General features: G+C 43.5%; 2 protein-coding genes across 3 annotated transcripts; one reads left to right on the forward strand and one right to left on the reverse strand.

The window, feature by feature from the left end:
- The first annotated feature begins 79,888 nt into the window (after positions 1 to 79,888).
- On the forward strand, positions 79,889 to 235,169 carry ALCAM (activated leukocyte cell adhesion molecule). Of its 2 annotated transcripts, XM_077296802.1 has the most exons (16): positions 79,889 to 80,222; positions 168,059 to 168,165; positions 175,535 to 175,754; positions 179,000 to 179,064; positions 179,150 to 179,237; positions 182,274 to 182,456; positions 187,395 to 187,522; positions 189,809 to 189,938; positions 194,220 to 194,332; positions 194,768 to 194,900; positions 197,252 to 197,385; positions 197,599 to 197,731; positions 198,334 to 198,372; positions 198,903 to 199,008; positions 230,787 to 230,902; positions 232,837 to 234,835. In XM_077296802.1, the coding sequence occupies exons 1-15, from the start codon at positions 80,165 to 80,167 to the stop codon at positions 230,872 to 230,874; spliced, it is 1,725 nt and encodes a 574-aa protein (XP_077152917.1). In that variant the 5' UTR covers positions 79,889 to 80,164; the 3' UTR covers positions 230,875 to 230,902; positions 232,837 to 234,835. The 2 variants fall into 2 exon arrangements, with proteins under 2 accessions (XP_077152917.1, XP_077152918.1); XM_077296803.1 differs by lacking the exon at positions 198,334 to 198,372 and having other exon boundaries at positions 232,837 to 235,169.
- LOC143817558 (uncharacterized) lies at positions 129,523 to 135,731 on the reverse strand. The gene is made up of 4 exons (XM_077299051.1): positions 135,720 to 135,731; positions 130,523 to 130,664; positions 130,267 to 130,417; positions 129,523 to 130,186 (listed from the first exon to the last, which is right to left on the reverse strand). Exons 1-4 carry the CDS (start codon positions 135,729 to 135,731, stop codon positions 129,523 to 129,525), a joined length of 969 nt encoding a protein of 322 aa, XP_077155166.1.
- Positions 235,170 to 288,358: the final 53,189 nt, after the last annotated feature.

Below are 288,358 nucleotides of genomic sequence, written 5' to 3' on the forward strand. Positions count from 1 at the left end.
GAAGACCTCTGTGCTTGTCTTGATGATTCTTCTGTTGAAGCCAGTGTTTTCATAGAAGATGGTGATTTTTACTATACACAGCAAAACAAACAAACAAACAAAAGAGTTCAAATCACCCCTGTTAGCCCTATTAAAAATAAAACAATTTAAAACAAAAACATATTTGGTATTGCTGCCTTCGTAAAAGTTTGACCTATCAAAATAAAAATTATTCCTAGTAATAATGAGAAAAAAAATTGAAACAACAGAATTAAGTTTTTTCTGGCCACCGCAACATTTCAATAAAATGTAATGAGGGGATCAAAACATTGAATCTGCCCTCAAATGGTATCAGTAAAAACGTCAGCTCAGACCAGAAAACATGAACCCTCTCACAGCCCTATTTCCTGAAAGTTTAAAACTTTACATTTCTCGGAAAATGGCAACATAACATTTTTTTTTGTAGAAGTTTCTAAATTTTTTATCAACACTTAAATAAAAAATTATACAAGTTTGGTTTCTGCGTACTAGTACTGACCTGGAAAATCATATTGCCTGTTCAGTTTTACCATATAGTGAACACGGTAAAAAACAAACAAACAACCAATTGGAGAATTTTACATTTTTATTTACAATTCCAATGCACTTGGAATTTGTTCCACTGCTTTCCAGTGTACTACATGATAAAATGAACAATGTCACTCATAAGTACAACTTGTCCTGCAAAAAACAATCCCTCATACAGCTATGTGGAGGGAAAAATAAAAACGTTATGGGAGGAAAAAATGAAAATGAAAAAATGGAAAATTGCCCGGTCATGAAGGGTTTAGTAAACATTAAATTCCAGAATTGTCCATGGCTGGCTTAAGTTCAAACACATTGATTAGCTTCTAACTAACATTAGACTTAAAGAGGTTGTCCACAACTTTGTCATTGATGACCTATCCTTAGGATAGGTCAACAAAGTCAGATCAGTTGGGGTCCAACATCTGGCATCCCCACCGATCAACTGTTTTTGGTACCGGCATCAGCCAGTCGGAAATCCTCATTTGCAGAGCTGCTTCAGCTTCTGATAGTGGCCACGGTTGGGTACTACACATCAGTTTCCTATTCAAATCAATAAGAGGCAGATGTGCAGCACCTGGCCGTGGCCACTATCAGTAGACGGAGCAGCTTTGCAATTGAGCATTTCCGGCGGGAGCACAGCTGATCATCAGGGGTGCCAGGTGTCGGACCCCCACCGATCAATGATAAAGTAGTGGAAAACCTCTTTAAGGCCTTATGAACATGGCCATTATTACACTGATTCAAAATTGCAAACCACATACTGTGGGTGAAATAAGAAATGAAGAAGTCACTAATTTTTAAAGTAAATATATTTCAAAAGGTGCTATTGACAGAACAGACCAGATGACAGTACCAACTCATCCAATCCACACAGGCAAAGAAATCAAACCATACCATAGATGTCCATAAATTAAGTTATCTGTAATAAGTAAAAATGACACAAGGAAAAATGCTTACTGAAATGCATTTAATACTTGGTGCAAAAGCCTTAGTTGGTAATGACAGCTTCAAGAATCTTTCTGCATGGAAAAACTAGTCACATGCATTGCTCAGGTGAGATTTAGCCCCATTCTTCCACACAAATACTCTTCAAATCCAGAAGGTTCTGTGGGCTCCTTCTACGAACTCTGAGCTTTAATTCCTTTCCTAAATTTTCTATTGGATTCAGGTTAGGCGATTGGCTGGGCTATTCTAGCAGCTTTATTTTCTTACTCGGAAACCAATTGAGAGTTCCCTGTGCTGTGTATTTGGGATCACTGTCTTGATGAAATGTCCACCCTCATTTCATTTTTCATCTTCCTGGTAGATAGTAGCAGATTTTTATCTAGAATGTCTCAGTGCATTTGTCCACTCATCCTTCCTTTAACCCCTTCACCCCCAAGGGTGGTTTGCACGTTAATGACCGGGCCAATTTTTACAATTCTGACCACTGTCCCTTTATGAGGCTATAACTCTGGAACGCTTTGACGGATCTTGGCGATTCTGACATTGTTTTCTCGTGACATATTGTACTTCATGTTAGTGGTAAAATTTATTCGATATAACTTGCGTTTATTTGTGAAAAAAATGGAAATTTGGCGAAAATTTTGAAAATTTTGCAATTTTCCAACTTTGAATTTTTATGCCCTTAAATCACAGACATATGTCACGCAAAATACTTAATAAGTAACATTTCCCACATGTCTACTTTACATCAGTACAATTTTGGAACCAAAATTTTTTTTTGTGACGGAGTTATAAGGGTTAAAAGTTGACCAGCAATTTCTCATTTTTACAACACCATTTTTTTTTAGGGACCACATCTCATTTGAAGTCATTTTGAGGGGTCTATATGATAGAAAATACTCAAGTGTGACACCATTCTAAAAACTGCACCCCTCAAGGTGCTCAAAACCACATTCAAGAAGTTTATTAACCCTTCAGGTGTTTCACAGGAATTTTTGGAATGTTTAAATAAAAATGAACATTTAACTTTTTTTCACACAAAATTTATTTCAGCTCCAATTTGTTTTATTTTACCAAGGGTAACAGGAGAAAATGGACCCCCAAAGTTGTTGTACAATTTGTCCTGAGTACGCTGATACCCCATATGTGGGGGTAAACCACTGTTTGGGCGTATGGCAGAGCTCGGAAGGAAAGGAGCGCCATTTGACTTTTCAATGCAAAATTGACTGGAATTGAGATGGGACGCCATGTTGCGTTTGGAGAGCCCCTGATGTGCCTAAACACTGAAACCCCCTACAAGTGACACCATTTTGGAAAGTAGACCCCCTAAGGAACTTATCTTGATGTGTGGTGAGCACTTTGACCCACCAAGTGCTTCACAGAAGTTTATAATGCAGAGCCGTAAAAATAAAAAATCATATTTTTTCACAAAAATGATCTTTTCGCCCCCAATTTTTTATTTTCCCAAGGGTAAGAGAAGAAATTGGACCCCAAAAAATGTTGTGCAATTTGTCCTGAGTACGATGATACCCCATATGTGGGTGTAAACCATTGTTTGGGCGCATGGCAGAGCTTGGAAGGGAAGGAGCGCCATTTGACTTTTCAATGCAAAATTGACTGGAATTGAGATGGGACGCCATGTTGCGTTTGGAGAGCCCCTGATGTGCCTAAACACTGAAACCCCCTACAAGTGACACCATTTTGGAAAGTAGACCCCCTAAGGAACTTATCTTGATGTGTGGTGAGCACTTTGACCCACCAAGTGCTTCACAGAAGTTTATAATGCAGAGCCGTAAAAATAAAAAATCATATTTTTTCACAAAAATGATCTTTTCGCCCCCAATTTTTTATTTTCCCAAGGGTAAGAGAAGAAATTGGACCCCAAAAAATGTTGGCCAATTTGTCCTGAGTACGCTGATACCCCATATGTGGGTGTAAACCATTGTTTGGGCGCATGGCAGAGCTTGGAAGGGAAGGAGCGCCATTTGACTTTTCAATGCAAAATTGACTGGAATTGAGATGGGACGCCATGTTGCGTTTGGAGAGCCCCTGATGTGCCTAAACATTGAAACTCCCTAAAAGTGACACCATTTTGGAAAGTAGACCCCCAAAGGAACTTATCTAGATGTGTGGTGAGCACTTTGACCCACCAAGTGCTTCACAGAAGTTTATAATGCAGAGCCGTAAAAATAAAAAATCATATTTTTTCACAAAAATGATCTTTTCGCCCCCAATTTTTTATTTTCCCAAGGGTAAGAGAAGAAATTAGACCCCAAAAAATGTTGGCCAATTTGTCCTGAGTACGCTGATACCCCATATGTGGGTGTAAACCATTGTTTGGGCGCATGGCAGAGCTTGGAAGGGAAGGAGCGCCATTTGACTTTTCAATGCAAAATTGACTGGAATTGAGATGGGACGCCATGTTGCGTTTGGAGAGCCCCTGATGTGCCTAAACATTGAAACTCCCTAAAAGTGACACCATTTTGGAAAGTAGACCCCCTAAGGAACTTATCTAGATGTGTTTTGAGAGCTTTGAACCCCCAAGTGTTTCACTACAGATTATAACGCAGAGCCGTGAAAATAATTTTTATTTTTTTTCTCAAAAATGATTTTTTAGCACCCAGCTTTGTATTTTTACAAGGGTAACAGAATAAATTGGACCCCAAAATTTGTTTTCCAATTTGTCCTGAGTACGCTGATACCCCATATGTGGGGGGGAACCACTGTTTGGGCGCATGACAGAGCTCGGAAGGGAAGGAGCGCCATTTGGAATGCAGACTTAAATGGATTGGTCAGCAGCCGTCACGTTGCATTTGCAGAGCCCCTGATGTACCCAAACAGTACAAACCCCCCACAAGTGACCCCATATTGGAAACTAGACCTCCAAAGGAACTTATCTAGATGTGTTTTGAGAACTTTGAACCCCCAAGTGTTTCACTAAAGTTTATAGCGCAAAGCCGTGAAAATAAAAATTCTTTTTTTTTTTCACAAAAATGATTTTTTAGCCCCCAGTTTTGTATTTTCACAAGGGTAACAGGATAAATTAGACCCCAAAAGTTGTTGTCCAATTTGTCCTGAGTACGCTGATACCCCATATGTGGGGGGGAACCACTGTTTGGGCGCATGACAGAGCTCGGAAGGGAAGGAGCGCCATTTGGAATGCAGACTTAAATGGATTGGTCTGCAGGCGTCACGTTGCATTTGCAGAGCCCCTGATGTACCCAAACAGTACAAACCCCCCACAAGTGACCCCATATTGGAAACTAGACCTCCAAAGGAACTTATCTAGATGTGTTGTGAGAACTTTGAACCCCCAAGTGTTTCACTACAGTTTATAACGCAGAGCCGTGAAAATAAAACATCTTTTTTTTCCCACAAAAATGATTTTTAGCCCCCCAAATTTTTATTTTCCTAAGGATAACAAGAGAACTTGGACCCCAGAAGTTGTTGTTCAATTTGTCCCGAGTACGCTGATAACACATATGTTGGGGTAAACCCCTTTTTGGGCGCACGGGAGAGCTCGGAAGGGAAGGAGCACTGTTTTACTTTTTCAACGCAGAATTGGCTGGAATTGAGATTGGACGCCATGTCGCGCTTGGAGAGCCCCTGATGTGCCTGGACAGTGGAAACTTCCCAATTCTACCTGAAACCCTAACCCAAACACACCCCTAACCCTAATCCCAACGGTAACCCTAACCACACCCCTAGCCCTGACACACCCATAATTCTAATCCCAACCCTAATCCAAACGTAAATGTAATCCAAACCCTAACCCTAACTTTACCTCCAACCCTAACCCTAACCCTAACCCTACCCCTAACCCTAACCCTAAACGTGACTGAAATACGTGGCACTGAAATACGTGGCACTGAAATACGTGGCACTGAAATACGTGGCACTGAAATACGTGGCACTGAAATACGTGATACGTGGCACTTAAATACGTGGCACTGAAACACGTGGCACTGAAATACGTGATACGTGGCACTGAAATACGTGGCACTGAAATATGTGATACGTGGCACTGAAATACGTGGCACTGAAATACGTGGCACTGAAATACGTGACACTGAAATACGTGGCACTGAAATATGTGGCACTTAAATACGTGGCACTGAAATATGTGATACGTGGCACTTAAATACGTGGCACTGAAACACGTGGCACTGAAATACGTGGCACTGAAATACGTGGCACTGAAATACGTGATACGTGGCACTGAAATACGTGGCACTGAAACACGTGGCACTGAAATACGTGATACGTGGCACTGAAATACGTGGCACTGAAATACGTGGCACTGAAATACGTGGCACTGAAATACGTGGCACTGAAATACGTGGCACTGAAATACGTGGCACTGAAATACGTGGCACTGAAATACGTGGCACTGAAATACGTGATACGTGGCACTTAAATACGTGGCACTGAAACACGTGGCACTGAAATACGTGATACGTGGCACTGAAATACGTGGCACTGAAATACGTGGCACTGAAATACGTGGCACTGAAATACGTGGCACTGAAATACGTGGCACTGAAATATGTGGCACTTAAATACGTGGCACTGAAATATGTGATACGTGGCACTTAAATACGTGGCACTGAAACACATGGCACTGAAATACGTGGCACTGAAATACGTGGCACTGAAATACGTGATACGTGGCACTGAAATACGTGGCACTGAAACACGTGGCACTGAAATACGTGATACGTGGCACTGAAATACGTGGCACTGAAATACGTGGCACTGAAATACGTGGCACTGAAATACGTGGCACTGAAATACGTGGCACTATGACTGTCAGAAAATGTTCATTAAACGGTTAGGGGTGAGGTTAGGGGTAGAGTTAGGGTTAGGGTTTGGATCCCTTTATCACCTTGATGGTGGTGGGTGGCTTTTCAGTGTGTTTTCTGTTTTTTTTTCGATAAAAATGCATGCGTTTTTAACGCAAACAAACGCATGTGCTTAAAAACGCAAGAAAATACTGCAGGTTGTATTTCTGAAAATGAACGCATGCAGAAAAAAACCGCATGCGTTTGAAAACGCGACCAAACGCGTACAAAAAAACCGCATGCGTTTTCAATGTTAAATATAGGGAAAAAACGCATGTGTTTTTTTGTGCAAAAAACGCTGCAGACAAAAACGCAAGTGTGAAACCAGCGACGCTTTTTATAGCAAAAAAGTTTTTGCGTCTCCACATTTTGAGACCTATAATTTTTCCACATTTTGCTCCACAGAGTCATGTGAGGTCTTGTTTTTTGCGGGACGAGTTGACGTTTTTATTGGTAACATTTTCGGACACGTGACCATTTTTGATCGCTTTTTATTCCGATTTTTGTGAGGCAGAATGACCAAAAACCTGCTATTCATGAATTTCTTTTGGGAGAGGCGTTTATACCGTTCCGCGTTTGGTAAAATTGATAAAGCAGTTTTATTCGTCGGGTCAGTACGATTACAGCGATATCTCATTTATATCATTTTTTTATGTTTTGGCGCTTTTATACGATAAAAACTAAAATATAGAAAAAATAATTATTTTGGTATCGCTTTATTCTCAGGACTATAACTTTTTTATTTTTTTGCTGATGATGCTGTATGGCGGCTTGTTTTTTGCGGGACAAGATGACGTTTTCAGCGGTGCCATGGTTATTTATATCAGTCTTTTTGATCGCGTGTTATTGCACTTTTTGTTCGGCGGTATGGTAATAAAGCGTTGTTTTTTGCCTCGTTTTTTTTTTTTTTTTCTTACGGTGTTTACTGAAGGGGTTAACTAGTGTGGCAGTTTTATAGGTTGGGTCGTTACGGACGCGGCGATACTAAATATGTGTACTTTTATTGTTTTTTTTTTTATTTAGATAAAGAAATGTATTTATGGGAATAATATATATTTTTTTATCATTATTTATTTAGGAATTTTTTTTTTTTTTTTTTATACATGTGGAAAATTTTTTTTTTTACTTTTTTACTTTGTCCCAGGGGGGGACATCACAGATCATTGATCTGGCAGTGTGCACAGCACTCTGCCAGATCGACGATCTGCTGTGCAGGGCTGCAGGCTTACCAAGTGTCTGCTCTGAGCAGACACTCGGTAAGCCACCTCCCTCCCTGCAGGACCCGGATGCCGCGGCCATCTTGGATCCGGGACCTGCAGCCAGGAAGGAGGTAGGAGACCCTCGCAGCAACGCGATCACATCGCGTTGCTCCGGGGGTCTCAGGGAAGCCCGCAGGGAGCCCCCTCCCTGCGCGATGCTTCCCTATACCGCCGGTACACTGCGATCATGTTTGATCGCGGTGTGCCGGGGGTTAATGTGCCGGGGGCGGTCCGTGACCGCTCCTGGCACATAGTGCCGGATGTCAGCTGCGATATGCAGCTGACACCCGGCCGCGATCGGCCGCGCTCCCCCCGTGAGCGCCGCTGATCGATGATGACGTACTATCCCGTCGGCGGTCATACGGGCCCACCCCACCTCGACGGGATAGTACGTCAAATGTCGGGAAGGGGTTAATTATATGAACTTTGCCAATGCCCTATGCAGAAAAATAGCCCCACACTATGATGGTCCCACCTTCCAACTTCCCTGTTGGTATGGTGTACACGGTGTGTATTATGGCATTCAAAAGAGTTCAATTTTGGTCTTATCTGACTAGACTATATTCTTCCAGCATTTTACAGGCTTGTCTAAATGTTACTGAGCAGACTTTTAAATGCATTTGAACATGCTTTGTGTTTTGCAATGCAGTCTTGTGTCGCGAGTGTGCATACAGGCCAAGGAGGTTGAGTGCATCACTTATAGTTTTTTTTGAAACAACTATACCTGCTGATAACAGGTATTTCTGTAGTTCTCCACAGGTGGTCCTTGGCTCTTGGAGAACTCTTCTGATAATTATTTTCACTCTGTCTAAAACATTGTGGGGAGCACTTGTTCATGCCCGGTTTATGGTGAAATGTTGTTCTTTCCACTTTTGGATTATGGCCCCAACAGTGCTCACTGAAATTTTGAGTAGTTTAGAAATTCTTCTGTAACCAATGCCATCAGTATGTCTTGAATCAGCTCACTGGTTTTATCCATTATGAGAAGTTTCTTGTGTGGCACCTTGGTAATGAGACAACTTTTTATAGGCCATCACTTGAACAAGCTATTATTTTTCACTAAGTGGCAGAATTGCTTTCTAATTACCGATAAATTTCAGCTAGTGTCTTGATTTTCCATGGCTTTTTACACCTCTTTCTTCATGTGTTCAATACTTTTTTCCTGTGTTATTTATCATTATTACACTACTTAATTTATGGACATTTATGGTTTGATTCATTTGTCTTTGTGGATTAGATGAATTGCTACCAACATCTGGTGAGAATTTCATGTCAATAACACCTTTGGATATATATTTACTTAAAAAACATGTTCAATACTAATTTCATCTACTGTAGGTTTATGGGCACCTTTTGTAACTTTATGGGTGCAGTCAGACGGCCGAATAACACGGACGATGATCGCATCACAGTGCGCAGACTGGTCTGCTACTCTCCTGCCTTGAGGATGACAGCTGTATAGAAATACTGTCATGCTCCAGTCAGGATAGCTGCCGGCCAGTCCGAGCATTGCAACTTGATCTCCGTCTGGGTTATATGACTGTCTATTAAAGGGAACCTGTCACCCACCCCCAGTCGTTTCAAACTAAAAGAGCCACCTTGTGCAGCAGTAATGCTGCATTCTGACAAGGTGGCTCTTTTAGTTCTGGGTGCTGTAACTAGAGAAATAATCAGTTTTATAATTTGTCTGAAATACCTGGTCCTCAGTCAAGGAGGCCGGCGTTTCCCCCCTGCTTCAGACAGCACACAGCTGTCACTCACAAGCCGCCTCCTCCTCACCGCTGTTTTCAAAATAGCCGGCGCCTGCACTCTTTTCCCCTGCCTGGTGCAGGCGCAGTGAGCGCTGCCCATCTTTCCTCATATGCAGTCCAGCTGACTGCGCCTGCGCGACCGCCCTGCTTGTGAATCCCAGCCCAGCAGTGACTTATGATTTATTCACATTGCGGGGCTGGGATTCACAGGCAGGGCGGCTGCGCAGGCGCCGTCAGCTGGCTGCATATGAGGAAAGACGGGCAGCGCTCACTGCGCCTGCACCAGGCAGGGGAAAAGAGCGCAGGCGCCGGCTATTTTGAAAACAGCGGCGAGGAGGAGGTGGCGCCCGGCGCCAAGAAGATGTGAGTGACAGCTGTGTGCTGTCTGAAGCAGGGGGAAACGCCGGCCTCCTTGACTGAGGACCAGGTATTTCAGACAAATTATAAAACTGATTATTTCTCTAGTTACAGCACCCAGACCTAAAAGAGCCACCTTGTCAGAATGCAGCTGTAATAATTATAGGGGATAATTCAGGAGACTCTTTGCGTGGAACAAGACAACAGGACACAGTTCCGTGACGTCACAGCGTCGTATGATTATCGCTCCAGCGTCGTAGACTGCGGTCACACTTTGCAATCACGGCGCTGGAGCGATGCCGAAGTCCCCGGGTAACCAGGGTAAACATCGGGTTACTAAGCGCAGGGCCGCGCTTAGTAACCCGATGTTTACCCTGGTTACCAGCGTAAACGTAAAAAAAACAAACAGTACATACTTACATTCCGGTGTCTGTCCCCCGGCGTTCTGCTTCTCTCCACTGTGTAAGCACCATAGCCGGAAAGCAGAGCGGTGACGTCACCGCTGTGCTCGCTTTCCGGCCGGCAGGCGCTCACAGTGCAGAGAAGCTGAGACGCCGGAGGACAGACACCGGAATGTGAGTATGTACTGTTTGTTTTTTTTACGTTTACGCTGGTAACCAGGGTAAACATCGGGTTACTAAGCGCGGTCCTGCGCTTAGTTACCCGATGTTTACCCTGGTTACAAGCGAACACATCGCTGGATCGGTGTCACACACAACGATCCAGCGATGTCAGCGGGTGATCAAGCGATGAAAGAAAGTTCCAAACGATCTGCTACGACGTACGATTCTCAGCAGGGTCCCTGATCGCTGCTGCGTGTCAGACACTGCGATATCGTAACGATATCGCTAGAACGTCACGAATCGTACCGTCGTAGCGATGAAAATGGCACTGTGTGACGGTACCCTAATAGTCTCAGGTTTTGCAGAGCAGAAACAGCTTACATGTCCAGCAAATGCAGATGGAAGTAACACGAGCAGCAGATAAAGGAGGATTACTGAACACTGGTGTATGCAGCAGGAACTCAGAGCAGAGTGGCAGGATCTCCAACACAGGTTCACAGGAGCAGGTGCAGGTGCAAGGCCAGGGAGTAATCAGGAGCTGGATGCAAGCAGAATAATCTAGCACAGACTGAAGGCTGGGGTGGAGTTTTATAGCAGGAAGACAAGTGCACATGAGACCAAAGACGCCATGTTGGAAAAGGGCAGTAATGCACAAAAGGTAAAAAATGTTCAGAGTCCTGACAGCAGCATTACTGCTGCACAAGGTGGCTCTTTTAGTTTGAAATGACTGGGGGGGGGAGACAGGTTCCCTTTAAGGTGTTAAAATTATGACATTCTATGACTAAGGGCTTTAGCCAGAAACACATCAGAATGGGCACTATCATTTAATTGTCTAGACAATCTGTTTTTAACTATGTGTAATAAAGAACAGAACCTTTTACCAAAATAGCCATATGGATCCTTTCTTCCTTTTTTCTGTTTTAAAATTAGTCTTCATGTATGTATTGGCACACTACAACTGTTTGTGCTTGTGAGTAGAGTTGAGCGACTTTTACTTTATTAGGATCGAGTCGGGTTTCGCGAAACCCGACTTTGTCAAAAGTCGGGTCGGGTGAAATCGGCCGATTATTGCGAAAAGTCGGGGATCTGACTGAAACCCAATGCAAGTCAATGGGGAAGCAAAGTCGGCAGTGAGTGGAGGACAGGAAAACACCTACAGTGCCCATTTTAATGCCAAAAACATCAATTCTCGTTACTTAAGCTTGTCAATCTTAATTTGCCTTATAATAATAGGCATTGAAAATTGGGGTCATTTGGCTAAAGTTGTGGGGGGGGGGTAGGGCTGGCTCAAGTTTTCCGTGGGCCCAGGAAACGCGGACTCCGTCACGGCGGTGGAGCAGGGAGAGGTAAGTATTTCAACTTTGCAAGTGCTGTGATCCTGAGCAAGCAGAGGGGCACACTTGCTCGCATTGGCACTGGCACAGGGCCCCTCAAAGTACGGCAGTGTGGTGGACAGCGGGGGCGCCTCCCACCAGCAGACACTTTTGCATACAATGAGGGGCCCTGTGCCAGTGACTTCACCAACGAGCATGCCCCCCCCACCTAATGAAGGAACCTGCACTTTCATCTGCACCTTCCTCTTTGTCCCCATGTAAGGTGGTATAGTATGCGGGAAGGGGAACCTGACTTTCAGCAGGGTCAGATTCTGGCTGTGTAGAGTGAAGGGGAATGTAGTGGTCTGGGTGAATGTACCAGCAGACTCATCTAGCAGTGGCTGGGCAATGGGCAGGATGAGAAGGAAACACAGTTAGTAGGCCCAAATAATAAAGTAGGCTAAATGCAGTTCAAATGTGGTAACAGGACTAAACAGGCGGCATTGCTTTGTTCAGTGGAAGACAACTGTAATGAGTGGCAGGCACAGTTAGTAGGGCCAAATAATAAAGTGGGCCAAATGCAGTTCAAAATTGGTAACAGGAGTAGACAGGCGGCACTGCTTTGTTCAGTGGAGGAGAACAACAAGCAGTGGCAGACACCGTTAGTAGGCCCAACCAAACAAGTAGGCCAAATGCAGTTTAATATTCGAAACAGGATGAAAATTGCGGCTCAGCTTTGTTCAGTGGAGGAGAACCACAAGCAGCGGCAGACACCGTTAGTAGGCCCAACCAAACAAGTAGGCCAAATGCAGTTAAATATCTGATATAGGCTGAAAGCCTGAAAATTGAAGCTCAGCTTTGTTGAGTGGAGGAGAAAAGCAAGGAGCGGCAGACACCGTTAGTAGGGCCCAACCAAACTAGTAGGCCAAATGCAGTTTCATACTGTAAATATAGGCCGAAAGCATGAAGATTGAAGCTCAGCTTTGTTCAGTGGAGGAGAAAAGCAAGGAGCGGCAGACACCGTTAGTAGGGCCCGACCAAACTAGTAGGCCAAATGCAGTTTCATATTGTAAATATAGGCCGAAAGCCTGAAGATTGAAGAACAGCTTTGTTCAGTGGAGGAGAAAAGCAAGGAGCGGCAGACACCGTTAGTAGGGCCCAACCAAACTAGTAGGCCAAATGCAGTTTTATATTCAAAATATAGGCCGAAAGCCTGAAAATTGAAGCTCAGCTTTGTTCAGTGGAGAACAGTTGTATTGAGTGGCGCAGACAGACACAGGTAATAGGCCTAAAATAAAAAAGTAGGCTCTATGCAGTTTAAAATAGGTTACAGGGATACACAGGCAGCATTGGTTTGGTCAGCGGAGGACGATTGAAGGAGTGGCGCAGACTCACTAGGCCTAAAATAAAAAAGTAGGCTCTATGCAGTTTAAAATAGGCTACAGGGGTACACAGGCAGCATTGGTTAGGTCAGCTGAGGACGATTGCAAGGAGTGGAGCAGACAGACTTAGTAGGCCTAAAATAAAGAAGTAGGCTCAATGCAGTTCTAAACTGGTAACAGGAGTAAACTGGCGGCACTGCTTTGTTCGGTGGAGGACAACTGGAAGAAGTGGCTGACACAGTAAGTTGGCCAAAATAGTAAAGTAGGCTAAATGTCTGCAAAAAAATGTTCCTAAATAAACAGGTGGCAAAGCTAGGTACAGGGGTGGGTTCCTCTGCTGAGTAGCAGACAGTGGTAGTTCGCGCACAGTATTCACAGGTCTAAATGGAGGCCAGGGCCCCTGTATATTTTTACTATCATCTATCATTTCAACAAATTTGTATTGGCAGTGCCATTGAAGGATTTAACAGCACAGGCTAAATAGTGGTGGAGCAGTGAGAGGTAAGTTTTGCAAGTGGTAGAGCACTGTTTGAGCTGGGGGGAACACTCTCTCGTGGGCGGCGGTACTGGCCCAGGGCCCCTCATATTACGACGGTGTGTCTGATGTTGGGTGTGCACCACCACGGCCAGAGACACTTCATTGTACTATGAGGGACCCTGTGCCACTGCCGTCGGCCAAAAGTGGGCACACCCACCTGTCCAGGCAAACGGCACTCGCACGGGTGCTTGCGCCAAGTGGTGACCACAGCCCCGTGGGGGGAGTCAGACCATTTAGGGAGGTGTAAAAATGGCCTATGGTGGACATTCAGCAGCTGCAAATGGAGGAGTTGGAGCAGTCAGTAAGGAGGAGGCCAAAAGCAAGACCTTTTTACAGGAAAGCTATGTGTCAGCAGGGGAACGTGGGGCAAAATAATTAGAAATCCATGATTGGTTCATTTTAATGAAGGTTAGATCATCAACATTTTGGGTAGCCAGACGAATCCTTTTTTCAGTCAGTATTGAACCAGCAGCACTGAATACTCTTTTTGATAGCACACTAGTAGCTGGGCAAGCGAGCTCCTGTAATGCATATTCCGCCAATTCAGGCCAGATGTCTATTTTAGATGCCCAGTAATCAAAGGGGAATGATGTGTGAGGGAGAACATCGATAAGGGAGGAAAAATAGTTCGTAACCATACTGGACAAATGTTGTCTCCTGTCACTTTGAATTGATGCAGCAGTACCTGTCGTGTCTGCGGTCATTGCGAAACCACTCCACAACCTGGTCAAAAAACCCCTCTGTCCAACGCCACTTCTGATTTGTGCACCTCTAACACCTCTGCCATGTTGCCCCCTGCAGCTCGTGTGAGAACCATCACCGCCGCTGTGTGCTCGGAATGCCTGAACCAAACGGTCTACAAGAGTTGCTTGTTTGGTAGCCAGTATTTGCTCAAGGTTCTCATGTGGCATGATATTTTTGCAATTTTCCTTTATAGCGTGGATCCAGGAGGCAGGCCAACCAGTAATCGTCATCGGTCATCATTTTGATAATGCGGGGGTCTCTTTTTAGGATACGCAAGGCATAATCAGCCATGTGGGCCAATGTTCCAGGTGTCAAATCACTGCTTGTGCTGGGTTGAGGAGCACTTTCTGGCAAATCAACATCACTTGTCTCCCGCAAAAACCCTGTACCTGACCTTGCAATGCCACCAGTTTCTATTGCCCCATGAGAAGCTTCCTCCTCCCATAAATATTCATCCCCATCATCCTCCTCCTCCTCTTTGTCCGCCACCTCATCCAGGAGAGTTCCCTGAGCAGACAATGGCTGACTGTCATAAAGGCTTCCCTCATCCTCGGCTGCAGACGCCTGCTCCTTAATGTGCGTCAAACTTTGCATCAGCAGACGCATTAGTGGAATGCTCATGCTTATGATGGCATCGTCTGCACTTACCAGCCGTGTGCATTCCTCAAAACAGTGAAGGACTTGACAGAGGTCTTGTAGCTTCGACCACTGCACACCTGACAACTCCATGTCTGCCATCCAACTGCCTGCCCGTGTATGTGTATCCTCCCACAAATACATTACAGCACGCCTCAGTTCGCACAGCCTCTGAAGCATGTGCAGTGTGAAGTTCCACCTTGTTGCAACGTTGATTATTAGGCGGTGTTGGGGAAGATTCAACGATCGCTGATGGTTCAGCATACGGCTGGAGTGTACGGGCGACCGGCGGATGTAAGAGCAAAGTCTTCGCACCTTCAGGAGCAGGGCTGGTAACCCCGGATAACTTTTCAGGAAGCACTGCACCACCAGGTTCAAGGTGTGAGCCAGGCAAGGTATGTGTTTCAGTTCTGAAAGGGCTATGGCAGCCATAAAATTCCTTCCGTTATCACTGACTACCTTGCCTGCCTCAAAATGTACACTGCCCAGCCATGAATGAGTTTCTTGCTGCAAGTACTCAGCCAGAACTTCCGCGGTGTGTTTGTTGTCGCCCAAACACTTCATTTCCAACACAGCCTGCTGACGGTTACCACTAGCTGTTCCATAATGGGACACCTCGTGTGCAACACTGGCAGCTGCGGATGGAGTGGTTGTGCGACTGCGCTCTGTGGATGAGCTTTCACTTCTGCTGGAGGAGGAGGATGGCGATCGCCTACAGCCAACTGTTTCCTAGACCGTGGGCTAGGCAGAACTGTCCCACTATGGCTGTCCCCTGTGGACCCTGCATCCACCACATTAACCAAGTGTGCCGTGATGGACACATAACGTCCCTGGCCATGCCTACTGGTCCATGCATCTGTTGTGAGGTGCACCTTTCTACTGACTGATTGCCTGAGTGCATGGACAATGTGGTCTTTGACATGCTGGTGGAGGCTGGGATGGCTTTTCTCGCAAAGAAGTGTCGACTGGGTAGGTCATAGCGTGGTACTGCGTAGGCCATCAGGGCTTTGAAAGCTGCGCTTTCAACCAACCGGTAGGGCATCATCTCTAACGAGATTAGCAATGTGGGTGTTCAAACCCTGTGTACGCTGATGAGAGGATGAGTACTTCCTTTTCCTAACGAGAGTCTCTTTTAGGGTGAGCTGGACTGGAGAGCTGCATATGGTGGAACTAGCGGGGGTTGTGGTGGACATGGCAGATTGAGAGAGGGTTGGTGAGGGTATTCTTGCTGTTGGCCTACATACAGGGTTTCCTACCAACAACATGGTGATTCCCTGACTGCTTTGGCCTTGCGACGATACCTCCACATTTGCTGCAGGTGGTGTCCTAAAAGGTGGGCTTACAGTGAGGGAAGCAATGTAGCGTTGCTGACTAGCTTCATGCAGAGCGGGTGCACCTACGTTACGGGACGTTTGGTAGTTAGTCCAGGCTTGCGAGTGCATGCTGGTTAAATGTCTATGCATGCATGTTGTATTTAAATTTTTGACATTCTGCCCTCTGCTAAAGGTCCTTGAGCATTTCTTACAGATAATTTTGCACTGATCATTCGGATCTTGGTTAAAAAACTCCCACACTGCACTCTTCCTACTATCGAATACCTTTTCAGGCATTGCACGCTGTGCTACTTTCACCGGATGGCCATGCTGTCCTAAAACTGTTTTTGGTTTTGACACACGGTTTTGGCCAGATACGGTCCTGCCAGATGAAAGCTGTTGCGATGTTGATGCCTGCTGCGGCTCATACTCCTCCGCTTCAGAGCTACTGCCAGCGGCACCCTGTTCCCCCAATGGCTGCCAATCGGGGTCAACAACTGGGTCATCTATCACCTCCTCTTCAATGTCCTGTGCACCTTCCTCTGTGTCACCATGTAAGGTGCTATAGTGTTCGGGACGGGTCACCATAGTCTCATCAGGGTCAGGTTCTGGCTCAGTACACTGCGAGGGCAATGTTGTGATCTCAGTCAATGGAACAGCATAATAATCTAGCTGTGGCTGTGCATCTGTGCACTCCATGACCGATTCATCTTGTAATGGCCTGTTAACAATTTCCCTTTCTAACCCAGGCACGGTATGTGTAAAGAGCTCCATGGAGTAACCTGTTGTGTCGCCTGACGCATCCTTCACTGTTGTTCTGGGTGAAGGACACAAGGAAGCGACTTGTTCCTGACCGGGAGCATCCACTGACGACTCGCTGCTTTTAAATTTTGAACTTTCCGAAGAGGAGGCGAAAGAGCTAGAGGCTGAGTGAGCAAGGAAAGCCAAAACTTTTTCCTGCTGCTCCAGGTTTAAAAGCGGTTTTCCTACTCCCAGAAAAGGAAGCGTTCGAGGCCTTGTGTAGCCAGACGATGACGTTGGCTCAACAACTCGAGCCTTAGGTGTTATTTTGCTTTTCCCACTACCACCAGATGCTCCACCTCCACCACCACCATCATTACCAACTGGCAATGACCGCCCACGGCCACAACCTCTTCCACCAGACTTCCTCATTCTTGGGAAAATGTAACCAAACTAACAACCGTTATATGGTACTGTAAAACAAGGTAGAAGGTGTATGTAAACTTGTTGTGAATTTAAATCTCCCTGTCTATATGTGTGGGAGACCGCAGCAAAAATCAGGCCCACTGTATTACACTACACAGTGTACGTGGCAGAAAGTGGCTGGCAGCTATACGCCAAACAGAACGGATGCAGATGCACTTAGTGGCAATATAAATCTCCCTTTTTATGTGTGGGAGACTCCTGCAAATAAAAAACAGGCCCACTGTATTACCCTACACAGTATAAGTGTCAGAAAGTGGCTGGAAGATATACGCCAAACAGAACTGATGCAGATGCACTTAGTGGCAATATAAATCTCCCTTTTTATGTGTGGGACACTGCTGCAAAATTCAGGCCCACTGTATTACACTACACAGTATAAGTGGCAGAAAGTGGCTGGCAGATATACGCCAAACAGAACGGACGCAGATGCCCTTAGTGGCAATATAAATCTCCCTTTTTATGTGCGGGACACTGCTGCAAAATTCAGGCCCACTGTATTACACTACACAGTATAAGTGGCAGAAAGTGGCTGGCAGATATATATATATATATATATATATATATATATATATATATATATATATAAAAGGGACTGTACTACAATAACAATTTCCCTACAATGATCTCAGGACAAGTATGGCAGCCAGCAATAAAAAGGACTGCTGCAGACAAAAGTGTGGACAAATAAACAATAGAACTGTGCAGAAAGGAGCAACAGGACTTTTGCTTTTAAAAAAGCAGTTGGTTTGCACAGCGGCGTACAAACAGCAATGCAGCTATCAGGGAGCCTTATAAGCTACAGAGCTGATGCACAGAAATCTAGCCTCCACTGTCCCTGCAAAGAAAAGGTGGTGTTGGACAGTGGAAATCGCTACAGCACAAGCGGTTTGGGGGTTAATATTTACTCCCTAACAATATCCCTGCTTCTGACAAAGCTGCAGCAACCTCCCCCTATGCTCAGATCGGCAGAAGTAAGATGGCGGTCGGCGTGCACGCCCCTTTATAGCTCATGTGACGCCGCAGAAAGCAAGCCAATCACTGTCATGCCCTTCTCTAAGAAGGTGGGGACCGAGACCTATGTCATCACGCTGCCCACACTCTGCGTCCACCTTCATTGGCTGAGAAATGGTGCTTAAAGCGTCATACGAAATGCGACTTTGGCGCGAAGATCCTCGTCAGTATGGCCGATCCCACACTGGGATCGGGTCGGGTTTCACGAAACCCGACTTTGCCGAAAGTTGGCGATTTTTTAAAATGTCCTATCCGTTTCGCTCAACCCTACTTGTGAGCACTGTTTAGGGGTGGCTAAATAGTAGGTTTATGCACCACTGTATGCCTCTCGAGGATTTTACGCCTTGAGGTTCACAGGACTCCAGAGGCACCAGCATCTTAAAATACCTGTTTGCTGCTTTAGAATGGTATTTTAGCAGCTGCTCTCTGAATCCGATGAATTTTTCTGGCAGAAACCTTCATCAATATGCCTTTGTCTGCACAAATCCGTCTGCACTTTGCATCAGTCACAAATCTCTTCACAGTTGATAATTTTACATTTTCATGAAAAATCTTATGTTTTCATACCTTGTGCAAAGCATTTCCCTATTTGATGCTTTTCGGCAGCAGACAGATCCTTTTTCTTTACCTTATTGCTTGAAACCTTTGACCTGCTTAAAATTGTCTAACATACTTAAGTAGTTTTCCTTTATTTGGGCTCACCTGCCAAATTAATAATCAAAGGTGTTTGAGATTGATTTCAATGATCCAAAGATTACAGAGACACGATACCATCCATTAATTTTATTAACAAAAAATTACATATTTCTAATGCTTAAATCCAATTTGCATAATAATTTGAAACACGGTATATATGATTAAGTAGTGTAGTGTGAGTGTATTAATGTACTCACCTACCTCTACTTTCTGGCTCCACTTCTGAGTGATGTCACAGCAATTCAGACAAGCTGGCTCAATGCTTGAGCCACAAGTCTCTTTTACAATGTAAGAACATGGAGCCTTGTTCTAACACTGATCATAAAAGGCACTTTTGAGTTGTGCAATGTGACCAGAAGAGTATGTAGAGTGATGGTGGTCACCAGCAGAACAGTGCTGAATCCAGGAGAAAATGCCAGTAGGTCAATTTACCGATACACTTACAATAAACTACATGCACATGTCCACAGAATTAATTAAAATAATATTCATGGGAGGGCTTCTTTAACTTTAAACATGTTTTAAGATGGAGCAGAATACTTGCTGCTAAGCTACAAGTGTACATTGTTGGTTACTAAATAATATCACCCATATTATTGTTCTGGAGCCTCATTTTGGAGGAGGAAGGGAATGATGTGTGACTGGAATCTCACAGGTCACTTCCTCCTAAACCTCACAAAAACAAAGAGGATGAAAAGTATGGCCTTGGGCATTCACTGAACAAGAAGCATTCTTTGAAAGATATGTCAGACCCTTATTAAAAAAAGGTTCATTTAATGGATGCAAGTCTGGTAGTTGCCCTGTATAAGCACACCACTTTGTAATGTATGGTTACAAATCTGTCAGTCATTGTATAAGGATGCACTTATAGTAGTCACTATGTATGGAAGCACTGTTGGCAGGCACAGTATACATGAACATGCACTGTGGACAACCAAGAAACACTACGTATAAGGAACATTGTGTCTGATCTGGGAGCCATTGCTTCATCTTCTATCCTAAGACACATTTTATTAAAATGAGCTGTACAGGCTTATGACTAAAACATAAGTGAGCTCAAGGGTTCCAGGCGAAAATGGAATGGTGGTTTTTAGACCCCATGTACAGATACAGTGACATGTAAAAATTTGGGCACCCTTGGCCTAAATGACTGTTTTTGTGAACAGTTAAGCAAGTTGAAGATGAAATGATCTCAAAAAGGCCTAAAGTTAAAGATGACACATTTCCTTTGTATTTTAGGCAAAAAAAATGTATATATATTTTCATCTTTTACATTTAAAGAATTACAAAACGGAAAATGGGCCGATGCAAAAGCTTGGGTATCCTGCATGTTTAGTACCTAGTAGCATGAGCTTTTGCAGGTATCACAACTTGGAAATGCTTTTTGTAGCAAGCCAAGCATCTTTCAATTCTTGTTTGAGGGATTGACATCCATTGTTCCTTGAAAAATTCTTCCAGTTCTGTGAGATTCCTTGATCGTCTTGCCTCCACTGCTATTTTGTGATCTAGCCACAGATTTTCAATGATGTTCAAATCAGGGGACTGTAAGATTCATTGTAAAACCTTCAGCTTGTGCCTTTTGAGGTAGTCAATTGTGTATTTTGACATGTGTTTAGGATCATTATCCATTTGTAGAAGCCATCCTCTTTTCAACTTCAATCCATTCTCCTCTCTACCAATGACATGTTCCCCATACCATTGGATGCAACACAACCACAAAGTATTATTGATCCACCCCCCATGCTTAATGGTTGTCGAGATGTCCTTCTCCTGAAATTCTGTGCCCACTTATCTCCACACATACCTTTGATTATTTGGGCCAGAGTTCTATTCTAACCTCATCGGTTCATAGGACTTTTTTCCAAACTGCATCAAGCTTGTTTAGATGTTCTTTTGCATGGGTCTGATGCTAAATTTTATGGTGAGGACGCAGGAGAGGTTTTCTACTGATGACTCTGCCATGAAGGCAATATTTGTGCAGGTGTCTCTGAACAGTAGAACAATGTACCACAGGTCCAGAATCTGCTAAATCTCTCTGAAGGTCTTTTGCTGTCAAGCTGGGTTATGATTCGCCTCTCTAGCAATCCTACAAGCATGCTTTGTGGACTTCTACCATTTTAAGAGTTAAGAGTGATAAGCAGCTGCTTAAAAAAATGGCTGCTGTTTTTTGGTACAAGGCTAGAAGAATCTAGGTTTTTATATAGCTGGGAAATTTGCAACACCTGGCCTTTCCTATTGATGATAGTGAACAAATCATAACCCTAATGGGCTAATTAAGGTCTGAAACCTTGATCAAACTTATTTGAGCACACAAATCTCCAACAGTGCCCAAACTTTTGCATTGGCCTATTTTCCTTTGTGAAATTTTTAAAATGTAAAAAATGACAATATCTTTTTTTGTTACCTAACATACAAAGAAAGTATGAAATCTTTAACCCTTTTCCGACATTGTCCGTAATAGTATGCCAATGTCGGACTCCCTAACTTTGATGTGGGCTCTGGTGCTGAGCCCACATCTTTTCTGGCACATGTCAGGTGTTTTGAACAGCTGACATGTGCCTCTAACAGCCATGGGTGATCGCGATCCACCCGCAGATGTTAACACGAGCTACCGGCAAGCGCCCTGGAAATCCTGCCCATCGGTAATCCCGTCACGCGATTGTGGGTCACTGTTGATTTGGCATGACATCCAGGTCTCCAGCAGACCTCTATGGTTATCAATGCCGGATTGCTATGCACGCTGCTCGGTGCTCATAGCAGTTCAGCAATTCTGCTACATACAGGCGCCTGTATGTAGCAGAGCCAATCGGGTTATGTCAGCTTCTGGTCCCCCATGGAAACTTTTGAAGCATGCCAAAATAGAAAAAAAAGTTTTAAAAAATATTAAAAAAAATAAAAAAACATAAAACTTCAAATCACCCCCCTTTCACCCCATTCAAAATAATACAATAAAAAAAAATCAAACATACATATTTAGTATTGTCAAGTTCACAATCGCCTGATCTATCAATATAAGAAAAGAATTACCCCATTGCTAAACGGCATAACGAGAAAAAAGTCAAAACACCAGAATTAGGTTTTTTTGGTCGCTGCAACATTGCATTAAAATGTAATAACGGGCGATCAAAAGATTGTATCTGCACCAAAATTGCATCATTAAAAACGTCAGCTAGACATGCAAAAAATAAGCCCATACCTAAACCAAGATTTCGAAAAATGGAAACGGTACGGTTATCAGAAAATGGCACAATTATTTATTTACAAACTTTGTAATTTTTTTTCACCACTTAAATACAAAATAACCTATACATGTTTGGTGTCTATGGACTCATAATGACCTGGAGAATCATAGTGGCAGGTCTGTTTTAGCATTTAGTGAACATCGTAAAAAAAAACAACCAAAAATCCAATGTGGGATTGCACTTTTTTTGCAATTTCACAGACTTGGATTTTTTTTTCCTGTTTTTGAGTACACTTCATGGTAAAACCAATGGTGTTGTTCAAAAGTACAACTTATCCCACAAAAAAAAGCCCTGATTTGGCCATTTTGACCAAAAAATAAAAAAGTTATGGCTCTGGAAGGAAGGGAAGCAAAAAATGAAAATTCAAAACCAAAAATACCTCTGGTCGTTAAGGGATTAACTTTAACTTGCATGAATGGAAACAGTCCAAGTTCATACATAAGAAAGTATACAGTGTATATAATATACAATGTATCACACCTTTGCTAAATGCACTTCATGGGATTTTAGCAACTTTGCTTCTCCAATCACATCTCCAAATACACAAATAACGTTATACTAAAGCATGTCTCATAATAAATAACCAAAGAATAATAAAGAAAAGCAATATGAAGGAGAAAATGACAACAGTATTGGGACATTCCACACATTGTTCCCTTACACACAAAAACACGAAGATCCTTATTATTTTTCTTTATATTTCTGTCCTAGCAAGAACATGACAAGGAGTTTGGCGGAACTGCTGCATAATAATTCTCTCTGAATTTCGAAAATAGATGGTAAAAATGCAATTATCATCTGCATATCATTAATGTGCCTTCTCAGTTTCTAAGGAATTGATTTTTACATGAATCCGCATCTTCACCCTCCCCATATGAATGTGAAACTAGTCCTTCCAGCATCAGAATGTAACTGACACTTGACAAGCGTGGCTTTGTAATGCACCCTTCTTATTTACCATATAACAGGCCCTTGGAGTCAGGTTAAATGCAGAAAAGGCAGCATTCCACTGACTTTATGACTACTGCAAAACCGTAAAACTGCCTGTGCCGCTCCAGTCTTTTCTTTAAGGAATGTCTTTCTAAAAGGGAGAAGAAGCAGGGAAGATCTTCATAGTCCGACATGGCCTCCTGTTGCTTAGAATGCTTACCTTGCTTTTACAGGAGTATTGCCAAGGAGAAACTCTATTCAGTGTACACCTATCTGGCTATAGCCGCAAACAATAGGGCTGATGATACATTATAACAGAGCTCTGTTATTACCTATTAATGCAACAATCAATTCAGGCATTGCCTTTTCAGTTGCCCTAATATAGCTGGCACCTAGCAAAGTCACATTGTTCTTTTCCACTAGCTTACCATTCACTCTGTAATTGAAGTCTGCCTTGTACTTAACCCCGTAGCTACAGAAGATCCTGCCGTGCTTTGAAAACTACAGTTCTGCTACCTGTGGCCGTTCAGGGAGATTGAAGCTGGGCCTATTATCCTATAAATAAATGATTCTCTGATTTTGTACTAGTGTTTGTGCTGGAATAGCAGTTGTCCTCATTTTTTGTTGTTGTAAGACCGCAGTGATAGGAGAAACAATCCAGACTTCATTAGCGGTTGTCGGTCTGCTCATCTGAAGTTAAGATATTTTCATCATCTAATATTTCTCATGAAATACTTGATCCAACATTAAATTGTGTTATATTTGAACAGCACTGCTATCATTTCACCTCCAAAGTAGGTTACACAGAGAACGGTACTTCTCATGAATGCTGAGAGCAATGTTAGTAAATAAAACGGCACCAAGAAAAGTCTCCAAAACGAAGGCGTGTGCCACAGCGTCTCAATAAAATACTATTTTTGTAACTAAGTAGTCATGATGAAGCTGAACAATGCTGCCCGGCGTTCAAGGCTGCGGGCTGCTTCACTAGAGAGATCTCAGTGCCAGCTCTTATATTCTTTAAGGTGTTGAACCATTAAACTAGAACAAATATGGCCAATCTAAATGTAACCCTACAATGGAGAGTAAATAAAATTAGGGAACGAGTAATACTCATATGGTGTACTTAGCACTGGGGCACGAAAGATCATTAGAGGATATGGGCAGTAATGCAAGAGAATGTAAGGTGAATCATGTCAGAAATAAAGATATCGGGCCATGGGTTGCCTCCATACATAAGATATCTGTAATATAGAATCTGTACCAGCTGCACTCTCACAATCTAATCTGTATAAAGCCGATGCAGCTTTGTTCTGGCATCTTGCCTTTGGAACACACTTTGGGATTTTTTTTAAGAATTGGGAAATGTATCACCTCTATAGTGAATAACTACAGACATAAATGTAAGTAAGTATGCTCTGCCCTGACAGATGGGTGGTAGGAAGGCGTCTCAGATTAATCGTCAAGATGAGTGAAAGAGAATGAGTGAGAAGCTTTACATGCAGACACGACTGCTCTGTGCTAAGTAAGCAGCCTCAGATATAAGCCCAATGGAAGCTTACAGAACTGGCAAAGGTGCTAGCACAACGCGGATCCCTGCTCTGACAGGCGGGGTCTCAGGCATGTCACTTCACTCACCTGTGCTGCGGTGGGTTCCTTCCTTCCCCATGCTCTGCATGCATCCAGCTGAGCTTCCAGCCGGGCTCCCAGCCATCTCCTTAAGGTGTGCATGTGCTCACGCCAGTAGCGTAGCTACCGAGGGGCAGAGGAGGCGGTGGCCCAGGGCCCCGCGCTCTGAGGGGGTCCATCCGGAGCTACGCTACAGTAACTGCATCGGCGCGCGCAGCGTGCCAATACAGTTGCATTCTGCGGCAGAGCAGGGAGAATTAATCTCCCTGCTCTGCCACTATGGGGCCCCTGAGGAGGCAAGGGGGCCCGGTGCCAGCAGTGGGCCCCCCGCCCATCATCACATGGTGAGCTGTATCGGCATACAGCTCACTGCATTGATGAGGGAAGGAGCGCTGTGCTCTTTCTCCCATCATTCCCCTTTCAGCGTCTGACGTCGCAGACGCCAACACTGACAGCGGGCGCGATGACGTCAAGAGCGAGAGCAGGGAGCACCGCTGGAACAAGGAGGAAGAGAGGTGATTATTTATTTATTGTTTTTTATGAGGGCTGCCTTATACACTACAGGATCTGCCTATGGGGGGTGCTGCCTTATACTACAGGATCTGCCTATGGAGGGTGCTGCCTTATACTACAGGATCTGCCTATGGGGGCGCTGCCTTATACACTACAGGATCTGCCTATGGGAGGTGCTGCCTTATACTACAGGATCTACTTATGGGGGGGTGCGGCCTTATACTACAGGATCTGCCTATGGGGGGTGCTGCCTTATACACTACAGGATCTGCCTATGGGGGGTGCTGCCTTATACACTACAGGATCTGCCTATGGGGGAGTGCTGCCTTATACACTACAGGATCTGCGTATGGGGGGGTGCTGCCTTATACACTACAGGATCTGCCTATGGGGGGTGCTGCCTTATACTACAGGATCTGCCTATGGGGGGTGCTGCCTTATACACTACAGGATCTGCCTATGGGGGGTGCTGCCTTATACTTCAGGGTCTTCCCATAGGGGGTGCTGCCTTATATTTCAGGGTCTGCTTATAGGGGTGCTGCCTTATACTTCAGGGTCTGCCTATGGGGGGGGATGCTGCCTTACACACTACAGGATCTGCCTATGGGGGAGTGCTGCCTTATACACTACAGGATCTGCCTATGGGGGGTGCTGCCTTATACACTACAGGATCTGCCTATGGGGGGTGCGACCTTATACTACAGGATCTGCCTATAGGAGTCCAGCATTGAAGCGCTATGTCTGTCTCATTGGATTGGTGATGCAGACTGCATCACCAATGAGACGGACATAGCGCTTCAATGCTTCTACAGACACTGTTCACACTGGACTCAGTCTCTCCTTTCTTGCACGCCCTTTACCTCTACTGAAAGTGAGGTTTTGACAAAGACCACTCCTGGTCGAAACATTAACCTTATTGTCCGCCAAATCCTGTTTATGCTATTGAGCACCTGGTGATGTCTGTACGCACTAATAAAGAAAGAATATTTTTTGCATAACCTTCAAATCTTCAGTGTGCGGCTATTTCTCTATGAATATTGTGACTATTTGTTTAGCCTGCACCTACTGCTCCAAGATACAGAGTGCACCACATTTCTTCAGACAGGATGGAAGCCCAGGTATGCATCTACCATAAGGACTTATTGTAATGAAACATATACTGCAAAGTACAGTATACATTTCTTTGCAGTATTTTTCTGTATAATTCAGTGCACTCTTTCCTATACAGAGGACCATAGTATGCATACCTGCCAGATGGGGGATGAAAAAAACAACATTTGGTTGGGTGAATGCTATGGCACCATAGCTGTATATGTCAGGAAGGAAAAGATCCCCATGTTTACTGTTGGCTAAATGCACACACACAATGTATACCGAGCTTAGAGGTCCTTTTACACGGGTAGATAAAATTACTTGGAAAAACTGAAAACATAGCAAGTAACTAAGCTTTCATTTACCAACATTAACCTTACAACTATTATGAGGGTTTTTTTATGAACAATTTCTGGTATAAAATCCTTTACATAACTGTCTGCAGCACATCGCCTGTTTACACAAGGGGATATGCTGCCAACTACTGCGTAAGCATTAAAGATGCAATCATTGTCAAACAAGCATTTTATCTTTTACCCTTTGTTTGCTGGGACGGTATACACTAGATGATGATCGGCAGCATGACAGACTTAGCTTTTCTTTTCAATGGAAGTAGTCTTTGGCCCACTCATTCTACAAAGTTTTTTTATGAAACTATTAGGTTGACTTCACACAGTACATTGATGTTGGAGCAAGTGACCCACTGGGTGCTGTGTGAATCAAGTCTTAGGAATTCTAACCTATTAATGTAGAGTAGGTTACATTGTTTCTTACTAGTGATATCAGGGAATAGAGCAGGAGTCACATAAAAGCTGATTCACCTCATTATAGGGAAATGTAATGTAGATATCAGTGTACACACTTTGCGTATTTGCTCAGTACTACTTGAGAAGCACTCAGACTCTTTGTCAGGATGTACTTTAGTCACACAAAACACTGACTTGCTGCTACACACTGATGAATTGTTCTCATCACAATGAGTCCGTATTATTATAACATAACAAATAAAGCTTTCCTCTGAGATAAAAATCAGTCATCAGACACTGATTTAGATACAGATTCATTGCTAGCCACTTCAGAACTCTCCAGCGCTTTGCTTCCATCCATTTCTGGGTGTGTCTTTAAGTATGTCTGTGGTCATTGTCCTGCTGGAAGACCCAAGACCTAGAATGCAAACCCAGCTTTCTGATACCGGGCACTACATTGCGACCAAAAATCCACTGGTAGACTTCAAACACGATCAAGGCACCCAGTGCCAGAAGCAGCAAAGCAACCCCAAAAGAAATTTGTACCTCCACCATATCTAAATGTAGGTACTGTGTTCTTTTCTTTGTAGGCCTCATTCTGTCTTCGGTAAACAGAATTATGTGCTTCACCAAAAAGGTCTACCTTGCTCTAATCTGTCCAGAAGATGCTTTTCAAGAAGGATCTTGGCTTACTCACAAACATTTTGGAAAAATACAGTCCAGATTTGTTAATGTCTCTGTGTCAGCAGTGGGGTCCTCCTGGCTTTCCTGCCAAAACGTTTCATTTCATTCAAATGTCAACAGGTAGTTTGTGCTGACACAGATGCACCCTGAGCCTGCTGGACAGCTTGAATTTCTTTGGAGCTTAATTGGGGCTTCTTATCCACCATTTGGACTATCCTGCGTTGCAACTTTTCATCAATTTTTCTCTGCTGTCCAGGTATAAGGAGATTAGGTACAGCGCCATGGGTAGCAAACGTCTTGATTCTGTTGCGCAAAGTAGACAAAGGAACATGAAGATCTCTGGAGATAGACTTGTAACCTTGAGATTGTTGATATTTTTCAACAATTTTGGTTCTCAAGTCCTCAGACAGTTCTCTTCTCTTTCTGTTCTCCATGCTTTGTGTGGCACATACAGACACAATGCAAATAAGGAGTCTTCCTTTTGTATCTGGTTTCAGGTGTGATTTTCATATTGCCCACACCTGACTTTCCACAGGTGAGTTTGAATGAACATTATGTTTGAAACAAAGTTGTTTACCCAAATTTTGGAACGGTGCAACAGTGCTCATTTATGTTATGTCATGCCCATTTATGGGGTTGTGTGGGAAATTTTGTCCAATTTGCCATTTTTGCGTTGTTCCACTATATACAAAGGAGATAAACATGTGTATAACAAAACATGTGTAATTGCAATAATTTTCTACGAGAAATACTACGTTTTCTGGAAAACCTCCAAGAGTGTCAACATTTTCGGTGATGACTGTATATTTAAATTATACAGTACATAACAGTGCTTAACACTTGTGGCTGGATGTTAACAAATGATGAGTCATTAATATTGTATTAAAGGGAATCTGTCACCGTGTTTTTGCTATGGAATCTGAGAGCAGCATAATGTTGGGACAGAGAGCTTGATTCCAGAGATGTATCACTTACTGAGCTGCTTGGTGCAGTTTTGATAAAATCCCTGTTTTCTCTGCTCTAGATGTAGCTGTGCTATTAATGCTAAGCTGTGTATAACGTCACCCACACACCTGCTTGGCAGCTTCCTGTGTACACTGTGCATTGTAAGCAAGCAAACAATCAGTGGTGGGGTTAGTTGGACTGGCTTACATGCGAAAAATGGTCCTGCAGTGATAATCTCCTGCTGATAAAAGAGTGATTGTATTTAAACTACAGCAAGCTGCTGGCAAGATAAACATCACTGGAATCAGGCTCTCTGCCCAGTATTATGCTTCTCTCACTTTAAATAGCTAAAGCCTGCTTACAGATTCTCTTTAACTTAGGAAGAGTGCTTTTTATACATGGCAACCGCCACACTTTCACATCCGCTAAACCAAATTTTTACAATTCCAAATGAATTTTAATTATGACATCTAGCTAGCATATATCATCAACTAAAAATTATTGTTAAAGATTACTGATGAGCGAATAGTGAAATATTCGGATTCGGGAAAATCGGCACACATAATTTCTAATATCCGTGTTTTCGTACCAAATAATAAATAATAAGTCTGAATATTTTTCTGCTGGACCCAACAAACAAGTCTGGGGGCATGGAAAAAAGCTGAAATTGATGGGAAAGTGCTAAAACTAAATGGAAACAGCATGGAGAAGATGCCTGCATGACTCACATATGGTATCTGGGAATAATGTTGTCAGACTATTATTTTATGGATTTATAAAAAGACCTACCAAACCTACATTTATTTTTAACCCCTTAATCCCATATTACGTACTTTCCCATTGAGGTGACCTGGGACTTAATCCCCAGTGACGGGATAGTACGTCATGCTACTTAATGCGACATCGCGACTTAAGTCGCTGTGATCGCATTCCATTTCCGACGCCATCTTACCTGGAGGAAGATGGTGTCGGCATCCCAGGGCCTGGCTCCGCCCCCCAGGCCTCTCGATCGCTGTGATTGGCTGTTCAATTCTGAACAGCCAATCACAGCGTTTCTCATTGTTTCAGCCAATCAGATTGGCTAAAACAATGAGGTCCCAGGCTAGGATCGAGTACCGATGTACGCACTCCTAGGGCCGGTGCCTGGGCCCGGATTGGCGCGATTGGCGCGATCGTGCCAATAGCAGGGCACAGCAGCGGTATTACCGCGCTGTGCCCTGCTGTACTGGCCTGGATCGGTGCTGCAATAGCACCGATCGTAGGCCAGAGCCTAGTGCAGGCCCAGCAGGGCCTTCAGGCCCTGATTGGCGTGATCAATGCTATTGACGATTGCGCCAATCACAGGGTAGAGCGGCGGTCACGTTGTGACCACTGTGTGCCCTGCTGGTGACCTGCCTAGGATCGGAGGGATCCTAGGCAGTTGCCATGGTCACCAGGGCCTGCAGGGATTGGTGGGATCGATGTTATCATTCGATCCCACCAATGACAGCTCACAGCAGCGGTGTGACCACTCTGTGACCTGTCTGTCACCTGCATGTGACCTGTCTGACCGCTCTGCAGGGGTCCTCACTCTAGCTGAGGACTCCTGCAGAGCGGTCGCACAGCCAGATCTACTCTTGCTGGGTCTTGTGTCACTTGTGGGGGGTTTCCACTGTTTAGGCACATCAGGGGCTCGTTAAACGGAACAAGACGGCAGCAGAACATTCCATCAAAGCCTGCATTCCAAAACGTCACTACTTCCCTTCCGAGCCCTGACGTGTGCCCAAACAGTAGTTTTCTCCCACATATGGGGTACCAGCGTACTCAGGACAAATTGGACAACAATTGAGGTCCAATTTCTCCTGTTACCCTTGGGAAAATAAAAAATTGGGGACTAGAAAATATTTTTTGTGGGGAAAAACATAATTTTTTATTTAACGCTCGGGCGTTATAGACTTCTGTGAAGCCCCTGGGGGTTTAAAGTGCTCACCACACATCTAGATAAGTTCCTTAGGTGGTCTAGTTTCCAAAATGGGGTCACTTGTGGGGGGTTTCCACTGTTTAGGCACATCAGGGGCTCGTCAAACGAAACATGGCGTCCGATCGCAATTCCAGCCAATTTTAGGTTCACAAAATCAAACGGCGCTCCTTCCCTTCCGAGCCCTGCCGTGCGCCCAAACAGTGGTCCCCCCCCACATATGGGGTATCAGCGTACTCAGGACAAAATGCACAATAACTTTTATGGTCCAATTTCTCCTGTTACCTTTGGGAAAATAAAAAATTGGGGTCTAAACGATCATGTTTGTGGAAAAAATAGGATTTTTTATTTTCACGCCTGGGCGTTATAAACTTCTGTGAAGCCCCTGGGGGTTCAAAGTGCTCATCACACATCTAGATAAGTTCCTTAGGGAGTTTAGTTTCCAAAATGTGGTCACTTGGGGGGGTTTCCTCTGGTCGGCACATCAGGGGCTTGTCAAATGCAACATGGTGTCCGATCACAATTCCAGCCAATTTTAGGTTGAAAAAATCAAACGGCGCTCCTTTCCTTCTAAGCCCTGCCGTGCGCCCAAACAGTGGTTTCCCCCTCACATATGGGGTATCAGCGTACTCAGGACAAATTGGACAACAACTTTTGCGGTCCAATTACTCCTTTTACCCTTAGGAAAATAAAAAAATTGTTGCTAAAAGATCGTTTTCATGACTAAAAAGTGACATTTTCATTTTTTCCTTCCACATTGCTTCTGCTCCTGTAAAGCACCTGAAGGGTTAATAAACTTCTTGATTGTGGTTTTGATCAGCTTGAGGAGTGCAGTTTTTAGAATGGTGTCACTTTTGGGTATTTTTTGCTATATAGACCCCTAAATGTAACTTCAAATGTAAGGTGGTCCCTAAAAAAAATGGTTTTGTAAATTTTGTTGTAAAAATGAGAGATCACTGGTCAACTTTTAACCCTTATAACTCCCTAACAAAAAAAAAAATTGTTTCCAAAATTGTTCTGATGTAAAGTAGACTTGTGGGAAATGTTATTTATTAACTATATTGTGTGTCATATTTCTCTATTTTAAGGGCACAAAAATTCAAAGTTTGAAAATTGCAAAATTTTCCAAATTTTCACCCAAATTTCCGTTTTTTACACAAATAAACACAAGTTAGATCAAATAAATTTTACCACTATCATGAATTACAATATATTAAAAAAACTTTGAAAGCAACAGTTCTGTCTTTACGTTTTTGGAGTGTGCCGGGATTAGATCTTTTGTAGGAACATGTACAAGTCTCATTTTACTTGGAAGCAGCCTCCTCAAGGGAAAGAGACAGGAGTGCCATTGACCAATATACACAAGCCTACCTACTTCTTCTGGATACTACCCACCCAGGTAGAATGTATATTTTTTCATGGTTTTGGGCAACAATGAAGTAATTACAGAAAATGTCCCAGAGAGTGACGAGGTCTGTGGAGTGTATTACTCAGGTGATAGGAAGTGCTACAGAGCTCAGGTAAATGCCTTAGCGTGACAATGACCATGTTCCAATATGTGTAAGGCTGTGGCCTGAATAGGTCTGAGGAGCGTAGCAACCCAGTCTCTAAGACCTGCTTAACCCCTTCCCGACCTGTGACACAGCGTATGCGTCATGAAAGTCGGTGCCTTCCCGACCTGTGACGCATATGCTGTGTCACAGAATGATCGCGTCCCTGCAGATCGGGTGAAGGGGTTAACTCCGATTTCACCCGATCTGCAGAGACAGGGGGAGTGGTGCTTCAGCCCAGGGGGGGTGGCTTCACCCCCCCGTGGCTACGATCGCTCTGATTGGCTGTTGAAAGTGAAACTGCCAATCAGAGCGATTTGTAATATTTCACCCAAAAAAACGGTGAAATATTACAATCCAGCCATGGCCGATGCTGCAATATCATCGGCCATGGCTGGAAAACCTAATCTGCCCCCACCCCACCCCACCGATCGCCCCCCCAGTGCTCCGGTGCGCGGTCCGCCCCCCTAATAAGTTCTGTCCGCTCCTCAGTCCTCCTGTACGCTCCCCCCGTGCTCCGGTGCCCCCTCCCTGTGCTCCGGTCCCCCCCCCCTGTGCTCCGGTCCCCCCCCGTGATCCGATCACCCCCCCTTCATACTTACCGGGCCTCCCGATGTCCGTCCAGCTTCTCCATGGGCGCCGCCATCTTCCAATATGGCGGGCGCCTGCGCACTGCGCCCGCAGAGTCTGCCGGCTGGCAGATTCATTTCAGAAGTATTTTGATCACTGCGATATAGCCTATCGCAGTGATCAAAATGAAAAAAAAGTAAATGACCCCCCTTTATCACCCCCATAGGGACAATAATAAAAATAAATAAAATATATATTTTTTTTTTCTGCTAGGGTTAGGGTTAGAACTAGGGTTAGAATTAGGGTTAGAATTAGGGGTAGGGTTAGGGTTAGGGTTAGGGCATGTGCACACAGTGCGGATTTGGCTGCGAATCCGCAGCGGATTGCCGCAGATCCGCAGCGGATCGGCCGCGGATCCGCAGCGGATCGGCCGCGGATCCGCAGCGGATCGGCCGCGGATCCGCAGCGGATCGGCCGCGGATCCGCAGCGGATCGGCCGCGGATCCGCAGCGGATTGGCCGCGGATCCGCAGCGGATTGGCCGCTGAGAATTCGTAGCAGTTTTCCATCAGGTTTACAGTACCATGTACACCTATGGAAAACCAAATCTGCTGTGCCCATGGTGCGGAAAATACCGTGCGGAAACGCTGTGTATTTTCAGCAGCATGTCAATTTTGTGTGGATTCCGCAGCGTTTTACACCTGTTCCTCAATAGGAATCCGCAGGTGAAATCCGCACAAAAAAACACTGGAAATCCGCTGTAAATCCGTAGGTAAAACGCAGTGCCTTTTACCTGCGGATTTTTCAAAAATGGTGCGGAAAAATCTCACACGAATCCGCAAAGTGGGCACATAGCCTTAGGGTTAGGGTTGGAATTAGAGTTAGGGTACCGTCTCACAGTGGCACTTTGATCGCTACGACGGTACGATCTGTGACGTTCCAGGGATATCCATACGATATCGCTGTGTCTGACACGCAGCAGCGATCAGGGACCCTGCTGAGAATCGTACGTCGTAGCAGATCGTTTGGAACTTTCTTTCGTCGCTGGATCTCCCGCTGTCATCGCTGGATCGTTGTGTGTGACAGCTATCCAGCGATGCGTTCACTTGTAACCAGGGTAAACATCGGGTTACTAAGCGCAGGGCCGCGCTTAGTAACTCGATGTTTACCGTGGTTACCAGCGTAAAAGTAAAAAAAAAAAAAAAACGTACATACTCACATTTCGGTGTCCTTCAGGTCCCTTGCCGTCTGCTTCCCGCTCTGACTGTCTGCCGGCCGGAAAGTGAGAGCACAGCACAGCAGTGACGTCACCGCTGCGCTCTGCTCTCACTGTACGGCGGCACTCAGTCAGAGTGGGAAGCAGACGGCAAGGGACCTGAAGGACACCAAAATGTGAGTATGTACGTTTTTTTTTTTACTTTTACGCTGGTAACCACGGTAAACATCGGGTTACTAAGCGCGGCCCTGCACTTAGTAACCCGATGTTTACCCTGGTTACCCGGGACCTTGGCATCGTTGGTCGCTGGAGAGCGGTCTGTGTGACAGCTCCCCAGCGACCACACAATGACTTTCCAACGATCACGGCCAGGTCGTATCGCTGGTCGTGATCGTTGGTAAATCGTTATGTGAGACGGTACCCTTAGGGTTGGAATTAGGGCTAGGGTTGGAAATAGGGTTAAGATTAGGCTTGTGGTTAGGGTTAAGGATAGGGTTAGGGTTGTGTTGGGGTTACAGTTGTGGGTAGGGTTGGGATTAGGGTTAGGATTAGGGTTGGATTTAGGGTTACGGGTGTGTTGGGGTTAGGGTTGTGGTTAGGGGTGTGTTGGGGTTAGGGTTGTGATTAGGGTTATGGCTACAGTTGGGATTAGGGTTAGGGGTGTGTTGGGGTTAGTGTTGAAGTTAGAATTGAGGGGTTTCCACTGTTTAGGCACATCAGGGGTCTCCAAACGCAACATGGCGCCACCAATGATTCCAGCCAATCTTGCGTTCAAAAAGTCAAATGGTGCGCCCTCCCTTCCAAGCCCCGACGTGCGCCCAAACAGTGGTTTACCCCCACATATGGGATACCAGCGTACTCAGGACAAACTGGGCAACAACTATTGGGGTCCAATTTCTCCTGTTACCCTTGCAAAAATTAAAAAATACTTGCTAAAACATAATTTTGAGGAAAGAACAATTATTTTTTATTTTCACGGCTCTACGTTATAAACTTATGTGAAACACTTGGGGGTTGAAAGTGCTCACCACACATCTAGATAAGATCCTTTTGGCGTCTAGTTTCCAAAATGGGGTCACTTGTGGGGTGTTTCTACTGTTTAGGCACATCAGGGGCTCTGCAAATGCAACGTGACGCCCGCAGACCATTCCATCAAAGTCTGCATTTCAAATGTCACTACTTCCCTTCCGAGCCCTGACGTGCGCCCAAACAGTGGTTTACCCCCACATATGGGGTACCAGCGTACTCACAACAAACTGGGCAACAAATATTGGGGTCCAATTTCTCCTGTTACCCTTGTGAAAATAAACAATTGCTTGCTAAAACATCTTTTTTGAGGAAAGAAAAATGATTTTTTATTTTCACGGCTCTGCGTTGTAAACTTCTGTGAAGCACTTGGGGGTTGAACGTGCTCACCACACATCTAGATAAGTTCCTTGGGGGGTCTAGTTTCCAAAATGGGGTCACTTGTGGGGGGTTTCTACTGTTTAGGCACATCAGGGGCTCTGCAAACATAACATGATTCCCGCAGACCATTCCATCAAAGTCTGCATTCCAAACCGTCACTACTTCCCTTCCGAGCCCCGCCATGTGCCCAAACAGTGGTTTACCCCCACATATGGGGTATCAGCGTACTCAGGAGAAACTGGACAACAACTTTTGGGGTCAAATTTTTCCTGTTACCCTTGGGAAAATTAAAAAATTCTGGGCTAAAAAAATATTTTTGAGGAAAGAAAACACATTTTTTATTTTCACGTCTCTGCGTTATAAACTTCTGTGAAGCACTTGGGGGTTCAAAGTGCTCACCACACATCTAGATAAGTTCCCTTGGGGGTCTAGTTTCCAAAGTGGGGTCAATTGTGGGGAGTTCCTACTGTTTAGGCACATCAGGGGCTCTGCAAACGCAACGTGACGCCCGCAGAGCATTCCATTAAAGTCTGCATTTCAAAACGTCACTACTTCCCTTCCGCTCCCCGATGTGTGCCAAAACAGTGGTTTACCCCCACATATGGGGTATCAGCGTACTCAGGAGAAACTGCACAACAACTTTTGGGGTCCAATTTCTCCTGTTACCCTTGGGAAAATAAAAAATTGTGGGTTAAAAAATCACTTTTGAGGAAAGAAAAATAATTTTATATTTTCATGGCTCTGCGTTATAAACTTCTGTGAAGCACTTGAGGGTTCAAAGTGCTCACCACACATCTAGATTAGTTCCTTGGGAGGTCTAGTTTCCAAAATGGGGTCACTTGTGTGGGAGCTCCAATGTTTAGGCACACAGGGGCTCTCCAAACGCGACATGGTGTCCGCTAATGATTGGAGCTAATTTTCCATTCAAAAAGCCAAATGGCGTGCCTTCCCTTCCGAGCCCTGCCGTGCGCCCAAACAGTGGTTTACCCCCACATATGGGGTATCATCGTACTCAGGACAAACTGGACAACAACATTTGGGGTCCAATTTCTCCTATTATCCTTGGGAAAATAAAAAACTCCGGGCTAAAAATCATTTTTGAGGAAAGAAAAATATTTTTTTATTTTCATGGCTCTGCGTTATAAACTTCTGTGAAGCACCTGGGGGTTTTAAGTGCTCACTATACATCTAGATTAGTTCCTTGGGGGGTCTAGTTTCCAAAATGGGGTCACTTGTAGGGGAGCTCTAATGTTTAGGCACACAGGGGCTCTCCGAACGCAACATGGTGTCCACTAACGATTGGAGCTAATTTTCCATTGAAAAAGTCAAATGGCGCGCCTTCCCTTCCAAGCCTTGCCGTGCACCCAAACAGTGGTTTACCCCCACATATGAGGTATCGGCGTACTCAAGAGAAATTGCCCAACAAATTTTAGGATCCATTTTATCCTGTTGCCCATGTGAAAATGAAAAAATTGAGGCTAAAAATTTTTTTTTGTGAAAAAAAAGTACTTTTTCATTTTTTACGGATCAATTTGTGAAGCACCTGAGAGTTTAAAGTGCTCACTATGCATCTAGATAAGTTCCTTGGGGGGTCTAGTTTCCAAAATGGGGTCACATGTGGGGGAGCTTCAATGTTTAGGCACACAGGGTCTCTCCAAACGCGACATGGTGTCCGCTAACGATGGAGATAATTTTTCATTCAAAAAGTCAAATGGCGCGCCTTCCCTTCCGAGCCTTGCCGTGCACCCAAACAGTGGTTTACCCCCACATGTGAGGTATCAGTGTACACAGGAGAAATTGCCCAATACATTTTAGGATCCATTTTATCCTGCTGCCCATGTGGAAATGAACAAATTGAGGCTAAAAGAAATTTTTTGTGAAAAAAAAAGTACTTTTTCATTTTTACGGATCAATTTGTGAAGCACCTGGGGGATTAAAGTGCTCACTATGCATCTAGATAAGTTCCTTGGGGCGTCTAGTTTCCAAAATGGGGTCACTTGTGGGGGAGCTCCAATGTTTAGGCACACGGGGGCTCTCCAAACGCGACATGGTGTCCGCTAAAGATTGGAGCCAATTTTTCATTGAAAAAGTCAAATGGCGCTCCTTCGCTTCCGAGCCCTGCCGTGCCCACAAACAGTGGTTTACCCCCACATATGAGGTATCAACGTACTCAGGACAAATTGGACAACAACTTTTGTGGTCCAGTTTCTCCTTTTACCCTTGGGAAAATAAAAAAATTGTTGCTAAAAGATCATTTTTGTGACTAAAAAGTTAAATGTTCACTTTTTCCTTCCATGTTGCTTCTGCTGTTGTGAAACACCTGAAGGGTTAATAAACTTCTTGAATGTGGTTTTGAGCACCTTGAGGGGTGCAGTTTTTAGAATGGTGTCACTTTTGGGTATTTTCAGCCATATAGAACCCTCAAACTGACTTCAAATGTGAGGTGGTCCCTAAAAAAAATGGTTTTGTAAATTTTGTTGTAAAAATGAGAAATCACTGGTCAAATTTTAACCCTTATAACTTCCTAGCAAAAAAAAAATTTCTTTCCAAAATTGTGCTGATGTAAAGTAGACATGTGGGAAATGTTATTTATTAACTATTTTGTGTCACATAACTCTCTGGTTTAACAGAATAAAAATTCAAAATGTGAAAATTGCGAAATTTTCAAAATTTTTGCCAAATTTCCGTTTTTTTCACAAATAAACTCAGAAATTATCGACCTAAATTTACCACTAACATGAAGCCCAATATGTCACGAAAAAACAATCTCAGAACCGCAAGGATCCGTTGAAGCGTTCCTGAGTTATTACCTCATAAAGGGACACTGGTCAGAATTGCAAAAAACGGCAAGGTCATTAAGGCCAAAATAGGCTGGGTCATGAAGGGGTTAAAATGTACAGAAACTGGCCAATACCCCACCACCATTTTTTTGCAAGGACTAAAATTTAGAAAATGTAAGGGAAGCGACAGTTTGAGGCCTGTTTCACACGTCAGTGGCTCCGGTACGTGTGGTGACAGTTTTCTCACGTACCGGAGACACTGACTCACGTAGACACATTAAAATCAATGTCTCTGCACATGTCAGCGTGTTTTCACAGACCGTGTGTCCGTTTGAAAAACACGGAGACATGTCAGTGTTCGTGGGAGCGCACGGATCACATGGACCCATTAAAGTCAATGCGTCCGTGTAAAACACGTACCGCACACGGATGCTGTCCGTGTGCAGTCCGTGTGCTGTGCAGGAGACAGCGCTACAGTAAGCGCTGTCCCCCCAGCTTGTGGTGCTGAAGCCACCATTCATTTCTTCTCTCCAGCAGCATTCGCTGGAAGGAATGAAAAATCATTGTTTTTTTATTTTTTTTGCGGTTGAAATAAAGTTCCTGGTAACCAACCCCCTCCCACCCCCTCCCAACCCCTGTGCGCCCGCCTGCTGGAAATAAAATACTCACCCAGCTCCCTCGATGCTTCCTCTCAGCGCCGCAGCTTGTCCTGTATGAGCGGTCACGTGGTGCCGCTCATTAGTGATGAATATGCGGCTCCACCCCCACGTGACCGCTCATACAGGACAAGCTGCGGCAATGAGAGGAAGCATCGAGGGATCTGGGTATTTTATTTCCAGCGGGTGGGCGCACAGGGGTTGGGAAGGGGTGGGAGGGGGTTGGTTACCGGGAACTTAATTTCAACAGCAAAAAAAATAACAAAACAATGATTTTTCATTCCTTCTCTCCAGCGAACGCTGCTGGAGAGAAGAAATAAATGGCAGCTTCAGCACCCAAAGCAGGGGACAGCGCTTACTGTAGCGCTGTCTCCTGCACGGTCCCAGTGGTACCCAGTCGGCACACGGGTGGCACACGGCTGCCACTCGTGTGCCACACTGATGTGCCACGTGAGCACACGGACACACAGACACGGATAACTCCGGTACCGATTTTTCCGGTACCGGAATTATCTGGACGTGTGAGACTGGCCTAATATAGAGACAGAAGTCAGCATGGAAAAGTCAGCAATGGTCTTTGTTCAGCACCAGACAATGTAAATTGCTAAAAAATATGTATGCCCTATCTAACAATTTATGAACAGACATATATGCTGACAAGTGAACACTGCACTAGGACAATGAACTGGACGTGGTTGCTGACTGTTGCTTCTGTGCAACTGCAGGTTGTGGACAGGAGACCTCAGTGCCTCCTTCCTAGACAGCAGATTGGGAAACACGTAACACAGGGGAAGGGACAGTGGTTTCACCCTCAGACACAGGTTTTGTACCCAGGCGTTCCACCCAACTACTGGGATGCTGCGTATATGAGGAGTATATGGCGTATGCTAACAGAGGTATTATGTCGAATTTCCCTTTATAAAGGGATGCGTGGGTAAGATTTTTGAACTAGCAGCATAGCAGCATATATAGAGAGCATGTTTCATTACTTATATTATTATTTTGTGTAAGGCTGAAACCTGTAGAATTGTGTGGAGCAGATTAATGCATTCATGTTACAAAATGTCCAAGTGCACACCCAAAAATTAATATCAGGCTACCAGATACACGCTTAAAGAGACCGTGAGGAGGGCAACACAATAAAAAAAAAAAAATAGAATATATAGAGATTGAGAGTAGAAATTTGACCATTGCACAATGTACAAAGGTTTCTAAAAATTACCCCAAGGGGTCTGTATCATACACGCTGAAAGAGACCGTGATGGGGACCTCACAATACATTTAACAGTTATTACAAGAGGTAGGGAGTACAAGTTTCACCACTGATCAATGTGCAAAGTTTTCAAAAAGTAAAAATTAACCCCTTCATGACCCAGCCTATTTTGGCCTTAATGACCTTGCCGTTTTTTGAAATTCTGACCAGTGTCCCTTTATGAGGTAATAACTCAGGAACGCTTCAACGGATCCTAGCGATTCTGAGACTGTTTTTTCGTGACATATTGGGCTTCATGTTAGTGGTAAATTTAGGTCGATAATTTTTTCGTTTATTTGTGAAAAAAACGGAAATTTAGCGAAAATTTAGAAAATTTCGCAATTTTCACATTTTGAATTTTTATTCTGTTAAACCAGAGAGTTATGTGACACAAAATAGTTAATAAATAACATTTTCCACATGTCTACTTTACATCAGCACAATTTTGGAAACAAATGTTTTTTTTGCTAGGAAGTTATAAGGGTTAAAATTTGACCAGTGATTTCTCATTTTTACAACAAAATTTACAAAACCATTTTTTTTAGAGACCACCTCACATTTGAAGTCAGTTTGAGGGTTCTATATGGCTGAAAATACCCAAAAGTGACACCATTCTAAAAACTGCACCCCTCAAGGTGCTCAAAACCACATTCAAGAAGTTTATTAACCCTTCAGGTGTTTCACAGCAGCAGAAGCAACATGGAGGGGAAAAATTAACATTTAACTTTTTAGTCACAAAAATGATCTTTTAGCGAATTTTTTTTTATTTTCCCAAGGGTAAAAGGAGAAACTGGACCACGAACGTTGTTGTCCAATTTGTCCTGAGTACGCTGATACCTCATATGTGGGGGTAAACCACTGTTTGGGCGCACGGCAGGGCTCGGAAGGGAAGGAGCGCCATTTGACTTTTTCAATGAAAAATTGGCTCCAATCTTTAGCGGACACCATGTCGCGTTTGGAGAGCCCCCGTGTGCCTAAACATTGGAGCTCCCCCACAAGTGACCCCATTTTCGAAACTAGACCCCCCAAGGAACTTATCTAGAAGCATAGTGAGCACTTTAAAACCTCCGGTGCTTCACAAATTGATCCGTAAAAATGAAAAAGTACTTTTTTTTCACACAAAATTTCTTTTAGCCTCAATTTTTTCATTTTCACATGGGCAACAGGATAAAATGGATCCTAAAATTTGTTGGACAATTTCTCCTGAGTACACCGATACCTTACATGTGGGGGTAAACCACTGTTTGGGCACATGGTAAGGCTCGGAAGGGACGGAGCGCCATTTGACTTTTTGAATGAAAAATTATCTCCATCGCTAGCGGACACCATGTCACGTTTGGAGAGCCCCTGTGTGCCTAAACATTGGAGCTCCCCCACAAGTGACCCCATTTTGGAAACTAGACCCCCCAAGGAACTTATCTAGAAGCATAGTGAGCACTTTAAAACCTCAGGTGCTTCACAAATTGATCCGTAAAAATGAAAAAGTACTTTTTTTTCACACAAAATTTCTTTTAGCCTCAATTTTTTCATTTTCACATGGGTAACAGGATAAAATGGATCCTAAAATTTGTTGGGCAATTTCTCCTGAGTACGCCGATACCTCATATGTGGGGGCAAACCACTGTTTGGGTGCACGGCAAGGCTCAGAATGGGAGGCGTGCCATTTGACTTTTTGAATGGAAAGTTAGCTCCAATCGTTAGCGGACACCATGTCGCGTTTGGAGAGCCCCTGTGTGCCTAAACATTGGAGCTCCCGCACAAGTGACCCCATTTTGGAAACTAGACCTCCCAAGGAACTAATCTAGATGTGTGGTGAGCACTTTGAACCCCCAAGTGCTTCACAGAAGTTTATAACGCAGAGCCGTGAAAATAAAAAATAATTTTTCTTTTCTCAAAAATGATTTTTTAGCCCACAATTTTCTATTTTCCCAAGGGTAACAGGAGAAATTGGACCCCAAAAGTTGTTGTCCAGTTTCTCCTGAGTACGATGATACCCCATATGTGGGGGTAAACCACTGTTTTGGCACACGTCGGGGTTAGGAAGGGAAGTAGTGATGTTTTGAAATGCAGACTTTGATGGAATGCTCTGCGGGTGTCAGGTTGCGTTTGCAGAGCCCCTGATGTGCCTAAACAGTAGGAACTCCCCACAAGTGACTCCATTTTGGAAACTAGACCCCCAAGGGAACTTATCTAGATGTGTGGTGAGCACTTTGAACCCCCAAGTGCTTCACAGAAGTTTATAACGCAGAGCCGTGAAAATAATAAATGTGTTTCCTTTCCTCAAAAATATTTTTTTAGCCCAGAATTTTTTATTTTTGCAAGGGTAACAGGAGAAATTTGACCCCAAAGTTGTTGTCCAGTTTCTCCTGAGTATGCTGATACCCCATATGTGGGGGTAAACCACTGTTTGGGCACATGCCGGGGCTCGGAAGGGAAGTAGTGACGTTTTGGAATGCAGACTTTGATGGAATGGTCTGCGGGCATCATGTTACGTTTGCAGAGCCCCTGATATGCCTAAACAGTAGAAACCCCCCATAAGTGACCCCATTTTGGAAACTAGACCCCCCAAGGAACTTATCTAGATGTGTGGTGAGCATGTTCAACCCCCAAGTGCTTCACAGAAGTTTACAACGCAGAGCCGTGAAAATAAAAAATCATTTTTCTTTCCTCAAAAAAGATGTTTTAGCAAGCAATTTTTTATTTTCACAAGGGTAACAGGAGAAATTGGGCCCCAATATTTGTTGCCCAGTTTGTTGTGAGTGTGCTGGTACCCCATATGTGGGGGTAAACCACTGTTTGGGCACACGTCAGGGCTCGGAAGGGAAGTAGTGACATTTGAAATGCAGACTTTGATGGAATGGTCTGCGGGCATCACGTTGCATTTGCAGAGCCCCTGATGTGCCTAAACAGTAGAAACACCCCACAAGTGACCCCATTTTGGAAACTAGACCCCCGAAGGAACTTATCTAGATGTGTGGTGAGCACGTTCAACCCCCAAGTGCTTCACAGAAGTTTACAACGCAGAGCCGTGAAAATAAAAAATCATTTTTCTTTCCTCAAAAAAGATGTTTTAGCAAGCAATTTTTTATTTTCACAAGGGTAACAGGAGAAATTGGGCCCCAATATTTGTTGCCCAGTTTGTTGTGAGTGTGCTGGTACCCCATATGTGGGGGTAAACCACTGTTTGGGCACACGTCAGGGCTCAGAAGGGAAGTAGTGACATTTGAAATGCAGACTTTGATGGAATGGTCTGCGGGCATCACGTTGCATTTGCAGAGCCCCTGATGTGCCTAAACAGTAGAAACACCCCACAAGTGACCCCATTTTGGAAACTAGACCCCCGAAGGAACTTATCTAGATGTGTGGTGACCACTTTCAACCCCCAAGTGCTTCACAGAAGTTTATAACGCAGAGCCGTGAAAATAAAAAAGAATTGTTCTTTCCTCAAAAATTATGTTTTAGCAAGTAATTTTTATTTTTGCAAGGGTAACAGGAGAAATTGGACCCCAACAGTTGTTGCCCAGTTTGTCCTGAGTACGCTGGTACCCCAAATGTGGGGGTAAACCACTGTTTGGGCGCACGTCGGGGCTTGGAAGGGAGGGAGCACCATTTGACTTTTTGAACGCAAGATTGGCTGGAATCAATGGTGGCACCATGTTGCGTTTGGAGACCCCTGATGTGCCTAAACAGTGGAAACCCCTCAATTCTAACTTCAACACTAACCCCAACACACCCCTAATCCTAATCCCAACTGTAGCCATAACCCTAATCACAACCCTAACCCCAACACACCCCTAACCACAACCCTAACCGCAACACACCTGTAACCCTAATTCCAACCCTAATCCCAACCCTAACCCTAATCCCAACCCTAACCACAACTGTAACCCCAACGCACCCCTAACCCTATCCGTAACCCTAACCACAAGCCTAATCTTAACCCTATTTCCAACCCTAGCCCTAATTCCAACCCTAACTCTAATTCCAACACTAACCCTAAGGCTATGTGCCCATGTTGCGGATTCGTGTGAGATTTTTCCGCATGATTTTTGAAAAATCTGCAGGTAAAAGGCACTGCGTTTTACCTGCGGATTTACAGCAGATTTCCAGTGTTTTTTTGTGCGGATTTCACCTGCGGATTCCTATTGAGGAACAGGTGTAAAACGCTTTCACAAAGAATTGACATGCTGCGGAAAATACAACGCAGCGTTTCTGCACGGAATTTTCCGCACCATGGGCACAGCGGATTTGGTTTTCCATAGGTGTACATGGTACTGTAAACCTGATGGAAAACTGGTACGAATTCGCAGCGGCCAATCCGCTGCGGATCCGCTGCCAATCCGCTGCGGATCCGCGGCAGATCCGCAGCCAAATCCGCACTGTGTGCACATGCCATAACCCTAACCCTACCCCTAACCCTACCCGTAACCCTAACCCTACCCCTAGTTCTAACCCTAACCCTAGTTCTAACCCTAACCCTAGTGGAAAAAAAATATATATATTTTTTTTATTTTATTATTGTCCCTACCTATGGGGGTGATAAAGGGGGGGGGTGTTAATTTATTATTTTTTTATTTTGATCGCTGTGATAGAACCTATCACAGCGATCAAAATGTACTTTTAACGAATCTGCCGACTGGCAGATTCGGCGGGCGCACTGAGCATGCGCCCGCCATTTTGGAAGATGGCGGCGCCCAGCGAGGAGGCGGACGGACACCGGGAGCCTCGGTGAGTATAAGGGGGGGGAGATCGGGGCCCGGGGGGGGGCGTCGGAGCACAGGGGGGTGGCATAGCAGCACGGGGGGAGCGGGCAGGAGCACGGGGCAGCGGAGCACAGGACCGAGGGGAGCGGAGCACAGATCGGTCGCTTGGGAGGGCGATCGGTGGGGTGGGGGGGGTCACATTAGTGTTTCCAGCCATGGCCGATGATATTGCAGCATCGGCCATGGCTGGATTGTAATATTTCACCAGTTTTTCAGGTGAAATATTACAAATCGCTCTGATTGGCAGTTTCACTTTCAACAGCCAATCAGAGCGATCGTAGCCACGGGGGGGTGAAGCCACCCCCCCTGGGCTGAAGTACCACTCCCCCTCTCCCTGCAGATCGGGTAAAATAGGAGTTAACCCCTTCACCCGATCTGCAGGGACGCGATCATTCCATGACGCCACATAGGCGTCATGGGTCAGATTGGCACGGGTTTTCATGACGCCTATGTGGCGTCATGGGTCGGGAAGGGGTTAAACATTACCCACGTGAAATATACATAAATGACCGCTAAGTACTTGTGCAGGAGGAGGAGGAGGTGATTTCCGGAACAAAATGGGTTTGGATGGTAAGGGATGAATGTTAAGACAACTTACAAAAAAAGAACACTTGAGCTGCATTTACATGACGATGCTGTCATCCATAGGGCTTACAAAGTTGGAGGAAATCCAGCCGTTCAATTTTAGAAGAGTAAGTCTGTCTGCATTTTAAGTTGACAGCCGTGTGCGCCTATCTGTTATGATTGCATCGGCTGAACTAAACACCCGCTCAGACAGCATGGCAGCACATCCAAGGCATACAAGGAGAGGTTGGGCCAAGTGTGCAGCTTGGACAACCAATAGTTAAAGGGCACTGAAGAATCAGCAAGCATGCTGGTATGGTCACTTAAGTAGTCTGTCACCATCCTAGTCAACTTCTCCCTCCTCATCATAGTTACACCAACAAATAGCCCTTGCTGATGTGACAGTTTCATGAAAATGGCCCAGTTGGTGGGCATTCCCCCCCTCCAAGTTGCACCTGGTGTGTGTGTGGCCCTCCTCTATAATTCTTGTGGGGAAGAGCTGGTATCTCTGCCAGCAGCGTTGTCTGAGTCAACTGTTCCACAGAGCCTCCTCACTCGGCTAAATAACAGGCCAAGAGTGCGCTGCTTCCCTGTATGGGGGCAAGAAGAGGCAAGAACACTGCCAACCTGAGCACCATCAGCATGCAAAAGCACATGGCAGCTAACCATCCCAGTAGGTGGGTGGAATGCCTGGGTACAAAATCTGTGACCGAGGGTGACAGTTGACTGAGTTCTCCCTCTGGTCAAACCACCTCTTCTTGCCTGTTTTCAGGGTACAAATCCATCCATCTCTGCACTGTGATGCTCGCTAGGTGTGCCACCATGCCAAATTGGATCAGTGACCTCATCATTGACCACATCATCTTCCAATTTCTCAATCTGATCCTCCATCTGAGTTGCGATTTGAGGATGACCTGATGGCAACTATGCGTCATGATTATCCTCCACCTCTTCAGACATGAATTGACTTTTCCCAAAGTGGCTTTCTCCTGGCTGTGGGTGCTCAATTGTTTGGGCATCACTACACTCCACCTCCTCATGACCCTATCTAATGGTGCACGTTGAGAGGCCTGACAAATTACAAGGGAACGTAAACAGTTCCTCAGTGTGGCCAGCTTTCGGGTCATATGTCTCCTGGGATTCTTGACGGTGGGAGAAAGGAGGACTAGGTTGTGGATTCAGAGGCCCAGCCTCTTGGCTTTTGAGACTGAACCATGTGGGAGACTTCGTGGTGCTGCTTATCAACACACTGGAGATTTCGTCTGCCATTCAACCCACAACATCCTCACACTTGTCTGGGTTCATTATTGGCATAGCGCGCTGACCAACTTTTGACAGGAAGCTGGAACGAGAAACAGGCACCTTCGAATCTGTCACAAGGGCTTGGCGGGCACCACCATATCCATGTCCCTTAACGTCACCCTTTCTCATCTTGAATGCGTTATGTTTATGAAAAAAAAATACTGGCTTTATTTTTTACTAGTACCCTCACAAAGATCCTGTGTACAAATTCATTGTATCTAGCAATGTGTGGCTATTTTTTTCAGATCTAGTAACAGTTGCGTATCTCTACAGGCTTTGCGCAAGTCGCACAACTGCTAGATAAAAATATGCTATTTATTAAACCAATACAAAATTATGATTTTTTTATATTGCCTTGCTGACACACTGCAACAGCTGAGTAATGAAAATTATTGCCCCTGGTAAATTGTGACATTTGCCTAATTTATCTCTACCTGGATTGCACAAGTCGCACAACTGCTAGATAAAGATACGATATTTATTAAACCAATAGAAAATTATGATTTTTTTATATTGCCTTGCTGACACTTCAACAGCAGAGTGATGAAAATTATTGCCACTGATAAATTGTGACGTTTGCTAATCTCTAACCGGATTATGCTAGTCGCACAACTGATAGATAAAAATATGCTCTTTTTTTAACCAATAGAAATTTTGGGGGATTTTTTTACATCGCCTTTATGAGACACGCCAACAGCAGACTCAGGGATATTACTGGTAAATAGTGACGTTTCCGTAGCTGAACAGGTTTTGCGCCAGTCGCACAACTTCTATAAAAATATTGGGTATTTAAGCAATAGACAAGGAATATTATTTAGCAATTAGCTTTTAAAATGGATGTTACTATATGCTGGCACTAAGGAATATTATTTTGCAGTAAAAAAATTACCGGTAATTTAAAGGCTGCTATACAGGAATATTATGTAGCTCCAAAGAAAATGGTTTTGTATATGCTGGTACTACCTAATATAATTTGTCTCTACAAATAGCTGATTTGTATATTTTGGTAGTGATAAAACCCTGCCTATTTCACCCTAATCCTACAGTCTGTTCTTAATACTAACTACTATACAACACAGTGGAAAATAGCAGAGATCTGCAGCATATACTTGCAATGATGATAAAACACCCAGGTGCTTGCCTTTTACTCTCTCTCCTATTAAATCTCTCCCTATGCTATCCCCATCTAACAAAGAACTAATCTTCAGCTCCTAAAAGAGCTTTTTGGAATGAATAACTCTTCTTATATTCTCCTATCACTCTCCCTACGCTCACACTATGCTCTCCCTAAGCTGTTTCCGGCTGTAATATGCGTAAGATGGCGCCCCGACAGCATTTAAATATCCCCTATGATGCTGTAATGCCAGCCCATCACAGTAATGCCACACCAAAGATGACGCCGGCATTACTGTGTTTGGCAAGCCAGCCCAGCATGTTCATTGGCTGCAAAGAAAGTGCCAAACATCCTGGGCGGGTCACTCGAATATAAGGAGGTGAATACCTGATTACTCACCAACTAGCGAATAGCCCAAATACCATACTATTCGTGTGAGTAACGAATAGTGCCGAATGTATTCGCTCATCATTATTAAAGGGAACCTGTCACCCCCAAAATCGAAGATGAGCTAAACCCACTGACATCAGGGGCTTATCTACAGCATTCTGTAATGCTATAGATAAGCCCCCGATGTATCCTGAAAGATGAGAAAAAGAGGTTAGATTATACTCACCTGGGGGCGGTCCGATCCGATGGGCAAGGCGGTCCGGGGTCTCCCATCTTTACGATGACGTCCTCTTCTTGTCTTCACGCTGCGGCTCCAGTGCAGACGTACTTTGTCTGCCCTGTTGAGGGCAGAGCAAAGTACTGCAGTGCGCAGGCGCCGGGAAAGGTCAGAGAGGCCCGGCGCCTGCGCACTGCAGTACTTTTCTCTGCCCTCAACAGGGCAGACAAAGTACACCTGTGCCGGAGCCGCAGCATGAAGACAAGAAGAGAACGTCATCCTATGAAGATAGGAGGTCCCGGACCGGACCTGCGACGCCCATCGGATTGGACAGCAGCGGGAACGCCCCTGGGTGAGTATAATATAACCTCTTTTTCTCATCTTTCAGGATACATCGGGATTTTATCTACAGCATTACAAAAAGCTCATCTTCGATTTTGAGGGTGACAGGTTGCCTTTAAAGAGCATTCACATAAATCAATTATTACTAAATATGATCAAAATTACCTGGACATCATGATTAATAAGTGAGCAAATGGTAAAAGACATAAATAGATAACATCACTTTGTTATACAGGATGAGACAATGATAATTCTCATCCTCCCTGCATCTTCCACAACAAGAGAATCCAATTTGTCTTGCTGTATTTCAAAACAGAAAAGGAGGCCTAGTTATTCCTAGCAACATAGCACAGTTAATCCTAATCATACGAGGCTGAAAATTAAATGTGATTAGTTGCTGTGGGCAACAAAACCACCTTTGCTTTAATACGCTCTTGATTCATGAGGAAATAAAATGCTTCTTGGAGGGATCTGCTGCATGGACAGAATTAGCCCATCATTAGGTTCTTTTTAATTAAGTCCATTTTAGGTTTTTTTTCAAGTCTCTATGAAAACCCTTAGTATAAGTTTCATGATACTTTATATATTTTATACAGAATTTAGGACAATATCTATTATACTATCACGCAGCAAGAAATCCTGTACAACAACCTATAGCATCACCAAGAGTCAGGTTACAAGAAATCTCATTTGCCCCATATGTTACATTTAAACAGGTTCTTCCAGAAGAAATCTATTCGCCTATCTTCTTTGCCAGTGTATTACCAGTGAAAATAAACAGTGACATATTACAAGAGAGGCAGAATCTCATTTTACAGCCATGTGGGAATATATAAGGAGCTGAGAGCGGCTGCTGGCTAGATCTGAGAAACTCATCCTTCAGACGAACGTAGTAAACATCCGCATGCTGTCCGTATACAAAACGGATAGCATATGGCCAGCATACAGACTAATGCAAGTCAATGAAGTGGTTCAAAGGAATGACCATGGTCCACGTGTCACAGATTACAGCATGCATTACCTCAATCCCTTTCTCAGATCAGACTTTCCCATTATACTCAATGGATTAGTTAAAAAAAATAGACACCAAAAAATAGACACCAACCACGTGGTGTGTTTTTTATGAATAAATTGCAATTATTAACACAGGAAACTGTATTTGTCATTTTAATATTTATTAAACTATTGATGTAAAAAAACATGTCAAGCGGATGTAACAAACTGACTTATGGATGACAAAATTGTTTTTCTCTAGATAAAAAGGGACCATTTTACAAAACTCATGCTATCTAAGTCCAGCTTTTCATATATTGTAAATTACAAGTTTTATGGGAGCACAACTGTAGAAATGTGTGTTCTTAATAACAAAAAATAAACAGGTCCTTTTCATGTTATATCAGGACATGCCAACTGCAGAGAAAGGCACAGCTACAGGTGCAACACCACTATCTCACTATGACATCAGTCAATAATGAATAAATCCCTTCTGGCCAAACACCTTTTTTTTCCAAAGCATATAACAAACACAAAACGAGAATGTGACAGATGTCTGGTCTCTCATTTTCTGCTAGAATGAGAGACTATTTATCTCACACTATTAGAGGTCAAATTGGCTAGCCATATGTGCTACTACGCTGACACTGTAAAGTGGCTATGGCTCATAATTTAGTGAAAAACGGTGTCTGAAACAAATATGGAGGACTGTGCTTAGATCTGTAATTAGGAACGGTGTATGGTAGAGTCATAAAGCACTATGGAAAAAATTACAGAGGTACTAAAATAGAATGGTCAATGTAGTCACAAGCCCGCATCGAACTTTCCTCCCAGCTCTCATCCAACACACTTCAGTAATCTAAAAGCATGCTTCTACTTAAGCAGCCCTAACCAAAGTTACAACCTGTTGTCTGCCAACAACCAATAATATAAATTCCTCCTCCTTGACCTTTTATCAACCGTTGACACTGTTGACCATTTCCTGCTACTACAGATCCTCTCTTCCCTTGGCATCAAAGATCTTGCCCTTTCCACCTTTTTCTCCTCTTACCTCACTTGTTGCACATTTAGAATCTCTCTTTTCCACATCACCTCCTCATTCTGCCATCTCTGTTGATGTCCCTCAAGGCTCAGTCCTGGGAACCCTACTCTTCTCCATCTATACCTTTGGCATGGGACAATTCATATAGTCTTATAGCTTCTAGTACCATCTATGTGCTAATGACATTTAAATCTACCTCTTTGGTCCAGATGTCACCCTTCCAGAATCCTAGAGTGTCAATCAGCTATATCCTCTTTCTAATCACGATTTCTAAAAATCATTACCGACAAAACTGAATTCAATATTCATCTATCACACTAAATTACATCAAGCTTTCCCCTGTATCACATGTCCTCTGCCTCACTTTAATCCCTCTGCTGTACTTCAAACCACTCATCAAAGCCTTTACCATCTCCTGCTGCCTCCAACGCAAACATTTTTCCAGAATCCATCCTTTCCTCAACCCCGAACAAACTAAAATGTTAGTACATTTGTGCTCTCATCATCCTCCGCCTCAACTACTGCGTCTCCAGTCTATCCTTAACTCTGCTGTCTGATTAATTCACATCTCTCCTCTGCCAATCCCTTCATTGGCTTACAATTGTCCAGTGAATCCAGTTAAAATTACTATCAATGACTTACAAGGCTGTCCATAATTTGTATCCCTTATACATCTCCAAACTAATTAAAAAAAACCTTCCTACACGTCATCTCCCCTGCGGTCATACGTTCCTCCCATAACCGCCTCCAAGATTTTTCCAGATCACCCCCATCCTCTGGAATTCAGAGCCTTAACATGTCCAATTATCTTGCACATATGTATCCTTTATAAATATCAAAGGACTGACCGTCACTTCCAAACAGAAATACAGGTGCTTACTAAGAGTAGCCATCTCCATATATAACCAACAAAATAAAGTAGCACTCTGTAGCGCTATAGCATGCTAACATGAAATACATGAAATTTAAATTGCATTACTGCACTATAAAATAAGAAACCTCTGTGGCGTTCCTTCATCAAACCTGTAAAATTAAAAAAAAAGATAGGTTTCATAGCACAACACTATTTTGATTGAGTTAAGCAGTGTTTCTCATGGATTCCCTGTTGATTCTTTGATAGTTGGGTATTCACCTTATGGGTTTCAGAGCTCGATACAATACCTATACATGTGTTAATGGCAGAAACTAGAGCTGCTCCTGGAGTCCCTTGTTCCAGAATCTCATTTCGTTCATATACAACATCCTAGATGTACACTCAAAAACAGAGATTCTGATGCCATGCTTCTGATCTTCCCTCGTGAGGGCCTCTTCATGAATTGCCTCTGTAGACTGGGGACATGAATGGAGCAATGCAAGTCTATCCTGTTCAGCGATGGTTTCCACCTTCAAGTGGGAAGAGGCCTTCCACAAATTTCCTACTCCCGAGATTATGGTGTGGCATAATGTAGCTGGACCCATCTAGTCTTCATTCTAGGTATACTACCATTTTGGCATCACATTGACTTGGTCATAGGACCAAGTGGTGCTGCCATGTCTCCAAAGTGTCTCAGGGGCTGTTTTTCAACACACCCTGCTGTATGTTGCTTGGGTTATTGGGAGCTTGATGATTTGCTTGCCCAAGTGCATAGAGCATGGCAGAACATTCCTCAGACAACCATTAATAACCTCAATGATAGTATGCAAGGGTGTATAAGGTGTGTGTATTTCTGCTCAGAGCGCTGATACTCTATTATGAACAAATCAAGATGTTTTAATAGTTGTTCCATCATTTGCATATCATTAACATGTCTATCGATCCGGTAATTTTCATAATTCCACAACTTTTTCTACTTGGTGCTGGAATATCAATGTTGAGGAGCTTCAAAGGAGTTTGTGAACAATAGGCAACTTTTGTCAATGAAAATAGATGCATATTTGTTACAGATTTGCATTTTATGGGGCAGTTCAGATCTGCAATTATTTTATCATGCCGATTTGGCATGAGAGAACAATCGCAGCATGCTGTGATTGACACCGAGATTCGTCTCATTCGCACCCATACAAGTCTATGGGTGCGAGTGAAACATCACCTGAGTGCAGTGCAATATACTCCGACCTCAGCAGCAGAGTAGATGAAGAAATTATTCAAGCAGCAGAGTAGGAATCGAGGGACATTAGCATATCGCATCCGATGCTATACGCTAGTGTGACTCTGGCCTTACTGGCAATTACTGGCCTCAGTGGTGGCACATTTTTCAGTGCTGCTGCTAGTGATTAGCTGCAGCAAATAAATGCTTATCCAGATTGAATAGAAAGCATATAGACTGACAAAGGACCCAGATAGCACTTGAAGAAGATAGGCAGGAGATCAGTAAGGTGAATATACTATTTTTTTCCAAATTCATCTTTTTTAAATTCAACCCCTGAAGCTTTTTATTAAGTCCATGTTCCTTAATAATTTATTCTCAATGTAATATATGCCCCACATCACATATTTAAGCATTCAACTGTAATATTGTCATGCCTCCTAAATTATATTGTAAAACATCTAATGTCAGACAAACCTTTGGAAAAGTCATAGATTATTAACAGACACAATACTATATACAAGACTTGTGAATAGTCCTCTTAAGAGATATTAGGAACAGGCCATACATTGTACCAGCAAACACACCTGCTGAAATGGCACTAACTAAATATGTGACAAACCTCAGTGAAAACACAGGTGGAGCTACTTGCATTTTGAGTACGTTAACCAGTGCGGGATCAAAGCCTGGCATTGTTTGATCATATGAATCAACAGGGAAATAATGTCTGAAGGAAAATAGCTCCCAATAATAATCCTTCTATAGTTTCACTGGTGAGTTGTTAGCTTTCTTTGTCTTTATGTCTCAACCCTTTCTCCGCCACACCTTAGTTCTTTCTTAGTTATATAGAGATGTAGAAATGAGGTGGTTGTACCCATGAGAAAAACTGCCAAATTACACAAGTCCAATAACCGAAAAATTCAAAGTCACTCAAACTGGACGAACAAGCTCAATGTTGGTTAGATGCCCTCTGGTCAGAGTTTTTAACAACTCTCTAAACAAATTTTCAACTACCAAAAATGAATATAAGCTGGATATTTGTGAGCGTCTCAGATTATTGTACCTGGTTCTTATGACATGCTCACATATGGAGTAAGTGTCTGTGGATTTCCAGTGCAGCTTCTGAGTCTGCTATGACCAAAGTACTCAACCTTTGTGAGGCCAGTCTCACACGTCCAGATAATTCCGGTACCGGAAAAATCGGTACCGGAGTTGTCCGTGAGCTCACGTGGCACATCAGTGTGGCACACGTGCGGCAGCCGTGTGCCGCCCGTGTGCCGACTGGGTACCACACGGACCGTGCAGGAGACAGCGCTACAGTAAGCGCTGTCCCCTGCTTTGGGTGCTGAAGCCGCGATTCATTTCTTCTTTCCAGCAGCGTTCGCTGGAGAGAAGGAACGAAAAGTCTTTTTTTTTTTTTTGCGGTTGAAATAAAGTTCCCGGTATGGGAGGTGGAGCCGCATATTCATCACTGTAATGAGCGGCACCACGTGACCGCTCATACAGGACAAGCTGCGACGCTGAGAGGAAGCATCGAGGGAGCTGGGTGAGTATTTTATTTCCAGCGGGCGGGCGCACAGGGGGTGGGAGGGGGTTGGTTACCGGGAACTTTATTTCAACCGAAAAAAAAAAAAAAGATTTTTCATTCCTTCTCTCCAGCAAACGCTGCTGGAGAGAAGAAATGAATGGCGGCTTCAGCACCACAAGCTGGGAGGACAGCGCTTACTGTATCGCTGTCTCCTGCATGGCACACGGACTGCACACGGACAGCATCCGTGTGCAGTACGTGTATTACACTTTAACTTTAATGGGTCCGTGTGATCTGTGCGCTCCCGCGAACACTGACATGTCTGTGTTTTTCAAACGGACACACGGTCCGTGAAAACACGCTGACATGTGCAGAGACACATTGATTTTAATGTGTGTACGTGAGTCAGTGTCTCCGGTACGTGAGAAAACTGTCACCACACGTACCGGAGCCACTGACGTATGAAACTGGCCTAAGAAAACCTATTTAAGGCAACTTTCACACAGAAACTACTCAGAGCTTTTCATCAGTACTTCTAAGCCAAACAGAGATTAAAAATACACAGGCTGATTTACAAAAGCTAGCTTCCATACAGTGTGAACTTAGACTAGACAGTATTATAACGTGCCACCTTTAACAGAATAACAAACTGCTCCTTTCTTCCAAGAGCCAAATTTTTTTTTACTTTACTGTCCTCATTGCCACAAGTGAGCTTTTTTTTTCCGGGAAACATAGTAGCTTGGCATGACAGCACTCATTTTACTATTCAACATATTACTAAAGAGAATTTAAAAGCAAAACCGCAATTGTTTTTTGCACTTTATAGTGTTCATTGTGCGGTAAAAAACACCTGGCGATATAATTCTCCAGGTTAGCATGAATACAGTGACTTCAAACTTGTATAATTTTTGTTTTTTGTTAAGTGGCAAAAATAAAATTTGAAAATTCATTAAAAAAAGTTTGCTTGTGTCATTGTTTCGAGACGCATGATATTTTCATTTTTTCAGTTGATAAAGCTGTGCAGTTCTTTTATTTTTCAACGTGAGATGACAATTTAATTAATGCTATTTTTGGACGGATAAGACATTTCAATCTCTTCTTACTGCATTTCTTGTGAGGTTGCGGTAACAAAAAAATCACAATTCTGGTGTTTTGATTTTTTTTTTCTTGTTACTTTGTTTACTAATTGGGTTATTTAATTTTATATTTTGATAGACCAGACATTAACATACATGGAAATACCAAATGTTTATTTATTTTTTTAAGATGGGGGAAAAGGGTGCTTTATTAAAGTTTTTTTATTTTTTTTATACTTTTCAAAAGTTTTATTAATTTAGTATATTTTGTAATCCTCTAACAAGATTTGAACATGCGATAGTCCAATCACTTATACTATATACTGCAAATATGAAAATATTGTATTAAATAGTAAAAATCACAGTTTTCATGGAACTGTCATGGCAGGTATGGGGGTCTTTGGCAGATGCCTGGCTGTCATGGCAACTCATTAGAACCCTGCAATCCAACATATTTACAGGCTGAAAAAGTGCTAGAAAAAAAACAATAAAAAGTTAACATGTACAGCAATGTGAAAATGACTTGGCATTGGCTTTGTCGTCCCAAATAGACATAAAAAGAACCTCATTAAAAACACAGCCGGCCATTTCATACTTCACCATACAGGTACCTCGACACTTGTTTATGATTACTTGTTAGTGTAAATGCTCCTTTAGATTGCCAGATGATCCGGCTGATATCGGCAGGTTTGGCCACCATTTGTCTAATTTGTATGGGGCAGAATGTCTGTGTCTGCCTCTAGCTCCTCCCTCTACATAGAACATTATGAGCACCACATATCATCTCCTATCTCGTTAATAGAAAGTCGGTCTTCACTAAAACCAGGTTTTATCACTGAATACAAATTTCAACATCGAGTTGAGTTTGAAAGATCAGTCCAGGAAGACAAAGAAGTAGATTTCTCCAATACCATATATTACAAAGTTGCTTTTTTTTCTTGTATATTATTAATTTATAAATAAAAATAGAGGTGTCACGAACAGCACCCGCTCGCTTCTCACACTCACTCATCCACTCACTTATCGCAACTGGCTGACAATGAGGCAATTCACCGTGCTTCCACACTACACTTGTTGCAGCCGCCACTCGCCATTTTGATAGGCCAGTGAGACGCCTGCCCTGGGTAACTCACTAGTACACCTAGCTTTCCCAAGCACTTGATAAGCACTTCTTTTGCACTGTGGCATACACAGGGTAAAGCTACGTTCACATTTGCGTTGTGCGCCGCAGCGTCGGCGCCGCAGCGCACAACGCAAACAAAAACGCAGCAAAACGCATGCACAACGCTGCGTTTTGCGCCGCATGCGTCGTTTTTTTCATTGAATTTGGACGCAGCAAAAATGCAACTTGCTGCGTCCTCTGCGCCCCGACGCGGGCGCCGCAGCGACGCATGCGGCGCAAAACGCAAGTGCGCCGCATGTCCATGCGCCCCCATGTTAAATATAGGGGCGCATGACGCATGCGGCGCCGCTGCGGCGCCCGACGCTGCGGCGCTGGCCGCAAATGTGAACGTAGCCTAACATAACTAGGCTACACTTTCCCTTTTCAGCCTTGTGGGTATGTTTAGAGCAGCAAGGAGCAAACTTCTTAAATTTTAGATTTAATAGACAAAATATAAAGTACAGTGCTTACATAAAAGACAAAAATATCAAATAATCAAAAGTTATACATAAAAGGCAAAAACAGTACAAAAACAAAAATGGTAAATACAGAAACGTGGTATGGATGGAATCAGTGACACCTCCTGGCGGAGATCGCCGTGAAAATTAGGAATGATCTGCAATCTACAATGTATCTCCTGGGTCTCATAGTGATTTTTTTTTTTACATGAGATATTATAAAGGGTCTCAGTTACACACTTCACCCCTCCTCCTACTCAGGTAAGAGGAGAATGGCTAATGGATGCAAAGACATGAGCCTAATTAGTAACATAGTAACATAGTTATTAAGGTTGAAAGAAGACTAAATCCATCTGGTTCAACCCATATCCTAACGTAACATGCCCTAACATGTTGATCCAGAGGCAGGCAAAAAAAACCCATGTGGCAAAGAGTAAGCTCCACATTGGGGAAAAAAAATTCCCTCCCGACTCCACATACGGCAATAAGACTAGTTCCCTGGATCAACGCCCTATCAAGGAATCTCGTATATACAACCTGTAACATCATACTTTTCCAGAAAGGCATCCAGTCCCCTCTTAAATTTTAGTAATGAATCACTCATTACAACATCATACGGCAGAGAGTTCCATAGTCTCACTGCTCTTACAGTACAGAATCCGTGTCTGTTATTATGCTTAACCCTAGAACGCATACCTAGGGCCTCCCAGGTTACTTGTTTTCTATTTTCTGTAAAAGTACTTTAGTTAGAATTTTGAAAATCTAGGTAATCCTCAGGTATATAGTTGTTAGTAATTTCCAGTTATTCATATATTTTTATGTTACAGAGATTTCGGTATAACAACCTTTTTTTGGGACTACCCCATATTCACGCACCTGGGGCCTTTTAGGCCTGTACTAGGTTTACATGTGATACTCAGTCTTTTTGTCTGTATTGTTGCTGGGGAAGAACTTTTATGACTCTGCTATTGCTGGGAAGAGTGTGGATTCTGCATGACAACATAAAAATAAGAAAAATAAGAAAAATAAGAAAAAAAAAGAATAAAAATATTACAATGGATAATTACTTTACCAATTTTGAAATGGCCAACTTTTTGCTTCAACAGCAACTTACACTTGTTGGTACTATGAGGCCAAACCGCCGCGAAATTCCTCCAATCATGAAGCACAATGCACAGCGAACAATCTACAAGAGTGTATTCGGTTTCTGCAATCAAGCAATAATGGTGTCTTATAAAGCCAAGAAAGAAAAATCCGTGATATTACTGAGTACAATGCATCATGATGGAAGTATTGACACCAATGACAGGAAAAAAAATCCTGAAATCATACTGCATTATAATAAGACAAAAGGTGTCGACAAGATGGACGAAGTGATTGGAGAGTATTCGTGCAAAAGGCAGACTAAACGTTGGCCTGTTGCCCTTTTTTCCAATATCCTTGATGTGTCAGCCCTCAATAGCTACATTGTTTATTGTCAAACTAATCCAGAATTCCATGCCCACAGGAAAGACAAGAGACGTCTATTTTTGACAGAACTTTGTTATGAACTTTTGATGCCTACTATGATGGAGAGAAGCAGCATGATATGCTTATTAAGGCAAATTACGGAGGCAATGATCCGATGTGGAAAACGCTTTCTGGAACATCCAGAGCAAAGAGAAAAAAAAAGAAAGTGCTGCTATATTTGTCCAGCAAAGAAAATCGGAGCGTTTCTGTTCTACTTGCGGACAAAATGTATGCAAGGAACATTCAGCCGAACAAATAATATGACAAAGCTCTGACAAAGATCTGTAAAGATCGAAACGCGTTGCTCGTTTCCTGTGTGCTATGGAGAGTTACTCAGCCTTTGTTTTTACCATGGATTAATAAAGGATCGATTTTAAAAAATTTTGGATCTGGAACAAAAGTTTTTTCCTTTCTCTACTTACCACCACGTGGATCAGCGTGGAGTTCCGTGCACCTGCTTTGGCTACCTGGTGAACTGGCTTTTGTTTGTTTCTATGTTTCTTTTAATGCATCCCATTATTTTATTTGCCTTTGTAGCAGCTGCCTGACACTGGCCAGTAAATGTGAGTTTGTCATCCACCCATACACCCAGGTCTTTTTAATTGACGGTTTTGCCCAGGGTTTTAGAATAAGGCTGCCGTCACACTAGCAGTATTTGGTCAGTATTTTACATCAGTATTTGTAAGCCAAAACCAGGAGTGGAACAATTAGAGGAAAAGTATAATAGAAACATATGCACCACTTCTGCATTTATCACCCACTCCTGGTTTTGGCTTGCACATACTGATGTAAAATACTGACCAAATACTGATAGTTTGGCGGCAGCCTGAAGCACATAGTTATACATCTTATTACTTCTACCCAAGTGAATGACCTTACATTTATCCCCATTAAAGCTCATTTGCCATTTATCAGCCCAAGCTTCTAGTTTACATAAATCATCCTGTAATATAAAATTGTTCTCCTCTGTATTGATTACCCTGCAGAGTTTAGTGTCATCTGCAAATAGTGAAATTCCATTCTCTATGCCCCCTACAATGTAATTAATAAATATGTTAATTTATGTCATATTATGTATGTATTATGTATGTATTATGTTATTTATGTCATATTTTCCCACAGGAACCTACTAGTTGAATATGACTGCTAAATTTCCAAGCACACTCTCACCATCATAGAAAAGCATATTTTGGCATCCCTTTGCTAGCGAGAAAAATGCAGAAAACATTTGTTCTTGCAGCCATTGTTGGCTCCTCAGTAATTTAATTATTTTCTCACAGAGCAGCTGCTGCAAGGTGTCCATAATATCCAATTTTTATTTGTCTAATCCATAACCCAATCCATAAGAAACCATCACACGTTCTTTATTTGGTCAGTATTTTACATCAGTATTTGTAAGCAAAAATGTTCACCCACTCCTTATCTTGGCTTATAAATACTGTATTTATTTACTGCACTCCATGTGGCTCAGTTTAATGTTAAAAATGCAACTAGTATAAGGGTTAGGCCGGTTTCACACTTGCGTTTGGAGCAGCTGCGGAGGGCTGCGGACTTCCTCCGTGAAGCCCCGCCCTCTGCCGCTAGCTCCGCCTACTTCTGAATGCCGCCCGCATGCGGCCTGTGTACCTATATTTAACATTAGGTACGCAGGTCGTGCGGCTGTATGCGGAGGCTGCCACATGCGTCATTTTGACGCTGCGGCGACCAGCGTAGGACGCAGCCTGTAGCATTTTTTTTTTATCTGCAGCGTCAAAACGACGCATGCGGCAGCCTCCGCATACAGCCGCACGACCTGCGTACCTAATGTTAAATATAGGTACACAGGCCGCATGCGGGCGGCATGCAGAAGTAGGCAGAGCTAGCGGCGGAGGGCGGGGCTTCACGGAGGAAGTCCACAGCCCTCCGCAGCTGCTCCAAACGCAAGTGTGAAACCGGCCTTACAAAGTAGAGAAAAAAAGAATCAGCTCACCGTGTCTTTTATCTTGACCTCCTGTGTGATCACCAAACACCTTGCACGGACCAGGGTGAAGTGGCTACAATGAATCCAACAGAAAAACAGGTGTGTCCAGCGAGTGGTGAAGGTAAAAAATAACTTTTAATGAAAACAAATTAAAAATATATAAATATATATGGTATCCAGCACTCAGTACATACTGGCTATAGAACCTAATGACGATCTACGCGTTTCGACCTGATGGTCTTAGTCATGATCTCTGAGATTTTCATTAAAAGTTATTTTTTACCTTCACCACTCGGACACACCTGCTCTTCTGTAGTATAAGGGTTAGTTCTACGTAATGTATACTTGTTATTTTCCTATCTTTATAGGTAATTTCCTTGTTCCATCTCTGGTCCCGTCTTTCCTTCCCTAATAAAAATGTGTTAACTCCCCCCCTCTAATTTCCTGCCCTACTTTCCCTCCCTATAAAATTGTATTGTGTATATTGTTGTATAATGTTTGTTTTATTCCCTTTGAAAAATCTTGAAACACAAATACTGTTGTAAAATACTGATCAAATACTAAATGTGTGTACATAAATTGTGGAGCATATGGGATCACACAATGTAGGCCAAGCCCTTTTCTCCACTTTTTTCAAAGTGTCAATGTGTCTAAACCCATAATAACTGTGGTGTAATAAAAGACTGTTTTTTGGCATACACATCATGCCAGTAATCTTGCGCGTAGCTCAGTAAATCTGCCCCTTTTGTGTAAGGAGGCCTTGAAGATACTGCAAGGATGCTTGTTCAGGCACAGGTACATAAATAGACTTTCTAGGTAGATATCTTCTTCAGACAGATTCTTTTGGCCTTGATAAGGATTTATGAGGCAGAAGTAGAAAAAAGAAACCACTCCTCTGCAGCTACTTTAGAACAAGGACTGTACTACAAAGGAAGAGCTCTGTATGTGGCCGGCTATTAAATGCTCTGTGGCAGTAGTGCAATGGAATGTCTTTACATGTGGAATATTTTTTCTATCACCAATGTTGTTGATTGTGTTAATGGGTGGGAAAGGTCACTCAGCATGAATGGATCATTGAGTCAATACTTGCAAGCTTTGATGTGCTGGAACCTAGTATCTTAGTATATAACTTGGTCATGAATTAAGTTATTAGCAGTTGGCTCTACAGGTCCTTCTCAAAAAATTAGCATATAGTGTTAAATTTCATTATTTACCATAATGTAATGATTACAATTAAACTTTCATATATTATAGATTCATTATCCACCAACTGAAATTTGTCAGGTCTTTTATTGTTTTAATACTGATGATTTTGGCATACAACTCCTGATAACCCAAAAAACCTGTCTCAATAAATTAGCATATTTCACCCGTCCAATCAAATAAAAGTGTTTTTTAATAACAAACAAAAAAACAATCAAATAATAATGTTCAGTTATGCACTCAATACTTGGTCGGGAATCCTTTGGCAGAAATGACTGCTTCAATGCGGCGTGGCATGGAGGCAATCAGCCTGTGACACTGCTGAGATGTTATGGAGGCCCAGGATGCTTCAATAGTGGCCTTAAGCTCATCCAGAGTGTTGGGTCTTGCGTCTCTCAACTTTCTCTTCACAATATCCCACAGATTCTCTATGGGGTTCAGGTCAGGAGAGTTGGCAGGCCAATTGAGCACAGTAATACCATGGTCAGTAAACCATTTACCAGTGGTTTTGGCACTGTGAGCAGGTGCCAGGTCGTGCTGAAAAATGAAATCTTCATCTCCATAAAGCATTTCAGCCGATGGAAGCATGAAGTGCTCCAAAATCTCCTGATAGCTAGCTGCATTGACCCTGCCCTTGATGAAACACAGTGGACCAACACCAGCAGCTGACATGGCACCCCACACCATCACTGACTGTGGGTACTTGACACTGGACTTCAGGCATTTTGGCATTTCCTTCTCCCCAGTCTTCCTCCAGACTCTGGCACCTTGATTTCCGAATGACATGCAAAATTTGCTTTCATCAGAAAAAAGTACTTGGGACCACTTAGCAACAGTTCAGTGCTGCTTCTCTGTAGCCCAGGTCAGGCGCTTCTGCCGCTGTTTATGGTTCAAAAGTGGCTTTACCTGGGGAATGCACGGTGGCTCTGGATGTTTCCACACCAGACTCAGTCCACTGCTTCCTCAGGTTCCCCAAGGTCTGGAATCGGTCCTTCTCCACAATCTTCCTCAGGGTCCGGTCACCTCTTCTCGTTGTACAGCGTTTTCTGCCACATTGTTTCCTTCCAACAGACTTACCATTGAGGTGCCTTGATACAGCACTCTGGGAACAGCCTATTTGTTGAGAAATTTCTTTTTGGGTCTTACCCTCTTGCTTGAGGGTGTCAATGATGGCCTTCTTGACATCTGTCAGGTCGCTAGTCTTACCCATGATGGGGGTTTTGAGTAATGAACCAGGCAGGGAGTTTTTAAAAGCCTCAGGTATCTTTTGCATGTGTTTAGAGTTAATTAGTTGATTCAGAAGATTAGGGTAATAGGTCGTTTAGAGGACCTTTTCTTGATATGCTAATTTATTGAGACGGGTTTTTTGGGTTATCAGGAGTTGTATGCCAAAATCATCAGTATTAAAACAATAAAAGACCTGACAAATTTCAGTTGGTGGATAATGAATCTATAATATATGAAAGTTTAATTGTAATCATTACATTATGGTAAATAATGAAATTTAACACTATATGCTAATTTTTTGAGAAGGACCTGTATTTGGGGGTTCTTTGTGACTATGACCATTTCACCAGCACATCGTAAACTGGTCACGGAATAACAATCATACTAAGGCCTCATTCAGACATCAGTGATTCTTCAACTACGGAAAAAAAAGTCTGAATGTCGTCAGTGATTTGTATCAGAGTTTCATCAGTGTGGCATCTGTGATTTCTATGTATGAAAAAATAAGACATTGCAAATCATCTGTTAATCCCCAACAGAGAACATATTGCCATCCGTGTCCTGTCTGGAATTTTCATGGACCCCTGGATTTGTTTGGGTATTTTTGATCTGTGACTTAGATTAAAATGGACATCTTTTGTGATTTTTTTTGTTTACAGACAAATGGTCCGCAAAACACAGATGTATGGATAGGACCATCAATTTTAATGGGTATGAAAAACACAGATATAACACGTACATGAAAAACAGAAGTCTGAATGAGGCCTTAGTGTGGATTTCAACTAAGGATTTGGTTTCAAAAATCCCTGTACCTGTCCCATTTCTACGCAGCAATTTGTTTTTTTTTTGTCATCAGCAATGCTTTGATCCCAATACATTAAAAATGGCTCTCCACTAATGAGACATGATAGACATTTGTGCCATATATAATCTGTGATATCTGGACAATAGAAAAAAGACCAAACAACTCTGTTAAAAATGAAGAAGCGCTTAATGGTATATTTTGCCACTTTAATATCGATTGCTATATCTATTAAGGCCCCCTGAGGAAGCCAACGCGAAACGCGCGTTAGGGCAGCATGTGTGGCACCACAGATATATGGGTAAGAGCCACTGAATGTGGGATTCATGTCACCGCCATCAGTATTATTACTACTGTTACTAGTAACTTACCTTTGTACTATTTAACCTGTTTCACTGATGCGGTTCCATGAATCTCTTACAGCACTTCAACTGAATTAGCAGCACTGTCACTTTATATAGAAACGGATTCTTCTACCAGGCTCTCCCTTACTGCACTATATCTGTGGTTATTCCCATAGTCCTATTAAATGACGGCTAAGTCACTTCAATAACATATGATAAACATAGTCTATTGTGAAGAAGGTACCACAAAAGACAAAAAGAAGTGTAGTAGAGCAAAAGGAGTTCAATATAAAAAAGAGTTCAATATAAAATAAAAGTTAATGTTTACTATATCTGTGGTGCTACACCATACTATTTCTTCTGCACCCGAATTCTGCCTAAAACGGTTCTGTCATTGATATGGTCTTTTATCTTGTATTGGCTTGTAAGTACTTAATGATCTATTAAAATACAATTCTTTTTACTTTACTTTGTATACTCAATTCTTTATGTATGCATCCTTGCTAGGAGTATCCATGGGTATTGCCTGTAACGGCCCGGATATATAGGCTTGGGACTGTTTCTAGTATTATGGTTTCTGCCTTACTGATCTTGTATTAATCTATTAACCCCTTCCCGACCCATGACGCCTATGCGGCGTCATGGAATGATCGCATCCCTGCAGATCGGGTGAAAGGGTTAATTCCTATTTTACCCGATCTGCAGGGAGAGGGGGAGTTGTACTTCAGCCTAGGGGGGGTGGCTTTGCCCCCACGTGGCTACGATCGCTCTGATTGGCTGTTGAAAGTGCAACAGCCAATCAGAGCAATTTGCAATATTTCACCTATGAAAATGGTGAAATATTGCAATCCAGCCATGGCCGATGCTGCAATAGCATCTGCCATGGCTGGAAATCATGTACTGGCCCCCCCCACCGCCCCCGATCTCCTCCCCAGTCGTCCGTTATGTGGCCCGGTCCTCTCCGTCCCCCTGTTCGCTCCCCCGTGCTCCTGTCCGCTCCCCCGTGCTCCTGTCCGCTCCCCCCGTCCTCCGATCCCCCCCCCTGTGCTCCGATCCACCCCCCCACCACCCCCTCATACTTACCGATCCTCCCGGTGTCCGGCCGTCTCCTCGCTGGGCGCCGCCATCTTGGAAAATGGCGGGCGCATGCTCAGTACGCCCGCCGAATCTGCAGGCTGGCAGATTCGTTACAGGTACATTTTGATCGCTGTGGTAGGTTCTACCACAGCGATCAAAATAAAAAAATAATAAATAAACCCCCCCCTTTATCACCCCCATAGGTAGGGACAATAATAAAATAAAGAAAATATTTTTTTTTCTTTTACCACTAGGGTTAGGGTTAGAACTAGGGGTAGTGTTGTGAATTTGGATTCTGGGCTCCCCCGGTGGCCGCTTGTGGAATTGGACTTGTCATCCTCTTTCCTGTTTCACCTGGTTCCATCAGTAGTGGGTGTCGCTATTTAAGCTCATTTCTCTGGTGGTTTCTTGCCGGTCAACAATGTTATCTGATGCCTCTCAGTGCTTGTTCCTGCTTCTGACAACTACTAGATAAGTTGGACTTTTGTCCATGTTTCGTTTGCCTATTTGTTCCAGTTCACAGCTGAAGTTTTGTTACTGTGTCTGGAAAGCTCTCGTTGATCAGGGATTGCTACTCTGGTGTTATGAGTTAATGCCAGAGTTTAAGGTAATCTCTGGATGGTGTTTTGTTAGTGTTTTTCTGCTGACCATGAAAGTATACTATCTGTCTTCTGCTATCTAGTAAGCGGACCTCAAATTTGCTAAGACTATTTTCCTGCTGCGTTTGTTGTTTCATCTGAACTCACCGTCATTATATGTGGGGGGCTACTGTCTTCTTTGGAATATTTCTCTAGAGGTGAGCCAGGTCTTATATTTCCCTCTGCTAGCTATTTAGGTCTTAGGCCAGAGCTGGGCATCTAGCAATAAATAGGAAATGCTACCTGGCTATTTCTAGTTGCGCGGCAGGCTTAGTTCATGGTCAGTATAGTTCCATCTTCCGAGAGCTTGTCCCTCTATAGGCTTGCTATGATCTCTGCTTGCAGAGATCATGACAGTTTGACCGGCCAATAAAGTGTTAAAGACCCAGGTTGAGAAAGGAGAGTTATAAGAAGTCTGCTGGAATTTTTTTTTTTTTTTTTTTTTCCCTCCAGTTTGCCTTGCTGCAGTCTTTTTTCTCTCTCTCCTCCTCATCTCTGTATGGCTCTGTGTGCACCTGACAATAATGGATCTTCAGAGTGTAACTGCGGGTTTGAATAATCTCATCACGAAAGTACAAAATTTACAAGATTTTGTGGTACATGCTCCAGTATCTGAGCCGAGAATTCCTTTGCCGGAGTTCTTCACAGGGAATAGAGCTAGCTTCCAGAATTTCCGAAATAATTGTAAGCTTTATTTGTCCCTGAAGTCTCGTTCAGCTGGAGACCCTGCTCAGCAGGTTAGGATTGTGATTTCCTTGCTCAGGGGTGACCCTCAAGATTGGGCCTTCTCATTGCCAGCAGGGGATCCTGCGTTGCGCGATGTGGATGCGTTTTTTCTGGCCTTGGGCTTGCTTTATGAGGAACCTCATTTGGAACTTCAGGCAGAAAAAACTTTGATGGCACTATCTCAGGGGCAAGACGAAACTGAGGTTTACTGCCAAAAATTCCGTAAATGGTCTGTGCTTACTCAGTGGAATGAGTGCGCCTTGGCGGCAACTTTCAGAGAAGGTCTCTCTGATGCCGTTAAGGATGTTATGGTGGGGTTCCCTGTGCCTGCAGGTCTGAATGAGTCCATGACAATGGCTATTCAGATTGATAGGCGTCTGCGGGAGCGCAAACCGGTGCACCATCTGGCGGTGTCTATGGAAAAGACGCCAGAAAGTATGCAGTGTGATAGAATTCTGTCCAGGAGCGAGCGACAGAATTTTAGACGGAAGAATGGATTGTGCTTCTATTGTGGGGATTCTACTCATGTTATATCAGCATGCTCTAGGCGTACAAAGAAGCTTGATAAGTCTGTTTCCATTGGCACCATTCAGTCTAAGTTTATTTTGTCTGTAACCCTGATTTGCTCTTTGTCATCCATTGCCACGGACGCCTATGTTGACTCTGGCGCCGCTCTGAGTCTTATGGATTGGTCCTTTGCCAATCGTTGTGGTTTTGATTTAGAGCCTTTGGAGACTCTTATTCCTCTGAAGGGGATTGACTCCACCCCATTGGCTAATAATAAACCACAATACTGGACACAAGTAACCATGCGTATCAATCCGGATCACCAGGAGATTATTCGTTTCCTGGTGCTGTATAATTTACATGACGATTTGGTACTGGGATTGCCATGGTTGCAGTCTCACAATCCAGTCTTGGACTGGAGAGCAATGTCTGTGTTGAGCTGGGGATGTAAGGGTATTCATGGGGACTTACCTTTGGTTTCTATTTCGTCGTCCATTCCCTCTGAAGTCCCTGAGTTCCTCTCAGATTATCAAGACGTCTTTGATGAACCCAAGCTTGGGTCGTTACCTCCGCACCGTGAGTGCGATTGTGCCATAGATTTGATACCGGGTTGCAAATATCCAAAGGGTCGTTTGTTTAATTTGTCCGTGCCGGAACATGCTGCTATGCGGGAATATATAAAGGAGTCTTTGGAAAAGGGACATATTCGTCCATCTTCTTCTCCCTTGGGAGCTGGGTTTTTCTTTGTCTCAAAAAAGGACGGCTCTTTGAGACCATGTATTGATTATCGGCTTCTGAATAAGATCACTGTTAAGTACCAATACCCATTGCCATTGCTTACTGATTTGTTTGCTCGTATAGAGGGTGCTAAGTGGTTCTCTAAAATTGATCTTCGTGGGGCGTATAATTTGGTGCGGATCAGGCAGGGGGATGAGTGGAAGACCGCATTTAATACGCCCGAGGGCCACTTTGAGTATTTGGTCATGCCTTTTGGTCTTTCTAATGCCCCTTCAGTTTTCCAGTCTTTTATGCATGATATTTTCCGCGATTTTCTGGATAAGTTTATGATAATATATCTGGATGATATTCTGATTTTTTCTGATGACTGGGACTCTCATGTCCAGCAGGTCAGGAGAGTTTTTCAGGTTCTGCGGTCTAATTCTTTATGTGTGAAGGGGTCTAAGTGCGTTTTTGGGGTCCAGAAAATTTCCTTTTTGGGGTATATTTTTTCTCCCTCTTCCATTGAGATGGATCCCGTCAAGGTGCAAGCTATTTGTGACTGGACTCAGCCCTCCTCTCTTAAGGGTCTTCAGAGATTTTTGGGCTTTGCCAACTTTTACCGCCGATTTATTGCTGGTTTTTCGGATGTCGTTAAACCACTGACTGATTTGACCAGACATGGCGCTGATGTTGCTAATTGGTCCCCTCATGCTGTAGAGGCCTTTCAGGAGCTTAAGCACCGTTTTGCCTCTGCCCCTGTGTTACGTCAGCCTGATGTGAATCTGCCTTTTCAGGTTGAGGTTGACGCTTCGGAGATCGGAGCTGGGGCAGTGTTGTCGCAGAAAGGTTCCGACTGCTCCGTCATTAGACCTTGTGCCTTCTTTTCTCGCAAATTTTCGCCCGCAGAGCGGAATTATGATGTTGGGAATAGGGAGCTTTTGGCCATGAAGTGGGCGTTTGAGGAGTGGCGCCATTGGCTAGAGGGGGCTAAGCATCAGGTGGTGGTATTGACTGACCACAAAAATTTGATTTATCTTGAGACTGCCAGGCGCCTGAATCCTAGACAGGCGCGCTGGTCTTTATTTTTTTCTCGCTTTAATTTTGTGGTGTCATACCTACCGGGTTCTAAGAATGTTAAGGCAGATGCCCTTTCTAGGAGTTTTGACCCGGACTCTCCTGGTAATACTGAACCCACAGGTATCCTTAGGGAGGGAGTAATTTTGTCGGCCGTTTCTCCTGATCTGCGGCGGTCCTTGCAAGAGTTTCAGGCGGATAGACCGGATCGTTGTCCGCCTGATAGACTGTTTGTTCCGGATGATTGGACCAGTAGAGTCATCTCTGAGGTACATTCTTCTACATTGGCAGGTCATCCCGGAATTTTTGGTACCAGGGATTTGGTGGCAAGATCCTTCTGGTGGCCTTCCCTGTCACGAGATGTGCGAGTCTTTGTGCAGTCATGTGACATTTGTGCTCGGGCCAAGTCTTGTAGTTCTCGGGCTAGCGGACTGCTGTTGCCCTTGCCTATTCCTAAGAGGCCTTGGACACACATCTCGATGGATTTTATTTCAGATCTGCCTGTTTCCCAGAAGATGTCTGTCATCTGGGTGGTCTGTGACCGTTTCTCTAAAATGGTCCATTTGGTTCCTCTGCCCAAGTTGCCTTCTTCTTCTGAGTTGGTTCCTCTGTTTTTTCAGAATGTTGTCCGATTGCACGGTATTCCTGAGAATATTGTTTCTGACAGAGGTACCCAATTTGTGTCTAGATTTTGGCGGGCATTCTGTGCTAGGATGGGCATAGATTTGTCTTTTTCATCTGCTTTTCACCCTCAGACTAATGGCCAGACCGAGCGGACTAATCAGACCCTGGAGACATATCTGAGGTGTTTTGTCTCTGCTGACCAGGATGATTGGGTTGCTTTTTTGCCATTGGCAGAGTTCGCCCTCAATAATCGGGCCAGCTCTTCCACCTTGGTGTCCCCGTTTTTCTGTAATTCGGGGTTTCACCCTCGATTTTCCTCCGGTCAGGTGGAATCCTCGGATTGTCCTGGAGTGGATGCGGTGGTGGAGAGATTGCATCACATCTGGGGGCAGGTTATGGACAATTTGAAGTTGTCCCAGGAGAAGACTCAGCGTTTTGCCAACCGTCATCGTCGTGTTGGTTCTCGGCTTTGTGTTGGAGATTTGGTCTGGTTGTCTTCTCGTTTTGTCCCTATGAGGGTCTCTTCTCCTAAGTTTAAACCTCGGTTCATCGGCCCTTATAGAATATTGGAGATTCTTAATCCTGTTTCTTTCCGTTTGGACCTCCCTGCGTCCTTTTCCATTCATAACGTTTTTCATCGGTCGTTATTGCGCAGGTATGAGGTGCCTGTTGTACCTTCAGTTGAGCCTCCTGCTCCGGTGTTGGTTGAGGGTGAGTTGGAGTACGTTGTGGAGAAAATTTTGGACTCTCGTGTTTCCAGACGGAGACTCCAGTATCTGGTCAACTGGAAGGGTTACGGCCAGGAGGATAATTCTTGGGTCAATGCATCTGATGTTCATGCTTCTGATCTTGTTCGTGCCTTCCATAGGGCTCATCCTGGTCGCCCTGGTGGATCTGGTGAGGGTTCGGTGCCCCCTCCTTGAGGGGGGGGTACTGTTGTGAATTTGGATTCTGGGCTCCCCCGGTGGCCGCTTGTGGAATTGGACTTGTCATCCTCTTTCCTGTTTCACCTGGTTCCATCAGTAGTGGGTGTCGCTATTTAAGCTCATTTCTCTGGTGGTTTCTTGCCGGTCAACAATGTTATCTGATGCCTCTCAGTGCTTGTTCCTGCTTCTGACAACTACTAGATAAGTTGGACTTTTGTCCATGTTTCGTTTGCCTATTTGTTCCAGTTCACAGCTGAAGTTTTGTTACTGTGTCTGGAAAGCTCTCGTTGATCAGGGATTGCTACTCTGGTGTTATGAGTTAATGCCAGAGTTTAAGGTAATCTCTGGATGGTGTTTTGTTAGTGTTTTTCTGCTGACCATGAAAGTATACTATCTGTCTTCTGCTATCTAGTAAGCGGACCTCAAATTTGCTAAGACTATTTTCCTGCTGCGTTTGTTGTTTCATCTGAACTCACCGTCATTATATGTGGGGGGCTACTGTCTTCTTTGGAATATTTCTCTAGAGGTGAGCCAGGTCTTATATTTCCCTCTGCTAGCTATTTAGGTCTTAGGCCAGAGCTGGGCATCTAGCAATAAATAGGAAATGCTACCTGGCTATTTCTAGTTGCGCGGCAGGCTTAGTTCATGGTCAGTATAGTTCCATCTTCCGAGAGCTTGTCCCTCTATAGGCTTGCTATGATCTCTGCTTGCAGAGATCATGACAGGGTAGGGTTAGGGGTAGGGTTAGGGTTACGGGTAGGGTTAGGGTTAGGGTTATGGCATGTGCACACAGAGCGGATCGGCCGCGGATCCGCAGCGGATCGGCCGCGGATCGGCCGCGGATCGCAGCGGATCCGCAGCGGATCGGCCGCGGATCGCAGCGGATCCGCAGCGGATCGGCCGCGGATCCGCAGCGGATCGGCCGCGGATCCGCAGCGGATCGGCAGCGGATCCGCAGCGGATTGGCCGCGGATCGGCAGCGGATCGGCCGCGGATCCGCAGCGGATCGGCAGCGGATCCGCAGCGGATTGGCCGCGGATCCGCAGCGGATTGGCCGCGGATCTGCAGCGGATTGGCCGCGGATCTGCAGCGGATTGGCAGCGGATTGGCCGCGGATCCGCAGCGGAATGGCAGCGGATTGGCCGCGGATCCGCAGCGGATTGGCCGCTGCGAATTCGAAGCAGTTTTCCATCAGGTTTACAGTACCATGTACACCTAAGGAAAACCAAATCTGCTGTGCCCATGGTGCGGAAAATTCCGTGCAGAAACGCTGCATTGTATTTTCCGCAGCATGTCAATTCTTTGTGCGGATTCCGCAGCGGTTTACACCTGTTCCTCAATAGGAATCTGCAGGTGAAATCCGCACAAAAAAACACTGGAAATCTGCTGTAAATCCGCAGGCAAAACGCAGTGCCTTTTACCTGCAGATTTTTCAAAAATCGTGCGGAAAAATCTCACACGAATCCGCAACGTGGGCACATACCCTTAGGGTTAGGGTTGGAATTAGGGCTAGGGTTGGAAATAGGGTTAAGAATAGGCTTGTGGTTAGGGTTACGGATAGGGTTAGGGGTGTGTTGGGGTTACAATTGTGGTTAGGGTTGGGATTAGGGTTACGGTTGGGATTAGGGTTAGGATTAGGGTTGGAATTAGGGTTACGGTTGTGTTGCGGTTAGGGTTGTGGTTAGGGGTGTGTTGGGGTTAGGGTTGTGATTAGGGTTATGGCTACAGTTGGGATTAGGATTAGGGGTGTGTTGGGGTAAGTGTTGAAGTTAGAATTGAGGGGTTTCCACTGTTTTAGGCACATCAGGGGTCTCCAAACGCAACATGGCGCCACCATTGATTCCAGCCAATCTTGCGTTCAAAAAGTCAAATGGTGCTCCCGCCCTTCCAAGCCCCGACGTGCGCCCAAACAGTGGTTTACCCCCACATTTGGGGTACCAGCGTACTCAGGACAAACTGGGCAACAACTGTTGGGGTCCAATTTCTCCTGTTACCCTTGCAAAAATAAAAAATTACTTGCTAAAACATAATTTTTGAGGAAAGAACAATTATTTTTTATTTTCACGGCTCTGCGTTATAAACTTCTGTGAAGCACTTGGGGGTTGAAAGTGCTCACCACACATCTAGATAAGTTCCTTCGGGGGTCTAGTTTCCAAAATGGGGTCACTTGTGGGGTGTTTCTACTGTTTAGGCACATCAGGGGCTCTGCAAATGCAATGTGACGCCCGCAGACCATTCCATCAAAGTCTGCATTTCAAATGTCACTACTTCCCTTCCGAGCCCTGACGTGTGCCCAAACAGTGGTTTACCCCCACATATGGGGTATCAGCGTACTCACAACAAACTGGGCAACAAATATTGGGGTCCAAATTCTCCTGTTACCCTTGTGAACATAAAAAATTGCTTGCTAAAACATCTTTTTTGAGGAAAGAAAAATGATTTTTTATTTTCACGGCTCTGCGTTGTAAACTTCTGTGAAGCACTTGGGGGTTGAACGTGCTCACCACACATCTAGATAAGTTCCTTGGGGGGTCTAGTTTCCAAAATGGGGTCACTTGTGGGGAGTTCCTACTGATTAGGCACATCAGGGGCTCTGCAAATGCAACCTGATGCCCGCAGAGCATTCCATCAAAGTCTGCATTTCAAAACGTCACTACTTCCCTTCCGAACCCCGACGTGTGCCAAAACAGTGGTTTACCCCCACATATGGGGTATCAGTGTACTCAGGAGAAACTGGACAACAACTTTTGGGGTCCAATTTCTCCTGTTACTCTTGCAAAAATAAAAAAATTCTGGGCTAAAAAAATATTTTTGAGGAAAGGAAACACATTTTTTATTTTCACGGCTCTGCGTTATAAACTTCTGTGAAGCACTTGGGGGTTCAAAGTGCTCACTACACTTTAGATAAGTTCCCTTGGGGGTCTAGTGTCCAAAATGGAGTCAATTGTGGGGAGTTCCTACTGTTTAGGCACATCAGGGGCTCTGCAAACGCAACCTGACGCCCGCAGAGCATTCCATCAAAGTCTGCATTTCAAAACGTCACTACTTCCCTTCCGAACCCCGACGTGTGCCAAAACAGTGGTTTACCCCCACATATGGGGTATCATCGTACTCAGGAGAAACTGGAAAACAACTTTTGGGGTCCAATTTCTCCTATTACCCTTGGGAAAATAAAAAATTGTGGGCTAAAAAATCATTTTTGAGAAAAGAAAAATTATTTTTTATTTTCATGGCTCTGCGTTATAAACTTCTGTGAAGCACTTGGGGGTTCAAAGTGCTCACCACACATCTAGATTAGTTCCTTGGGAGGTCTAGTTTCCAAAATGGGGCCACTTGTGCGGGAGCTCCAATGTTTAGGCACACAGGGGCTCTCCAAACGCGACATGGTGTCCGCTAATGATTGGAGCTAATTTTCCATTCAAAAAGCCAAATGGCGTGCCTTCCCTTCCGAGCCCTGCCGTGCGCCCAAACAGTGGTTAACCCCCACATATGGGGTATCATCGTACTCAGGACAAACTGGACAACAACATTTGGGGTCCAATTTCTCCTATTACCCTTGGGAAAATAAAAAATTCTGGGCTAAAAATCATTTTTGAGGAAAGAAAAATTATTTTTTTATTTTCACGGCTCTGCGTTATAAACTTCTGTGAAGCACCTGGGGGTTATAAGTGTTTACTATGCATCTAGATAAGTTCCTTGGGGGGTCTAGTTTCCAAAATGGGGTCACTTGTAGGGGAGCTCCAATGTTTAGGCACACAGGGGCTCTCCAAACGCGACATGGTGTCCGCTAACGATTGGAGCTAATTTTCCATTCAAAAAGTCAAATGGCACGCCTCCCCTTCCGAGCCTTGCCGTGCACCCAAACAGTGGTTTACCCCCACATATGAGGTATCGGCATACTCAGGAGAAATTGCCCAACAAATTTTAGGATCCATTTTATCCTGTTGCCCATGTGAAAATGAAAGAATTGAGGCTAAAAGAAATTTTGTGTGAAAAAAAAGTACTTTTTCATTTTTGCGGATCAATTTGTGAAGCACCTGGGGGTTTAAAGTGCTCACTATGCCTCTAGATGAGTTCCTTGGGGGGTCTACTTTCCAAAATGGGGTCACTTGTGGAGGAGCTCCAATGTTTAGGCACACAGGGGCTTTCCAAACGCGACATGGTGTCCGCTAACGATGGAGATAATTTTTCATTCAAAAAGTCAAATGGCGCTCCTTCCCTTCCGAGCCTTACCATGTGCCCAAACAGTGGTTTACCCCCACATGTGAGGTATTGGTGTACTCAGGAGAAATTGCCCAACAAAATTTAGGATCCATTTTATCCTGTTGCCCATGTGAAAATGAAAAAATTGAGGCTAAAATAATTTTTTCGTGAAAAAAAAGTACTTTTTCATTTTTACGGATCAATTTGTGAAGCACCTGGGGGTTTAAAGTGCTCACTATGCTTCTAGATAAGTTCCTTGGGGGGTCTAGTTTCCAAAATGGGGTCACTTGTGGGGGAGCTCCAATGTTTAGGCACACGGGGGCTCTCCAAACGCGACATGGTGTCCGCTAAAGATTGGAGCCAATTTTTCATTGAAAAAGTCAAATGGCGCTCCTTCCCTTCCGAGCCCTGCCGTGCGCCCAAACAGTGGTTTACCCCCACATATGAGGTATCAGCGTACTCAGGACAAATTGGACAACAACGTCCGTGGTCCAGTTTCTCCTTTTACCCTTGGGAAAATAAAAATTTTTTTGCTAAAATATCATTTTTGTGACTAAAAAGTTAAATGTTCATTTTTTACTTCCATGTTGCTTCTGCTGCTGTGAAACACCTGAAGGGTTAATAAACTTCTTGAATGTGGTTTTGAGCACCTTGAGGGGTGCAGTTTTTAGAATGGTGTCACTTTTGGGTATTTTCAGCCATATAGAACCCTCAAACTGACTTCAAATGTGAGGTGATCCCTAAAAAAAATGGTTTTGTAAATTTTGTTGTAAAAATGAGAAATCACTGGTCAAATTTTAACCCTTATAACTTCCTAGCAAAAAAAAAATTTGTTTCCAAAATTGTGCTGATGTAAAGTAGACATGTGGGAAATGTTATTTATTAACTATTTTGTGTCACATAACTCTCTGGTTTAACAGAATAAAAATTCAAAATGTGAAAATTGCGAAATTTTCAAAATTTTTGCCAAATTTCCGTTTTTTTCACAAATAAACTCAGAAATTATCGACCTAAATTTACCACTAACATGAAGCCCAATATGTCACGAAAAAACAATCTCAGAATCGCTAGGATCCGTTGAAGCGTTCCTGAGTTATTACCTCATAAAGGGACACTGGTCAGAATTGCAAAAAACGGCAAGGTCATGAAGGGGTTAAGGAAAGAATGACTGATTCCAACTGCTCTATGAGTCATTCAGCTGATCATTGTTGAGTGAAAGATTTTATCCTATGGTGGTAATAAAGGCTAAAATTGTAGGCAACACCACAAACCTTGACCCAGCAGAAAAACAGCATTCATTTACATACTTCGCCTTAATTAAAGGGAACCTGTCACCACGTTTTTGGAAGATGGGATAAAAATAGCGTTAAATAGGGGCAGAGGTGGGCGTTACATTAGTGTGTTTGTTATGCGTTTATTACCCACCTAAGTTGTCAAAATACCTTTGCAAAGTCTCCGTTTTCGCCTGTCAATCAGGCTGGTCTGGTCAAAAGGGCGTGTTGTCTTCCCCCAGATTTTGCGTAGTTTTCCGTTGGTGGCGTAGTGGTGTGCGCATGCCCAAGGTCCCGAATCCTCTGCCAGGGGATTTAAAAGAGCGCGCTGTTCGTTATTTCATTGGTGATCGGTGGGCGCGGCCATCTTCCTTTGGCCGCGCGTGCGCATAAGCGGCGCTCTGCTGGCCGCGGCTTCAGGAAAATGGCCGCGGGATGTCGCGCGTGCGCAGATGGATATCGCGGCGGCCATTTTCCTGAAGCCGCGGCCAGCAGAGCCAAAGGAAGATGGCCGCACCCACCGATCACCAATGAAATAACGAACAGCGCGCTCTTTTAAATCCCCTGGCAGAGGATTCGGGACCTTGGGCATGCGCACACCACTACGCCAGGCGAAAACGACTACTTTGGTAACGTATTTCGGCAGCATAGGTGGGGAATCGGGGTCCACAAACTACACTATTGTAATGCTCAGCTCAGGCCCTATTTAACAGTATTTTTATCTCATACCGAAAAAACAGGGTGACAGGTTCCCTTTAAGGCTTTTCTTGATTTTAGTGCATCGTACATAAAAGTTCACAAGTTCCTGATGCCAAAGTCAAGATCTTGTATGTGCTGCAGGACACAAAGCCCAGAAGCTGTCTGGCATCATAATCGTTTGTGCTGTTCCCAAAGAACCACGACCATGAGTTCTGCTAGCAACATCTTTGACACCTACAGTTACATCACTGGATCACCATGATTCTGAAAACAAGGAATCTATATAAGCCCATTTCTCAGTGTAGTGAGGGTTAGGCCAGGTGTATATGCAATCCGACAAAACATTGGATCACACTCAGACCAATGTTATTCTACTGGGCCGTGCACAGGTCCGATCTTTTTCTCAGACCAGCTCAGACTGAGGAAAATATTGCAGTATGTCTGAGTTTGATCTGATACTTGGATTGCAGTCAGCCATGCAAGTCAATGAGTGCATAGAAAGCATCAAACTGCCCTTTGATCACATCGGAGCACAGTCCGATCTCTGAGCACTGACACAATGGAAAAGGTGGAAAAATGTTTTTCTCGGATGAGAGAATCTATGGCTGTGTGACCCTAGCCTTAGAGAGGGGAACCTAGAGAGGTGCGGAGGTTGCAGGTGTATGTCAGAAGGGGCACAAGCACTCCTTTGATATAGCCATCAGTATTAAAGATGACACTGTACATAGTGCCAATAGTGTCATAGCACAGATGTTACACTTGGGCTAAAGATCTTCAAGTTAAGCCTTTGGGGGTTCCTAGTGGTCAATCCTCCATTGATCATGCCTGTATCCAAAGGGTATTTCAAGTCAAGTACAAAATTCCCTTTAGGTGGTTATTACTTTGGTGACAACATATTTCATATTTGCAAACTCTCTTGGAACTTCTGAAAGGCTCAGAGGAAAGGGTAGAATTGGCAAATCTCCGAGGCTGCAGAAGCCCCAACAACCTCCTTTCCAAGTTTTTTATTAGCTTCATGGTGAACCCTGACATCTATGAGTACATTCACTAAAGGTTAGGCGGGTGAGACGCGTGGGCAGACTTATCATTAGCACAATCTGTTCAACCACACATGGGCCCAGAAGGTAAGGGGGCCACTTCTATCTCCAGATCTTGGCCCAAAAGGTAAGGTGGCCACTTCTACCTCCAGATCTTGGCCCAAGAGGTAAGGTGGCCACTTCTTCTTCCAGATCTTGGCCCAAGAGATAAGAGGGCCACTTCTACCTCCAGATTTTGGCCCAAGAGGTAAGGGGGCCACTTCTGCCTCCAGATCTTGGCCCAAGAGGTAAGGGGGCCACTTCTGCCTACAGATCAGATGGGCTTGTGCACTATCAGCTATTTGACCACAAAGGGTCCATATAAAGTTCTTGCAGAGGGGCCCTGTTCTGTGACACATGCCCAATGCCACACTGCGACCTCGGTGTCACGCACAACGTCACCCTATAGCACGAGTCTTAGGCTTCTTTCACACTTGCGTTGTGTGACGTACGACTCAATCCGTCGTTTTGGGAAAAAAACAGATCCTGCAAATGTGCCCGCAGGATGCGTTTTTTTTCCCATAGACTTGTATTGCCGACGGATCGCGACGTATGGACATACGTCGTGTCCGTCGTGCACTGGATGTGTCGTGTTTTGGCTGACCGTCGCTGCGAAAAAACGTTCAATGCAACGTTTTTTCGTACGTCGCGTCTGCCATTTTCTACTGCGCAAGTGCGGCCGGAACTCCGCCCCCTCCTCCCCGGACTTTAGAATGGGCAGCGGATGCGGCGAAAAACTGCATCCGCTGCCCACGTCGTGCATAATTTTCACAATGTGCATCGGTACATCGCGCCGACGCTTAGCGACGGACCCGTACCGACACAAGTGTGAAAGTAGCCTTACATAGCGCAGTCAGAGGGTCCATCAGAATTCCCAACCATCAGTATTCAGATGGACACCCACCCTTCCCGCTAATCTATTGTGTCAGGGTAGTGCCTGCTGCATAACACTGATCGGGGGTCTTCAGATGGAATCCTCAGGATAGGTGTGAGCGGACCCCTAGCTATGGCTGCATGTCAGTTATATTTCGGTCCCATGGTGTCATTCGCAGCTGAGATATAAAGCCCCCACTACTAGGAGTGGAAATAGAATCCGACCACACATAAAGCACCTGAGAAATCCCCACGATGGGGGAAATCTGCGTGACCGCATTCCTCTCATGACACTGCTGACTGAAAGTGAAACTCGAGGCCAAGTCACAAGTGGTGAGTCACGGGGAGCAGCAGCACAGGTCATCGCCTCGGGAATCCACGGACATTCCACGAAATCGATCCATCACTGCCCCGGACAAAGCCCGCGCAAAAACTTTGTCACCTGCGCCGCCGACACACGTCCTACACAGTGCGGCGAGGGCCGCCCGGGCTCAGTGTGTGGTGCAGGCTGGTGACTGGCAGTGCCAGCCCGAGGACTGTGCCCAGCCTTGGTCAGGATACCCCCGCAGCTCGTTCTCCTCAGACAGCGCCAGCAGGAGCCTTCTGTGCATGGCCGCCTGCTGGAGCACCTGTAACAGCTGCGGGCATCCCCTGGAACACGTCAACAGTGAGCGGGTGACAGTGTGTGAATGACAGGAATTAGCAGCCGCCTCCCCCTCACTAAGTGGATGATGCCGTGCAGGTGCAGTGTCACTGCTGGGACGGTCCCATTGTTACAGCAGGACAGGGGGCACGAATGGGCTTAGTGTGTTCGCTGCACGTAGGCGCGTTCCCGCCGAGCTCTGCTGCTTTCCACTCGAGGTCCTGCAGCGCCGCAAGGAGGCCAGCGGCGGACACCTGCCGTCCCCGGGAGCGCGCAGCCAGACACCTGCAGCTCCAATCCCACCCGGGGACCGGGCTGGGGGTGTGACGCGCGTGTGACAAGGCGCCTGTGGAGATGTGCCTGCGCGCTCACGTGTACTGACACATTGTTTTAGGAGGGGGGCGACACCTGGGAAAGTTTGTGCGCGCTCACGTCCTGCCCTGTCCGCACCGCGGGGAGAGTGACTGGCAGTGCCCGCGCTCAGTGTCGGGAGCGCGCGTAGGCAGGCAGTGCTGAGAGGAGGCAGCGCTGGAGTCAGTGTGAGGGAGCAGCGGCTGCGGGACGGAGCCTCCCTGTGTGCGGCACCTGCCGGATTGTACGAGCGCCTTCTCCCGGGAGCCCTGGACTGGGACCGTGTGACTGGACTGGGACCGTGTGTGAGCCCCTGGCCAGCTGTACCCGGACACTAGCGCCACAGGTGCCACCCCGGCCGGCCCGGGCACCGCAGCGTCAGCCGCCTGTTGTGGGATCTGGGGGTGATGGCAGCGAGTACCATCCTGGCCGTGTGTGTGCTGTGTGCGGCCACCCTGCGGACAGGTAATGTGGGGGCATCACTGTGCCAGGCTGCAACTTCTGTCACTTGTGGAGCAAAGTTTCTGTCGTCACTGAGTGCTGTGCTGACGTCATGCTGGGCTTGTTGGGGGGCAGCACTTTGGGTGGGTGTCTGGGCATAGCCTGGTGGTGTGGTGGTCCCTCATCCTCCTTTGCTGTGTGGCTGCCCTGGTGCAGGATGCTTTGTTCTCCCAGGACATTCAACTTTCCCCCTCTGGCACCCAGACCCTGTCCCCTCCCCCACCCCATGCCACTATAGGGTGGGCTGCTGTGTGCCCCCTGCCATCTGCCACACCTGAGCTGGGGTCCCTGCTTGTATATTGATCTCCCACTATTGCTGAGGCTTGGGACAGCCCCCCACTCACACTCTGCAGGACCCCTATTTGATCTGTGTGCTCTTTTCACTGGATTCTTTGCTGGTACCAGAACAAAGGTGAAGGGGCGACCGCGTCCTGGTGCCCGGTGCCCCTCCTAGGGGCATGGAGCTGCCGTGATCTGCAGGTTCTAGGCTCCTTGCCTTGGAGCTAACATTTACCTTTCCTTAGGGCTCAGCTTGTTTACTCTTCTTTTCCTTGGAGTCCTGAAACTCCACCATTCCTCCAGACAAAAGAGCAACGGAACCAGCGTCTGGCCAAGCTGCTCTTCTGGTTTGGCCACTTGCTGGCACTGAAGGCTTCATCATCTAGTGCTGGTGTGGGGGGATAACATGGCTCTGCGCCCCCTGGGGTTGGGTCCTTCTGGAGACATTTGGGGACCACTGTATTAGGGCGATGTGACCGAGGGGCTGTCTAGTAGTGATAAAGCGTCCCTTTCCTCCTGTGCTGAGATTTGTGGCCATATATCTACTGCTTGATCCTCCAGCGCTCTCACATCTCCAACTGCCTGCGCTAGTGGACCATAAAACAATTTTATTTCAGAATTTAACAGCAGCATCCATCTCCCCAGTATTGTAAAGCAATTTGCTGGCTGTATTCCGTAAAGGCAGCATCGTGCACAGTTATCTCTACTCTTTTCTTTAGCAAATACAAAGTGTCATTTATATTAATCTGCACATGATATAGCTAAATTGTATCTCTCTGGTGGCAGAAATAATAATTACCTAGAAAGGAAATTGGGATGTATTATGATGGGTCGGTCCGGAGCTTCCACACAATAATAGAATTTGTTTTAAATGGCGCGTATTTATTCATTCAGGCGATGAAAGTATTTCAAGTCATTGACAAGATCACATATTCCTGCAAAATCATGACATCCGATGTGCACAGACTAGGCTGGACCGAGGCTGCCAACTAGTGGAAGTGTGGTGTACGACGCCGTCATGTAGGCAGGAATTTAGCCCAATTAAACCTAATATCTGCAGTTTGTAAATCAGTTTTTTGATGCCGACACGTCGTCATTAGAATATATGAGGCTGTGCAGCCTCTAGGTCGTATCCTCGGAGGCACGGTGTCTCAGATCACATCTAGCACTTTTGTCAGCGTCCATTTCTCCTATGGACACAGTTGACGTTCTTCTGGTTTGTCTGACTGTTCGGTTGCTCCTCAGGAGGAAGTGTTCCTTGCTAATCATACAACCTCTGTTTGATATTTATGGAATGTTGTCTTCCTATGTGGATGTTTAGTGCCATTGTACTTACTCTTTATTTTCTGACAGGCAGCCAGTTCTGCTTTCATTGATTTACCAGTGTTAAAATTTGGAGTGGAGATGTGTAGAACCTTATGTTGACGTAAAATGCGTGTTGGGCCTCACGAGGTGTGTCCATCGCGCTTTGTGACAGGTCAATACAATTGCAATTGACAAGTAAACTTTCAGTTATGTATTAGAGTGTATCAGTATAAATGGATGTTATCTAATAAATGAGGCTTTGGCTGGGGTCACACGACTCTCATCTGAGAAAATCGGGCCGATTGTGCTAATCACACCCTGATCAGAGATTGATCCGATTTTCTTGGATGTGGAGTGTAAAAATAATTCTCCATTCTGCCAGTCTGTGAAAATGAGACCACACTCGGATGACATCTGAGTGCACTCTGATTTTTTTTTTTCTCCACAGACCCATAGACATGAATGATAATCGGATGCAACTTGTGCATGCATGCTATGATTTTTTTTTCCTTGGATCGACTCGATCTGAAGAAAAAACGGACACATGTATAACCTCATTAGAATAACATGGCGCTGAGTGCTATCTGTGAAGATACAGCACCGGTCCGATTTTTACGGTCATGCGCACTCGCCCTTAATGTGGTTATATGGGCTGATGGCCCATACAATGTGTATTGTGAGCATCATGTACTGCAGTTATGTGCTAACCAGCCTTGTGGAAACACTACTTCAGATATGAACTGTCATGTCTTATTCTCCTTATGGTCCATATTTTTAGTAGAAAGCTTGTCAGCCCGCTTTTATATAAAAGAACTGTAGAGCTTTACATGGGATGTGTCTGGGGGCTATTGATATTTTATAGCTGGAGCTACTTTATTGCAGCTCAGTGGACCGTGCCTGGTAAAGAATTGTATTTTCTGTATCATACTTTACTAGTCGGAGCCTTAACTATATAAAACAGCCTGTTTCTGGCAGTGGCAATGTATTCTTTGTACAATGCCTTCACAATTAACTGTGACAAAAATGCCAATACAAGTTAGAGGAAATGTGGGGATTGAAATTCAACAGTGCCGTAATGTGACAGATGTATGTAAAACATCAGTAGGTGGACACAGACGTAGAAAAGGAACGATTCAAAAGTATACAGATAGGAATTCTCTGAATGTAATGTCCGCAGTGGACTGCACTTAGCTCCTTTTTTCAGTTTGCTTACATTATTAAGAATTACAATGGTGTCCTGCAAAGAATTACAATGCGGCCATGGACTAATTCAGGGCAGAAAGGTACCACTTGTAATACATGACTAGTTCAGCTTCATGCAGCAGGCACAACCCAGCCTCAGACAATGGAAGGACTTTTCTGAACTATGGTGCACATGACAGCATAGTCCATTTATTTCTGGGCTATGAGTAAGGTGTTGGTGAGATAAGTCTAGGAAGTAATGTAGACATGGGAGCAGGGTTATCTCGTAAGAATGAGAATAATGCTAAATAAGGTTACTGACTGCACGTGATGAAACATTTGCAATGCATTTCAGGATTTTCTCATTGAATTAGGGCTCATTCCAATGTCCGTGATCTTTTACGCAGCAAACTGTCCAAGTTTCATACGCGTCTTTTATTAGAGAGTCATCAGTCTGGTCAGTGTTTCAGTGTTTAGCTTCAGTTTGGTCAGAGTCTCATCAGATTTTGTCAGATGAAAATAAAGCAAAACTGATGGAAGTTTCTCAAGCTTGTCCCATCAAACGGTTCATGAAAAAGGGATGGTATCCATGCTTCGTTATTTTTTTCGTGGACCTGTACACTTGCCTTGCCGAGATTGATTCGACATTCGGATGAATATCGGACAAGTCTCCGTGCTTTTGTGTGGACCACTTGGCCCAAGGAAAAAAATTAGACATGTGAACTACTCCACAGACTATCAGAGGTATGAATGCCATCCATGAAATGCACAAATAACACTCAGATGAGAAAAACTGACTTCACCTGACTAGTACAGCCAATATATAACCTAAATGCTCAGATGATTGATGCACGGGACATAATCCCGGTGTTCCTCTGACATAGACCACTAGGGTGGTGGCACTAGAGCGACTAAAGTTTAAGTGGTCAGTAACGCTTTTTTTATAACAATGCCTACTCAGTCAGATTTTGAAAAGTCCCTGAAAACCCCCTTAAAACTTTGGTAGCTGATCATGTGCAAAATTCCTAAATGCTGATGAGCAATTGGAAAATACATCTGTGGTTCAATTTTAGATGAAACAGATTCTCTGAAGAATTTACCTCTATTGTGTTATTACCGCAGATTTTGTGCTGTTTTTAAGGTGAGCTTTTATCTGCATTAGACAGGTATCACAATGTGATTCCTGGTGTTTGCACAGTGCATGTTATCATTTTAACAAATGTGTAAGGATATGACTTTGTAGCACTTACTAATATATAAATATTACATGTTGTCAGTGTAGTTTTCCTCACAGGCCATACAGCATTCCTGTTCTGAAAGTGGCTGTTGGAGGAGTATGTGACCAGACCTGTCCATTAGCCTCCTCCAATTGAAACGCGCTGAACTTAGGAAAAATGAAATTCCAGCTAGAGGAGGCTGATGAACAGGTCTGGTTGTATGCTCCTCCATCAACTGCTATTTTAAGAACAGAAGAGCTCTTTGGCCTGTGAAGAAGGTAATGTCACCTTCACCTGAAAACATCTTCAGAATCCGAGCTTTTCTTACCTATGACACTGCTAAAACTATTCATGTTACTTTGATTCATTCTTGTCCGTATAGCTGCAACTGTCTACTAATCTGACTCCTCTTACTAAACACTCTCCTCTCCAGTCTATCCTGAATTCAGTCGAAAATATCATATTTTTGTACAGCCTCTATACCAATGTCTCCACCCTCTGCCAGTCATTGAACTGGTTGCCCATACTATACAGTAACATGTAAAAGTTTGGGCACCCTTGGTCAAAATTACTGTTATAGTGAACAGTTAAGCAAGTTGAAGGTGAAATGATCTTTAAAAGGGATAAAATTAAAGATTACATATTTCCTTTGTATTTTAGGCAAAAAATATTTTTTTTTTTCACATTTTAAAAATGACAAAAAGGAAAATGGGACAATGAAAATGTTTGGATAACCTTGGAGATTTGTGTGCTCAGACAACTTTTGCCAAGGTTTCAGACCTTAATTAACAAGTTAGGGTTATGACTCATTCATTAACATCGTCGGGAAAGGCCAGCAAATTTCCCTGCTTTATAAAACCCAGCCTCCTCTAACCTTGTGCCAAATAGCAGCCATGGGTTCTTCTAAACAGCTGCATAGCACTCTGAAAATGAAAATGTGGAGGCCCACAAAGTAGGAGAAGATAGCAAAGCATTTTCCAGTTGCCCTTTCCTCAGTTCGAAATGTAATTAAGAAATGGCAGTTAACAGGAACAGTGGAAGTCAAGATAAGGTCTGGAAGACCAAGCAACATAACAGTGAGAGCTGCTCGTAGGATTGCTAGAGAGGCTAATTAGAACCTTCGCTTGACAGCAAAAGACCTTCAGAAATATTTAGCAGACTCTGGAGTTGTGTTACATTGTTCTACTGTTCAGAGACACCTGCTCAAATAAGGCACTCAATGAAGAGTCATCAGAAGAAAACCTCCTGCATCCACACCATAAAATTCAGCATCAGAAGTATGCAATAGAACATCTAAACAAGCCTGATGCATTTTGGAAACAAGTCCTGTGCACCGATGAAGTTAAAATAGAACTCTCTGGCCACAATGATCAAAGGTAACATAACACCATCTGTAAAAAAGCTGAAATTAAAAAGGGAATGACTTCCACAAATGGATTTAAAAGGAAGAATGGATGAAAATCTCTCAAACAAGAACTGAAAGACTCTTGTCTGGCTACAAAAAGCATTTACAAGCTGTGATACTTTCAAAAGGGCGTGCTACTAGGTACTAACCATGCAAGGTGCCCAAACTTTTGTATCAGTCCATTTTCCTTTTTGTAATTTTTTAAATGTTAAAGATGAAAATATATATTTTGTGGCTTAAAATTCAAAGGAATTGTGTCATCTTTAACTTTAGGCCTTTTCGAGATCATTTCATCCTCAACTTGCTTAACTGTTGAAGTAAATGAGTCTTAAAGGTTGGAATGTGTCTGACTAAAGCTAGAGAATGCGAGGTCACATTACCAAGCTGTCAGGTGCTACACCCTCCTCTGTGGTAGCTGGACACTGGGCGAGACCCCTAATGAATATTTAGTTATTTGCAGCAGAATATATTTATCTTATTATTGAATAGTAATTGTTCCATAGACTGAGATCAGTATTTTAGTGACAGATGCTCTTAAAGGGAAGCTATAATCAGAAAATGACTTGATTAAATCTGTTTTTGTGTTTCAATGTTTTTATTATTTTTGACAGTTTTATTTTGTTTACATAGTGTAGTCTATTAAAATAACAAATATAAATCATTCTTACTGGCCACTGGGTCATTTTTAGACTCACCCTTCTTTTTGTCTCGGGAAATACACGTACATTAGCCACTATAGCCGTATTCAGACCCTATCTTTTGCATTGAAGTGTTTAATGAGCCTGTGCAAATGTCATTGTGAAGGGGAAGCAGGGTCATCTGTGACATCGCCTATTGTGATTGTTGGATCCTGTGTCATCAGCCATGTATAGAGGTCTTACCTGTCACTGTAATCCTGCCTCTAATAATAATAATGAGTCTGCTGAAATCTCTTCCTGAAAATACAGGAGGTAAAAGACTGAAAATCTGCAAAATTAGTTTTTTTTGTACTTTTTTACTAAAAATCGTAGTAGTACTTTTTTACTAAAAATCGTAGTATGAAAAAAAAGACTTATCAAAAAAGCCTGATTTAAACAAGATCATTTTCAGACAGTAACTTATTTGTAAAAGGGCTAATCCAGTGCTATGTAATTAAAGTTTATTCATTGTATAACAAAAACTTTGGCAACATTTCAGTTATACTTAAGTTTTCCAACATTTGTAAGATTTCTAGTTGTAGTAATTGGACCAATGTTTATTTCCTGGAGCTAAAGTACATTGCTGCTTGCTGCCACCTTTTGTGAGAGTTTCGGTCCTGAAATCAAAGGCATTAGTATGTCGTTGTTCACTGACCGGTAGCAGAGGCCTTGACAACAGTGAGCACTTCATACGCAAAGTTTACTAGATTGTGGCTTATAAGTGGACACCGTTATGAAATATGTTCACAACAACTGTAAAACACCGCTTACGTTGATTAACCCTTTAAGAACCACAAATTTGCCTTTTTTCCATTGTCTATTAAGAACGTGTGATCTTAGGCTACGTTCCCACGATCAGGAACTAGCTGCGTTTTGAATGCAGCTTATTTTCACTACTTTCTAACCACGCAGGTAAATCCACATGTGTTAAGTGAACCATGCAGATTTACCGCATCCAGTGCATTCTATTGTGGAAATTGACATGCTGCGGCTCACGAACCTGCGTCATGGGTGAATTTATGCCGCGCAAATAGAAGCACAATAGGCATGGGATTTCTAGAGATTCCATCCACTGTACTTGTATTGTAGAACGCAAGTGCGCTGCATCCAAGACGCTGCTGTTCCTGATTGTGGGCACGGACCCTTTTTGCTCTATAATAAGTAGTGTAGGGGTGGTGTCCGGGATCAGAGGATCCGCCGACTCCATCTGTTTATTCTCTTAGGTTACATAGATTATTAAGTTGTCATAGCAAAGGCCTCCAGATCTGCAAACCTAATAATTGGTATCATAACATCCGATCTTTTTTTAATATGTAAAAATAGTAAAATATTAATATGGCCATGATCGTGTAGATGTAGAGAATTAAGTTTACACTGTATGCCATGGTTTTGCATGGTTAATGGTATAAAAACAATAGCGGAATTCCTGGTATTTTTCCAGATTTTACTAGGCATCAGTCTCACATAGAAAAATAAAACCTCGGGTACATAGATAGGGTATGTGACGATGGAAGAAAGCAAAACATTGCCTTATCATTAAGGCCCAGAACGCATCTGCGGTAAAGATAGATAATCTTCTGAGTGTGCGCATAAAATGAACCATTTTTCAATCTACTAATTTCCGCAGTTCACTTGACAGTTTACATCGTGGTCATTGACAGCTCTACAAGTCCCCATAGATGACGTCTTTCTTCGCAGGCCACTCCCGCATATTCACATTCCGTGGATTTATTGCAGAGATTCCTTGAGTGAGAATAAATTCCACACCTCCGATCAGGATGGCGCCTCCAGCTTGTGCTTCTGTTTATGGAGGTCATTGAAAGCTTAATGGGATTGTTGCAGCATGTCAGTTAACGTTACTTCACACCAGATCAGTGTGTGGGACTCAGGGCAGACCCTATATTGGTCAATGTTTGTGTAGCAGAATCGGCCATTCAAGTCTGAGGATTCATGGGACATGGATGCCAATCAGGAGGCCTCAATTTTTGCATCTGTGTCTCACGGATCTCTTACTTGGCTTCAAATGTGAATATAATTTTTTGGCTTTGGGACACAGTCTCTCCTTCAGCCCAAAAGAACGAATGAGAGAACAAATGTATGAAATGCTGGTACTACACGCAATATGGATGACAGATGAGGAAAAAATGCTCTATTTCTCACCCAGTGTGAAATTCACACAGACGCCGTGGATGTGGCGGAGGGTGAAATGGGGTGGCAATCTGCTGCATGGAAGTCCTCAGCAGGCACAGCTTGTGAGAACATACCCTTAAGGTATGCTAACAGAGTCTTTTTTGAGGTGGTCAAAAACACGTTTTCTAGTGTAAACTGCTTGACAGAAGATTCTTTCTTGGGGAGTTTTCGCAGCAGGTTTTCATATACTGGAGCTTTTATTCGGCAATGTTTTTGCAGCATTCTGATTGGACGGTAACCAGTATGGAGTGGATTCCATAATGAGCTGTTTCAAGCAGTGACATGCAGCTTCTGTTCTCCCACGAAGTGTTTTTCAAAACTGCTCAAAAGATGTGAACAGCAAAGTGGTTTTACAATAGGAAGAGTCTTTCAAGAGTTTTTCATTTATTTTTCAGGGACACGTCAACAAAGACTCCTAAAACTTGTGTGCTCATACCCTTACACACTATGATTTATTGCGCCAAGTCTAATTGTGGAGCCTAGTCGACGCTCCCTATACAATTAAAAGTAGTGCACATAACACAGGGGTTTCATGCCGCTGTTATAAAAAGCAGTGCATCAGTGCTACGCCGGCTGTCGGTGCCTGGGGATGGTTACAGCCGCCACTATGTACTGAGTATATGACTGAAGCCAGAGGCTACAGGAAGGAATAAAGTTCATTTTCTCCTGGTAGCCAGGCTTTCAGTGCGATGGCTTTAGAATGTTACTAATCTTCAGATTAGCTCAATTTATGCAGGTTAATATCGTTTTTTGACATGACAGATTCATTGTAATGCCGCCAATAATCTGAACAAATCCATTGAGAAGCAAACTGAAATCGTTTTGAGGTGGAAAATAAAATTCCTCCAGCTTCTTCATTGCCTGTGTCTGCAGTAATCACACTGCACTTGGATGACATCCGAGTGGAGTCTAATGTCTCACATGCACCCATAGACTTGTATGGGTACGTGTGAGCCGAGTCTCGCAGCCACTCTCAGCATGCTATTGTTTTTTCATGCTGAAAAACATTGGATAGCACTTGGCCATGTTACATGCTCGTGTGAGCAAGCCCTAAGGGTGCGCATATTTCTGCATCCACATTACTGACTGGTTACCAGGGATGCTACTGGCCGGTGCTCCCTGGTCGCACAGACTTGTTAGGGTATGTGCACATGTTGCGGATTTGGCTGCGGATCTGCAGCAGTTTTCCATGCGTTGTACAGTACCATGTAAACCTATGGAAAACCAAATCCACAGTGAACATGCTGCAGAAAATAATTTGAATTATTTTAAATTATTCCATAATTGGAATCCGCATGTGTAAAAACGCAGGTGAAAACCACACAAAAGCCGCTGTAAGTCCGCAGTTAAAAAGCAGTGATTTTTCAGAATCTGCGCGGAAAAATCCTCATACGAATCCGCAACGTGTGCACATACCCTTAGACTTACCAGAGGACTCACAGCGTCTTGCTGCACCACGTCCATTTCTTAGGCTACTTTCACACTAGCGTTAACTGCAATACGTCGCAAATGCGTCGTTTTGCCGAAAATACGCATCCAGCAAAAGTTCTTGCTGGATACGTTTTTTCGTCATAGACTAACATTAGCGACGCATTTGCGACGCATTGCCAAACGTTGCGTCCGTTTTGCGACGCTTGGGCGTGTGGTAGCGGACCGTCGGGAGAAAAAAACGTTACATGTAACGTTTTTTGCTCCCGACGGTCCGCTTTTTCCGACCGCGCATGCGCGGCCGGAACTCCGCCCCCACCTCCCCGCACTTCCCCGCACCTCACAATGGGGCAGCGGATGCGTGGGAAAAATGCATCCGCTGCCCCCGTTGTGCGGCGGAGACCACGCTAGCGTCGGGAACGTCGGCCCGACGCACAGCGACGGGTTGTTCCCGACGCTAGTGTGAAAGTAGCCTTATTGCTTCTGGATGCAAGATCCCCTACAGTGGGCACCACAGGGGCACTCAGAGTTACTCCTTCTTATGTTTCACATGCGTGTTTGTTAGCTGGAATGCTAGGTCTGCAGCGGTAACTATTTGTACCATTCTAAGCTGACACTTTATTATTGTTATTATTATTATTATTATTATTCATTTCTATAGCGCCATTTATTCCATGGCGCTTTACATGTGAAATACGGGGCAAATATAGACAAACACATTAAACATGAGCAAAAACAAGGCACACGGGTACATAAGGAGGGAGGACCCTGCCCGCGAGGGCTCACAGTCTGCAGGACACTTTATTTAATAGAAAGAGAATAGTGAATTATTTATACTCTATATGTAAGATCTATAGCCCCAATACTAGATTTAGCAGAAACGCCACAATTTGTTGCTTCTTAAATTTAGAGAAGTATTGATCATAAATACCTGTGTAAACTTGAATTACCATGACTTTTGAAGGGATTATCTGAGCATCACTTTATACATGCAGTTTCTATTGCTATAGTTATCATTGCACGTCCACATTGTCGGTCCACTAGCAGTGTAGCGCGGCCTGTCATGGTTCCCAATGGCAAGAGAACGTCAGAGAACATAAATAACAGAACAGCTCTTGGGTGATGGAATCTCGAGCTGACCGTGAGCTAAACCTACCACACAACTAACAGTGGCCGGGTGGCGTACCTACGTTTTATCCCTAGACGCCTAGCGCCAGCCGGAGGACTAACTAACCCTAATAGAGGAAAAGACAGACCTGGCTTACCTCTAGGGAAATTCCCCCAAAAAGGAGACAGAAGCCCCCCACATATATTGACGGTGAGTTCAGAGGAAAAGACATACGCAGTATGAAGGTAGGTTCAGCAAAGCGAGGTCCGCTTACTAGATAGCAAGAAGATACAATAGGGAACTTCACGGTCAGCTGAAAACCCTATTAAAATACCATCCCGAAATTACTTTAAGACTCATGTGTCAACTCATGACACCGGAGTGGCAATTTCGGCCCACAAGAGCTTCCAGCTACAGAAAAAAAACATAACTGTGAACTGGAACAAAAATGCAAAACAAACTTAGGACTAAGAGTCCAACTTAGCTGATAGTAGTCTAGAAGCAGGAACATGCAACAGAAAGGCTCTGGTTACATTGATGGCCGGCACTAGAATAACTGAGCAGCAAGGCTAAATAGGATACACCCATATCCTGATGGAAACAGGTGAACAGAGAAAGTGAAGCACACAAGTCCAGTACCACCAGTGACCACCGGGGGAGCCCAAAAACCAAACTCACAACAGTACCCCCCCCCTCAAGGAGGGGGCACCGAACCCTCACAAGAACCACCAGGGCGATCAGGACGAGCCCTATGAAAGGCACGGACCAAATCAGAGGCATGAACATCAGAGGCTGTCACCCAAGAATTATCCTCTTGACCGTAGCCCTTCCACTTGACCAGATACTGAAGTTTCCGTCTGGAAACACGGGAGTCCAAGATCTTCTCCACAACGTACTCCAATTCACCCTCAACCAACACCGGAGCGGGAGGCTCAACGGAAGGCACAACAGGTACCTCATACCTGCGCAATAATGACCGATGGAAGACATTATGGATAGAAAAAGATGCTGGGAGGTCCAATCGAAAGGACACGGGGTTAAGAATCTCCAAAATCTTATACGGGCCGATGAACCAAGGCTTAAACTTAGGAGAAGAAACCCTCATAGGGACAAAACGAGAAGACAACCACACCAAGTCCCCAACACGAAGACGAGGACCAACACGACGACGGCGGTTAGCAAAATGCCGAGTCTTCTCCTGGGACAACTCCAAATTGTCCACCACCTGTCCCCAAATCCGATGCAACCTATCCACCACAGTATCCACTCCAGGACAATCCGAAGACTCCACCTGACCGGAAGAAAAACGAGGATGAAACCCCGAATTGCAAAAGAAAGGAGAAACCAAAGTGGCAGAACTAGCCCGATTATTGAGGGCAAACGCCGCCAACGGCAAAAAGGCAACCCAGTCATCCTGATCCGCAGACACAAAACACCTCAAATAAGTCTCCAAGGTCTGATTAGTTCGCTCAGTCTGGCCATTAGTCTGAGGATGGAACGCAGACGAAAAAGACAAATCAATGCCCATCCTAGCACAGAACGCCCGCCAAAATCTAGACACGAACTGGGTCCCCCTGTCAGAAACGATATTCTCCGGAATACCATGCAAGCGAACCACATTTTGAAAAAACAGAGGAACCAACTCGGATGAGGAAGGCAACTTAGGCAAGGGCACCAAATGAACCATCTTTGAAAAACGGTCACACACCACCCAGATGACAGACATTTTCTGAGAAACAGGGAGATCAGAAATAAAATCCATAGAGATGTGAGTCCAAGGCCTCTTCGGAATAGGCAAAGATAACAACAATCCGCTAGCCCGAGAACAACAAGGTTTGGCCCGAGCACAAACATCACAAGACTGCACAAAAACTCGTACATCTCGAGACAGGGAAGGCCACCAGAAGGACCTAGCCACCAAATCCCTGGTACCAAAGATCCCGGGATGACCTGCCAACACAGAAGAATGAACCTCCGAGATGACTCTACTGGTCCAATCATCAGGAACAAACAGTCTACCAGGCGGGCAACGATCAGGTCTATCCGCCTGAAACTCCTGCAAAGCCCGTCGCAGGTCTGGGGAAACAGCAGATAATATCACCCCATCCTTAAGGATACCTGTAGGTTCAGAATCACCAGGGGAATCAGGCTCAAAACTCCTAGAAAGGGCATCCGCCTTCACATTTTTAGAACCTGGTAAGTATGAGACCACAAAATTAAACCGAGAGAAAAACAACGACCAGCGCGCCTGTCTAGGATTCAGGCGCCTGGCAGACTCAAGATAAATCAAATTCTTGTGATCGGTCAATACCACCACCTGATGTCTAGCCCCCTCAAGCCAATGACGCCACTCCTCAAAAGCCCACTTCATAGCCAAAAGCTCCCGATTACCAATATCATAATTTCGCTCGGCGGGCGAAAATTTTCGAGAAAAGAACGCACAAGGTCTCATCACGGAGCAGTCGGAACTTTTCTGCGACAAGACCGCCCCAGCTCCGATCTCGGAAGCATCGACCTCAACCTGAAAAGGAAGAGTAACATCAGGCTGACGCAACACAGGGGCGGAAGAAAAGCGGCGCTTAAGCTCCCGAAAGGCCTCCACAGCAGCAGGGGACCAATCAGCAACATCAGCACCCTTTTTGGTCAAATCAGTCAAAGGTTTAGCAACATCAGAAAAACCAGTTATAAATCGACGATAAAAATTAGCAAAGCCCAAAAATTTCTGAAGGCTCTTAAGAGAAGAAGGTTGCGTCCAATCACAAATAGCCCGAACCTTGACAGGATCCATCTCAATGGAAGAGGGGGAAAAAATGTACCCCAAAAAAGAAATCTTTTGAACCCCAAAAATACACTTAGAACCCTTCACACACAAGGAATTAGCCCGCAAAACCTGAAAAACCCTCCTGACCTGTTGGACATGAGAATCCCAGTCATCCGAAAAAATCAAAATATCATCCAGATACACGATCATAAATTTATCCAAATATTCACGGAAAATGTCATGCATAAAGGACTGAAAGACTGAAGGGGCATTTGAAAGACCAAAAGGCATTACTAAATACTCAAAATGGCCCTCGGGCGTATTAAATGCGGTTTTCCACTCATCCCCCTGCTTAATTCGCACCAAATTATACGCCCCACGGAGATCAATCTTAGAGAACCACTTAGCCCCTTTTATTCGAGCAAACAAATCAGTCAGCAGTGGCAGAGGATACTGATATTTGACTGTAATTTTGTTCAAGAGTCGATAATCAATACACGGCCTCAAAGAGCCATCTTTTTTAGATACAAAGAAAAAACCGGCTCCTAAGGGAGATGAAGAAGGACGAATATGTCCCTTTTCCAGGGACTCCTTAATATATTCTCGCATAGCAGCATGTTCAGGTACAGATAGATTAAATAAACGACCCTTTGGAAATTTACTGCCCGGAATCAGATCTATGGTACAATCGCAATCTCTGTGAGGAGGTAGTGAACCAAGCTTAGGCTCCTCAAAAACATCACGATAATCAGATAAAAATTCCGGAATCTCAGAGGAAATAGATGACGAAATGGAAACCAAAGGTACGTCCCCATGAGCCCCCTGACATCCCCAGCTTAACACAGACATTGCTTTCCAGTCAAGGACTGGGTTATGAGATTGTAACCATGGTAATCCGAGCACCAAAACGTCATGTAGATTGTACAACACAAGGAAGCGAATCATCTCCTGATGGTCTGGATTCATACGCATAGTCACTTGTGTCCAGTATTGTGGTTTATTACTAGCCAATGGCGTGGAGTCAATACCCTTCAGAGGTATAGGAATTCTAGGTTCAGATATAGGAGCATGAATAACAAAATCCTGTAAATTTTGAACCTTCGTAGCAAGATTATTCAAACCTGTAGCCAAACTCTGAGGATCCATTTTAATCAGGTGAGATCAGAGCCATTCAAGGATTAGAAGGAGAGAGAGAGACAAAGGCTGCAATTAGAGCAAGCTCAGAGGGAAAAAAAAAAAAAAATCTGCAGACTTCTTTTTCTCTCCTTTCTTCTGCCAACGGTTTTAACACTGGGCCGGCCATACTGTCATGGTTCCCAATGGCAAGAGAACGTCAGAGAACATAAATAACAGAACAGCTCTTGGGTGATGGAATCTCGAGCTGACCGTGAGCTAAACCTACCACACAACTAACAGTGGCCGGGTGGCGTACCTACGTTTTATCCCTAGACGCCTAGCGCCAGCCGGAGGACTAACTAACCCTAATAGAGGAAAAGACAGACCTGGCTTACCTCTAGGGAAATTCCCCCAAAAAGGAGACAGAAGCCCCCCACATATATTGACGGTGAGTTCAGAGGAAAAGACATACGCAGTATGAAGGTAGGTTCAGCAAAGCGAGGTCCGCTTACTAGATAGCAAGAAGATACAATAGGGAACTTCACGGTCAGCTGAAAACCCTATTAAAATACCATCCCGAAATTACCTTAAGACTCATGTGTCAACTCATGACACCGGAGTGGCAATTTCGGCCCACAAGAGCTTCCAGCTACAGAAAAATAACATAACTGTGAACTGGAACAAAAATGCAAAACAAACTTAGGACTAAGAGTCCAACTTAGCTGATAGTAGTCTAGAAGCAGGAACATGCAACAGAAAGGCTCTGGTTACATTGATGGCCGGCACTAGAATAACTGAGCAGCAAGGCTAAATAGGATACATCCATATCCTGATGGAAACAGGTGAACAGAGAAAGTGAAGCACACAAGTCCAGTACCACCAGTGACCACCGGGGGAGCCCAAAAACCAAACTCACAACAGCGGCCGTATTCAGTTTGTCTTTGATCACCTATCTCTACGGGGTTTGCCACACAGGACCCATTTTTCTGTCTGCAACTTTCAGCAGTACCTATCCCCTTGGGCGCTGGTGTCTTATTTTGGTATAATAAGCGCATTGATAAATCTTGGTGTTTCTGTGGCACGCTGACTAGCTCCATTCTTTTCATGAGGCCACAAGTTAGTAGTTTGGACGCAGACGTTACCTGTCTGTACCTGTCGGACTCTCCCATTTCTGCTGATGATCCTTATGACATCATTCTGTTTTTGTAGCAGAATTGTGGCAGCCACAATGGCCACCCAGTAATCAGTGTGTGGCCTACAGCACAGTAAATGACTGCAGCGGCTGTAGTTTACGTTCCATCTTATATACAGAACTGCTGGAATGATTGAGAGTGTTTACTCGCAGCTCTGGCAGTAAGTTCTGGCAGAGGTTTGTGTAAGTGACCCCATGCTGCACAGTCTGGGTAAAATCACCTCGGCTTCACTGTAGTTTTAGCTTTGTCTCCATATTGTAAAACATCTTGCAATCACTTTTCTTTGTGTCATGCAGCGTGTATACATGGCACAAAATGTCTGGTTCACTTTCAATATTCATCTGATATTTTTTACAGCCAGGCCTGGTGATTGAATATTTATATTACAGGAGGGGAAGCCGGGCTCCGAAGAGGCTCAGATCAAGTTACTTTTCTGCTCTCTGTCCTCACTGATCATATCTAACTTACACAAAGAGCAAACAATATGTATTTTGTTTCTTTTTATTTCTGCGTTGAGGACTGGACAGTGTATATAAAGGACCACCCAGCCGCTACTACTTCTGAGCGGAGTACAAAAGAATGTCATGTTTCATGCCCAGGTAACACGCATCCTAATGTTTTATTCTGGATATCATTTTTCTATTGTTTTGCTGATCAGATTTTGAACATGAATATTTAATATAAAAGAAAGGTATTAGGACAGTACCTGCTTCAAAAGTATCTGTAACCAAACTGTTACTTTGGTTATCACATGGTACAAAGTTACAGTCCCTTTAAGTTCAATTTGTGGACTTAAAGGGAATAAAAATAAAGATTATTATTGTTAATGTGTCACCACCACAAAAATATCCTATCCATTTGCAGTAGATGGCCACAGCTCTTCTACCTAAAGATCTGAACTTGCCCCTTTCTACCATAGAAGTCAATACAGATCTCCAGACTGTTGTTTTTTATGGCTCGTATGGCTGTTGTAAAGAGTAATCCTGGGGCTACACAGATTCTATGGCCAAATTACAGGTGAATGAGGCAAATTGCGACCACCTATGATACTGCAATCAAGACATGCAAGTCGCAAATATTCAGAACCAGTTGGATTTTTTTTCGGCTTTCATGTGGTGATCATGGTATTCTGGGGGACACAATGTGACCACATTCACTTGCAGTACACTGCAATGTAGCAGTGACAGCGATTTTTGTGTCATTCTGTGAACAGCTCAGGCAAGGTGGGCAACCCCATAATCCTGCACAAAAAATAGCATACAAAATTATAGACAATAAATTCAGATTATTGAGTGAGACTATGTTTAACTCTCTGGTTCTACATGATACTTTTCCTTTAGAATGGATGAACCTTTGACCGTTTCGTTTCTTCATTGACAAAGAGCTGTCTGGAAATAGCCTGCATTAGATGCCGCAGGCCAAAGGAAGCTTAGCTCACATGAGAGGGCAGAAGGTTGTGAAATTTTCATGAGACTTTAATTTTTTCTATTGTAAACTTCCTCATAAAAATGACATCTTCTCTATTAGGAAAAGTGAGATCACATTGAATGCTAGCAGTCGCTGATGGTCCCAGGTTGTTGCAGTGCCACTACCTTAATTTCCATTGGATGTTTGTCCAAAAACATTATTTACTTGCAGATAAAGGATTCATTAAAATCCACTCTGCCTTACGCAGCAGCTACAGGGAGGAAATAAACGGATCTTCTCGCTGTAGCTTCCAGTCACAGGAGTGGTTCAGGGACTTTGTATAGTCAATTTTCAGCAAGCGCGACTGTACTTACGCTCTGCAAAAGTGCAGCATGGGTTTGCAGAGCAGGCTATCCAACAAAGTGCCAGTGAGTGATTACAGTAACTGACTAGTGTGTATCCAATCCCTGCACCATGCCGATGACTGAAAGTGAGCAGCTACACAGAGAATATAAGTTCATTTTCTCCATGTAGCCGCTACTCCAGTAAGGCCGGCAGTTAGACTTTAATATTTACCTGTAAGTTAACCCTATATCTGCTGGTTTGTTTTTCTCTGAAACACTCTTGCGTTTCCGAGAAACGATAGTATGAAGACCTAGCTGGAGACTATAGAGACTAGTCCGATGCAGACCCTGGTTGGATTTTTCTTGCACCGCTCTGTTTGATTCACAGGTTTCTTCTTGTGTGCACACGTGTGCAAGACCTGGGAAGAAGCCAGTCGGGGCAGTGCCACACTAGTCAAGTCTTTTACTGTAGACCCAGGCCAGCTTTTTCCAACTGATTTCTCTGACTTGCTCCGACGTTTGCCTGACTCCAATAGTGCATGAAAGCTCTAATTCATGCTGCCCGTGATTTGGGAAAAATGGGAATGAACTGAAAGGTTCCCTTTCTAACTCATGGTCATGAATGTCTAGTTGAAGAATCCACTACTTGGACACATGCACACAAAGGAGCCTTGCACATAGTCTTTAGTATTTGTGCACAGAAACTCTACAGCTTCGTAGTACAGAGCTGTATAACAAAGAAGCCTTGAGAGAGTCGTCTGCTTTCTCCAGACCTGTCCACAGCCTCCTCCAATAGAAAAGCAGCTTCCCCATGTGAGGTGTTTTTATGTTGGGAGGAAGCTGATGGACAGGTCTGGTCACATGCTCCTCCACCAGCAGCCATTGTATGGACAGAAGTTCTGGTCAGTTTGTGAGAAAAGCTGCATTGACATGAGAAAGCAGCCAACCTGTTCCATAGCTCTTTGTACATAAACCCTAAAACTCTGACCAATGATGGCAGATTATACTTTATTTAGGCCTAATGCCACCACAGAGCCCATGACCGGAGCTTGTATGGCAGTAGGCTCCTCAGCATGAAGCTCCTTACACTGCTGTACAAGCTCCTTCTGTGTATATGGAGTATGCTATGGTCTTGTATTTATACAGACTCACTGTATATGTCTCTAAGAAATCGGAGGTACAGTAGACGCCTCGTGGACTGCAATGACAACACTATTACTGCTTCATACAAAGCGCAGCTACAATATAGCCATGCGCCCTTAGATTGGAGAGTTAAAACTCACCTAGTACAATATTTTCTGTGAATCTGGCTTGTGTGTAAAATATTATATACACTACTCAAAAAAATAAAGAGAACACTAAAATACCACATCCTAGATATCACTGAATGAAATATTTCAGTTGCAAATCTTTATTCATTTCATAGTGGAATGTGTTGAGAAAAATGAAACATAAAAATGATCAATGTAAATCAAAATGAATATCCCATGGAGGTCTGGATTTGGAATGATACTCAAAATCAAAGTGGAAAATCAAGTTACAGGCTGATCCAACTTCAGTGGAAATGCCTCAAGACAAGGAAATGATGTTCAGTTGTGTGTGTGTTGCCTCCATGTGCCTGTATGACCTCCTTACAACGCCTGGGCATGCTCCTGTTGAGGCGCTAGATGGTCTCCTGAGGGATCTCCTCCCAGACCTGGACTAAAGCATCCGCCAACTACTGGACAGTCTGTGGTGCAACGTGACGTTGGTGGATGGTGCGAGACATGATGTCCCAGATGTGTTCAATTGGATTCATGTCTGGGGAACGGGCGGGCCAGTCCATAGCTTCAATGCCTTCATCTTGCAGGAACTGCTGACACACTCCAGCCACATGAGGTCTGGCATTGTCCTGCATTAGGAGGAAGCCAGGGCCCACCAGCACATGGTCTTACAAGGGGTCTGAGGATCTCATCTCGGTACCTAATGGCAGTCAGGCTACCTCTGGTGAGCACATGGAGGGCTGTGCGGCCCTCCAAAGAAATGCCACCCCACACCATTACTGACCCACTGCCAAACCAGTCATGCTGAAGGATGTTGCAGGCAGCAGATCACTCTCCACGGCGTCTCCAGACTCTGTCACGTCTGTCACATGTGCTCAGTGTGAACCTGCTTTCATCCGTGAAGAGCACAGAGCACCAGTGGCGAATTTGCCAATCCTTGCGTTCTGTGGCAAATGCCAAGCATCCTGCATGGTGTTGGGCTGTGAGTACAACCCCCATCTGTTGACGTCAGGCACTCAGACCATCCTCATGGAGTCGGTTTCTAACCGTTTTTGCAGACACATGCACATTTGTGGTCTGCTGGAGGTCATTTTGCAGGGCTCTGGCAGTTCTCCTGTTCCTCCTTGCACAAAGGCTGAGGTAGCGGTCCTGCTGCTGGGTTGATGCCCTCCTACTGCCCCCTCCATGTCTCCTGGTGTACTGGCCTGTCTTCTGGTAGCTCCTCCATCCTCTGGATACTACACTGGCAGACACAGCAAACCTTACCACAGCTCACATTGATGTGCCATCCTGGATGAGCTGCACTACCTGAGCCACTTGTGTGGGTTGTAGAGTCTGTGTCATGCTACCACGAGTGTGAAAGCACAACCAACATTCAAAAGTGACCAAAACATCAGCCAGAAAGCATTGGTACTGAGATGTGGTCTGTGGTCCCCACCTACAGAACCACTCCTTTATTGAGTGTGTCTTGATAATTGCCAATAATTTCCATCTGTTGTCTACTCCATTTGCACAACAGCATGTGAAATTGATTGTCAAACAGTGTTGCTTCCTAAGTGGACAGTTTGATTTCACAGAAGTTTGATTTACTTGGAGTTAGATTCTGTTGTTTAAGTGTTCCCTTTATTTTTTTGAGCGGTGTATATAAGGTATATATTTTACACACACAATCCAGGTTCACAGAACCGCATATTGAAATATATATATATATATATATATATATATATATATATATATATATATATATATATATATATATATATATATATATAATCAAAGAGTGCAACAGCTCTCTATATGCATTGGGATATATGCAAACATTATATGTGTGAAATTTGATTATACTTATAAAACGAGGATACTTGGCGCACAAGTTGGCCAATTTGCGAACCAGCTGCGACATGGCAATCTTTCTCTGATGGCATAATTTCTATCAGATTTTGTTTCTTTGTAGATAAGATCTACTGAAAGAAAAAACTATTCTGGGATGACTGCAGCGACTGTATTGATATGTTTGTGCTGACTGGTCTTTCCCCAGCGTACTTGGTAGTTACCGTATGTTATGCTGGCTGCATTGCTAGAAGTCAATAGTATCTTGCTGTTTTGAAAGAGAATTTATAGGTGTATAGGCTCAAAGAGTTTATTTATAGCTTGATGAAATATCCCCCTATGTGGTCTTCTGTTTACCTGACTAAATTGTAGTATCCCACAGAATCCTATTTGAAGTTGCATTGAATTGATTGAGAAGCTGCATATGTATCAGACCTGAATATGTGCTTCTCATTCATAACTACACAGTGGGGGAGGTTTGTGAATTTTGTCTTTTCATTACTTGCACCATATTTATTATGTGTTTTAGACATTTTCTGCAGCTATTCCAACAAGGGGTCATAGTCTCACTGGAAAGAGAGGTAATGCCAAAAAATAAGCTAGAATTGTAGCTAAGCCAACTAAAAAGTAGTTTAACCCCTTTCCGACATACACCGTATATACCGCAAACTGCTCAGAGCACGAGTTGACTCGCCCCCTCCCTCTATGTAAAACACTGATCTAATGCTGTTCAATCCATAAGCATCGCAGTCTTAGATCAGCAATCTGCCGTGTAAAGTTGATGTCTCATCCTGGGACGATGTAATAAAGTAAAAAAAGAAAAATTGTAAAAATATTTTTTAAAAATCACAAAATAAAGAAAAAATATATTAATCCAATAAATTTATGTAAAAAAAAAGTACACATATTTGGCATTGCTGTGTCTGGAACAAACGCGAACTGTTCCACTATTCGACCCCTTCAGTGAACACCGTTAAAAAAATAAATAAATAAAAAACAAAGCCAAAAACTATGCTTTATTTTCATACCGCCGAACAAAAAATCGAATGTAAATAAGAATGGGATCTCTGAAAACATAATCTTGTACAAAAAAAGCAACTGAGCATGCAGCTGAATCAGCCTAAAAATAAAAGATACAACTTTCAGTGTAAAGTGGTGTAAAAATAATTAATTTTATTATTAAATAGTTTTTATTGTGTAAAAGCGTCAAAACATATAAGATGTATGTGTGGCATCGATGTAATTGTACTGACCCGAAGAATAAAGCGGACTTATAAATTTTACTGCATGCATAATGGCATGAAAAAAAAAACTATTCCTAAATTGCTGGTTTTTGTTCATTCTGCCTCCCAAAAATTGGAATAGAAAGCGATCAAAAAATGCCATGTGCCTGAAAATGGTACCAATAAAAAGGCCACTCGTCCCACAAAAAACGAGCTCTCACGTAACTGTCAACCGAAATGTGGAAAAATCATAGCTATCAAAATATGGTGACGCAAAAACTTATTTTTGCAATAACAAGCGTCTCTTAGTATGTTACAGCAGCCAAAAATAAAAACCAGATATAAATCTGTGAACTGTAATTGCACCAACCCAAAAAATAAATAAAACCAATTCTTCATTTGCTGTTGATTTGTTCTTCCTGCCTCCCAAAGGTCGCAGTAAGGCTTGGTCCACATTTTTGCTGCGCTGAGCGCTTACATCGGGGTTTCCTTTTAAATCTCTGAAATACATGACTCGGAAAGAACCCTCAGTGGAAGATTCCCTATAATAAGGCAGATGGAAGCACTGGGGTGGCTGTATATGATCCAGTGGTGTCTGTCTTTTTAGTCGTGCATAAAAGTGTGGGCCACCAGTTTTGTGCACTTCTGAAAAGGACATCGCTGAACTGAGGCCATGTGGAATCCAGAGTAACTCTGCTGCCACATTATAGTGAATGGATCCCTCTGAATCGCGTCACTCGGAGATTTACATATAAACCCCTACGTAAGTGCTTACCGTAGGGGTTTATGTAAAATATTCCCAACAAAAGCCTTAAAGGGAACCTGTCACCCCCCCCCCAGGCGTTTGTAATTGAAAGAGCCACCTTGTGCTGCACTAATGCTGCATTCTGACAAGGTGGCTCTTTTAGTTCGGGTCCCTAGCACTGCTGCATTAATCGCTTTTGAAATTTCTCCCTCAGACCTGTGAAATCGCCAGGGGGGCAGGTCTTTCCCCCTAATCCAGACGCCTCACAGCCGTCACTCAGGGCCTCTGCGTTCCGTGCGCCTCCTCCTCTTCGTTCAGTAGCGTCCCCGGCTCCTGCGCTGCAAGTTTGAAGGGCAGCGCAACTGCGCATGCCCCCAAAAAATATAACAGTGCAGGCGCCGGGAACGCTAATGAAGGAAGAGGAGGCGGAGAGGCCCTGAGTGATGGCTGTGAGGCGTCTGGATTAGGGGGAAAGACCTGCCTCCCTGGCGATTTCACAGGTATGAGGGAGAAATTTCAAAAGCGATTAATGCAACAGTGCCAGGGACCCGAACTAAAAGAGCCACCTTGTCAGAATGCAGCATTAGTGCAGCACAAGGTGGCTCTTTTAGTTACAAACACCTGAGGGGGGTGACAGATTCCCTTTAACTCTATCCACAAAAAAGACCACTCCGGTCTGTCATCTGTCAACGGAAATATAGGGGGCTTCCACGTTACTGATAGTACAAAGGCTCTGGAAAAGTTCTATAACTCCTCGCCCCCAAAAAAGAAATTTAGCAAATTCTGCACTCTCAGATCCAAATGCCCCTCTTCTTTTGAGCCCCAGTGTACCTAAATCACATTTAGTGTCCACGTGTTTGGCATTCCTGTAACGATGAGAGTACGCCTAATTTACAGGTGCGTGTTTCCAGAACCCTGAGCTGGGCGCCACAACATACTAGTGACTACAACGTATTGGTGACGGTAATGTACTGGGCACTACAGTGGCAGTTCGCAATTTTCACTCCGCAATATCCACTGCTGCTTGTTTCTGGAAAACACCCATAGAGTCAAAATCATCACTACATCTGTAGATAAATTCTCACAGGTGTATAACTTCCAAAATGGGGTCACGTGAGGGGAGATTCTGCTCTTGTAGCACTTAACCCCTTCATGACCTTGGGATTTTCCGTTTTTCCGTGTTCGTTTTTCGCTCCCCTCCTTCCCAGAGCCATAACTTTTTTATTTTTCCGTCAATATGGCCATGTGAGGGCTTTTTTTTTGTGGGACGAGTTTTACTTTTGAACGACATCATTGGTTTTATCATGTCGTGTACTGGAAAATGGGAAAAAAATTCCAAGTGCGGTGAAATTACAAAAAAAAGTGCAATCCCACACTGGTTTTTGTTTGGCTTTTTTGCTAGGTTCACTAAATGCTAAAACTGACCTGCCATTATGATTCTCCAGGTCATTACGAGTTCATAGACACCTAACATGTCTAGGTTCTTTTTTATGTGAGTGGTGAAATTTTTTTTCAAAACTTTGCTAAAAAAAAAAAAAAAAGTGCGCCATTTTCCGATACCCGTAGCATCTCCATTTTTCATGATCTGGGGTCAGGTGAGGGCTTGTTTTTTGCATGCTGAGCTGATGTTTTTAATGATACCATTTTGGTGCAGATACATTCTTTTGATCGCCCGTTATTGCATTTTAATGCAATGTTGCTGCAGCGACCAAAAAAAAACGTAATTCAGGCGTTTTAATTTTTTTTCTCGCTACGCCGTTTAGCGATCAGATTAATCCTTTTTTTATTTATAGATCGGGAGATTCTGAACGCGGCAATACCAAATATGTGTATATTTGATTTTTTTTTTATTGTTTTATTTTGAATGGGGCGAAAGGGGGGTGATTTAAACTTGTGTTTTTTTTATTTTTTTCATTTTTTTTAACATTTTTTTTTTTTTTTTACTTTTGCCATGCTTCAATAGCCTCCATGGGAGGCTAGAGGCTGGCACAACTGGATCGGCTCAGCTATATACCATAGGAGCGATCATCAGGTCACGGACACCTCTGGTTACTATGCCAACGCATCGCTGATCCCGATCATGTGACGGGGGTCAGCGATGGGCTCATTTCCGGCCCGATGGCCGGAAGCGGTAGTTAAATGCTGCTGTCAGCGTTTGACAGCGTAATTTAACTAGTTAATAGCGACAGGTGGATCACGATTCCACCCATCGCTATTTCAGGCACATGTCAGCTGTTCAAAACAGCTGACATATCCTGGCTTTGATGCGGGCTCACCGCCGGAGACCGCATCAAAGTAGGAGATCTGACCTCGGGCGTACTATCCCGTCTGAGGTCAGAAAGAGGTTAAAGGCTCTGTATATAGAGTCCGCAAACTATTCTAGGAAAATCTGCACTGCAGAAGCAAAATAGCCCTTCATCCCTCCCGAGTCTCTCCGTGTGGCTAAGTAGTGCAGTGCAGCCACAAATTTGGTTCAATTTTTACCCATTTCCCAGTGTGAAAAATTAAAATCTGAGGCTAAAGCAAAATTTTTGTGGCTAAAATGGAATTATTTTTTCTTCACTGCCCAATTGGATAAAATTCTATGACACACTTGTGGTGTCAATATGATCAGTGCACCCATAGATGAATTCACTCAGAGGTGTAGTTTGTAAAATGGGGTCACTTATGGGGTGGTTCTGCTGTACTGGCACTTCAGGGGCTCTACCAATGTGACATGTTAGTCTCAAACCAGTCCAGCAAAATCTAAACTCCAATATGGCGCTTCCCTTCTGAGCTGTGCACTGTGCCCCAAAAGTAATTTTCGATTACATATTGGGTATTGGTATAATCAGGAGAAATTGCACAACACATTTTGGGTACCATTGTACCTTGCTAACCTTGTGAAAATAAAAAATTTGGGGTTAAAAAACATTTTTGGAGGAGAAAATTAGATTTGTTTATAAACTTCTGTGACACACCTAGGGGTTGAAGGTGCTCACCACACATATACCATATATACCCGAGTATAAGCCGACCCCCCTAATTTTGCCACAAAAAACTGGGAAAACTTATTGACTCGAGTATAAGCCTAGGGGGGAAAATGCAGCAGCTACCGGTAAATGTCAAAAGTAATAATAGATACCAATAAAAGTAAAATTAATTGAGACATCAGTAGGTTAAGTGTCTTTGAATATCCATATTGAATCAGGAGCCCCATATAATGCTCCATACTGTTCATTATGGCCCCATAAGATGTTCCATATTAAAATATGCCCCATATAATCCTGCATAAAGGTTAATAAAGGCCCCATAAGATGCTCCATAGACACATTTGCCCAATATAATGCTGCACAAATGCTGATTATGGCCCCATAAGATGCTCTATAAAGATATTTGCCCCTTATAGTGCTGCACAAACGTTATGGCCCTATAAGATGCTCCATACAGACACTTGCCCCATATGCCGTAGTGCCCTACAAACGTTAATTATGGCCCCATACAGACACTTGCCCCATATAGTGCTGCACAAACATTATGCCCCTATATAGTGCTGCAGAAACGTTATAGCTCCATTTAGTGCTGCAGAAACGTTATGGCCCCATATAGTGCTGCAGGAATGTTATGGCCCCATATAGTGCTGCAGGAACGTTATGGCCCCATGTAGTGCTGCAGGAACATTATGGCCCCCATATAGTGCTGCAGGAATGTTATGGCCCCCATATAGTGCTGCAGGAATGTTATGGCCCCCATATAGTGCTGCAGGAATGTTATGGCCCCATATAGTGCTGCAGGAATGTTATGGCCCCATATAGTGCTGCAGGAATGTTATGGCCCCATATAGTGCTGCAGGAATGTTATGGCCCCATATAGTGCTGCAGGAATGTTATGGCCCCATATAGTGCTGCAGGAATGTTATGGCCCCATATAGTGCTGCAGGAATGTTATGGCCCCATATAGTGCTCCAGGAACGTTATGGCCCCATATAGTGCTGCAGGAACGTTATGGCCCCCATATAGTGCTCCAGGAACGTTATGGCCCCATATAGTGCTGCAGGAACGTTATGGCCCCATATAGTGCTACAGGAACGTTATGGCCCCATATAGTGCTGCAGGAATGTTATGGCCCCATATAGTGCTGCAGGAATGTTATGGCCCCCATATAGTGCTGCAGGAATGTTATGGCCCCATATAGTGCTGCAGGAATGTTATGGCCCCATATAGTGCTGCAGGAACGTTATGGCCCCATAGATGCTCCATACAGACACTTGCCCCATTTGCTGTGATAAAAAAAATAAATCACATACTCACCTCTCCGTCGCTCAGGCCCCCGGCACTTTCAATAGTCACCTGCTCCTCGTTCCGGCGCCGATCTGTCTCCAGCACTGACGTTCAGCAGAGGGCGCGCGCTAACCACGTCACCGCACCCTCTGACCTCAGCGTCACTGCTGGAGACAGATCGGCGCCCGGAACGAGGAGCAGGTGACTATCGCGCAGCGCTGCGCTCCCCTCCCCGTATACTCACCTGGTCCTGCCGCTGTGTAGATCCTGCTTCCCCGACGCCGCAGCGCTTCATCCTGTACTCAGCGGTCCCTATGGGAGGTGGAGCCGCATATTCATTTACTGTAATCAGCGGGACCATGTGACCGCTGAGTACAGGAAGAAGCTGAAGCTGCTGCTGCCGGCGCCGGGGAAGCAGGGACCGCGCCTGGACTAGGTGAGTATTTTTAGACAGCCCCCGCTCCCCCTCCCCTGCCGACCCCCGGTATGACTCGAGTATAAGCCGAGAGGGGCAATTTCAGCCCAAAAAAGTGGGCTGAAAATCTCGGCTTACACTCGAGTATATACGGTAGATACATTTCTTGAGGGGTCTAGTTTCCACTATTTAGGCACATCAGGGGCTCTCCAAAAGCGACTTGACACCTGCAGAACATTCCATCAAAATCTGTGTTCCAAAACGTCACTCCATCTTTTCTAAGCCCTGCCGTGAACCCAAACATTCGTTTCCCCCCACGTATGCATATCTGCGTGCTCTGGAGAAATTGCATACAAATGTTGTGTCCATTTTCACCTGATACCCCTGTGAAAATAAAAAATTGGGGCTAAAAATATCTTTGTTGGGGAAAATGTGATTTATTTCTTTCTTTTTTATTTTCACCTCTCAACATTATAAATTTCTATGAAGCACTTGGGGGATCGAAGTCAAACGGCGCTCCTTCCATTCCGAGCCGTGCCATGCGCCCAAACAGATGTTTTCCTCCACATATTGAGTATCGGCGTACACAGGAGAAATGTGCAACTAATTGTATGGTGCATTTTCTCCTGTTACCCTGTTGAAAAAAAAATTGGATCTAAAAGAACATGTTTGTGGGAAAAATTATTATTTTTTTTTTATTTTCATGGCTCAACGTTATAATTTTCTGTGGGTTCAAGGTGCTCTCCACTCATCTAGATAAGTTCCCTGAGGTTTCTAGTTTTCCAAAATGGTGTCACTTGTGAGTGGTTTCCACTGTTTAGGCACATCAGGGGCTCTCCAAATTCAACATCGCGTCCAAATTTTACATTCAAGAAGTCAAATGGTGCTCCTTCCCTTCTGAGCTCTGTGTGCGGCAAAACAGTGGTTTTTCCACATATGGGATATCAGCGTACTCGAGAGAAATTGCACAAAAATTTTGTGGTCCATTTGTTCCTGTTACCCTTGCGAAAATGTAAAAAATTGGGGTCTAAAGTAAAATTTTTGAGAAAATGTAAATTTTTTTTTCCTTTCACATTCCATGAATTTCTGTGAAGCACCTGAAGAATTAATAAACTTTTTGAATGTAGTTTCGAGCACTTTGAGGGGTACAGTTTTAAGGATTATGTCACTTTGGGGTAAAAATGATTTTGTAAATTTTATCGGAAAAATGAGAAATTGCTGGTCAACTTTTAACCCTTCTAACTTCCTTACAGAAAAAATTGTTTAAAAAATTGTGCTGATGTAAAGTAGACATGTGGGGAATATTATTTATTAACCATGTTGTGTGGCATAACTCTGATTTAAGGGTATAAAAATATAAAGTTTAAAAATTGCTAAATTTTTCTAAATTTTCGCAAAATTTACGATATTTTCACAAATATTTGCTAGTCTTATCAAACAAATTTTGCCACTATTATGAAGTACAATATTTCACAATAAAACTTTCTCAGAATCAGTGGGATCCGTTGAAGCGTTTCAGAGTTGTTACCAAGTAAGTGACACTGGTTAGACTTGTAAAATTTGGCCTCGTCAGTGAAAACAGGCTTTGGGGCGAGGGATTAAATTTAGGGATCGTTTACACCAGCTAATAATTAGCAACAAGTGCTGTTAAGAATGCTGGTTTCCTAATTATTGCCATGTCTAAACAGGATGGCAATTGTTTTCCAAGTGAGTGAAACACTAGTTTGTACGGTGAAATGATATTTAGTCTACAGGAGCTTCAAAATCCTCTTTCTCTGTGCACACTGAGTGTAAACAGGATATGTGCTGTCAAGAGCGTGATGTCATGTGCACACAGAGCTATCGTATTATCAGTCCTTCTATATGCATGGTAGTGCAGTCGGCCTGTTTAAATGGGTTATTAAATAATCGCTGATTGGCAGGCATTTAGCCAATCAGCAGTCGCTTAGGCCCGGAGGCCACGATCCGGAACAAGCTGCACTTTGGATGCAGCGCATATTTGCTGCAGGTGAATATGCATGTGTTCACTGAACCATGTAGATTTACTGCGTTCAATATATTCTATTGATGTAATTTCTCTTGTGGAGACGCCAGAAAAATTGACATACTGCTGTCTGGAAAACCGCGCCGCATGTCAGTCTCCGCGGGTGATCCGCAGGCGTCAGTGGACGCATGGTGCACATGGGATTTTTAAAATCCCATCCACTATGCTGTAACATCTGGTCGCAGTGGGTTTGACACTGCACATGTACGCAGCATCAAACCCACAGCAACTCCGGATCGTTGTCCTATACCTTTAAAGTCTACAGTCGACCTGTCTAAATACATCATTAGACTAGACAGTCTTAAATTGTGCCTATTTATCAAAGTCGTTTATGTTGTTTGATAAATCGGGGGCATTTTAAATTTGCCTTATGTAGTTTACACTTTTTAAGTGTTGCTGCACATTTAGCCAAATGACTACAGCCGTTGAATGAACGCTGATCGGCTACATGCCATTTTGTGTGCTTAGAACATCATGTTATCAGCAGGATGATGTTTTGTCAAGAATGATGATTTTTAAGATTGCTTAAAAATATTGGCACCCTACAAACAAGTGTTTTGTGGACTTGTTGCTGGTCTGTTTAGACAGGCGAATAATGGGGAAAAGAAGTTTCCTACAAATGCTCATTCCCGATTGTCAGACCTTCTTAATAAACCCTTTTGCAGTTTTGATAGATTTGCCCAATCGTCTGAAGCAGTTAAGACTATGGAGTTATTTTAAGGTCTAGAGAACTAATTTTTAGTGATATCCCACAATGTAATTCTAGTGATAAGTTGTTAATGCTACAATAAAAAGTTGTCTGGTAAATCATTTATTTTGTAATACTGCTGCTGTGAAAATGTGACATCAGATAGTGGTCGAGAGCAACTCTTGATTCAGCTCATTTATGGGGTTCCACTCTATTATGTCCATATGCCTGATTTGTACCGTAATCACTTTTATACACTCATCAGCATTAGAGAAGACTTTTCTTCTTCGTATTGCAATTTTAATGCATTTCAGGGACTGTTTTTCAACTCTAAAACACCAGGCCACATGTTGTTCATACTACTATGATCTGCCTGTGTGGCCTTTACGTGCTTTAATGACCTGCATCATCTCTGGACGTGTCTCCCATTGGCATATGTGAGCCTTCAATTGCAGGCAATGGGAGCTGCCAGCATCTGATCTTGATGATTTTCATATCCAAGTGCATTTTGTGTGGCATAATATTCTGACAACCATTTATAGCCATATTGGTAGCAACCAAGATGTGTAAGTGCGTGTATTTCTGCACATGGCACTCATACTCGATACTGAGTAAATCAAGATGTTTTGAAAATTTTGTTTCCACTTTTTAATTTTGCATATCATAAGTGTGTCTATCAATCCTGTAATTTCCATAGCTCCACGCCTGGTCCTTCGTGGTGTTGCAGTTTCACTGTTGAGGAGTATAGAGTAGCGTTTGCCCGTTAATTGTGCACATTTAGATATACACTCCGTTGCATTTGGGTAGTTGCAAGATTCAGTGGAGAACTTTCCTAAATCATTTTTGTTAATATGTTTCAGATGTACTTGACAACATTAATTAAGTAAGTGATTAAAGAATTTATACTTGACATAATTTAATAAGCGTTAATGATGGAATTACCATGTTGTGTTCAGTGACCTAATTCAAAGGTGTTCATTCAGATAAGTTCTCCAGTTAGTCAAGCAGTTTGGCACTTTACGACACTTATTCTGCATGTTGGTTGGTTAAAAGTTGTTTACACTGGAGTGCATTATGGCTAGTAAATCCCTAGCCGAATAATGACTCAAAGGGCTCGTTCAAACACGATTATTATATGTGTGTTGTCCGTGTTAAAATCGGATAGCACACGGCCAATGTTATTGAATAGGGCTGTTCATGTGGAAAAAGATGATAGCATGCACTATTGTGTTCTGTATTTCGGATGAAAACTTGCCTATTCAAGTCTATAATCAAGACTGGCATTGCTCGTGCTAGTCTTGATTGAGGGGGCAAGCTGGCGTCAGATGCTCCTGATTCATGGGGAGGCTCGCACCTGTTAATGAACCAGTGTCATCGGACAAGCGGAGTTTGCCTCGCCACAAATCTTACTCCAATCAAGGACTGGAGTAAGATTTTGGGAGTTAGGGTACCGTCACACAGTGCAATTTTGATCGCTACGACGGTACGATTCGTGACGTTCTAGCAATATCGTTACGATATCGCAGTGTCTGACACGCAGCAGCGATCAGGGATCCTGCTGAGAATCGTACGTCGTAGCAGATCGTTTGGAACTTTCTTTCGTCGCTTGATCACCCGCTGACATCGCTGGATCGTTGTGTGTGACACCGATCCAGCGATGCGTTCGCTGGTAACCAGGGTAAACATCGGGTAACTAAGCGCAGGGTCGCGCTTAGTAACCCGATGTTTACCGTGGTTACCAGCGTAAAAGTAAAAAAAAACAAACCGTACATGCTCACCATCTGATGTCCGTCCGGTCCCTTGCCGTCCGCTTCCCGCTCTGACTGACTGCCGGCCGGAAAGTGAGAGCAGATCACAGCGGTGACGTCACCGCTGCACTCTGCTCTCACTGTACGGCCGGATCTGTCAGAGCAGGAAGCGGACGGCAAGGGACCGGACGGACATCAGATGGTGAGCATGTACGGTTTGTTTTTTTTTACTTTTACGCTGGTAACCAGGGTAAACATCGGGTTACTAAGCGCGGCCCTGCGCTTAGTAACCCGATGTTTACCCTGGTTACCCGGGGACTTCGGCATCGCTCCAGCGCCGTGATTGCAACGTGTGACCGCAGTCTACGACGCTGGAGCGATAATCATACGATCGCTGCGACGTCACGGATCGTGCCGTCGTAGCGATCAAAATTGCACTGTGTGACGGTACCCTAAGGAATGCCAACGCTTGTCATGAATTTGCCGAGCAGGTGTTACCACGTCCTCAAGCCATCTCCGTTATGCCAGAGCTGGGCAAAAATGGCTTGAGCAACATAAGTTACAAACTTTTAGCTCAATCAAACTTTTGCGACTTTTTAAATCATTTTACTCTAGATTTCTGGCTTAAAATCTTTGAATCGGGCCCCAAGGGCATGAATAGAAATCACCCATATTGCATCCATTTTTTATGGACACAATGCAGTTATTAGCATAGAAAACTATTGTATATTTGGTCTATAAAATTGTATTATGGTAACTGGCGATGTAAAAAAACTGGATGTCACACAGATGTAGAAACCAGACTTCTAAAAGCATACGGATGACAGTTGTCCATTTTTTTCTGGATGAAAGATGGACAATTTTTCATATCCCCAAAATAAAAGTTACCGTACTCTTTGTGGACATTCACATGTAGTGTACGTTTGCAGAGGCAAATTCAGCTGTGGAAATGTAAACTATTTAGTCCTGTGAGTGTCAAAAAAATAAAAATTTGCAACACATACACAGTTTACATTTCCACGCAGAATTTTTCCATTTAATTTTCCATGCTCCCTGTTGTATTTTGTACAATGTAGGCGTTATGGATTTTGGATGCACATTTTCATCACGTCAATATTATCTGAAATCTGCAACATAAAACTACTGTAAATAAACACTCCCCGTCTCTTTTTCCCATTTATTATTGTAAAATGAAAAAATATTAAACCACCAAATTCCTCACCTGTTTGACTACAATCTATTTGTCACAAAAAGAACGCCAGCTCTGCTACATCCGGATGGTTTGTTGGTCGGTGACATGATGTGACCGCTCAGCAAGCCAGCTGGAATGCACGGAGACAGGAGTATGATTACGCTCCTGCAGTGTGTAGCGCTGATGTGAGTAGGATCACCGGAGTTCATAGCTGATGAACCCCGGTCACATCACTGACGTCACCGCTCGCTACATGAGAACTTTTAACAGAATGTGACTTATTGGATCAAAAACTCATAAAACAGGTCAAAGACCAAAGTAAAGAGCATTATTTATTTTCCATAGAATTCACTGGATCCATTTTGTAGAATTTGGTGCAAAAAAAGTTAATAAATACCACAAGACAAAATAAGAAAAGTGGAGAAAAAAACACATATGAATTAGGCCCATAGTCTTTTTGCTTTATTTTTTGGATATATTTTTATAAAAATCAGAAATGACAAATAAAGAAAATCTTATTCTAGCACGTTGGCTCAGTGGTTAGCACTATTACTTTGCTGTCCTGGGTTCAAATCCCACCAAAAGACAACATCCGCAAGGAGTTTTTAAAGTCTCACCATGTTTGAGTGGGTTTCCTCCAGGTTCTCTTGTTTTCGCCCACATTCCAAAGACATACTGACAGGGAATCTAGATTGTGAGCCCCAATGGGGACAGTGATGATGATGATGATGAATGTAGATAGAGACCAGAATAGTACAGCGATGGTCCGCACGGAACAGCACAATGTGCACTAGCACGTGGCCTATAAGTTCCTCTTTGTTTAGTTTGTGTACATCTCTTGTTCCTTCTTTGATATTACATTATATCTGAGGGCTTTCCAGTTGCAGGTTGACCTAATGCACACGAGTGAAGAGCACATGAATTGTATCACATGGATACAGCCACCATGTATCCCAATTGGGGCTAGAATAATGTATTATAAAATTGAAGCATTGTAAAAAAAAAAAAAGGCAAAATGCTCCACTATATATATCATACATCAGGTTTTTTCCTTAGAATATATATACCGTTCATACACTGATTGTGGACTAAAATGCATATGGTTATTATAAAGGTTTGTATACAAGAAGGAAATTCCGCTCCATGTAATAGTAGATCCATTTTGAGCTGTTAGCATAGTGATAAGGGTTCGCGCACACTGGTGTATAACAATCGGTCTGTTTCTCAGGCGGGCGAGAAGGACGATTTCTTCCCATCCACCTGCTGTCCATATGCAATCCTTATTTTTACTTACAGCTATTAATCTGTTACAGGACCACTTGCAGTTTCCTATGCTGCAGGATTGTAATGTAGCCATAAAACTCAAAGTCATACTGATGCTCCATATGGCATGTGATTTTTTTTTCACACTCAGCTGAGAAAAAATCTGCACTGCCTCATTGTATAACATTGGTCCAAGTGCAATCTCATTTTTTATATGTAATCACACCCTAATCCTGAAGATCTGGAATGATCGGCACCATCTACCCAAGCCAGTGCGTTGTAGTAAGGTCAGTCATGTTTGCGCTGACTCTTAGGGTATGTGTCCACGTTCAGGAAACGCTGCGTTTTTGACGCAGCGCTGAGCCGCAGCGTCAAAAACGCAGCATCCAGATGTTACAGCATAGTGGAGGGGATTTAATGAAATCCCGTCTCCACTGTGCATTAAAAAACGCATGCGTTTTTCCCGCAAAAACGCACATGTGGTGCGTTTTTTCAGAACGCAGCATGTTGCTACAATGACCAAAACACGCAGGAACACCGCAGGTGACCTACCAGTGACCTCAGGTGCATTTTTGGTCAGGATTTTACCTGCATAAAATCCTGACCAAAGCCTGAAGCAAACCTGACCGTGGACACATACCCGAATTTTCCTATGGAAGACATGGTCCTGATAATGCCTTGATTTTACAGCGGCTTGCGGCTGGTCTCACAATCAGGCGGTAATATTTTAGTCTTGTGTACCTGTAAGCTGAAGCCAGGGGTGAAACAGAAAGCTATATTGTGAAGATCAGTACTTCTCCAATATTTCGCACCCACTCCTGGTTTTGGCTTACAAATGCTGATGCAAATCACCGATGGAAATACTGCTGTATGGAGGAGGCCAAATCGGGAGTGGAGCAAGCCATTGAAAGAGGAAAACACTTGTATCTCTTCTGTGTCTTGTTCCTGCCTGTGGCTTACAAGGGCTGATGCAGATGAGTGTCTTCTCCTACGTTCCTTTCTTACTGGTGTTTTACATGTCTAGAGTAGTGTTTATTGCATGTAAACGAGCTGAAATAAATATAAATAAATAAAATAAAAATAGCACAGTCTTCAGAGTTTGTGAAAGGCGAGATGCAAGGGTTAGGCCATGTGCACACGTTAAGTATTTTTCGCGTTTTTTTCGCGTTTTTTCGCTATAAAAACGTGATAAAAACGCGAAAAAAACGCTTACATATGCCTCCCATTATTTTAAGTGTATTCCGCATTTTTTGTGCAAATGTAGCCTTTTTTTCCGCGAAAAAATCGCATCGCGGCAAAAAAAGCAACATGTTCATTAAAATGCGGAATTGCAGGGGATTCCGCACACCTAGGGGTCCATTGATCTGCTTACTTCCCGCACGGGGCTGTGCACACCATGCGGGAAGTAAGCAGATTATGTGCGGTTGGTACCCAGGGTGGAGGAGAGGAGACTCTCCTCCACGCACTGGGCACCATATACAGTGGGGCAAAAAAGTATTTAGTCAGTCAGCAATAGTGCAAGTTCCACCACTTAAAAAGATGAGAGGCGTCTGTAATTTACATCATAGGTAGACCTCAACTATGGGAGACAAACTGAGAAAAAAAAATCCAGAAAATCACATTGTCTGTTTTTTGATCATTTTATTTGCATATTCTGGTGGAAAATAAGTATTTGGTCAGAAACAAAATTTCATCTCAATACTTTGTAATACATCCTTTGTTGGCAATGACAGAGGTCAAACATTTTCTGTAAGTCTTCACAAGGTTGCCACACACTGTTGTTGGTATGTTGGCCCATTCCTCCATGCAGATCTCCTCTAGAGCAGTGATGTTTTTGGCTTTTCGCTTGGCAACACGGACTTTCAACTCCCTCCAAAGGTTTTCTATAGGGTTGAGATCTGGAGACTGGCTAGGCCACTCCAGGACCTTGAAATGCTTCTTACGAAGCCACTCCTTCGTTGCCCTGGCGGTGTGCTTTGGATCATTGTCATGTTGAAAGACCCAGCCACGTTTCATCTTCAATGCCCTTGCTGATGGAAGGAGGTTTGCACTCAAAATCTCGCGATACATGGCCCCATTCATTCTTTCATGTACCCGGATCAGTCGTCCTGGCCCCTTTGCAGAGATACAGCCCCAAAGCATGATGTTTCCACCACCATGCTTTACAGTAGGTATGGTGTTTGATGGATGCAACTCAGTATTCTTTTTCCTCCAAACACGACAAGTTGTGTTTCTGCCAAACAGTTCCAGTTTGGTTTCATCAGACCATAGGACATTCTCCCAAAACTCCTCTGGATCATCCAAATGCTCTCTAGCAAACTTCAGATGGGCCCGGACATGTACTGGCTTAAGCAGTGGGACACGTCTGGCACTGCAGGATCTGAGTCCATGGTGGCGTAGTGTGTTACTTATGGTAGGCCTTGTTACATTGGTCCCAGCTCTCTGCAGTTCATTCACTAGGTCCCCCCGCGTGGTTCTGGGATTTTTGCTCACCGTTCTTGTGATCATTCTGACCCCACGGGGTGGGATTTTGCGTGGAGCCCCAGATCGAGGGAGATTATCAGTGGTCTTGAACGTCTTCCATTTTCTAATTATTGCTCCCGCTGTTGATTTCTTCACTCCAAGCTGGTTGGCTATTGCAGATTCAGTCTTCCCAGCCTGGTGCAGGGCTACAATTTTGTTTCTGGTGTCCTTTGACAGCTCTTTGGTCTTCACCATAGTGGAGTTTGGAGTCAGACTGTTTGAGGGTGTGCACAGGTGTCTTTTTATACTGATAACAAGTTTAAACAGGTGCCATTACTACAGGTAATGAGTGGAGGAAAGAGGAGACTCTTAAAGAAGAAGTTACAGGTCTGTGAGAGCCAGAAATCTTGATTGTTTGTTTCTGACCAAATACTTATTTTCCACCATAATATGCAAATAATATGATAAAAAAACAGACAATGTGATTTTCTGGATTTTTGTTTCTCAGTTTGTCTCCCATAGTTGAGGTCTACCTATGATGTAAATTACAGACGCCTCTCATCTTTTTAAGTGGTGGAACTTGCACTATTGCTGACTGACTAAATACTTTTTTGCCCCACTGTAAGTGGTCAAAAAATAAGAATTAAAATAAAAAATAGCGATATACTCACCCTCGATGTCTTCCCGCCTCCACTGCATGCTGCCGCTTCGGTTCCTGTAGCTGATGTGCGGCGAAGGACCTTGCCGATGACGTCACTGTCCTGTGATTGGTCGTGAGCGGTCATGTGACCGCTCACGTGACCGTGACGTCACGGAAGGTCCTGTGCGCACAGACCAGCTATAGGAAGACGAACGGACGCCGCTGATGAGATGTCTGGGTGAGTATAAGCATTTTTTTATTTTTTTTATTATTTTTAAACATTCTATCTTTTACTATAGATGCTGCATAAGCTGCATCTATAGTAAAAAGTTGGTCACACTTGTCAAACAGTATGTTTGACAAGTGTGACCAACTTGTCAGTCAGTTTTCCAAGCGATGCTACAGATCGCTTGGAAAACTTTAGCATTCTGCAAGCTAATTACGCTTGCAAAATGCTAAAAAAACGCAAAAAAAACGCAAAAAAAAAATGCGGATTTCTTGCAGAAAATTTCCGGTTTTCTTCAGGAAATTTCTGCAAGAAATCCTCAACGTGTGCACATACCCTTAGAGTCCTGATCATAAACCCTTGCCTGTGAGACCCTTTATATTAGACATTTGGTACTAGTTTGTTTGCCGAGCGCTCACACAGAATGCTTGAGTTTCATGTTTGCGTAAGGTTAGGAACAAACACAACCTAGATTTTCTGGCTGTGCCTTTTGTGTGGGCACCATAGTTCTGCCAGTTGAGCCATTGTGTAGCCTTGCAGATCAGTCATCAGTTTTATGTTCTGTACACAGTGATAATTAATCTTCGTAGCCATCACCATATTTTATGATATTTCATTACATGTTATGCATTGCTGCATGTCATTTCTGTATCCCGAGCACCACAGGAATTGGAGACCCCAAATTTTGGTAATTTTAGCCGACATTGTCATGAAGCTCCTTTTCCTCCGAGCGCGTCTTCTGCTTATTCTGTGCACACCGTGACTAGCCTTAGAGGGCAGATGCCAAGAATGGCTAGAGGGGAGAGTAAGCAGTAAGCATTCCAAGCTGCAGCCTTGTCAGGTCATTTCTCTGCCATTATATCACATAATGAAGAACGCACTCGCTACTTCGCAGTTGCTTTTACGGCTGCTTGTTGTCATTCGCTTGTGTATCCATTGTTGTAAAGCTTATGCTGGCAGGTTGCCACAGGGTCGGGCTCCTCTTCGCAGGCACTGGTATATTTCAGACCTGTGTTTGCTAATGCTTTTGTAAAGCACTCCCTGTCTTTTGTCTCGATCTGACTACAAAATAGTTTACAGTAATGACGGATCAGGACACTTCATTGTTTCTGCAATAGCAGTGTTGTAGTAACGTAGTTTTTTTTTTTATTTTAACGATTATTAAATCTCTTGACCAATATGGTATCCATTAAAGATCTCAGAACCATTGCTGGATTCTTCCAGCTCTTCTATTAACAAAATGAAAAAAAAGAGAAAACTAGCCTATGTTTAAAGAATAATCGCATATATGTAAAGGCAGAAGTATTGAAAGAGTGGTTGACCAGAAAAATGACATGTCATAGCCTTTGGTGCACAGAGGCTCCTTGATCAGGCAAGATTATAAATGAGTGACTGAGACAGGAGCACATGTAAGAGCATGGAGTGGAAAGGGTGATGCCTCTAAGCAGGGCGGTGGGGTCGGTGTCATGGAAATTGAGGAGTCGGAGGTTTGGCTTACCGACTCCACAGCCCTGCCTCTAAGGATCAACCAAGGTACTAAGTTTAAGGTTTATGTTACAGATTGTGTTGGGAGTGATGACTTCTCAGTTAGTCTACTATAAATCTGCTAGACAGGTCTCTAATACAGGCAACCGCCAGGGAATAGGGTGAGAGGGCAGGAGAGCTGCAAGTGCAATGTCCAACCCCACTGCACTTGCAACTCATTGCCATACAATTTCAAGTAAGGATTTCTCTAACATGGATTTCTAGAAAGGTAAGGATTTAATCAGCCTTAAAGCTCCTTTAATGTAAACCATGAAATTGGGGTATAACATCATAATGACAAACTAAGATGATAATGCGCCACCGAACCAGAAAGACTGCAGACATGGCGGCTGCTATAGGGATGATCAGTATGGAATCTGTTTTTTGGCTTTTTCTTTTGCGCACTCATAGACTTAACACAATTCTCACCTGAAATATGGAAGAGTGTAGCACAAGCTGCAATTATTTTTTTCATACAAACAAAGACAGTAGTTTGTGTGACTAAACTGTCATCTGACAAGTCCAAATAAGTAACGCTGGATCAAGTGATGTCTGTGTGAGGTCCGTTTTTTTCAAAGAAGGGTATGTGCACACATTGAGAATTCACAGCAGATTTTTATGCACCAACAAGCAAGTGTTGGCTGGAAAAATGTTACATAAAAGACGCCCATTTTTGCCACATTTTACATTTGTTTTTACTTGCGTTTTTGTCATTTGGATAGGTGAAAACCGCTAAAATAATTGACATGCTGCAGAAAAAAATAACGCTTTGATGGATAAAATAAGTAGTATGTGCACGAGATTTCAGCTGCATTAGTAAAATGTTTGTTTAACCATCAAGCTACATTGATCTATTGTATATGATCACCCACACTACTTGCCCAGTGCCACTATTCTCTGTACCCAGTTTCTCTGCATAATCACATCTGTTGCACCTACAACACTGCATGGCCCATAGTAATGGCCCCCCAGTTTGGCAGGTGAAACAGCCACAAAACAAAGTGGTTGTATAGGGACACAATGGAAAGATCGCAGTGGCGCAGGTCTGCTATGGTTTTTAGCCGCAGCATGACCGCTGTTTGTGAAGGCAGCCTATGTGTCTCCTGAATAACCAATTTGCCAGGGTAAAATGTATTGTGACGTTGACTCTATGGTTGCTATCGGGTTGTTATACAGAGTTCTACAGCACAGTATTAAGTATGGCGTGGTTTAGGAGGCCACGCTGATGAAACGCATGCAGGTGTCGTACTTTTTTTTACATTTGGATCCAGTGGGTGATGTATCTACGGTGTGGTTGTGATCTGTCACATTTAGTTTGCTCTATGGCATCACATCAAGCACAAGTGGTCTTTGCTTTATACGATCTTTATATGAAATTTACGATTAATGACACGGAAAAGGGGCAGCAGCAGTTCTGAACTGAGTGCAATTAGTGGGTTGATGCTTTTCATTTTCCTTTATGTTGAAGCCGCACTTTCAGCAAATAAAGAACCCACTTGGGCTTTGCCAAATGTGGATACAATGATGTTTCAGTTAAGCCTCACAGTGGAAGCTTTTTCCAGTGTCCTCAGTGCTGGTATGGGAAGTGATGTGTCAGGATACAGATACAATGAATTGCACTTTCATTTTCAGCTGATATTTTTGTGGATTTTTTTTTTCGGCGGGTGCTTGAACTATATTTCGTTAATTGAAACATTTGTCGCTTTTATACACTGAAGTATTATTATAAAGTTAATATATGTATGTGTAATAAATAAATATATATATATATATATATATATATATATATATATATATATATATATATATATATATATATATATATATATATATATATATATATATATATACACGCACGCATCGGGTATTCTAGAATATGCATGTCCACATAGTATATAGCCCAGCCACGTAGTATATTGCCCAGCCACGTATTATATTGCCCAGTCACGTAGTATATTGCCCAGTCACGTAGTATATTGCCCAGCCACGTAGTATATTGGCCAGTTACATAGTATATTGCCCAGTCACGTAGTATATTGCCCAGCCGCGTAGTATATTGCCCAGCCATATAGTATATTGCCCAGTCACGTAGTATATAGCACAGCCACGTAGTATATTGGCCAGCCACGTAGTATATTGGCCAGCCACGTAGTATATTGGCCAGCCACGTAGTATACAGCACAGAGCCACGTAGTATATTGCCCAGTCACGTAGTATATTGCCCAGTTACGTAGTATATTGCCCAGCCACGTAGTATATTGCCCAGCCACGTAGTATACAGCACAGAGCCACGTAGTATATTGCCCAGCCACGTAGTATATTGCCCAGCCACGTAGTATATTGCCCAGCCACGTAGTATACAGCACAGAGCCACGTAGTATATTGCCTAGCCACGTAGTATATTACCCAGTCACATAGTATATTGCACAACCCACGTAGTATATAGCACAGCCCTTGTAGTATATTGCCCAGCCCATGTATATTGCCCAGCCACGTAGTATATAGCAGAGCCCATGTAGTATATTACACAGCCACGTAGTATATAGCACAGCCCACATAGTATATTGCCCAGCCACGTAGTATATAGCACAGCCCATGTAGTATATTGCCCAGCCCATGTAGTATATTGCCCAGCCACGTAGTATATAGCACAGCCCATGTAGTATATTTCCCAGCCACGTAGTATATAGCACAGCCCATGTAGTATATTGCCCAGCCATGTAGTATATAGCAATGTGGGTATCATATCCCTGTTAACAAAAGAAATAAAATAAAAAATAGTTATATACTCACCTTCCGGAGACCCCGGATCCAAGCGAAGCGGTTACCGGCGCTGCTCGTGCGCTCCAGTCTCAAGAGTGCATTGCAGTCTCGCGAGATGATGACGTAGCGGTCTCGCGAGACCACTATGTCATCATCTCGCGAGATCGCAGCATGGACCGGTTACCGGAGCGTCGCGAGCGGGAAAGGCATGTTGTCGATCCGGGGGCCGACGGAAGGTGAGTATATAACAATTTTTTTTTATTATTATTATTTTTAACATTAGATCGTTTTACTATTCATGCTGCATAGGCAGCATGAATAGTAAAAAGTTGGTCACACAGGGTTAATAGCAGCGTTAACCGAGTGCGTTACACCGCGGTCAACGCTGCCATTAACCCTGTGTGAGCGCAGACGACTGGAGGGGAGTACAGAGTGGGCACTGACTGCGGAGAGGAAGGAGCGGCCATTTTTCCGTCAGACTGTGCCCGTCGCTGATTGGTCATGGCTGTTTTGCCACGATCAATCAGCGACTTGGATTACATGACAGACAGAGGCCGCGACCAATGAATATCTGTGACAGACAGACAGAAGGACGGAAGTGACCCTTAGACAATTATATATATATATATATATATATATATATATATATATATATATATATATATATATATATATATATATATATATATATATAAATATATATATATATATATATATATATATATATATATATATATATATAAATAAAATAACCGTTGTTAAGGGGACTGAGATCTTAGGACAAATGACAAATATATCAGTAGAAAAAACTTGGGTAATAAAAAGTTACATGCATAATGCCATGTAGCTACTGATGCTGGCTTGTGTAAAACTGTCCATGCACAAGATATCTGGGACCAACCTTTGTCTTCCTTCCATCTCTACATAATCTTACATTTTCAACTCGGCTATGCACGTTTATTCATTAAAAAGGACCTTTTACCGTATTTTTGATGTTCAAGTGGTTTCAGAGCAGAGTAAAATGTTTTGGTTGTTTTTCTATTTTGCCTTTCTTTTGCAGAGTTATTAGCATTCGACGTATTTGGCATTTAATGAGTTAAAAAAAAATAAATCCAAGTGGGTGTTATCAGACAGTTTTCTGTAGGTGTTGTGAGGCAGTGACTGGTGTTACATGTGAGGGTCACTTTATGTTCCTCCCATGATGCGCACGGAGGCGTATTGAGGCCATGAGAGTGCATTGCAGTCACAGGCATAGCTGTGGTAGCAATGCAGACTAAAGTGAGTATAGGTCTTAGACATGCCTGTTGTCCGTCCAAGGCAGATTTAGGGAAAACGTGCTCTGGGCTTTTGTGTTCAAACGGTCCGTTTCATTTCTGACTTGGTTATCCATGTGGCTGAAGGCCACAGGTTGCTAGTTAAAAGCCCTGCAATATAGGGTTTGAGTGTGTCAGGTTCAGAGTCAGTGTCACTCTGGTGTTGGCAGGAGTACAAAGCAGGAGGCTCTGCAGTGCTCCACCTGTGTGAGGCAACACAGGCCAGCAGAGCCAAACGGCCAAGGCAGCTGAAAAGCCAAGCACCCACAGTGTACACAACAGTGCAATGGCCGCAGCAACTGGTCTCAGGAGATGGACTGGCGTGTTTTAGTGACTGTAATACAGAGGATATGGTTCCCGGCTGCGATCCGGAGAATATCGTGTACTGTGTAATGCTGTGAGTTAGAGACATTAACACAGCGGTGCAGTCGCCCACATTTACCGGTCAGAGGTGGGCTTGTGTGTTTAGTGACTGTAATCTGGAGGATATGTTTCCTGGCTGCGATCCGGAGGATATTGTGTGCTGTGTTTTTTTAGTTGAACATTAGAGAAGATGTTTTGCTTTGAACTTTGCTACCACTGCATTACAGTGTGTACTTATTCCCCCTGTAACCAGTCATAAGAAGACATCAACACTCAAAGAAGAACACATCCCCAATATAGCTTAGAGCAAGTTTCTGGCATGTAATGGTACATTCCCGATCTCCTGGCGTAACCACTTGCATAAGTGTGTGTAAGTAGGGGCAGCACAGCTGAGTTTAGCTATGCCAGATTACCAACTTTTCTATTGTCACTCCTCTCTAGCACGGTCATCTTTTCTACACTGCCTGTCCAGATATAAAAGCTCAAACTGTTGGTATCACACTTATCTGTTGTGCTCAACTTGTGACCACTCTGCAATTAAAGCAGAGCAGGTTGCCACTACATCTCATGCAGGACTAGTCCAGAACAAGCTGACTGCTCCCATGTGAGATGAAAATGACAGCCTTTTCTTACTGAGTTGCCTCAGCACAGGAGACACAAGTGTGATTACTGATGCACTCAGTAATCAGGAGAGCTGATAGAAGGATTTGTATTGTGATGCTGCTAAACTCTGCTGCACTGCCACATATCCCACACAGAATTCTGCAGAGCTGCTTGTCACTATGGTGGAGAGGTTTCTTTCCTGGATGAAGCACTTGGTGTCCATCACTCCTGCCTGCTTATGGTTGGTCAGTATCATAAAGGGAAGTACACTCCTCACGGTGAAACCTGTCTAACAAAAATTAAGTTGTCTTGCGAACGATAGTTAATTTTAATCAATAGATCTTGTAATAATATTAATTTCCACAATTGGATGTGTTTATGAGAAATGTTCCTGTGCTGAGCCTGAGATAATCTATAAATGTGCCCCTGCTGTGTGCTGTGTAATGGCTGTGTCTGACCGTACAGGGACATGGTCAGATCATACCACAGCTCCTGGGCAGGGGAGGGACACAAAACAGTATGCAGACATTTATTGATTTAAATGTTCCTGGGAAAATCCTGTTAATTCATTAGTTGCCAAATAGTTTGAATGCTATTACCTCCGCAACAAAGGCACTTGGTGAAAGGTCCTCTTAAAAAGAGAGGGAACAACACTGCTGCCAGATACATCTTGTAGTTCTTTATTACCAAATATTCAACATTGTTACAATCCATTAAGCCCCTTTACAATATCTCTTGACATCCACTATCAGAGAGCGTTGGCGTGTTCATAGGTACAAATTGCTGGGTTTAGTGGGTCTATGTGTAGTATTCTCTATTTACCCTAAGGTTACATTGTAGATTTTCTGCAGTATTTCTGCACCTATTAGGAAAAATGAAGTTTGTTGTCTTTTTTTAATCATTGCATTTTTTAGCGCAATTTTTTTTTTTTACATGCGTTTTTATAGTGTTTTTCTCTGCAGTTTTTGTCTTTTTTTTTGGTATGTCACATTTTAAAGAAATATTCTTTGTCATACTTCCTGGTATTTGGCGTTGACGACCTTTATTGATAGTCTTGTGTGGAGTACTGTTTTGGTTTGTTTTTTAGTGCATTTCAGCAGATTTTCTGAATTTAATGCAGTTCTATGGGGCAAACCATCACATAAATCTCAGCATACCTATAAGAAAAATGTAAATGTTGCAGAATTCAGAAATGCCCCACAGGTCAGTTTACACAATATAAGAAAAGCACAGTGGGCAGGAGCTTTCTAACTGGAACAGCATGATGCTGCATTTTTTGCGCAGTGAGGATAGGCAGTGCTAGAAGTTCATCGTGGGAATTTGGCCTTTACCTTGCTTTCACAAATATCATTTATCAGAAACAACATTTTTTTTTTCCTGATTTTTTCTTTTTTTTTCTTTTAACAAATAATAGCAAGGTTAGGTGCTAACTTTAACCCTTTTGGAACACATTACGTACATTTACGACATATGTCGTGGTGCCTTTGATGCAGGCTCGCATGCTGAGCATCTTTGCTGGCACATAACAGCTGACTTAGTTAGCCATCATGTACCTTTAAGAGCCGTGGGTGGAGCGGTGTTCTGCCTGCAGATGTTAACCTGTTAAATCCCACTGTAATCTCTAAGGGTATGTTTCCACGGTCAGGAAACATTCAGGATTTGCTGCGGATTGGACGCTGCGTACATCCGCAGCGTCCAGATGTTACAGCTGAAAATTCTTTCTCAAAATGGCGCTGGCCGCGCCTGCACATTTAGCACAATTTGGAACGCGATAGATGCTACTGCACAGGCGCTACATATGATGCCATTTTTTCTACAGTAGAGGAAACAAAAAGAAATTTGTCTCGCCCAAGAGACAAAAGGAAGACACACCCATTTGCAGACTGCTGTTTATGGGTTCTTGTCACTCGTCAGTGTCTAGGGTGGCTCAGCAAGATGCCTTAAGGCTATGTTCACACGTTCAGGATTTCCATCCTTTTTTTTTCCTGACTGAAACTGCAGGTCTCTGCAGAAAACGCAGGTGCGTTTTTTGGTGCGTTTTTGGTGCGTTTTTGGTGCGTTTTTTGGTGCGTTTTTTAGTGCGTTTTTTGATGCAGTTTTGTCTGCAGATTGTCTGTGTTTGACAGAAATAAAGTTTACTGCAGTGGGGAGGAAAAAAAAAAAAAAATGATGTCATTTCCTTGTCCAACCCTTTTCTTCTTCCATCCTCCATTTTGGAACTTAACACACCAAAATGAGTGGACGTGTTTGTAATGACAGCGCTCTGCAGAGTGCTGAGAGTAGGCCAGATGACAGCCCGCGGATCCAGCTCCGCACACCACACCGGATTGCGATCCTGGGGTTGATTCTTCTAATCTTGAATCGTCATAAACGTCAGGTAAGCAGATGTCTGTTTGTTTTATATATTGGGTTATGGGTACATGTCCACGTTCTGGAAACGCTGTGTGTTTGGCGCTGCGTGGGGCCGCAGCGCCAAACATGCAGCGTCCAGATGTAACAGCATAGTGGAGGGGATTTCATGAAATCACGTGTCCACTGTGTGTCATGCGTCAGCCCTGCGACTCTGGACATGCTGCGCGTCTTTTATGATCACAGCATGTCCGTGTTCCTTGCTGAGAAGCTGCGGCTCCGCAAGGAATAAAACAGGGCCCTATGCGTGGGGTGCGATGATGCCGGATTTGTACAATGAACACATCTGGCATCATTGCGTCCCAGAAGGGGGTGGGCCTTCCTGAATGTGGACACGTACCCTTACATAATCCACATTGTTTTACAGGCATGTTGGATATATTTTTCATTGTTGTGTTTACAAAATATATATTTATTTTTTTTTATTTTAGAGGCTGCGGCAGAGAAGACGTGCGCAGAAAAGGATGTGGGTGCACCCGCTTGTAGCAGACCGAACGGAGAAGGGGCACTTTCATGTGCTGTACAATGATTTGAGGAGGTAAGTAGAAATATATTGAATGACTAATTTACATTTTTTTGCTAGCAATACTTGTGAAGTAACCCTTTTTTGTGTTTCTTTTTAATTTTTCAGATATCCTGAAAAATTTATCTCTTTTTGTCGGCTACCAATTACGGCCTTCGACAGACTTCTTACCATCCTGGCACCCCATTTAAAACGGCAAGACACGGTGATGAGGAAGTCCATCTCTGCTGAGGAAAGGCTGCTCATCACCTTGCGGTAAGTAACAATTTTTCAGGGGGGAATGTAGTTAGGTCTCTATTCTACACGTCTCTGTGTCCAGTATGTGTGATTAAACCCACCCAGTCCTCCTGTTGGACAGGGTGCACACATACACACACACACGTGAGATACGGCCGAGTGTTGCATGGTAATCCCCGGCCCTGCCGCCTGCACTCTGGAGCGGAGTGTGCACCCACATACCAATACATGGAGCCGCACGCTCCACAACGGAGTGCATGCAGCAGGTCCGGGGATTACCATGCAACACTCGGTCATATCTCGCATGCGTGTGTGCACAAGTCCCATCAGGCTTTCTATTTAAATTTTTTACACCCTTTGTGTTGTGCTGGGTGTTAATGCCATCATTATTGAATGGTGCTGGACGCATATTATAGCGGCTTTACTTGTGACATGTTGTAATTACCTTTTTGTGTGACATTTCTAATTTTCTTTTTTGTTTCTTTGCAGATTTTTGGCCACAGGAGAGAGCTATACATCACTGCACCTCCAATTTAGAGTTGGTAAATCTACCATCTCTAACATTGTGAGGTGTACATGTACCGTCATCTGGCAGAAGTTGCAACCTATAGTGATGCCTTCCCCAACCGAGGAGACTTGGCTGCAGGTTGCAGCAGGCTTTCAGTCTGTGGCCAATTTCCCAAACTGCATAGGTGCAGTCGATGGTAAACATGTTCGGGTTCAGCAGCCACCACGATCAGGATCACGCTTCTTTAATTATAAGAAGTATTTTTCAGTGGTCCTGATGGCGGTGGCTGATGCCCATTACAAATTTGTTGCCATTGATGTTGGTGCCTATGGTAGTACTGGGGATTCTCGGGTGTTGCGAACGTCACAGATTGGGATGCAAATTCTTCGAGATGGCGGCACGCTCCCAGCCCCAAGACCTTTGCCGGGTTCCACACATCCAGTGCCCTTTGTGATGGTATCGGATGAGGCGTTTCCCTTAACGACAACCCTGCTGCGCCCATACCCACGAAGGGGACTGGATGCCCGACGGAGGATTTTTAATTATCGGCTGAGTCGTGCACGCAGATATGTGGAATGCACCTTTGGGATCATGACTAGTCAGTGGAGGATCTTTCACACTGCCATTCAGTTGGACACAGACACCGTTGATGCTGTGATAAAGGCTTGCTGTGTACTCCACAACTATGCTCGTGAGTACAACACTGACGTAGATGTGGAGTACCAGCAGGCAGTATTTAATCCAGTGGTCAACGGGGGTCTGGGCAGGCCGTCCAACTCGGGTGTGCGTGTGAGAGAATCCTTCACTGACTACTTCATGAGTCCAGAAGGTGCCGTGCACTGGCAATACTCCTGTGCTGGTGTTGAGCAGCCTGACCAGCAGAGAAGGATGCATCTACACTGACCCCCCCAGAAATGTTGCCGACATCGCTGATAACAGTTTTGCCAACATCCCGAAGAATGAGAAACGCCAGCAACCAACACAAAAGTTTGAAAAAAAATTTTTTTGTTTCATGTTACCAAAAAAAGTTTTAAATAATTGGTTGTAATATCAATAAAAAATCTATTTGGGTGTAATTTGTTTTTTTTTTGTTTTTTTTGGCTACAAAAATTTTGGTGTTTTAGGAAAATAATAGCAGTATGACGTATACAATTGTTAACACATCAACACATAAACCACTAATTGATAGCCCATAAACCCAGGATAGCGGCCTTGACCGCATTGTAATAAAGACGAGAATATTATGTGTGAAATATAATATATTTAAAAGAACACAAATTCTTTGCAATATTTACAAAAGATTTTTCAATTAGAAAAAAACAAAAAAAAGCCCCTTTCAAAGGCAACCGGCAACTGGAGCTAAAAAACAAACAAAAAAAAACTCGGTGCCACTGAAAACTTTTGCCCACGTTCAATTCAGAAAAGTATATTCTGGAGAATAGAGGAAATTTGATCCCTCTGATTGATATGGTGCTCCCCCCATATGCTGCGAACTTCCTCTATCTCCAGAAGTAACTTGGCTGTGGGCCAAATACTGGGGTCTGGAAGCTGGTGTTTCCGGTGTACGGTGTCGGGGCCTGAAAAGTCCCAACACCCCCATCAGAACTTCATTGTATGGAGATATCGGAGCAGGGTCCTCCAGAGCAGTGAGGGACATCTGGACCATGGACATGAAAAGAGATTGTCTATCCGGTGGCAGGGAGCGTGTTTTCCTTGCCACAGTTATTGCGAAGGAGTCGCAGTGGTCATCAGAACTTGATTTTTTTAATAGATCTAACGTGTCGCAAGCTATTTGGACAGTTTGGTCATCTTGGTTTTTCTTTGTTTTTTTTTTTTTTTTCTCTGCTGCCACCGGATAGACAGATCTCTTCTCCACTCTCACAGCTTCTGCGGAATCAGATGCTTCAGCAGCTGCTGAACTAGATGTTGATGCAGCAGCTGCTGAAGTGGATGCTGATTCAGCAGAAGCTGTGGGAGTGGAGGTAGAGATGGTCCCTCCCACTCCAGAGGAACTGCCTGCTCCATCCTCTTTGTCGCTGTCCTCCAAATCACCCACCGACATGTTTCCTTCCGTCCTGTTGGAGAAAAAAAAAACATCAATTTTTCGCACAACATATTATATTTAAATAATCATGTGGAGTGGATTTTAACTTACTTTCTCAATGTCCTACTGGACACAAGAAACTGCAGCTCTTCGCTAAAGGGAAATTTACTTTTGATTGGCGAAGAGCCACTCTTAGAACATTCGTTCAGGAACTTCGTGAAACGGTCTCTGACTGAGCGCCAACGTTTCCTCACATCGTTATCTACCAAAAAAAGGTTACAAAATACAACAACATTTTTTGTGAGATCTAAACAAATTAGATTTTTAATATACTCAAGGTTTACTAAATAAATTTAAATAAAATTACCAATTTGCTGCTGTGTACTCCCTGGATACTTGTCCCAATCTGGGATAAGGTCTCGTACTATTTTAGTCCAGGCTAGTTCCCGGAAATATTTATCCTTGTAGGATTCATCAGCTGGGTCCCACAAGGCCGGATAATCCCGAACCTACAATAAATACAATAGTGTCATCTCATAATCTATAGCGCGACCAAGTAATGTTAAACAATTGCTGGAATTGTTTGTGTTTGGTGTGAACTTTAGTATTGTGCTAAGTCGCCGGACACAGGGACAACTCTCCCATCCTAAATACCGGATGGGAGTAGTAGTCCGATACGGCGACTTAGCACAATAGAGGCATATCGTCGCATGGGGACGGACACACGTATTTAAGTATTTAAGTGCCACGTATAAGTGCCACGTGCCACGTATTTAAGTGCCACGTGCCACGTATTTAAGTGCCACGTATTTAAGTACCACGTATTTAAGTGCCACGTATAAGTGCCACGTGCCACGTATTTAAGTGCCACGTGCCACGTATTTAAGTGCCACGTGCCACGTATTTAAGTGCCACGTGCCACGTATTTAAGTGCCACGTGCCACGTATATAAGTGCCACGTATAAGTGCCACGTATTTAAGTGCCACGTGCCACGTATTTAAGTGCCACGTATTTAAGTACCACGTATTTAAGTGCCACGTATTTAAGTGCCACGTATTTAAGTACCACGTATAAGTGCCATGTGCCACGTATCACGTATAAGTGACACGTATCACGTATAAGTGACACGTATCACGTATTTAAGTGCCACGTATCACGTATTTAAGTGCCACGTATCACGTACAAGTGCCACGTATTTAAGTGCCACGTATCCCGTATTTAAGTGCCACGTCTTTCATTTGCACGTATTTTTCCTATTGTAAGGTGGCATTAATCCCGGTTAATAATGGAGAGGTGTTAATAAGACGCCTATCCATTATTAATCCTATTAAAGGGTTAAATGGCGGAAAAAATTGGCGTGGGCTCCCGCGCAATTTTCTCCGCCAGAATGGTAAAGCCAGTGACTGAGGGCAGATATTAATAGCCAGAAGAGGGTCCATGGTTATTGGCCCCCCCTGGCTACAAACATCTGCCCCCAGCCACCCCAGAAAAGGCACATCTGGAAGATGCGCCTATTCTGGCACTTGGCCACTCTCTTCCCACTCCCGTGTAGCGGTGGGATATGGGGTAATGAGGGGTTAATGCCACCTTGCTATTGTAAGGTGGCATTAAGCCCGGTTAATAATGGAGAGGCGTCAATAAGACGCCTATCCATTATTAATCCAATGAAAGGGTTAAAAAAAAAAACACAAACACTAGAAAAAAAATATTTTAATGAAATAAAGACACACACTTTTTGACCATATTTTATTGTACGCTCAATCCGTCCTGAAGACCCTCGACCTGAAAAAGACGCAAAATAAAAAAACAAATTCATACTCCCTGGCCCTGTCCGCAGAAATCCATCGAGGGTCCCACGAAGATCTTCCATGGAGAACAGACACATCCAGAGACATGTCTGCTCTCCACGGCTGCAGCAACACACTGACAGGAGCCATAGTTCCTGTCGGTGTGTCACTGCGCATGCGCGAGCGAGTTAACCGGCGGTCATTGACCCCGGCTCTCTCGCTTAACGGCAGTGCTGCGTGGGAAAGTTCAACGCAGCTGTACTGCCGTTAACCGAGACGCCGGCGCCATTGAGCTCCGGGACAGTACGCGATACACTGCTAGGAGCTTCGCTCCTGGCAGTGTATCGCCGGAGAGCAGCCGATCGGCGTGGGACACTCGGTTATGGATTCTGCGGACAGGGAGTATGGATTTGCTTTATTATTTTGGGATTTTTTCATTGAGGATCGAGGGCTTCGCCTACAAGTGTGCTGTTGGTGAGTATATACTCTGTGTTATGTGTTGTATGTACTGTACTGTGTGTCATGTATGTGTATTGTGTGTTTGTGTTTGGTGTGAACTTTAGTATTGTGCTAAGTCGCCGGACACAGGGACAACTCTCCCATCCTAAATACCGGATGGGAGTAGTAGTCCGATACGGCGACTTAGCACAATGGAGGCATATCGTCGCATGGGGACGGACACACAGACTTACCAAATCAATCAGACGCCCGACATCGATCCCCATGCGACGGTATAACTCCATGATGACAGTCTCTTCGTGACACAGTCGGGACCACACACGCCGCCCACGGACTTCCGCCCACGCACTTCCGCCCGCTCCCCCGCACTTCCTGCAGCAGCGGTTCTGCACATCAAACCGCAGTAAAACACGCAGATATATTTTTGATCTGCGTGTTTTACTGCGATTTTGACCTCACAATGGAGGTCTATGGGTGCAGAACCGCTGCGGTTCAGGACGAAGAATTGACATGCTCCTTCTTTTTTCCGGGAGCTATTCCGCACGGCTTTTTTTTTAAAATTTCCGGACCATGTGCACAGTGTGTCCTGTTTTCCATAGGGTACAGTGTACTGTACCCTGCATGGAAAACAGCTGCGGAACCGCAGCGGCAAAACCGCCGCGGTTCCGCGGTAAAAAACGCACTGTGTGAACATGGCCTTAAGGTGGATTTGGTGGGCACCATTTTGGTTCTCTCAGATGCCTCTGTCAGCCCACCAGTACCTTTCATTACACAGAAGAACCCTCCGCTGTGTGCAGATAGGTGTCTTCTTTTGTCAGAGGCTGGTATAATGTGGCGATTACCCCCATTGCATGCTTCACTTACTCCCCATTGACATGAAGAGAAGGTATTGCTTTCTCGTTCCATGAATAATATATTCTAAGGAGAGTCCAGAAACATTGAGATAAGGATCCCATACATTGGATCTTGGTGTCCAAGCCATGTCTTGGCTTCCCATGGGATTAGTAGTATCGGACCTGTCAAAGAGCCACTTCCATCCATGGATAGAAATGACATGGTCACATGGTTGAGCGCAGTACAGTTTTTATGTGTACGATTGTCATTATAATCTCAGGTGTATGATTATCATCAATAAATATTCTCCTGTTTCTGTGCCTGTACACTATCCTAAATCCAGAAAAAGCGTATGTGGGGTAATTGTGGCAGTATTCTGCTTCCATGTGATCAGAGATGTGACCGTACTGCTGAATTAAGCCGGGAGAGAGTAATGAACCTGGGAATCGGCTGCTATTTGATTTGTCTGCAGCCGCGGAAGAGCGAAGTGAGAAGAGCTGTACACGGCCTGAAATTGGATACAGCTGAAATGACTCAGCAGTGACTGACAAGCTTAGTTTTGAGCCTTGATGTATGTACTAGAGTGTCTGTCCTTGCTTAGACCTTTTTACGAGGAATGAAGTTGTTGAAGATGTCCGTAACAGAGACTCAGCCTGATTGTAGAGGGAAATCAATTTTACAGCATGTTTTAATATAAAAACAGTATAATGATATCCGTTACAGCGGAGAATGATTGATGCCTCTAAAGGACTCCGTGCCATGTAGAGAATCTGACAACCGACTTCAGAAAAGCGAATGTCAATCTAAGACTTTATTTTTTTTCCTGAATTTAAAAAAAGGAAGATGAAGAAATGTGACCGTTATTGTTGCCAGAAATATCTATATATTTAAGATTTATTTTTTTTCCAGGAAAGATAGACATACCAAAAATAGTTGCACCTAGGTACAGAATGCGCCTTTAAGGGTACGTGCCCATGATCAAGGATAGCGTTTTGGACGTAACACTGCGTTCTACGATACAAGCACAATGGATGGGGTTTACGAGCCGCAGCATGTGTTTCCGCAACATAAATTTCCACAGTGGATAGTTATTGGATGCGGTAAATCCGCATTGGTCAATGAACACATTTGGATTTAACTGCGTGATTGAACATGGCGTCTTGGATGCAGTGAAAATACGTTGCCATTTCCTGATCGTGGGCACGTACCCTTAGATTTTATTTAGTACATATCATTCCTACTGCTGCTTATGTGGGGACAATAAAATGCATTTATAGATGCATTTCTTACCGCTATCGTGCTTTACTATTAGTATCTTCCAGCTGTGTATATAGAAAGATCGTCTAGTGAGAATTAATCTTCTGGCTTGTACATTATTTAATGTGCCGCAAGAAAGTGCACCCAATAAAAAGGTTAATATTTTATAACTTTTTTTTATTAAGATATTAAATATAAATTGAGGTTATCCAATTCACAAATCTCTGACAACTGGAAAATCACTACTCACTAAATTCATATAAATTTTGAAACCCATTAAAACTGGAAATAAATTACTATAAAGTTCCCTCAGGGTCATAAGTATGATAACTAAAGGGGCAAATAGTAATATATCACAGCTCACCAATGTTATTAAATAGGGTGAAGACTCACAATAGGCTACGGAGGAAAGTGTGGGATTTCTATTACTCTCTATTTGGAGAAAAATAAAAGTTGATTGATATTAGACTAGTGTGTAGAAGGCACACGGTATAGGCACAGTCTTTAGCATATGGTGACTCTGTACTAAATTACACAGATTGTTTTCCCAGAAAAGCTCTAGTACTACAATAGCAAAGAGGATTGCAGCAATTTCTTTCTTCCAAGATTCATATGAAATATTACTGGAAAAAAAAACTCCATCTATAGTCGGGACTTACCGAGGTATAAGGCCTCGTACACCATTATGGGTGTTGTTTTATGGCTCCATAAGATGAAGCCATAATATTGTTGTTTTTGAGCCTTTAGTTTTAACTATTTTATACTCATTAGACTATTGGATATAAGCTAAGGCAGTGGTCCCCAACCTTTCTGACCTTGAGAGCCACATTTGGCTACTGTCCCCCTCATAGTAGTGGCAATCAAAGCCCCCATTACGGGTATAATGATAACCAAAGCTTTTCCACACAAATGCCCCCTAAGCAGTATACCAAGATCCAGGGGTTCCCACCACACCCCATCACATTCAGAATTCTCCCATCACGCACTCCCAACACAGTCACATCCCTCTTCAAGCACCTCCTCTGACCAGTAGTATCATCCTCTCTCCAGCGTACCATACTTCAATTTTTACTCTTCGCCACGACAGCATCCTACTGGAGAGAGGGATCCGCCCCGCAGGAACAGGAAACCTATTGAGAAATAAAAGGGGGCGGTCCGCCTCTCCTCCTCAGTTTAGGTTTCCTGTTCCTGCGGGAACGACAGGACTTCTGAATGAGAAAGCATACCTGGGCTTGCATGCCGCCTGCGCAGTATCCGAGAGAACGGCAGGGGCTGCGGCTCAGAAGCAGCGTCGGGGGAGTTCCGTTAGACGGCTCCCTCCTCGTCTGATGGAGCGGGCAGACGGCCGGGTCCGGGAAAGGCCGACCGGCGTCCTTCCCAGCGTGCGGTACGGCAGCAGGAGCCGGGTAAGGTGACCTTCCATTGCGGCCCGGCGTTGAATCCCGGGCCGCACATGCGCCGACCGCCGCAAATACAGGCTACCCCGGAAGTGGATCTTGGACTTCCGGGGCGCCTAGGCCGGATCCAGGGCAGGGGAGCCGGCACTGGTCTGCGCATGCGCAAAAAAAAAAAAACGTTTTGGCGCTCTATTTAAAGCGCTCACTAACACTGAAACGGCGATGCAGAGATGTCATCCCCAGGTGCCATGGACCCCACAACCGGAGTTCCAGTACCCCCCGCCAAAGATCACGCCAGAGGATCCTCGGACACCGCTCGTAAAAGCGACGGTTCCAGAACAGGATCTCGGCCTTCTGATCCGGTATTGTTTGCTTCACTGGGTGAGTTGTGAACTCTGCCTATTAAGCTAACGCTGTCTCCCTATCTCTCTCTTTTCCCTTTCTCTCTCTACTTACACGCTTAGAGCAAAAAACGACAAAAAACGAAGCACAGGGAATGTGCCTTGTGTAACCAGCCCCTCCCTGACTCATACCCCAAAAAACTTTGTGAGGACTGTTTTAAAGAAACAACACAGGGAGCAACAGTGTCCATTACGGACCTACGGGCCATTATTAGAGAAGAACTAAAAAATATGACCCAGGAAAAACCGCGTAGTTCTAAATCTAAGACACCGACACTTGTGTCAGACTCCGACAGTGACCAACCGATACTGTCAGATGCCTCCCTATCATCATGTCCAGCGTCATCATCCTCATCAGAGATTGAGGGACGCTCATGTTTTCCTTTGGACAGTGTGGACAACTTGGTAAAATCTATTCGAAATACCATGGGGTGTGAGGAGTCTAAGGGTGCGCAAACCGCGCAAGAGATAATGTTCGCGGGTTTGGCAGACAGAAAGAGGAGATGTTTTCCGGTTATACCAGCAGTGAAAACATTAATTAAAAGAGAGTGGGAGAAGCAAGATCAGAGAGGTTTTCTACCCTCAGCGTCAAAACGTAAATATCCGTTTAGTGACGAGGAGCTTCTTACTTGGACCAAAGTCCCTAAGGTCGACGCAGCTGTAGCCTCTACCTCCAAACAATCCACTTTACCTGTGGAGGATGCGGGACTATTGGTCGATCCTTTGGATCGTAAGGCTGAATCATCCCTTAAACGTTCCTGGGAAGCGGCTACAGGAATATTCAAACCTGCAGTAGCCAGCACTTGCGCGGCCCGGTCAATGATCATCTGGATTGATCAGTTAGACCAGCAAATTGAAAAGAAAAGCTCAAGGGAAAAACTAAGAGCAGCCATCCCTTTAATACGAGGAGCAGCGGCCTTTCTGGCAGACGCCTCCGCCGACTCACTCCGTTTAGCAGCAAGATCTGCGGGCCTTGTGAATAACGCAAGAAGAGCCCTATGGATGAAGAGTTGGAAAGGGGACGCGCAATCTAAATCTAAAATATGCGCAATCCCATGTGAGGGTGAGTACCTCTTTGGTAAAACCTTAGATGAGATACTCAAAAAGGCAAAGGACAGGAAGAAAGCTTTTCCTGAATCCTCTATTCCCTTTTACAGGAGAGCCTTTAAGAGGAGGCCGTTTGGCAAAAGGAGGCAAACGGATAGGTCTACAACATGGACCCCTAAGGACGACAAGCAGAGAGGTACCATGTTTAGAAGACCCAACCCCCCAAAAGACAAATACTGAGGACATACCAGTTGGGGGCAGACTTAAATTTTTCACCACCCAATGGGAGAAGATAACATCTAGCTCGTGGGTTTTAAATATCGTCCGAGATGGAATTAAATTAAAATTCTCTCGTGTGCCCCACGAGTCTTATATTATAACAACTCTCAGCTCGCCTATACAGCAACAGGCTTTAGAGCTTGAAATCCAAACCCTAATATCAAAACGGGTCCTAGTCCAAGTGCCGGTGGGACAGGAGGGTAGGGGATTCTATTCTCCCCTATTCCTAATCTCTAAGCCCGACGGTTCTTTCAGAACCATCATAAATCTTAAAAAACTCAATTCATTCATTGAAAATTATACATTTAAAATGGAGTCCATTAAGTCCACCATAAAACTCCTCTTCCCAAACTGTATGATGGGGGGCATTGATCTAAAGGATGCTTACTATCATCTCCCCATTCATAACAGATACCAAAAATTCCTCAGAGTGGCGGTAAAAATCAACAACGAGGTTCGTCACTTCCAGTATGCGGCCTTACCCTTCGGCCTCTCAACAGCGCCGAGGATCTTCACCAAGATAATGCTAGAGGTGATGGCATACCTACGCCAGAAGGAAACTTTGATTGTGCCCTATCTGGATGACTTTTTGGTAATAGGAAATTCAGTTACTCAATGTGCTGATCGTTTAGCTCACGCAATTTCCTCTCTACAGGACCTGGGCTGGATAATCAATACCGACAAATCCAGACTCACTCCACTTTCCCGTCAGGCGTTCTTGGGGTTCCAGTTAGACTCCATATCTCAAAAGTGTCTTCTGCCGCAGGTAAAGGTTCTACTGATCAGACACAAAGTCCTAGCTGCAATAAATAATCCGCGTATATCCCTAAGACAAGCTATGTCGTTATTAGGGTCCCTTATCTCTTGTATACCAGCAGTGAGATGGGCTCAACACCATACTCGTACACTACAACATCAAGTTTTACAAGAGGATAGACGGTTATTTGGGCGCCTAAATGCAAAAATAACCTTGTCTCAGGAGGTTTTAACTTCCTTAGAGTGGTGGCTAGACTCAAACCATTTGATGAGTGGGGTTCCATGGGTAATAACGCCATCTCATACCATAACCACTGACGCCAGTCCTCATGGATGGGGCGCTCATATGGGAAATGATTATTGCCAGGGGTCATGGAGCATGGAGGAAAGCGGCAGCTCCTCTAACTTTAAAGAACCGAATGCTGTAAAATACGCCTTATATCATTTCCTCCCACAGCTTCGGGGGAAAGACGTCAGAGTCCTATCCGACAACACCACCACAGTGGCGTATCTAAATCGGCAAGGAGGTACGCGATCAGAGACTCTGATGTCTTCTGCTACAGAAATCCTAAATCTAGCAGAAAGTCACCTAACATCCCTTACTGCGCTGCACATAAGAGGAGCAAGCAATCAGCAGGCGGACTTTTTAAGCCGACACACCCTGAGACAAGGAGAGTGGTGTCTAAACCAGCAAATATTTCTGGACATAATATCTCTTTGGGGCCGTCCTCAGATAGATCTTTTCGCCACAAGGAAAAACAGAAAAGTCCGGAGATTTGCTTCTCTATCTCCAGCGGATCACCCGGACATTCTGGACGCTCTCCAAGCCCCTTGGCAGTTCAGTCTGGCGTATGCATTTCCTCCGATCATATTGCTACCTCAAGTTATACGCAAAATCAGAGAAGAAGGGGCGAGAGTTGTACTGATAGCTCCATTCTGGCCCAAGAGACCATGGTTCTCATGGCTACGGACCATGTCGGTCTCAGATCCTTGGGTCCTCCCCTCAACGCCCAACCTTCTCTTCCAGGGTCCGTTTTTCCACCCTCAGGTGGACAATCTCCACCTGACGGCCTGGAACTTGAGAGGCAGATGCTAAGATCGAGAGGATTCTCGGGGGGTTTAATTGATACGCTTCTCCATAGTAGAAAACCCTCCACCACAAAAATCTATACAAGAGTATGGAGAAAAGTTTTTCAATTCCATACATCTACTAACACATCAGAGATTCCGATACATTCTATCCTGGAGTTTCTTCAAAAAGGGAGAGAACTAGGTCTAACTGTAAACACCTTAAAGGTTCATGTTTCAGCACTAGGAGCCCTCTATGGCCATAACATTGCGGGGGATAGATGGGTATCCAGATTTATTACGGCCTGCGAAAGAATGAATCCAGTTAACATACCTAGAATTCCACCCTGGGATTTAAATTTAGTCTTACAAGCCCTAACAGACTCTCCATTCGAGCCAATAGACTCAATACCAATTAAATGTCTATCACTAAAAACGGCCCTCTTGGTAGCACTGACTTCAGCTAGGAGAATCAGTGACATCCAAGCACTCTCTATAGATCCACCTTTTTTGTTAACCTTTCAGGATAAGTTAATTCTTAAACCAGACCCTTCCTACCTACCCAAAGTAGCGAAAAAATTCCACAGGTCACAAGAAATAATCTTGCCCACTTTCTTCAGTAATCCCTCCACTCCTGAAGAACAAAAATATCACACTCTAGACGTTAAAAGAGTAGTGTTAAAATACATTGAAAAGACCAGTAGCTGGCGACAGAGTAGGGCTCTGTTTATTTCCTTCCAGGGTGTCAAGAAGGGTCATGGAGTAACAAAAAGCACCTTATCCCGGTGGATCAGAGAGGCTATCAGACTGGCTTACTCCGCGAGGAAAGAAAACCCTCCGGAAGGCATAACGGCACACTCTACCAGAGCGATGGCATCCTCCTGGGCAGAGAGGGGAGACGTCCCGATTGAAACTATATGTAAGGCGGCAACGTGGTCAAATCCTTCTACATTTTATAACCACTATAGGCTAGACCTATCGTCAACTTCTGACCTAGACTTTGGCAGGACTGTCCTCAGCACGGTGGTCCCCTCCCTAGGTGATGGTCTCTGAAAGATCTCCAGTAGGGTGCTGTCGTGGCGAAGAGTAAAAAGCCGGATTACTCACCGGTAATGCTCTTTTAGTGAGTCCACGACAGCACCCTCTTACATCCCTCCCTATGTTAATATAATGCATATTATTTGAGTAAAATCCTTTTAATCATAAGCAAATAAGTTTAAAGAATGAAATAAATGATATTTGCCTAATATTGGCGGTCCTCCGGGTACTCTGAAATCAAAACTGAGGAGGAGAGGCGGACCGCCCCCTTTTATTTCTCAATAGGTTTCCTGTTCCTGCGGGGCGGATCCCTCTCTCCAGTAGGGTGCTGTCGTGGACTCACTAAAAGAGCATTACCGGTGAGTAATCCGGCTTATCTCTAATCCTCCAAGACCAGAAGAAGTGTACCCAAATCTGCTCTTCTCTGCAGGGCCACTCACATCGTTCACCATTTTGAGATGTGCTCTTCATACCTGTTTACTAAATCTAAAGCTAATGCACCAATCTGGCAGGCAGCCGTGAGCCACAATTCATGGGACCGCGAGGCACATGTGGCTCCCGAGCTACAGGTTGGAGACCCCTGAGCTAAGGTATCATGGAAACAAATGGGTTACTCTGTGCTGCCATGGAGAAAGCATGAAGGATGCCAATTTAAGGTGGTTTTATTTATGAACGCGTTTTGAAGTATATAAAGTCTTCACCAGGACAGCTATATGCTTTGAAACGCATTTACTAATAAAACCTTCTGAAACTGGATTAGCATCCTTCATGTTTTCTCCACGGCAGCGCAGAATAACCCATTTGTTTCTCCAGTTCTATAAATTTACCTCCTCGCGGGTCTCCAGCCTGAAACCTTATAAGTGGTTCTGCGCACACAACCCATGCAGGTCAGCGCAATCGTGCATATCCTTCTATATTGTTTCCCAGATAAGACCCTATTTGCGTCTCTCCAGTTTCTGTCTCAAGGAAAAAATTGGGCTTATCCCATAGACTATCACAGGTACAACTGTTATACGTGAAAATCATGGATAGCACTCCTATGCAAAAATCAGACATGGGAATGAGCCCTAAAGGAGCAGAAATGAGTGTGCCCTGAAAACGCAATTTATCATTTTGCAATTATATAACATTTATATACTCAACACCGTTATCGTGAATATTTAATAGTGAGCATATTCATAATTGCAGAGTATTAGAAGACTAATTATCACTCGTAGTATGCCAGCAATGCTGCCTACCTCCCGTTTTTTCACCTCCTCTTTCCCCTAGGACAGTGCTTTTTTTCATCTCTCTTGGTATAATAGTTATGCTTGCAAATTGGAAAAAAAAATCTGTGTTTTTTTTTTTTTCATTAAACTAAGGACCAGAAACAATTATTTGATAACCAACCTGCGGAAATTAGATAAAACCAATTGGCAGGCTTATAAATAGTATGAAATTATCCTTCAGAACAAACAGGAACATGACTAAATGATAGATGACTGTACCAGTCCATTATGCTTTGTTAGTCACTTCTGATTTATTGTTTCATGCACAAAACTTTTCATCAGCGCCTGAGAATTCTTTTGAAAGCCAGGTCAGCATTTCAGTCTGTTCTACAAAGCACTTGTTAAAATGGGCTAATATTGGGGGAGAAGGGTGAATTTACTGATAATGCATAAGCTTGTAAGCGTCAGTAACAAAATATTGATAGGGACTTGTAATGTGTCATGCTTTCTCTATTAAACGAATCACGAATCAAGCAATTCGGTGGCAGTTATTGCTGGATAGTAAAGGGTTGCCCAACTGTTTTATTTTCTTATTTAAATCCACTGCAAATGTAATAAAAAAAAATTATATAGACTGTACTCTTCTTGCTATTTCTTCCCTCGTCAGTCCGGATCTGACTCTCGGGTGATGCGTTATTTTTGCTTTCAGGGTTCCTGCACATGATCTCTGTAGCCAATCTGTTGCAGCATTGGTCAGGTGCAATTGTACTGGCATCATGCCTCCCGACGAAGAGTGATAATGCCATAAAGCAGCCCAAGAGCGCTACAACTCAGCTTGCTTTCTTGTGTTCACGAACGACCATCCAGCGTACAGAGCTTTGGAGTTCCGGCTTTGTGTGCGGTGTACTTTCCAGAGGCATGGCTCCAGACGGTCCGTGGGAGTGCCAAATATAAGACCCCTATGATCTAATATTGATAACCTATCCTAACATCTTATTTCAGGTGAAAGATGGCAAAAAATAATGAAAAAAAACCCACTTCTTTAGGGGCTGTACCTTGGAGAACTTTTCACCGGAAAGCTCCTTTTAATCATTTATCACCTCTCCAATGGATGAGTGATAACTTAAAGAGGTTATCCGGGCTTTCTGCATAATTTGTGTGTGTACCTAGGATGCAGAATGCTGACAGTTTGTAATATACCCCCTGTCAGCATTCTGTGGATGTGATGTGGGGACATGTGACGCTCTATCAACACTGTGAAAATGATGGGGACATGTGAAGCTTTTATTGACACTGGGATGTGATGTGAGGACATCTGATGCTCCGTCACTAGTGTTGAGCATTCCGATACCGCAAGTATCTGGTATCGGCCGATACTTGCGGTATCGGCATTCCGATACCGAGATCCGATACTTTTGTGGTATCGGGAATCGGAATCGGAAGTTTCCAGTGTATGGTTCCCAGGGTCTGAAGGAGAGGAAACTCTCCTTCAGGCCCTGGGATCCATATGAATGTGTAAAATAAAGAATTAAAATAAAAAATATTGATATACTCACCTGTCCGGAGGCCCCTGGACATCACCGCTGGTAACCGGCAGCCTTCTTTGCTTAAAATGAGCGCGTTCAGCACCTTCCATGATGTCACGGCTTCTGATTGGTCGCGTGCCGCTCATGTGACCGCCACGCGACCAATCACAAGCCGTGACGTCATCCCTCAGGTCCTAAATTCCCTTCTAGGAATTTAGGACCTGAGGGATGACGTCACGGCTTCTGATTGGTCGCGTGGCGGTCACATGAGTGGCACGCGACCAATCAGAAGCCGTGACGTCATGGAAGGTGCTGAACGCGCTCATTTTAAGCAAAGAAAGCTGCCGGTTCACAGCGGTAAGGTCCAGGCTGCGTCGGACAGGTGAGTATATCAATATTTTTTATTTTAATTCTTTATTTTACACATGAATATGGATCCCAGGGCCTGAAGGAGAGTTTCCTCTCCTTCAGACCCTGGGAACCATCAGGGATACCTTCCGATACTTGAGTCCCATTGACTTGTATTGGTATCGGGTATCGGATCAGATCCGATACTTTGCCGGTATCGGCCGATACTTTCCGATACCGATACTTTCAAGTATCGTACGGTATCGCTCAACACTATCCGTCACCACTGTGGATGTAATGTGAGGACATGTGACGCTCTGTAACCACTGTGGATGTGATGTGGGGACATGTGAGGCTCTATCACTACTGTGGATGTGATGTGGAGACATGTGATGCTCTATCACCACTGTGGATGTGATGTGGGGACATGTGACGCTCTATCACCACTGTGGATGTGATGTGAGGACATGTGACGCTCTATCACCACTGTGGATGTGATGTGGGGACATGTGACGGTCTATCACCACTGTGGATGTGATGTGGGAAAATGTTACATAGTTATTAAGGTTGATGGAAGACTTTAAGTCCATCTAGTTCAACCCATAGCCTAGCATGCCCTAACATGTTGATCCAGGGGAAGGCAAAAAAAACCCATGTGGTAAGAGTAAGCTCCATCATGGGGAAAAAAAATTCCTTCCCGACCCCACATACGGCAATCAGACTAGTTCCCTGGATCAACGCCTTATCAAGGAATCTAATATATATACCCTGTAATATTATACTTTTCCAGAAAGGTATCCAGTCCCCTCTTAAATTGAAGCAATGAGTCACTCATTACAACATCATACGGCAGAGAGTTCCATAGTCTCACTGCTCTTACAGTAAAGAATCCGCATCTGTTATTATGCTTAAACCTTTTTTCCTCCAGACGTAGAGGATGCCCCCTTGTCCCTGTCACCGGTCTATGATTAAAAAGATCAGCAGAAAGGTCTTTGTACTGTCCCCTCATATATTTATACATTAACATAAGATCACCCCTTAGTCTTTGTTTTTCCAAACTAAATAGCCCCAAGTGTAATAACCTATCTTGGTATTGCAGACCCCCCAGTCCTCTAATAACCTTGGTTGCTCTTCTCTGCACCCGCTCCAGTTCAGCTATGTCTTTCTTATACACCGGAGACCAGAACTGTGCACAGTATTCTAAGTGTGGTCGCACTAGTGACTTGTATAGAGGTAAAATTATGTTCTCCTCATGAGCATCTATGCCTCTTTTAATGCATCCCATTATTTTATTTGCCTTTGTAGCAGCTGCCTGACACTGGCCACTGAATATGAGTTTGTCATCCACCCATACACCCAGGTCTTTTTCATTGACTGTTTTGCCCAGAGTTTTAGAATTAAGCACATAGTTATACATCTTATTACTTCTACCCAAGTGCATGACCTTACATTTATCCCCATTAAAGCTCATTTGCCATTTATCATCCCAAGCTTCTAGTTTACATAAGTCAGCCTGTAATATAAAATTGTCCTCCCCTGTATTGATTACCCTGCAGAGTTTAGTGTCATCTGCAAATATTGAAATTCTACTCTGAATGCCCCCTACAAGGTCATTAATAAATGTTAAAAAGAATAGGGCCCAATACTGACCCCTGTGGTACCCCACTACTAACCGTGACCCAGTCCGAGTGTGCTCCATTAATAACCACCCTTTGTTTCCTATCCCTGAGCCAACTCTCAACCCACTTGCACATATTTTCCCCTATCCCCATTATTCTCATTTTATGTATCAACCTTTTGTGTGGCACCGTATCAAAAGCTTTTGAAAAGTCCATATACACTACATCTACTGGGTTCCCTTGGTCCAGACCGGAACTTACCTCTTCATAGAAGCTGATCAAATTAGTCTTGACATGATCGGTCCCTAGTAAACCCGTGCTGATACTGGGTCATGAGGTTATTCCTCTTCAGATACTCCAGTATAGCATCCCTTTAGAATGCCCTCCAGGATTTTACCCACAGTAGAGGTTAAACTTACTGGCCTATAATTTCGGAGTTCAGTTTTTGTCCCCTTTTTGAATATTGGCACCACATTTGCTATACGCCAGTCCTGTGGTACAGACCCTGTTATTATGGACTCTTTAAAGATTAAAAATAATGGTCTATCAATGATTGTACTTAATTCCTGCAGTACTCGGGGGTGTATCCCATCCGGGCCCGGAGATTTGTCAATTTTTGTGATTTTTAGACGCCGCCGTACTTCCTGCTGGGTTAAGCAGGTAACATTAAATTGAGAATTATTATCACTAGTCATATTGGCTGCCATGGGATCTTCTTTTGTAAATACTGATGAAAAAAAGTCATTTAGCATATTGGCTTTTTCCTCATCCTCATCCACCATTTCACCCAGACTATTTTTAAGGGGGCCAACACTATCATTTTTTAGTTTCTTACTATTTATGTAGTTAAAGAATATTTTGGGGTTATTTTTGCTCTCTCTAGCAATGAGTCTCTCTGTCTCAATCTTTGCTGCCTTGATTTGCTTTTTACATAATTTATTTTTTTGTATTTATTTAATGCCTCCTCACTACCTACTTCCTTTAATTCTCTAAATGCTTTCTTTTTGTCCCTTATTGCGCCCCTTACAGCTCGATTTAGCCATATTGGTTTCCTCCTATTTCTAGTATGTTTATTCCCATACGGTATATACTGTGCACAGGTCCTATCCAGGATGCTAATAAATGTCTCCCATTTTCTTTGTGTACTTTTATGTCTCAGGATATCGTCCCAGTTAATTGCACCAAGATCCTCTCTCATCCGTTGGAAATTTGCCCTCCTGAAGTTTAGTGTCCTTGTCACCCCTCTACTACACATCTTATTAAGGGACACATGAAAACTTATTATTTTGTGATCACTATTCCCCAAGTGACCCCCCCAACCCTTATATTTGATATGCGGTCTGGCCTGTTGGTTAATATTAGGTCTAGCAGTGCCCCCCTTCTTGTTGGGTCCTGAACCAGTTGTGAAAGATAATTGTCTCTCATAGTTGTCAAAATCCGATTACCTTTACTGGAACTGCAGGTTTCTGTTCCCCAATCTATTTCAGGGTAGTTGAAGTCCCCCATAATAATGACTTCTCCTTGAGTCGCAGCTTCATCTATTTGCTTTACAAGGATATTCTCCATTGCTTCCATTATTTTTGGAGACTTATAACAAACCCCTATCAGTAATTTATTATTTTTTCCCCCTCCCCTTATCTCCACCCACAGGGACTCTACATTTTCATTAGATTCACCTATATTATCACGCAGGATGGGTTTTAAGGTCGATTTTACAAACAGACACACCCCACCCCCTCGCTTATCTGTACGGTCATTTCTGAAAAGGCTATAGCCCTGCAAGTTAACAGCCCAGTCATGGCTCTCATCCAGCCATGTTTCAGATATCCCCACCATGTCATAATTATGTTCCAACAACATTAGTTCTAATTCGTCCATTTTGTTGGCGAGGCTTCTGGCATTAGTATACATGCACTTGATGTTCCTCTCTGTACCTCTATTCTTTCTTAAATTACTAACTGTTCTAACCCCACCCCCCATGCCTCCGCCACCCCCAACTTCCTTATTTGTGCCCAGGTCTCTATCTGCCCTATCTTCCCCTCCTATAAAATGAATACCCTCCCCCCCATTCCCTAGTTTAAACACTCCTCCAACCTTCTAACCATTTTCTCCCCCAGCACAGCTGCACCTTCCCCATTGAGGTGCAGCCCATCCCTAGCGTAGAGCCTGTAGCCAACTGAGAAGTCGGCCCAGTTCTGCAGGAACCCAAGCCCCTCCTTCCTACACCAATTCTTGAGCCACTTATTAACCTCCCTAATTTCCCGTTGCCTCTCTGGCGTGGCACGTGGTACAGGCAGTATTTCAGAAAATACCACGTTGGAGGTCCTTGCTTTGAGCTTGCAGCCTAATTCCCTGAAATCATCTTTAAGGACCTTCCACCTACCTCTAACTTTGTCATTTGTGCCAATGTGCACCATGACCGCTGGGTCCTCACCAGCCCCTCCCAATAACCTGTCAACCCGATCAGCGATGTGTCGGACTCGAGCGCCAGGTAGGCAGCACACCGTCCGACGATCCCTCTCTTTGTGACAGATTGCCCTATCTGTTCCTCTAATAATTGAGTCCCCCACTACCAGCACCTGTCTGGCCTGCCCTGCTCTCCTATTTCCCTCCTTACTGGAGCAGTCACTCCTCCGGCTTTCAGAGGAATGTGACACTCTATCACTACTATGGATGTGATGTGGAGACATATGAAGCTCTATCACCACTGTAGATGTGATGTGGGGACATGTGACGCTCTATCACCACTGTGGATGTGATGCGGGGACATGTGAAGTTCTATTATCACTGTGCATGTGATGTGGGGACATGTGAAGCTCTGTCACCACTGTGGATGTGATGTGGAGACGTGTGAAGCTCTATCACCACTGTGGATGTTATGTGGGGACATGTGACGCTCTGTCACTACTCTGGATGTGATGTGGGGACATGTGAAGCTCTATCACCACTGTGGATGTGATGTGGGGACATGTGACGCTCTATCACCACTGTGGATGTGATGTGAGGACATGTGACGCTCTGTCATCACTGTGAATGTGATGTGGGGACATGAGAAGCTCTATCACCACTGTGGATGTGATGTGGGGACATGTGACGCTCTATCACCACTGTGGATGTGATGGGACATGTGAAGCACTATCACCACTGTGGATGTGATGTGGGAACATGTGAAGCACTATCACCACTGTGGATGTGATGTGGGGACATGTGAAGCACTATCACCACTGGATGTGATGTGGAGACATGTGAAGCTCTATCACCATTTTAGATGTGATGTGGGGCCATGTGAAGCACTATCACCACTGTGGATGTGATGTGGGGATGTGTGAATCTCTATCACCACTGTAGATGTGATGTGGGGACAAGTGAAGCACTATCACCACTGTAGATGTGATGTGGGGACATGTGATGCTGTCACCTCTCTGGATGTGATGTGGGGACATGTGACGCTCTGTCACCACTGTTGATGTGACGTGGGGAAATGTGACGCTCTGTCATCACTGTGAATGTGATGTGGGGACATGAGAAGCTCTATCACCACTGTGGATGTGATGTGGAGACATGTGAAGCTCTCACCATTTTAGATGTGATGTGGGGACATGTGAAGCTCTATCACCACTGTAGATGTGATGTGGGGACATGAGAAGCTCTATCACCACTGTGGGTGTAATGTGGGGAAATGTGACGCTCTATCACCACTGTGGATGTGATGTGGGGACATTTGAAGCTCTATCACCACTGTAGATGTGATGTGGAGACATCTGAAGCTCTATCATCACTGTGGATGTGATGTGGGGACATGTGAAGCTCTGTCACCACTGTGGATGTGATGTGAAGACATGTGAAGCTCTATCACCATTTTAGATGTGATATGGGGACATGTGAAGCTCTATCCCCACTGTGGATGTGATGTGGAGACATGTGAAGCTCTATCACCACTCTGGATGTGATGTGGGGACATGTATATGTATAATGTCCTTGCTGCTTAGTTTCTGCCATTGCATCCTGCCTGGTGCTACAGTAAAGGCACATCTGACCTGTATCTAATATATAATTGCCTAGAATACTACTTCCTGCAATTTGTGCCAACTTCCGTGGCTTTGTCCGGAGCTATTGTCCGGAGCTATTGTCCGGAGCTATTGTCTGGAGCTATTGTCCGGAGCTAATGTCCGGAGATAAGTGACGTCACCAGTGTCCTACACCCAGGCAGAGCACAGTGGCCCCAAGCAGAGCACAGGGGCCCCAGGCAGAGCACAGGGGCCCCAGGCAGAGCACAGGGGCCCCAGGCAGAGCACAGGGGCCCCAGGCAGCATATGGGGCCCCAGGCAGAGCACAGGGGCCCCAGGCAGCATATGGGGCCCCAGGCAGAGCACAGTGGCCCCAGGCAGAGCACACACCAAATCGGAGGCCGAGGGGCCCCGCCACCCAAATCGGAGGCCGAGGGGCCCCGCCCACCAAATCGAAGGCCGAGCGGCCCCGCCCACCAAAGCAAAGGCCGAGGGGCCCGGCCCCGCCCACCAAATCGGAGGCCGAGGGTCCCCGCCCACCAAATCGGAGGCCGTGGGTCCCCGCCCACCAAATCGGAGGCCGAGAGTCCCCGCCCACCAAATCGGAGGCCGAGGGTCCCCGCCCACCAAATCGGAGGCCGAGAGTCCCCGCCCACCAAATCGGAGGCCGAGGGTCCCCGCCCACCAAATCGGAGGCCGAGGGGCCCCGCCCACCAAATCGAAGGCCGAGCGGCCCCGCCCACCAAAGCGAAAACCGAGGGGCCCGGCCCCGCCCACCAAAGCGGAGGCCGAGGGTCCCCGCCCACCAAATCGGAGGCCGAGGGTCCCCGCCCACCAAATCGGAGGCCGTGGGTCCCCGCCCACCAAATCGGAGGCCGAGGGTCCCCGCCCACCAAATCGGAGGCCGAGAGTCCCCGCCCACCAAATCGGAGGCCGAGGGTCCCCGCCCACCAAATCGGAGGCCGAGGGTCCCCGCCCACCAAATCGGAGGCCGTGGGTCCCCGCCCACCAAATCGGAGGCCGAGGGGCCCCGTCAACCAAATCGGAGGCCGAGGGGCCCCGCCAACCAAATCGGAGGCCGAGGAGCCCCGCCCACTAAATCGAAGGCCGAGCGGCCCCGCCCACCAAATCGGAGGCCGAGGGGCCCGGCCCCGCCCACCAAAGCAGAGGCCGAGGGGCCCCGCCCACCACATCGGAGGCCGAGGGTCCCCGCCCACCAAATCGGAGGCCGAGAGTCCCCGCCCACCAAATCGGAGGCCGAGGGGCCCCGCCAACCAAATCGGAGGCCGAGGGGCTTCGCCAACCAAATCGGAGGCCGAGGAGCCCCGCCCACCAAATCGAAGGCCGAGCGGCCCCGCCCACCAAATCGGAGGCCGAGGGTCCCCACCCACCAAATCGGAGGCCGAGGGTCCCCGCCCACCAAATCGGAGGCCGAGTTGCCCCGCCCACCAAATCGGAGGCCGAGGGGCCCCGCCCACCAAATCGGAGGCCGAGGGTCCCCGCCCACCAAATCGGAGGCCGAGGGTCCCCGCCCACCAAATCGGAGGCCGAGGGTCCCCGCCCACCAAATCGGAGGCCGAGGGTCCCCGCCCACCAAATCGGAGGCCGGTCCCCGCCCACCAAATCGGAGGCCGAGGGGCCCCACCAACCAAATCGGAGGCCGAGGAGCCCCGCTCACCAAAAGTAAGTGCGGCCCCAAAAGTAAGCGCGCCCCCGGGTGCAAAAGTAAGCGCGCCCCCGGGTGCAAAAGTAAGCGCGCCCCCGGGTGCAAAAGTAAGCGCGCCCCCGGGTGCAAAAAGTAAGTGCGCCCCCGGGTGCAAAAGTAAGCGTGCCCCCGGCCCCGGGTGCAAAAGTAAGCGCGCCCCCCAGTCCCGTGTGTGAAAAGTGCTGCTGTATAGCTGGTAGCGCTGTTCAAGCACCATGTATTTCCTTCAGGAAATGCCCATCTAATATATAATTGCCTAGAATACTACTTCCTGCAATTTGTGCCAACTTCCGTGGCTTTGTCCGGAGCTAATGTCCGGAGATAATGTCCGGAGCTAATGTCCGGAGCTAATGTCCGGAGATAAGTGACGTCACCAGTGTCCTACACCCAGGCAGAGCACAGGGGCCCCAGGCAGCATATGGGGCCCCAGGCAGAGCACAGTGGCCCCAGGCAGAGCACAGGGGCCCCAGGCAGCATATGGGGCCCCAGGCAGAGCACAGTGGTCCCAGGCAGAGCACAGAGGCCCCAGGCAGCCTATGGGGCCCCAGGCAGAGCACAGTGACCCCAGGCAGAGCACAGGGGCCCCAGGCAGCATATGGGGCCCCAGGCAGAGCACAGGGGCCCCAGGCAGCATATGGGGCCCCAGGCAGAGCACAGAGGCTCCAGGCAGAGCACAGGGGCCCCAGGCAGAACATGGGGCCCCAGGCAGAGCACAGGGGCCCCAGGCAGCATATGGGGCCTCAGGCAGAGCACAGGGGCCTCAGGCAGAGCACAGGGGCCCCAGGCAGCATATGGGGCCCCAGGCAGAGCACAGGGGCCCCAGGCAGCATATGGGGCCCCAGGCAGAGCACAGGGGCCCCAGGCAGAGCACAGGGGCCCCAGGCAGAGCACAGGGGCCCCAGGCGGGGCACAGGGGCCCCAGGCAGCATATGGGGCCCCAGGCAGAGCACAGGGGCCCCAGGCAGCATATGGGGCCCCAGGCAGAGCACAGTGGCCCCAGGCAGCATATGGGGCCCCAGGCAGAGCACAGTGGCCCCAGGCAGAGCACAGGGGCCCCAGGCAGCATATGGGGCCCCAGGCAGAGCACAGTGGTCCCAGGCAGAGCACAGGGGCCCCAGGCAGCTTATGGGGCCCCAGGCAGAACACAGTGGCCCCAGGCAGCATATGGGGCCCCAGGCAGAGCACAGTGGCCCCAGGCAGAGCACAGGGGCCCCAGGCAGCATATGGGGCCCCAGGCAGAGCACAGTGGTCCCAGGCAGAGCACAGGGGCCCCAGGCAGCTTATGGGGCCCCAGGCAGAGCACAGTGGCCCCAGGCAGAACATGGGGCCCCAGGCAGAGCACAGTGGCCCCAGGCAGAGCACAGGGGCCCCAGGCAGAACATGGGGCCCCAGGCAGAGCACAGGGGCCCCAGGCAGAGCACAGGGGCCCCAGGCAGCATATGGGGCCCCAGGCAGAGCACAGGGGCCCCAGGCAGCATATGGGGCCCCAGGCAGAGCACAGTGGCCCCAGGCAGAACATGGGGCCCCAGGCAGAGCACAGGGGCCCCAGGCAGCATATGGGGCCCCAGGCAGAGCACAGTGGTCCCAGGTAGAGCACAGGGGCCCCAGGCAGCCTATGGTGCCCCAGGCAGAGCACAGGGGCCCCAGGCAGCATATGGGGCCCCAGGCAGAGCACAGGGGCCCCAGGCAGCATATGGGGCCCCAGGCAGAGCACAGGGGCCCCAGGCAGCATATGGGGCCCCAGGCAGAGCACAGCGATATTTTGGACCACTGTGCGGTGTTTCAGACCCCCTGTGTGATGTCTGGGGCCCTGTTCTTAAGTATATTAAAGATTAAAGTAACGTATATTAAAGTATATTATAGATCAAATTTGACACGTTTATGAGCACCATTGAGTGATATACTCAAGAATGACATAATTTTTCAACATTTTATGGTTTCAAACTTTAAACACTCAGAGTTTTTTTTACTTCAACCAGAAAACCTTAACGGTTCATAAAAAACTTGACTGTTCAGGATATGATAAAAGTCATAGTATTCTGAATCTTTAACTTATAAAGATACCTTTACATGGGGTGATTATTGGTTCCAGAGAGGCTTTCGGCCGATAATCGTACACATGGCTGGTGACAGGACAATACAATATAAACGTTCAAAGGTAAACACTGATAACATTAAAATCTAATATATAATTGCCTAGAATACTACTTCCGGCAATTTGTGCCAACTTCCGTGGCTTTGTCCGGAGATAATGTCCGGAGATAAGTGACGTCACCAGCGTCCTACACCCGCTCAGGGTGGACAAAGATATATGCCTTCGTGGTGCGCGGCACTTTTCTGATTGGTTGCCGCCTGCCGCGAGCGACCAATCAGAAATGTGCCGTACTGTCAAGAATTGTTAAGAGCTGGTGAGTGCAGCCATTTTTTGTTCTTTCTTACTATTATTTATTAATTGTATTATTCTTACATTTGAATAAATAAAGTATATATGGATTCTAGACTCCCGATTCTTTAGAATCGGGCTGCCATCTAGTACTAAATATTATTGCTGTTGGCTTTGATCACAGGCTTATAGTTACCACATTAAACACATTGAGTCGCACAATTCCTAATATCCACTAGTTTTAGTGATACATGAAATACCTTTGTGACTGGGAAGCTGCTGAGCTATTGTTCTGTACGAGGCCTTTTATGTGAAATAATTGTTCGAACATTATAGCGGAGATCAATGAAATGCGAGATGTTGCACGTAGCTGTTCTGCAATTCAGTCTATTGTTTCTCTGATGTTACTTCTTGTATTTGTCTAAGGGCAAATTTGTGGTGCTGTTAAAAATTAGACCATTCTCTCTTTTAAAAAGATACCTTTTCGAACAGAACACTTTAGCCCCTTTGCCTTCAATATTTCTCCAAAGCCGTTCTACATGTAGCTGCTAATGAGGCCAGCACTTTCTACATGGTATGGCTATATCCCATACGAGCGAAGATTGCCGAGTATCGGGAACAACCTCATGGCTCATTCACACATCAGTGATTTTTCTTGTACGCAGAAAACATACTGGTTTTTATAATTGCATTGGATCTGATTTTCATCAGTGTTTGGTCAGTGTCAGTTTTTACCATCAGGGTTTCATTAGTTTTTCTCTTCTGTAAAAAAAATAAAGGATGGAGGTTTCTCAATCTTCTCCTGAAAAACTTACTGAACACTGATGGTGGCATTTAAGTACTGTCCTTTTGTTTTGTTTTTTTTCTTCACAGACCCATAGACTTGCATTGGTGAGTTTGATTCATGACTCTGGTCAAAATCAGACATGTTTCTGCTTTCTGGTGCGGACCATTCAGTCCTCGAAAATGCAAGGACATGTCCACAGCTCATTTGATTGTAATAGGTACAAGTTTTATCTATGAAAAACATGGATAGAACCAGGGCTGTGGAGTATCTAAGCCAAACCACCGACTCCTCAATTTCCCTGACCTCCGACTCCAAGATTCGGACTCCACAGCACTGCTTTAATACTGAGCATGTACCGTTCATTACGTGCAGCACAGATTCATCTCAAGCAAAAGCCGAGATCAGTGATGGCGAACCATTTAAAGACCGAGTGCCCAAACTGCAATTCAAAACTCACTTGTTTATCACAAAATGCCACCACGGCAATTTAACTTGAATACTGAGGTTTTAGATTAGAAAAACAACTTGTACATTAGCGCGCTATAGAGTCTATAGCAAAGAGCTTGTAAGCGCTGCACTCCAAGCCTAAGATACTAGCCACTGATTGCAGTGGAGGTCTGTTCTTGAGAATGGAGAGGATTTTACATCAAAAGTAAAATTGCAAAGTTGTTTGTTATTTCAACCACTTTGCAATTGTAACCCTTTACCATGATGAGAATAGCCCTTTAAGCCAGAGATGTCAAACTCAAGTACACAGAGGGCCAAAGTTAAAAGCTTGCACAAAGTCGCAGGCCAACCTTGATATTTGTTAAAAAAAAAAAAAAATGTCTACAATTGAGAAACGTTTTCCTTATCAAATAAAACGATTAACTTTTGGAATTATAGTGGAATAATATAATATGTTATATAACAGCAGTAAAAAGCATATGGACCAATGGCGTAATTTTAATATGGAATAATAAAGGATAAAAAACCTTGAATAAAACAGATAAAGTATGATGCAAACAAAAGTGCTCCCAAACACAATATGATAGCCCCCACAGTGAATTCCTACACGCACAGTATGATGACCCTATGTAGCCCCCTCACTTAATTCCCCCAACAAAGAATGGTGCCCCCATCACAGTGTGATTCTCCAACTATAATCCTCACACAGCTCTCCATACTGTATAATGGGCACAAAAAGTCCTCCATTCACTGTACAATGGCTCCACATAGTACTCCATAGAGTATTATGGGCCCACATAGTCCTGCCTAAAGTGTAATGGGCCCCACATAGTGCTCCATACAGTATAATGGGGCCCTTCATTGCCTTCCATTCAGTATAATAACCACACATGGTTATCCATACTGTATAAAGTCACCACATGAAGCTCCATACTGTATAATGGTCACACATGATGCTCCATTCTGTATAGTGGTCCCGCATGATGCTCCATACTGTATAATAGTCACACATGGTGCTCCATTCTGTATAGTGGTCCCACATAGTGCTCCATACTGTATAATCGCCCCACATGATGCTCCATATTGTATAATGGCCCCACTTGATGCTCCATACTGTGTAATGGCCTCACATTTATAAAAACAAATACTCACCCCTGCCTGTTCCAACGCTGATCTGGTTTCTTCACATATCGTAGTCCTTCCTGGTGACATGCATACCATCTCCTCAGCAATAGCGGCACCACTCTCCTCAGCTCGTGCTCAGACTGATGTAACGGAACGCGTGCAGAGGAGAGTGGCCACTGCACTAGTGAGGAAGTTGATGGCAAGCGGGCTGAGGAGAGTGGTGGCGGCGCTAGTGCTGAGGAGATGGCTCGTGTGCCCATCGGGAGGGCTCTGCATGCCCCCTCTGGCACTCTTGCCATAGGTTTGCCACCACTGGTCTAGATCCTTAGATGAGGAATAGAACAGATCTTCATAGGACATTTTATAACTTCCCTAAATTCTTATGAAAACATTTAGAGCACATCCTGCATTGTACTACTGTACCCAATGTATTAGATATTTTAGGAGTCAGTTGGTCCATTTTATACCGACTCCATCATAATGGACACCGACTCCACAGCCCTGGATAGAATTGTACCGGAAAAACTGACATCCGAATGAGCCCTTAGACTCAACTTATCACTGAGACCATAACAAAATTTCATAATTGTGTTAAAAAATACTGCATTTATCACTAACAAATTGAATCATCCTAATTGTGATGTGTCTAAAGTCTCCTTATAGTAATATCTCATCATTATGAATACTTGCATGTATTTACATATATTTTATTACTATTAACTACTAGCTAGAATGTCACCTACTTTATTTTACTTGATTGTCATCCTTTTGTGCTTTTGTAGTTAAAAACAATAATATAATAAAAAAGTGTATCTATTCAGTGTTTAGGCTTTTTAGTGGAAAGGAATGTTTTATTAAGCGTGGCCTTCTTCCCATAGGCTTCTGTATTATATTACATATGTTTTCAGCAGTTTATTTATTTTAGTCGTTAGGTTGTAGGAAGGTACAATGGGAACTTGTTAGACTACATTCCCACAATGAGCTTTGGTGCTTTTTTGACATTGTGTATTTTTGGTGTATTAAAAACGCAGCGTCTTACAGTTTCAGCAAAGTGGATGGGATTTATAGAAATCTCATGCCCTCTGTGCTTTTCTTTTACAGAGCGTGAACTGACCTGCGGCTCGTGTTTCAAATCTGCAATGTGTCAGTTTCTCTTGCAGGTACATTGAGTTTTTTGTGTGTACTTTTCCCATAGATTTGCATTAGATGCAGAAAATATTATTCAAACACCAAAAAAAATTGAGTAAGGTCCGTTTAAAAATTGTTTCAAGGTTTTATTAAAAAAAAACATAAAAACAGGTATATAAATATTTACTCTCTCTCTATATATATACACTCACCGGCCACTTTATTAGGTACACCATGCTAGTAACGGGTTGGACCCCCTTTTGCCTTCAGAACTGCCTCAATTCTTCGTGGCATAGATTCAACAAGGTGCTGGAAGCATTCCTCAGAGATTTTGGTCCATATTGACATGATGGCATCACACAGTTGCCGCAGATTTGTCGGCTGCACATCCCAAAGATGCTCCATACAAGGCAGGATGGATCCATGCTTTCATGTTGTTTACGCCAAATTCTGACCCTACCATCCGAATGTCGCAGCAGAAATCGAGACTCATCAGACCAAGCAACGTTTTTCCAATTTTCTACTGTCCAATTTCGATGAGCTTGTACAAATTGTAGCCTCAGTTTCCTGTTCTTAGCTGAAAGGAGTGGTACCCGGTGTGGTCTTCTGCTGCTGTAGCCCATCTGCCTCAAAGTTCGACGCACTGTGCGTTCAGAGATGCTCTTAGGCCTACCTTGGTTGTAACGGGTGGCGATTTGAGTCACTGTTGCCTTTCTATCAGCTCGAACCAGTCTGCCCATTCTCCTCTGACCTCTGGCATCAACAAGGCATTTCCGCCCACAGAACTGCCGCTCACTGGATTTTTTTTCTTTTTCGGACCATTCTCTGTAAACCCTAGAGATGGTTGTGCGTGAAAATCCCAGTAGATCAGCAGTTTCTGAAATACTCAGACCAGCCCTTCTGGCACCAACAACCATGCCACGTTCAAAGGCGCTCAAATCACCTTTCTTCCCCATACTGATGCTCGGTTTGAACTGCAGGAGATTGTCTTGACCATGTCTACATGCCTAAATGCACTGAGTTGCCGCCATGTGATTGGCTGATTAGAAATTACGTGTTAACAAGAAGTTGGACAGGTGTACCTAATAAAGTGGCCGGTGAGTGTATATATACAGTATATATATACATACCTACATAAACAAGGAAACATGAAGGGCTCGTTGAGAACAGGTAAACTAACTCATCCAAGAACAAAGTTTGGTGTACACGGGAATTGAAGCATGAAAAATTACTGCACTAGTGCAAAATGCCAATGATAAAGTGCCAGTGTTTCATCATTTCATACAATCCCAATACAAGGCATGGTGTTATTGGTAAGAGTATAATTAGTCGAAATAAGTCATATTATCAAATAAGACTATTAGGCCGGGGTCACACTACAGCGTAATACGGACAAGTGATATGCGATAGAAAATCGCAGAGCACTCGGACCAGTATTCTTCTATGGGGCAGCTCATATCCCCGTTTTTTTCTTTCGTTGGATGCAATGCGCTAGTGTGACCCCGGCCTAATAGGGAGACAGGGCCCAGCCATTACATCTGTGCATGTATTGAGATTAAAGTCTACGAATTAATCCAAATTCTTACCCTTACACGCGTTTCACGATGGCTTCCCCTTGAGGAAGTTTATATCTGTTCTAGTATTATTGTTTTCAAAGATGCTCAAAATCTGCAGGAAAAAAAAATGCACATGTTTTTTTTTGTGGCGGAAATTCATAAAATAATGCTCATAATCTACACCTAAGTATTTGAATAGTATTGCCAAAGCCAAATGCCAGGAAGCATCAAAAGCAAAGCAGCTTTATTTAAAGCATGACACACCAAAAAGAGGCAAAAAACGCAAAGTCAAAAGCACAATAAAAAACACAAGTAACCTAATTCTAACATCCTGAGTGACACATATCTCCCTTCCAGTATTTTACCAGTGACCTTCTCATCTATATATATAATTGTCTAAGGTTCACTTCCGTCTGTTTGTCTGTAACAGAAATCCCGCGTTGCTGATTGGTCACTCCCAGCTGGCCGCGACCAATCAGCGATATTGGGGCGGGATTTAAACACCGTTTCACTTTTTACTATTGAAGCTGCCTATGCAGCATCAATAGTAAAAAGATATGTTAAAAATAATAAATTTTTTTTAAAAAAATCGTGATATTCTCACCTTCTGGCGTCCCCGACAGCTTTTCCCGCTCCTTGCGATGCTCCGGTCCCAGTAATGCTTTGCGGTAATGACTCCAGATGATGTAGCGGTTTCGAGAAACCGCCACATCATCACGAGTTATTGCCGCAAAGCATCACTGGGAACGGACCTGGAGGGAGCATCGCTAAAGGCTTGGGCTGGATCCGGGGGCCACCAGAAGGTGAGTATATAACTATTTTTTATTTTAATTATTTTTTTAACAGGGATATGGTGCCCACACTGCTATATACTACGTGACTGTGTTATATACTACTTGGGCTGTGCTATATACTACGTGGGCTGTGTTACATACTACGTGGGCTGTGTTATATACTACGTGGGCTGTGTTGTATACTACGTGGGCTGTGTTATATACTGCGTGGGCTGTGTTATATACTGCGTGGGCTGTGTTACATACTACGTGGGCTGTGCTATATACTACATGGGCTGTGCTATATACTACGTGGGCTGTGCTACATACTACTTGGGCTGTGTTATATACTACATGGGCTGTGCTATATACTGCATGGACTGTGCTATATACTGCATGGACTGTGCTATATACTGCATGGGCTGTGCTATATACTAGTTGGGCTGTGTTATATACTACGTGGGCTGTGTTATATACTACGTGGCTGTGCAATATACTGTGTGGCTGTGGTATATACTACGTGGCTGTGCAATATACTATGGCTGTGTTATACACTACGTGGGCTGTGTTATATACTACATGGACTGTGCTACGTGGCTGTGCAATATACTACGTGGCTGTGCTATATACTGCGTGGGCTGTGCTATATGCTACGTGATCTTTGCTATATACTACGTGGGCTGTGTTGTATACTATGTGGCTGTGTAATATACTATGTGGCTGTGCAATATACTACGTGGGCTGTGATATACTGCGTGGCTGCTATATACTATGTGGCTGTTATATACTATGTGGCTGTGTTATACGCTACGAGAGCTGTTAAATATACTACGTGGCTGTGTTATATGGTACGTGGGCTGTTTATACTACATGGCTGTGTTATATGCTACGTGGCTGTGTTATATGCTACGTGGGCTGTGTTGTATACTACGTGGGCTGTGTTATATACTGCGTGGGCTGTGTTACATACTGCGTGGGCTGTGCTATATACTACATGGGCTGTGCTATATACTACGTGGGCTGTGTTACATACTACTTGGGCTGTGTTATATACTACATGGGCTGTGCTATATAATACATGGGCTGTGCTATATACTGCATGGGCTGTGCTATATACTACGTGAGCTGTGCTATATACTACGTGGGCTGTGTTATATACTACGTGGGCTGTGTTATATACTACATGGACTGTGCTACATACTTCGTGGCTGTGCAATATACTACGTGGCTGTGCTATATACTACGTGGGCTGTGTTATATACTACGTGGGCTGTGCTATATACTGCGTGGGCTGTGCTATATGCTACGTGCTCTTTGCTATATACTACGTGGGCTGTGTTGTATACTATGTGGCTGTGTAATATACTATGTGGCTGTGCAATATACTACGTGGGCCGTGCTATATACTGCATGGCTGCTATATACTATGTGGCTGTTATATACTACGTGGCTGTGTTATACGCTACGAGGGCTGTTAAATATACTACGTGGCTGTGTTATATGCTACGTGGCTGTGTTATATGCTACGTGGCTGTGCTATATGCTACGCGAGCTGTGTTATATGCTGCATGGGCTGTGCTATATGCTGCGTGGGCTGTGTTATATACTACGTGGGCTGTGTTATATGCTACGTGGCTGTGCTATATTTCTCTGCTGTATCTGTGCATCATGAATAGTGGTATGTGTTAAAGGGGGGCCACTGAGACTCTTTCGCCCGGGGCCATCAAAAACGTGGAGCCGGCCCTGGCTTCACTGATTGGTCACGCCCGGCCGGGCGCAACTAATCAGCGACAGGCGCAGTCCGGCCACGAATTGGAGCAGGATTTGAACCACGCTTCGCTGCTTGGTCGCGGCCGGCCGACTCCTGTGTATTCATTGCATTATTATTATCTTCATAAATAAACTACATACATATTCTAGAATACCCGATAAAAGCGATCTGAATAAACGATCTGAATAAAATTGTGCGCGTTTTGCAGTCAACATTAATTACACACATCCAAAAATAGTTACTCCTCTTCTTTCGGCTAAAACAAAGTGATTATCGCCTTGCCGACATAAGACATACAGTTACATCATATGCTTGCTCCTTGACATTGATGTGGACTCTGGAACTGAGCCTGCATCTTTCCTGGAAAATGATGGCTGTAATATTCAGCCATTATCTGCCTCTCACAGCCGGACGAGTAGTGGCTTCATGCGTGGCTGTTAACCTGTTAAATGCTACTGTCAGCCATCTCTGACAGCAGAATTTACAACACCTTGGAAAGGGGGCGCAATATTCCATGCGCCCATTGGTGCCACTGGACGCGATCACGGTACACTGATGAGTTGATTTGACTACCGGAGGGTCTACACTGTGTGCAGATTTATTAGGCAAGTTGTATTTTGATCACATGATACTTTTTATACATGTTGTCCTACTCCAAGCTGTTCAGGCTTGAGAGCCAACTACCAATTAAGTAAATCAGGTGATGTGCATCTCTGTAATGAGGAGGGGTGTTGTCTAATGACATCAAAACCCTATATAAGGTGTGCTAAAGTATTAGGCAACTTCCTTTCCTTTGGCAAAATGGGTCAGAAGAGAGATTTGACGGGCTCCGAAAAGTCCAAAATTGTGAGATGTCTTGCAGAGGGATGCAGCAGGCTTGAAATTGCCAAACTTTTGAAGCGTGATCACTGAACAATCATGGCAAATAGCCAACAGGGTCGCAAGAAGCGTGTTGGGCAAAAAAGGTGCAAAATAACTGCCCATGAATTGAGGAAAATCAAGCATGAAGCTGCCAAGATGCCATTTGCCACCAGTTTTGCCATATTTCAGAGCTGCAACGTTACTGGAGTAACAAAAAGCACAAAGTGTGCGATACTCAGGGACATGGCCAAGGTAAGGAAGGCTGAAAAACGACCACCTTTGAACAAGAGACATAATATAAAACGTCAAGGCTGGGCCAAGAAATATCTTAAGACTGACTTTTCAAAGGTTTTATGGACTGATGAAATGAGAGTGACTCTTGATGGGCCAGATGGATGGGCCAGAGGCTAGATCAGTAAAGGGCAGAGAGCTCCACTCCGACTCAGACGCCAGCAAGGTGGAGGTGGGGTACTGGTATGGGCTGGTATCATCAAAGATGAACTTGTGGGACCTTTTCGGGTTAAGGATGGAGTGAAGCTCAACTCCCAGACCTACTGCCAGTTTCTCGAAGACAACTTCTTCAAACAGTGGTACAGGAAGAAGTCGGTATCGTTCAAGAAAAACATGATTTTCATGCAGGACAATGCTCCATCACATGCCTCCAACTACTCCACAGCGTGGCTGGCCAGTAAAGGTCTCAAAGAAGAAGAAATAATGACATGGCCCCCTTGTTGACCTGATGTGAACCCCATAGAGAACCTGTGGTCCCTCATAAAATGTGAGATCTACAGGGAGGGAAAACAGTACACCTCTCGGAACAGTGTCTGGGAGGCTGTGGTGGCTGCTGCAAGCAATGTTGATCGGAAACAGATCAAGCAACTGACAGAATCTATGGATGGAAGGCTGGTGAGTGTCATCATAAAGAAAGGTGGCTTTATTGGTCACTAATTTTGGGGGGGGGGTTGTTTTTTCATGTTAGAAATGTTTATTTCTACATTTTGTGCAGTTATATTGGTTTACCTGGAGAAAATAAACAAGTGAGATGGGAATATATTTGGTTTTTATTAAGTTGCCTAATAATTCTGCATAGTAATAGTTACCTGCACAAACAGATATCCTCCTAAGATAGCCAAATCTAAAAAAAAAACACTCCAACTTCCAAAAATATTAAGCTTTGATGTATGAGTCTTTTGGGTTGATTGAGAACATAGTTGTTGATCAATAATAAAAATAATCCTCTAAAATACAACTTGCCTAATAATTCTGCACACAGTGTATTGAAGACCACTGTGCCTGTAATAACCGTTCTCCTGTGAATGCCAGCTTCTGTCTGACTAACAAATACAGTGAAATGTAAAAAAAGTTTTTAAAAATAAAAAAGTTCAAACTTCACCCTTTTGCCCCATTTAACCCCTTTCTGACATTGGATGTACTATCCCATCGAGGTGGGGTGGGCCCGTATGACCACCGACGGGATAGTACATCCAGCACGATCGGCGGCGCTCACGGGGGGAGCGTGGCTGATCGCGGCCAGGTGTCAGCTGACTATCGCAGCTGACATCCGGCACTATGTGATCGCGTTGCTCCGAGGGTCTCTTACCTCCTCTCCCTTGCAGTCCCCGGATCCAAAATGGCCGCGGCATCTGGGTCCTGCAGAGAGGGAGGTGGCTTACCGAGTGCCTGCTCAGAGCAAGCGCTTGGTAAGCCTGCAGCACTGTAAGTCAGATCGCCGATCTGAAAGAGTGCTGTGCAAACTGTCAGATCTGTGATGTCGTCGTCCCCCCCCCACCCCCCCCCACATGTGTAAAAAAACAAACAAAAAAAAACTTCCTAAATAACTTCCTAAATAAATATTATTCCCATAAATACATTTCTTTATCTAAAAAAACAATAAAAGTACACATATTTAGTATCGCCGCGTCCGTAACGACCCGACCGATTAAACTGTCCCACTAATTAACCCCTTCAGTGAACACCGTAGGAAAAAAAAAAAGAGGCAAAAAACAACGCTTTATTATCATACCGCCGAACAAAAAGTGGAATAACACGCGATCAAAAAGACGGATATAAATAACCATGGTACCGCTGAAAATGTCATGTTTTCCCGCAAAAAACGAGCCACCATACAGCTTCATCAAAGAAAAAATAAAAAAGTTATAGTCCTCAGAATAAAGCGATGGCAAAATAATTATTTATTCTATAAAATAGTTTTTATCGTATAAAAGCACCAAAACATAAAAAAATGATATAAATGAGGTATCGCTGTAATCGTACTGACCCGAAGAATAAAACTGCTTTATCAATTTTACCAAACGTGGAACGGTATAAACGTCTTCCCCAAAAGAAATTCATGAATAGCTGTTTTTTTGTCATTCTGCCTCACAAAAATCGGAATAAAAAGCGATCAAAAACTGTCACGTGTCCGAAAATGTTACCGATAAAAATGTCAACTCGTCCCGCAAAAAACAAGACCTCACATGACTCTGTGGACCAAAATATGGAAAAATTATAGGTCTAAAAATGTGGAAACGCAAAAACTTTTTTGCTATAAAAAGCGTCTTTTAGTGTGTGACGGCTGCCAATCATAAAAATCCGCTATAAAAAATACTATAAAAGTAAATCGAACCCCCCTTCATCACCTCCTTAGTTAGGGAAAAATAATAAAATTAAAAAAAAGTATTTATTTCCATTTTCCCATTAGGGTTAGGGCTAGGGTTAGGGCTAAGGCTAGGGTTAGGGTTGGAGCTAGGGTTGGGGCTAGGGTTGGAGCTAAAGTTAGGGTTAGGGTTGGGGCTAAAGTTAGGGTTGGCTTAAGTTAGGGTTTGGATTACATTTACGGTTGGGATTAGAGTTAGGGGTGTGTCAGGGTTAGGGGTGTGGTTAGGGTTACCGTTGGGATTAGGGTTAGGGGTGTGTTTGGATTAGGGTTTCAGTTAGAATTGGCAGGTTTCCACTGTTTAGGCACATCAGGGGCTCTCCAAACGCGACATGGCGTCCGATCTCAATTCCAGCCAATTCTGCATTGAAAAAGTAAAACAGTGCTCCTTCCCTTCCGAGCTTTCCCGTGCACCCAAACAGGGGTTTACCCCAACATATGGGGCATCAACGTACTCGGGACAAATTGGACAACAACTTTTGGGGTCCAAGTTCTCTTGTTACCCTTGGGAAAATATAAATTTGGGGGGCTAAAAATCATTTTTGTGGGAAAAAAAGGATTTTTTTATTTTCATGGCTCTGCGTTACAAACTGTAGTGAAACACTTGGGGGTTCAAAGTTCTGAAAGAAGGAATATAAACCAGCTCACCCGTGATGCATAAACCAATCCTCGGGATCACGGACCCGCTGTGTTCAGGCGTATAGAGTCCAAAAAAGAAAAGAATGTCCAGCTTCACCGAATCCGTAAAAAAGAGTTTTCTTTATTCACATACTATTAAGCATAGAGGATACAGACTTCAGCACAAGCCATATGGGTAAGAATCTCAACGCGTTTCTGGAGACTAAGCTCCCTTAATCATGACCTGATCATTGGGGTCCAATTTCTTCTCTTACCCTTGGAAAAATAAAAAATTGGGGGCAAAAGATAATTTTTGTGAAAAAATATGATTTTTTATTTTTACGGCTCTGCATTATAAACTTCTGTGAAGTACTTGGTGGGTCAAAGTGCTCACCACACATCTAGATAAGTTCCTTAGGGGGTCTACTTTCCAAAATGGTGTCACTTGTGGGGGGTTTCAATGTTTAGGCACATCAGGGGCTCTCCAAACGCAACATGGCGTTCCATCTCAATTCCAGTCAATTTTGCATTGAAAAGTCAAATGGCGCTCCTTCCCTTCCGAGCTCTGCCATGCGCCCAAACAGTGGTTTACCCCCACATATGGGGTATCAGCGTACTCAGCACAAATTGTACAACAACTTTTGGAGTCCATTTTCTCCTGTTACCCTTGGTAAAATAAAACAAATTGGAGCTGAAATAAATTGTGTAAAAAAAAATAAAATTTAATGTTAATTTTTATTTAAACATTCCAAAAATTTCTGTGAAACACTTGAAGGGTTAATAAACTTCTTGAATGTGGTTTTGAGCACCTTGAGGGGTGCAGTTTTTAGGAAGGTGTCACACTTGGGTATTTTCTATCATATAGACCCCTCAAAATGACTTCAAATGAGATGTGGTCCCTAAAAAAAAAAAATGGTGTTGTAAAAATGAGAAATTGCTGGTCAACTTATAACCCTTATAACTCCCTAACAAAAAAAAATTTTGGTTCCTAAATTGTGCTGATGTAAAGTAGACATGTGGGAAATGTTACCTATAAAGTATTTTGTGTGACATATCTCTGTGATTTAAGGGCATAGAAATTCAAAGTTGGAAAATTGTGAAATTTTCAAAATTTTCGCCAAATTTCCATTTTTTTCACAAATAAACGCAAGTTATATCAAAGAAATGTTACCACTATCATGAAGTACAATATGTCACGAGAAAACAATGTCAGAATCGCCAAGATCCGTTGAAGCGTTCCAGAGTTATAACCTCATAAAGGGACAGTGGTCAGAATTGTAAAAATTGGCATGGTCATTAACGTGCAAACCACCCTTGGGGGTGAAGGGGTTAAAAATGAAGTAATCATTTTTTTAAAAAATACAGATATGTGGTATAGTTATGTCTGTAAAATTATGATCTATCAAAATATCAAATGGTTTATTCAATGGGTGAACAGCATAATAAGGGAAAAAAATGTTAATGCCAGATTTCCATTTTTTTGGCTGCTGCAATATTGTGCAATAAGAGGGGTCAAAACATCATATCTACCCCAAAATTGTACCAATGAAAATAACAGCTCGGGGTGCAAAAAATTATCCCACACATCCCCATCGACTATAAATTGAAAACTTTACGTTTCTTTCAAAATGTCGGTACAGGCGAATTTTTTATTTTTTTTTTTACTTTTTTTTCACCACTTAAAAAACAAAAACAACTATGTACGTTTGGTATCCTCATAATCATCCTTACATGTAGAATCATATTGCAGGTCATTTTCTGTATAGAGAGCTTGTTAAAGAAAAAAAAAACTATATTGGAATTGCACTTTTTTTGCACTTTTGCTGCAACTGGGATTTTGTTTTTCAGCTTTACAGTACGAGATGATAAAATAAATGGTGCTATTCAAAAGTATGTGAACATATATTCCCTTTAAAATCAATTTTTAATATTTCAATCTTAAAAAACACCAACCCAGTGAATTAATTGGTAAATACCAAATGATATATAAAAAAAAGACCATGCAGCTGCCTGTCAAGACCGTACAATAGACCTATCATCACCCCTGCCTGGCTGTGGAGGTTGGCACCCTAAGAGACGATTTTTTGGTGTCCCCACTCACTGTGGACTATCCCTCACTCCCCTTTACCAGCTCTACAAATTAAGGTGGGAAAACAATGTAAATAAAGGGCAGAGATGCCCTTTATTTACATTGTTTTCCCACCTTCATTTTCATCTCTTCACTTGCTAGGGCCAGAAGGGGTTATGTCCTGTTCTTCAGTGTCCAGTAAGACTTAGGATCATCGGATGCTGTGGTCAGGTGACTGGAGCAGCGCATCATAAGAGACGCAGATAGTGACACGCCTTTCCAGAGATCTTACCACTGCAGCCAATCACAGGCCTTAGCGCTCAGGTGATCAACGAATGGGACATCACCACTTGCAATCCAAACTCGTACCACTGGAGTATCCTGTGTTGTATCCAAGGGGAATGAGCAGTTGAGTATACATACCACTTTTTTTTTGTTTGTTTTACAAGTATCCCTGAGGTTGGTGTTTTTTTTGTTTGTTTGCTCTTTATACCATGTCGGATCCACCCTCTAACATTGCTAAGTGTCTGTTTAACAAAACTGATGAACCTCGGAATTGCAGAATAAATATTTGGGGATTTATATGAAATCTAAGCAGGATAATGGTGTCAATCTTACATAAATCCTGCACAAACAGAAACCACGTCTGTTCAGAAGGCAAATTGTTTACTCGTGCAATGGTGGTAATCCCTGTCATCTCCAGGATCTGGCGTCCTACACATCCTATGCCATATTACTTGCCTAAAGTTGTTTTTAATATCAATCTATGAATGAATCTGGCGGTCGTGTGTGATGGTTTAGGATATTTCACTTGAATTGAATCTGAAGTTTTGTCTTATTCATACTGGTTTGGCAAAATGGAGTCTTCATGTCAACTATAACAGAAAGTTGTATGTGTTATGTGTGTATTCATGACAGACGGGTCTTTCATAGAAGTGATGTAACTGCTTTTTTCATGGCATAAATCATTATGTTTGCTTTTTTTACTTGCAGGTTTTGGTTTACATACGGTTAGTGCAATTTTTGGAGAAGCAATTGATATACCTTGTGGTCGTAGTCAAGAAAAACTTGATGGCCTTCTGTTTGGAAAATGGAAATATGTAAGTATCTTATCTAAAAGTCTTTAGGCTTCATAGCTCATAGAATCTGTCATTTTTTAGTTGGTGGTCATACACAAAACTGACCGCGGCTCTTTTCACACTGCTGGCCGTTGCTGACTTCCTGTGAGCACAAAGAATCAGGCATGGGGAAACCCATCATGCACAAAGCTTCTTTCATCTGACATCTACTGTCTGAACACTCTACATTCAGCTGTCAGCTGGATCCACCTAAACCTTTAGGTTTGGACAAAATATGTTTGATGCGTATGGACACGTGTACATTGTAGTTGTCCTGAATTATCTGTGTAGCCTAAAAAAGCCCTCCCATTAAAGGGAACCTGTCAGCAGGATTGTGCTGCATAACCTACAGACAGTGTCAGGTTGGCGCCTTTATACAGATTAACCCCTTTCCAACATCGGGCGTAGTAGTAGTACGCCGATGTCGGACTCCCTCCCTTTGATGAGGGATCCGGCGCTGAGCCCACATCTTTTCTGGCTCATGTCAGCTGTTTTGATCAGCTACAATGTGCCTCTAACAGCCGCGGGTGGAATCGCGATCCTACTGCTGCTGTTAACTAGTTAACTGTCAATCCCTGACAGCAGCATTTAACACGCGCTTCCGGCAAGTTCAAATCCCGCCCATCGGTGCCCGTGTCACATGACCGTGGATCGCTGATGGGTTGGCATAACAACCAGAGGTCTCCAGTAGACCTCTATGGTTGTCACTGCTGGATTGCTGAGCACAATTTTTTTTTTCTCTAGCAAGATGGTGCCGCCTGAGCAGAAGCTGATATTGGTTGGCCGATAGCTGCTACTGCACCACCACCATTTTGAGACACTTTTTTTTAATGAATTTTAATGAATTTATTTATAGCGTGAAATAAAAGAATTAACTGCACATTAAACATGCATTATGTAAAATAGGAGGCAGGTCAGTGAGGGATCAGTGACCTTTCAGAAGCCATACACATGAATAGCTAATCAGAGCACCACATGAAGCTCCCACAGGCCGCCCCGGGACACGGACATATCACTAACTCATAACTGAAAATAAAGATTAACCATCAACCACAAGATGGATTTCATCACCCAAGGTAATAATAAATAAATAATCTTTATTTTTATATAGCGCTAACATATTCTGCAGCGCTTTACAGTTTGCACACATTATCATCACTGTCCCCAATGGGGCTCACAATCTAAATTCCCTATCAGTATGTCTTTGGAATGTGGGAGGAAACCGGAGAACCCAGAGGAAACCCACGCAAACACAGAGAGAACATACAAACTCTTTGCAGATGTTGTCCTGGGTGGGATTAGAACCCAGGACTCCAGTGCTGCAAGACTGCAGTGCTAACCACTGCGCCACCGTGCTACTGTGCGCCACCGTGGTATCATTGTAATCAGTATAACGGCGCCGACCTGACACTCTGTAGGTTACTGTGCACAATCCTGCTGACGGGCTCCCTTTTAAGATAGTTGTTTATTTGTTTTTTCTTATAAATCTGTGTATGTAGTATAGTGTCAGTGTGTATATATACAGTGGGTACGGAAAGTATTCAGACCCCTTTAAATTTTCCAGTCTTTGCTTCATTGCAGCCATTTGGTAAATTCAAAAAGGTTCATGTTTTTTCTCATTAATGTACACTCTGCACTAGGGTTGAGCGACTTTTGCTTTTTTAGGATCGAGTTGGGTTTTGTGAAACCCAACCTTCTCGAAAGTCGGATCGCGTGAAATCGGCCGATTCTACTGTAAAGTCGGGTTCCGGACCGGAACACGAAACCCAATGCAAGTCAATGTGGATTATTTTTTACATTTACTTAATATCTCTCTCTCTCTCTCTCTCTCTCTCTCTTTCTCTTTCTCTCTCTTTCTCTCTCTTTCTCTCTTTCTCTCTCTTTCTCTCTCTTTCTCTCTTTCTCTCTTTCTCTCTCTTTCTCTCTCTTTCTCTCTCTTTCTCTCTCTTTCTCTCTCTCTCTCTTTCTCTCTCTCTCTCTCTCTTTCTCTCTCTCTCTCTCCCCCTCTCCCTCTCCCTCTCCCTCTCTCCCCTCCGTGCAAAGCATATGTTGTGTTTGACTGCAGAAATCACTGCAGCCCAAACGGTAATATGGCTCTATGACGCCGCAGAAACCAGGCCGGAACCTATGTCATCACGCTGCCCACACTCCTTAATTGGCTGAAAAAATGGCGGGGAAGGCGTCATACAAAACGCGACTTTGGCACCAAGATCGCCGACCACGTGGCCGATCCCACGCTGGAGTCGGGTCGGGTTTCACGAAACCCGACTTTGCCAAAAGTCGTCGACTTTTGAAAATGAACGATCCGTTTCGCTCAACCCTACTCTGCACCCCATCTTGACTGAAAAAAAACAGAAATGTAGTAATTTTTGGAAATTTATTAAAAAAGAAAAACTGAACTATCACATGGTCATAAGTATTCAGCATTGAGTAGAAGCACCCTTTTGAGCTAGTACAGCCATGAGTCTTCTTGGGAATGATGCAACAAGTTTTTCACACCTGGATTTGGGGATCCTCTGCCATTCTTCCCTGCGGATCCTCTCCAGTTCCGTCAGGCTGGATGGTGAACGTTGGTGTACAGCCATTTTCAGGTCTCTCCAGAGATGCTCAATTGGGTTTAGGTCAGAGCTCTGGCTGGGCCAGTCAAGAATGGTCACAGAGTTGTTCTGAAGCCACTCCTTTGTTATTTTAGCTGTGTGGTTAGGGTCATTGTCTTGTTGGAAGGTGAACCTTTGGCCAATTGTGATGTCCAGAGCACTGTGGAAGGTTTTCATCCAGGATATGTCTGTACTTGGCCGCATTCATGTTTCCTTCAATGATAACCAGTCATCCTGTCCCTGCAGCTGAAAAACACCCCCATAACATGATGCTGCCACCACCATGTTTCACTGTTGAGATTGTATTGGGCAGGTGATGAGCAGTGCCTGGTTTTATCCACACATACCACTTAGAATTATCACCAAAAAGTCTATCTTCATCTCATTAGACCACAGAATCTTATTTCTCATAGTCTGGGAGTCCTTCATGTGTTTTGTAGCAAACTCTATGCGGGCTTTCATATGTCTTGCACTGAGGAGAGGCTTCCGTCGAGCCACTCTTCCGTAAAGGCCCGACTGGTGGAGGGCTGCAGTGATAGTTGACTTTGTGAAACTTTCTACCATCTCCCTACTGCATCTCTGGAGTTCTTCTTTACCTCTCTCACCAAGGCTCTTCTCCCATGATTGCTCAGTTTGGCTGGACGGCCAGGTCTAGGAAGACTACTGGTGGTCCCAAACTTCTTCCATTTAAGGATTATGTGCTCTTAGGAACCTTGAATACTGCGGAAATTCTATTGTAACCTTGGCCAGATCTGTGCCTTGCCAAAATTCTGTCTCTGAGCTCCTTGGCCAGTTCCTTTGACCTCATAATTCTCATTTGGTCTGACATGCACTGTGAGCTGTGAGGTCTTATATAGACAGGTGTGTGTCTTTCCAAGTCAAGTCCTATCCGTTTAATTAAACACAGCTGGCCTCCAATGAAGGAGTAGAACCATCTCAAGGAGGTTCACAAGGAAATGGACAGCATGTGACTTAGGCTGGTTTGACACTAGCGTACTTCCTCCCTTCTTCCTCCATGAAACCCTACCTACGTTTCGCTTATGCTCCGCCTACTACTCCATGTGTGCTGCGTTGCCCTGCGTTCCTATCTTTAACATTGGGTACGCAGGCGTTGCGAATGTATGTGGATGCCTTCGTATGCGCCTTTTTGACGCTGCACCGAATGAAACATGTTGCGGTAGGCACAGCGATAAAATAGCGCATGCGGAGGCATCCGCATACATTCATATGGCCTGCATACCCAATGTGAAAGATAAGTATGCAGGGCAACGCAACACGCAAGGAGTAGTAGGTAGAGCGTAGGTGGGGTTTCACCACATTAACACACAATCCCACCCCCACCACATTACCACACACAATCCCGCCCCCCACCACGTTACCACACACAATCCCGCCCCCCACCACGTTACCACACACAATCCCGCCCCCACCACATTACCACACACAATCCCGCCCCCCACCACATTACCACACACAATCCCGCCCCCCCACCACATTACCACACATAATCCCGCCCCCCACTCCATTACCACACACAATCCCGCCCCCCACCCCATTACCACACACAATCCCGCCACATCACCACACACAATCCTGCCCCCACCACATCACCACACACAATCCCGCCCCCCCACCACATCGCCACACACAATCCCGCCCCCCACCACATTACCACACACAATCCCGCCCCCCCACCCCATTACCACACACAATCCCGCCCCCCCCCACCCCATTACCACACACAATCCCGCCCCCCCATCCCATTACCACACACAATCCCGCCCCCCCACCCCATTACCACACACAATCCCGCCCCCCCACCCCATTACCACACACAATCCCGCCCCCCCACCCTATTACCACACACAATCCCGCCCCCCCACCCCATTACCACACACAATCCCGCCCCCCCACCCCATTACCACACATAATCCTGCCCCCCACCACATCACCACACATAATCCCGCCCCCCCCACCATTACCACACATAATCCTGCCCCCCACCACATCACCACACATAATCCCGCCCCCCCCACCATATTACCACACGAGGCTCTGTCCCCACACATTACCACACGAGGCTGCGTCCCCACACATTACCACACGAGGCTCTGTCCCCACACATTACCACACGAATCCAGTTTGCTTTTGATTTTACACTGTGAATAAAATGTATTAGTATTATTCTTATTTTTAATTATTATTATTGTTATTAACTTCATTTTAAGTCAGTTTACCACCTGCGCAAGCGCTATTGAATGTTGTCATTATTTACTTTAGTTTAATCACTAGCAGCGTTAATTAGATAGCAATGAGCATGCCGAGCGTTAGCTGGCTGGAAACAGCTAGTCTTAGAATATGGTTGTTGCATTTTATGGTCCATCACATGGCCTCATTCTGTAGTGCCCTCACTAGAAGTCCTGCATTTAGACCCGTGCAGATAGAGTTGTCACATTCACTTCCACTACTCGGCATCAGAGTATTTATCTTCTTATTAACAATTTTTATACCCTCGATCCCTCTTGAATGTAGAGTTTGGTTTGTGTATAAGTAAAAGCTTAAAGGGAACCTGTCACCCCCAAAATGGAAGGTGAGCTAAGCCCACCGGCATCAGGGGCTTATCTACAGCATTCTGTAATGCTGTAGATAAGCCCCCAATGTAACCAGAAAGATGAGAAAAAGAGGTTAGATTATACTCACCCAGGGGCGGTCCGGTTCGGGGCCTCCCATCTCCTTACGATAACGTCCTCTTCTTGTCTTCACGCTGCGGCTCCGGAGCAGGCGTACTCTGTCTGCCCTGTTGAGGGAAGAGAAACCAACACCATGGAAAACCATAAAAATCCCAGGCAAGAGTAATGATTAAAATGCCTTTATTAATACCAGTAGCAACAATAGCAAAAAATAATACATTAAAAGTGTGCACACAATATAGCGACAATAGTAGTAATACCAGACTAAAAATAAAATAATATAATAGGACCAAAGGTGACACTAGAGGCCCCAATGGAATGCCTCCTACTAGAGCAACAATTGCATTTATGATTTTAAAATTATTAATAAAAATAAAGGACTAAAAATTATGTGAATAAAAGCCAAAATTGTGCAAAAAAGTGCTACATCAAGAGTGCAATTGTAAACAGATAATCTCCATATAGGAGTAAAGTGTAAGGTGGCAAACTGGGCAACAATAACTAAGTCCCACATGTAATATAGTGATAATCTGCAAGGAAAAATAAAGTGCAGAGTGCCAAGGTAAAAATATATGTGTATAGCCCTACTATTAATTTCACTACCCTCAATACACATATATTTTTACCTTGGCACTCTGCACTTTATTTTTCCTTGCAGATTATCACTATATTACATGTGGGACTTAGTTATTGTTGCCCAGTTTGCCACCTTACACTTTACTCCTATATGGAGATTATCTGTTTACAATTGCACTCTTGATGTAGCACTTTTTTGCACAATTTTGGCTTTTATTCACATAATTTTTAGTCCTTTATTTTTATTAATAATTTTAAAATCATAAATGCAATTGTTGCTCTAGTAGGAGGCATTCCATTGGGGCCTCTAGTGTCACCTTTGGTCCTATTATATTATTTTATTTTTAGTCTGGTATTATTACTACTATTGTCGCTATATTGTGTGCACACTTTTAATGTATTATTTTTTGCTATTGTTGTTACTGGTATTAATAAAGGCATTTTAATCATTACTCTTGCCTGGGATTTTTATGGTTTTCCATGGTGTTGGTTTCTCTTCCCTCAACAGGGCAGACAGAGTACGCCTGCTCCGGAGCCGCAGCGTGAAGACAAGAAGAGGACGTTATCGTAAGGAGATGGGAGGCCCCGATTTGGACCGCCCCTGGGTGAGTATAATCTAACTTGCTTTTCTTAATCTTTCAGGTTACATCGGGGGCTTATCTACATCATTCCAGAATGTTGTAGGTAAGCCCCTGATGCCGGTGGGCTTAGGTCACCTTCGATTTTGGGGGTGACAGGTTCCCTTTAAGGAAATTGGCTGGGACAAGAAATCTACCAGGGTCTACATCTTTAAATACTAATTATTAATACCTATATTTTCTCTTTTTCGAGAGCACTTGTCATTTTACAAATCTGTTAAAGAGAATCTGTCAGCAGGTTTTTGCTATGTAATCTGCCAACTGCATGAGGCTCTGATTCAAGCAATGTATCATTTAGTTTACTGAATGCAGCAGATGTCACAGAATCAGTTTTCTCTGCTGCAGATCTAGCATTGCTTGGAGTAATTTTAATTAAACAGCAAAACAGCCACTGGAATCAGGGTCTCTGCTCCTATATCATGATGCTTTCAGATTGCATGTTGAAAACCTGCTGAAAAATTCCTATGTCATAGTGACATTTCAGAAGTTTGGATCCATGATGGTCCTCTTGGTGGTGAAGCTCCTAGTGATCGCTAAAATAATGAGAGTCAAGCTTTGTCCCTTATATTCTGAGCAGCTCTGCTCTTCTCGGAGTTCGGATTGATGGAGCCCTTGTACCACTAGATCTAAAGAGGCACATCAATCAAATGACAGCTGCCTCTGACCCTTCACTCAGTAATTATTGGGTGTCTCTGCACCCGGGTCCCCATCAATCAACATTTCTGAAATGTTACTATGCCGTGTACCGTTTTACAAAAGTCCCTTAGTGAATATTTCATTAGCGCAGCCTTCCCTGTGACAGAAGGACATGCTCCATGCCCAGGGCTTGAACGTTTATGTTTGTGCTCAGGAACAGCCAGACGGAGTTGCCGTGTTTGTAGCCACTCGATCCGCTGTGAAGAATAAAACCAGTTTTGATAACGTGGCAGAGTACAATGGGCGCTTGGAGCTGTCAGAGAACTACACATTGTCCATCTCAAACGCAAGGATCACCGATGAGAAGAGATTTGTATGCATGCTCATAACAGAAGAGAATGTGTTTGAAGAGCCGACACTGGTGAAAGTTTTCAGTAAGTACACACCACCATTATGCCAAATTTATGATTTTATGTCTGGGGACAGTTTCCAGGAAGCTTAATTAGAAAAGGGAACATTTTGTTCTATATCATCGCTTTCTGTCAGGCTGCAGGAAACCTCTGAATCATGCTCGTCATTAGCAGCAATTTTGACTTCTTACCTTGCATTAGAGCAGCATTGTTTAAGAAGACAAATCCAAAGGTTTGGAGGCAATTGTGCTCCAGGAGGAAAAAAAAGATCATTCTTCCCATTACAGAATAGGACACATTTCCGAATGCTGTATTTTTTATTACTTGCATTTGTTAGACATATTAGCGGTTTCTCAGAATATGCCGAGGATATGATAGTGCATTTAGCAGTAATAATACATTGTATTGGCTGATCCTTGTCTATGCTCTGCTGGGGTTCTTACCGGTGTGAAAACCTATTTGTTCTTGGGGAAAGAAATATGACTGAACCGAGAGGTAAGTGCACAAAGGCCATTATTCTTCCAGAACAAGTTACTTTATGCTTCCTGAAGTAATCCCGGCAGAGGAACTGAAGTGTATGATGTTTAACACTTTCATGCCTGGGTGCTAATGTTTCGATCACGTGACCACCTTTATATTAACAGTTGAATATGTCTTGATGGATGACCCTTACACCTTACGTACATTTATTTCTTTCTACATCCATGATAGTCAAGATGTGCTAGCATGGTACATGCTCCACAGCCCACCCTATACCAGACATGTGCCACCGGTGCTATTCTGCCTGTATCTGCCTCTAACATCAGTGACCAGAGCTAGCTCTGATTGCTGCTTCCACACCATGTCTGACAATCACGCACTGTGACATTTCCATGGCCTGGTTTCTGATTTGTGTATAAATTGGGCCCCACCCTCTAGACTTCATGAAATAATGTCAATCTCTCTATATACTTCAATACTTTACTATCATATATAGTACAAGTGATGAAACAATCGCAGCCTCGAGACCCCTATGGTGACTCGACTCTGGTCGGGAGCAGTGCCGGACTATTCAAATCTATTTCTATGGGCGTCCGAGCGTTGCAGAGAAAATCATACTTGGCTTGTGGTTTGGACAGCATAAATTGAGAGACATACTTCCTTAAAAATTAGAAAAAAAAAATAGACTATGGTATATATTTTTTAAAGGTTAAAGTCACTCGCTCTTTTTCCATTTGAAATATTAACTTCCTCTTGAGAATAAGTTTTCGCCTGTGTCTTCATTTCTTTCTCCTTTTCTTCCCAGAGTCATAACTTTTTTTTTTTTTTACATTTTTCCATTGATGAAGACAAAGGAGTTGAAAAAAAAAAATAGGGGAATCCACACACAAAACAAAAACCAATTAATCTAAATGGATGCCAAAACCTATTTAACCAAAAATGGACATAGTAACGGTTCAGTACATAAACACAGAAATCCGATAAGAAAAGTTGTACACAAGAACCAATAATATAAAAAATACAAATTTTATTGAAAAAGAAAAACCAAAAAATACAAACATAATGGACATTAAAAAGTGGGAAACCAAAATCTGGCAAAGGAACCCACCATGCTATCCACAGAGGTACTATAAAAAACTAAACAAACTAATGTAATGCACATAATTAAACGTCAAGCACCAAAGTGTTGAAGTAAATAATACAAAATAGTATATCTTAGACGTAAGAGTACTTCATCAAAGAGTTCCAACAATGATGTGCAAATAGTTACCTCTGGTGGGTGCCAATGCCTGCCCCTACGCACGTTTCGGCGAACAGCCTTCTTCTGGGGGTGGCATCACACCAGTAAGAGCAAGATTATATAGTTTAAAACAACCAATCACAGAGGACATAACAGATTCACAAAGAACAAAACAACCTAACAATCCCTCTCTATGGCTGAGAGGCTGACGGAACTTGATACTACATCCATTAAAGATCAACAAGGGGGGTGTGAGATAACACCTCTGTGCATCCAATCATAGATCAAGACTGCCACACAAAACATGTCACACTTGGTGCCCACCCATCTAATTTACATATAAGTATATACCACACTACAGGAGTGGGTTGCACCTTGTATAACTAGTGTCCAATCAGATAGTAAAGGTGTGTCCCAAAGTCAAAATCATACAAAAGGGACGCCCCCCACAACAATATAGTACCTATCGCGCTATGAAGAATCATCCAATGGAGATGAGAAGAATATCTCTAATAGTGTTACAGATATTTGCGGCGCACACCGCTCCGCCCGATGAGGAGAGGGACATCAGGGAGTGCATCAGAGTCCGGCCGGTTCGTGGGGAAGGAAACTCAAAAAACATTGGTGGAATTGCGTTTTTGTTTTATTTTCACCATTTTTAGTAAATTATTTGGTTAAGTGGATGGTGTAATTCAAAACTACAACTCATCCAGCAAGAAAAAAAGAAACATGTCATCATATGGCTATATCGATGCTAAAATACATACATTATGGCTGTTAAAAGAAGTACAGAGAAAAAGGAAACCAGAAAATAGGGTTAAGAATCCCCAGCTGTTGGCAGCCGCAGATTCTACGGTATTGTGGGCTGCTGGGGCCAGAGGTTTAGGAACACAGCTTATAATTGTAATGATCAATGTGGATTTTGCCATGAATTTCACCCTTTGCAAGACCATAGTTGGCAAATTAAGGGCTTGTTCATACACCATGTATTTGCCTTTTTTTCTGTCGTTTTTTATGTAAAAAAAAAAAAGCATCTTTTCACAGTACCTGCAAAGTGAATAAGATTTCATGCACATACCGCTTACTTTTCCCTTGTGCATTTGAAACAACAAATCGTTTTTTCATATTTGCAGCATGTGACTTCTTTCGAGATTTTTGCAGCCTTTTTCACCCATTCAAATGAATAGAAAAAAAGATGCAACAAAAACATGTAATTTTTTTTTTTTTTCCTAAACTAAGTATTTTATGCAGCATGTTCTTCCAATACTGGTTTTTGGTGCAGAAAAATGTGCTGTAAATACGCAATATACGGTACACAATAGGCGTACTGAGAATATAAAATGCCCCCAAATCCATGGAGAAATCTGCTATGTGAGCAGAACAATGAATTGTAATGTACTCTGCTTCTTATCTAAATCAGATCTGCTATGTATGAATGGATCCAGTTAGTATTCAGATGGCAGGTTTGCTCCATATGGGTTGTTCCTGGTAACTGCTTACAAGTATGCCCTACCTTTTATAACATACTCTTCCACACTCCTCATTTTAGAGCCACCTTCCAAACCTGAGATCATCAGCCAGCCGGCATTTATGGAGACAGGGAAGCTAAATAAGGTAAATGTAGGAGAAGTCATTACAAAATCAACTGTCACTGAATTTATAGCTTCAGATATCTTACCGTGACATGTCATTTGTACAGGTCGGGGATTGCGTTGCTAACGACAGCTACCCAGACGCCAACATTACATGGTACAGAAATGGTCAAGTTCTTTTACCGCTTGATGGAGGTATGTTTGTTCTCCCTGTACATATGATCCAATTCTAGATAATTTAGGATTAGTGATGAGCAACTGTGCTCAGCTAAGGTGTTATGCTCGGGTACTGAGTGACTTTGGGGTGCTCAAAAAATGTTTGAGTTCCTGCGGCTGCATGTCTCGCGGCTGTTCGACTGCCGAAACACTTAGGGAATGCCTGTTTGTTAGACAATCCCTGCATGTGTTGCGGCTGTTGAACAGCCGTGAGACCTGCCAACGTTGAGACTCGAACATATTTTTTGAGCACGCCAAAGTCACTCGGTTAGAACCCGAGCATAACACCTTATCCGAGCACGTTGGCTCATCACTATTTAAGATCCAGATGTGGTGCAAAACTAATAAAATGTTGTGTCTATGAATTCGGACGCTAGAACTTTTTCAGTGTTCCTTCAAAATACCTGTACTTTGTGATAGGATACAATTGCAAGCTGTAATAACCTAGATTTACTAGGTAATGGACCTACAGCAGGATTAGACTGTCCTGGATAATATGGTCGTTATTATACAAGAAGAAAACATTTGTGCTAAACGCAGATTATTATGTGTTGTTCTGTGAATTTACCATAAAAACACGCATAAAATTCAACAGTCAGGAGCTGCATTGTTTCCAGTGCTGCCATTAGGAGCCTCAGCTGTAGAATACATTTATTTATACCATTCATGTATCATTTTCAGAAATCCTCATACCGATCAGTTTTATTTTTGGAAAAACCCTTTCTTGTATTTATATTAGTTGCATTCTTCAGTATTATTGTAGTGAGTTCTTAGTTTCTGCATCACCGAGAAGTCTGTTGCTAGTCTTGTTACGTTTTCCACTTACATTACTTCCTGCAGTACTAAGTTAATAATGAGAGATAACAAGTATCACTATATTGCTTTTTAATTACACACAGATGCGGCACCGTTCACTTTCATACAGGAGCTTTCTTTACAAGTCACTTAAAATTCAGTTATCCTGATGTGACTCTATAATTACACTTGGAAGGACAACGCTTAATTAGGTTGTTCCTTTGTTGTAAGTTGCTGCTGTTTGTATCATATATTCAGTGAGAAAATGGAAGAGAACTAAGATATATATACAATAGCTTGAAAAAGTATTCACATCCCCCCTTGGCATTTTTTGTATTTTGCTACCTCACAACCTGGAATTTCACTGGTTGTTTTGAGGGTTTGCATCAGTTCATGCAAAGAACATGGCTACAACTGTGAACATTTGGTTTTCTTTTTATTGTGAAGCAAACAACATATAGGACAAAATAACTGAAAACTTCAGTGTGCATAATTATTCACCTCCCTAAAGTACTTTGTAGAGCCTCCTTTTGCACCAGTTATAGCTGTAAGTCGCTTTGGATAAGTCTGTATGAGCTTTCTACATCTTGCCACTAGGATCTTTACCCATTTCACAAGGTAAAACTGCTCCAGTTCACCAGAGGAAACCATCTAATTTGAAGGAACTGGAGCAGTCTGACCACAGCCGAAAAACATCTCCATAGCATGATGCTCCCACCACAATGTTTCACTGTGGAAACGATGTTCTGGGTGATGATCTGTGTTGGTTTGGCACCAGACATAGCGTTTTCCTTGGTGGCCAAAAAGTTCAATTTTGGTTTCATCTAACCACAGCACCTTCCTCCATACATTTAGGGAGTCTTCCACATGTCTTTTGGCAAGCTCAAAACGAGCCTTACAATTTTGTGTGTAAGTAAAGCCTTTTTTTCTCTCCACTTTTCCATAAATGCCACCTCTATGGAGTTTGCGGTCTATTGTGGTCATATGGACAGATACTCCAGTCTCTACTTTAGGGTTACCTTTGGTCTCTGTGCTGCCTCTCTGATTAATGCCCTCCTTGCCCAGGCTGAGAGTTTTGGTGGGCGGCCATCTCTTGACAGGTTTGTTGTGGTAGCATGTTCTTTCCGTTTGATGATAATGAATTTGATGGTGCTCCAGTGGATATCAGAGATTGGGATTTTATTGTCACCTAACCCTGACTTGTACTTCTCAACAAGTTTGTCCCTGACTTGTTTGGAGATCTCTTTGGTCTTCATGGCGTTGTTTGGTTAGTGGTGCCTCTTGTTTAATGGTGTGGCAGCCTCTGTGGCCTTTCAAAAAAGGTGTATATGTACTGACAGACCATGTCACACTTAGGCTACTTTCACATTTCCGTTTATTTGGATCCGTCACAATGCATTGTTTTGCTTAAAAAAAAAACGCATCCTGCAAATTTGCACGCAGGATGCGTTTTTTTTTTCCCATAGACATATATTGCCGACGGATCGCGACGTATGGCCACACGTTGCATCCGTCGTGCACCGGATGCGTTGGGTTTTAGCGGACCGTCGTCTCGGAAATACGTTCAAGGGAACGTTTTTCCGTACGTCGCATCCAGTGTTTCACACTGCGCATGCCCAGCAGGAAATATCGCTCTCACAATCTTTCCTGCTCGGCAACGCAGACGGAAATGTGAAAGAAAACACTTCCGTCGGTTTGTCGCGCCGACGCTTCGTGACGGCCCCGTACCGACGGAAGTGTGAAAGAAGCCTTAGATTGTATAGGTGGACTTCCTGTCACTAAGCATGTCACTTAAGAAGGTAAAGGCCTGCACCAGAACTTTTTAGGGGCTTCACAGCAAAAGGGGTGAATACATATGCACATGCCAGTTTTTAGTTTTTTGAGCGCATACATTTAATTTGTGCCTATATTTTTCTCACTTCACTAAATAAGACTATTTGGTGCTGATTCATCACAGATCGGATTACAAAAATATTTAAACACAGGTTGTAATGTAACAAAATAGGTAAAAAGCTACACATTTTGGTCCCTTTCAGTTCAGTGATTAGAGGGGTCTCAGCTCCAATCCATCAATACTTCTGACATGTCTATATGACACCTGTCAGTCTAATGCTTATTTTTGCTCTTGATTGTTAAAAGAATGGCATAAGCTCTGTAAAATGAACACGCGGGATATGTCCTAAAAGGAAACATTCTTAACAAGGTTTTTTTTTTGTTTAGTTGTTTCTATAGAGTGGTCTAAAGAAAGAAACTCAATAAGTGGCCTTCATAACATTCGCTCTTCTCTGCAGTACATGTCGACCAAAAATGACATTAACGCACATTTTTCATGTGTAGTGACTTACTATATGCCAAATGGCATGACAATAATGGAGTCGGATCCAATTGTCTTCGATATCTATTGTAAGTATTATACTTTTTCTTTTGATTTTGTGTGTGTAATTTATTTGCATGTATTTGTTGGAGTTTTCAGAATAAATTAGACAAATACTAGATGTTCGGTAAGCAACGTACCGAAAACTTTACAACAAATGTGTACCAGAATGTGACGGAAAGAGATCATTGCTTTTAGGGAAAATAACTAATTGAGGAGCACACACTATGGCTCCATGGGGACTCTTCTCTGCCATGTGTTTGACCTACTGATAATAATGTTTTAGGTGTACAAATATTTTGACAGATGTTCGGAGAAAGAAGAATGTGTCTTGTAGAATGTCAGTGCCCAATCCTTTATGTTCTGAAGGGAAATAAGATGGAGGCTTACTCCTTTGGCTCTCCATTGAAAATATAGGCATGCTCAACTGAACCAAGTGTGCATGTACATGGGGAGGATGGGGGAAATAGCGGTCAGTAATGAACATGGAGACGAAAGGGGACAAATGGCTGATAGCCAAACGACTGACAAAGTGTGCATGTGCATGGGGTGGAAGGGAGAAATAACTGTCAACCTAGCGACTGACCAAGTGTGCATGTACATGGGGAGGAAGGAAGACATAGCTGTCTGCCAAAGGACTGGCCAAGTGTGCATGTACATGGGAAGGGAGAAATAATTGAAATTGTCTGGGCACTTGTTTGAATATTATTTCTTTTTATTTATTATGCATTGCTTACATAGCACCATTAATTCCCCAGCGCTTTACAGTCATCAGCACCTCTCTTCCCACTGAAACTTGCAATCTAGATTCCCTATCAGTATGTCTTTGCAGTGTGGGAAGAAGCTGGAGTACCCGGAGGAAACCCACACAAACACGGGGAGAACATACAAACTCCTTGCAGATGTTATCCTTGGTGGGATTTGAACCCAGGACACCAGCGCTGCAAGGCTGCAGTGCTAACCACTGAGCCACCATGCTGCGAATTAGCAGTAATACGGTGCTAGCTTGTTGTTCCATTTTTGGGGGCAGAGGTGGTGAATTTTCATGTGCTCATCACTGTGTGACGTGACTGATTGTTTCTCTGTTCGGTTTATATTATCTGTACCTTTTCTTGTGCAATAACTAACAACTTTTTATGTAAATTGAATTTTTAGCGATTTGTGGCCATATTCCATCAAGTTAATGAAGCATATTTGAGGGAAAAAACTTTTTTCCCATTTTCTATCACACGTAGAAGCAGCGCCCATTGCGAGATTATCCGTTTCAGTGGTCAGAAGACAGCTCTTTATATGAATTAAATAAAGGTCAAACATAATTCATACAGTATTGATATTTTATTGATTAATGCAGGCACGGGTGAAGGTCACTTGCAGTTTTAATACGGTGTGAATTCATGTTTCCAGATGAAATAGAAAAGCTGGAAGTATAAACGAGCAAAGCAAGTGCAGAATGGGCCATTGGCTCTTCTGTTTTCATTGGAACGCCATACACCAGTGGAGCAACTTTAGAGAGGACTGCCTAAATGATCCTCATAACTAGTTTACTTGCTTTTAGGGTATGTGCACAAACCTGCCATTTAGATGACAGCACAACGGCTGAGATTTACGACATAACAATGACAACAGAAATTTTCCTAAGGTGTCTTTCCCCTCTGCTGAGAAGTGCAGAGATAGGGCGGCTTTCTAGATAAAGTCACGCAAAGAATGAGAAAGTCACTTCTTTTAGCCACTTCAGGGTTTCTGAACCATGAAGCCATTAAAAGAATTAACATAACAGCGATCATATGCACATACAGTGGCATGTAAAAGTTTGGGCACCCCTGGTCAAAATTAATTATTGTGAACAGTTAAGCAAGTTGAAGATGATATGATCTCTAAAAGGCCTAAAGTTAAAGATGACACAATGCCTTTGTATATTAGGCAAAATATATTTTCATCTTTAACATTTTAAAAATTGCAAAAAGGAAAATGGACATGTGCAAAAGTTTTAGCACCCTACACGGTTAGTACCTAAATAATGAATGCCCAAAGAGTGACCACTTAGTTATAAATAGGGAGACTTCCAAAAATTGTATGGAATCAAAAAAGAGTGAAGTATAAAAACCCGACTAAAATTGAGACTTTTACTAATATAAATATAAAGATAAAATTGATAACAAAATATTACATACCGGTATATAAAGTTCAGAAAGGGTTATGGGAACACATGGCAGAGTGACAGCTGGACAGAATGATTTTATAAGGAAACCATAATTATGGCAGGTAAGACAAATTTACACAATCAAAATAGTTTTAAAAAATGAATTAAATGTCCCTTGTAAGCAGGTAAAAAAGGAGGTAAAGTGCTATTGCACATGTGCAAAAATAATTTAAAAAAAAATAACGGTATTACAGCAGGAATAAAGTGGCACGTGTATTTAGCTTTAAGTCCATCTAGTTCAACCCATAGCCTAACCTAACATGCCCTAACATGTTGATCCAGAGGAAGGCAAAAAAAAACATGTGGCAAAGAGTAACTCCACCATGGGGAAACAAATTCCTTCCCAACTCCACATACGGCAATCAGACTAGTTCCCTGGATCAACGCCCTATCAAGGAATCTAGTATATATACCCTGTAACATTATACTATATTGCTATGATAATGATAAAGTGCTATAATGCAAAATTCATACCTAAAATAGTGTTAATGCAAAGGTAGCAGGTAGTATGCACCTGAATAGATGTGAAGGCATTCGTAACACTGCAATTGTAATGCAGTATATGTGTAGGAAAGGCTAAATGGTTAGCCTGGAAAGACTGAAAAGGAAATGCACATGGGGACAGAGTTAGGAGTGTCAGCGTGTAAATGCTGTACCTGGGATGATACACTGCTCAGACTGGAAAGACCCCAATGCGCGTTTTGCAGTCGCTTCTTCCTTGGGGGGGTAGGTGAGATACGATGCACTGCTCAGACAGGAAAGACCCCGAGGCGTGTTTTGCAATCACTTAATCACTTCTTCCTTGGGGGTAGGTGAGATAGGTAGAGCTCTATTTTAACCTCATCGGTCGACAGGACTTGTTTCCAAAATGCATAAGGCTTGTTTAGATGTTTTTTTGCATACTTCTGATGCTGAATTTTATGGTGTGTACGCAGGAGAGGTTTTCTTCTGATGACTCTTTGATGAAGGCTATATTTGGGCAGGTGTCTCTGAACTGTACAACAGTGTGCCACAACTTCAGAGTCTGCTAAATGTCTTTCTGAATGTCTCTTGCAGTCAAGCGAGAGTTCTGATTTGCCTCTCTATCAATCCTATGAGTAGCTCTCACTGAAAATTTGCTTGGTCATCCAGACTTTATCTGGACCTCTAATATTCCTGTTAACTACCATTTCTTAATTACATTTCGAACTGAGGATAGGGCAAAAAGAAAAAAACGCTTTGCTATCTTCCTGTAGCCTTCTTCTGCTTTGTGCTGCTGATGAAATCAGCTGACATGTGTCAGTAAACATGCTGGCTCATGCCAGAGACCGCATGGAGTGCAGGGACATGACCTCCGTTTATATATGTAATAGGTTGTGAAGGGGTTAAAACTTTAGGCCTTTTAGTGATCATTTCATCTTAAACTTGATTAACTGTTCACAATAAAGGTAAATTTTGACCAGGGGTGCCCAAACCTTTACATGCCACTGTATGACATTGTTGTGCACCATGTTTGTTTTATGGGGCGCATGTGTGGTGCTTTTTCAGGCGAATCGCAAGTAGAATCTGCCTGAAAAAGATGATGTGTGCAAATATATCGGTACTTATGGAAGAAAAATGAACGGTATGTACAGAACACGTACTTGGTTTACATGTACTGTACTTTGCAACACCAGCACAGGCAGCATAAGAATGCTTTACTTGTTTGCAACTGTTTGGCCATGAGCATAAAGAAAATACCAGTAAGTCCTCTGAAGTGTTCATTATTATTATTATTATTATTTATTATTATAGCGCCATTTATACCATGGCCCTTTACATGTGAGGAGGGGTATACATAATAAAACAAGTACAATAATCTTAAACAATACAAGTCATAACTGGTACAGTTGGAGAGAGGACCCTGCCCGTGAGGCTCACAATCTACAAGGGATGGGTGAGAATACAGTAGGTATCCTCCCAGTGACCAGTACAGTTGACATAATAATTGTTCGCCTTCCCTAGGGCATGTTCAGATGACTGGTTTGTCAAGCTCACAAATCTGATGCTAATAGAAAATTCAAGGCTGACTCTCGTTGGGCTGGAATTAGCAGGTGGCGCTTGTATGGATCTGCTGGTGGATCCGATGCCTTTCATTTGGTTATTCCACATGTGGCTGCCCGCTATGGTTTCAGTGTGAAATTTTTCTCAGGAATTGAATATTAACTTTAAAATCAGCGCAACGAAAAATCTCTTCTCAATTCACTGTGTGATTGATTGGAACTTTCTATAGTAAATAGCAGCAAGTGGATGGCATGTGGTTTTCAGTCTGATGTTTGTGAGATTTTATTTTATTTCTAAAAATACTACTTTATACCAGCAACACTGGTCTAAAACGAGCAAAGAATGCTTTCTAGCGGCAGTCCGGGAGCCATGTTATTATTTTTGTGTGTAAACAATAGATTAGCTCAGTCTAGTAATGTAGCACAGTAAAAAAGTCCTTTACACAAAAACCCCTACTGTGAAATTGTTGTTAATGGTCCTTTTCCGAGAAAAACAGTAATGGCTTTTGCCTTACTTACAAGATCGTTGTGTTGAGTTACTTATTTTTGTGTTGCCGAATTTCTTTCTTCTGCTTTGATTAGGAATGATTTTGTATTTAGAAAGTGCCTATTAGCTCTAGTCCATGTGAAAAGGATGCATTAAAGCAATTTCATTTCCCGGCTTTCTGTGAAAACAATGTGTAATTATTCTGTTATTTAAATTGTATATTTTGCACAACATAATGGTGTACTGTTTTTTTTTCTAGACCCTACAGAGAAGGTGACAATTCATGTACAGTCCCCCAAAAAAACCATAAAAGAAGGCGATAACATTACATTGAAGTGCATAGGAAACGGCAATCCACCGCCGCAAGAATTTCTGTTTTACCTTCCAGTAAGTTTCTAGATCTCTTGAATACACCAACGTTTGCGCATGAAATATGATGTGATTTCCATACCCAGTTATGCAGTTGTGAAAAAGCATTCTGTCTTTAAAGGGAATATGTCATCAGGATTTTATATACTACATATATTTTCTGTTAAATTTTACAGGGCTTCATGAGATAGGGGTGTGTGTGTATAAAATTATTACAGTTAGACATTGTTTGTTATACACATGTTTATTTCCTTTGTGTGTATTGGAACAATTTCCAGGTTACCAATACTTTTGACCATGCCTATGTGTGTGTGTGTATACACTCACCGGCCACTTTATTAGGTACACCTGTCCAACTTCTTGTTAACACTTAATTTCTAATCAGCCAATCACATGGCGGCAACTCAGTGCATTTAGGCATGTAGACATGGTCAAGACAATCTCCTGCAGTTCAAACCGAGCATCAGTATGGGGAAGAAAGGTGATTTGAGTGCCTTTGAACGTGGCATGGTTGTTGGTGCCAGAAGGGCTGGTCTGAGTATTTCAGAAACTGCTGATCTACTGGGATTTTCACGCACAACCATCTCTAGGGTTTACAGAGAATGGTCCGAAAAAGAAAAAAAATCCAGTGAGCGGCAGTTCTGTGGGCGGAAATGCCTTGTTGATGCCAGAGGTCAGAGGAGAATGGGCAGACTGGTTCGAGCTGATAGAAAGGCAACAGTGACTCAAATCGCCACCCGTTACAACCAAGGTAGGCCTAAGAGCATCTCTGAACGCACAGTGCGTCGAACTTTGAGGCAGATGGGCTACAGCAGCAGAAGACCACACCGGGTACCACTCCTTTCAGCTAAGAACAGGAAACTGAGGCTACAATTTGCACAAGCTCATCGAAATTGGACAGTAGAAGATTGGAAAAACGTTGCTTGGTCTGATGAGTCTCGATTTCTGCTGCGACATTCGGATGGTAGGGTCAGAATTTGGCGTAAACAACATGAAAGCATGGATCCATCCTGCCTTGTATGGAGCATCTTTGGGATGTGCAGCCGACAAATCTGCGGCAACTGTGTGATGCCATCATGTCAATATGGACCAAAATCTCTGAGGAATGCTTCCAGCACCTTGTTGAATCTATGCCACGAAGAATTGAGGCAGTTCGGAAGGCAAAAGGGGGTCCAACCCATTACTAGCATGGTGTACCTAATAAAGTGGCCGGTGAGTGTAGATATATAGAGAGACCAGGTCCTGTAGATCAGCTACTTTTTCAAGTTCAAAAGTCAATATCTAAAGAATAAAATAGATAAGTAAAAGATATCTTCATCAACTATTTTCAATAAAGATCATCAATGTGGTAAAAACTAGCCCTCTCACAGCTCCCTCAATAGAAAAATTAAAAAGTTAAAGGTTATAGAAAATCGTGACAAAACTTAAATATTTTTCTACAAAGTTCTATATTAGCAATGTGATTTTTCAGGTCAGCACAACTGCTGTGCCATAGGATTTTATATATACAGTATATGTTTTATATACTATATGTTTGGGGTTTTTTTAGAAGGGAAGAGATCACCTTGATTAACTGTTCTATATATAATAATCCTATGTCGCTGTAGTTGTGCCGACCTGAAGAATCACATTGTCAGGTCATTTTTATTCCGCGATAAATGCTGTAAAAACACAGATGGCGTTGCATTGTTTTTCTGTGCATGTACTGAGGGCATTCCCTGCAGACTGGTGCATGTACTCTCCGCAGCGCATTACACCACAAGGCAAAGGAATAAGATTTGCCACGTGTCTTTCCAATATAGCAGACTCTTTCCACGCTGAACGTGCTCATTCTGTTGTAGAAATGCTGCGGACTCTCCACTGCGATACTCACCACATTCAATGGAATGGAGGCCAAATCCACATAAACCTGCAGCAAAATCTGCTGTAAATTAGCGGAGAGAGCCATTGTTTTCACTTTCTGCCATGTTTGGCCTTACATTGATATTGACTTGCGATCCATGGATGTTACCTAAGATAACTGTATCCTCAGGACCCACCTTAGCCGGAGGATTCCTTATTTGTCTTAAGCATTTTCCTTTTTGTTTTATCTGATTGGATGCTGTATACAGCACTCTTTCATATAGCTATTATTATAACCTTATTTTTTTATTTTCTCATTTTTTTACTCTTATTTTTTTTCTTTATACACAATATTTCCACACTTAACTTGAATAGGCAATTTGTGTTCACAGATTTTCAATGACTTACCTCCCTCTTCCATCAGTCTGAGTACCTTGTCTTGCACATCTGTTTTCTGTATAGGGTCAAGAAGAAGGTATTCGTAGTTCAAGTGCCTACCTTATAACTGACATAAAGAGGAACGCCACAGGGGATTACAAATGCTCCTTATTGAATAAAGTCATGATCGCCTCCACAATGGTTACTGTGCATTGTAAGTAAACGCCATTCCTTTTCTGCCATGTGAACATCCAGCCCGGTTATTCTGAAAATTGTGAAGAAGTGTATAATATTTGTGATTTTTCCGGAGAATGTGCTTGTTTTTGTGATATGTAGATAATATTGGAATTGAGGTCATTGCACAGTGGCAAACATTATGGAGTTTTCCTTCTTAGAATAATAATACATTTCATTTAAATGGAATGAATGTTGATATGTTTACAACAGAGCTCGGCTTATGGAGCTTGTATTTATATTGCCTACTTTTTGCTGCATATAAATATTTAGCACCTTTTTATTTATAGCTATTTTGTTTTTTTTTCTATATTTTGGGATAGATTTTTTTTTGTCTCCTTTTATGAATCACTTACACTCAGTGTAACCTTACCCCCCCCAAAAAAATGAATACATGGAAATGCCGCCATTGTTCTCTTTAACAAGAAACAAAAGTCCCCAAGCTAAGTCTGTCATGTCAGTGTATATGTCATTCTACGTCCCTGCCAGTATGGAACACAGAACAGAATGTTCGTACTTTGCAGAACGCTGCAATTTTTGCTTCACCTGAAAAAACAGGTTTCAAACAAAACTGATTTAACCGCAATTTTCATTAGGTAGGAGTCCTAATACAGACGTGGTCTATCTCTGATAACACAGGTTAACATCTTAGTGTCCGGGCCAGTTTTTTAAAAATCTGACCAATGTCACTTTATGTAGCAACAAGATGGTGGCCCGATTCTAACGCATCGGCGATTCTAGAATATGTATGTATGTACGTCGCGCTTAGCACAGCCACGTAGTATATAACACAGCCCACGTAGTATATAACACAGCCATGTAGTATATAACACAGGCCACGCCGTATATAACACAGCCCACGCAGTATATAACACAGGCCACATAGTATAAAACACAGCCCACACAGTATAAAACACAGCCCACGCCGTATATAACACAGGCCACGCCGTATATAACACAGCCCACGTAGTATATAACACAGCCACGTAGTATATAGCACAGTCATTTAGTATATAGCAGCCACATAGTATATAGCAGCCACATAGTATATAGCACAGCTCACGTAACACAGACAGCCACGTAGTATATAGCACAGCCATATAGTATATAGCACAGCCACATAGTATAAAACACAGCCCACACAGTATAAAACACAGCCCACACAGTATAAAACACAGCCCACGCAGTATATAACACAGGCCACGCCGTATATAACTAAATATCACGTTTATATTGAATTACAGGGTTTTCAAACCGAAAAAATCATGTAATTTAACCCAAAACAATCTTTATTATTAAAAGGAAAGGCAAACAATGCCACCGCTAAGTGACCAAACCAAAACAAAAACGTGTTCCACCCAGTTAAAATCTATGGGATATGACTAGCAATCCCTGAACAAGCTCCTAGATGATACCTGCCTGCCAGCGGAGGTTGACACCCTAGGGGGGAGAGTATTGGCGCTCCCGCTCCAACGATGACTGACCCCAGGGGCCCTAGTACACCCTACAACCACTGGTGAGCCCCACTACCCATGGGCTAAAGGACCACTGAGTCTATACAAACAGATGCTGTCCTAGGGAGAGCTAGCACCCACAGAAATATAAAATATAAAAACAATCTGAGCACAACAGGACCAGACCGGTGTATTAAATGGAAGATCTCAGCAGATATTGGTAACTATCTATGGTGGCTGGTTGATACACATACACCCCTACCATTCAAAATTCAGGATTACCTGTAATTATCAGACCGATACTCTAGTATATGAATAACATGTGTATGTATCTACACAGTCCGGATACCCCATGTATCATGGTTGATGGGACCGAAGAGAAAACCATAAAAGGCCTCCAAATCCGACTTGATATCAATACACACAGTATTGGTGTTTAACAGCCACCATGCCCATAAAAACCATTGATACTCATCTGCATACTGCCAGACTTCCTACACCGTCTGTCCTTCAAAGTTAGCGCCTCAACGCGTTTCGCCTGCCTAGGCTCATCAGGAGGCTCGATATATTGATGTCCTTGTGTCCCTTGTGTCACGCCGTATATAACACAGCCCATGCAGTATATAACACAGGCCATGCAGTATATAACACAGGCCACGCAGTATATAACACAGGCCACGCAGTATATAACACAGGCCACGCAGTATATAACACAGGCCACGCAGTATATAACACAGCCACGTAGTATATAACACAGCCACGTAGTATATAGCACAGCCCACGTAACACAGACAGCCACGTAGTATATAGCACAGCCATGTAGTATATAGCAGCCACGTATATAGCATAGCCCACGTAATATATAGCACAGCCCACGCAGTATATAACACAGGCCACGTAGTATATAACACTGCCCACATAACACAGACAGCCACGTAGTATATAGCAGCCACGAAGTATATAGCAGCCACGTAGTATATAACACAGCCCACGTAATATATAACACAGCCCACGTAGTATTTAACACAGGCCATGTAGTATTTAACACAGCCCACGTAGTATATAACACAGCCCACGTAGTATATAGCACAGCCCATGTAATATATAGCACAGCCCACGCAGTATATAACACAGGCCACGTAGTATATAGCACAGCCTACGTAGTATAAAACACAGCCCACGCAGTATAAAACACAGGCCACGCAGTATATAACACAGGCCACGCAGTATATAACACAGGCCACGCAGTATATAACACAGGCCACGCAGTATATAACACAGGCCACGCAGTATATAACACAGGCCACGCAGTATATAACACAGGCCACGCAGTATATAACACAGGCCACGCAGTATATAACACAGGCCACGCAGTATATCACACAGGCCACGCAGTATATAACACAGGCCACGCAGTATATAACACAGGCCACGCAGTATATAACACAGGCCACGCAGTATATAACACAGGCCACGCAGTATATAACACAGGCCACGCAGTATATAACACAGGCCACGCAGTATATAACACAGGCCACGCAGTATATAACACAGGCCACGCAGTATATAACACAGGCCACGCAGTATATAACACAGGCCACGCAGTATATAACACAGGCCACGCAGTATATAACACAGGCCACGCAGTATATAACACAGCCCACGCAGTATATAACACAGCCCACGCAGTATATAACACAGCCCACGCAGTATATAACACTGCCCATGCAGCATATAACACAGCCCACGTAGTATATAGCAGTTTGGGCACCATATCCCTGAAGCTGTGCTGATGCGCGCGATGTTGCCACCAGCTTCCGTTCCCAGTGATGCATTGTGAAATTACCCAGATGACTTAGCGGTCTCGTAAGACTGCTAAGTCATCTGGGTAATTTCGCAAAGCATCTCTGGGAACGGAAGCTGCCGGCCGCATCGCGAGGAGCGGGAAAGCTGTGGAGGCGACGGAAGGTGACAATAGCATGATTTTTTATTTTTTTTTTATTATTTTTAACATTATATCTTTTTACTATTGATGCTGCATAGCCAACATCAATAGTAAAAAGTTGGTCCGGGATGGGGCGACACACTGGCGCTGACTGGAGGGGAGTAGGGAGAGGGCACTGACTGGAGGAGAGTAGGTAGGGGCCAATTCGCGGCCGGACTAAGCCTGTCGCTGATTGGTCGCGACGTGGGATTTCCGTTACTGAAGTTGCAGACAGACAGACAAACAGACGGAAGTACCCCTTAGCCAGTTATATATATATATATATATAGATAACTCTGGAACGCTTGAACATATCCCAGTGATTTTGAGATTGTTTTTTTTTTTCGTGACGCATTATACTTTATGATAATGGTAGAGTTAGGTTGATATGTTTTGCGTTTATTTACACAAATATCAAAAATGTGGCAAAAATGTTAAATCATTAGCAATTTTCAATCTTTGAATGATTATCTCTTTAATCCACTTAAAAACATCAATAAATAACATTTCTCTCATGCCTGCTTTACATGAGCATCATTTGTAAACATATGTTATTTTATTTTGTTAGCATTTTAGGAGGTTTAAAAATGTAGCAGCAATTTTTCATTTTTTAAGATGTCAGTAGAGATTCATTCTGCCTTAGGATTGCTGTCATGAATTCTGTTCTAGGGGTCAGATGCTGAGTGCTGTGATAAGAATTTTTAGGCCAGTTTAATTTTGCCCTGTAATAACTCCATACAAATGAATGTTTCTAAATATAGAGAATAATGTTAACACAAAGTGTGTTTTCCTTCCATTCCATAGTTCTGTTCTTGTCTTCTAGACTTAGACTTGTCTTTGACACCTACTGGAGATATAACCAAGCAGATTGGAGACAGTCTGTCCGTGTCTTGCATTCCTTCTGCCAGCAAAAATGTTTCAGTTACATGGATGAAAGTGAGTTTTATTCCCTTTTATGGCTTCACAAACATCTGTTACACATGCAAATCTAGAATCGAAAGTCCGTAAATTGTGTGAGTGGCGTGTGATGGAAATGAAGAATAGGTTGTGCAAGCAGAAACTGACAAATGTACATTATAGTGTTTAATATTTCTTATCATAAACTCCATGTAACGTTCTGTTTATTGTATATATTAGCTCTATGAAGGTTAATATGTCAGTTCATCGGCTGATGTTTCTATATTGCATGCTAGATTTTTCCTTCATGTGTGGGTGGAACTCAGCAATATTGTTCATTTAGTTGAAAAGTAAAGAGCCTGAATGTTTTCTTTAAAAGATGAAACAATATATAATTTTTATCACAATTTACTCATTGAAAGAGACGGAATAGCACGTATATAATGATGATGTTTGTTTTATTTCTTTTTCCAGAACCAAAAAATCCTTTCCCAACCTACGTTTACAAATCTGCAGTATCGAGATTCGGGCACTTATGAGTGTGAGACCAGCTTATTGGAAGTGGACGGTCTAAGGAGAAAGAAAACATTAAGACTAACTGTAGAAGGTTGGTTAGACTTACATATACATGATAATGATAATACATGCCTGAAAAAAATTATTTAGAGGATTTAAATTTATAGAAATCATCTTCCTCCAGGTGATGTAGGACAATCTCTCCCCAATAATCAAACAATAATAAAGTGGAAAGCCTGCAGCAACCAGAGGATGTTTGAGAATGTCCTCTGGTCTGATGCCCCTTGTATTCCTGCATTCTCTTGTTTATGGAAATTAATTTTTAACATCCAATTCTGATTTTTTAATGACTTTGCCTCAGCCTATTTTTGTTTTTGAGGCTTCGACACCTCCTTATAACTTTTTTTTTGTTTTTCCATCTTGGGCTTTTTTTTGTGTGACATGTTGTAATGTTGAGTCTCACTATTCATTTTAGCATAAACTGTACTGGGAAACAATTCCAAGTGCAGTATGTTAGGTGTCGAGTTCCCGCCGCTGCACAGGGGGAATCTCAGCTGCGGTCTCCCATTCTTCTCCAGCCGCAGTGGAGCCTGCTCAGCAGAGACTTCGGTCCCAGCGTTTGGCTCAGGCAGATACTGTGCGCTTGGTTACTGCGGTCCTTCCAGGCTTAGCCATTGTAACCAGTACTGATCAGCGGCGAGCAGGCATCCCTGGGACTAAGTCCTGCTTTTCTTCTTCTGAGCATGCCCAAGGGACGACCTCTCATTGGAGGTTGCTGGTCACATGCTCAGGTCCTGTAGCAGCTCCTATTGGACCACTAGGAAGGTCCTGGAGAGCTTCCGCTATAAAAGGTTCGCATGGCCACACGGCCATGCGCTAGTATAAACTTATTATTGTGTGTGTGTGGATGTATGCCTGTTGATGGATGAAAGCTCCGAATCATTCCCATCCCTAGTGTTGTTGACTGTTCGTGAATGGTGGAAGCTATCTAGCACCTGACAGTGCTATCCTGCTCAGCTAGCACACGATACAGCGTCTGATAGCAGTGACCACCAGTGCGCCGCCGTGCGCTAATAAAGCGCTTTCCTGGCCCAAGTCTGGGTGGTTAGTGGCGTCCGCCAGAGCGGCACTGAACGCACCCTTGTGCAGTAAATTATTAGTTCTGTTAATCTCTCACATCCCAGTAGTGGTGTCGAGCGCAGGAGGTCTAGAGAAACTCTTTCCCTGAGTCTTGGGACAGAGTTCTGTGACTCCTTGCTTGCGCTCTTTGTGCGGTACCTCGGCCCTGTGACGCAACAGGGTTCGCTTCCTTCATACCGGGTGAAGCTAACCCGTGTGTGTATCCGCATTATACCGCCATATAGTCCGTCATTACTCAGCAGCAGGTTCCATCTCTGCACGGTGGACCCCGGGTTGCGAACGCACCTTGTACCATCCTTATAATTATTTGGTGCGTTCAACTATCCCTAACACAGTGAAATGGTTACAATACACAATTGTGCCGTTGTTTTTATGTTTTGTCTTTACAGTGTTCTATGTGTGGTAAAAGTGACCTCAAAACATGATTCTCCAGATCAAGACAATTAGTGATAGCAAACGTGTTGTTTTTCTTTTTTCTATAAGTGGTGAAAAAAATGAAGAAATTTGTAAAACAAACCAAAAATAAAAAAGTTGGTGGCGAACTGACATTGTTGTTACTGACGCCATTTTGGGGTACTTATGATATCTTGACTGCTCTCTGTTGCATTTTTTGGGTGAAGTACAGCAACACAAATACTGTAATTCCGCCACTATTTATTTATTTTTTTCACTTAGCATTTAACCCCTTCACGACATATGAGATAAAAGTACAGTTATGCTGAAAAGTTTACATACCCCGGCAGAATTTTTGCTTTTCTGGCTTTTTTTCAGAGAATATGGATGATAACACCAAAACTTTTTCTCCACTCATGGTTAGTAGTTGGGTGAAGCCATTTATTGTCAACCTCTACTGTAGTTTCTCTTTTTAGATCATAAATGAGCCATTTTTATTGCTTTCCACAGGTTGTACAGCACCAAAACAAACTCATCAGCATAAAGAACAGACCCTGGCTACTCATACACGGCTGAGCTAGCCCCCGTTCAGTCAATAAAACAGCTGTCATCCATAGCAGCCACTATTACTTGACTCCTCTCAGAGAGGAATTCAGTCCTTTCTCTCTTTTCAGCTCCAAGACATATCCAGTCTGGTCAGCTTCCCTGAGCACCTAGCCTGTGTATATACAGAGCTAGCCATGTGTACTAATCAAAGCCTGGATTTAACCCTAGCCTGCCTGACATTGCTACTATATTTATTACACATTGGGAAAGATATAAAGTTGTTTTGCAAATTTTTTTTTAAAAGGGGACTAAACAAAAAATAAATCTCAAATTGTTAATTGTGTTTTTATTTGCCGTCTGTAGGAAAGCCACGAATCAAGCTATCTAAAAAAACAAATGCTGATGGAAAGTCAAAAACAATTCTCTATGAAGTAGACGGCTTTCCAAAGCCTGAAGTGCAGTGCGTCAGTCTCGGTAACGGAGTGTACCTAAACAAGGTGGGCTGCAGGTTTATTTACTCTGATGTTTACTGCAGAGACCTGACATACAGTTGATGTTCTTCGCGTACCTTAATGTTAAGAATTGGACTTAATACCTCTCATGTGTTTGCGACGCTGCAAAATATCTGAACTATTCTAAACGTTCGCTATTGTGTATATGCAATGACCCAGAAACTTCAAATTGAGTTTTACATATTTCATCTTCTACAGACTGAAGAAACCACATTAAGTAATGGAAGATATACTGCCAAACTTATCATCTCCCCAGAAGAAAATGTCACTATAATCTGCAGCGCTGAAAACAAACTAGGGAGGGAATCCCATTCTTTAAACATCTCGGCGAGTAAGTACCATGTCACTCAGTCAGGCGCCTGTGTTTTACCCTAATTAAGTGCGGCGGCAGAAAACACATCACTGATTGTGTACAGTCACTCCTTCATCCTTGTCAATATGTAAAGTCCCTCCGCACATCACTACACTCTAGTTGCGTTTTCTCATCATTTCAACCCATGGGTCGGCTATTTTGTGGAAATATGAATGCATGGATGGAAGGATTGGCAAAATAAAAGCAAAATTGGATATGGCTGCTTACATCAGAGTTAAATGGTTGCAGAAAGAAGCCAAAAGGCTTATAAAAAAAGCAAAATGAAAGGAGAAAAAGTAGACGCCTCCTGATCTTCCGTGAGAATTGGGAGTGATCACTGCAGTTCACCTTTGTATTAACCTTGTCATCTTGTACAGAAGAGGAGTCTAAAAATAAGATTTGGTTAGTCGAGTCTCTACGACATCGGTGAAAAAGCGAAACCTTCTTGGTAGTTTTACTTGCACTAAGGGAAGAGTCACTTTACTGCTGGAGATTACAGCACATTATGGTGGTGAAGGTGACTTTCATACATCATCAGAAGAAGGGTTTTTTTAATTTCACTTCTCAATTTTTCATTTCAGTCAGCATCCCAGAGCCAGTTGAGCCTAATAATAAAAGTGGTAAGTAAAGTAGTAGCGTAAGGTGTTTCTCTTCTTCCTGGGGTTTCCACTTTCCTTTCTCTACAGCACATCTTATTTTTTTATATTTCTGCACAGTTAGAGATTAATAAAGGACATTATCTTTCTTTCTGCTGCACTTTAACTCTTAGAACTGTCCTAAAAGATGTCTTTTGTAAGTCAGCAATCTTGTGTTTGGGAAGGTGAGAAGCATAAGTAATGCGGTGGGGTGATTGCAGCTCTTGTGTATATTGTTTTGCATACTAAATACTTGACTACAAGCGGGAAGAAATACAATTAGTATGTATGTGCGGAGAGAGTGACATGAAGCTTGAGAGCAAGTCTCAAAGTCATCCTTGTATCTCATGTTTTCTTAATGGAAAGCTAAATTCACAGTGCTGCTCAGACAGTTGCTCACTTTTATGTGCCACATTTTGTTTGTGTTCACTCACTTTCTATTAGGCACAGCTCCCGAAATGTCTGCTGTTGGGGTTTGTTTTACCATTATTTTTGTTTTTCAAAAATCACTTTAGGTGAAAGTAATGATCACGCAAAACTCATTGTGGGGATTGTTGTTGGCCTTCTGCTTGCTGCGCTGGTAGCCGGATTAGCCTACTGGATATACGTAAAGAGAACAAGGTAGGTCAACAGCTTTCCTTTTAATTACCTAGTCATTCTATGCAATAATTGATTGGTAGAGGGTTCGTGCTGTCAGTAGAAAACTCTATTTCTTATAAGTATATATCTAAAGTCTTAATAATTAGTGGGGTGTAAAGATTTGTAAATGTGTACTGTGGTCTTTTTTAAAGTGAAAATCAACTAATATGAAGTTATTTATTCTGTTCAAATATATGGTCTATTCACTGAAGAACGTGAATGAAAATATTCTTTACATTGGGGTACATCCCACGTACACAGCTGCTGGGCTGTTACAATGTATCTGCATAGACAAGTGATGGGAGATGTAAACAGCTGAGCTACGATGTTTAATTTTACAACTTGAAGTATGTATATATATATATATATGTACAGTGCCTAAAAGTAGTATTCAACCCCCTGCAGATTTAGCAGGTTTAATAAGATGCAAATAAGTTAGAGCCTTCAAACTTCAAACAAGAGCAGGATTTATTAACAGATGCATAAATCTTACAAACCAAAAAGTTTTGTTGCTCAGTTAAATTTTTATAAATTTTAAACATAAAAGTGTGGGTCAATTATTATTCAACCCCTAGGTTTAATATTTTGTGGAATAACCTTTGTTTGCAATTACAGCTAATAATCGTCTTTTATAAGACCTGATCAGGCCGGCACAGGTCTCTGGAGTTATCTTGGCCCACTCCTCCATGCAGATCTTCTCCAAGTTATCTAGGTTCTTTGGGTGTCTCATGTGGACTTTAATCTTGAGCTCCTTCCACAAGTTTTCAATTGGGTTAAGGTCAGGAGATTGACTAGGCCACTGCAACACCTTGATTTTTTGCCTCTTGAACCAGGCCTTGGTTTTCTTGGCTGTGTGCTTTGGGTCGTTGTCTTGTTGGAAGATGAAATGACGACCCATCTTAAGATCCTTGATGGAGGAGCGGAGGTTCTTGGCCAAAATCTCCAGGTAGGCCGTGCTATCCATCTTCCCATGGATGCGGACCAGATGGCCAGGCCCCTTGGCTGAGAAACAGCCCCACAGCATGATGCTGCCACCACCATGCTTGACTGTAGGGATGGTATTCTTGGGGTCGTATGCAGTGCCATCCAGTCTCCAAACGTCACGTGTGTGGTTGGCACCAAAGATCTCGATCTTGGTCTCATCAGACCAGAGAACCTTGAACCAGTCAGTCTTAGAGTCCTCCAAGTAATCATGAGCAAACTGTAGACAAGCCTTGACATGACGCTTTGAAAGTAAAGGTACCTTACGGGCTCGTCTGGAACGGAGACCATTGCGGTGGAGTACGTTACTTATGGTATTGACTGAAACCAATGTCCATGAGATCTTCCCGGAGCTCCTTCCTTGTTGTCCTTGGGTTAGCCTTAACTCTTCGGACAAGCCTGGCCTCGGCACGGGAGGAAACTTTCAAAGGCTGTCCAGGCCGTGGAAGGCTAACAGTAGTTCCATAAGCCTTCCACTTCCGGATGATGCTCCCAACAGTGGAGACAGGTAGGCCCAACTCCTTGGAAAGGGTTTTGTACCCCTTGCCAGCCTTGTGACCCTCCACGATCTTGTCTCTGATGGCCTTGGAATGCTCCTTTGTCTTTCCCATGTTGACCATGTTTGAGTGCTGTTCACAAGTTTGGGGAGGGTCTTAAATAGTCAGAAAAGGCTGGAAAAAGAGATAATTAATCCAAACATGTGAAGCTCATTGTTCTTTGTGCCTGAACTACTTCTTAATACTTTAGGGGAACCAAACAGAATTCTGGTGGGTTGAGGGGTTGAATAATAAATGACCCTCTGAAAAAACTTTTCCCAATTTAAAAAACAAACAAACAAAGAAATAACATTATTTTTTGCTGCAGTGCATTTCACACTTCCAGGCTGATCTACAGTCTAAATGTCACAATGCCAAGTTAATTCCAAATGTGTAAACCTGCTAAATCTATATATATATATATATATATATATATATATATATATATATATATATATATATATATATATATATATATATATATATATATTAATAGCGGTTAAAACTGAATAATAGTGCCTAGCATATAAGTAAGTGTATTTGATATTTGCATACCCTTCCTGCCTGACAACTACAATGTGTACTGAACAGCATGGGATTTCAGCAGCAAGGAGGAGGAACACTGAGGAGCTGTCAGTGAAGCCTGGTGGGACGAGATTGACTTTATCTCATTAATAAAAGTGGATTTGTGATTACACAGCTATTCTGAAATCAATTTGAAAAGTAAATACCACAGCCTTATTAGGAAGTATGGAAATAACAATATGTTAAGTTTGTATTGTGAAATCTAGTGATCCATGTTTGCTTCCTAATTGTAAAAGCCAAATTGATTTTTATCTAGATAAACATATTATGCAATGCTGTTAGCCAATGCTGTTGCTATTTTTTTCTGTATTTTATTATTATTATTATTATTTGTTTATATAGCACCATTAATGGTGCTGTACATGAGGTTACATCAAAATACAAATATCACACTAAACAAACTAACAATGACAGACTGGTACAGAGGGAAGAGGATCCTGCCTTTGCAGGCTTACATTCTTCAGGATTATGGGGAAGGAGACAGTAGGTCGGGGGTTGCAGTAGCTCCGATCGTGTTGAGGTGGCCGTGTGGTCATTAAAGGTTGTAAGCTTTTTGAAGAGATGGGTTTTCAGATTCCGTTTGAAGGATCCAAATGTGGTGGATAACCGGACGTGTTGGGGCAGAGAATTCTGGAGGATGGCGGATATTTGGGAGAAATCTTGGAGGTGATTGAGTGAGGAGCGAATAAGCGTGGAAGAGAGAAGGAGGTCTTGCGAGGACTGGAGATTATGTGAGGGAAGATATTGAGAGGTTAGTTCAGAAATATATGGAGGAGAAAGGTTATGGATGGCTTTGTAGGTCAGTGTTAGTAGTTTAGACTGGATACGCTGGGAAATTGGGAGACAGTGAAAGGATTTGCAAAGAGGGGAAGCAGGAGTGTAGGGAGGAGAGAGATTAATTAGTTGGGCAGCAGAGTTAAGGACGGAATGGAGGAGTGCAAGAGTGTTAGAATGTAGGCCACAGAGGAGGATGTTGCAGTAGTTGAGGCGGGAGATGATTAGGGCATGCACAAGCATTTTGGTAGAGTGTGGGTTGAGGAAAGGACAGATTCTGGAAATATTTTTGAGCTGGAAGCGACAGGAGGTGGCAAGAGCTTGGATGTGCGGTTTGAAGGACAGGGCAGAGTCAAGGGTTACTCCGAGGCAGCGGATTACCGGGACAGGGGAAAGTGTGAATTCATTTATTGTGATAGATCAGGTAGGGAAGGTATGCGAGATGGAGGAAAGATAATTAACTCAGATTTGTCCACATTGAGTTTGAGGAAGCCAGAGGAGAAGGAGGATATGGCTGATAGACACTCTGGGATTCTGGACAGCAGAGAGGTGACGTCTCGGCAAGAGAGGTAGATCTGAGTGTCATCAGCTTAAAGGTGGTACTGGAATCCATGGGACTTTGAGTTTCCCCAGGCCAAGGGTATAGATTGAGAAGAGAAAGGGTCCTGGGACAGAGCCTTGAGGGACACCAACAGAGAGGGGGCGAGATGAAGAGGTAGTATGGGAGAAGGAAATGCCAAATGTGCGGTTGGTAAGATATGAGGGGATCCAGGATAGGGCAAGGTCTTTGACACCAAAGGAAGAGAGTATCTGTAGTAGGAGGCAGTGGTCAACTGTGTCGAAGGCAGAGGACAGGTCTAGAAGGAGGAGTATAGAGAATTGTCTGTTAGCTTTGGCTGTAAGTAAGTCCTTAGAAAGTTTGGTCAGGGCAGTCTCAGTGGAATGGTGGGGACGGAAGCCAGATTATAGCTTGTCGAAGAGCGAGTTAGATGCAGAGTGAGAGGAAAGTTCAGCGTGGACGTGCTGTTCAAGGAGTTTGGAAGCAAACGGGAGCAAAGATATGGGGCCAATTAATGATGACTGGAGTAGCACACACTTGGGCTACATCAGTCTTGCTGATGTACAAGATGCCGAGTACAAGATACGCACGCCACTGAATGAATTTGGGCATATTCTTTGTGGTGTGTTCCTCCATGCTCTGCCACTTCAGGGGCTGGAATAACATTTCTGCCATACGAAATGCCCCAAAATGTGATTTTCAAGGCCTTCACACCACTTTTCTACCATAGATGCTTTGATGACTCAGCCCTTGTCTTATCAACGGCCTTGCACAGCTTTCTACTCCTTTATAACAAATTACATTTCGGGATCCAATGAATTGGCTCTATCACTTGAGGGGCAGAATTCTGCATGTAGACAAGAACATTTGTTCCTGTCCTACAGAGTTCCCCATGTTGATCTCTATCCTTCCCCTTGTGTGTCGTTTCACAGTGCCAGGAACTTGGGACTTCTTCATTTAAATCCTGGACAATTGTTTATCATGAGGTGGTGCTAGAGAATTAGGAGTCACATACAAAAGATATGGCAAGCCATACATGCCTCCTGGGCATTCATAATTACCGTATATACTCGAGTATAAGCCGAGATTTTCAGCCCAAATTTTTGGGCTGAAAGTGCCCCTCTCGGCTTATACTCGAGTCATGGTTGGCGGTGGGTGAGGGGGAGAGAGGACTGTCGCATACTCACCTGCTCCTGGCGCTGTCCCTGCCTGTCCCATGGTCCTCGGGTGCCGCAGCTCTTCCTCTGTTCAGCGGTCACATGGTACCGCTCATTAAAGTAATGAATATGGACTCCACTCCCATAGGGGTGGAGCCGCATATTCATTCCTGTAATGAGCGGTACTGGTGACCATTGACAGAGAAAGAAGCTGCCGTGACCGGAGACCATCTGTCCGGGAGAAGGATCCAGGGACCGCGCCGGAGCAGGTGAGTATTAAATATTCACCTGTCCGCGTTCCACCCGCCGGGCACCGCTCCGTCTTCCCGTCTTCTTGCTGTGACTGTTCAGGTCAGAGGGCACGATGAGGTATTAGTGTGTGCGCCGCCCTCTGCCTGAACAGTCAGTGCGGAGAGACGTGCAGCAGCAGCAGCATTACATGTGGCATAATGCTATATGGAGCGTCTATGGGGCCATAAAGAACTGCATGGAGCATTATATGGAGCATCTATGGGGCCATAAAGAACTGCATGGAGCATTATATGGGGCATCTATGGGGCCATAAATGCATGGAGCATTATATGGGGCATCTATGGGCCATAACTGCATGGAGCATTATATGGGGCATCTATGGGGCCATAACTGCATGGAGCATTATATGGGGCATCTATCGGGCCATAACCGCATGGAGCATTATATGGAGCACCTATGTATGCTCTTTTTGGTAGAACATTGAACAGCAAGGTGGATTGTTGCTGAAGGGGAAAAAAAAAAAAATCTTTAAATCTTCAGCTTAGCGAGTGTGAGCGAGCGGAGTGTGAGCGAGCTGAGTGTGACCTCAGCGTAAGTGTGAACGGCGGTAAGTGTGACTTGTGATTCAGTGACTTTGGATTCAGGGAGTTTCCAAGGGAGGAATTGCTGAATTGCTGTCTGTATTTTATTAATACTTTTTATTTATTTTTATTTAACGTTTCTGTCTGGTGCAATCCCCATTAGGAAATGTGCTCCACTATTGTTAAAGCCATCCAGTGCACATCTTGCCACATGTATGCAGTCCTTGATCAGCCGGTCGAGGGTGCATACTGCTGTGCGAGATGTGAGCACGTTGTGCATTTGGAAACCCAGATTCTGGATCTAAATGTGCAGCTGGCAACACTGAGATCCATGGACAATATGGAGAGGAGTCTTCTGCTCACTGAGCAGATGCTCAATGGGATAGATGTGGGGGGGATGGTAGGATGGAGCTGCAGGACAGTGAAGTAGCTAGCTGGGTGACAGTCAGAAAGCGGGGTAGAGGGAAGAGTGCCAGGGAGGCTAGTCCTGATCTGGCACACCCCAATAAGTTTGCTAAGTTGGCGGATGAGGGGTGTGCCAGTACAGGGGTAGCACTGCTGCAGCCAGGCATGCCCTCTGAAAGCCGGAGGAGTGACTGCTACAGTAAGGAGGGAAATAGGAGAGCAGTACAGGCCAGACAGGTACTGGTAGTGGGGGAATCAATTATTAGGGGAACAGATAGGGCAATCTGTCACAAAGACAGGGATCGTCGGACGGTGTGCTGCCTACCTGGCGCTCGAGTCCGACGCATCGCTGATCGGGTGGACAGATTACTGGGAGGGGCTGGTGAGGACCCTAGCGGTCATGGTGCACATTGGCACAAATGACAAAGTTAGAGGTAGGTGGAAGGTCCTTAAAGATGATTTCAGGGAATTAGGCTGCAAGCTGAAAGCAAGGACCTCCAACGTGGTATTTTCCGAAATACTGCCTGTGCCACGCCAGAGAGGCAACGGGAAATTAAGGAGGTTAATAAGTGGCTCAAGAATTGGTGTAGGAAGGAGGGGTTTGGGTTCCTGCAGAACTGGGCCGACTTCTCAGTGGGCTACAGGCTCTACGCTAGGGACGGGCTGCACCTCAATGGGGAAGGTGCAGCTGTGCTGGGGGAGAAAATGGCTAGAAGGTTGGAGGAGTGTTTAAACTAGGGATTGGGGGGGAGGGTATTCAATTTATAGGAGGGGAAGATAGTGCAGATAGAGACCTGGGCACAAATAAGGAAGTTGGGGGTGGCGGTGGCATGGGGGGTGGGGTTAGAACAGTTAATAATTTAAGAAAGAGAGGAACATCAAGTGCATGTATACTAATGCCAGAAGCCTCGCCAACAAAATGGATGAATTAGAATTAATGTTGTTGGAGCATAATTATGACATGGTGGGGATATCTGAGACATGACTGGGCTGTTAACTTGCAGGGCTATAGCCTTTTCAGAAATGACCGTACAGATAAGCGAGGGGGTGGGGTGTGTCTGTATGTAAAATCGTCCTTAAAACCCATCTGGTGTGATAATATAGGTGAATTTAATGAAAATGTAGAGTCCCTGTGGGTGGAGATAAGGGGAGGGGGGAAAAATAATAAATTACTGATAGGGGTTTGTTATAAATCTCCAAAAATAATGGAAGCAATGGAGAATATCCTCGTAAAGCAAATAGATGAAGCTGCGACTCAAGGAGAAGTCATTATTATGGGGGACTTCAACTACCCTGAAATAGATTGGGGAACAGAAACCTGCAGTTCCAGCAAAGGTAATCGGTTTTTTACAACTATGAGAGACAATTACCTTTCACAACTGGTTCAGGACCCAACAAGAAGGGGGGCACTGCTAGACCTAATATTAACCAATAGGCCAGACCGCATAGCAGATATAAGGGTTGCGGGTCACTTGGGGAATAGTGATCACAAAATAATAAGTTTTCGTGTATCCTTTAATAAGATGTGCAGTAGAGGGGTGACAAGGACACTAAACTTCAGGAGGGCAAATTTCCAACGGATGAGAGAGGATCTTGGTGCAATTAACTGGGACGATATCCTGAGACATAAAAGTACACAAAGAAAATGGGAGACACTTATTAGCATCCTGGATAGGACCTGTGCACAGTAATATACCGTATGGGAATAAACATACTAGAAATAGGAGGAAACCAATATCGCTAAATAGAGCTGTAAGGGGGTGCAATAAGTGACAAAAAGAAAGCATTTAGAGAATTAAAGGAAGTAGGTAGTGATGAGGCACTAAATAAATACAGAAAATTAAATAAATTCTGTAAAAAGAAAATCAAGGCAGCAAAAATTGAGACAGAGAGACTCATTGCCAGAGAGAGTAAAAATAATCCCAAAATATTCTTTAACTACATAAATAGTAAGAAACTAAAAAATGAAAGTGTTGGCCCCCTTAAAAATAGTCTGGGGGAAATGGTGGATGAGGATGAGGAAAAAGCCAATATGCTAAATGACTTTTTTCATCAGTATTTACACAAGAAAATCCCATGGCAGCCAATATGATCAGTGATAACAAAAATTCCCCATTAAGGCCATGTGCACACGTTCAGTATTTTTCGCGTTTTTTTCGCGTTTTTTCGCTATAAAAACGTGATAAAAACGCGAAAAAAACGCTTACATATGCCTCCTATTATTTTAAGTGTATTCCGCATTTTTTGTGCAAATGTAGCCTTTTTTTCCGCGAAAAAATCGCATCGCGGAAAAAAAAGCAACATGTTCATTAAAATGCGGAATTGCAGGGGATTCCGCACACCTAGGGGTCCATTGATCTGCTTACTTCCCGCACGGGGCTGTGCACACCATGCGGGAAGTAAGCAGATTATGTGCGGTTGGTACCCAGGGTGGAGGAGAGGAGACTCTCCTCCACGCACTGGGCACCATATAAGTGGTCAAAAAATAAGAATTAAAATAAAAAACAGTCCTATACTCACCCTCGATGTCTTCCCGCCTCCACTGCACGCTGCCGTTCGGTTCCTGTAGCTGGTGTGCGGCGAAAGACCTGCCGATGACGTCACTGTCCTGTGATTGGTCGTGAGCGGTCATGTGACCGCTCACGTGACCGTGACGTCACGGAAGGTCCTGTGCGCACAGACCAGCTATAGGAAGAGGAGCCGGACGCCGGTGAGGAGATGTCTGGGTGAGTATAAGCATTTTTTTATTTTTTTTATTATTTTTAAACATTCTATCTTTTACTATAGATGCGGCATAAGCTGCATCTATAGTAAAAAGTTGGTCACACTTGTCAAACGCTATGTTTGACAAGTGTGACCAACCTGTCAGTCAGTTTTCCAAGCGATGCTACAGATCGCTTGGAAAACTTTAGCATTCTGCAAGCTAATTACGCTTGCAGAATGCTAAAAAAACGGAAAAAAAACGCAAAAAAAAAAATGCGGATTTCTTGCAGAAAATTTCCGGTTTTCTTCAGGAAATTTCTGCAAGAAATCCTGAACGTGTGCACATACCCTAAGTGTCACCTGCTTAACCCAGCAGGAAGTACGGCGGCGTCTAAAAATCACTAAAATTGACAAATCTCCGGGCCCGGATGGGATAAACCCCCGAGTACTGCAGGAATTAAGTACAGTCATTGATAGACCATTATTTTTAATCTTTAAAGAGTCCATAATAACAGGGTCTGTACCACAGGACTGGCGTATAACAAATGTGGTGCCAATATTCAAAAAGGGGACAAAAACTGAACTCGGAAATTATAGGCCAGTAAGCTTAACCTCTACTGTGGGTAAAATCCTGGAGGGCATTCTAAGGGATGCTATGCTGGAGTATCTGAAGAGGAATAACCTCATGACCCAGTATCAGCACGGGTTTACTAGGGACCGTTCATGTAAGACTAATCTGATCAGCTTCTATGAAGAGGTAAGTTCCGGACTGGACCAAGGAAACCCAGTAGATGTAGTGTATATGGACTTTTCAAAAGCTTTTGATACGGTGCCACACAAAAGGTTGATACATAAAATGAAAATAATGGGGATAGGAGAAAATATGTGTAAGTGGGTTGAGAGCTGGCTCAGGGATAGGAAACAAAGGGTGATTAATAATGGAGCACACTCGGACTGGGTCGCGGTTAGCAGTGGGGTACCACAGGGGTCAGTATTGGGCCCTCTTCTTTTTAACATATTTATTAATGACCTTGTAGGGGGCATACAGAGCAGAATTTCAGTATTTGCAGATGACACTAAACTCTGCAGGGTGATCAATACAGGGGAGGACAATTTTATATTACAGGATGATTTATGTAAACTAGAAGCTTGGGCTGATAAATGGCAAATGAGCTTTAATGGGGATAAATGTAAGGTCATGCACTTGGGTAGAAGTAATAAGATGTATAACTATGTGCTTAATTCTAAAACTCTGGGCAAAACCGTCAATGAAAAAGACCTGGGTGTATGTGTGGATGACAAACTCATATTCAGTGGCCAGTGTCAGGCAGCTGCTACAAAGGCAAATAAAATAATGGGATGCATTAAAAGAGGAATAGGTGCTCATGAGGAGAACATAATTTTACCTCTATACAAGTCACTAGTTCGACCACACTTAGAATACTGTGCACAGTTCTGGTCTCCGGTGTATAAGAAAGACGTAGCTGAACTGGAGCGGGTGCAGAGAAGAGCGACCAAGGTTATTAGAGGACTGGGGGGTCTGCAATACCAAGATAGGTTATTACACTTGGGGCTATTTAGTTTGGAAAAACGAAGGCTAAGGGGTGATCTTATGTTAATGTATAAATATATGAGGGGACAGTACAAAGACCTTTCTGTTGATCTTTTTAATCATAGACCGGTGACAGGGACAAGGGGGCATCCTCTACGTCTGGAGGAAAGAAGGTTTAAGCATAATAACAGACGCGGATTCTTTACTGTAAGAGCAGTGAGACTATGGAACTCTCTGCCGTATGATGATGTAATGAGTGATCCATTACTAAAATTTAAGAGGGGACTGGATGCCTTTCTTAAAAAGTATAATGTTACAGGGTATATACACTAGATTCCTTGATAGGGCGTTGATCCAGGGAACTAGTCTGATTGCCGTATGTGGAGTCGGGAAGGAATTTTTTTCCCCAATGTGGAGCTTACTCTTTGCCACATGTGTTTTTTTTTGCCTTCCTCTGGATCAACATGTTAGTGCATGTTAGGTTAGGCTATTGGTTGAACTAGATGGACTTAAAGTCTTCCTTCAACCTTAACCCCTTCCCGACATGTGACGGAATAGTACGTCACATGTCGGGACCCCCGCTTTGATGTGCGCTCCGGCGGTGAGCGCACATCAAAGTTGCGGCATGTCAGCTGTTTTTTACAGCTGACATGTGCGCGCAATAGCGGCGGGTGAAATCGCGATCACCCGCCGCTATTAACTAGTTAAATGCCGCTGTCAAACGCAGACAGCGGCATTTAACTACCGCATCCGGCCGTGCGGCCGGATATGAGCGCATCGCCGACCCCCGTCACATGATCGGGGGTCGGCGATGCTCCTCCATTGTAACCATAGAGGTCCTTGAGACCTCTATGGTTACTGATTGCCGGTGGCTGTGAGCGCCCCCCTGTGGTCAGCGCTCACAGCACACCTGCATTTTAGCTACATAACAGCGATCTGATGAGCGCTGTTATGTAGCAGAGCCGATCGGGCTGTGCCTGCTTCTAGCCTCCCATGGAGGCTATAGAAGCATGGCAAAAGTAAAAAAAAAAAGTTTTTAAAAATGTGAAAAAAATTAAAAAAATATAAAAGTTTAAATCACCCCCCTTTCGCCCCAATCAAAATAAATCAATAAAAAAAAACCCCAACCTACACATATTTGGTATCGCCGCGTTCAGAATCGCCCGATCTATCAATAAAAAAAAAAGCATTAACCTGATCGCTAAATGGCGTAATGAGAAAAAAATTCGAAACGCCAGATTTACGTTTTTTTGGTCGCCACGACATTGCATTAAAATGCAATAACGGGCGATCAAAAGAACGTATCTACACCAAAATGCTATCATTAAAAACGCCAGCTCGGCACGCGAAAAATAAGCCCTCACCTGACCCCAGATCACGAAAAATGGAGACGCTACGAGTATCGGAAAATGGCGCAATTTTGTTTTGTTTTGTTTTTTGCAAAGTTTGTAATTTTTTTTCACCACTTAGGTGAAAAATAACCTAGTCATGTTAGGTGTCTATGAACTCGTAGTGACCTGGAGAATCATAATAGCAGGTCAGTTTTAGCATTTAGTGAACCTAGCAAAATAGGCAAGCAAAAAACAAGTGTGGGATTGCACTTTTTTTGCAGTTTCACTGCACTTGGAATTTTTTTCCCGTTTTCTAGTACACGACATGCTAAAACCAATGATGTCGTTCAAAAGTACAACTCGTCCCGCAAAAAATAAGCCCTCACATGGCCAAATTGACGGAAAAATAAAAGTTATGGCTCTGGGAAGGAGGGGAGCGAAAAACGAAAACGGAAAAACGGAAAAAGCTCCGGGGGTGAAGGGGTTAATAACTATATAACTATGGGGCCTTAACTGCATGGAGCATTATATGGAGCATATATTGGGACATAACTGCATGGAGCATTATATGGGGCATCTATGAGGCCATAACTGCATGGAGCATTATATGGAGCATCTATGGGGCCATAACTGCATGGAGCATTATATGAAGCATCTATGGGGCCATAACTGCATGGAGCATTATATGAAGCATCTATGGGGCCATAAAGAACTGAATGGAGCATCATATGGGGCATCTTATGGGGCAATAAAGAACTGCATGGAGCATTATATGGAGCATCTATGGGGTTATTAAGAACTGCATGGAGCATTATATGGGGCATCTATGTGGCCATAAAGAACTGCATGAAGCATTATATGGGGCATCTATGGGGCCATAAAGAACTGCATGGAGCATTATATGGGGCATAGTTGTATATGGAGCATCTTATGGGGCCATAATGAACTGTATGGAGCATTATATGGGGCCTATTTTGTATGGAGCATCTTATGGGGCCATAATGAACAGTATGGAGCATTATATGGGGCTCCTGATTCAATATGGATATTCAAAAACACTTAACCTACTGATGTCTCAATTAATTTTACTTTTATTGGTATCTATTTTTATTTTTGACATTTAATGGTAGCTGCTGCATTTTCCACCCTAGGCTTATACTCGAGTCAATAAGTTTTCCCAGTTTTTTGTTGCAAAATTAGGGGGGTCGGCTTATACTCGGGTCGGCTTATACTCGAGTATATACGGTAAATAGATGGTAATAATCATAGACAGATTCAAATGCATTAGTAATCATGGAGGGCATCTTCCCCTTCATAAAGTGCAGAGAGAAAACCGTGTAATGTTGTTGTCTCTAAAATGGTTAACTATAGGGCGGCATCCTCCGACTACTTGGCTATGTTGCACTCAACACCCATAAAACAAATGCAATGACTTCAAGGCAAGACGTTCAGCACACAAGAAAACTCCTTTTATTCCAGCTTTTTAAAAACCTTGTATGCCATGGCAATGCATATACTCCTATTTGTAGCACAGCAAAGCCCTGCAGAAGCACCTTAAGGCTATGTTCACACGTTGCTTTTTTAAAGCATTTTTTTTTTCTTTTCTTAAGGCTAAACCTGTTCTCTTGGCAGTGAGAATCTTGCAACAAAAACTAAGCAAAACATGCTTTTCGACATTTTTTTGCTGCATTTTCGGTGCGGGTTTTTGTTGTTTTTTTTTTTGCTACATTTTTGTCAGGGCACATGTCTCTTGTGCATGCTGATAAAGTTTAGTGCAAAAAACAAAAGTCTGATTCTACTTCATCAGGTTTTGGCACAAAAAATGCAGCAAAAACTGATACCTGCATTTTTGCATTGTTTTTTGCACCACCCATTGCATTCAGTGGGTGAAAAATACCGTATATACTCAAGTATAGGCATAGATTTTCTGCCCATTTTTTTTAAGCTGAAAGTGCCCCTCTCGGCTTATACTTGAGTCATTGTCCCAGGGGGTCAGCGGGGGAGGGGGAGTGCCAGGAGTGATAGCTGTCACTGTCACATCATAACCCCTCCGGTCTGCACGTCCCTGCTTCTCCGATGGCCTCTGGTGCGGGCAGCTCTTCCTGTGTTCAGCGGTCACATGGTACCGCTCATTAAAGTAATGAATATGGACGCGCCTCCACTCCCATAGGCGTGGAGCGCATATTCATTACTTTAATGAGCAGTACCATGCAACCACTAAACACAGGAACAAGATGCTGGCGCCAGAGACCATCAGAGAAGCAGGGACTTGCAGAAACCGCACAAGGAGGGGGTTAGCATAATGGGGGAGGGCGAGCCATGCGATATTCATCTGTCCCCATTTCGCCATCAGTCTCTGTCTTCCGCGTCCTCTTGCTGTGACGTTCAGGTCAGAGGGCGCGATAACTTCTTTGGTGCGCGCCCTCTGCCTGAACAGTCACTGCAGAGACCCGGAAGTCACAGCGGCGCACAGCAGCGGAACGGGGACCGGTGAATATCGCAAGTGCCGAGGGCCTGTGCCAGCGGCGATACCAGCACCTGGCCTCTAGCGGCGAGAGGTGAGTATGCCATTTTTTTTTCATCATAGCAGCAGCATTATATGGGGCATATTATTCTATGGAGCATCTTATGGGGCCAACATCCTTTATGGAGCAGCATATGGGGCATAGTATTCTATGGAGCATCTTATTGGGCCATCATTAACCTTTTATGCAGCATTATATGGGGCATATTTCAATATGGGGCCATTATTAACCTTTGTGCAGCATTATACGGGGCATTTTTTTTGTATGGAGCATCTTATGTGGCCCATCATGAACTGAATGGAGCATTATATGGAGCTCCTGATTCAATATGGATATTCAAAAACATTTAACCTACTGATGTCTCAATTAATGTAATTTTATTGCTATCTTTTTATTTTTGAAATTTACCAGTAGCTGCTGCATTTCCCACCCTAGGCTTATACTCGAGTCAATACATTTTCCCAGTTTTTTTCTGGCAAAATTAGGGGTCTCGGCTTATACTCGTGTCGCCTTAAACTCGAGTATATACGGTACTCAAAAAATGCTAAAAAGAAGTTACAAGCTGCATTCTGCAAAAACCAAGGATTGGCACAAAATACTGAGGACAAAAAAACAAGCCGTGTGTACATGAGATTTCTGAAATCTCATAGACTTTTCTGGTACTGTAAAACGCAGCTGAAAATTTGCTTAAAAATGCAATGTGTGAACATAGCCTAAGGGTTCGAAACAAGTCTACCATTTCAAGTGCTTTTCCTGGGACTTGCTGTGCCACAAATTGGAATATATGTATTTCCATGTAATATACAAGGTTTAAAACAAAGCTGGATTAAAAGAATTTCTTTATTATGAGCTGGTTCGAATATTGGACTTCTGGCTGCTAAGTTGGGGTGTGGAGCCAAGGACCAGCTGAGGACAGGGGAACAGACTTTTACTGCTACGTTTGACTTAAGATAATATGTTTGTATTTGTGATCAGCATATAAGTTCACAGCAACCTTACATAAGAAACGGGGAATTTAGGGAATAGTTTAGGAGCTTGTAACATGTACACATCTGTTAGGGTACCGTCACACAGTGCCATTTTGATCGCTACGACGGTACGATTCGTGACGTTCTAGCGATATCGTTACGATATCGCAGTGTCTGACACGCAGCAGCGATCAGGGATCCTGCTGAGAATTGTACGTCGTAGCAGATCGTATGGAACTTTCTTTCGTCGCTTGATCACCCGCTGACATCGCTGGATCGTTGTGTGTGACAGCGATCCAGCGATGCGTTCGCTGGTAACCAGGGTAAACATCGGGTAACTAAGCGCAGGGCCGCGCTTAGTAACCCGATGTTTACCGTGGTTACCAGCGTAAACGTAAAAAAAACAAACAGTACATACTCACATTCCGGTGTCTGTCCTCCGGCGTCTCAGCTTCTCTGCACTGTGAGCGCCGGCCAGCCAGAAAGCGAGCACAGCGGTGACGTCTGACGTCACCGCTGTGCTTTCCGGCTATGGCGCTTACACAGTGGAGAGAAGCAGAACGCCGGGGGACAGACACCGGAATGTAAGTATGTACTGTTTGGTTTTTTTTACGTTTACGCTGGTAACCACGGTAAACATCGGGTTACTAAGCGCGGCCCTGCGCTTAGTTACCCGATGTTTACCCTGGTTACCCGGGGACTTCGGCATCGCTCCAGCGCCGTGATTGCAACGTGTGACTGCAGTCTACGACGCTGGAGCGATAATCATACGATGCTACGACGTCACGAATCGTGCCGTCGTAGCGATGTAAATGGTACTGTGTGACGGTACCCTAAGTTGTAACTGGCGTTTGCTTTGTGAGTTACTGTACAATGTGGAGCAAACATTTTACCACCATTTTGTAGATCTTTGCTGAGATAAAATTTAAGATTAGTTTACTGACACTATTCTCATTTTTTATACAACTTGAAAGGCCCAATAACACAGTTTTCAAACCCAAGAATAAAATATTGACCGTGAATATTATATTTCTTATTTAATATTTTGGTTATTCGAAGTGCAAAAAAAAAGCCAAAAATTGGAGTCTAAAATTATGTATGATATATTGTCAGTTTTGAACAGATTTCTCCTTCAGTAATAATCAGACCTGTAAGCTAGTGACGTTTTAATAGCCCGGGTGCTGTCAATCAGCATGCCTAAATGATATGTCCTCTAATTATATTTTCTGCAAGGATTATCTCCTGCTGTCAGTCTTGACACGGCCCTGTCAGTTTTGGAGCGATCATGAGAATTTACTGAATTGCTTCAGTGTTGTGAAAAAAATGACTAGCAAATATTAATATTGGCAGCGCCCCCTGTGTCAAGTAACTGACTGTGCAATGGAAATGCTACCTGCCTGTGAAGGTAGTGCATGTCTGGGTGTGAGCCCCATTAAAGGGGAATGCCATAGAAATTAAACATCCTGAATGTCAGAAGATACGTAAAATGAGATCTAATTGGTCACACAGTGGGAAACCTAAGCTGTCCAGGTTTTTTTTTTGTTTTCTTACATTTAATAAAATGTGTGTTATATCAGAAAAAAATCAGATTTTTTTATTTATTTTTTTCAGATGGGGATTTGTTTTCCTTTTTTTGCACCTTTTTTATGTATATGTGACCATTAAGGATGTTTATTTTTACTTTATTGATCATTTTTTCTGACTACTACTGGGCATCCTTTTGTGGAATATAATACTGTATAGTGATGTATTAATTGCCCTATCGTTGTTATGCCTAAAATTACATGACAGAACCGTTCTGGGTGTGTTACGACTGGGTGTGCAGACAAAAGCTCCCTCCATCAAGTGATCATACGTTCTAACCAAATCATTGGTGTTGGCATTTCTCAAGCACTATGTAGCTGGCGAAATAGAAGGCGGATGTGGTAATGAACCATTCCCATAGTTCCTGACTGTGTCTGACAGCCAGAGACATAACCTGCGCCTGCTAGATTGTAGGACAGGAGCTCTAACCCCACTTGTACGTCATATGTCTGCTCTATGAATTTGGATGCTTGCTTGCATGCCTAGCCCAAATCTTTTACGGCAGATGATGGCTGATTTAGTCAGCAATCATGTGCCTCTAACATCTGGGGTAGAATGGAGCTCCATCTGCCTCTGTTAACCTGTTAAATGCCTCTGTCAATTTATGGTCAAGAGCCAAGGATGGCCTGTTATGACAGCTGGGGGGCTGCTAAAGAACCCTGTGCCTGTCATTACGATATTCCTGTGAAAGCCAGCCTGTAACTAGTCTTCATAGGAAATCATGATTTTCACTAAACATAGTGCTGACGCACTGCTATTTATAGTACAAGTGACCAAACAATCACAGCTTCAAGTCCACTAAGGGGATTAATAATTGCAGTAAAATGGATTAAAATGTTATGAAAAAAAAAATATAAATTTAAAATCACTCCCCTTTTGCCACATTAAAAATTAAACAAAAATTAATACACATTTGGTATTGCTGCGTTCATAAAAGTCTGATCTATCAAGCAAAATATAAAATAAATTAATCTGATGGATAAATGGCATAACCAGAAATAATCGAAACAGGTTTACTTTTTTTGGCTGCCGCTACGTTGCAATAGAAAAATGGTATCAACAAAACATCAGCTCAGGGTGCAAAAGATAAGCCAACACCCAGCCCCAGATTCCAAAAATTAAAAACGTTACGGGTTTTGGAAAATGGAGACAAAAGCAAAACTTTTTTTTCGTTCCAAATTTATTTTATTTTTACAACTTAAATTAAAAAATGTAAATACATGTTTGCTATCTGCGTTCTCATGCTGACCTGGAGAATGAATTACCAGGTCAGTTTTACCATATAGTGAACATGGTAAATAAATTATTTTTTTTTCCCCATTTTTCAGTGCATCATTTGATAAAATTAATGGTTTCATTCAAAAGTTCAGCTCATCCGCAAAAAAAAACAAGCCATCATACAGCTATGTGGATGGAAAAATAACAAGTTATGGCTCTTGGGAGAAAGGGAGAAAAAAGTGAAAATGAAAATAGCCCTGTCTTGAAGGAGTTAAGCCCACTTTATTGTAAATTTACGCGTGGATAAAGTTCAAAACCAAGTGCTATAACACCTGATGAGGTTGAAGGTCCCCCTACTTACAGTTGAAACCAGAAGTTTACATACACTATATAAAAAGACACATATGCATGTTTTTCTCAATATCTGACATGAAATCAGAATAAATCTTTTTCGTTTTAGGTCAATTAGGATTACCACAATTATTAATATTTGCCAAATGCCAGAGAGCGAAATAACGTTTTTCTTCAAAAATTAAGGTCTTTGTTCCTGTGTGCATTTGCAAACGTTAATCTAGCTTTTTTAGTTTTTTTTTGGAGTAATGGCTTCTTCCTGGCAGAGTGGCCTTTCAGCCCATGTTGATACACTACTCATTTCCCTGTGGATACTGACACAATCTTACCATCTTCCGCCATCATCTTCACAAGGTCCTTTGCTTTTGTCCTTGGGTTGATATGCATATGTCGGACCAAAGCACGTTCATCTCTGGGACACAGAACACGTCTCCTTCCTGAGCGGTATGATGGCTGAACATTCCCATCTTGTTTGTACTTGCATATAATTGTACAGATGAACAAGGCACTGTAAGGTATCTTGAAATTGTACTCAAGGATGAGCCAGGCTTGTGCAAGTCCACAATTCTCTTCATGATATTTTGGCTGATTTCCTTAGGCTGGGTTCACATTGCGTTTACAGCAGCCCGTTCAACACATACGGTAACGGGCTGCTGTAAACGCAAGTGCCGATATGGCAGCACGCTAGCACAGATAGAGCATCTGCTAGCTCTATCTGCGCTAGCAGTGACGGACCCAGAAACGCTGCAGCCAGCATCTCAGGGGCCATTACTCAATGACGGCACATCCATAGCGCACGCTCATTGTGGGCGTGCGCTATTGATGCGTCCGACATAGGAATTAATGGCGGCCTTAACGGACTACGTTACACCGCGTTTATGCCGCGGTGTAACGTAGTCCGTCTAACGGACGCCCATAACGCAGTGTGAACCCAGCCTTAGAGTTTCACATGATGCTACACAAAGAAGCAGTGTGTTTCAGGTGTGCTTCAAAATACATCCACAGAGGTGTGTCTCTAATTAACTGAGATGTTGCCAAAAAAACTATCAGAAGCTTCCAAACACATGACATCTTCATATGGGCAGTCCAGAATTGTTTAAAGCTTTATTCCAAAATCTTCATATAAAAGCATAGACAACCGACAATATAAGTGCAACCTCTCGGTGCTGGATTTTTTTTACTACTTGTTGGATTTTCCTGGGATGGCAGCCATGCACAGAGTTGACAGGTGAGCTGAAAAATACTTTTTATTTACTCATAGTAATCTTAGTGTGTGTAAACTTTTGACTGTGCAGTAAGTAATAAAAATGCCTGAAAACATTCTCTCTCTCTCTCATTATTCTGGCATTTGGCAAATAATAATAATTATGGTAATCCTAATTGACCTAAAACTGGAAAGGTTTATTGTTATTTTATGTCAAATATTGAGAAAAAAATGCATACCGTATATACACTCACCGGCCACTTTATTAGGTACACCTGTCCAACTTCTTGTTAACACTTCATTTCTAATCAGCCAATCACATGGCGGCAACTCAGTGCATTTAGGCATGTAGACATGGTCAAGACAATCTCCTGCAGTTCAAACCGAGCATCAGTATGGGGAAGAAAGGTGATTTGAGTGCCTTTGAACGTGGCATGGTTGTTGGTGCCAGAAGGGCTGGTCTGAGTATTTCAGAAACTGCTGATCTACTGGGATTTTCACGCACAACCATCTCTAGGGTTTACAGAGAATGGTCCGAAAAAGAAAAAAAATCCAGTGAGCGGCAGTTCTGTGGGCGGAAATGCCTTGTTGATGCCAGAGGCCAGAGGAGAATGGGCAGACTGGTTCGAGCTGATAGAAAGGCAACAGTGACTCAAATCGCCACCCGTTACAACCAAGGTAGGCCTAAGAGCACCTCTGAACGCACAGTGCGTCGAACTTTGAGGCAGATGGGCTACAGCAGCAGAAGACCACACCGGGTACCACTCCTTTCAGCTAAGAACAGGAAACAGAGGCTACAATTTGTACAAGCTCATTGAAATTGGACAGTAGAAGATTGGAAAAACGTTGCTTGGTCTGATGAGTCTCGATTTCTGCTGCGACATTCGGATGGTAGGGTCAGAATTTGGCGTAAACAACATGAAAGCATGGATCCATCCTGCCTTGTATGGAGCATCTTTGGGATGTGCAGCCGACAAATCTGCGGCAACTGTGTGATGCCATCATGTCAATATGGACCAAAATCTCTGAGGAATGCTTCCAGCACCTTGTTGAATCTATGCCACGAAGAATTGAGGCAGTTCTGAAGGCAAAAGGGGGTCCAACCCATTACTAGCATGGTGTACCTAATAAAGTGGCCGGTGAGTGTATTCGAGTATAAGAAGAGATTTTCAGCCCAAATTTTTGGGCTGAAAGTGCCCCTCTCGGCTTATACTCGAGTCATGATCGGCGGTGGGGTCGGCGGTTGAGGGGGAGAGAGGGCTGTCGCATACTCACCTAGTCCCGGCGCTCCTGGCGCTCCCCCTGCCCATCCCACGGTCTTCGGTGCTGCAGCTCGTCCCCTGTTCAGCGGTCACGTGGGACCGCTCATTAAAGTTATGAATATGGACTCCACTCCCATAGGGGCGGAGCCGCATATTCATTCATCTAATGAGCGGTAACGGTGACCGCTGACAGGAAGAGGCTGCGGCACCCGGAGACCATCTGTCCGGGATAAGGAGCCAGGGACGCCGGGAGCAGGTAAGTATGGCATAGTTACCTGTCCGCGCTCCACACGCCGGGCGCCGCTCTGTCTTCTGCGTCCTTTTGCTCTGACTGTTCAGGTCAGAGGGCGCGATGACATACTAGTGTGCGCGCCGCCCTCTGCCTGAACAGTCAGTGCGGAGAGGCGCCGAGACGGGACGCTGAGGAGCTGCAAGCAAGAGAGGTGAGTATGTCGTTTTTTTTTATTATTGCAGCAGCAGCATTATAGATGGGGCACAGCTTTCTATGACACATCTATGGGGCAATAATGAACGGTGCAGAGCATTGTATATGGGGCACAGCTTTCTATGGCACATCTATGGGGCAACAATGAACGGTGCAGAGCATTGTATATTGGGCACAGCTTTCTATGGCACATCTATGGGGCCATAATGAACGGTGCAGAGCATTGTATATGGCACAGCTATATATGGAGCATCTATGGGGCCATAATGAACGGTGCAGAGCATTGTATATGGCACAGCTATATATGGAGCATCTATGGGGCCATAATGAACGGTGCAGAGCATTGTATATGGGGCACAGCTTTCTGTGGAGCATCTATGGGGCCATAATGAACGGTGCAGAGCATTGTATATGGCACAGCTTTCTATGGCACATCTATGGGGCCATAATGAACGGTGCAGAGCATTGTATATGGGGCACAGCTTTCTATGGCACATCTATGGGGCCATAATGAACGGTGCAGAGCTTTATATATGGCACAGCTTTCTATGGGGCCATAATGAACGGTGCAGAGCATTATATATGGCACAGCTTTCTATGGAGCATCTATGGGGCCATACTAAACTGTGCAGAGCATTATATATGGCACAGCTTCCTATGGAGCATCTATGGGGCCATAATGAACGGTGCAAAGCATTATATATGGCACAGCTTTCTATGGAGCATCTATGGGGCCATAATGAACGGTGCAGAGCATTATATATGGCACAGCTTCCTATGGAGCATCTATGGGGCCATAATGAACGGTGCAAAGCATTATATATGGCACAGCTTTCTATGGAGCATCTATGGGGCCATAATGAACGGTGCAGAGCATTATATGTGGCACAGCTTTATGTGGAGCATCTATGGGGCCATAATGAACGGTGCAGAGCATTATATATGGCACAGTTTTCTATGGAGCATCTATGGGGCCATAATGAACGGTGCAGAGCATTGTATATGGCACAGCTTTCTATGGAGCATCTATGGGGCCATAATGAACGGCGCAGAGCATTATATGTGGCACAGCTTTATGTGGAGCATCTATGGGGCCATAATGAATGGTGCAGAGCATTATATATGGCACAGCTTTCTGTGGAGCATCTATGGGGCCATAATGAACGGTGCAGAGCATTATATATGGCACATCTTTATATGGAGCATCTATGGGGCCATAATGAACGGTATGGAGCATCTATTTTTATTTTTCAAATTCACCGGTAGCTGCTGCATTTTCCACCCTAGGCTTATATTCGAGTCAATAAGTTTTCCCAGTTTTTTGTGGCAAAATTAGGGGGGTCGGCTTATACTCGGGTCGGCTTATACTCGAGTATATACGGTATGTGTCTATTTATATAGTGTATATAAACTTCTGGTTTCAACTGTATTTATACAGTTCTTTTTATAATGATGTTTTGTGATGTGTTGCCTGGTTGCCTTCAGAAAGCTAAGTCTGACTACTATTTCTGTATGGTCTATCCTATTTGCCATTGACTTTATAAAAAAATATTTAAATGATTGCCTTTGAATGTACGGTAAGTATCTGCCCAGGGACAAGACATATTTCACTTTTTAAGGATGGTGTTTAGCTTTTAGATTTGATGTGCAGTTCTCATAGGGATGGTTGGGTGTGGTGGAAAGGGCTGTATGGGGAAACAGTGCCCTCATTCAAATGGCTAGAAGGATTCTAAGTATATTTAGCCTTAGCATGGTATGGCCCTCTTTTCTAAAAGCAGATGCTGGGATTCTGTCAGGGTTTACTTGCTGTTTGCATACACAGTACCTTGTTTGACAGGAGAAGGAAATATAAAATTTTCAGATCATGAAGTTTTGTGTGTTTATTGTAATTAAAGAAAATGTATCATCTTGTAAACTGGCATTAACATTGAGAAGTATTAAGAAAAGAAAGTATAATTGTATTGCTGACAACTAGTGATGAGCGAGCATGCTTGCCACTCGATCATGCATCGGGTACACGTCAAGAATCGCGGTTGCTCGTGTCCCCACCTCGCATGTTTCACAGCTGTTAGACAGCCCATAAACATGCGGGGATTGCCTGCTGTACACGGTAATACAGTAGCAATGTATGCAGGCAGTCTCCGCATGTTTATTGGCTGTCTAACAGCCGCAAAACGTGGGGCGGGGACACGAGTACCCGCGATACTCGACGAGCACCCCAATGCACGATCGAGTGGAGAGCACGCTCACAACTACTCATAATCTCTAGTAAGTGTCACTCTTCCATGAATTGAATTGTTCCTTTATGTACTGAATGTACCAGGAGCCATATTTGCTGAAGAGGAATAGTTACTAATGTAAATTGTGAAATCTGGATTAACTAGGAAGAAACATGTGGATATTTTCTTCATTACTTGGGGATGGAATAAACGTACTGTTTAAAAGTTTTTCCCGTTCTACAGAGTTACAGTATAATACTAAGAAGATAATCTCTGCTCTTTCTGAATCATCCTGCCCTTAACTAAACCATGGGAATAGTGTCCTAGCTAAGATTATACCATTTGCTTACTATAGATGTATACATGGAATGTCTAACAAACGTCCAAAACTCCGTCAGCAGCAGCCAGGATGAGGACATGATTTGTAATTTGTATGTATGAAGTGCACAGCGGGGCCCGCTTTTGTGATCTGTGTATGTACCACAAAGGATTTATCGCTCATCCACAACTGCTGCTGTTTGATGAAGGGAATGGAAATTCATCAGCTGGAAAGAAAATCCAGCTTTGTTGTTTTTAGTTCTACCTTTTGTTATATACCAGGTTAACCGTACTAATGACATTCTTGGAAGATAAATATTTGTTTAAAAAAGGAATATTTTTTGTGTAGATATCGTCCTTGAAGCACAATGTGAAATTAACCTATATGGAGATTCTAATATTCGATTAAATGACAGGCAGGAATTTCGTAATACTTACATGGTACCCGTTTTCCCATCATGAAGGATAAATCCCGTAATAACGATCTTGTGGGTATTGTCTTGGTGGGTTCATGGTGCACGTACTTGCTCCTGCTGCAACTACAGTGGGGGAAATGAGTGTTTGATCCCTTGCTGATTTTGTAAGTTTGCCCACTGACAAAGACATGAACAGTCTATAATTTTAAGGGTAATCTTAACATTGAGAGATGGTATAAAATAAAATCCAGAAAATCACATTGTATAAATTATATAGATTTATTTGCATTTTGCAGTGAGAAATAAGTATTTGATCCCCTCCCACCATTAAGAGTTCTGGCTCCTACAGACCAGTTAGACGCTCCTAATTAACTCGTTACCTGCATTAAAGACAGTTGTCTTACATAGTCACCTTCATAAAAGACTCCTATCCACAGACTCAATCAGTCAGACTCTAACCTCTACAACATAGGCAAGACCAAAGAGCTTTATAAGGATGTCACGGACAAGATCATAGACCTGCACAAAGCTGGAAAGGGCTACAAAACCTTAAGTGAGACGCTTGGTGAGAAGGAGACAACTGTTGGTGCAATAGTAAGAAAATGGAAGAAATGCAAAATGAATGTAAATCGACATCGATCTGGGGTACTATACAAAATCTCACCTCATGGGGGGTATCCTTGATCATGAGGAAGGTGAGAGATCAGCCTAAAACTACATGGGGGGAACTTGTTAATGATCTCAAGGCAGCTGGGACCACAGTCACCAAGAAAACCATTGGTAACACATTACGCCGTAAAGGTTTAAAATACTGCAGTGCCAGCAAGGTCCCCCTGCTCAAGAAGGCATATGTGCAGGTCCATCTGAAGATTACCAATGAACACCTGGATGATTCTGTGAGCGATTGTGAGAAGGTGCTGTGGTCAGATGAGACAAAAGTTGAGGTCTTTGGCATTAACTCAACTCTCTGTGTTTGGAGAAGAGAAATGCTGCCTTTGACCCAAAGAACACCGTCCCCACTGTCAAGCATAGAGGTGGAAACATTATGTTTTGGGTGCTAAGGCCACAGGACTACTTCACCGCATCAATGGGAGAATGGATGAAGCCTTGTACAGTAAAATCCTAAATGACAACCTCCTTCCCTCTGCCAGGACATTAAAAATGGGTCGTGGCTGGGTCTTCCAGCAAGACAATGACACAAAACATACAGGCAAGGCAACAAAGGAGTGGCTCAAAAAGAAGCACATTAATGTCATGGAGTGGCCTAGCCAGTCTCCAGACCTTAATCCCATAGAAAACGTATGGAGGGAGTTGAAGCTCCGAGTTGGCAAGTGACAGCTTCAAAATCTTAATGATTTAGAGATGATCTGCAAAAAGGAATAAAACAAAATTCCTCCTGACATGTGCGCATACCTCATCATCAACTACAAAAAACGTCTGACTGCTGTGCCTGCCATCAAGGCTTTTGCCACCAAGTATTAAGTCTTGTTTGCCAGAGGGATCAAATACTTATTTCTCACTGCAAAATGCAAATACATTTATATAATTCATACAATGTGATTTTCAGGATTTTATTTTTGATATTCTATCTCTCAATGTTAAAGTTTACCAACCCTTAAAATTATAGACTGTTCATGTCTTTGTCAGTTGGCAAACTTACTAAATGAGCAAGGGATCAAATATTTATTTCCCCCACTGTATATATTCTGCATTCATGATAATATTTTCACTGCACAGTAAACGGGGCTAGTATAGAAGAATAATATCGGATGCACTGTTTTTTTTTATGCCATCAAAAATGGTCCTGGCCATTAAGGTATTCTGAAAACTGGACTTTTTTTTTTTCAATGTCTTAGCTGCTAGCCAATCGGTGGAAAAACTGGTTTCATGTATCTTGTTATATCTTTTTGATTCTGACATTTATTGCTCCACTTTGATATAATGTATCTTATTATTTTTTATCCATAATTGTTTTGATCAGAAACGATGGAGCCGACTCATCAAGACTGGTGGAGCGCATGCTTGTGCTATGCTAGTTTTGCTGGAGACACTGCACTGAATTCATTAAGAGGCGCACACCACTTCATGAAGTTGGCACATCAACTCTATGGTGTGCCAATTTCATTGTCCGTGATGAATAGCATTACTTGCACAGTGCAAGCCACAGATTAGGTGTGATTGGAGTAGCACATCTGGCATTCAATACGTCAGTATTTTTAATTGCTTTGATGGGCAGATATGCTCACGACCCCATCCTGTCCTGTCTCCGCTGGTTTTGGCAGATCTAAATCAAACTGGTGTGAAAATGCCAAAAAGTGGAAAAAAAAATTTCCCTGTTGTGCAAAAATGTGACTTTCAAAGCTTTTACCACCATCTTCTGGCATTAAAGCTTTGATGAATCGGCCCCCTTGCGTGTAAAGTTCTTTGCAGGTGCAATCACATGTCATGCTGTTTCTTCTGAACAATTGTTTTCGGTGTTTTGTTCATCATTAGACCAAAAATAATAAAAATGAAATGTCAGGAATGCTGACAATTCAAGTGTCCAATCCAGTTTGTCCAAAAACATTGTCAGCAAAAATGACTACAATTAAACAATCATTATGAGATGGGCTCATCGTGCCGGTGCTATGACATTGCCGTGTATAAGCATGAAATATTTAGAAAGTCGTAGACCAGGATAATGCGAGAAAAATAAATACTTAAGCATCAGAGCAATGAGCCTATATTTAGGAATGTAATAGTTTCTTTTAAAAACTTTTTATCATTCAACATTTTTTACATAATTATGTTAAATTCCTAATTATAGGCTAGAAAGAATGCCATGTTGTTCATCACGTCATGCAGCGCATCACTTTATGTTAGGGAAAGGTGTTAACATTTCAATGGGTCTGGAATCCTATTGATAACACAGCATCATTTTTTAGAGACCACCTGCTGCATTGGCTGTTAAAGCTCAAATCCTTCTTAGCTGTATGGATGGTAGCCTATGAAAAGAATCACATAGCAGCAGGCAAGCATCCTAAGAACAGCACTGCATCTTGCCAAAGCCAGCAGCCTACATAGATTCAAAGCAATTACCTTCTTGACTTTTAATAACACATCCACCGAGAACTCCTCTTGTGTCAGCATGCATACTTCAAATGTGTGTTTTCATTGTGGAGCTCCAAGCAAGAATGGATTCATCACTGTAATAAAACATCCTCTATATAATTTTAACATCACAATATTCTTTTCTTCCTTGTTTTCTCAAAACCTAAACCTAGAATAAACCAAGCCGAGATCAGTAAAGGAAGCATATAGAATAATGCAAGATTCGCACATCAGCTCCCAGTTTGACAGATCAGCGTTCCGTTTGGAGCCTGTGGGGAATCTAGTTATTGTTAAACAAGTGGGCATGAAAGGTTTTCCCTTTACTTCTGAGTGCCATGGGGATGAGGAATATAGCACTTTATAAGTGGCAGGCATCTATTTTGGATTTGCTCAGTTCCTGATAATCAGAAGACATAGAAGTACCATATCTTTCTGTTAAATAAAAACTTTCCTTTTCTAATGTGTATTCAGTAAGAAAATGTCCAATACATTTAGCCATGTTGAAGGGCCTTCCTTTATAGTAATTTATGTCATATTGTTTTTATACACTAAAAATGAGAGCCCAACTGGTGGGATTTCCACCGACCCAAAGAACCATTGTGTCCAGTAAGGGAAGACCTTACCCATGGTTCGTCGGGTTCGACCGAACTTAAGTCCAAAGTTCTGTTAGTGTACCCAAACTTGAACCGGAGCCTCATAGAAATCGCTGGGACCCGAACGTTGGAGCTGTAATTTCTCTCTCCTCGCTGGACTCCCGAACTGTAAAGTGGACTTCCAGGAGAAGTCTGTGTTTGGAGTTCAGCACCGTACACTAGGTATCCGGTACGAACCCCGAACTTTACAGTTTCGGTTTTCTCATCTCTACCAGTAACCTAATTTTGGCACAGAAGGTGGGACATGCTTATGTACAATCACTTTCTACTGTAGAAAGTGAAGGGAAGTATAGTCAAGTTAGAATGAGGTTTTCTTTGATTTCAAAATATATGAGAGTCGAATAGCAGCAGGCAAGCGTCCTTAGAACAGCACTGCATCTTGCCAAAATCAGCAGCCTACATAGATTTAAAGCAATTACCGTCTTGACTTAATAACACATCCACTGAGAAATCCTCTTGTATTAGTATGCATACTTCGTATGCGTGTCATTGGGATTACATGCCAGGCGATCATGCAGACCAATCTTTGATGATCCATTTATAGATTCCAAAAGTACTCAGATGGTGAGTTGCAATGGCGAGGTACCATAATGAGTGAGGCACATTTTGCAATATTCATCTTACACTTTTGAGCTCAAATTCATAAGCTTGGAAAACTGTTGGGCTTTATTTACAGTGAATTGCAGGCTAATTCATGGAGTTCATTCTTTTATATAGGGCCTAAAAGTGCCGTATGCTAAAGTCTTTAGTGAAATATAAAGTGCACTACATCCAAATTGCTTTGGTTTATGGCATTTTTAGTGTAGGGTTTATTTCTTTTTTTACTCAACACAGCTCATTTTTTCTACAGACCTTTTTATAGATCTTGAAATATACATCAAGCATTTGAAAATGTTGCAAAATAGAAAAACATGGGAAGCATAATGAAATGAATTGAAATTCATACATTGTACAACATCTTAAAAAAACTGTAAAACAATTGTGTGGATCAGTTCTTAATGAAAGATTTAGATATAGGAGTGAAACTGCTCTTGTATTATAAGACTATAAAGTAGCACACGTTCTTGTTCAGCGGAATGTCAGAAAGTGATATCATACATAGCACAGCAAATAGATAACTGTGCTGATAGGGCTCTGGTTCGGGTGAAGTTTGTCACATGATGGATTTCTGTACAGAAGTATGACGAGTTATGTTCTCTGCTCTCCCTGATACGGGGAAATGGAAAGTTTGGAAATTTCTTGAGTTTAAAAAAAGTGACACAAATGGGATCGGTGCAGTCAGTATAAATCTTAGTAGACATAAGCAAAGGCCATTGACCTCAGCCTTCGATTGCATAGCTCATCTGTGTTGTAATCGGTGTACTTCGAAGAGAGAATACACTTTTTTGTGCCTGCTTTTACAGCACCTGCGTCATGTTGAGAAGAATGCATTTCTCTGCATCGTTATTGCTTTATTTTTAGTATATCTGTCTCATTTGAAAGATCAGCTTAGTGAGAGGCTTTATACACATTATCACGTACCGTGCAGTTTTAGAACACTCGAAAAAAACATCTTGAGGATCAACAAACATCTGTAACTGCACAATTTGATGCCTGTGCACTTTTTCAAGCCATAGCAAATTTTAAAGCTGGCTGTATTGAGGGTAAGCATTTTACTATGTATTTCTATTTTATGCAACTTAATCTTCTTTATAAATTCAAATAGCTCACATTGGCATCATGCAAAGCTTACAAAGTGACTGGAAAGAATTGCTCGAGTTAAAGAAAATGGGAAAAGTGGAACAGAGAGCACATAATAACTCTTATTTTATGTAAATTTATGAAAGGTCATTTTTCTTTTCAATTACTTGATCCAGCCTATATAATGCATTGTTTCGAGCACATTTCCTTTAATATCAGGTATGTGTTATGATCTGTGAAATATACATTAGTAACATTTGATTAGTCATGTAAAGGCAAGCTTTATTTGTGTAGCATGTCAAACTGTATCAGACTGATGAGCACCTTGCCCCCATTTTCACAAACAAAATATGAATATTTTTAAAAAAGGTATTGGCAGTGCACGCTTGGGGGAATATTTGCTGTATTGTTTCTAGAGTTTTTCTGTTTGAGAATATTTTATCCTGGTTTGTCACAAGCAGAAAAATAAAATTCAATGCTGTGATGTCTCCTCTATTACCTGATGGGGAAACCACAACGACCAACAAAGCCCATCCCAACAAAACATGGTTTCTGTTAGGTTTCCTTCATGGTGTCCATCATTTTACTAGAAAAATTGGCATTTTTTTACAGAATTTATAAAGGCTCCTAATTGAATCTCCAACAAAAAGGTGACCTAGCCTAACCTTTCCACTTTTAATGGTCATCATGGCACATATTTATTGAGTAGTTTACACCAGTTTTTAGGTAAACCAACTTCTAGTAATTTGCCAGTTTTTGCTCTTGCAAGTTAATAACCTTTTCGACTTTTGCCCCATGCTCAACACAGTTGAAAAAGTTGCCATGGGGAACCGACCAAGTTAGAGCATAGTCAACAACTTTAAAGAGTTATTCGCAAAAAAACTTATTTGCCTATATCCTGTGGAACTTGCGGTACTCGGCCTCAGCTCCATTAATTGATTTTAGGATCTCCTGAAATAGCTACGCTCTGTACTCAGCCGACCATGAATGAAGTGAAGGTTGAGCATGTGCACCTCCATATAGGATCAGTCTGTCTATCTAGCCCTGATCTCAGAATCGCTGGGGGTCGCAGCTGTTGGAATCCAACCAATAACAACCAAGATTGATTCACAGGACTCCGGTCCAACATGAAGTCAATACCTGGTGGCAGGAGTTCCACGAATCTCTCTCCTTTTGGTGTCCCCGCCATGGCATTGGATTTGTCAGGGCTGGAACGACTTTGAATGTGTGTCATATCGCTCCAGCCCTGGCGGATCAAAAATAGAGAAGAGATTTACTGGCCTTGCATCTAACTGACAGGTAATACTGACCTGGACGCTGGATCAGAGTCCCGTGAATCAATCTGCTCATTTCTAGGAATGTGTCATGTACATTTTAATACATTTGGTGCAATTTACTTTCATTTTTTTTTTAGACTGGATTATAAAACCCAGTCTTGATAAATCTGCCTCTATGAGTCTAACTGAATTGTAAATGTACAAGCGTCTGCTACATGGAAGTGTTTTTTTTTTTTTGTTAAATAACAACAGTGTCTACCCTTAGCCTTAGGTAACAATGTACATCACTAATCCTTCACAGTAGACTTGTTATTGTTGCTGCCTAGCAAACAAATTAACCTCAGAGAAAATCCTTATTTGTGAAGGTTTTGCTTCTGACATTTTTGATTCATTTGTCTCTTCTGATGTACACAGGCAAACAGTTGTAACCTTCTCCTTGACATTCTTCTCAGTGCCTTGCAGTGCACTGACAGACTTTCACAGTGGGCAATTTGGTTCCTTTTCAATATAAATCTTATGTTTAAAAAAAAAATGAAACCTCTGGGATAACTGAATGGCATAGGTTTAGAAATGTACCGCATAGTGATTAAAATGTGCTTAATATACTTTTTTATATGACCCATACTTTTTGGACTCTTTGCAATGTTTCATAGAATAATTTGAGTAAATTCGCAGAATGATTCACTCTTTGTGTTCCTAATCGATCGTCATTGCGGCGTTTGCCTGTTAAACTGTTGAGGGTGTTCTTAGCTCTGCATTAAATCACTCTAAGGTTTGGCGACTCGTAAATCGGTTTTCCTCAAACCACATTAATTTAACTAAGGAGAAATAGTTTAGTGAATATCTTGGCAGTGTTCCTAATGCGTTGCAGACGGACAACGGGGTATATGGGTTTTTTGGAAAGAAGCCTTCATTTTTTGTTTAAGTTCTATTTAATATTTTAATTGCTACTACGTAACTTACTTTTATGCCTGTAATTTCAAGAACATATCATGTAATGGTGCCCTGGACAATTGTAAAAGTTGAACCATTTTCCCTCACTGCACTAATGCACGATTGTTAATTTATTGCATTATATGAATCACCAATTGATGCTCTAATAATCAGCATTTGTTTTATGTTGTTTATTTTTAGCTCAGCCTCGAAACATGTAGGAAAAGAACTTGGTAACACAGAAGAAAACAAGAAGCTAGAAGAAAATAATCATAAATCAGAAGCATAAGAATAATATAAATAACACAATACTCAAGGTAGATTTCACTAAGTCATCTTCTTCCAAAGCTGTTTCCTTTTACAAGGACATGTTCCACGAATCCGTTTTACTGCGATGACTGTAATCCAAATACATAATAACTACTCCCGGTTTTTTTCAAAGCACAGCTTAGACTTTGCATAAGAGAATCATCTCTGTATGATTTGCAAATTCTCATATTGCACCTGGTTTATACCAGTAGTGAAGAATTCATGAGTCTGACAATCAATTTATCAACAGACAGTGCCTCATGAATATTTGACGTGAAATGTCTGTGATGTCACTGATTTATGGTACATTGAGGAATTATCTTCTATCGGCTCTACTGGAAAAATGTCAACCGAAGCAGCACTATTAAATTGTACATTAAAGCATGTTTGTTCAGGAAGTTGCAACTGTCATAAATTACGTCTACTTTGGGAAACGGTCTTCATTACGGAAACTGCCTTTTTACAGGTATATTAACTAATGGGCAAATGGCTTTGTCCGTACTAGGGTATGTTCACACGTGGAGTTTTTTATGCGTTTTTTAATGTGAATGTTCAGCTGCTTTTTACAGTGCCAACAAAGTCTATGACATTTCAGAAATCTCATGTACACACATTGTTTTTTGTTTGTTTTTTTGTTCTCAGTAGTTTGTGCTTTGCTTAGTTTTTGCAGAATAAGGCATGTCAGTTCTTTCAGCGTTGAAAAAAACGCAGGTAGCCTGTTTTGCTGCGTTTTTTGTGCCAAAATCTTATAAAGTAGCATGACAAAAATGTAAGAAAATCTTAAGCAAAACCTGTTTTTTCTGCAGCTTCTTAACAGCCAAGAGTGTAGGTTTTGTTGCAGAAAAAAAAAACCCAGCAAAAACGCCATGTGTGAACATAGCCTTAGAGAAACCCATTGTTTGCCATGCTGTGTTGATTAGCACTGCATGCTCCTGCAAAAAGCAACCTGCATCTTAAATATTTGTCTATTTAAAGCTCATTAATGACAGTAATCTGATGCTAGTCGTCTGGAAAAGCAGGGACCACATATAAAAAATAGAATAAAATAGGAAAAATCAATAGCCCCCGACCTCCACTGAAACTGTCAATTTTTATGGAAAGTAAAGTAGAGAAAAGTGCTCCATGGTGAAACGCCTCCAAAAAACTTACATCAAGAAACAAAGAAATGCTCCGGCAGATCGGGTTGTGCAAGATCCAGGCTTATGATTAGTGCTGCTGCTCCACCTGCGAGCCATGAGGTGGCATGAAATTAGGATGTCATGGGCGCTGCTGATGTATTGGATGACCATTCCAGTAGAAGGTTCAAAATGCACTTAATACAGTACAGTTGATTTCAGAATCCCTTTGATTCCTTGCTCAGGCACACACATGCAGGTTTGGAATCAAACCGATTCTGAAACGCGTTGAACTGCATGAATGAATTCAATTTTGTACCTTGTACATAGTGTCTGTGATGCTTCTGTTTTTTTATTTCCCTTTACTATAAAACAATAAAATTATTACCCCCCAGCTCTTTTTTCTTTTTTTGCCTTGTCTAATGAATGTGTATACTTGCATGATTATGAAGCTAAAGGCTGAAGATACACTAAAAGGTAAAATAAGTTTCCTGTAGGAACGGCATCATACCTTGGACAATGCACACAATCTTCTTTATAACAGAATGGTTTCCTGTTTTTCACCATTTTTCCTTTAAAAAAAATATTTTAAAAATCTGTATCTGCGCAAAAAAGTAACGGAGGACTTCAAATATTTTTGGAATAAGGGAAGCCGTAATCTTTATGTAGACATATAGGACATCCTATTTAGAGATGACACATGCCTGCTTTGTATTACATTTACACTGACATACTATAAGCCAGGACAGTTTAACGAGTCAAAATTTTTTTTTGCAGCTTTGTCGAACTATGGCAATGCTAACCTAATATTTTTTTCCCGTTTGTAGGGAAACCATGATGAGCAGTTTGAAGCATGAATGTGGATTGTACTCAATGGAATATATACAATGGAACTGCAAATGTTCATGGTCAAAGTATTAAACATTTGTACCAAGTTGTCCCAGAATTATGAGGAAAATTATTTCTGAAAAGGATCAAGAAAAACTGTTCCAACAGCCATGATGATAGCTTACCATGTTGTGTTCTGTTATTTTTTTATGTAAATGTCTGCACTGAAAATTTGTTTTGTTTGCCTTTTATGTAAATTTTTTTACGTAGCTATTTTTATACACTGTAAGGCTTTGTTCCGAGAGTTGCTGTCAATCAGATGTATAGTGTAATGTTATTATTTTTTATGACACTGTTTGACGCACAGGTACATTTTTAATTCTGAATGCCATCGGTAAAACAAAAAAGGTCTAAATTGAGGTTCCAAACGACTCGCTGGAAAGTTGTATTTTTGCCTCAAGCCTAACCGGTTGAGCAGTTATTGAGTAATCAGTATGCTCAAACCTAGACGAATGATTCCAAGAACTTTGTGTACAGGCTGTAAGGATGCACAAAGCAGTTGTCACCACACTTGGTTAATTTTACCGACCGCATTACAGACTTTTTCATATCGTTAATTTAAAAATGACTGGAATCTTTATTTTGGTTATTCACTGCCTTATGAAGTGCATTCTTCTGGGAAGGAATCATGTACCGCCATAGCTGTGCATTGGAAAACTGTGTTTTATTCACATGATTGAAGAAGACTAATTATTGAAGGACCTACCTAACTTATAATTAATGCTTTGTCTCACGCTTTTTCTTTTTATCATTATAATTACAATTTTAATTGCATTTTTCTTTTTTTTTTGTGCCATCACCAACAGTTGTAATATTTGCAGGGTAAATTGAGTGATTGCCATTGTCTCGTAGTCTGGCTTAAGCTTTAAACTTCACTCTTCATTTCTGTATCACGTGGTCTGTACATCTCCAGCAGTGCTGCTTTTTGCACATTCCTCATAATTATCTTTTGTCGTATGAACATTTGGTCTGTGGTGAAGGAGGCGCAGTTAAAATAAATAAATAATATAAAAAAATGATTAGCCATATCTCAAATGATGACACACATACTTCATAAGTAGCAAAGATTTACACATCTCTGGTTAAAAAAAAACAAAAAAAACACATAATTTTCTTTCCTACGTGTTTAGCAAATTAGAATTGCTGCTGTAAAGGTAATAGCATTAAGGCGCTTGCAAGCCTATGACTGTTTATTAGATGTTCACACACGGAGCATGTTTGTTTAAGATCTCTAGTGCAAAGCCCACTTACGTACTCCACTTCTGTTAAGTGCGAGAATCTAATAAGGTTAGACCTATTCTCCATATGACGAGAAGCAGTTGTGTGTTTCTTACCTAAAATAAGCATGCTCCATCTGTATAGTGAACGTAAATGACAGCCGCGGCCACTTACAGCTTTTAATGCTTGGTTCTTTAACCACCGTAATTCTTCAGCAGCCTGCTTCGCAGTGCGTTGCAGGAGTTAATTTGCTTTATCGTTTTGTTTTATCGAACACTAAAAGTTATGAACGCACCTTCACACAGTCTTGTGTTAACCGGTACATAATTTATCAATCAGTATAGAAATCAATGAAATGTCTTGAGTATTTTTTTTGTTACATTTTAAATTTGTAACTTTATAAAAAAAAAAAATTGTGGACTCTTCAATGCGTGTAAACTTGGTATTGTAAATGGACAGCAACGAATGCATTGAATATCACAAAATGTATTTGATCCTCTGTAAACCAGACATATGTTTCCAGAGATTGTACATATAAAAGTGTATTTACTACAAGCTTATGTGTGCAAGGGTCAGTTGGTTGATTGTCACGGATTACATGGATTGTAAAAATATCAGTTATTTCTTTTGTAACTGTGTTTTTATTTCAACATTCAAACTTACTACCTTTTTGTTTTGTTTTATTTTTAAACAATGAACTGAAAAAAAAAAATGGCACCCAAGATAGCGGTATTTTTGTGTGGATTTTCACAGATTTCTTGGCTAAAGTAGAAGATATCTAAGACATTTAGTATAATTTTAAATTATTATAATGTATATTCTCAATTACAATGTGTGTACAATTGTAAGTCTGAGTGTGTAAAATAGAGAAATACTATGCATACTTTTTGACTAATATAGTGGAGATAAGACAAAACAGTCCCAGTAACAAGGATTTATTTCCCAAGTTAAACAAATATGTAAGTGTAATTCATTTTTCAGGGTAACGTTTGTATTAAAAAAAAGTAAACAAAAAAAAACTTGTCATAAATATATAAAATTATTCAAAACTCTATTCTAGTCTATTTTGAACCTTATGAATGCACATAGTCCCATGAACTACAATTCATATTGAAATCAAATTTAATACACTTTCCCATCGCAGATAATATACAGGGTGGGCCATTTACATGGATAAAATGGGAATGGTTGGTGATATCAACTTCCTATTTGTGGCACATTAATAAATGGGAGGAGGAAAACTTTTCAAGTTGGGTGGTGACCATGGCGGCTATTTTGAAGTCGACCTCTTTGGATCCAACTTTATTTTTTCCAATGGGAAGAGGGTCCTGTGACACATCAAACTTATTGAGAATTTCACAAAACAATGGTGTGCTTGGTTTTAATGTAACTTTATTCTTTCATGAGTTATTTACAAGTTTATGACCACTTCTAAAATGTGTTCAAAGTGCTGTCCATTGTGTTGGATTGTCAATACAACCCTCTTCTCCCACTCTTGACACACTGATAGCAACACCGCAGAAGAAATACTAGCACAGGTTTCCAGTATCCATTGTTTCAGATGCTGCACATCTTGTATCTTCACAGCATAGACAATTGCCATCAGATGACCCCAAAGATAAAAGTCTAAGGGAGTCAGATCGAGAGACCTTGGTGCCCATTCAACTGGCCCACAACAACCAATCCACTTTCTAGGAGACTGTTCATGTAGGAATGCTCGGACCTGACACCCATAATGTGGTGGTGCACAAGCATTCCTACATGAACAGTTTCCTGGAAAGTGGATTGGTCATCGTGGGCCAGTTGAATGCCACCAAGGTCTCCCAATCTGACCCCCTTAGACTTAAGGGGCCTATATGACAAAATAACCAAATGTGATACCATTCTATAAACTGCACCCCTCAACATGTTCAAAACTACATTTAATCAGTTTATTAACCTTTCAGGGGCTTTGCAAAAATGAATGAAATGTGGAAGGAATACATTAACATTTAAATTTTACTTTAGAACCACATTTTTTATTTTTTCACAATGGTCACAGGAGAAAATGGACCCCAAAATTTGTTGTACAATTTCTCCTGAGTATGCCGATACCCGTATGTGGGGGGAAACTATTGTTTGGATGCACGGCTGAGCTCCGAAAGGAAGGAGCGCTGGAACCGAGAACGGACGCAAGGTCACTTTTGGAGAGCCCTTAATGTGTCTAAACAGTGGAAACCCCCCACAAGTGACCCATTTTGGAATCCAGACCCCTCAAGGAATATATCTAGATGTGTGGTGAGAACCTTGATTTCCTGGGTGCCAGGGTTTAGCTACGTGGTAAGGTTCAGTAAGGAAGGTGCGCCTTTTGAGTGGAAAATTTATTGTAATCATTACCATATGCCATGTCGCATTTGAGAGCTCCTGATGTGCTTAAACAGTGGAAACCACCCACAAGTGACCCCATTTTGGAAACGATCCCTCATGGAATGTATCTATTTGTGTGTTGAGCACAGGGGAACCCTTAGGTGCTTCACAGACGTTTATAACGTTGAGCTGTGAAAATTAAAAAATCTAATTTTTCCTGCAAAAGTTTTAATTTAGATAGATTTTTTTCATTATCATAAGGATAACAGGGACAGCTCAGAAGGGAAGGAGCACCATTTGAGTTTTTGAGCATAAAATTGGCTGTAACCGAGAGTGGATGCCAAGTCGCTTTTGGAGAGCCCCTGATGTGCCTAAACAGTGGAAACCCCCCAAAAGTAACCCCATTTTTTTACTAGACACTTCAGGGAATATATGTAATGTGTGGTGAGCACCTTGAATCACCAGGTACTTCACAGACGTTTATAACAGACCTGTGAAAATTAAAAAATGTTCTTATAGCCCCAAATTTTTTATTTTCACAAGGGTAACAAGAGAAATTGTAACTCAAAATTTGTTGTGCAATTTCTCCTGAGTACTCCGATACCCCATATGTGGGATGGACGGCAGGGTTCAGAAAGGAGGGAGTGACGTTTTGGAACAAAGACATTGATAGAATGGTTTGTGTGTGTCATGTTGTGTTTGGAGAGCCCCTGATGTGCCTAAATAGTGGAAACCCTCAGAAGTGACCCCATTTTGGAAAATTAGACCCCTCAAGGACTTTAGATGTATAGTAAGCACCTACACTTTTTGGCATTCAATATCCTCGGAATTTTTCGTGTTTTGCTACCTCACAACATGGAATTTCACTGGTTTTTTTCAGGGTTTGCATCATTTCATGTAAATAACGTGCCTACAGCTGTGGACATTTGGTTTTCTTTTTATTGTGAAGCAAACAACAAATAGCACAAAAAAACTGAAAACTTCAGTGTGCATAACTATTCACCCTCCATGTCAGTACTTTGTATACCCTTCTTTTGTGGCAATTACAGTTGTAAGTCACTTTGGATTCAGCTTTCCACATCTTGCCATTGAGATTTTTGCCCATATATCAAGGCAAAACTGCTCCAGCTCCTTCAAGTTAGATGGTTTCCTCTGGTGAACAGCAATTTTCATGTCTGACCAGATTCTCAATTGGTTTCAGGTCTGGGCTTGACTAGGCCACTCCAAAACATTTACATGTTTACCCTTAAATCACTCAAGTATTGCTTTAGCAGTATGCTTTGGGTCACTGTATTGTTGGAAGGTGAACCTCCATCCCAGTCTCAAATTACTGAAAGACCGACACAGATTTGCTCAAGAATATCCCTGTATTTTGCACCATCTCTCTTTCCCTTGACTTGGACCATTTTTCCTGTCTCTGCTGCCGAAAAATATCCCCACAGCATAATGCTGCCATCACCATGTTTCACTGAATGGTTTTCTTGGGGTGATGAGTAGAGATGGGTGAATCCGAACAGTGAAGTCCAGCGTCCATACTGAACTTCTACTATTTGGGCATGGATACCAAATACGGACTTCACTAAGAAATATGTGTTACTGTTTGGGTTCTGACCCTCCGAACATCGGGTGTTTGTCATGATATCATGTGCATAACAGCGCGGCAAACACTGCTTCTGATAAGCAGTAAAATCATTACCGCTGGTCAGACAGCTGTGGTTCCCACGCTGTCAAAAAGTTTACCTCCAGTCACTGGCATCAGTTGAGGGGACGACTGCTCCCATCAGCCTACACCTGCTGCCACTAATAACAATGAGTGAAGGCGATGGCTGAAAGGAGTATTCATCAGCCAGAGCCTGTGCTGTGAATAAATCATTAAAAAAGTCATGTGTTCCCCCTGTATTTTTGATTACCAGTCCCCACTCTGATTTTTTTAAATTATTTAAATTAAAAAAAAGTGTAGCGTTCCACTCATTTTTGACAACCAACTGTTAGGGGTCGAGTTCCTGCCTCTGCACAGGGGGAATCTCGGTCCATCTCCGTTGCGGTCTCCCATTCTTCTCCTGCTGCAGTGACGCCTGCTCAGCGGAGACGTCGGTCCCAGCGTCTTGCACAGTCCCACTCTGTACAAAGAGTTACTGCTGCTTTTCCTGCTTCTGCCATTGAAGTCAGTGCTGGGCAGCGGCGAGCAGACGCTTCTTGGATTAAGTCCTGCTCTCCTCGTTCTGAGCATGCCCTGAGTAAGATCTCTCAGTGGAGATCGAGGGTCACATGGTCAGATACTGCAGCTAAGTCCATTGGTCCTTTCAGGAAGGTCCTGTAGGTGCTAGCACTAAGTCCTGCTTGGCACACACTGAGCATGCCCAGGGCAAGATCTCTCTGGAGATTTAGGGTCACATGCTCAGGTATGGCAGCCTCTCCTTGGTCCTTCTAGGAAGGTCTTTTCCTTGCTGCAGCTATATAAGGCTCACATGACCGCACGGCCATGCGCTAGTATTGCTATCATTTATGTACTATGTGCCAGTGTGGTCTTGTATGAGTGTGTTCAGGGACCCGGCTGAAATAAGCCCCTAGAATGCTGGCACCTCCGGCGAGGAGTTCGTATGCTTGTGTGTTCAGGGACCTGGCCGAAATAAGCCCCTAGAATGCTGGCACCTCCGGCGAGGAGTTTTGTGTGCGTGCAAGACCACTGACTGCTCTTGTTTAGACAGTTAACCTGTGCCTCTGTGGAGTCTAACAGGGCGCAGCGCTTTGAGTTCACGGCTGCTCTGTGAAGTAACAGAGTTAGCTAACACTGCCATTAGTTCCGCTATTTGCTAGCAGCAGGAACTCCTGCACGGTGGACCCCGGGCTGCGAACGCATCTATCCTAATAAAATATATACTTTCATTAGGTGCGTTCCGCTAGCCCTAACATAATACTAGCGCCAGGGTCTGGCTAGTAAATGGCGGACATACAGCAATCTTTGCGGTATATCCAGCAGCTGGAGGGTAGGTTGGCGGCTGTCGAGAGCTCAACCTCAGCTGTGGATATTTCCACAGTTGCTGTACAGGCTGCTAGCGTGGCTGCAGCAACTTTGTCCACTGCCACCCCTGTTCCGACATTTTCGCGCCTCCCGTTCCCAGAAAAAATTTCTGGAGAAAGATCTTGTAGGGGATTCGTGAGTCAGTGCTCTATTCACCTTGAGCTTCTGGCTGCACGTTTTCCCACAGAGCGGACTAAGGTGGGACTTATTGCGTTCCTCTTGTCGGACGGGGCGTTGGAATGGGCTACGCCGCTGTGGGAGCGTGGCGATCATGTGGTGCAGAGTGCTCCGTTGTTTCTGAGCACTCTGAAACAGGTCTTAGGAACTCAAGTCACCCATGATACGGCGCTCCAACTGCTGGCATTAACTCAGGGTGAGTCCTTGGTCAGCCAATTCGCCATCCGTTTCCGAACTTTAGCTTCAGAGCTGGAGTGGTCGGATAAAGCCCTTATCCCCATATTTTGGAGGGGGCTGGCTGATCACGTTAAGGACGCTCTGGCCACTAGGGAGATTCCAGCCACACACAAGGAGTTAATAACTGTCTCTACCCGCATTGACCTCCGATTTAACGAGCGGAGGTTTGAGCGAGCCCAATGTAGGCAGAGGTTTCGGCTGGCTCCCACCTTTGCCAGACCTCTGGAATCTCTGGTCCTGGTTCCTGAGTCACATAAGGCCAGGGAGGTGTCACAAGCGGATTCTAAGTCCCGGACCGCTTGGGCATCCAAGGTTTCTCATGTTTGCCAGCAGTCTGGACATCTTGCCACCAGATGTTCTCAGTGGTCGAGGAGACGTCGGCCTCTAGTGGTAGTCGGGGGACGTACACTAGATACGGCGATGTTTCCCTCAAAATTGACCTTTAAGGGGACAATTAACATTGGCTCATCTTCCCACTCAGTAGAGCTCTGCGTAGATTCTGGGGCAAAGAGCAATTTCATGTCTTCCGCCTTTGCCCAACGTCACGCAATACCCCTGGTTATGCTAGCGCAACCAGTTACGGTACGAGTGGTGAAGTGGTCGACACTACCTTCACAGATAACTCACCAGACCATTCCTTTTACTCTGTCCATGTCGCCATCCCATCAGGAGACAATATCTCTGCTCGTCATACCTGAGGGTATTGATGAGGTCCTGTTGGGGATACTTTGGTTACGGTACCACTCTCCACATATCGAGTGGTCTTCTGGCAGAATTTTGGGATGGGGTGAGTCTTGTGAGGGTAGGTGTCAAAGGGAGTGCGTTCAGGTTGCTACTACTGAGGTACCCGCAGATCTATCCTCTCTCCCCAAGCAATACTGGTCTCATGCGGACGTGTTCTCCAAAAAGGCGGCGGAGACCCTTCCACCTCACCGCCCCTATGACTGTCCTATTGACCTCTTGCCTGGTGCTGAGCCTCCCCGGGGTCGAGTTTATCTCTTATCCCTCCCGGAGACGGAGGCTATGTCTCAGTACATCCAAGAAAATCTGGCAAGAGGGTTCATTAGGAAGTCAGTGTCGCCTGCTGGGGCTGGGTTCTTTGTTCAGAAGAAGAATGGGGAACTGCGTCCATGTATTGACTACAGGGGTCTTTACGCCATCACCGTTAAGAACAAATACCCATTACCCCTGATATCTGAGCTTTTTGATAGGCTACGGGGAGCAAGGGTATTTACAAAATTAGATCTGCGGGGTGCTTACAATTTGATTCGCATCCGTGAGGGGGATGAATGGAAGACGGCTTTTAACACCAGGGATGAGCACTATGAGTATCTGGTGATGCCCTTCGGGCTCTGTAATGCCCCAGCCGTTTTCCAAGACTTTGTGAATGACATCTTCCGGCATATGCTCACCAACTCGTAGTCTATCTGGATGATATTCTCATCTACTCTCCAGATATTGACTCCCATCGGAGAGATGTTCGCAAAGTCTTTGACCTCTTACGGGCAAACTCCCTCTACGCCAAGTTGGAGAAGTGTGTGTTTGAGCAGGAGTCCTTGCCATTTCTTGGTTATATCATCTCTGCCCAGGGTTTGGCTATGGATCCTGCCAAGCTACAGGCTGTGATGGACTGGCAGGAACCCCATTCTCTTAAAGCGGTGCAGCACTTTATGGGGTTCATTAACTACTATCAACAGTTCATTCCACACTTCTCAACGTTGGTAACTCCCTTGGTTGCCCTTACCAAGAAGGGAGCAAATCCCAAATTGTGGTCTGTGGAGGTCTCCAAGGCCTTTAATTCCATAAAGTCACATTTCGCTAGCGCTCCCATCCTACATCGCTCCGATGTAGACAAACCCTTTATCATGGAGGTGGATGCCTCATCTGTTGGTGCAGGAGCAGTCCTCTTCCAAAAGGATGCTCAACGTCGGAAGCATCCTTGCTTCTTCCTTTCAAAGACCTTTTCACCAGCAGAGAGGAATTATTCCATCGGGGACAGGGAGTTGCTGGCCATGATATTGGCCTTCTCGGAGTGGAGACATCTCTTGGAGAGAGCTCGTTTTCCTTTCCAAGTCTTCACAGACCATAAAAATCTGGTGTACCTACAGACAGCCCAGCGGTTAAATTCTCGCCAGGCTAGATGGTCCTTGTTCTTCTCCCGGTTCCATTTCACCCTCCATTTTCTTTCTGGGGAGAAGAACATTCGTGCCGACGCTCTCTCTCACTCCGTCGTGTCATCTGTGGAGGAGGAAGAGGAAGCTCGGCTTATTGTCCCCACTGAGAGCCTGAGAACCATAGCTCCGGTTTCGCTAGAGTCTGTGCCTCCGGGCAAGACTTTTGTACCACCCAATTTGTGACCGGAGGTTCTCTCGTGGGCTCATTCGTCCAGGGTGGGTGGACATTTTGGGACAAAAAGGACATCTGAGCTGTTGGTGAGGATGTATTGGTGGCCACATATGGTCCGTGATGTCAGGGATTATATTCTGGCGTGTGTCTCCTGCGCAAAAAATAAGTCTCCTCGACAACGGCCAGTTGGGTTACTTTATCCTTTGCCTGTGGCAGACAGGCCCTGGGAGATGGTCGGGATGGACTTTGTGGTGGGTTTGCCCAAGTCTCGAGGCTGTACCATCATTTGGGTTATCACAGATCACTTCTCCAATATGGTGCATTTGGTGCCGCTTCCGCGGTTACCTTCGGCACGGGCCTTGGCAGCGTTATTCATAAAGCACATCTTTCGCCTACACGGTATGCCAGACAAGATTGTCAGTGACCGGGGTCCCCAGTTTGCGTCTCGGTTCTGGAGAGAGCTTTGTCGTCTTCTCAGCATTGAGTTAAATCTCTCCTCCGCATATCATCCCGAGACGAATGGATTGGTAGAGAGGGCCAATCAGACCTTGGTCACATATCTGCGACATTTTGTTTCAGCCAGACAGGATGACTGGGCATCCTTGCTACCGTGGGCAGAGTTTGCGCTGAACAATGCGGTTGCCGACTCCACTGGACAAACCCCATTCCTCCTCAACTATGGTCAGCAACTGCGGGTTCCTGTGCCTATGCCCGTGTCTTCTGCTGACTCCAGGGTGGCAGACTGGGCTGTGGAAGCACGGGATATTTGGGACCGCACTCAGGATACCATTCAGGCCTCCAAGGAGAGAATGAGGTCATCCGCCGAAGTACATCGGCGCCCCGCTCCGACCTTTGCTCCTGGTGACTTAGTGTGGCTCTCCGCCCGTAACATCAGGCTGAGAGTGGAGTCCGCTAAGCTTGCACCTCGCTACTTGGGTCCTTTCAAGGTCCTCGAACAGGTTAATCCTGTGGTTTATCGTTTGGCCCTTCCGCCACGCCTGGGTATCACCGACAACTTTCATGTGTCCCTCTTGAAACCCGTATACATGTCCCGGTTTTCCGAGTCATCTGCTGGGACATCGGGTTTGTCTACGGAAGATTACGAGGTGAACGCTATTTTGGGGTGCAAGGTGGTACATGGCAAAAAATTTTATTTGGTGGATTGGAAGGGTTATGATCCTGAGGACAGGTCCTGGGAGTCTGCTGAGCACATTCGGGCTCCACAGCTCATTGCTGCCTTCGTGCGTGGCGAGGCCCAAGGAGTGGGGGGCCCTAGGAGGGGGGGTAATGTTAGGGGTCGAGTTCCCACCTCTGCACAGGGGGAATCTCGGTCCATCTCTGCTGCGGTCTCCCATTCTTCTGCCGCAGTGGAGCCTGCTCAGCGGAGACGTCGGTCCCAGCGTCTTGCTCAGTCCCACTCTGTACAAAGAGTTACTGCTGCTTTTCCTGCTTCTGCCATTGAAGTCAGTGCTGGGCAGCGGCAAGCAGACGCTTCTGGGACTAAGTCCTGCTCTTCTCGTTCTGAGCATGCCCTGAGTAAGATCTCTCAGTGGAGATCGAGGGTCACATGGTCAGATACTGCAGCTAAGTCCATTGGTCCTTTCAGGAAGGTCCTGTAGGTGCTAGCACTAAGTCCTGCTTGGCACACACAGCATGCCCAGGGCAAGATCTCTCTGTGGAGATTTAGGGTGACATGCTCAGGTATGGCAGCCTCTCATTGGTCCTTCTAGGAAGGTCTTTTACTTGCTGCAGCTATATAAGGCTCGCATGGCCGCACGGCCATGCGCTAGTATTGCTTTCATTTATGTACTTTGCGCCAGTGTGGTCTTGTATGAGTGTGTTCAGGGACCCGGCTGAAATAAGCCCCTAGAATGCTGGCACCTCCGGCGAGGAGTTCGTATGCTTGTGTGTTCAGGGACCTGGCCGAAATAAGCCCCTAGAATGCTGGCACCTCCGGCGAGGAGTTTCGTGTGCGTGCAAGACCACTGACTGCTCTTGTTTAGACAGTTAACCTGTGCCTCTGTGGAGTCTAACAGGGCGCAGCGCTTTGAGTTCACGGCTGCTCTGTGAAGTAACAGAGTTAGCTAACACTGCCATTAGTTCCACTATTTGCTAGCAGCAGGTTCTCCTGCACGGTGGACCCCGGGCTGCGAATGCATCTATCCTAATAAAATATATACTTTCATTAGGTGCGTTCCGCTAGCCATAACACCAACCAAGCTGAAGCAGACAGGTGGGGGCTGGTGTTCTCAAGTTTTAGATGTGCCAATTCTTGCACTTTGAATGAATAGGTTAATGTGGAATAATCTGCGCTGCTGAATAATTGTAGGTCCATACGTATATCATATAAAGAATGCCTTTCAAAGTCTTAGCGACTTCTTCATCAGACTTCATCTTCGACTTTGAAAAGTGTTGAATAAACCACCATTCTTTATGTGATATATGTCTGGACCTACAATTATTCAGCAGTGCAGATTATATCCACATTAACCAGTTCATTCATCTACATCATGGTCACCTGCTGACCCGAGTATCTGCTGCAGCTGATAACTTTTTATGCTTTATCAAAAGCTCCATCTGGTGAGTAGAATTTGTTATATCAATTCACTTTGCGTTGGATAAGACCCTATTTGCGCTGATCTCTCCAACAGCATTCCTTGAATTCTTGCACTTTGGCTCTTCCCACTTGTCCTGTAATGGTGGCAAGTGGGGTTCAGCAAGGTGGCTCAGTGGTTAGCACTGCAGCCTTGCAGCGCTTGGAGTCCTAGGTTCAAATCCGACCAAGGACAACATCTGCAAGGAGTTTGTATGTTCTCCCCGTGTTTGCATGGGTTTCCTCCGGGTACTCCGGTTTCCTCCCACATTCCAAAGACATACTGAATTTACATTGTGAGCCACATCGGGGACAGCAATGATAATGTGTGCAAAAACTGTAAAGTACTGTCAGGACTCTGAACATTTTTTACCTTTTGTGCATTACTGCCCTTTTCCAACATGGCATCTTTGGTCTCATGTGCACTTGTCTTCCTGCTATAAAACTCCACCCCAGCCTTCAGTCTGTGCTAGATAATTCTGCTTTGCATCCAGCTCCTGATTACTCCCTGGCCTTGCACCTGCTCCTGTGAACCTGTGTTGGAGATCCTGCCACTCTGCTCTGAGTTCCTGCTGCATAAACCAGTGTTCAGTAATCCTCCTTCATCTGCTGCTCGTGTTACTTCCATCTGCATTTGCTGGACATGTAAGCTGTTTCTGCTCTGCAAAACCTGAGACTATTAACCAGGCCTCCCTGGTTGAGCTAAGATATGATTTGAACTGCCTAATAGCATATCTATCTGTGTCTGAACTAAGTCAAGGATCTATTTGTGTCAAGTTTCCTCAAGAATAACTGTGCTTCATAGATTTTCTGTTTGTTTGCATCTACCTCTGAAGTTTCCTATTGACTGCTAAGCTGCGTTTATTATTTGCACCAAGTGTTGTGGACTTAAGTTTCTCTCTGCACATGCTTGAATCACCGTGTGATAATATAAACTTTACCACTTATAAAACTTAAAAATAACAAGTCATACTCACCTAGCGCCGTTTCCATTTAATCCCTCGTCTCCTGTAAAAACAAAAATGAAAAAACAACATCCCTCACCTGTCTGTCGTTCTGTCCTATGCCATAATCCATGTCTGAGGATAAACAGTTTCCAACCTGGACGGTGCCAAGATACAACCATCCAGACTGAGAACCACAGGGAATGAGGTGCTTCAGCATCTGTGACTAGTGGTTGCCGCTGGTCACTGAGGCTGTGTTCCCAGCCGGGTCAATGAATTGACTTCGGTGAGATAACCACTCTCCCATTGAGAAAAAGCCTCACGGTGCAGTGGTGAGTTCACCGGTGGGAGAAATTTCTCCTGATGAACTCACCGCTGCACCATGAGGCTTTTTCTCACTGCGAGTGGTGATCACTGCAGTGCAGGGGCCCATCTGGGAATGTAGCCTCAGTGACCTGGGGTAACCTCGATTAGGTTACGGCTCATCCATCAGTGGTTCTCAGCCTGGACGGTCGCATCTTGGCACCATCCAGGTTGACAACTGTTTGTAGCCACACATGGATTAAATTGTGGGACAGAACAAAGGACAGATGAGGCGCATTTTATTATAGGAGTTAAGGGATTCAATGGAATGGGCATTGACATATGTATGGTTCAATTTAGACTCATTAAAGACAGTCTGTCATTCTTTCAATTAAAATACTTTATTCTTATTGTGTGTCTATTTACAATATAGGATTAGTAATGCATAGGTGTCTTTTAGATGAATCTCCATTACTAATCCGTGGGTTTGAATTCACCTGACAATACAAGGTGACATCAACCCCACAAATATTACCCCACTTTCCACCGCTACAGGGCAATTGGGAAGAGCCGGGCCAGAATTGGCGCATCTAATGGATGGGGTGCTATTTTTAGGTTGGGGGACCAATATTAATTTCCCCTTACCAGCCTGAGAATACCAGCCCCCAGCTGTCTGCTTCAACTTGGCTGGTTGTCAATAGTAAGGGGGACCCCACAGCGTTTTTTTTTATTATTTAAATAATCTAATTAAAAAAATGCCACGAGGACCCCTCTATTTTTGATAACAAGCCTTGGTAACTCTGAAAGCTGAGGGTTGCAGCCCCAAGCTGTGAGTTTTGCCTGGCTGGTACTCAAAAATGCAGGGGAACCCATGCTGTTTTTTTTTTTTCAAATTATTTAGAGCACAGGCGCCGGCTCATGAATAGTCCCATCAGCTGCTCCTGCTCTCGCTGTTATTAGCGGCAGCAGGTCGAGGCTAATGGGAGCAGTAGTCCCTTCAGCCGATAGCTGGTGACCAGAGGTAAACTTTTTGCCTTTGATCGCACCTGTGGATTCACGCTGTCATTTGACAGCATTGGAACCGTGGCTGTCTTACTGGCGGTAATAATTTTACCACCGATCTGAAGCAGTGTTTGCCGCACTGTCATGCATATGACACCAAGGCAAACACTAGATGTTCGGGCCACCCATTCAAGTGAATGGGGTTCGGGTTTTAGTACCCAAACCCAAACTTTTTTTTAACTGTTCGGTTCAACCCACTGGACCCGAACATTCTGGGGTCCGCCGATCTCTAGTGATGAGCTGTGTTCGTTTGGCGCTAGACATAGTGTTTACCTTGGTGGCCAAAAAGTTCAATTTTGGTCTCATCTGACCACAGCACCATCCTTCATACATTTGGGATGTCTCCCACATGTCTTTTGGTAAACTTAAAATGAGCCTTACAATTTTTTGTGTGTAATTAAAGGCTTTTTTCTGCCCACTCGTCCATAAAGGCCATCTCTACAGAGTGTATGGTTTATTTGTATGTACTAATCCGAAAGGAGTCATAGAGTTGTCGTTAAAGGTACAAAAAAGTAACATATTTATTAACAACCATTTTATATTAAAATGCTCACAATGAAACACACAGTCAGAGTCATAATAGAATAATGTTGTGAATAACGGAAACAAGTAACAACAACCACATAACACCTCCAATATACGCCTTGAGGACCCAGGTTCACTAAACAAGGTAAGTATGAAGCAATAACACCTTATTGATCCCACCAAAGATCCATATAAAGTGAAAATCTATAGAAATGTAAAAGACCGGGCCTCACCCATGTTAGACGTGGTGTGTATCTGTGGTACCGCCAGCCCCTACGCGCGTTTCGCGTAGGCTTCTTCGGGGGGCTGAGTTTTTGTTTTGTCCATCTATGGACTCATATGTGGCTGAGATCTAATTATTTATATACAGAGTGTATGGTTTATTGTGGTCTTATGGACAAATACTCTAGTCTCAGGATTATCTTTGGTCTCTGTTCTGCCTCTCTAATGCCTTCCTTGCCCGGGCTGAGAGTTTTGGCAAGTTTATTGTGGTACCATGTTCTTTCCATTTGATAACAATGGATTTGATGGTGTTCTGGGAATCATCAGAGATTGAGATATTTTTTATAACCCAACCCTGACTTGTACTTCTCAACCACTTTGTCCCAGACTTGTTTGGAGATTATTATTGTTGTGCTTTGCTTATATAACGCTATTTTATTCCGTACCACTTTACATACGTTATCACTGTTCCCAATTTGGCTCACAATCTAAGTTCCCTATCAGTATGTCTTTGGAATTCAGGAGGAAACTGGAGTACCTGGAGAAATCCTGTGCAAACACGAAGAGAACATACAAACTCCTTGCAGATGTTGTCCTTGGTGGGATTTGAACCCAGGACCCCAGCACTCTACTGACTACTGATACAGCCTGATTGAAACTCTTCTGGAAAGGACAGAAGGAAGACTCTAAAAAATAGCCCCACTGGCCTGTGTCAAAATTTCAAGATTGCCAGTTTTGTTTTTTAATAAAGATTGGGATATGAAAAAAAGCACATTAACAAAAAAATACATGTAATTTAAACAATTGGTAATAATAATAATAATTTTATTTATATAGCGCCAACATATTCCGCAGAGCTTTACAAATTATAGAGGGGACTTGTACAGACAATAGACATTACAGCGTAACAGAAATCACAGTTCAAAATAGATACCAAGAGGAGTGAGGGCCCTGCTCGCAAGCTTACAATCTATTGGTAAATTTCTAATGATGTTTCCCCTTTAATGTGTGTCTTACTTGATGAGTAGAGTCTGAATTTTTTTTTGTCTACAGGTTCCTGAGATGTACCGTATATTTGATACTAAATATGGGCTTGTATTCTCTAGATGAAGGCACAGTGCACACGTGAAGAAATTGCTTTCCCTGTTTACATCTGTTAGCCAGCATAAGTGCATGTGGGGATTCCCTAGCAACCAGGTAACCCCCACATGTACTTATGCTGGCTAACAGATGTAAATCATTCAGCTGTGGCAATAAAAACTAAATCTCCGAGCACTAAAAAATACTCGGAGGACCCCCGAGCGTGCTCGAGAAATCTCGAGTTAGGCTACGTTCACATTTGCGTTGTGCGCCGCAGCGTCGGCGACGCAACGCACAACGCAAATGTGAACGCATGCACAACGCAGCGTTTTGTGACGCATGCGTCCTTTTTTTGCTTGATTTTGGCAGCACAAAAAATGCAACTTGCTGCGTCCTGTGCGCCCTGACGCGTGCGCCGCAGTGACGCATGCGTCACAAAACGCAAGTGCAACGCATGTCCATGCGCCCCCATGTTAAATATAGGGGCGCATGACGCATGCGGCGACGCAGCGGCGCCCGACGCTAATGTGAACGTAGCCTAATAAGTATATTTGCTCATCACTAAACATTAATTAAAATTACTTCATTTTAGTGACGTGGCCAATATTTTAAGTTCTGACCAATGTCACTTTATGTGGTGATAACTCTTAAATGCTCCAACAAATCCTATTGATTTTGAGACTTTTTTTATGATAATGGTAAATTTAGGCCGATATGTTTTGTGTTTATAAAAAATCAGAAACTTGACAAAAATGTTAAAAAAAATAGCAATTTTCAAACTTTGAACGATTATCCATTTAATCCAGATAGCCATACCACAGAAAAACATTAATAAATAACATTTCCCACATGTCTGCTTTGCATCACCATCATTTGTAAAATACTAGTTTATTTTGTTAGCCTTTTAGGAGGTTTAAAATGTAGAAGAAATTTTTAATTTTTTCAAGGAAATTTACTAAATGTATTTTTTGAGGGACCTACCCAGGTTTGAAGAGACTTTGGGGATGCTATATATTGGAAAACCCCAAACATGATACCATTTTAAAAACAGCACCCCCCTGACATATTGAAAACTTCTATCAGATAGTTTATTAACCCTTCAGGTGATATTCAGGAATTAATGAAAAGTGGTATAGCAGGAATTAAAAAGTGTTTGTTTACCACCAAAATCTCGCTAACTTCTGAACTGTCCGCTATAGCCGGGAGACTCTAAGGCTATGTGCACACTTTGCGTTTTTTGCTGTGGATCCGCAGCGTTTTTGGACGCTGTGGATCCGCAGCAGTTTTCCATGTGGTGTACAGTACAATGTTAACCTATGGAAAACAAAAAACGCTGTGCACATGCTACGGAAAAAAACGCGCGGAAACGCAGCGGTTTTCATTCCGCAGCATGTCAATTCTTTGTGCGGAATCCGCAGCGGTTTGGCACCTGCTCCATGTTAAAAAACCGCAGGTGTCTAAAAGCGCAGTGGAAACCGCGCAAAAAACGCGATAAATCCGCAGTACTTTTTGCACTGCGGATTTCATCAAATCCGCTGTGGAAAAATCCGCAGCAGAATTCGCAAAGTGTGCACATAGCCTTAGGCTGTTATTTGGCCATGAACTGCTATGGCAAACATCAGGACCACACAATCATGATCTTGTTGTGTCAATTAGATTAAAGCGTTAACCCCTTTCTGACATTAGACGTACTATCCCGTTGAGGTGGGGTGGGCCCGTATGACCACCGACGGGATAGTACGTCATACGCGATCGGCCGCGCTCACGGGGGGAGCGCGGCCGATCGCGGCCGGGTGTCAGCTGCATATCGCAGCTGACATCTGGCACTATGTGCCAGGAGCAGTCACGGACCGCCCCCGGCACACTAACCCCCAGCACACCGCGATCAAACATGATCGCGGTGTACCGGCGGTATAGGGAAGCATCGCGCAGGGAGGGGGCTCCCTGCGGGCTTCCCTGAGACCCCCGCAGCAACGCGATGTGATCGCGTTGCTCCGAGGGTCTCCTACCTCCCTCCTCGCCGCAGGTCCCGGATCCAAGATGGCCGCGGCATCCGGGTCCTGCAGGAAGGGAGGTGGCTTACCGAGTGCCTGCTCAGAGCAGGCGCTGGTAAGCCTGCAGCCCTGCACAGCAGATCGCAGATCTGACAGAGTGCTGTGCACACTGTCAGATCACCGATCTGTAATGTCCCCCCCTGGGACAAAGTAAAAAAGTTAAACAAAAATTCTCCATGTGTGTAAAAAAAAAAAAAAATCCTAAATAAATAATAAAAAAAAATATTTCTTATTCCCATAAATACATTTATTTAGCTAAATAAAAAAAAAACAATAAAAGTACACATATTTAGTATCGCCGCGTCCGTAACGACCCAACCTATAAAACTGCCCCACTAGTTAACCCCTTCAGTAAACACCGTAAGAAAAAAAAACGAGGCAAAAAACGCTTTATTATCATACCGCCGAACAAAAAGTGGAATAACACGCGATCAAAAAGACTGATATAAATAACCATGGTACCGCTGAAAACATCATCTTGTCCCGCAAAAAACGAGCCGCCATACAGCATCATCAGCAAAAAAATAAAAAAGTTATAGTCCTGAAAATAAAGCGATACCAAAATAATAATTTTTTCTATAAAATAGTTTTTATCGTATAAAAGCGCCAAAACATAAAAAAATGATATAAATGAGATATCGCTGTAATCGTACTGACCCGATGAATAAAACTGCTTTATCAATTTTACCAAACGCGGAACGGTATAAACGCCTCCCCCAAAAGAAATTCATGAATAGCTGGTTTTTGATCACTCTGCCTCACAAAAATCGGAATAAAAAGCGATCAAAAAATGTCACGTGTCCGAAAATGTTACCAATAAAAACGTCAACTCGTCCTGCAAAAAACAAGATCTCACATGACTCTGTGGACTCAAATATGGAAAAATTATAGCTCTCAAAATGTGGTAACGCAAAAAATATATTTTTTGCAATGAAAAGCGTCTTTCAGTGTGTGACAGCTGCCAATCATAAAAATCCGCTAAAAAACCCGCTATAAAAGTAAATCAAACCCCCCTTCATCACCCCCTTAGTTAGGGAAAAATTAAAAAAAATTAAAAAATGTATTTATTTCCATTTTCCCGCTAGGGTTAGGGCTAGGGTTAGGGTTAGGGCTAGGGTTAGGGCTATGGTTAGGGTTAGGGCTAGGGTTAGGGTTAGGGCTAGGGTTAGGGTTGGGGCTAGGGTTATGGTTAGAGCTAGGGCTAGGGTTAGGGCTAGGGTTAGGGTTATTGCTAGGGTTAGGGCTAATGTTGGGGCGAGGGTTGGGGCTACAGTTAGGGTTGGGGCTAAAGATAGGGTTAGGGTTTGGATTACATTTACGGTTGGGAATAGGGTTGGGTGTGTCTGGGTTAGAGGAGTGGTTAGGGTTACTGTTGGGATTAGGGTAAGGGGTGTGTTTGGATTAGGGTTTCAGTTATAATTGGGGGGTTTCCACTGGTTAGGCACATCAGGGGCTCTCCAAACGGGACATGGCATCCGATCTGAATTCCAGCCAATTCTGCGTTGAAAAAGGAAAACAGTGCTCCTTCCCTTCAGAGCTCTCCAGTGTGCCCAAACAGGGGTTTACCCCAACATATGGGGTATCAGCATACTCAGGAAAAATTGGACATCATCTTTTGGGGTCCAATTTCTCCTGATACCCTTGGGAAAATACAAAACTGGGGGCCAAAAAATAAGTTTTGTGGGAAAAAAAAGATTTTTTATTTTCACGGCTCTGCGTTGTAAACTGTAGTGAAATACTTGGGGGTTCAAAGTTCTCACAACACATCTAGATAAGTTCCTTGGGGGGTGTAGTTTCCAATATGGGGTCACTTGTGGGGGGTTTGTACTGTTTGGGTACATCAGGGGCTCTGCAAATGCAACGTGACGCCTGCAGACCAATCCATTTAAGTCTGCATTCCAAATGGCGCTTCTTCCCTTCCGAGCTCTGTCATGCGCCCAAACAGTGGTTCCCCCCCCACATATGGGGTATCAGCGTACTCAGGACAAATTGGACAACAACTTTTGGCGTCCAATTTATCCTGATACCCTTGTGAAAATACAAAACTAGGGGCTAAAAAATCATTTTTGTGAAAAGAAAAATAATTTTTATTTTCACGGCTCTGCGTTATAAACTGTAGTGAAACACTTGGGGGTTCAAAGTTCTCACAACACATCTAGATAAGTTCCTTGGGGGGTCTACTTTCCAAAATGGTGTCACTTGTGGGGGTTTTTAATGTTTAGGCACATCAAGGGCTCTCCAAACGCAACATGGCATCCCATCTTAATTCCAGTCAATTTTGCATTGAAAAGTAAAATAGCGCTCCTTCCCTTCCGAGCTCTGCTGTGCGCCCAAACAGTGGTTTACCCCCACATATGGGGTATCGTCGTACTCAGGACAAGTTGCACAACAACTTTTGTGGTCTAATTTCTTCTCTTACCCTTAAGGAAATAAAAAAATGGGGGCGAAAAGATCATTTTTGTGAAAAAATATGATTTTTTATTTTTACGGCTCTGCATTATAAACTTCTGTGAAGCACTTGTTGGGTCAAAGTGCTCAACACACATCTAGATAAGTTCCTTAAGGGGTCTACTTTCCAAAATGGTGTCACTTGTGGGGGGTTTCAATGTTTAGGCACATCAGGGGCTCTCCAAACGCAACATGGCGTCCCATCTCAATTCCAGTCAATTTTGCATTGAAAAGTCAAATGGCGCTCCTTCCCTTCCGAGCTCTGCCCTGCGCCCAAACAATGGTTTACACCCACATATGGGGTATCAGCGTACTCAGGACAAATTGCACAACAATTTTTGGGGTCCAATTTCTTCTCTTACCCTTGGGAAAATAAAAAATTGGGGGCGAAAAGATCATTTTTGTGAAAAAATATGATTTTTTATTTTTACGGCTCTGCATTATAAACTTCTGTGAAGCACTTGTTGGGTCAAAGTGCTCACCACACATCCAGATAAGTTCCTTAAGGGGTCTACTTTCCAAAATGGTGTCACTTGTGGGGGGTTTCAATGTTTAGGCACATCAGGGGCTCTCCAAATGCAACATGGCGTCCCATCTCAATTCCAGTCAATTTTGCATTGAAAAGTCAAATGGCGCTCCTTTCCTTCCGAACTCTGCCATGTGCCCAAACAGTGGTTTACCCCCACATATGGGGTATCAGCGTACTCAGGACAAATTGTACAACAAATTTTGGGGTCTATTTTCTCCTGTTACCCTTGGTAAAATAAAACAAATTGGAGCTGAAATAAATTTTGTGTGAAAAAAAGTTAAATGTTCATTTTTATTTAAACATTCCAAAAATTCCTGTGAAACACCTGAAGGGTTAATAAACTTCTTGAAAGTGGTTTTGAGTACCTTGAGGGGTGCAGTTTTTAGAATGGTGTCACACTTGGGTATTTTCTATCATATAGACCCCTCAAAATGACTTCAAATGAGATGTGGTCCCTAAAAAAAAATGGTGTTGTAAAAATGAGAAATTGCTGGTCAACTTTTAACCCTTATAACTCCGTCACAAAAAAAATTTTGGTTCCAAAATTGTGCTGATGTAAAGTAGACATGTGGGAAATGTTACTTATTTTGCGTGACATATGTCTGTGATTTAAGGGCATAAAAATTCAAAGTTGGAAAATTGCGAAATTTTAAAAATTTTCGCCAAATATTCATTTTTTTCACAAATAAACGCAAGTTATATCGAAGAAATTTTACCACTATCATGAAGTACAATATGTCACGAGAAAACAATGTCAGAATCGCCAAGATCCGTTGAAGCGTTCCAGAGTTATAACCTCATAAATGGACAGTGGTCAGAATTGTAAAAATTGGCCCAGTCATTAACGTGCAAACCACCCTTGGGGGTGAAGGGGTTAAAGCGGAAGCCCCCACAATCTATTAACCATTTATGTGATGTAATCACTTTTGACAGCAGCAACTAAGGGGTTAAACAGATATGGACAGTGCCAACACTGATCGTTTGTGATGCAACAAGTTGTCAGCTATAGTGCACAGTTGACAGCTGCTGAATTGTTACCTGTATGGGGCTGACATTCTCTTATATCTCAGGTCAGTAAAAAGACGTATTGACTGTCATTAAAGGGTTTAAAAATTTCACTGCTTGTCAATTTTCGTGCATCAAAGTCGTGCATTAAACTCAACCATTCCGTTTTGAAGAAATCCTGCATTGAACATGGGTTAATCTCCTGATGATTGGGTTCCATATTCTTGTGGCCAATGAAAGCCCTGTTCTCTCACAGGATCGTGACAAGGTATAGGTGGGACGTGGCAAAGTCCATGAGACACACACAGAATATTTGTTTCAATATTTCTCATTTTCATTATAAGGTAAATTGATTTTTGGAATATACTTTTTGTTCTGTGTTTAGTTTTCTTTTAATGAGAGACACAATTACAGAATCATAATAATAATTACCAACATGTCTCACAATTTGATCAGTAGTACAATCAGGGGAACAGAATATATGCTACATATAATCCAATACTTTTTAGTTCAAAGTCCATGTTTCTAGTTAAGTGAAAATATTCCTAATAGAGTATTTTTGCTTCACTTTCTAAATGCGAAATATTGTATACATGACAAAGTACTTTTCATGTCATCAATTTTTCGTTACACATGTATTCTATGCAGTACATAAGTTCCTTCCTAATCATATCTACTTCACATTAATACAGTAAATGACATACTAGAGTATCGAAATACATATCACTTCCTTCATCTCGGAGTGGAAAGAAATTTGAGATCACTGCTACTTCTAAATGTCCCTGGGCCATAATTATAGATTAATATAAACTTTTTCTTAGTTCTTTTTCCATTATCCACTCTACAGTATATTATGAGATGAAAAATTACCTTTAAGCTGCTATATTCAATACTGGCTTTAGTATTTATAAAGCTAAGCAAGGTCAGACATATAGTGTAGACAAAGGAAAGAAAGTGTATCCTTTACAGCTCTAACAGTAACTGCTATGTCTGTAAATTCTGGATTTACAATCTAGACGTTTTTTCCCAACAGAACCACTTTAATGGCAATATACTTTCCTTTGTTTGTCGGGATCCAATTGAACCAACTTCAGGAGTCATGAAAATGATTTGTTGCTAGAAATTTATCTGATTACTAGGGTTGGATCAAGTAAGATCCACTCCTCAACCTTAAAGGGGCTACATGAGATTATGAAAAAGCCGCATACAGACAGCAATACAAGCTAAAGGAGTTGCCCGACAAACAAAGTACATTTTAAGTAATATATGTTGGAATAATAATAAGTTCCACAATTTGATGTGTTAAAAAAAATGTTCCTGTGCCAAGGTATTCTTATAAATGTGCCCCTGCTACGTACTGTCTTAGATACTGTGTTCAAGATCATACAGAGATGTCAATTCAGGGTCGGCATATACAGTAGGGAAAATAAGTATTTGATACACTACCGAATTTGCACCTTTTCCCACCTACAAAGAATGGAGAGGTCTGTAATTTTTATCGTAGGTACACTTCAACTGTGAGAGACAGATTCTTATTAAAAATAATCCATAACATAATTTTTTCATAACTCAATTGCATCTTATTGCATGAAATAAGTATTTGATCACCTACCAACCAGCAAGAATTCTGGCTCTCACAGACCCGTTTGTTTTTCATTAAAAAGCCCTCCTACTCTGCACTCATTACCTGTATTAATTGCAGCTGTTTGAACTCGTTGCCTGTATAAAAAAAATCTGTCTACACAATCACACCCCAACCTCTCCACCATGGCCAAGACCATAGAGCTTTCTAAGGACAAAAGGGACAAAATTGTAGACCTGCACAAGGCTGAGATGGGCTACAGGACGATAGGCAAGCAGCTTGGTGAGATGGCAACAACTGTTGGCACAATTATTAGAAAATGGTAGAAACACAAAATGACTTTCAATCTTCTTTCTGGGGCTCAATGCAAGATCTTGCTTTGAGGGGTAAGGATGATTCTGAGAAAGAAAGGAATCAGCACAGAACTACACAGGACTACCTGATCAATGACCTGGATAGAGCTGGGACAACAGTCTCAAACATTTCACTTAGTAACACACTACACCATCATGGATTAAAATCCTGATGTATTTTTTATGTGTTTATCTGACCCTGCTTAAAGTTGTCTGCCAAACAGGAGATATGGACTATTTAAAATACCCACTCAAGACCTATCTCCATGAAACTTGCTGACTGTCATTTAGAAATTCCAGGACTACAATAGAATTCTGTAGTTCAAATTGTACTAACGACCACACGGTCAACTCAGCCCAGAAGTACCCAAAATCGACACAAAACAAAGTTTTTTTAGTCACTTAAGAAAAAAAAGAAATATACTGTATATACATATGCTTCTTACAATTTTAGAATATTATCAAAAAGTTAGTTTATTTCAGCTCTTCAGTACAAAAAGTGAAACTCATATACTGTATAGAGTCATTACAAAGGGTGATGAATTTCACGTGTTTATTTCTGTTAATGTTGATGATTATGGCTTAAAGCCAATGAAAAACCAAAAGTCATTACCTCAGTAAATTAGAATACTTTATAACACCAGCTTGAAAAAATTATTTTAAAATCTGAAATGTTGGCCTACTGAATTGTATGTTAAGTAAACGCACTCAATACTTGGTTGGGGCTCCTTTGGCATCAATACCTGCATCAATGCAGTGTGGCATGGAGGCGATTAACCTGTGGCACTGCTGAGGTGTTATGGAAGCCCAGGTTGCTTTGATAGCAGCCTTTAGCTCATCTGCATTGTTGGGTCTGGTGTCTCATCTTCCTCTTGACAATACCCCATAGATTCTCTATGGGATTAAGGTCAGACGAGTTTGCTGGGCAATGAAGCACAGTGATACTGTTGTTTTTAAACCAGGTATTGGTACTTTTGGAAGTGTGGACAAGTGCCAGCTAATGCTGGAGAATGAAATTTCCATCTCCAGAAAGCTTGTCAAAAGGAAGCATGGAGTGCTCTAAAGTTTCCTTGTAGATGGCTGCGCTGACTTTGGTCTTGATAAAACACAGTGGACCTACACCAGCAGATGACATGGATCCCCAAACCATTACTGATTGTTGAAACTTCACACTCGACCTCAAGCAGCTTGGATTGTGTGCCTCTCCACTTATTCTCCAGACTCTGGGACCTTGATTTCCAAATGAAATGCAAAATTTACTTTAAACTGAAAAAAACACCTTAGACCACTGAGCAACAGTCCAATTCTTTTTTTCCTTGGCCGAAGTAAGGCTGCTTTCACACATCAGTTTTTTGCCGTCAGATACAGTCCGTTGAATGTTGAAAAAAAAACAGATCTATTGCAGATTGTGGAAAAACTGATGTGACAGAACCGTTTTTTCGACGGATCCGACTAGCTGATACAGGTAATTGGATCCTTAAAAAATTGGAGCATGCTCAGCTAAAAAAAACAGAATCTGTTGCCGGATTCTGTCATTTGATGGATCCGGTGCCATAGGGTTCCATTCTAGCAAATGACGGATGGCGACGGATCTGTCCGTTTTTTCGATGGACACAAAAAATGTTACTATGTGCGTTTTCTCCGGCCTCCGGAAAACCAATTTTCGATGGATCCGGAGAAAAACCGATGAAACAAGAGGCCATCTGCCGCAATCCATCGCTAATACATGTCTATGAGAAAAAAATGGATCCAGCAGCAACTTTTGCCGGATCCATTTTTTTCAAAATTCACCGGATTGTGCCTGACGGCAAAAAACTGATGTGTGAAAGCAGCCTAAGACGCTTCTGGCATTGTCTATTGGTCATGAGTGGCTTGACACAAGGAATGCAACATTTGTAGCCCATGTCTTGGTGTCTTGGATACATCTGTGTGTGGTGGCTCTTGAAGCAATGACTCCAGCAGCAGTCCACTCCTTGTGAATCTCCCCAACATTTTTGAATGGCCTTTTCTTAACAATCCTTTCAAGGCTGCGATTATCCCGATTGCTTGTGCACCTTTTTCTACCACACTTTTTCCTTGAACTCAACTTTCCATTAACCCCTTCATGACCTTGGGATTTTCCATTTTTCCGTGTTTGTTTTTCGCTCCTCTCCTTCCCAGAGCCATAACTTTTTTATTTTTCTGTCAATTTGGCCATGTGAGGGCTTATTTTTTGTTGGACGAGTTGTACTTTTGAACGACATCATTGGTTTTAGCATGTCATGTACTAGAAAACTGGAAAAAAATTCCAAGTGCAGTGAAATTGCAAAAAAGTGCAGTCCCATACTTTTTTGTTTGGCTTTTTTGCTAGGTTCACTAAATGCTAAAACTGACCTGCCGTTGTGATTCTCCAGGTCAGTACGAGTTCATAGACACCTAACATGTCTAGGTTATTTTTTACCTAAGTGGTGAAAAAAAATTCCAAACTTTGCTAAAAAAAATAAATAAAAATTGCGCCATTTTCCGATACTCGTAGCGTCTCCATTTTTCATGATCTGTGGTCAGTTGAGGGCTTATTTTTTGCATGCCGAGCTGGTGTTTTTAATGATTCCAGTTTGGTGCAGATACATTCTTTTGATCGCCCGTTATTGCATTTTAATGCAATGTCGCGGCGACCAAAAAAATGTAATTCTGGCGTTTCGATTTTTTTTCTCATTACGCCGTTTAGCGATCAGGTTTATGCTTTTTTTTTTGATAGATCGGACGATTCTGAACGTGGCGATACCAAATATGTGTAGGTTTGATTTTTTTTTATTGATTTATTTTGATTGGGGCGAAAGGGGGGTGATTTAAACTTTTATATTTTTTTATTTTTTTCACATTTTTTTTAACTTTTTTTTTAAACTTTTGCCATGCTTCAATAGCCTCCATGGGAGGCTAGAAGCAGGCACAGCACGATTGGCTCTGCTACATAGCAGCGATCTGATGTTCGCTGCTATGTAGCAGAAATGCAGGTGTGCTGTGAGCGCCGACCACAAGGTGGCGCTCACAGCTGCCGGGGATGTGTAACCATAGAGGTCTCAAGGACCTCTATGGTTACAATGGAGAAGCATCACCGACCTCCGATCATGTGACGGGGGTCGGCGATGCGCTCATATCCGGCCGCCCGGCCGGATGCTGTAGTTAAATGCCGCTGTCTGCGTTTGACAGTGGCATTTAACTAGTTAATAGCGGCGGGTGAATCACGATTTCACCCGCCGCTATTGCGGTCACATGTCAGCTGTTCAAAACAGCTGACATGTCCCGGCTTTGATGCGGGCTCACCGCGGAGCCCTACATCAAAGCAGGGGAGCTGACCTCGGATGAACTATCCCATCCGAGGTCAGTAAGGGGTTAATATGCTTTGGATACAGCACTCTGAACAGCAAGCTTCTTTAACAATGACCTTTTGTGGCTTACCCTCCTTTTGAAGTGTGTCAATGACTGCCTTCTGGCATCTGTCAAGTCAGCAGTCTTCCCCATGATTGTAGAGCCTACTGTAACAGAATACGGGACCTTTTTAAATGCTTAGGAAGCCTTTGCAGGTGTTTTTTGTTAATTATTTTAGATTACTGAGATAATGACTTTTGGGTATTCATTGGCTGAAAGCCATAATCATCAAAATTAACAGAAATAAACACATGAAATATATTATATAAAGTCATTACAGAGTAATCTATGAGTTTCACTTTTTTTATTGAAGAACTGAAATAAATTAACTTTTTGATGATATTCTAATTTTGTGAGAAGCACCTGTATGTGTGTGTGATTATAAAATTAGCATTTGTAGACACAATAGAGTACCCCAGGATTGTCACTAGTGGAGCTTAGCCCCTACAATGGTCAGATAATTGATTGCAGCTATAAGGAAAATTCATGGTTTCATCTAAGCCCTGAGTTTAGAGCCGTTCTCTGTGAACTATCTAAGTAGCTGATTGCACAAATGGCTATGATTGATGCCATGGGTGTCCTAATCTGGCATATTTGCTCCTGAAAAAATGTAATAGTTCATGTACTATTAAAATGCTTAATGCATTAAAAGTTAAAATTAATAATAAATGTTTATGCACTGAGGTTAGAATAGTCAAGTGCGAAGGTTTTCCTCAAAAATGCTGTTAAGTGACACGTTTTATAATTTCACATATGACTACAATGATTACTCATCACATGGACCTTTGTTCTTTGTTGCATGAGCCAGAAATATTCATTAATGGTGATATGGAGCATAAGTGAATAATTTTCCCACTGATTTATATAATGTCAGAACTTGGCTTCATTTCAGCCTTTTTCATCGTATATTAATCAGGACTTTGAAATTTTTTTTTGTTTAAATAAAGGCCTAATGAGTCATCAAGACTTACATTACCTAAAGATCCACATAGTGGGTGGAGTTTAATGGGTTACAAAAGATGAGATAGATTAAAAGGAACTATACCAATAAATCAGAATGCTGTAATTGAGGCATGTGAGGTCCACCGATATTCTTCCACAATCAGGGCCGGACTGGGACTAAAATTCAGCCCTGGCATTTGAAGTCACACAGGCCCACTTGTCACATGGTGACTGTATAATATCTTTGTACACTTGTAGGCTACAAGAAGTGAGGGGAGTGTAACACGACCATATAACATATAATTACAGCTGTATCCAGCATTACAGCTCAGCCCCCATAGACTATAATACAGCACAGCCCCATAGAATGTAATGCTGCACAGCCCCCATAGAATGTAATGCAGCACAGCCCCATAGAATGTAATACAGCCAGCCCCCATAGAATGTAATGCAGCACAGCCCCCATAGAATGTAATGCAGCACAGCCCCCATAGAATGTAATGCAGCCAGCCACCATAGAATGTAATGCAGCCAGCCACCATACAATATAATGCAGCACAGCCCCATAGAATGTAATGCAGCACAGCCCCCATACAATATAATGCAGCACAGCCCCATAGAATGTAATGCAGCACAACCCCATAGAATGTAATGCAGCACAGCCCCCATACAATATAATGCAGCACAGGCCCATAGAATGGAATGCAGCACAGCCCCATAGAATATAATGCAGCACAGGCCCATAGAATATAATGCAGCACAGGCCCATAGAATATAATGCAGCACAGGCCCATAGAATATAATGCAGCACAGGCCCATAGAATGAAATGCAGCACAGCCCCACAGAATATAATGCAACACAGCCCCATAGAATATAATGCAGCACAGGCCCATAGAATGGAATGCAGCACAGCCCCATAGAATATAATGCAGCACAGCCCCATAGAATATAATGCAGCACAGGCCCATAGAATATAATGCAGCACAGGCCCATAGAATATAATGCAGCACAGGCCCATAGAATATAATGCAGCACAGGCCCATAGAATATAATGCAGCACAGCCCCATAGAATATAATGCAGCACAGCCCCATAGAATATAATGCAGCACAGCCCCATAGAATATAATGCAGCACAGCCCCATAGAATGGAATGCAGCACAGGCCCATAGAATATAATGCAGCACAGGCCCATAGAATATAATGCAGCACAGCCCCATAGAATATAATGCAGCACAGCCCCATAGAATATAATGCAGCACAGGCCCATAGAATATAATGCAGCACAGGCCCATAGAATATAATGCAGCACAGGCCCATAGAATGGAATGCAGCACAGGCCCATAGAATATAATGCAGCACAGGCCCATAGAATGGAATGCAGCACAGGCCCATAGAATATAATGCAGCACAGGCCCATAGAATGGAATGCAGCACAGCCCCATAGAATATAATGCAGCAGAGGCCCATAGAATGGAATGCAGCACAGCCCCATAGAATATAATGCAGCACAGCCCCATAGAATATAATGCAGCAGAGGCCCATAGAATGGAATGCAGCACAGGCCCATAGAATATAATGCAGCAGAGGCCCATAGAATGGAATGCAGCACACCCCCCCCCCAATAGCTCCACAATCCAGTCATCACTCATTGATTAAAAAAAATAAAAAAACACTCTACTCACCTTTCCTCCTGCCCCGCGCTGCTCTGGCTCCGGTCTCAGCAGTCGCAGTCTACCCGCCCGGTCACACAGCAGGTGCGCGATGATATGACGTCATCGCGCACCCGCAGTGTCAGCGGCAGGCAGAGCGGGGAATGATGGGAGAGGAAGCGTCAGCAGACGCTCTCTCCTCCATCATTGCATTCAACTGCACCGGTGTCTATGACGCCGGTATAGTTGAATGCAGGGCCAGGAGTGCGCCGACAGCGGGGAGAGTGTGCACACTCGAGCGGCCCACTACTGCCACCGGCCCTTCTGGCATTTGCCAGAACTGCCCGATGGCCAGTCCGGCCCTGTCCACAATATCATAGACTGCATGTTAATGGTATAGGGGCATTAGATAAAACCTTTTTCATCTTTTTTTGCATTTATTCAGATCAAGTTCTACTAATATAGATTTAATATTGGTTTCCAGCGGGGGAAGGTGAGGGAGCTCATAGGTTTGTGGTAGTCCTATGAGATACAGAAATGCAGTGAGTATTCAACACAATCTCAGAAAGGGGTGTATTTATTTATTTAATGCACTTATATAGCGCCACTAAATCCACAGTGCTTTACAGATATTATTAGGTTCACTGTAGAGTCAGTCAATCTAACGTACCCCGATCTCAAAAGAGATAAGAATTCTTCAGGCTGACTAGATGTCCTCTGGATGAGACACCTCCAGTTATTATGTAGGTACACACTTTCACAGAATATTAGCTGTCTTACATTGTTTGATCTAATGGTCTATTATATCGATTGTTTTAAATTATTTATGAACATGGATTATAAAAAAAGACAAATTAATTCCTTAATATTCTCCTCTAATTTAATGATATATTGCATCTAAAGCCTAAGGGTGTAGGAAAACTTTTCCTTTTGTGTCCCATGTGATCTTCTACATTTTGAATCTCCTCCTCACAAACTTGTATTTGGCTTCAACACATCTCTACTCTTTTTGCTATAAGAGACAAAGAACGTTAAGACCCGTATATACGAGGGGCATTCATTAAAGATTTCCCTGGACCCACATCTATTTATTACAGGATGCTGAAACTGCACATGTCTAATGATATAAGTTTCTATTGATTACATGCCAATTTGCAACTCAGAACTGTCTTGTTTTTACAGGTGCTGAAGTGGTGTGAGGTTTGATAATGGACCCTGTGGAATACAGAGAGGTCAAGTTCCTTTACTTGAAAGACCGCACACCAAAGGAGACGTTCTATGAGAAGAAAGAGGTTTATGGTGATGATTCCCCATCATATGATGTAGTCAAGAACTGGCAATTCAAATGTGGTCAGACTTTGGTGCAAAAAGGCTCCAATTCCAGGGCGACCCCACTCTTCTATTGATGAACACAGGATCCACTAAGTGGAGGTCACCATTTTGGAAAGTCGCCACGTAACCATTTACCACCTAGCCCAAAATATCAAGATTAGTGTGGGATCAGTGGAAAAAAATCATCCAAGACCATCTTGACATGCATAAGGTATCTGCTCACTGGGTTCCCCGACTGCTCACACCTTTCCAGAAGCAGGAACGAGTTGAATGCTCAGGCTCTATCAACAATGTGCCATGGTAACCAGGAGTACTTTTTCAACAGACTGATCACACAGGATGAAAGCTGGGTCCATCACTATGATACTGAGACTAAAGTCCAGTCTATGCAATGGAAGCATCAAGACTCATCGCCTCCAAAGAAGGCACGTGCCCAACCCTTGGCAGGCAAGGTAATGCTCAGTATTTTGAGACTAGCAAGGAATAATATTAATGGATTTCCTAGCAAAGGGTACTGGAGCATACTATGCTTCACTTCTGCAGCACGGCCCCCCGAGGAAGCTCAGTACGCGAAATGCGCGTCGAGGCTACCTGATGGATGTACCCAGCGCTAAACCACACATGGGTAAGCAGAACACACGGCACTTTATATAGGCAGTTTTTTTACTTTAATGGGCTTAGTGCAATATGGGCGTACTGCGATAGGGTTTATTCACTGGCTCGTATTTGGGGCTGATATTTGGGCACTAGCTCAGGATAGAGTGATTGGCACCCTCCCCCATATCTTTAAAATGCACGTAGGCACCTTTTCAACTATGTAATGTATCGATGTGCTGTTTTTTGTCTGCACCTTTATATTCTTGCAATGTGGGTTTTGATGCTGGAGTCATCTATTGGTTATTCACCGATTCCCAGTTCCCAGTATACATTTGATTGACTACTGATCTTTTAAAAAATCTTTTGTATTATATTAATAAAGTTTGCAATTTTTACTATCAATGACATCATGTCTCTATTTATGGGGCGGCAGGTTCATATTTATATGGGAGTTTGCCCCTCCCTCTCTCGTGTAAAGTGCTATGGGCATTTTCTGTAGAAAAGAGCGGTATATTTGTGTACGTATCCGCAAGGTCGGCTTTTGTTGGAAAGAAATTGCAGGAGCCCATCAAAGCCAAGAGATGTGGCATGCTAACCAAAGGTGTCCGCCTTCTGCAAGACAGTGCACCAGTTCAAAACTCACATGTTGCCCTAATGAAAGCATGCTCCTGTGGCTTTGAAATTCTACCATATCCCCCTTATTCACTCGATCTCGCACCATCGGACTTCTACCTCTTTCCAACAATTAAGTTATTTTTGAAGGGCATGCATTTTCCAGATGATAACACTCTGATTTCCAAAGTCACAATGTTGCTTTTGGAACAACCTGTTGACTTCTACGAGCAAGGAGTTTACACTTACTTAACCCCTTAACCCTCAAGGGTGGTTTGCACATTAATGACTGGGCCAATTTTTACAATTCTGACCACTGTCCCTTTATGAGGTTATAACTCTGGAACGCTTCAACAGATCCTGATGATTCTGACATTGTTTTCTCGTTACATATTGTACTTCATGATATTGGTAAAAATTTCTTTGCTATTACCTGCGTTTACTTGTGAAAAAAACAGAAATTTGATGAAAATTTAGAAAATTTAGCAATTTTCCAAATTTTAATTTGTAAGCCCTTAAATCACAGAGATATATCACACTAAATACTTAATAAGTAACATTTCCCACATGTCTACTTTACATCAGCACAATTTTGGAACCAAAATTTTTTTTTGTTAGGGAGTTATAAGGGTTAAAAGTTGACCAGCAATATCTCATTTTTACAACACCATTTTTTTTTAGGGACCACATCACATTTGAAGTCATTTTGAGGGGTCTATATGATAGAAAATAACCAAGTGTGACACCATTCTAAAAACTGCACCCCTCAAGGTGCTCAAAACCCTTCAGGTGTTTCACAGGAATTTTTGGAATGTTTAAAATAAAACGAACATTTAACTTTTTTTCACAAAAAATTTACTTCAGCTCCAATTTGTTTTATTTTACCCAGGGTAACAGGAGAAACTGGACCGCAAAAGTTGTTCTACAATTTGTCCTGAGTACGTCGATACCCCATATGTGGGGGTAAACCACTGTTTGGGCACATGGCAGAGCTCGGAAGGGAAGGAGCGCCATTTGACTTTTCAATGCAAAATTGACTGGTATTGAGAGGGGTGCCATGTTGAGTTTGGAGAGCCCCTGATGTGCCTAAACATTGAAACCCCCCACAAGTGACACCATTTCGGAAAGTAGACCCCCTAAGGAACTTATCTAGATGTGTGGTGAGCACTTTGACCCACCAAGTGCTTCACAGAAGTTTATACTACAGAGCCGTGAAAATAAAAAATCATATTTTTTCACAAAAATGATCTTTTCACCCCCAAATTTTTCTTTTCCCAAGGGTAAGAGAAGAAATTGGACCACAAAAGTTGTTGTGCAATTTGTCCTGAGTACGCCGATACCCCATATGTGGGAGTAAACCACTGTTTGGGCGCATGGCAGAGCTTAGGAGGGAAGGAGCGCTGTTATGACCTGGTGGTTACGGAGCGGTACTGAGATGACCTGGTGGGTAAAACCAATCATGAACAAGCTCAGAGGAGGTGGCAGCTCCACAGACAGAAATCACTGATATGACCTAGTGATTACGGAGCAGCACTGAAATGACCTGGTGGGAAAAACAAATAATGAACTAGCTCTGAGGAGCTGGTAGCTTTACTGACCGCAATCCCTACTCCTAACACCAACACTAGAAATAGCCGTGGAGCATTCCTATCTCTGCCTAGACACCTCTTCACAGCCTAAGAACTAGCTACCCCTGAAGATGGAAACGGAAAACTATCTCGCCTCAGAGAAACCCCCAAAGGAAGGATAGCCTCCACATATATTGACGGTGAGTGGAGAGGGAAATGACAAACTCAGAAATGAAACTAGAATTTTAGCAAAGGAGGCCAATACTATCTAAATAGACAGAGATAGAAAAGGCTACTGTGCGGTCAGTATAAAAACTAAATGTCCACGCAGAGTTTACAAAAATAACCCCCACACCGACTCACAGTGTGGAGGGGCAAATCTGCAACCCCAGAGCTTCCAACTAGCCGGAATATTTCATAATGACAAGCTGGACAAAAGAGACATAACATAAACTGAACAGAAGGTCATAAGCAGGGAAACACCCAAAAACTAGCAGAACTTATCTTGAGCTGAAATGGACTGGCCAACAGAGAACTTCCAGAAAAGGACTGAATCCACAGGAGAACATTGACAGCTGGCATCCACTACAGCCTAAAGCCCAGTTAAATAACAAGGCCAGGGCACCGATTAGTGAAAGCAGCTGCTAAGTTCCACTTGAAACCACCAGAGGGAGCCCAAGAGCAGAACTCCCAAAAATACCATTCATGACCACAGGATGGAGCCCAAGAACGGAATTCACAACAGTATCCCCCCCTTGAGGAGGGGTCACTGAACCCTCACCAGAGCCCCCAGGCCGATCGGGACGAGCCAAATGAAAAGCACGTACCAAATCGGCAGCATGGACATCAGAGGCAAAAACCCAAGAGTTATCCTCCTGGCCATAACCCTTCCACTTGACCAGATACTGAAGTTTCCGCCTTGAAAGACGAGAATCCAAAATCTTCTCCACTACATATTCCAGCTCCCCCTCAACCAACACCGGAGCAGGAGGTTCAACAGAGGGAACCATGGGCACCACATATCTCCGCAACAAAGATCTATGGAACACATTATGAATGAAAAAACAAGCTGGAAGGGCCAAACGAAAAGACACCGGATTGATAATTTCCGAAATCCTATAAGGACCGATAAAATGAGGCTTGAACTTAGGGGAAGAGACCTTCATAGGAACATGACGAGAAGACAACCAGACCAAATCCCCAACCCGAAGCCGGGGACCAACGCACCGACGGCGATTAGCAAAACTGTTGTGATTCGGTTCGTGGGCTCCCCCGGTGGTCTCTTGTGGTACTGGTGTCCTGCAAGCTTTGTCTTCTCAGTTCACCTGTTCCTATCAGGATGTGGGAGTATCCTATTTAACCTTGCTCCTTAGTCATTCTAATGCTGGCCATCAATGTATCCAGAGTGATTCTGTTGCATGTTCCTGCTCCCAGTTTTCTGCTCAGCTAAGTTGGACACTTTAGTCCTTAAGTCTATTTTTGTATGTTTTGTCCAGTTTGCACTTATGTGAATCTCTGCAGCTGGAAGCTCTTGTTGGGCTGAAATTACCACTCCAGTGGCATGAGTTGTCACATGAGTTAAGGTAATTTCAGGATGGTGTTTTGAAGGGTTTTGCAGCTGACCGCGAAGTCCTCTGTTGTATCTTTCTGCTATTTAGTTAGCGGGCCTCTCTGTGCTAAATCTGCTTTCATACTACGTGTGTCTTTTCATCTGCTCTCACTGTTATTATATGTGGGGGGCTGCTATCTCCTGTGGGGACATTCTCTGGAGGCAAGCCAGGACTGTGTTTTCTTCTACCAGGGGTAGTTAGTTCTCCGGCTGGCGCGCGGCATCTAGAGACAACGCAGGAATGCCCCCTGGCTACTTCTAGTGTGGTGTGTAGGTTTAGCATCGCGGTCAGCTCTAGTTTCCATCACCCGAGAGCTTGTCCGTTTATTCTATGCTTCTGATGTTTCCTTGCCATTGGAAACCATAACAGTATGGCCAGCCTGATGTTTCTCTTCCTTTTCAGGTGGAAGTTGATGCTTCCGAGATCGGAGCGGGGGCGGTTTTGTCGCAGAAAAGTTCAGATTGTTCAGTGATGAGACCTTGTGCGTTCTTTTCTCGAAAATTTTTGCCCGCCGAGCGAAATTATGACGTCGGTAATCGGGAGCTTTTGGCGATGAAGTGGGCATTCGAGGAGTGGCGTCATTGGCTTGAGGGTGCTAAACATCAGGTGGTGGTCTTGACTGATCACAAAAATTTGATTTATCTTGAGTCGGCCAGACGTCTGAATCCTAGACAGGCGCGCTGGTCGTTGTTTTTCTCCCGGTTTAATTTTGTGGTTTCGTATCTGCCAGGTACTAAGAATGTGAAGGCGGATGCCCTTTCTAGGAGTTTTGAACCTGATTCCCCTGGTGATTCTAAACCTACGGGTATACTTAAGGATGGGGTGATATTGTCTGCTGTCTTCCCGGACCTGCGACGTGCTTTACAAGAGTTTCAGGCGGATCTGCCTGATCGTTGTCCGCCTGGTAGATTGTTTGTGCCGGATGAGTGGACCAATAGAGTCATCTCGGAGGTTCATTCTTCTGCATTGGCAGGTCATCCGGGAATTTTTGGTACCAGAGATTTGGTGGCTAGGTCCTTCTGGTGGCCTTCCCTGTCTCGGGACGTGCGTACTTTTGTGCAGTCTTGCGATGTTTGTGCTCGGGCCAAGCCTTGTTGTTCTCGGGCTAGTGGGTTGTTGTTGCCCTTGCCTGTTCCTAAGAGGCCTTGGACACACATCTCTATGGATTTTATTTCTGATCTCCCTGTTTCTCAGAAGATGTCCGTCATTTGGGTGGTGTGTGACCGCTTTTCTAAGATGGTTCATTTGGTGCCCTTGCCCAAGCTGCCTTCCTCATCTGAGTTGGTGCCCCTGTTTTTTCAGAATGTGGTTCGGCTGCATGGTATTCCGGAGAATATCGTTTCCGACAGGGGATCCCAGTTTGTGTCCAGATTTTGGCGGGCGTTTTGTGCCAGGATGGGCATTGATTTGTCTTTTTCGTCTGCATTTCATCCCCAGACAAATGGCCAGACGGAACGTACTAATCAGACCTTGGAGACTTATTTGAGGTGTTTCGTGTCTGCTGATCAGGATGACTGGGTCTCCTTTTTGCCGTTGGCTGAGTTTGCCCTTAATAATCGGGCCAGTTCTGCCACTTTGGTCTCCCCTTTCTTTTGCAATTCAGGGTTCCATCCTCGTTTTTCATCTGGTCAGGTGGAGTCTTCGGATTGTCCTGGAGTGGATACCATGGTGGATAGGTTGCATCGTATTTGGGGGCAGGTGGTGGACAATTTGGAGTTGTCCCAGGAGAAGACTCAACGTTTTGCTAATCGCCATCGTCGTGTTGGTCCTCGTCTTCGTGTTGGGGACTTGGTGTGGTTGTCCTCCCGTTTTGTCCCTATGAGGGTCTCTTCTCCTAAGTTTAAGCCTCGGTTCATCGGTCCTTATAAGATTTTGGAAATTCTTAACCCTGTGTCTTTTCGTTTGGACCTCCCAGCATCCTTTGCTATCCATAATGTCTTCCATCAGTCATTATTGCGGAGGTATGAGGTACCACTTGTGCCTTCTGTTGAGCCTCCTGCTCCTGTGCTGGTTGAGGGTGAATTGGAGTACGTGGTGGAGAAAATCTTGGACTCCCGTGTTTCCAGACGGAGACTTCAATATCTGGTGAAATGGAAGGGCTACGGTCAAGAGGATAATTCTTGGGTTACAGCTTCTGATGTTCATGCTTCTGATTTGGTCCGTGCCTTTCATAGGGCTCATCCAGATCGCCCTGGTGGTTCTTGTGAGGTTTCGGTGCCCCCTCCTTAAGGGGGGGGTACTGTTGTGATTCGGTTCGTGGGCTCCCCCGGTGGTCTCTTGTGGTACTGGTGTCCTGCAAGCTTTGTCTTCTCAGTTCACCTGTTCCTATCAGGATGTGGGAGTATCCTATTTAACCTTGCTCCTTAGTCATTCTAATGCTGGCCATCAATGTATCCAGAGTGATTCTGTTGCATGTTCCTGCTCCCAGTTTTCTGCTCAGCTAAGTTGGACACTTTAGTCCTTAAGTCTATTTTTGTATGTTTTGTCCAGTTTGCACTTATGTGAATCTCTGCAGCTGGAAGCTCTTGTTGGGCTGAAATTACCACTCCAGTGGCATGAGTTGTCACATGAGTTAAGGTAATTTCAGGATGGTGTTTTGAAGGGTTTTGCAGCTGACCGCGAAGTCCTCTGTTGTATCTTTCTGCTATTTAGTTAGCGGGCCTCTCTGTGCTAAATCTGCTTTCATACTACGTGTGTCTTTTCATCTGCTCTCACCGTTATTATATGTGGGGGGCTGCTATCTCCTGTGGGGACATTCTCTGGAGGCAAGCCAGGACTGTGTTTTCTTCTACCAGGGGTAGTTAGTTCTCCGGCTGGCGCGCGGCATCTAGAGACAACGCAGGAATGCCCCCTGGCTACTTCTAGTGTGGTGTGTAGGTTTAGCATCGCGGTCAGCTCTAGTTTCCATCACCCGAGAGCTTGTCCGTTTATTCTATGCTTCTGATGTTTCCTTGCCATTGGAAACCATAACACAAAACGTTGAGCCTTTTCCTGAGACAATGTTAAATTGTCCACCACATGAGTCCAAATCCGCTGCAACCTGTCCACCACAGAATCTACCCCAGGACAGTCCGAAGGCTCAACCTGCCCTGAAGAAAAACGAGGATGAAAACCGAAGTTACAAAAAAAAGGCGAAACCACAGTAGCCGAACTAGCCCGATTATTAAGGGCAAACTCGGCCAACGGCAAGAAGGTAACCCAATCATCCTGATCAGCAGACACAAAGCATCTCAAATAGGTTTCCAAGGTCTGATTGGTTCGCTCCGTCTGTCCATTTGTCTGAGGGTGAAATGCCGAAGAAAAAGACAAATTAATGCCCATTCTAGCACAAAAGGACCGCCAAAACCTAGAAACAAACTGGGTACCTCTGTCAGACACAATATTCTCCAGAATACCATGCAAACGAACCACCTGCTGGAAAAACAAAGGAACCAAATCAGAGGAGAAAGGCAACTTAGGCAAAGGTACCAAATGGACCATTTTAGAAAACCGGTCACAAACCACCCAGATGACAGACATCTTCTGAGACACAGGAAGATCGGAAATAAAATCCATGGAAATATGCGTCCAGGGCCTCTCAGGGATAGGCAAAAGCAACCCACTAGCACGAGAACAGCAGGGCTTAGCCCGGGCACAGATCCCACAGGACTGCACGAAGGAACGCACATCCCGTGACAAAGAAGGCCACCAAAAGGACCTGGCAACCAAATCTCTGGTACCAAAGATCCCAGGATGACCAGCCAACACCGATCCATGAATCTCAGAAATCACCTTACTAGTCCATCTATCAGGAACAAACAATTTCCCCACAGGACAGCGGTCGGGTCTATCAGCCTGAAACTCCTGAAGCACCCGCCGCAAATCAGGGGAGATAGCAGAAAGAATCACCCCCTCCTTGAGAATACCAGCCGGCTCACAGACTCCAGGAGAATCAGGCAAAAAACTCCTAGACAGGGCATCAGCCTTCACATTCTTAGATCCCGGAAGATACGAGACCACAAAATCAAAACGGGAGAAAAACAAAGACCACCGAGCCTGTCTAGGATTCAACCGCTTGGCCGACTCAAGGTAAATCAGATTCTTATGATCGGTCAAGACCACAACAAGTTGCTTAGCTCCCTCAAGCCAATGTCACCACTCCTCAAATGCCCACTTCATAGCCAACAACTCCCGTTTGTCGACATTATAATTACGCTCAGCAGGCGAAAACTTTCTGGAGAAGAAAGCACACGGCTTCAACACAGAGCCATCAGAACTTCTCTGAGACAGAACAGCTCCTGCCCCAATCTCAGAAGCGTCAACCTCAACCTGAAAAGGGAGAGAAACATCTGGCTGACGCAACACAGGGGCAGAAGTAAAACGACGCTTAAGCTCCTGAAAGGCCTCCACAGCCGCAGAGGACCAATTCACCACATCAGCACCTTTTTTGGTCAAATCGGTCAAAGGTTTAACCACAGTAGAAAAATTAGCAATGAAGCGGCGATAAAAGTTAGCAAAGCCCAAAAATTTCTGAAGGCTCTTCACAGATGTGGGTTGAGTCCAATCATAAATAGCCTGGACCTTAACAGGGTCCATTTCAATAGCCGAGGGAGAAAAAATTAACCCCAGAAAAGAAACCTTCTGAACTCCAAAAAGGCACTTAGACCCCTTCACAAACAGTGTATTAGCACGAAGAATCTGAAATACCATCCTGACCTGCTTCACATGAGACTCCCAATCATTGGAAAAAACCAAAATATCATCCAAATATACAATCATAAATTTATCCAGATACTCCCAGAAAATATCATGCATAAAGGATTGAAACACAGATGGAGCATTAGAGAGCCCGAAAGGCATCACAAGATATTCAAAATGGCCTTCGGGCGTATTAAATGCTGTTTTCCATTCATCACCCTGTTTGATGCGGACCAGATTATACGCCCCTCGAAGCCCCTTTAATCCGAGCAAACAAATCAGAGAGCAAAGGCAAAGGGTACTGGAATTTGACCGTGATCTTATTGAGAAGGCGATAATCTATACAGGGCCTCAAGGAGCCATCCTTCTTGGCAACAAAAAAGAACCCCGCTCCCAACGGTGACGAAGACGGGCGAATATGCCCCTTCTCCAAGGACTCCTTTACATAAGTCCGCATAGCGGCATGCTCTGGCACAGACAGATTGAAAAGTCGACCCTTAGGGAACTTACAGCCAGGAATCAAATTAATAGCGCAATCACAGTCCCTATGAGGAGGCAAAGGACTGGATTTAGGCTCCTCAAATATATCCTGGAAATCTGACAAAAACTCAGGAACTTCAGAAGAAGGGGACGAGGAAATTGACATCAGAGGAATGTCACTATGTATCCCCTGACAACCCCAACTAGTCACAGACATAGATTTCCAATCCAGCACTGGATTATGTACCTGTAACCATGGAAACCCCAGCACAACCACATCATGCAAATTATGCAACACCAAAAAGCGAATATTTTCCTGATGTGCTGGAGCCATATTCATGGCTAACTGTGTCCAGTACTGAGGTTTATTCTTGGCCAATGGCATAGCATCAATCCCCCTCAAGGGAATAGGATTCTGCAAAGGCTCCAAGGAAAAACCACAGCGCTTGGCAAATTCCAGGTCCATTAAGTTCAGGGCAGCGCCAGAATCCACAAATGCCATTACAGAAAAGGACGACAATGAGCAAATCAGGGTAATAGACAAGAGAAATTTAGGCTGTACAGTACTGATGGTAACCGACCTAGCAACCCTCTTAGTTCACTTCGGGCAGTCAGAGATAGCATGAGTAGCGTCACCACAGTAAAAACACAGCCCATTCTGACATCTGAACTCCTGCCGTTCTGCTCTCGTCAAAACTCTATCACATTGCATAGGCTCAGAACTCTGCCCAGAGGACACCACCATATGATGCACCACCTTACGTTCACGTAGGCGCCGATCAATCTGAATGGCCAGAGACATTGATTCGTTCAAACCAGCAGGCATGGGAAACCCCACCATAACATCTTTAAGAGCTTCAGAAAGACCCTTTCTGAAAATAGCCGCCAGGGCATCCTCATTCCATTTTGTAAGCACAGACCACTTTCTAAATTTCTGACAATATATCTCTGCCGCTTCCTGACCCTGACACAGAGCCAGCAATTTTTTTTCTGCCTGATCCACAGAATTGGGTTCGTCATAAAGCAATCCAAGTGCTTGAAAAAATGAATCTACATTGAGCAATGCAGGATTCCCTGGCTCAAGGGAGAATGCCCAATACTGCGGGTCGCCATGCAGCAGAGAAATAACAATCTTCACCTGCTGAATGGGGTCACCAGAGGAACGGGGTCTCAGAGCAAAAAATAATCTGCAATTATTTTTAAAGTTCAAAAACCTAGATCTATCCCCAGAAAACAAATCAGGGATAGGAATTCTAGGCTCAGAAACAGGAGTTTGGACAACATAGTCTTGGATACTCTGTACCCTTGCAGCGAGATGATCAACACGTGCAGACAGACCCTGAACCTCCATATCAGCACCAAGCTCCTGCACCATCCAAAAATCAAGGGGAAAAAAAAGGACGAAACAAGCAACAAGAAAAAAAAAACAATGACTCAGAACTTTCTCTTCCCTCTTTTGAGATGCATTTAACACATTGTGGGCCAGCTGTACTGTTATGACCTGGTGGTTACGGAGCGGTACTGAGATGACCTGGTGGGTAAAACCAATCATGAACAAGCTCAGAGGAGGTGGCAGCTCCACAGACAGAAATCACTGATATGACCTAGTGATTACGGAGCAGCACTGAAATGACCTGGTGGGAAAAACAAATAATGAACTAGCTCTGAGGAGGTGGTAGCTTTACTGACCGCAATCCCTACTCCTAACACCAACACTAGAAATAGCCGTGGAGCGTTCCTATCTCTGCCTAGACGCCTCTTCACAGCCTAAGAACTAGCTACCCCTGAAGATGGAAACGGAAAACTATCTCGCCTCAGAGAAACCCCCAAAGGAAGGATAGCCCCCACATATATTGACAGTGAGTGGAGAGGGAAATGACAAACTCAGAAATGAAACTAGAATTTTAGCAAAGGAGGCCAATACTATCTAAATAGACAGAGATAGAAAAGGCTACTGTGCGGTCAGTATAAAAACTAAATGTCCACGCAGAGTTTACAAAAATAACCCCCACACCGACTCACGGTGTGGAGGAGCAAATCTGCAACCCCAGAGCTTCCAACTAGCCGGAATATTTCATAATGACAAGCTGGACAAAAGAGACATAACATAAACTGAACAGAAGGTCATAAGCAGGGAAACACCCAAAAACTAGCAGAACTTATCTTGAGCTGAAATGGACTGGCCAACAGAGAACTTCCAGAAAAGGACTGAATCCACAGGAGAACATTGACAGCTGGCATCCACTACAGCCTAAAGCCCAGTTAAATAACAAGGCCAGGGCACCGATTAGTGAAAGCAGCTGCTAAGTTCCACTTGAAACCACCAGAGGGAGCCCAAGAGCAGAACTTCCAAAAATACCATTCATGACCACAGGATGGAGCCCAAGAACGGAATTCACAACAGAGCGCTGTTTGACTTTTCAATGCAAAATTGATTAAAATTGAGATTGGACGCCATGTTGCGTTTGGAGAGCCCCTGATGTGCCTAAACATTGAAACCCCCTACAAGTGACACCATTTTGGAAAGTTGACCCCCCTAAGGAACTTACCTAAATGTGTGGTGCACACTTTGACCCACCAAGTGCTTCACAGAAGCTTACAATGTAGAGCCGTAAAAATAAAAAATCATATTTTTTCACAAAAATGATATTTTTGCCCCCAATTTTTAATTTTCCCAAGGGTACGAGAAGAAATTGGTCCCCAATAGTTGTTGTTCAATTTGTCTTGAGTACGCTGATACCTGATATGTGGGGGTAAACCACTGTTTGGGCGCATGGCAGAGCTCGGAAGGGAAGGACCGCCTTTTGACTTTTCAATGCAAAATTGACTGGATTTGAGATGGGACACCATGTCGCGTTTGGAGAGCCCCTGATGTGCCTAAACATTAAAACCCCCCACAAGTGACACCATTTTGGAAAATAAAAAAAAGACCCCCTAAGGAACATCTAGACGTGTTGTGAGAGCTTTGAACCCCCAAGTGTTTCACTACAGTTTATAACGCAGAGCCGTGAAAATAAAAATTATTATTTTTTTCACAACAATTATTTTTTAGCCCCCAGTTTTGTATTTTCCCAAGGGTAACAGGAGAAATTGGACCCCAAAAGTTGTTGTACAATTTGTCCTGAATATGCTGATACCCCACATGTGGGGAGAACCACCGTTTGGGCACATGGCAGAGCCCATGGAGTGCAGACTTAGATTGAATAGGCTGCAGGCATCACATTGTGTTTGCAGAGCCCCTAATGTACCTAAACAGTAGAAACCCCCCACAAGTGACCCCATAATGGAAACTAGACCAACCAAGGAACTTATCTAGATGTGTTGTGAGATCTTTGAACCCCCAAGTGTTTCACTACAGTTTATAACGCAGAGCCGTGAAAATAAAAAATCATTTTTTTCACAAAAATGGTTTTGTAGCCCCCCAAATTTTTATTTTCCCAAGGGTAACAAGAGAAATTGGACTCCAAAAGTTATTGTCCAATTTGTCCTGAGTACGCTGATACCCCATATGTGGGGGGAAAACACCGTTTGGGCGCATGACAGAGCTCGGAAGGGAAGGAGCGCCTTTTGGAATGCAGACTTAGATGGATTGGTCTGCAGGCGTCACATTGCATTTGCAGAGCCCCTGATGTACCTAAACAGTAGAAACCCCCCACAAGTGACCCCATGTTGGAAACTAGACCCCCCATGGAACTTATCTAGATGTGTTGTGAGAACTTTGAACCCCCAAGTGTTTCACTACAGAGCCATGAATATAAATAATTTTTTCCCCACAAAAATGTTTTTTTAGCCCCCCAAATTCTTATTTTCCCAAGGGTAACAAGAGAAATTGGACCCCAAAAGTTGTTGTCCAATTTGTCCTGAGTACGCTGATACCCCATATGTTAGGGTAAACCCGTTTGGGTGCACGGGAGAGCTCGGAAGGGAAGGAGCACTGTTTTACTTTTTCAATGCAGACTTGGCTGGAATTGAGATTGGACGCTGTTTAGCCCTTGATGTGCCTAAACAGTGGAAGCCCCCAATTCTAACTGAAACCCAAACACATCCCTAACCCTAATCCCAACCCTAACCATAACCTTAACCACACCCCTAACCCGAACATGCCCCTAATCCCAACCACACCCCTAACCCCAACACATCCTAATCCCAATCCTAACCACTCCCCTAACCATAATCCCAACCCTAACCACACCCCTAACTCCAGCACACCCCTAATCCCAACCATAACCCTAACCACACCCCTAACCCTAACACATCCCTAACCCTAATCCCAACCATAAATGTAATCCAAAACCCTAACTTTAGCCCCAACCCTAACCCTAACTTTAGCCCCAACCCTAACAATAGCCCCAACCCTAACCCTAACTTTAGCCCCAACCCTAACTTTAGCCCCAACCCTAACTGGAGTCCTAATCCCAACCCTAACCCTAGCCAAACCCTAACCCTAGCCCCAACCCTAACCCTAGCCCCAACCCTAACCCTAGCCCCAACCCTAGCCCTAGCCCCAACCCTAACCCTAGCCCCAAACCTAACCCTAGCCCCAACCCTAACCCTAGTCCCAACCCTAAACCTAACCCTAGCCCCAACCCTAACCCTAGCCCTAACCCTAGCCCCAGCCCTAACCCTAATGGAAAAATGGAAATAAATACATTTTTATAAAATTTTATTATTTTTCCCTAATGAAGGGGATGATGAAGGGGGGGTTGATTTACTATTTATATGGGTTTGTTAGCGGATTTTTATGATTGGCAGCTGTCACACTCTAAAAGACGCTTTTTATTGCAAAAAATAGTTTTTGTGTCTCCACATTTTGAGAGCTATAATTTTTCCATCTTTTAGTCCACAGAGTCATGTGAGGTCTTGTTTTTTGTGGGAAGAGTTGACGTTTTTATTGGTACCATTTTCGGGCATGTGACATTTTTTGATCGCTTTTTATTCCGATTTTTGTGAGGCAGAATGACCAAAAACCAACTATTCATGAATTTCTTTTGGGGGGGGCGTTCATATTGTTCCACATTTGGTAAAATTGATAAAGCAGTTTATTCTTTGGGTCAGTACGATTACAGCGATACCTCATTTATATAATTTTTTTATGTTTTGGCGCTTTTATACGATAAAAACTATTTTATATAACAAAATAATTATTTTTGCATCGCTTTATTCTAAAGACTATAACTTTTCTATTTTTTCGTTGATGATGCTGTGTGGTGGCTCGTTTTTTGCGGGACAAGATGACGTTTTCAGTGGTACCATGGTTATTTCTATCCATATTTTTGATCGCGTGTTATTCCACTTTTTGTTCGGCGGTATGATAATAAAGCGTTGTTTTTGCCTCATTTTTTTTTTACGGTGATCACTGAAGGGGTTAACTAGTTGGTCAGTTTTATAGGTTGAGTCATTACGGATGCAGCTATACTAAATATGTGTACTTTTATTGTTTTTTTTTCAGATAAAAAAATGTATTTATGGGAACAATATTTTTTTTTCTTCATTTAGGAATTTTTTTTTTTTTTACATATGTGAATATTTTTTTTTTTACTTTATAACATTGCCCCAGGGGGTGACATCATGTTATAGGGTCAGATCGCTGATCTGACACTTTGCAGAGCGCTGTGTCAGATCAGCGATCTGACGGGCACTGCAGGGACGCTTGCAAGTACTTGCTCTGAGCAGGCGCTTGCAAGCCACCTCCCTGCAGGACCCGGAAGCAGCCCCGCGGCCATATTGGATCCGGGGCCTACAGGGAGGAGGAAGTAGGAGACCCTCAGAGCAACACGATCACATTGTGTTGCTCTGAGGGTTTAAGGGAAGCACGCAGGGAGCCCCCTCCCTGCGCGATGCTTCCCTATGCCGCCGGAACACTGTGATCATCTTTGATCGCAGTGTGCCGGGGTTAATGTGCCGGGAGCGCTCCGTGACTGCTCCTGGCACATAGTGCCGGATGTCAGCTGCGATAGTCAGCTGACACCCGACCACGATCGGCCGCGCTCCCCCCGTGAGCGCGGCCGATCGCATATGATGTACTATCTTGTCACTGGGAATTAAGTCCCAGGTCACCTCGACAGGATAGTACGTCATATGGGATTAAGGGGTTAAAGAGATGGGAGAAGTGTGTGTCCCTAGGTGGCACCTATGTAGAGAAGGACTAATAACTGTGGCAAGTTTCATTGCTCTCAGTCCACAGGAAGTGGTACAGGGAAAATCTTTAATGAATGCCACTCGTACACCTATGGGCTATATGATCCCCCAAACTCCTCAATGCACAGGGTTGCTTAAGTCAGCCGAGCGCTCTTGTGTTCATGATGATAGTGACTGGTAGACTCCTCAGTCAATGGCTTACCTCCTAGGAGAAAAAAATGATTAGCCATTGAGGTTCAGCAAGCCAGATCTGTCTCTCCCCAAATATCATTTGCGAGGGGAGAGTCAGGAGGCCCCAACACACAATAGACTGCTGGCTTATCCTGGCGATATAGGCGTGTTTGGCAACCTTTAATTCAATATGTATGGGGGCCTTACTCACTTTTTGGATGGTATTTGCTGTCCAAAATATAAATGAAAAAAAGAATGAAACTCTTGTGTTTCCTGAAAAATATGTATATAGGAGCCTCAAGAATACTGAAGAATATTGGCAAGATTTTCTCCTGTTCACCTTTAATGGTTATTATTGAGTGTATCGTTTCTTTAAACACACCTGGACCTTATATATTGTGTATAAAATAATTATTAATATCATTCACAAATCTGTGTGTAAGTTATCAGACCAAGAGAAATTTGAGAAAACGTAGTGATTACTGGGCAGGAATTTTTCTAAACTTTCTAAAAATAATCCCAGTTTAAGAACACATCAGTCAAGAAGACAACAGTCTGGGACACAGTAGCGTAGCTACTGGGGGGGCAGAGGGGGCCATCGCCCCGGGCCCTGTCACATGAAGGAGCCCACTGGGAGCCAGGGCCACCTCTGTGCCGAGGCAGAACACAGCATATTAGCAGAGCAGTATAATGTCTGCTCCCGTCTGATGATTGCACGCTGCTAGCACAGTGGCGGCTGCAGTCTCCCTCCTGCAGTGAATGGTTTTGCCCCTCTGACCTGATCATGAAGCTTTTCCCCGGCTGGCTGCAGTTTTCTTCACTCTGTGCACGCTGGGATTGGCTCAGGCACGCTGCGTTCTAGTGTCCACCTTGCATTTCACCTAGACACTTCCTGGTCCTGCCTGCAGTGCAAACTTTATCAGTAAGTGGGGATGGAACTTATTAGGTTTATTAAATTCAGGTATGTCACTGTGAGACCGTTGGGGTATTGTGGGGGCAGAAAGTGAGTGAGGGGGGACAGGGTACTGGGGGGTGAATGTGAGACCATGGGGTATTATGGGGGAGGGGGACAGGGTACTGGGGGGTGAATGTGAGACCATTTGGGTGTTGTGAGGGCAGAAGGTGGGTGAGGTGGGACAGGGCACTGAGGGGTGGATGTGAGATGATGGGGGTATTGGGGCTGACGTGGAGGAGAGGGGACAGGTCACTGGTGGCTGAATATTATAATGTTTAGTTATGATATTATATGCACTCCATCATGTAATATTTGCTGTCTGGGGAGGCTAGAGATTGGAGATGGGGGTAGGGGTCTTTTGAAACGTACCACCTGGGTCTTTTATGAGTATTAGTATACGGAGCCCCCATACAGTAACCAAGAGCTGCATCACATTTACAGCACCACTCCAGCATTTTTTTTTATTTCATTGCTGGAGCGGTGCTGACAATCCACGTCCCCTGCCCCTGTCTGATACTCACCTTCTGGCGTTTTCATCTGTTTTTGTCTCTGCTCGGCTCCGTCTCCTGCAGTTTGTGGCCTGTCCGAGGCTCCAGTGTTTCATGGAGCAGCGCAGAGGTCACTAATCAGTGTGAGTCTGTGGGAGCCTCGTTCTGGCCTCGGCTATGTGCACACGTTGCGGATTGGCCGCTGCAGATTTGCAGCAGTTTTCCATCTGGTTTACAGTGCCATTTAAACCTATGGAAAACCAAATCCGCAGTGCACATGGTGCAGAAAATACCGTGCGGAAACGCTGCATTTTATTTTCTGCAGCATGTCAATTCTATTTGCGGATTCTGCAGCGTTTTACACCTGCTCCTGTATAGGATTCTGCAGGTAGTAAAACGCAGGTGAAATCTGCACAAAAAACACAGGAAATCCGCAGTAAATCCGCAACAAGTGCACATAGCCTCATAGTCTTAGATTGAGCACTTGTGACATAGCTTTTAACTTCTGGCCAGTCAAAAGCTGCGCTCACAAGTTTGAGCAGCGGCACTGCAGCAGTGCCACAAAATAGTGACTACGCCGGAGGATGAGTAAATGACCGGGGCATCCAAATCATTACAGGGAGCTGTGAGTCCATCATACTGTGTATAAGGAAGCTGTGAGTCCATCATACTGTGTTTAAGGGAGCTGCGGGTCCATCATACTGTGTATACGGGAGCTGGGGGTCCATCATACTGTGTATACGGGAGCTGCGGGCCCATCATACTGTGTATAAGGTAGCTGCGGGTCCATCATACTGTGTATACAGGAGCTGGGGGGCCATCATACTGTGTATACAGGAGCTGCGGGCCCATCATACTGTGTATATGGGAGCTGTGAGTCCATCATACTGTGTATAAGGAAGCTGTGGGTCCATCATACTGTGTATAAGGTAGCTGCGGGTCCATCATACTGTGTATACAGGAGCTGGGGGGCCATCATACTGTGTATACGGGAGCTGCGGGCCCATCATACTGTGTATAAGGGAGCTGTGGGTCCATCATACTGTGTATAAGGGAGCTGTGGGTCCATCATACTGTGTATAAGGGAGCTGTGGGCCCATCATACTGTGTATAAGGGAGCTGTGAGTCCATCAGACTGTGTATATGGGAGCTGCGAGCCCATGATACTGTGTATAAGGGAGCTGCGGGCCCATCATACTGTGTATAAAGGAGCTGTGGGCCAATCATACTATGTATAAGGGAGCTGCGGGCCCATCATACTGTGTATAAGGAAGCTGCGGGCCCATCATACTGTGTATAAGGGAGCTGTGGGCTCATCATACTGTGTATAAGGGAGCTGTGGGCCCATCATACTGTGTATAAGGGAGCTGTGGGTCCATCATACTGTGTATAAGGGAGCTGTGGGCCCATCATACTGTGTATAAGGGAGCTGTGAGTCCATCAGACGACTGTGTATATGGGAGCTGCGAGCCCATGATACTGTGTATAAGGGAGCTGCGGGCCCATCATACTGTGTATAAAGGAGCTGTGGGCCCATCATACTGTGTACAGGGGAACTGTGAGGGACATCATACTGTGTATAAGGGAGCTGCAACCCCATCATACTGTGTATAAGGGAGCTGTGGGCTCATCATACTGTGTATAAGGGAGCTGTGGGCCCATCATACTGTGTATAAGGGAGCTGCGGGTCCATCATACTGTGTATAAGGGAGCTGCGGGTCCATTATACTGTGTATAAGGAAGCTGCGGGCCAATCATACTATGTATAAGGAAGCTGCGGGCCCATCATACTGTGTATAAGGGAGCTGCGGGTCCATCATACTGTGTATAAGGGAGCTGCGGGCCCATCATGCTGTGTATAAGGGAGCTGCGGGCCCATCATACTGTGTATAAGGGAGCTGCGGGTCCATCATACTGTGTATACGGGAGCTGCAGGCCCATCATACTGTGTATACAGTAGCTGCAGGCCCATCATACTGTGTATATGGGAGCTGCGGGCCCATCATACTGTGATAAGGGAGCTGTGCACACATCATACTGTGTATAAGAGAGCTGCGAGCCAATCATACTGTGTATAAGGAAGCTGCGGGCCCATCATACTGTGTATATGGGAGCTGCGGGCCCATCATACTGTGATAAGGGAGCTGTGCACACATCATACTGTGTATAAGAGAGCTGCGAGCCAATCATACTGTGTACAAGGAAGCTGCGGGCTCATCATACTGTGATAAGGGAGCTGCGGGCCCATCATACTGTGTATAAGGGAGCTGCGAGTCCATCATACTGTGTATAAGAAAGCTGTGCACACATCATACTGTGTATATGGGAGCTGTGGGTCCATCATACTGTGTATAAGGGAGCTGTGAGCCCATGATACTGTGTATAAGGGAGCTGTGAGCCCATCACACTGTGTATAAAGGAGCTGCTGGCCAATCATACTGTGTATAAGAGAGCTGCGAGCCAATCATACTGTGTATAAGGAACCTGCGGGCTCATCATACTGTGATAAGGGCGCTGCGAGTCCATCATACTGTGTATAAGGAAGCTGTGCACACATTATACTGTGTATATGGGAGCTGTGGGTCAATCATACTGTGTATACACTGTGTTCCAAATTATTATGCAAATAATATTTCCTCATATTTTCTCTAAATTACCTATGTGAATTGCAGTCATTGTTATTTTCCAGTCATCTACTATTCTAGTATAATTGCAATGTTTTGGAACAATCTGCCTATGAAAACAGTTTATTTAAAAAAAAAATAAACCCTCAAAATGCATGTTCCAAATTATTATGCACAGCAGAGTTTTCAACCTTTTTTTTTATTTTGAACAAAAAAATGGTCAATTGTGAAGTTATAAGCATTATCAGCTTATTACAAAATTAAATCAAACAGTTTTCAAGTGAAAACTTTATTCTAGGTGATGTTACATTTGCACATAGGACCCGTTATGCGAAAGAAGCTTCTGAACTCTCTCGTCCATTGAATTTGTCAGTTTTTGGATGGTTTCTGCTTCAATTGTTTTGCATGTGGACAGAATACCCTCCCAGAGCTGTTGCTTAGATGTGAACTGCCTCCCGCCATCATAGACACTCCTTTTTGATGATGCTCCAGAGATTCTCAATGGGGTTGAGGTCAGGGGAAGATGGTGGCCACACCATAAGTTTGTCCTCTTTTATGCCCACAGCAGCCAGAGATGCAGATGTGTTTTTTGCAGCATGAGATGGTGCATTATCATGCATGAAAATGATCTTGATGCGGAAAGCACGGTTCTTCCTCTTGAACCATGGCAGGAACTGTTGTTTTAGAAACTCCACATAGATTATGGAGTTCATCTTTACCCCTTCAGGGATCATAAAGGGGCCAACAATCTCTCGGATTCCAGCCCAAAACATTACTCCACCTCCTCCTTGTTGGCTCCTTAGCCGTGTTTTCATGGGGTATCCATCAACCAACCATCCTCCACTCCATCCATCTGGACCATCGAGAGTTGCACGGCACTCATCAGTGAACAAAACAGTTTGGAAGTCAGTCTTCATGTATCATTTGGCCCACTGGAGCCGTTTCTGCTTGTGTGCAGTGGATAGAGGTGGTCGACAGGATGGCTTACGCACAGCTGCAAACCTCTGAAGGACCCTGCATCTTGTTGTTCTGGGGACGTTGGAGGCACCAGCAGCTTCAAAAACTTGTCTGCTGCTATGACAAGGCATTTTTGCAGCTGCTCTTTTAACCTTACACAATTGCCTGTTGGAAAGAGTCCTCAATTTTTCCTTATCAGCAAGCACACGTGTGTGCTGGGAATCAGCTACATACTTGTTGATTGTGCGATGATCACGATGAAATGTCTTGGCAATGTTGATTGTAGTCATGCCTTGACCTAAATACTCCACAATTTGTTGCTTCTCAGCAGCCGACACATCCTTTTTCTTTCCCATTTTGGCAAAAAATGTAGGCTGCTTAATAATGTGGAACAGCCTTCTTAAGTAGTCTTGCCTTTATTTGGACACACCTGCCAAACTAATTTGCACAGGTATCTGCAATTGCTTTCAGTGATATAAAGCACCCTGACACACATCATCATCAATGAGTTTAAATGACAAACAAAAAAATTCTAACCTTATCACTCCTAAACTCTTTACATAATAATTTTGAACACAGTGTAATGGAGCTGCGGGCCCATTATACTGTGTATAAGGGAGCTGTGAGCCCATGATACTGTGTATAAGGGAGCCGCGGGCCCATCACACTGTGTATAAGGAAGCTGTGGGCCCATCATACTGTGTATAAAGGAGCTGCAGGCCAATCATACTGTGTATAAGGGAGCTGCGGGTCCATCATACTGTGTATAAGGGAGCTGTGAGTCCATCATACTGTGTATAAGGAAGCTGTGCACACATCATACTGTGTATATGGGAGCTGCGGGCCCATCATACTGTGTATAAGGGAGCTGTGGGCCCATCATACTGTGTATAAGGAAGTTGTGAGTCCATCATACTGTTTGTACGGGAGCTGTGAGTCCATCATACTGTGTATAAAGGAGCTGCGGGCCCATCATACTGTGTATAAGGGAGCTGCGAGCCCATCATACTGTGTATAAGGGAGCTGCGGGCCCATCATACTGTGTACAGGGGAACTGTGAGGGACATCATACTGTTTGACGGGAGCTGCAGGCCCATCATACTGTGTATAAGGGAGCTGTGGGCCCATCATACTGTGTACAGGGGAACTGTGGGGGACATCATACTGTTTGACGGGTGCTGCCGGCCCATCATACTGTGTATAGGAAACTGTGAATGCATATTGTGCATATGGGAGCTGTTGGCCCATTACACTGTATATAGGGGAGCTCTGGGGGGCATTATACTTTCTATAGTGGAGTTCTGTCAGCATTATACTGTGTATAGGGGAGCATTGGGCTCATATTATCTATAGGGGAGCAGTGGGAACATCATACTGTGTAAATAGGGGAGCAGTGGGAACAGCATACGGTGTATAGGGGAGTTATAGAATCATCACCGTAAAAATAAAAAATCATATTATTTCACAAAAATGATCTTTTCGCCCCCAATTTTTTATTTTCCCAAGGGTAAGAGAAGAAATTGGACCGCAAAAGTTGTTGTACAATTTGTCCTGAGTACGCTGATACCCCATATGTGGGGGTAAACCACTGTTTGGGCGCATGAGAGAGCTCGGAAGGGAAGGAGCGCCGTTTGACTTTTCACTGCAAAATTGACAGGAATTGAGATGGGACGCTATGTTGCGTTTGGAGAGCCACTGATGTGCCTACACATTGAAACCCCCCCACAAGTGACACCATTTTGGAAAGTAGACCCCCTAAGGAACTTATCTAGAGGTGTGGTGAGCACTTTGACCCACCAAGTGCTTCACAGAAGTTTATAATGCAGAGCCGTAAAAATAAAACTAAAATTTTTTCCCACAAAATTTATTTTTTAGCCCCCAGTTTTGTGTTTTCCCGAGGGTAACAGTAGAAATTGGACCCCAAAAGTTGTTGTCCAATTTGTCCTGAGTACGCTGATACCCCATATGTGGGGGGAACCACCGTTTGGGCGCATGGGAGGGCTCGGAAGGGATGGAGCGCCATTTGGAATGCAGACAGATGGAATGGTCTGCAGGTGTCACATTGCATTTGCAGAGCCCCTAATGTACCTACAGTAAACAGTAAGAACCCCCCACAAGTGACACCATTTTGGAAAGTAGACCCCCTAAGGAACTAGATGTGTTGTGAGCGCTTTAAACCCCCAAGTGTTTCACTACAGTTTATAACGCAGAGCCATGCAAATAAAAAAAAAAAATTTTCCACAAAAATTATTTTTTAGCCCCTAGTTTTGTATTTTCCCAAGGGTAACAGGAGAAATTGGACCCCAAAAGTTGTTCTCCAATGTGTTCCGAGTACGCTGATACCCCATATGTTGGGGTAAACCCCTGTTTGGGCGCACGGGAGAGCTTGGAAGGGAAGGAGCACTGTTTTACTTTTTCAACGCAGAATTGGCTGGAATTGAAATCATATGCCATGTCGCGTTTGGAGAGCCCCTGATGTGCCTAAACAGTTGAAACCCCCAATTATAACTGAAACCCTAATCCAAACACACTCCTAACCCTAATCCCAACGGTAACCCTAACCACACCTCTAACCCAGACACACCCCTAACCCTAATCCCAACCCTATTCCCAACCGTAAATGTAATCCTAACCCTAACTTTAGCCCCAACCCTAACCCTAACTTTAGCCCCAACCCTAAATGTAGCCTTAACCCTAGCCCCAACCCTAGCCCCAACCCTAACCCTAACCATAGCCCTAACCCTAGCCCTAACCCTAACCCTAGCCCTAACCCTAACCCTAGCCCTAGCCCTAACCCTAGCCCTAACCCTAGCCCTAACCCTAACCCTAACCATAGCCCTAACCCTAGCCCTAACCCTAACCCTAACCCTAGCCCTAACCCTAGCCCTAACCCTAACCCTAATGGGAAAATGGAAATAAATACATTTTTTAATTTTTTTTAATTTTTCCCTAACTAAGCGGGTGATGAAGGGGGGTTGCTTTACTTTTATAGCGGGTTTTTTAGCGGATTTTTATGATTGGCAGCCGTCACACACTGAAAGACGCTTTTTATTGCAAAAAATATTTTTTGCGTTACCACATTTTGAGAGCTATAATTTTTCCATATTTGAGTCCACAGAGTCATGTGAGGTCTAGTTTTTTGCGGGACGAGTTGACGTTTTTATTGGTAACATGCTCGGGCACGGGAGATTTTTTGATCGCTTTT

This window comes from Ranitomeya variabilis, chromosome 3 (assembly GCF_051348905.1).
Source record: "Ranitomeya variabilis isolate aRanVar5 chromosome 3, aRanVar5.hap1, whole genome shotgun sequence".
Lineage (NCBI taxonomy): Eukaryota > Metazoa > Chordata > Amphibia > Anura > Dendrobatidae > Ranitomeya > Ranitomeya variabilis.

What these genes read in the sequence shown, in the direction of transcription:
- ALCAM (XM_077296802.1), top strand. Translation starts at nt 80,165, where the DNA reads ATGGCAGCGAGTACCATCCTGGCCGTGTGTGTGCTGTGTGCGGCCACC. An exon ending in AGACAGGGAAGCTAAATAAG is followed by an intron (nt 179,065 to 179,149) that starts GTAAATGTAGGA and finishes TCATTTGTACAG; the next exon opens with GTCGGGGATTGCGTTGCTAA. An exon ending in ATTAAGACTAACTGTAGAAG is followed by an intron (nt 194,901 to 197,251) that starts GTTGGTTAGACT and finishes TGCCGTCTGTAG; the next exon opens with GAAAGCCACGAATCAAGCTA.
- LOC143817558 (XM_077299051.1), bottom strand. An exon ending in GAGTACACAGCAGCAAATTG is followed by an intron (nt 130,418 to 130,522) that starts GTAATTTTATTT and finishes TTTTTTTGGTAG; the next exon opens with ATAACGATGTGAGGAAACGT. An exon ending in TCCAGTAGGACATTGAGAAA is followed by an intron (nt 130,187 to 130,266) that starts GTAAGTTAAAAT and finishes TTTCTCCAACAG; the next exon opens with GACGGAAGGAAACATGTCGG.